At 43.8% G+C, this 288358-nt stretch overlaps 4 protein-coding genes and 1 long non-coding RNA gene across 8 annotated transcripts; 3 read left to right on the forward strand and 2 right to left on the reverse strand.

The window, feature by feature from the left end:
- Nucleotides 1-14443: 14443 nt before the first annotated feature.
- Nucleotides 14444-168680, reverse strand: WWC2 (WW and C2 domain containing 2). 3 transcript variants are annotated; one of them, XM_053584965.1, is made up of 24 exons: nucleotides 168293-168680; nucleotides 115767-115876; nucleotides 94196-94399; nucleotides 92775-92851; nucleotides 91648-91727; nucleotides 86100-86229; nucleotides 82704-82850; nucleotides 81329-81402; nucleotides 77157-77399; nucleotides 74192-74281; nucleotides 71539-72158; nucleotides 66522-66651; nucleotides 65587-65667; nucleotides 65401-65487; nucleotides 61236-61428; nucleotides 59114-59278; nucleotides 57037-57164; nucleotides 54027-54225; nucleotides 50881-51045; nucleotides 48626-48718; nucleotides 44070-44312; nucleotides 35133-35260; nucleotides 33095-33199; nucleotides 14444-14650 (listed from the first exon to the last, which is right to left on the reverse strand). In XM_053584965.1, the coding sequence occupies exons 1-23, from the start codon at nucleotides 168421-168423 to the stop codon at nucleotides 33133-33135; spliced, it is 3585 nt and encodes a 1194-aa protein (XP_053440940.1). In that variant the 5' UTR covers nucleotides 168424-168680; the 3' UTR covers nucleotides 14444-14650; nucleotides 33095-33132. The 3 variants fall into 3 exon arrangements, with proteins under 3 accessions (XP_053440940.1, XP_053440933.1, XP_053440922.1); XM_053584958.1 differs by lacking the exon at nucleotides 14444-14650 and adding an exon at nucleotides 20113-20355; XM_053584947.1 differs by lacking the exon at nucleotides 14444-14650 and having other exon boundaries at nucleotides 29675-33199.
- On the forward strand, nucleotides 25160-26610 carry LOC128581768 (putative claudin-24). The gene has a single exon (XM_053584976.1). It carries the CDS (start codon nucleotides 25873-25875, stop codon nucleotides 26533-26535), a length of 663 nt encoding a protein of 220 aa, XP_053440951.1. The 5' UTR covers nucleotides 25160-25872; the 3' UTR covers nucleotides 26536-26610.
- On the forward strand, nucleotides 27724-28753 carry LOC128590817 (claudin-22-like). Its single transcript, XM_053598256.1, has one exon. The coding sequence runs from the start codon at nucleotides 28061-28063 to the stop codon at nucleotides 28751-28753; it is 693 nt and encodes a 230-aa protein (XP_053454231.1). The 5' UTR covers nucleotides 27724-28060.
- LOC128581773 (uncharacterized) lies at nucleotides 152781-158927 on the reverse strand. Its single transcript, XR_008378907.1, has 3 exons — nucleotides 158769-158927; nucleotides 154074-154121; nucleotides 152781-153214 (listed from the first exon to the last, which is right to left on the reverse strand). It is a non-coding gene; the product is annotated as an uncharacterized LOC128581773 (long non-coding RNA).
- Nucleotides 168681-260230: 91550 nt separating the features above from the next.
- On the forward strand, nucleotides 260231-286651 carry DCTD (dCMP deaminase). Of its 2 annotated transcripts, XM_053584995.1 has the most exons (6): nucleotides 260231-260322; nucleotides 260861-260975; nucleotides 261512-261647; nucleotides 281205-281321; nucleotides 283154-283250; nucleotides 285361-286651. In XM_053584995.1, the coding sequence occupies exons 2-6, from the start codon at nucleotides 260868-260870 to the stop codon at nucleotides 285437-285439; spliced, it is 537 nt and encodes a 178-aa protein (XP_053440970.1). In that variant the 5' UTR covers nucleotides 260231-260322; nucleotides 260861-260867; the 3' UTR covers nucleotides 285440-286651. The 2 variants fall into 2 exon arrangements, with proteins under 2 accessions (XP_053440970.1, XP_053440977.1); XM_053585002.1 differs by lacking the exon at nucleotides 283154-283250.
- The last annotated feature ends 1707 nt before the right edge of the window (nucleotides 286652-288358 follow it).

Raw genomic sequence — 288358 nt, forward strand, 5'->3', positions numbered from 1 at the left:
ATTGCTCAGACCCATCAAGGTCTGTTTCATAAATCTGGGACCATTTAAATTGGGTGCATAATTATTTAAAATTGAAATGTCTTCATGTTGTATTGTTCATTTGACCAGTATAAAGTGTCTATCTTTGTCTTTCTTAACTTTAGTTGCTTTAAATCTGCTTGTATCTGAAAATAATATTGCAACCCCTCCTTTCTTCTGATTTCTATTTGCTTGAAATATTGTTTTCCATCCCTTAACCCTGAGTCTTGATTTTTCCTTCAAGGCTAGGTGTGTCTCCTGGAGATAGCATGTGGATGGCTTATGCTTTTTTATCCAATCAGCCAGCCTGTGCCTATTCAGTGGTGAATTCAATCCATTGACATTTTTTGAGAGAATTGTTAAGTGTGGTGGAGTTCTATTCATCTTATTTTGTGAAAGTCTGTTGTGTACTTTTATCCTTTCCACCGTTGTGGAAGCTAAGTTTTGACCTTTAGCTTCTGGTTGTTTACTTAATTGGTGGTCCATTGTGATGGTCAGTGTTGAGAATAGGTCTAAGTATTTCCTGTAGAGCTGGTCTCATTGTGATGAATTTCCTTAGTGTTTGTATATCTGCAAAAGATTTGATTTCTCCATCAATTTTGAAACTTGGTTTAGCAGGAAATAGAATTCCGGGCTGAAAATTGTTTTGTTTAAGAATGTTAAAGCTGGGCGGCGCCTGTGGCTCAGTCGGTAAGGCGCCGGCCCCATATGCCGAGGGTGGCGGGTTCAAACCCAGCCCCGGCCAAACTGCAACAAAAAAAATAAAAATAGCCGGGCGTTGTGGCGGGCGCCTGTAGTCCCAGCTACTCGGGAGGCCGAGGCAAGAGAATCGCTTAAGCCCAGGAGTTGGAGGTTGCTGTGAGCCGTGTGAGGCCACGGCACTCTACCGAGGGCCATAAAGTGAGACTCTGTCTCTACAAAAAAAAAAAAAAAAAGAATGTTAAAGTTGGATGACCATTCTCTTCTGGCTTAGAAGGTTTCAATTGAAATGTTTGTTGTCATCCTAATGGCTCCACCTCTATAGGTCAGTTGGCATGTACCCTTGGCTGCTTGCCCAACTTATTCTTTCATCTTGACTTTGGACAGGTTCATAACAATGTGTCATGGAGAAGCTCTGTTTGAGTAGAGATGACCCAGGGTTCAAAATCCATCTGAAAGGAGTGTGTTGGAATCTCTAGTAAAACTTGGGAAGTTTTGATTTATGATAGTCTCCAGTAGGGCTTCCATTCCTTTGGGATAATCTTCTTCCCTTCCAGGGATCCCTATTATTTGTATGTTTGAATACTTCATGGAGTCTTGTAGTTCTCTAAGTGACTGCTCTGCTTTCTCTCTCTTCTTTTATGCCTCTTTGACTTTGTTGAGTGAACTCAACAACTTTATCCTCTAGCTCTGAGTTTCTTTCTTCTTCATGGTCTAACCTGTTTTTTTTTTTTTTGAGACAGAGCTGCAAGCTGTTTCTCTGGGTAGAGTGCTGTGGCATCACAGCTCACAGCAACCTCCAACTCCTGGGCTCAAGCAATTCTCCTGCCTCTGCCTCCCAAGTAGCTAGGACTACAGGTGCCCACCACAATACCTGGCTATTTTTTGGTTGCAGCCATCATTGTTGTGTGGTGGGCCTGGGCTGGATCCGAACCCACCAGCTCAGGTGTATGTGGCTGGTGCCTTAGTCGCTTGAGCCACAGGCACCAAGCTGCTGTTTTTTTTTGAGACAGAGTTTCATTATGTCACCCTCCGTAGAGTGCTGGTAGAGTGCTCTGGTGTCACAGCTCACAGCAACCTCAAACTCTTGGGCTTAAGTGATTCTCTTACCTCAGCCTCCCAAGTAGCTAGGACTACAGCCACCTGCCACAAGGCCTAGCTATTTTTTGTTGTAGTTGTCATTGTTGTCCAGCTGGCCTGGGCTGGGTTTGAACCTGCCAGCCTCAGTGTATGTGGCTGGCGCTGTAACCACTGTGCTACGGGCGCCAAGCCAATCTAACCTATTTTTGATACTTTCCACTGCATCTTTACATTCCCTGATTGTCTCCTTCATTTTCTTAAGTACCACCATGTCCTTTCTGTATTCTACATGTCTCTCATCTGACTTTTGGTTCTGTTTCTTGTCCATTCCTTTTGTTATCTTTATCATACATATTTTAAATTCCCTTTCTGTGCAATCCGTTTATTCTTTATAGGTGGAGTCTTCTGCAGTAGCTGCCTCATGGTTCCTTGGGGAAGCTGCTCTGTTTTGGTTTTTCATGTTGCCCAAATTTTTCTGTTTGTTCCTTCTCATGTATTCTTTCTTCTTGTTCACTTTCTTGTCATTCCTTTTCCTTCTCTCTTCCTCCTTTCATTAAAATTACTTTGTCTCAGAGTGTGGCCAAAAATACAGGAGTCTTGGCTCAGATTTCCACCGCTCCACATCACATGCTGTATCCATCTCACCACCTCCTCTCTGTGCTCCATGAGCTATGATTCCAGGCAAGGTCCACGTGCCACATATGGCTGGGTTCTCTCTTTTGCCCCAGTCATAGTAAGAGAGTTCAGCTGAATGATCCTTCTGGTCTGCCATCTTGCTTTGCCCCCCTGCTAGTGAATATTGGGTCAGGATTTGAACACAGGCTGTTGGAACTGCTGAGCCCAGATTTTTAGATACCGTACTGGGCTGAGTGAGCAGATGGAGGAATAAGGTATGATGAGGGAACACTGGGTATGGTGGCTGACAACTGTAATCCCAGCACTCTGGGAGGCTAAGGTGGGTGGATTGCTTGAGCTCATGAGTTTGAAACCAGCCTGAGCAAGAGGGAGACCCTGTCTCTAAAAAATAGCCAGGCTATGGGTGGCACCTGTGGCTCAGTGAGTAGGGCGCCAGCCCCATATACTGAGGATGGTGGGTTTAAACCTGGCTCTGGCCAAACTACAACAAAAAAATAGCTAGGTGTTGTGGCGGGTGCCTGTAGTCCCAGCTACTCAGGAGGCTGAGGCAAGAGAATCATCTAAGCCCAAGAGCTGGGGGTTGCTGTGAGCTGTGACACCACAGCACTCTACCGAAGGGGACAAAATAAGACTCTGTCTCTAACAACAACAAAGAAAAAAAAGCCAGGTGTTGTGGTGGTTGCTTATAGTCCCAGCTATTCAGGAGGCTGAGGCAAGAGGATTGCTTAAGCCCAAGAGTATGAGGTTGCTGTGAGCTATGAGGCCATAGCTACAGAGGGTGACAAAGTAAGGCTCTGCCTCAAAAAATAAATAAATAAATATAAAAAAAGAAGATGCGATAGGGGGACATCTTTCCTGATGTTATTTCTTTCTTTCCTTTTTTTTTTTTAGAGACAGAGTCTCACTGTACCGCCCTCGGGTAGAGTGCCATGACGTCACACAGCTCACAGCAACCTCCAGCTCTTGGGCTTCCATGATTCTTTTGCCTCAGCCTCCCGAGCAGCTGGGATTACAAGGCGCCCGCCACAACGCCTGGCTATTTTTTGGCCAGGGCTGGGTTTGAACCCGCCATCCTCGGCATATGGGGCCAGCGCCCTACTCACTGAGCCACAGGCATTGCCCTCCTGATGTTATTTCTTGAGAATGGAGGGTGGGTGAAGCTGGAGTCTTGTCACACAAGAGCATCTTGCCCTTTGCTTAAATGGGCCTAGGGCTAGTGTGGAGCAGGTGGGGAAGGGGGGGGTGTGTGGGTGGGGAGGCTGTTCCTCCCTTCTGATGTCTTCTTATTCCATCAACTTCTTGTCAACTCATTTGTTATAGATTGGACAGGTATAGATGATTCATTGTCTTAAATTATAAAGAATAAGCCCTGCTTGTTTTGATTACTGCTGGACAAACATCAACATCTTATGGAAAAAGGCCCTGTCCTTTCCATGAAGATGGTTTTCAGACTGAATCCCTGCCCTGGGTTGCTCCCATGCAGAGGCATGGTAGTGGGATATCTTTCCTGATGTTAGTTCTTGAGCATCTCCCTCTGTTGCCCCAGACTGGAGTGCCATGGCATCATCCTAGCTCACAGCAACCTCAAAGCTCTTGGGCTCAAGTGAACCTCCTGCCTCAGCCTCCTGAGTAGTTGGGACTATAGGCGCCTGCCACAATGACTGGCTAGTTTTTTTGTTTTTAGTAGAGATGGGGTCTCAATCTCAAACTCCTAAACTCAAGGGATTCCCCTGCCTCAGCCTCCCAGAGTGCTGCGATTACAAACATGAGCCATTGGCCCCAGACCCATGTTTAAAAGGATACCATAATTAAAAAACAAAAAGAAAAAGAAACCAAATAGGCCATGGGTGGTGCCTGTGGCTCAAGGAGTAGGGCGCCAGCCCCCTATACAAGAGGTGGTGGGTTCAAACCTGGTTCCAGACAAAAAACTGCAAAAAAAAAAAAAAAATGGTTACCATAATTAAAAAGAATATCCAGGCTCGGTGCCTGGTTATGGTGCCAGCCACATACACTGAGGCTGGCGGGTTCGAACCCAGCCTGGGCCAGCTAAACAGCAATGACAACTGCAACAAAAAATAGCCAGGCATTGTGGCAGGTCCCAGCTACTTGGAAGGCTGAGGCAAGAGAATCGCTTAAGCCCAGGAGTTTGAGGTTGCTGTGAGCTGAGACGCTACCGCACTCTACTGAGGGTGATACAGTGAGACTCTGTCTCAAAAATAAATAAATAAATACATTAAAATAAAATAATAAAAAAATGAATATCCAAGAAAAAATATTTCCTTGATAATTCAGAATTAACTCAGCTAGGTACCTTTGCTATTCTCTTTAAGGTTATTTCTAATAATTAAGGCCATTTGGATTAGTGATCTGAGGTTAGCTAAAGACATATGTCTCTAGTCAAGCCATTGGTGATTTCTCATTTATATGGTGACTTTCCACTGCCCCACTCCACCCCATCCAGGGCACCCTCTTGATGCTGCTGGAAACACGAGGTGAGTTTGCAAGAGGTATATTATAATTTAGATATAATTGCTTTTTAAGTAGGAGAGAATGATTCTGAGATTGCAGAATAGTTCACTGAGTTAGTTGTCTGTAATTCACCATCGAGGCCTCCTAATGAGATTACATCCAAGAATTACACAGTTGCCTGTTTATTATCTTTCCTCAGTGTGCTCAGATGAATAGTGATGACCAACCTGAACTCTGGCTATTTTAGCACAATGAGGTCTGCTCACTGAGAGAGCTCACCGCGGAGACCCAGAAAATATCATAACTCACTCAAGATGCGGTCAGTGTCATGGAGTCAGTCACAAACTCTGTAGTTAAAATGACCCTCCCATGCACATGGATGACAGCTCCTGACACAATGCATTCTCTATCTGAAGGATTTGCTGTGTTAATCTCAGACAATAATGGCCATTCACTTACTCCGGCCAGCAGCTGACTTCTTCTGCTACTAAAATTCCCTCATTGGAATCACCTTCTCCTTGACCTAAGCCATTCATTACAAAGCATTTCAGACAAACTTCCAATAACTCAGGAGGAGAGGCAGCACCTGTTTTTTTCTCATTTATGATGCTTTTCAGAAAGCTCTAGTCACCACTCAGAGAGATTTCTTTCTTTCTTTCTTTCTTTTTTTGAGACAGAGTCTCACTTTGTCACCCTTGGTAGATTGCCGTGGCATCTCATAGCTCACAGCAACCTCAAACTCCTGCAATTAAGCGATTCTCTTGCCTCAGCCTCCCAAGTAGCTGTGACTATAGGTACTTGCCACAGTGCTCAGCTACTTTTAGAGATGGGGGTCTTGCTCTGGCTCTGGCTGGTCTCCAACCTGTGAGCTCAGGTAATCTACATGCCTCGGCCTCCCAAGTGCTGGGATTATAGGTGTGAGCCTCAGAGAGATTTCTTTGTTTTCTTTTCTTTCTCTCTCTCTCTCTTTTTTTTTTTTTTCTTAAGACAGAGTCTCATTCTGTTACCTAGGTAGAGTGCTGTGGAATCATAGCTCATAGCAACCTCAAACTCCTGGGCTCAAGCGATCCTCTTGCCTCAGTAGCTGGGACTACAGGTGCCCACACCACACCCTGCTAGTTTTTCTATTTTTAGTAGAGATGGGATCTTGCTCTTGTTTGGCCTGGTCTTGAATTCCTGAACTCAGGGGATCCTCCAGGAGTGCTGGGATTATAGGCCTGAGCTAGTGTGTGGGCCTAGAAAGAAGATTTCGTTCTCCTGTTCATGATGAACAGCTTTGCATTTAGTAGCAAAATCTGGGACCAACATATCTTTGGGGGGACCTGTTTATTTATCAAAAGAGGTTGACTAGAGCTGACTCTAGGAAATATGGGGAGGGCAGGCAGAGCCTGGGTGGCATCTGCTTACAGTATGCGTCTGGGAGGCACCAAAGGTTGGCGGGTGCGGTGCTTCTGTCCCCTCTCCTCTGACTGCTCCATTTGTCCCACAGTGGTCCCAAGGACTGGTGTGGCAGGTGGGAGGTTCAGAAAAGTAGAAGATTTCCTCCAAGTCACCTGGTTAGCAAAGAGCCTCATTAGAGTTCAGGTTTTCTTTCTTTCTTTTTTTTGTAGAGACAGAGTCTCACTTTACCGCCCTCGGGTAGAGTGCCATGACGTCACACTGGCTCACAGCAACCTCCAGCTCTTGGGCTTACGCGATTCTCTTGCCTCAGCCTCCCAAGCAGCTGGGACTACAGGCACCCGCCACAGTGCCCAGCTATTTTTTTGTTGCAGTTTGGCCGGGGCTGGGTTTGAACCCGCCACCCTTGGCATATGGGGCCGGTGCCCTACTCACTGAGCCACAGGCACCGCCAGGTTTTCTTTTTTTTTTGAGATGGAGTCTCACTCTGTCCTGTGGATAGAGTGACTTGTGTCACAGCTCACAGCAACCTCAAACTTTTGGATTTGAGCAATCCTCTTGCCTCAGCCTTCCGAGTAGCTGGGATGACAGACCCCACCACCACCCCAGCTAGTATTTCTATTTTTAGTAGAGATGGGGGTCTGGCTCTTGCTCAGGCTGGTCTCCATCTCCTGAACTCGAGCAATCCACTTGCCTCAGCCCTCCAGAGTGCTGGAACTACAAGCGTGAATCACTGTGCCTTTCAGGGCTTTCTGATTCTGAGTTGGAGGATTTTCACATGGCACCACCCTTCTTTGTCCCCAAGAAAAGGAGATATTCAGCCCAACGCTGTCCCCAGAAGCCACTTTCCTGGCTGTGGGCCCTTCCAGGTCCTTTGAGAGGCTGTGGGGGAATCACCTGGCAGAGTTGCCAGTGTCTGAGGGGACATGAGCTTAGAGACCAAAATTATTATATCCTCCAAGAAGATACCTGGATGGCCACAGGCACATTGAGAAGACACTTAAATCATTCCTTTGAGATCCCACCTTACACTAGTAGGGATGCAAAACGGTGTAGTTTTGGAAAAAAGTTCAGTGGTTCCTCAAAAGGAACTCGGAATTCTCATGTGGCCCAGAATTCCACTCCGATGTGTCCTCCCAAGAGGAATGAAAACATATCCACACAAAAACTTGTGCCAGAATGTTCATAACAGCCCCAAGGTAGAAACAACCCGAATGTTCATCCCTGTGAGTGGATTAGTGAAATGTGGGCTAGAAACATAACACAATATTATTTGGACATAAAAATGATGAACCTTGAAAACATGTGACGTGAAAGAATCCAGACACAAATGACCCCGTATTACATGATTTCAATGATATGAAACGTCCAGAATAGGCAAATTGATAGAGACAGAAAGTAGACCAGTAGATGCCTAGATCTGGTGTAAAGGGAGGATTAGGGACTGATGACTAAAGGGTGTGGGGTTTCTTTTTGGGGTGATGAAGATATTTCAAAATTGAGTGTGACAACAATTCTGGAGTTGTCCACTGGGCATGGATGAGCTGTATGGTATGTGAAATCTAGTTCAATAAAGCTGTTACCGAATAGATGCCTTTAGACTGGCATCTAATAACAACACAATGGAGAAAAGAGAATGGGTGGTGGCTGTTTCCTGAAGTCCCCAGTTTGCAGGATTGTTGCTCACAAGGCTCTTGGTTGTTAGACCCTGAGTGTCCTAGTCATCTTGCTGTTCATTTGCTTTCTCATGCACAGCTCCTCTGCATTCTGGCTCAGCACATGCCAGCTCAGCCACACTGACCATCCAGAGGAGAGGAAGGCATCTCAGCATCCTCAATCAAATGGAAAATTTCCCTTTTTTTCTTTTTTTTCAAGACAAAGTCTCACTTTGTCACTCTGGGTAGAGTGCCGTGGTGTCATAGTTCACAGCAACCTTAAACGCTTGAGCTCAAGAGATCCTCTTACCTCAGCCTCCCTAATAGCTGGGACTACAGGCATCCACCACAATGCCCAGCTATTTTTTAGAGACAAGGTCTCACTCTTGCTCAGGCTGGTCTCAAACCTGTGAGCTCAGACAGTCTACCCACTTCAGCCTTCCAGAATGCTAGGATTGCAGGTGTGAGCCCCAGTGCCTGGCCTCAATTGAAACATTTTCTGCCTCCGCCTTGTCAATTCCTGCTGAGCACTGTGTGAAGCAGAAAGGACACAGTGGGCTGGCTGGCCTGCAGTGCTGGAGAAAAGAGAAACATGCAAATGATGCGAGAAACTACGTCCTGGCACAGTCGAGCTCTGGCCACGTCCATAGGCCTCCCACGGTCTGGTAATTGTCCTTCTAAAGGGACAAACACCTATTCTTTAAAACTGTGCTTTGGGCCAGGTGCAGTGTCTCCTACTTGTAATCCCAGCACTCCAGGAGGCCTAGGTGGGTGGATCCCTTGAGCTCAGAAGTTGGAGACCAGCCTGAGGAAGAGTGAGACTCCATCTCTACTAAAAATAGAAAAGCTAGCCAGGCATGGTGGTGGGTGCCTATAATCCCAGCTACTCAGGAGACTGAGGCAGGAGGATCACTTGAGCCCAGGAGTTTGAGGTTGCGGTGAGCAATGAGACCATGACACTCTATCCCAGGGGTCCTCAAACTTTTTAAACAGGGGGCCAGTTCACTGTCCCTCAGACCGTTGGAAGGCCGGACTATAGTTAAAAAAAACAACTATGAACAAATTCCTATGCACACTGCACATATCTTATTTTGAAGTAAAAAAACAAAATGGGAACAAATACAATATTTAAAATGAAGAACAAGTAAAGTTAAATCAATAAACTTATCAGTATTTCAATGAGAACTATGGGCCTGCTTTTGGCTAATGAGATGGTCAATGTCTGGTTCCATATTTGTCACTGCTAGTCGTAACAAGTGATGCAAGTATGCATCCGTTGGTCTAGATCTGGTTGGAGATTTCAAATGTTTCATTCTGGAAAAAGTCTTAAGTGCTGCCAAAAATGGTTGGTTGCCATTTTTAGTGCATGGTTCCTGAGATTAGGATATGTCTCAGAAGGGAGAGATGCATAGAAATTAGGAAGGCTGCTTGACTTGAATGCATCTTTCAGAGAGTCACAATTCTGCAGTTCAGCCAGTTCCATTTGGTAAATTGTATCCACATTTTCTTTCTTTCTTTTTTTTTTTTTTTGTAGAGACAGAGTCTCATTGTACCGCCCTCGGGTAGAGTGCTGTGGCGTCACACGGCTCACAGCAACCTCTAACTCTTGGGCTTACGCGATTCTCTTGCCTCAGCCTCCCAAGCAGCTGGGACTACTGCCACAACGCCCAGCTATTTTTTTTTGTTGTTGCAGTTTGGCCGGGGCTGGGTTTGAACCCGCCACCCTCAGCATATGGGGCTGGCGCCCTACTCACTGAGCCACAGGTGCCGCCCTGTATCCACATTTTTCAATGTCAATAGAAAATGGGTTACGGAAAAGCTGTATGTCCTGTTCATGGAGATGAAGCTCTTTAAATCTAAATTGGAACTCCTTTTGCAACTTTTCCAGTGAATCCACACATGTTTTATTTGGGAATGCAACCAATGGATTTTCCGCTAACAGATTTTGAGTTGTGGGGAGATGGCAGAAATTTTCCTCCTTCACTTGTTTGATGAGGAGGCCTAATTTTACTTCAAATGCTTTCACATGTGATTGCATATCACAGATGAGCTTCCCCTTTCCTTGAAGTTGCACATTGAAATTGTTGAGTAGCTCTGTAATATCTGTCAGAAAGGCAAGGTGCCATTTCCATTCTGCATCATTGTGCTCTGGTACTTCTTTATTTTTTGAAAGCAGAAAAGCTGTAATCTGTGGAAGTAGGTCATAGAAATGTTTCAAAACTCTCCCTCGACTCAGCCAATGGACTTCTGTGTGGTATTTAATATCTTCACAGGCAACGTTTAGCTCAGACAGAAATTCCTGAAATTGTCTGTGGTTTAGTGCATTACCTCTACTGAAGTTAACACAAGATACCACAGTTTTCATGACAGTCCCACTTCAGTGATTTACTACACAGCGCTTGTTGGTGGATGAGGCAGTGTATGGCTATTGGATGAGAATGGTTATGTTTGTCCATCTCTTGGTTAATGCGAGCAATTACTCCTTCTCAGACTCCACCATGCTAGGAGCACCATCAGTTGTCACACTGGCTAGTTTTGCCCAGTCCAGCTCCAAACTATTCACGGTTTGGAAAACCTTTTCATAGATATCCTCTCCTGTAGTTGTTCCTTTGATGCTTTGCAGTGCAGCAAGCTCTTCTGTGATTTTGAAATAGTCATTTGTTCCACGAATAAAAATTAGAAGTTGTGCAGAATCACGAACACCATTACTTTCGTCAAGTGCCAAGGAAAAATAGGAAAGGTTTTTTGTGGAGTTTTGCAAATGCTGATGCAAATTATCTCCCATTTCTTCTATACTTCATGTAATTGAGTGTCCTGAAAGACTCACTCTACTAAATAAATCGGCCTTCTCTGGACACATCTCTTTGGCAACAGAAAGAAGGCATTCTTTAACAAATTCTCCCTTCACGAATGGTCTGCCAGTGCATGCTATTATCTTGGCAACTTGAAAACTTGCTCGCAGTGATGAAATATTTAGCTGCTTCTGCTTCACAAAAGTATTTTGCTGAGTTGTCAATGTATATTTCAGTTTTAATATTTTATCTTTTCTCACTTCTCTGACCAATCATATTTATCTTTATGTTGAGTTTGATAGTGTCGACGCAAATTGTATTCTTTGAACACAGACACATGCCAGGTATTCTGGCATATCAAACACACAGCTCTTTCCTTGTACTGCATGAAAAAGTAATCATAAGTCTACTGTTCTTTGAATATCCTACACTTTGAGTCAATTTTTCTCTTTCTTGATATCATTGTTTCCTAGGGATTCCAAATTGCAATTAGTAAAATACCAATATATATATATACAGTGCTCCAAAAACAATATACCAGCAATAACTTTGCCCACACAGAGACATATAGACTGCACTGCCCATCAGTGCCCATCAATGCAGTCTGATCAGTGTCCATCAATGCAGCCTTGCCAGTCCACATCATTTCAGCCTCGCCAGTGCCCATATGGTGGAACTCCGCTTTTACCTCAGGCTCCCACTGGTGCGATGCGGGAACAGGCATGATTACAGAGCTGGTTCCTCCACCACCTTTCCAGTTCACACTACCCTGTGTGAACCGCACTGCGATCTGTGAACTCGCACAGGAATCTTCTTACCCATGTGATCAGATTCCACTGCAGGAAAAAAGAAGGCATGTATGCCTTTTTTCTTCTGAATCTAATGCAAGTTCAGCCATACAAGCATATGGCTGAACTCACACTGCTCAGAGATTGCAACAGTGTGAACTGGGGCTTACACAGCACACAACATACAACATCATACACAACTGAATAGCAATCAGTATATAAATGCACTTACTGTCAATTAAATTGGGTTTCCTACTCCTTGGCTGTCTGCGGAGCCAGATTAAGTTCCCATGAGGCCCTAGGCAGATTACCAGTTTGGGGCCCTCATGCGATAACACTGAGCACTGACCATTTGCATTAATACTGAGCATTGACTATTTGCATTACCTCTGAGCACTGACTATTTGCATTATCGTTGTGATGCAACCCCCCCAGAAACCACCCTCATCCAACTAACCAACTTCAAAAAAAAGGCGCCCCATCTGCAAAAAAAAAAAAATGACCTCCCAACTTCAGGAAAAAAAGGCTCCCCTTAACCACACACAAAAAAGACCCTACTAACTGCAAAATAATAATAAAAAAATAGACCTCCTAATTTAAAAAAAAAAAAACTAACTTGTTCTTACCTCAGTCCTTATGCAGCAGCAGGCTCTGCACAGGTAACCTGGTGACTCCTTCAATTACACCAGAGACTGAGATGAGGAGTCGAGAGACAGAGAGAAGGAGGGGAGTCGGAGAGTGTGGAGCACATTCCATACATGTGCACTGCGGGCTAGGATGAGTGGGCTGCTAAGCAGGATGGCAATAACACCCAGTGGGGAGAGACAGAGAGAAGGAGGGGCGGGGAGAGATAGAGAGGAGGAGTGTAGGCAGAAAGTTGGCGCACATTCCACAAATGCGCACTGCAGCCTGGGGAAAGTCCGCTGCTAAGCAGGACAGGAGGGCTGGGATGAGTCGGCTGCTAAGCAGGACAGGCAGCTTTGGCAAAAACACCCAGTGGGCCAGATAAATGTCCTCAGCAGGCTGCATGTGGCCCGCGGGCCGTAGTTTGAGGACCCCTGCTCTTTCTGGTGCAACAGAGTGAGACTCTGTCTTAAAACAAAACCAAAACAAAGCAAAACTCCAGAAAACTGTGCTTTGTAAATGATAAACTTGAACAACTACACGAAGAAGGGACCCAATGAACATTTGCATTGAAGTGACCTCCCTCTAGGCTATTTTGAAATGTTTGTAGAATACTTCTAAACCTTACAAAACAGAGCTACACTCAGCAGGCTGCATTTACAGTCTATAGTCGCTTAAATATCTCTATCTGTTGAAATGGTCCATGTACTTGCCGTTTTTAATGGCCACAAAATATTTCATGTCACTCTGTAATTTATTCAGCCATTTCCCCTATTATTGTGTGTTGGGTTTGTTTCCAGTTTTATACCACGTTAAATTGCAGCTGCCTTGAAATCAACATATATACACAAAATACATAAAAGAGGTCGTTTTTGTGTGTATTTTTCCCCTCAATGTAAAGACATTAATGTAACCCCCATGCTGATTGAAACCACCCTGACTGTCTCTTCGGGGTCATTACTCACAACAGGGACAGTAACCACCTGCACGGTGTCTATCACGTAGTATGATTTCAGCTGGTCTTGAACATAATAAAAATAAAATCAGATAGTTGTATTTCTTTGTTCCTCAGTTTTTAAGTTAAATATCTTGTTAGAATTAACCATGTTTTTGTATCTAAAAGCAGTTTATTATTTTTTCATTCAGTATAGTATTCCATTTAATCAATAAACCACAATTTTGCTGATAAAAACAAATACATTCCAGCTGCTACGTATATATTTGCACATATTCATTTTTTTCTTTGAGTTTATTTTCTTGTAGTGTATTCCCCAGAGTGTCATTACAGGATCACACAGTTCTGTAGCTTTTGTTATATACACACTATCTGATTTTTTTTTCCATTTTAGCAGGTTTTTTCAAAGTTTTGCTTTCTGTTTTTTATTTCCTTGCTTATTTTTCTTTTTATTTCCTTGCTTGTTGTTGTTGTTGAGACAGAGTCCCACCCTATGCCCTGAGCAGAGTCCCACTCTATGCCAACGGGATCATAGCTCACTGCAACCTCAGACTTGGGCTGTAGGCATCCCACTGCCTCAGCCTCCTGAAGCTGCAGGGATTACAGGTGTTCACTGCAGCGGTGCCTGGCTGAATTTTTCATTTTTTTATGAGTCTGGGTCTCACTCCCACTCAGGCAAGTCTCGAACTCGTGAGCTCAAGCAATTCTCCCTCCTCAGTCTCCCACAGTGCTGGGATTACAGGCATGAGCCACTGTGCCCTGCCATCTTAGCAGGGGTTTTTTTGTTTGTTTTTTTTGAGACAGAGTTTCACAATGTCGCCCTCTATAGAGTGATATGGTGTCACAGCTCATAGCAACCTCAAACTCTTGAGCTCAAGCTTCTCTTGCCTCAGCCTCCTGAGTAGCGGGGACTACAGGTGCCCACCACAACACCTGGATTTTTTGTTGTTGTTGTTGTTCTTGTTGTAGTTGTCATTGTTTTGAGCAGGGTCCGGCCGGGTTCAAAACCACTGAGCTATGGGTGCCGAGCCAGGTCAGCAGTTTTTAATGAAATCTGTACATAAGATTATTTCATTCCTGCATCTTCTCCATTGTTTCTTCCTTATATTTGCCCTTTTCCTTTCCTACTTGGTGAGGTTTGGCTCTCTGTTCAAGGATCTTTTGGTGTTCCCTGTCCAGTTTAAGCCTCCTAATAACCACCTTGCGGGGGCGAATGCCCATTAGCCTTTCCCATGGCACCTGTTCAGTGTAGAAGGCGTGTTTCTCCCTGGAAACCTGGACTACTTTGCCAATCCACCGACCTTTAAGTGCCCTGGACAACCTAAACCTCATCATCCTCTCGGATGGGCATTGATCGAACATTTGTACTTCTGTCTCAGCTCTTTAGAAAGAGGGGCAGACACAACCGTCCTGTGAATGTGGGAAGGTGCATTGAAATGTCTTCTGCGGTTCTTGCTTGGGTCAGAAGTCACAAAGGGAATGAACTTCATTTTGGCCGCTGCCTCTTCAGTGATGGCTGCAAAAAGGCTGATTTTTCTTAAGACAGAAAGAGAAGAATCACTAAAAAAGAACCACCTGCAGTGTACAAATATGATTATTTCCTTAAAGCCCTGCCAGTATCGTGCTTTATTCTTAAAAAAAAAAAAAAAATTGTGCTAGCTCAATAGATGAGAGATTGTTTTAAGTGACATTTCTGTCATGGCTGGGGGTTTGAAATAACGCCAACTTGGCACTGGCCCAGGTGTCCACAGGTTTGTGCAGGGATCCCAGCAGGAAAGAATGCAGCAGACCGCACCCAGGGTGGAAAGGAGAGGTCAGCTAATGGGCAGCCCAGCCAGGGTCCAGCTGGCCTTCCCTGTTCCCGTGAGCCTGACGGCCAAGGTGCCATACATACAAGACAGATAGTGGACTCTCTGTGAATATGGACTCCGAGATTCTCATATTAGCCCAGATCAGGACAGTGAGATCCACCTCCCCCATCTTCCTAGAAGGAGGTTGGGGTTCGTGTGCCCAGCTGGGTTTTTATGGAAGAGGCTGTTACAGTGGAGTCCCTTTGGCTATGGAGGGTACTCCAGGAACTACACAGGGACTATGCGCTTGGCTCTGTCCCTGTCTCTCCCCACTTGCAAAGAGAAAAGTCCACCCAGTCCTCATGCCTCAGCCCACAAGCATCCTCCCAAGCAAACAATCTTTCTGCAGACATGTCCCAGGAGGCCTGTGCAGAAGGAGGTTTTACCAAATCCAGAGGGTTACCAGTTGGGTGGCCCCGGACAGGAGGCTGCTTCCTTTAGGGGTACATTTCTGCCTATGGGGGCTCCTAGGGTCCAGCTAAGCTAGCCCAGCAGGGGAGCCTCAGCCTCAGTAAGGGGTTTCTCACCCTGAGCCTCTGGCCCTGCAGTTTCCTTGGCCCAGAACCCTCCCCCACTCACTCCTGTTGTTAAAACCTAAAATTTAAGTATCATCATTCCTGCCCTGCTGTCCCAGGTTGGGAGCAGCTGCTGTGCTCTCTTAGCACCTGCCCTTTGCTTGGCCTTAACACTTGTCAAACTGGAGCATGGGGGAACCCCGGGACATGCATCTCGGAACCCCCAACTCAGTGCCTGGTGCCATTCAATTTGATGAAAGAATGGAGAGCGTGTTCTTGAGGATGAGAGTAAGTGACTTAACCCTGGCACAGGCAGTGGCCCTCAGGCCCATGGTTGGCCGAAGTCCAGTGCAGAACCAGGTAATTGTGAGCTGTCTCAGACACGCGAGCCCTCAGCCCTCTCTCTCAGAACCACTCGGTGGGGCTGAGAGAGACTGACCCCCAGTAGGGCGCCAAGGAAGTGTTCCTGTTACCTCCCGGCTTTAGTAAAGTCAGGATAATTTCTTTTGAACATACTTCAGGCTGTCCTGGTTGTTCTACCAACTCCCTTTATGGAATAAAGGTAGAAGATAAAACATGGACAAAAATTATCAATCAAAACTTTGCTGTGAATAATTATTACATACCCATAATTATTTTTAAAAAAACATTAAAAAAAAAACAACCTTTGTTGTGAGGAAGCAAATTTCCTTTTCTTTTATGTTGGTCTAAGAAGACCTTATGAAATCGCACCACCATCATCTGTTTTAGGACCCAAATTCTCTCATTATCGTATTTTATTCAATACAGCTCACAGTAATGAGCTATTAGCCAAATTTAGAGGAGTGGGTGAGGTGAGATCTAAGTTACAAATTAATAAGTAAAAATAGAATCAAGGGATTTTATTTTCTTCCTATCATAGGTGGTAGCCACTTAAAATTAGAGTTTTTTCAGTGTGTCACAAAATTAAAGACAACAGCAACTACTATTTCTCAGGCTACGAGGTATCCTATTTACTTCAATTATAATTTTTTTTCTTCTTTTTTGTAGAGACAGAGTTTCACTTTATGGCCCTCGGTAGAGTGCCGTGGCGTCATACAGCTGACAGCAAACTCCAACTCCTGGGCTTAGGTGATTCTCTTGCCTCAGCCTCCCGAGTAGCTGGGACTATAGGCGCCCACCACAACACCTGGCTATTTTTTTGGTGCAGTTTGGCCGGGGCCGGGTTTGAACCCGCCACCCTCGGTATATGGGGCCGGCACCCTACCCACTGAGCCACAGGCACCACCCTCAATTATAATTTTCTAGAATACAAAGTTCTTCATACTGGGAATTATAGATGCCTAGACATTGGCAAGATTTTAATTTTGTATTTTCATTTTAGTGTTTTTTAAAGTAGCAATTACAAAGAGAAAACTTTGTTTGAATCTTCATAAAAAAGATTAAGCTTTTGGGCGGCGCCTGTGGCTCAGTGAGTAGGGCGCCGGCCCCATATGCCGAGGGTGGCGGGTTCAAACCCAGCCCTGGCCAAACTGCAACAAAAAAATAGCTGGGCATTGTGGTGGGCGCCTGTAGTCCCAGCTGCTCGGGAGGCTGAGGCAAGAGAATCGCTTAAGCCCAAGAGTTGGAGGTTGCCGTGAGTTGTGATGCCATGGCACTCTACCGACGGCGGTACAGTGAGACTGTCTCCACAAAAAAAAAAAAAAGATTAAGCTTTTTTTTTTGAGACAGAGTCTCAAAAAAGTCTCCACTTTGTTCCCCTCAGTAGAGTGCTGTTGCATCACAGTTCACAGCAACCTCAAACTCTTGGGCTTAAATGATTCTCCTGCCTCAGCCTCCCAGGTAGCTGGGACTACAGGTGCCCACCACAATGCCCAGCTATTTTTTTGTTGTAGTTGCCATTGTTGTTTTAGCAGGCCTGGCTGGGTTCGATCCCACCAGCCCCAGTGTATGTGGCTATAGGCGCTGAGCATTTTAAATCAATGCTTCTGAAACTGGGGTTCACAAGTAAGTCTGAAAAGGGAAAAACAAACAAACCAAAAAAACAACAATTTCTCTGTAAATTCTTCAAATTTAAGAAATGCTAATCTAATATATATCCTCCAGGTCCATTCTTTTCTTTTCTTTCTTTCTTTTTTTTTTTTTTTGCAGCTTTTGGCCGGGGCCAGGTTTGAATGCACCACCTCCAGTATATGGGGCCGGCACTCTACTACTTGAGCCACAGGCACCGCCCAGCTTTTTTGCTTTTTTTGAGCTGCAAATTAATGCCACATTAACACTATATCTCAGATTTTGCAACATCTTGGTATAAATTGAGTCCCTGATTTTTAAAGATAGTTACATTTTTATTTTATTTGTTCTTTTTCTTTTTTTGGGGGGGCTATAAGGGAAGATTTATTGAGCGGCTAATATATGCCAACCACAGTGATGGACAATTGCACTGTCTTATTACTATTGCAATGCTGACAATCTTGACATTATTACCACCGTTGCAGAAAGGAAGAAATTTCAATAAAGACGGACTAAGCTCTTCTAGGATTACACAGGTAGCAAATGGCAGGCCCAGGGCTGAAATATAGATCTTTCTGATTCTTTCAGCTATACTGCTTGCCTCTCAATAGTATAAAATCATGTTACTGGTTTCTCAATTTAAACTTCAAATGTCTCTAAAGAAAATCTCACAAATGTTTTAATCAATTTCAGAAATTATTTGTTCTTTTTCTTTAAGAGAGTCTCACTCTGTAGCCCAAGCTAAAGTGTTATGGCCTCAGCCTAGATCACAGCAACCTCAAACTCCTGGAATCAAGTGATCCTCTTGCCTCAGCCTCCCGAGTAGCTGGGACTATAGGAGCCCACCCAGACGCCTGGCTAGTTTTTCTATTTTTAGCAAAGATGGAGTCTCGCTCTTGCTTAGGCTGGTCTCAAACTCCTAAGCTGAAGGAATCCTACTGCCTCAGCCTCCCAGAGTGTGGAGATTACAGGTGTGAGTCACACTGTTCCCAGCCCTATTTTCATTTCTTAAAGCACTTTTGTTTTTACATTCCAGGTCTTAAAATTTGCCAGGAAATTTTCTCCACTGTTATTATGAAAGCCTCAAGTAGGAGTCAGGTGAATTCCATAAGTGAGATAAAATCTGTTTATCTTTTCCTTATTATAAGGATTATGGAAGTGTTTGAAAGCTGCACATTGCCTTCTTTATAAAAGTAAATTTAGAATTATGCAAGGGGTCACTATGGCTGATCAACAGTGTAACCACACTGAAGACGTATGACATTAAGCGGAAGGTTTATTCACAATGTGGCAGAGTTTGAGCTGGATCTTTAATAAGGAAGAGTCCAGGAGTAAGACAAAGATTTCCAAACTAGAACCATTCTTTATTGGCAAGAGTAAACCATTTCAGTTAGTTTTATTCAAATCCTGCCAAATTATGGGCTAAGCTCAAATGCTACTTCCTCCATGATGCCACAACGTCTTCTGGGATGGGCCCATTTCCATAGCTGGCCCTCCCTCCCCTCTGAGGGGCCCCCCGTAGTCTGTGCCTGGCCTGTGGCACTCCCACCTTCACCTCCTGTGTTAGTTATTAGGTGGATGTCTTTTCTTTTCCTGTAAGATTGTGTATCATCTTTTAAGGGGGTGTCATCTCCAACTGCTCATAACATTCACACCACACATTATATACTGTATGTATTCCATTAACAACAAGTACATCCTTAAATGTGAAATGTTACTTGTGGGTTACACCTGGAACTCAAGGAGACTGTATCTGTCTATCTTTGTGGGAAGCAGAGATTCTACCACAATGCCTTTTACCTGGGCTATGCAACAGACATGGGCAGAGAGTCTTGTCACACTCTGGGATCCACAGCCAATTTTGTCATCTCTCCAACCTTTACCCTCAAGGCCCTGTGAAGGGAAACTTGGCAACAAACCCTGACTCTGGATCCGGCCTCCTGGCTGCAGCCCTGGGTTGGGTAGGAGGACCTGGGGCCACAGGAACCACGGTCAGTGAGCAGGATCTGATTCTCTTAATCTAAAGGCAGGGAGACAATAACACAAAACTGCCCTGGGTGGCCCAGAGTGAGAGCAGAGCCCCTCACCTGCATCTGAGGAGAAAGCGGGTTATACGGAAGCCACGCTGAGCCCAGCCTGCCCACCAAGCCCTTTCTGACGGCACAAAACCCCATTTTAGAAGAATCTGGTTGTCTGAACTCTGGACAGGGACACCTGTTTCAGCCAGTGTGCAATAACAGATAACCTAACTGTAGTTTCACATCTGCCTCTGAGGACAAAATACAAATGAAAAATAGGAACTCTCACTAATGAGCACCTACTGTGTGCTGGGAGCTTCCATACCCTGTGCCTCACTTCTCAGGTACTTCCTGAATGCTGGTGTCTGGATGTTATTCTATTCTAAAGTCTCAGAGGAGCAAAGGTGCCCAAGGTCACACAAGTGTAAGAAGCAGAGTCAGAATTTCAATTAGAGTCTTTCTGGCATTAAAAGCCATGCTCTGCCATTTCTCCTAAATAAACTGACTTATGGACAAACTTCATCCTCTTGATTGAGGGAGGAGAAATCCATGTAATAACTCTGAATTCAGACTGTTTTTGTGCATTCAGGTGGGGATTTTCAAAGGCTTTTTGTAGTCACGAGGGGACAGTGTCCTCTTGAGTGCAGCTTTGTCCTGTGGGCTTCACGGTTGGGTTGCTGCCGGCTCCCCCCCAACAGCAGGGAAATCTGCTGCTTTTAGGAGCACCCCCCGCGCTGAGAGCAGGTCCTTACAGGTAACAAGGAGTGACAAAAATGTCATTGCAACCCCATGATTTCCTTTGCAGGGGACAAGAGAAACCTCCTTCAGACCCTTATTGGACTGTCTTCTGGAAACCTGAACAGGACAACCTGTTGAGAAAACAAAGAGCCTTTGCATTTGGGGACACACTGGGCCAGCAGCAGGTGCCCCAGGGGAGTCCCCCTCCACAGACACTCTCCCCATCCCCAACTCAGCCCTGCTGGGGCTGGGCAGCCCCAGTGTCCTTGATTTGGAACGTCACATCCTGCAAGGCACTGACATCTCTAGGACACTGCTGCTTAGACGGGTCCCCAGGAAGGCTTACTGTTCTGGAAAGGTCTGTAAGCATGTGATTTGAGCTCCTAGGGTCTGCAGGGGGGTTGTAAGGGAGTGACTGAAGCAGAGCTTTCCCTGTACCAGCTCATGAGGCCAAGACAGGCTGTCCTCCTCTGCCTCCAGGGCCTTGGTGGTGGGAACTTCTTTCTCTGGTAGTGAGTGACTCTGCCAGGCTGGGGTCTTGGTGCCCAGAAACCCGGGACAGCAATGCTAAGAGGTTTCATTTGATTTCTTTCCCACAGATACTTTTCTTCAGGCATTGAATATGTATTTCCAGCCAAAATATATTAGACCTTGCTGTGAGCCTAGGGCCTCAGTAAACACTGTTGCCCATGTGATTGCTAACACTTCAGGCTTTCTGTAGTTGCCTACAGTTCAAAGAGAAAGAATTGGACTGAGACGACCAGCCTTGTGTGAGTCACGCAGCGTGGTGCCGTGGATACAGCCACAGGTGCAAACCCAACAGGGGCAAAGATCATTTCAAATTTTACCTTTCGTTCCCAGACAGGCTTCATTTCTCAACTCCCAGCTGGAGCTGGAGTGTTCCCAGAGCCCTTAGGCTGATGTTTGCAGGCCCAGGGCTCACCCTGTCAATGAAGGCTAGATGCCCACGGTGACCCCTGGATTGGTCCTCCCTGACCCTGTCTGCACCTGCCACTTCTATCCAGGTCACGAACTCCCCTCTCATTTCTTCCCCTTTCCCCCAGCTCCTAGCACCATTTTTTAGGACCAGTGGGGGCTTGACTACTTTTTACAGAGAGTTTACTCTCCCTTAGAGAAAAGGACAGACATTCTGACAGCCAGGGCACCAGGCAGGGAGTGGATTTCTGCTCAAACCCAGCAGCGTGACTCAGCAGAGAGAACCCTGGAATCTGGGTCCACAGGCCAGTCTGCCTCCATGCGGACCTGCGGCCAAGTGCCTTGGTTCTTCAGGCCTCAGCTCACTGGAAGTGCAGGTGCTACGATTTCCAGATGTCGGTTATCTCTGGGATTCCACACATCCCCAAGCACCCCCTCAAGGGGAGCCGCCAAGGCCTTCACTGATTGGCAAGGATTTTCCCATTTGTTAACTGGAAATTAACTTAGCCATGAGGGTTGGGAGCCTAGATTAATATTTAGAAAGGATTTACAAAGAAAAGCACCCAGTTAATCCTGAGATAGAGAACTTTTCATGTCTATTTGCACAGTGGGTGGAGGCTGGTCCCTGGTTTGGACCATTTCCATAAACCCCTTTGCAGTTTCTCCCTTCATGGCCACATAGCCAGCAAACGCCTCCCACAACTATAGGATACATTCAAGTTGACTGATCTGAGGAGGCGGCGCTGTGCCAAGTGTCCACAAGGTGCAAGTAAAGCTTCAAGACAAAATGGAGAGGGATCTTTACAGTGGTGGAGGATTGCTTTTTACAGCCTCACAGATTAAGGCTTGGACTTTGGTGTGAGACAGGCATGGACTTAATTCTTCCCTCAATTGTTTGGCATGTTAATTGGCTTATTTAAGCCTCAGATTCCTTATCTTTTAAATGGAGGTAATAATAGTGTCTACACCACAGAGTTCTTATGAGAATAAGTTAACATAGATAAGATCTTAACAAGTGCCTGGCAAGCAGTAAGTACTCCATAGGTAACTAGCCATTACTATTATGCCTTTGCCATGGTTTGACTGTGCCCCCTCCAAAGTTCATATGTTGGACACTCACTGCCAGTGTTGGGAGGTGGAGCCTAGGTAAGAGGTAAAGAGACCTTGAGGACTCTGTTCTCATGAATGGGGTGTCAGATATCACAAGTATGCATGGGCCTTTCTTTGCTAGTGTTTGTGTATTTACTGTATGGCTCAAGACAACTCTTCTCCTTCCAGTGGACGGCAAAGAAGAACAAAGTTTGAACATCCCTGGTCCTTAATATCATTATCATGCAAGTGAGTGAATTATCTTGAGAGTGGGTTCTTATAAAATCAATTTGGGTTCACCTTGGACATGAAAACAATGTAACCTATAAATTGTACCCTCATATTAATTTTTCTTCTTTTTTGAGATAGAGTTTCAAGCTGTCGCCCTGTGTAGAGTGCCGTGGCGTCACAGCTCACAGCAACCTCAAACTCTTGGGCTTAAGTGATTCTCTTGCCTCAGCCTCTCAAGTAGCTGGGACTACAGGCGCCCGCCACAACACCTGGCTATTTTCGACCATAGTTGTCCTTGTTGTTTGGTAGGCCTGGGCTGGACTTGAACCTGCTAGTTCTGGTGTATGTGGCTGGCACCCAAGCCGCTTGGCCTACAGGAGCCGAGCCCCTCATATTAATTTGAAATAAAAAAGATTTTATTCTGATAAAACTGAGTAAAATTCTCAAAAAGTGATTTGGCCCCCTCTTGCTGTCATCCTCTTGTGCCCTTCCACCTTCTGCCATGAGATGACGCAGCACAAAGGTCCCCACCAGAGGCTGGCACCAGACTTCCAAGCCTCTAGAAGTGTAAGCCAAATAAATTTCTGTTCATTCTAAATTACCTAGTCCCAGGTATTGTATTAAAGCAGCACAGATAAAGACGACTTCATTCTGTCCCTCTGTCCCTTAGTTGCTACATGACAGGAGACATCCTCTTTACTATCCAGAGCTGATGCCTTACATTATTTCCTGAGCATTAGTCCTTTGAGGGTTTGGAGCAAAAACTCAGCTGGGGCCTCAGAAGACAGAATCATCAGATAACCAGGTTTTCAGAAACACTCCTCCCCTGCTCGCCCTCACCCCTGCATTCCTCCCTGCCAGCACATGCAAGCCGAGATCAAGTTAATATTGACTGGGTTCCCCTACTTCCTCTCTGAAATGCCATTACCTGGAGTCACAGCAGAGTCCTTATGCCGGGACAACATGTCCTGGGTGTGTCTATCACATACCCACCCTCTGGACCCAGGTTGGAGGGCAGCAGCAGTGAGGCCTTCTGGAAAGTCCATATTCCCTTCCTCCTGATCTATCCTGGAGATGCTCTGCTGGGCTGGCCCCCTCCCACCGCCTGCACCCAGCAGCTTCACACAGCAGAGGCTCTCAGGACATTCCAGGGGTGAAGAAAGAATTAGTGATGGGCCCTAATTCTTGCCCATCAGAGAAGACAATAATAATAAGGAAAAATATAGAAACAAGTATAAACTAATATTTCTCTGAATTAGGGATTTTTGTTACCTCTCTCCTCAGAACCCTTTGGTAAAAGCTTCAGGAGCACTCAGCTGACGGACTGGCTGGCAATTATAAAACCGAATGAATCAATTCAAGCAACTGATAAAGGCTATATATTTTATTAATTAATTAATTAATTTTTTGAAGACAGTCTCACTCTGCTGCCTCGGCTAGAGTGCTATGGAGTCATTGCTCACAGCAACCTCAAACTCCTGGGCTCAAGCAATCTTCCTGTCTCAGCCTCTCTAGTAGCTGAGACCACAGGTGCCTGGCATCACACCCAGCCAGTTTTTCCTATTCTTTTAGTAGAGACGGGGGGTCTCACTATTGCTCAGGCTGGTCTTGAACTCCTGAGCTCAAGCAATACACCTGTGTCAGCCTCCCAGAGTGCTAGGATTACAGGTGTGAGCCACTGCACCCAGCCAGGCTATATGTTTTAAAACAGTATACTATAGGGCGGCACCTGTGGCTCAGTGAGTAGGGCGCCGGCCCCATATGCCGAGGGTGGCGGGTTCAAACCCAGCCCCGGCCAAACTGCAACAACAAAAAAAAAAAGCCGGGCGTTGTGGCGGGCGCCTGTAGTCCCAGCTGCTTGGGAGGCTGAGGCAAGAGAATCGCGTAAGCCCAAGAGTTAGAGGTTGCTGTGAGCCGTGTGACGCCACGGCACTCTACCCGAGGGCAGTACAGTGAGACTCTGTCTCTACAAAAAAAAAAAAAACAGTATACTATATATATTTTACATACATAAAGGCTTCACACAGACCACAGTTATATTTCAGGCAAGTCACTTTGAGCAAAACAATCAAGATCAAGCAGTAGGTGGTAAAGGAAGGGGGTTGACAAAACCCAGATGGGGCCTCCCTCTGCCTTCCCCACAGCCCTGGAGCTGGGCATCGGTGGTAGGGGTGGGCTCCGTTCAGGATTCTGGGTGGGGCTCAGACCTAGCGCCAGGTGGCACAGCCGAAGGGCCTCTTTCTCAAACACACAAACTTCAGCGTGTTCAAGAGTTACTAGGGGAGCCTGTCAACCTGCAGAACCCCGTCCCCTCCACTCCCCTGAGAGATGCCGACATGTAGTATCTGGGCCTGTCATGGTGCAAAGAGGAGCTGGGCCACACTGGGGCTGGGAAGCCGTGGGAACCTAGAGCATGTGACCTCATGTCTCAGCCCAGGAGGCCCTGTCTGCTCTCAAGGTGTGGCCCCTAAACCAAAACCCCCAAACAAACAGGACAAAGCCTCAAGGGCCAGCCCCACCGCAGCTTGTTTGTCTTGGAACCGCAAGAGTCTTGGTGCCTGGTGCCACTCTGCCTACACGGCTGAAATGACCATGACCATGAGGACAGTTTGGTTTTGGACCAAAAAACACCTCCCAGGATGCCAAGACACGGTGCTTTATCCCTAGTCCTTAAGGAGGCTGGAGAAGAAGGCAGAGTGAAAATGGGGATTTCCTGGGATGCTCCCTTTCTCCCCTAGACCCCCGGGCATCAACCTTGGTCCTTTTCATTTTAATCAGCCCAGTGAATCTATCTTTCAAAGGGATCTGAGGGAAACCTTTCTGCCAAGTCCCAGCCGAGACCCTGTGACACTGAAGAACATGGGCCAGGCTCCTGTGTAGGTTGAAGTCTGAGAAAATGAAGATTATAGGGAAACAGTCTACCTTTCTTTACAAGGCCTTGTTTTGCATCCCAGAAATCTCAGATTCAGCTATTACAATGAAGTCCTGTTGTAGAAAGAGCTAGCCTTTTATCACCACTTAAAATCTAATTAATCCATATTGAAGCACAAAGATTTCTGTTGTCTTTTAGGGTGAGGGGGTCATAGAGACCTCTTTGTTCATCCTTAGACTTATAACCATCAAGCATTGAGGATATAATTTTACCAAATTGGAAGGTAACAGATCAAATCCTTATCAGAGAGCCTAACTCATAGTTTTAACAGAGTCCTTCGTCCTTTACATGAAACATTATATTTGGCAAGAACAAAAACGCATTTCAGAGTGCCTAAAGAGTTAACACCAAAGCTTATATTCCAGGCAGCATAGAACCAAGATCGTCACACTACTGTCAACCACAAAGGACAGCAGATCCTATAGGGGTGGCGAAGTCCTAAGATTTGTCCTAAGAGTAAATGGCTTTACTCTTTAGAATAGCAATGCAGTCTGTTGGACTTTTATTATCTCTGTTGGGATGGGTCTTATCTATTATTACAACTTATTTGCCACACTGGAAGAACCTCAACCTGGAACTAAATGAAATGGAGAACTGGACGATGGGACTCTGGCAAACCTGTGTCACCCAAGAGGAAGTGGGGAGGCAGTGTAAGGACTTCGACTCTTTCCTGGCTCTACCTGCTGAGCTCAGGGTCTCCAGGGTTTTAATGTTCCTGTGCAATGGGCTGGGATTTCTGGGCCTGCTGCTGTCTGGATTCGGCCTGGACTGTCTGAAGATTGGGGAGAGTCAGCGAGATCTCAAGAGGCGACTGCTCATGCTGGGAGGAACCCTGTTCTGGACATCGGGGATCACAGCCCTGGTCCCTGTCTCTTGGGTGGCCCACTCGACGGTTCAGGAGTTCTGGGATGAGACCCTGCCAGAGATTGTCCCCAGGTGGGAGTTTGGGGAAGCCCTCTTTATGGGCTGGTTTGCTGGATTTTTCCTTGTGCTAGGAGGATGTCTGCTCAGCTGTGCAGCCTGCTCTGGCCAAGCTCCTCTAGCTTCAGGCCACTATGCAGTGGCAGAGATGCAAACTCAGTGTCCATACCTGGAAAACGGAAATGCAGAGCCTAAGCTGTGAGACTTTGACAAGGCCAGAGAGATGAATACTGCATCCTCTTTGTTATGACAAAGAGGTCTCTGTTACACAACTAACTCTGTGCAGCTCACAATTTCTCACTCAGTAACTTATTTTTCTATACTAGACCCCCCACACCCTTAAAACCTGGAAGAGAAGGACAGAAAATCTTATACCTAAAAGAAAACTATTATGGCAAGCATTCCATAGGTATGAGTGAAAAAATTTCATCAATGGTTATTTAAATCAATATGTGGTGGTGGCTGCCTAATATACTCAGTCTTAAGCTTTAAGGTGTTAATTTCATATTAGGAAGCTTTTTTGGATCTGTTTTGTCTTTTATTATAGTAGGAAATAATTAGTTTCTGTGTCCTAAAGAAAAAAGCTAACCTAACAATCTGAAATCTTCTAAGTGTTCTACATTAGTCAAACCACACGCTAGGCCAACCCCAAAGTGTTAGTTCCACAACAATGACTTCGGTCTTCTTCAAACAGAAGTGGTTTGTGTTTAGGAAATTACCAGGCACCCTGTGTGACAGGATTTTTATGAGGTGAAGGTTTCCAGTACATTGTGATATTCTGAGATTTAAAATACCGGCCAATCTCTTCTCTCATCTCTTCCTCAAAGGCTTCACATTAAAAAAAGAAAGAAAGAAAGAAAGAAAAAACAATTCCAAAGGTATTTTTCTTGATCTCCACATACTGCCAGTTCACTTATCTGAACAACAACAAACTTTCCTTTATTCAATTAAAAATTACAAACCTGGGTATGTACTTTAGTGGTGAACAAAAAGTGGTGTTGATTTTACCCTACAAAGTCCTGTTTAACCTTCCTACTGCATAGAAAGCATATTTCAGCAGAGAAAAAATAAACCAAGTGTTTTATGACCACGAATACGACAAAGGCAGAGAGTTTAGTTCAGTGTTGTCTCCCATGCTGTGTGGTATGTATGAGCAAAGAGTTTTTTTTTTTTTTTTTTAGCTAACAGGCCTGATTTAAGGTCTAGAGAGATTTCTGGTATGATCAATTTATTTGGTTAAGAAATACTTTTCTGGAACCTATTTTAGAGAATGCTAACACCCTGTATTACACAGCATATGAACTGAAATGTGAGAACTCTCACAGATGAAAATCTGACAGGTCTAATTAGTAAGACTGTAAAAGCTGGAGGAGCTGAACCCAAACCGTCAATTAAATATTTTGCTTTTTAGATGTCTTTGATTTGTTAGAAAGGTGTGGAACAGCATGAAAGCCATTTGTACTTTAACCATGAAAGGAAGATTGTTACTACTTAAGTTTACTTCAGTGACAAATTGCTTTCGACAAAATTCAGCCCACAGGACACAAACATGATCTTGGCCACACCTTGGCATTACTTGCTGGTTTGCAGCATTTATTTCCCTGTCCTTTTCTGAAACCCATTCAACATGGAATCAAACAATGGCATCTCTGGCAAGAATCCTCCTAGATACACAATGAAAAAATATTTCTGAGCTTTGCAGGTGATAACACAAGTGCCACACAGTGATGTCAGGGCCAAAGTCACGGTGCTGTAGGATGGCTTTAGTGTTTAGAACCGTGGCACAATTAGCTGGTATTTTGTTATCCTTGCTGGGATGGGTTTTATCCTGTCTTACAAACTATCTGCCACAGTGGAAGAACCTCAACCTGGAACTAAATGAAATGGAGAACTGGACGATGGGACTCTGGCAAACCTGTGTCACCCAAGAGGAAGTGGGGAGGCAGTGTAAGGACTTCGACTCTTTCCTGGCTCTGCCTGCTGAGCTCAGGGTCTCCAGGGTTTTAATGTTCCTGTGCAATGGGCTGGGATTTCTGGGCCTGCTGCTGTCTGGATTCGGCCTGGACTGTCTGAAGATTGGGGAGAGTCAGCGAGATCTCAAGAGGCGACTGCTCATGCTGGGAGGGACCTTGTTCTGGACATCGGGGATCACAGCCCTGGTCCCTGTCTCTTGGGTGGCCCACTCGACGGTTCAGGAGTTCTGGGATGAGACCCTGCCAGAGATTGTCCCCAGGTGGGAGTTTGGGGAAGCCCTCTTTATGGGCTGGTTTGCTGGATTTTTCCTTGTGCTAGGAGGAAGTCTGCTCAGCTGTGCAGCTTGCTCTGGCCAAGCTCCTCTAGCTTCAGACCACTATGCAGTGGCAGAGATGCAAGATCATTGCCAAAACCTGGAGATGAAAAGCACCAATCTGAAAGTCTAAACCAGGAGGGACCAGTGGTGTCTACTCTTCGGGAGATGCCTGTTCGGCACTGGAGGTGGTAGGACTTCCTGCTCCAGTCACCATTCACTATGCTTTTGATTTTCTGAAATGTACTTTCCCCACTGTGGCTACCAGTTTCTCAAACTATACTTTCTTTGTAAGACTGGTAAACTGCTTTCGTCTTCTACACTGACACCAAAACAAATTAGGTCTTAACAGTAACCACACTCATCACTATGGATGAGTTTGCTCAATTTTAAAATAGGCTCAGTGATTGCTCAGAACTGGAAAATGAAACATTTGTCCTCATGTATCTTTGAAGGTATTATTCATATGGAAATGAAACATTTTGGAAATCATTTACTTCTTTCAGATGTTTAAGATAATCTGTTACAATAAAGCAAAGGTCTTGTTGCATATTTATTTAAAACGCATATTATCTAAGAAGACGGCTAGCTCTTTAAAAGCCTTAGAGGTGAGAGGTGTGGGGTATATCATCCCCTTCTGAATCACAGACCTCAGTGCTTCTATGGAGACTTTTCCAAAAGTCAGCCATATCCATTATGCCTTCTTTGCTGCTGAGAGGGCACACTCATGCTCTTTGAATGATTCACATAGAATCTGCCACACAAATGTGCTTCTGCTTCTGTGTTCTGTGCTCTGGATCTGATGCCCCATGTGCACACCTGCCTCAGCTCTGAGCAGCCCAGGGGTCCCACAGTGTTGGGAGGGAAACTCTTGGGACCTGGGCCTTGCCTTGATCACACTGCTAGCTTAGACAGTGTCAGGACAGAGCATGTAGTCCGGAGCCCTTCATTTCACTTGCACAATGAAAATATTTTGCCTTTTTTTTTTTTTTTAATCAATAGTACATACAGTCCAAAAAAGAACTATTCACAACAAACTGCTGGCTTGGGGATATCTTCATGTAAGATTTTATATTTGCCTGGTACATGGTTCAAATAAACACTTGTGTTTCTGCCAATCAGGGAAATTAACTGAACAATAAATGACACCGAAATGAAGTATTAAGCAATATGTATCTTTGTTTTAGGAAGAAAAACAACACTGAATTTTTTTTCCACCCACAAACACATGGAAAGTGCAGAAACCAAAATTAATCTAAGCAATGTATTTGCATCCTTTTACAAACAAGACAAATTAAAACAGAAACATTCAGAATTTAACCTGATTAAATATTTAGTTCAGTCCTGAGCTTTTGATATTTAATTCAACATAGATAAAGCAATAGCAAAGAAAGAAGATTTTAAATTTATTTGATTTGCATGCTACAGAGATTCAGCTGAACTTTGTTCATTTGGCTAGCAATATTCCTTTTGTACCTGTAACACTTAAGATTCTGATATACAAAATTGTAATAATATACTGATAATTCAAACTTGAGAACTAAATATTACATTCTTTTTACCCTGTGCAGAATAAAATCTACTTTTTAAAAATAGTATTTATAATATTAAAATTCATATTTGTCCATATGGTTTTGTGATCAAGTTATTAAAATGTTTCATCACTGTGAATCATGTGGGTTAGTACAAATATGACAGGATTATTAAAAGTTGCCTATAAATACATAACACTATTGCTGAGTTTTAAACTGTGGCAAAAGAAATATTTAAAATAAGTCCATCTCTCATGTTAGAAATGAGCACATTTTGTAAAATAAAACCAAAAACATCTTGGTCACAACTGTTTACTACCGGCCTGAGACAGATTTTATTCTTTAATACTTGTCTGAAACTTTTTGTATTACAAAAAGTTAACAGCCAATCTGCTGAAGATTTATAAAGCTGTGAATATTCCAATATAACCTCTTCTATGTCAAACATTTAAAATGGCCAGAACCAAACTATATATTAAACAGAACATAAATAAGGCCGTAAATAAATAAATGAAGAAAATAAAATCATACGGTACAACTACACATAATTCTATAAACATTTTTATGGTCAAACTAAGAAGCTGAGAACAGCTGCTCTTCATTGATCTCTACTTTAAATAAACTTCTGTCTTTCACATTTGACCTTGGTCAGGGTGAATGGTGCTATTTTTCTCATTTTCCTTGGTTATCTGAAAGAATGAACAGGGCAGCCTGGAAGGATGGCGCTCAGCCATTCACTAGGCTGGTGTTTGTTCAGAGTAGCGTCATGTCCAGTTATGTCTTCAAAGAAAAGTACATAGAAGTGGTGGGACAGTTAGGAAAAAAGAAAGTTCTAGGCTCAGAAACTGCTTACTTTGATTCTGTGAAGATGTACTTTCCAAAATACGTATATGGACTTTTAAGAAAATAAAAGTACTTATTAAAACCAAAGTCTTGTTAATTAGTACTCTAGATTAGGAAGGGAATTTTTTTTTTCTTTAAGGGGCCAATTTCTTTAAGAAAATTTTGCATTTCTTAAAAAAGAAATTGGTTTGGTTTGCTCCATATGATGGCTAACCAAAAATTGCTTCTTCTAGTATAACAAACTGCATAAAAAATGTGGTTTTAAATCTCCTAAATACTTATGTATTTTAGAAGCCTTCATGCTGGCAGCAGCTACACGGAGGGTTTGTTTTTTTCTGAAAAGTGGCAGGGCTGGGTGAGCTAAAATTCTAAACTGGAGGACGCGATAGCCAATTTCTCTCTCTAATCTCGCACATTTAAAATAGCTTTTTTTACACAAATGGTTCAGCCTATACTTCAAATAAGTAATTTCCCCAGAAACACTCTTTTTCTTTTTGCCTCTCGACTATTTACCATAAATTATATGTAGGGCCCCCTAAAAAGGAGAGCTGCAAGGTAATTTCTAATAAATGTTTAAAAAATCTGTTTGATTGGGGCGGCGCCTGTGGCTCAGTGAGTGGGGCGCCGGCCCCATATGCCGAGGGTGGCGGGTTCAAACCCAGCCCCGGCCAAACTGCAACCAAAAAATAGCCGGGTGTTGTGGCGGGCGCCTGTAGTCCCAGCTACTCAGGAGGCTGAGGCAAGAGAATCACTTAAGCCCAGGAGTTGGAGGTTGCTGTGAGCCGTGTGACGCCACGGCACTCTACCGAGGGCCATAAAGTGAGACTCTGTCTCTACAAAAAAAAAAAAAATAGCCGGGCGTTGTGGCGGGCGCCTGTAGTCCCAGCTGCTCGGGAGGCTGAGGCAAGAGAATCGCGTAAGCCCAAGAGTTAGAGGTTGCTGTGAGCCATGTGATGCCACGGCACTCTACCAAGGGTGGTACAGTGAGACTCTGTCTCTACAAAAAAAAAAAAAAAAAAATCTGTTTGATGAACGGTTTTTTAAAATTTATTTTTGGCAATTTTTATTCAAGCAAGGTCTTCTTCCCTCTCTCTGTTCTGGGTCTCACCTAGTGAGTATTGACCCATCTTCTTCCACGTCCTGTGGGCTAGCTGACCTCAGAACACAGGGCCACCACTTAGCATCATCCTCATATCTAGGATGAAACACTGATGTAAGCCAGAAACTCACATGTGGACACGTGCAAGGTCAGGTGCTATAAATGGACCAGCCACTCACTTAATGAGTTCAATGCAGTGTGTTCTGGGGAAGGGGCACTTACCTCTCCCCTCTGCTACTCTCAGTGACACGGCTTTCAAGATTTGTAGTGTAGCCAGGAGCCTTGCTTCCTTTGCATTCTTATATCCTAGGCTTAGTATTTTATATCATAGGTTTTTTTAAAGCAAATATAAAAGGACAAAAAAGGAAATTTTTTTTTTTTTTGGTGGTTTTTGGCCAGGGCCAGGTTTGAACTCACCACCTCTGGTATATGGGGCCGGCGCCCTACTCCTTTGAGCCATAGGCACGTCCCAGGAAATTGTTTTAAGGAAAGCAAGTGTCCCAACGTAAGTGAAGGAAATGAACACAGCACCTGTTTCAGAGGCACTGTGGACTCTAAGCTTCATCTTACACTCACGTGTAGCTTCAAACTGAAAAAGCTGCTCTGTGGTACAAAAATGTCCCATGGCTCTGTTGCCATCGTCATAGTCCACTCACAAGAAAATAGAGGAAAAGCGAAACCACCTTCTCGACAGTCAGCTCTGTGGAGCAGACACTTGGTACTACCTGTATTCCATTTTTCCAAAATATAGTCAGTTGGCAACACACGCAGACTGTGCAACACTGGTGTACCAGATGATCCCATTTTTGTTACCTGATTTTTCTTCTTTTCTTAAGGATATAAGAATTACATTCAAGGTACGTTATAAATCGACATGTGGAAAATCTGATGTGAAATAAAGTTCAAGAGTTGACAGTTATTTTACCAAAAAGAAAAAATCCCCAGAACCCCAACCAAACCAAACCAACAAACAAATGTTCAATCTTTTGCCCTTCCTCACCAAGTGAACAGGTGAAAAAATAAACTTAAGTCGTGTGATCATACGTCGTCAGCCGGCAGGGCTGGGATGCTTATCTTTGCTCGGGTGAAGTAGGCAATCTTCTCCCTAGAGCGAGAAACAAACCAGCCTAAATATGACAGTGAAGATACCCTGTGACCATAAACATCGTCTCCCAGAGTGGCAGTGATATCGCTGCAAGCCGGGATGAGTGGTCTTCTCCTCAGGTGGAACTCCATTTAATCGCAGGATACCTAGCAGAACAGCAGCCCTGCTTATAGTAAATCACCTTCAGACCAGGCCACTACATCCCCCTCTTCGGGCATTTCCAGTGTAAGATGGTTTTTAAGTCATTACAGGTTTAATCTGGGTATGGGTGTTTCTAAACCAGAAAGTATAGGATTCAAATCCCTCATTGAAACTTCTCGGTGACCTCGCGGTACATGATGCCAGGAAAATTCTGTAAAACGAATACCCGGCTAAGCAGGGACAGCTGACCAGGGCTACCGAGGCTCTGATGAAGGGCCACGGGGGAACGCGGCTGCCTGACAGGTAAAGACTGTCCTGTGTCCCAAAGCAGAGAAGCTGACCAACCCGACAGGCAGACGCTGAGAGAGACAGAGCAAAATGGATCTGGGGTTCGGAGAGGGGTTAAAACTGCATAGTTATCAAAGAGCAACATGTCTATTTGTCCACAAACTGTCACATCAACACACATTCGCTGCAGGTGCAAGCAGGCTGGTTGGCAGCCGGAAGGAAGGTTACAGCACTAGCTTCCCTGGGAGGCAAACAGTGTCGGGGAGAGGGCAACAGGGTAGAAAAGACAAAGGGACGGAAGAAAAGGAGCAGTCAACAGAGTGCGGACGCTGGAATGAGAGCGATTTCTGTGGCAAAGTGTCCCTTAAATTTGCTCAATTCCACAAGACATTTCATAAATAAAAACTGACAATGGCAGGAGCGTGGACCGATGAGCCCACCGGTCAGCCTCACCGGTTTCTCCATACCTGACCTAGTCCAGCATTTGCTTTTGGCCTGGAGTCCCTCTCCTGGTCCCCTCGCACCTTCCACACCTCGCGTGGTCTGAGCCCAGTTCTCCCTGGCAGCGCCCCTCGTGCTGACCACTGACACTGTTGCTTCTGTCCTCCTGCCTCCATGCCCTGCTTAAACCCGCCGTCCCCAGGGCCGTTAGGACTTGCAGGTGTCCCTCCACATGGGCTCAAACTCTTGCACCTTCTCCTGCTGGCAGCTGCAGCCCCAGCCCCTGCCCTGCACAGATTTAGACTCCCCCTTGCGCCTCTCTCAGGTTCTTTTTCGTGGCTCTTTCCAGCTGGCACTGTGGACATTTGGTTACCAGCTTCCCCTGCAGACCAGCATGTATTCTTTGCTGTATCTCAGGGCCTAATGGTGCTGGACAAATGTCTGTAAAGTGAGCCAACAACAAAACCCCAAAGATATGTGACTTCTGCACCACTTTGTATCCTGTGCTAAGATTTCTCAATGAAAAAGCCGGAGTAGCTCACATCCATAATCCCAGCACTCTGGGAGACTAAGGTGGGTGGATCCCTTGAGCTCAGGAGTTCGAGACCAGCCAGAGCAAGAGCAAGACCCCATCTCTACTAAAATTAGAAAAACTAGCTAGGTGTGGTGGTGGGCACCTATAGTCCCAGCTACTTGGGAGGCTGAGGCAGGAGGATCGCTTGAGCCCAGAAGTTTGAGGTTGCTGTGAGCTGTAACTCCATGCTACTCTACCCAGGGTGACAGAATGGGACTCTTTCTCAAAAAAAAAAAAAAAAAAAAGATTTCTCAATGAGACATTCTGACTGCACTAGGAGCTGGTGACACCTGGGTTCTCGGGGACCAGGCTTTTATCAGCCTTTAACTCTGCAGGCAAGACTGTAACCTCAGGAAGGAACAAATGGAAAATGATACTTTCAAGCTGGAGAACAGAAGATTTCTGTCTCATATCTGAACACTGAGGTGAATTCCAGCATAATGAGATGACAGGACAGCCCCAAAACTGTCCCAGTGGGGGGCTACTTACCTGAAGGACTGCACCTGCCGAGGCACCTTCCGGCTCTGCTCCCGAAGTCGACACACGTCCTTGGAGGCTTGCCTCATCAACTTCTCCGCGCTCAAACCTTGCTTCTGTTCTTCTTTGGACTGTTCAGCCTAGTGAAGGAAATAAACACACAGGAAACCCACTGATTAGAAGTCCCTGAAGACATCCTATCTACAAGGCTTGAAAGAGCAGCGCAGACCACGTTCTGCCCTTCCTCAGGCAGCGGAGGGGACAACAGTTGAGTCAGAGGCTGGGGCGACAGAGCTCACACGGGAGGACCCCTCCAACGGATGCCATCTTCCTCCCAAGGCCTCCTCAGGGTGCACTGTGGTGACAGGATGCAGCATGTGACACCTTTAGTGAAGGCTGCTGGCCATGGCAGGTGCAGACGGAGTAAAGGAAATGCTCGGGAAACTCAGAACCCTGGTGTCGGCTGCTCTCTGTAGCTTAGAGCGAAGTCTGGGGTTAGAGGGAAACTCAGGTCAGAGCTGACCAGTTGGCACAGAGAGGTGGGAGCAAATGTAACTTAGCTGAAGGCAGCAGCCCTCAGCCTGCCATCTAAGGCGACAGACAGTCCATAATTGGGATCCTTTTGGACCTGAAAGGTCTGCTGCTTCTGTTACAACTTAAGCAGTTATAAACTGTAGAAGGAGATAAGGGGACTGGTGCCGGCAAAGAAAGGATTAAGGATTGCATCTTCCTGTGTGCCCACTGCAGGCACCATCAGGGCCTGGAAAACAAACAGGCTGAAAACACAGGACAGAGACAAGATCTTCAACTATGCAAAGCCAAACGATGACACTGCAGTTCTCCTCCCAGGAATTTATGTGTTAGGACCTCTACTGTGACCAGACAGGGACAGAAGTCTGTGTAGAGATGCGGACGCACCCCACTTATTACTGAAAATCTAGAGAACTGCATGAGAATGATTAAATAATGACAATATATGCAGGTGAATACCTTAAAAATAACAGCAACACTAACACGGAAAGATGTTCTTCAACTATTTCTAGAATTAAATCGGGGAAAAAGCAAATTTTAGAACATTATAACTCTATTTTTGGGTAACTCTTCTATGTTACAGACATAGAGCATCAAACCTGGCTGAAAAGGCCTACACCAAACAGCCCACCTGGTGACTTCTGAGGAATGGGTATCCAAGGAGAGGAGCTTCTAGTTAGCACTTTGTATGAATTTGTTAAAATAAGCATGGGTATGGGCGGCGCCTGTGGCTCAGTGAGTAGGGCGCCAGCCCCATATGCCGAGGGTGGCGGGTTCAAACCCAGCCCCGGCCAAACTGCAACCAAAAAATAGCCGGGTGTTGTGGCGGGCGCCTGTAGTCCCAGCTGCTCGGGAGGCTGAGGCAAGAGAATCTCGTAAGCCCAAGGGTTAAGAGGTTGCTGTGAGCCGTGTGACGCCACGGCACTCTACCCGAGGGCGGTACAGTGAGACTCTGTCTCTACAAAAAAAAAAAAAAATAAGCATGGGTAAAACGTTTTGTTTTTTTTTTAATTTTTAAAATATTTTCAAAGCAAAAGACCCTAAAATCACTTCAAGTTTAAAAACAAAAATGCTGTGGCACTTTTAGGAAAGATGAGACAATATAAAAATTATTTATTCAGCATTCTTCAGTGGGGTATCTCTGGTATTTTCCTAATAATCTACTTGGTATCTTCTCATTCTTTTTCACCACAAGATAGCTTTTCCAGATTATTTTTTATCGTCTTCCCTCTTTGAAAGGATTTTATCTATAGAAAAGCAGGTATATTCATCTATGTATCTATTTTTAGAGAGGGTATGGCTCTGTTGTCCAGACTGGAATGCAATGGCATGATCATGGTTTACTGCAGCCTTGAACTCCTGGGCTCAAGTGATCCTTTCTTCAGTCTCCCAAATAGCTGGGACTGCAAGCATGTACTATCACACCTGATTTTCCTATTTTTTTAAATAAAGCTAGGATCTCACTATATTGTCCAGTCTAAACTCCTGGCCTCAAGCAATCCTTCTGCCTCAGCCTCCCTAAGTGCTGGGATTACAGTCATGAGCCACTATACCCAACCCTAGCTACTTCTATTTAAGTAATCATTCTTTCATGATTATTTTGCAATTGATGAGATAACACAGTTGTCACTTAGAGCTTCTGAATTTACATAATTCAAGTTCAAAAGGGACATGTGATATATGAATTACCCTGTGAAGTCCTATTGATAGTAAATGCATGATTTTTCATTAGGTCCTTGCGGAGGAGGTACTAATGTAGCACACAGGGAGAAGTGACGTCCACCATGCTGTGCTGTATCAAATTACTAGATCACTAACCATACCATATCACTGCTATTCAAATTATTGGTAAATTACCATAAGAAAAAAATCAATCTTCACATTGCTGACTAACTCATGAACAACCGGGTAAATTAGGAAAAGCCAGAGAAGGAATGTACATGTTGGATTATATGTATACACTGAGGGAGCAGGGTTAGAACCCAGCCCAGGCCAGCTAAATGACAATGACAACTGTAACAAAAAATAGCCGGGTGTTGTGGTGGGTGCCTATAGTCCCAGCTACTCGGGAGGCTGAGGCAAGAGAATCGCTTAAGCCTAAGAGTTTGAGGTTGCTGTGAGCTGTGATTTCATAGCACTCTACAGAGGGCAACAAAGTGAAACTCTATCTCAAAAAAAAAAAAAAAGGAAAATCTAACTCACTTTTCTTGCCTAGAAATGTATCTTATCAGATCTGAAATAACACAGGTTCCCAGAGCCCTGTCCTCAGTCCTGTGTCCTGGTCATGAGTGTGGGTCTACCTTCCCATACTGGGAACTGCGTGGCATTCCCTCCAAGTAGCCTAGTGGCCACTGTCGTTTTCCACAACTAGCACTTCTGTGCTGACTAAAAATTACTTTGACATTTGTTTTTGCTTCGTACAAGATTAAGACTGACCAGGTAACAAGTGAAGATATTCCCATCCTTCTTGAGTAAGAACACACTTCACTTAAGACTGTATTTATCTGGCTTGGCACCTGTAGTTCAAGCAGCTAAGGCGCCAGCTACATACACCAGAGCTGGTGGGTTCAAAACCAGCCCGGGCCTGCCAAACAACAATGACAACTACAACACAAAAATAGCTGGGCGTGTGGTGGGCGCCTATAGTCCCAGTTACTTGGGATGCCATGGCACCCCACCCAGGGCGACAGCTTGAGGCTGTCTCACTAAAAAAAAAAAAAAAAAAGACTATATTTGTCTGTTTATATATTTACATCTGTATCCACATCTATACCTTTTGCCAAAATTTTAGGTGACACAATAGATCACAGAATTTCCATCAGCTGTTAATAGTTGATAGTAGCAATTAAATCTCAATGCTGAATACTTCAGCATTGTTAAGTATTGGTAACAATTGGCAATTGTTAAGATTTATTCTGTTGAATGAGGCATTATCACTATCTTTGTCATAATTTTTTTATAGATTCTAACTTTTACAAGTGCTAACATCTGTATTATTTAAGCTTTAAAAAAGACTAGCACCTTGGCGTTTTGACAAGGAAACAATGGGAGGAAGAAAAAGGAATCTCTGCTTTGCAAGCAATCTGAGTCTCCTTTGGAAGAATACCAGTCCTCCTTCGGTGGGCCTCTCCTGACAAGTCATGTTCATGATGTCTGGTTCATGAGGACAGAAGGCCACTTCTTATGCCCCAGACTCTTGAAGGATGTGATTAACCTCTAGTTTACATCACGGGCACCTGATCCACCACAAGGATCCAGTGGTTTACTTATAGTTGTATTAAAGAGCCAAACAAAATAAAGAACAACCCAGTCTTAATTTACAGTCCTGAGCTTCTTGCTCTGCTTCCTAAGGGGGTTGTACAAAACACACGGACATTAAATAAGGTTCACTTTTTATTTTGAGCTACAAAACAGACTTTCAGCCACGAAGGAGAGGGTTATGGAGTGTGAACTTCAGACCCGACAGCTTTCCCCACCGAGGGAGGCAGACCCTGAGTGTGCTGCTGGCTTTAATCCACTGCTGTTCTGGGAGCCACATTTTTAATGTCAATTGGCAGGCTCTTTGCTCATCGTCAGGCATTTTATGATCATCCTGCTGAAAATCTCACCAATCCCTAACACCACAGGGCAACTGTGGAAAAGAAAGGGTGCTGGTGTGCCCCCACATTCATTACAAGTGGATGTGGAGTGAGGAGGCAGAGGTGGAGTTAGTCAGTGGCTGTTACAACCTCTACAGCCATTAGGAAAAGGCCCACAATCAAATGGTCTGCGTTTTCACTTAGCTCGTTATTGCAGAGGTCAGTGGTGCAGATTTGCAAAGGCTGAGTAACATGACTAAGTCTGCCCTGAAGACTTCCTTAGGTTCCCTTTCCATCTACTTGTCCTAAGAGCCATGCAAGGATTTCTTTAGTGTAGAAGAAAAACCAGAAGGGCTAAACTACAACTTGAGCTTTATCTCAGAAATGAAAACAATGTAAGCTAAACGTTTGTACCCTTATATCAATCTGAAATTAAAAAAAAAAAATCACCCGATGATCCCCCCAAACTTTGGGTAATCATAAACAGCAAAGAACTTGCAGAAATCCTACAATGAAGGACAATTTTCTTTTTCTTTTGAGACAGAGCCTCAAGCTGTCGCCCTAGGTAGAGTAGTGTGGCATCACAGCTCACAGCAACCTCCAACTCCTGGGCTCAAGCGATTCTCCTGCCTCCGCCTCCCAAGTAGCTGGGACTACAGGCGCCTGCCACAACGCCCAGCTATTTTTTGGTTGCAGCCGTCATTGTTGTTTAGCGGTCTGGGCTGGATTCGAGCCCACTAGCTCAGGTGTATGTGGCTGGCGCCTTAGCCGCTTGAGCCACAGGTGCTGAGCCTTGAGTGACAATTTTTAAAAAGCTTAGAAAAACAGTGCATTTATTACACTTGTACTTTTTTTTTTTTTTTTTAAGACAGTCTTACTCTGTTGTCCAGGGGTGGAGTGTCATGGCATTGTCCAAGCTCACAACAGACTCAAACACTTGAGCTCAAGCGGTCCTCCTGCCACCCAAGTGGCTGGGACTATAGGTACCTGCCACAAAGCCCAGCTAATTTTTTCTATTTTAGTAGAGATGGGGTCTGGCTCTTGGTCAGGCTGGTCTTAAATTCCTGAGCTCAAGTGATCCTCCTGCCTCAGCCTCCAAGAGTGCTAGGATTATAGGTGTGAGCTACCACACCCAGCTAACACTTTTACTTTTAAAAGAATGCCATAATCCTGTTTTTCAAGCAGTGTTAGACAAACTGCTTAGATCTGCCGATGTCCCCTCTCATGGGGAATGCTGACTCAGGGGACCTGGAAGGAGCCTCCGTTTGAGCCACTGTCACCTACACACCCGTTGCCCTTCCAGAAAGCCCCTCTTCAGAAACACTTCGCAGCTCCCTATTGCTTAGGCACTCAACAATCTTGCCTCAACCTACTTCATCTCCAGTTGGGTAGAACACAGAAAAGGCACAAGAGCTACAAAAATCAAAACTTTCATAGACACGCCGCATGTTCTTTACTATGAATTTTCAACTATATTTTTGGCACCGAAGTCCTTAATCTGTTTGGAGTTGATTTTTGTGTATTAGGTGCAGATCTAGCGTCACCTTTCTCCAGATGGGTGATCTTTTTTACAGCCTCACTGATACCACGATCCCTCCCCACCTTACCCACTGGCCAACGCCCCACCCCCATCACACAGCAGTGCTCTGCACACACGGCGGTTTCTGAGCTATTTCAGGCCACAACCCATCTCCTGATATCTTCAACCTTGTCTGACGACCTTAGCAGTTTAATAAATCCTGATTTCTTTCTTGTAGGGCAAATCTCTCTCCTTGTTTTTTTTCATCAGAAGTTCTTTAGCTATTCTTTGGCCTTTATTTTTCCTTTAACTCTATCAATATTCATGAAGAACCATGTGGGTATTCTCCTTGGAATTACATTGACTCTAGGTACATTTTAGGAAGAATCAACCACTTCCACAATAATTTTTGCAGCAAATTGTGGCCTGCCATCTGTTTTTGTAAATAAAGTTTTATTAGAACACAACCACAGTCATTTATTTGCATCTTGTCTATGGCAAGACATTTTTGTGATAAAATGGCAGAGCTAAATAGCAGAGACTGATACCATGTGGCCCAGAGCCTAAAATACTTATTACATGGCCCTTTAGAGGAAAAGCTTCTTCCAGTGAGGTTTTATAATTGTTTTTATCCTGTACTGCAAATTTTTGTTAATCCTTGAAATACGAGATTTTTTGATACTGCTGTGAATATTATCTTAATTAAATTTCCTCCTCATGGCAAGACATGATTGCAAGAGGGACTTTACCTAACAATTGCAATCAGTGTAACCTGGCTTATTGTACCCTCAAGGAATCCCCAACAATAAAAAATAAATAAATAAATAAATTTCCTCCTCATTTCTGGTTGTTATACAGAAATGTAACAGACTTTTATATATCATTCTTCTATTTAGCCATCTTGCTACACTCTCTAAATATTGGTAATATTGGTACAGGGTTTTTACTTCTTTTTAAATATTTAATATTTATTTAGAGACAGAGTTTCACTTTGTTGCCCCGGGTAGAGTGCTGTGGCGTCACAGCTCACAGCAACCTCAAACTCTTGGGCTTATGCGATTCACTTGCCTCAGCCTCCTGAGTAGCTGGGACTATAGGTGCCCAGCACAACACCCGGCTATTTTTTGGTTGCAGTTGTCATTGTTGTTTAGCAGGCCCAGGCCAGGCTCGAACCCGCCAGCTTTGGTGTATGTAGCCGGCACCCTACTCACTGAGCCGGCCACATACACAGGTTTTTTAACATATGCAATCATGTCATCTGTAAATAACAACTTCATTTGCTCTTTTTCATCTTTCTGTTTCTACATTTCCCTTGCTGTATAGTACTGATCAGAACTCCTAATATAATGGCAAACAGAAGAAGGCTGAATGTCTTGTGCCTGATTTTAAAGGAAATGACTCCAAGTCTGAATCTTTAAGGGTCACATTTGCTGTAGGTTACTCTCCACCAAGTTTAGGACACTCCTGGCTCTTTCTAACTTACTGAGAGCTTTAAACATGAGTAAATATTGATTTTTATTAATATTTTCCTGCATCTATGGAGTTGATCAAATGTTTTTTCTCCTTAATCTGTTAAAATGATTAATTACATTAATATATTTTTCTAAGATTAAAAATAGTCTTATAAGATTAGACATGGTCAAATGTATTATCTTTCTTTTCTTTTTTTTTTTTTTTTGTAGCGACAGAGTCTCACTTTATGGCCCTCGGTAGAGTGCCATGGCATTACACAGCTCACAGCAACCTCCAACTCCTGGGCTTAAGCAATTCTCTTGCCTCAGCCTCCCAAGTAGCTGGGACTACAGGCGCCTGCCACAACGCTCAGCTATTTTTTGGTTGCAGTTCAGCCGGGGCTGGGTTTGAACCCACCACCCTCGGTATATGGGGCCGGCGCCTTACCAACTGAGCCACAGGTGCCGCCCTGTATTATCTTTCTAACACAGGGTTGGATTCTATTTACTAGATTTTTAGTCAGGGTACCTGTAGCTCAGTGGTTAGAGTGTTGGCCTGTGCTCCAGGGGTGGCAGGTTTGAACCCAGCCCAGGCCTGCTTCACGAAAGAAAAAAAAAAATCACTGAAATAATATTTTAGTCAGAATTCTTACAACTACATCCATAAATGAAACTGGCCTATAATTTTCCTTTTTGACAACGTCTTTGCCTAGCTTTGATGTTAGGATGTTGGGATTGTAGAATGAACTGGGGAGTGTTTTCAATTTTTCTAATGTCTGGAGGGTTTGTATGAAACTGAGATAATGTGTCCTTTGAAAGTTTGGTAGAACTTGCCTACAAACATCTAAACCTTACAGTTTCCTTGTGGCTAGATTTCTAATCACTGCTTCCATTTTTCTACAATTTATAGAATTTTCTACCTTTTTTTTTCTTTCCAAATATCAGTTCTAATATGCAGTATTCTCCTAGAAATAGGTCTCCAGAGTATTCAGTTATCTTTTAAATCCCTTCTCACCTGTAGTTCCGTCCCTCATTACCTTTATAATGCTCTTTATTTGTATTTTTCTCTTCAATGATTTTGTCAGAGCTTTATCTATTTTTTTTGTTTTCTTCTTTTCTTTTCTTTTTTTTTTGAGACAGAGTCCCACTGTCACCTTGGGTAGAGTGCTGTGGCATCATAGCTCACAGCAACCTCAAATCCTGTGCTCAAGAGATCCTCCTGCCTTAGCCTCCTGAGTAGCTGGGACTACAGGCATCTGCCACTATGCTCAGCTAGTTTTTCTATTTTTAGTAGAGATGGGGGTCTCATTGTTGCTCAGGCTGGTCTTGAACTCCTGAGCTCAAGCAATCTACCTCGGCCTCCATTTAGTGTGGGGATTACAGGTGTGAGCCACCGTGCTCAGTCTGTATTTTTAGTTTTTTTCAAATAACTTTTTGCTTTTTTGAGCTTCTCTGTACACAATGGAAATTAAGACAGTGGAACAAAGAAACCGTGATAACAAGCAATTTGTGGATGACTCTTTGGATTATGATATTAACTGGAAGAATTAAGTCTCATAACTTTTATAATTATTGACATTGAGAGATCTAGAATTTCATATGATGAACTGGAAATAAACCAACAAAGCCCACAAAGATGAAAAGTTCTGTTTTTATCATTTTAAAACTCCAGTTCAGCTTTGAAAGTCTTTGATCCATAGGAGTTAAAGATTGTGATGCTTAATTGTTACACTAAAGTTGGTCAAAGTCAACCAACAGTCCGAAGTTATTGCTGGGTTAAAAGACTCAAGAGAATAATAATGATAGCTGTTGTTATTAAGGTTACGAACATGTGAGGTCCTCAGAAATGGGGAGATGCTGAGATCTGTACCTGTTTCTCGGCTTGTTTCAGGAGCTTCTGGAACCGCTCATCCTCCAGTACCCCTGGTGGAAGGTCAGTCTCTCCCTGAGCTTTCAGTTCCTCCAGCTTTTGTCGCAAGCCCCTCAGAGCCTGCAGCTCATCGTTGAGGCGACTCTGCCGTGTCAGAGAGGCCTGCAGGTCCAGTTCCAGGTCCAGAGATGTGCGCACGGGGCGCTCTTGGGCTGCTCTTCTAAGGACTGGCTGGCAGACAGTCTGGATGGTTAACAGGAAGGAGAACACTCTGTTAGTGTGGGGAGTGTTTGTTCTTTCCCTCTTTCCTGGTCCAGGATGGGACTGTACTTCCTTGCACCCTGGAAGGAAGGGCAGAGCGGCCAAGTGACTTGCTTTGGTGCCTGGAGGATAAGTAGGAAGGACGGGCACCACTTATCAGAGGCAGGGTGGGAGGCACACATTTCTGTCCCCTGCAAGAGGGACAACAAAGAACCACATAGGGAGGCTCCAGCAGCTTGGTCCTGAGTGAGAACAATACAGAACCTGGAACCCAGACAACTTGCAGTGAATGAATGGGCAAGCAAGATAGAAACCTTTTGGCTGGGTGTGGTGGCTCACACCTGTCATCTCAGCACTCTGGGAGGGTGAGGCAGGAGGATAGCTTGAGCACAGGATTTCAAGACCAGTCTGAGTAAGAGCCAGACCCCGTCTCTACTAAAAATAGAGAAATTAGCTGGGTGTGGTGGCGGGTATCTGTAGTCTCAGCTACTCAGGAGGCTGAGGCAGTAGGCCCGCTTGAGCCCTAGAGTCTGAGGTTGCTGTGAGCTATGACATCACAGCACTCTACCCAAGACAATAGAGTGAGACTGTCAGAAAAAAAAAAAAAGAAGAAGAAATAAGCCTTTATTGTTTTAAAGCGGAGATTTTTTAAGTTGTTACCACACTGGCCTGACCACTTTACTGCATGAAGCTTACCCTATGTGAAAAGTAAGCATAGTACTGGCTGTTTACATTTCCTCCGTTTGGGGGCACCTAATGCTCTCCCCACAGCTTACTGCCTTTGCGAATGTTTCCACGAGCGTCAGCCAGAACGCAGCTGGTCAATCAATCAATATGCTTGAATTCTAGCTCCTTCCTTGGCTTCCCATTGTGTGCTATCTACTTTCCCATCAAATCAGCGCTGTTCTTCCCAGGGCCAACCTTGTCCATTTATCAAGTGATAATTGACAAATGTGTAGGCAAAAATGTCTGCTGGAGTTTGCAAGCAAAGCATTAGGAAGAGCAGACACCACTGCCAACCTTGAGGATCAACTGCAGAATGGTATGAGCCATATCAACAGCCAAATGTGGATTAGCAAGCACGTAAGTATGCAGGAAGCCGGGGCTCAGGGAGACCATGTGGGGCTGGGTCCCCACTTACCTGACGAGGCCAGATAAGGCTGTGTATAGCAGAAGGGGACAAGGAGACATTTTTTGCCTACACTGATGGCAGTGGGAATGCAAAGTAAGAGATCCTTAATAAGAACTTGTACTATTTGATATAAGAAAGACAGAAACTTGACAAGCACTGTGCCTTAAAGATGTGGGAAAATGGTAGGGTGCTCACAACAGAGGGAAGGGAGAGGGCTCCTCTGTCCTTCCTCTTATTTCAGAGCCAAAGCCCAAGTTGGAATAGCTCTATTACCTCCTGTTCTCTTTATTTTTATTATTTATTTATTTGAGGCAGAATTTTACTCTGTCCCTGGGTAGAGTTCTGTGGCATCATCATAGCTCACAGCAACCTTAAACTCTTGGGTTCAAGTGATCCTCCTGCCTCAGCCTTCCAAGTAGTTGGGATGACAGGCACCCGCCACCAGGCATGGCTAGTTTTTCTATTTTTAGTAGAGACGGGGTCTTGCTCTTGCTTGGGCTGGTCTCGAACTCCTGAGCTTAAGCGATCCTCACGTCTTGGCCTCCAGAATGCTGGGATTACAGGCATGAGACAACATCCTCAGCCTCACCTCCTATTCTAGCACTTACTACACACTCGCTACAAGTTTCAGCGGTGGGCTCCTGCAACATTCTTAGTATTTGGTTTCCTTTATTCAACTGATGCCCTCTGTATGAATGTATTACCCAGTAAGAATTATCTAGACTAGTGCTTTTCAACTGGTGTGCCATGAGAGGATTTTAGGTGTGCTGTGAAAAAAAAATTGTTTTTTGAGATAGTCTCACTTTGTCATCCTTGGTAGAGTACGTGGTGTCATAGCTCACAACAACCTCAAACTCTTGGGCTCAAGTGATTCTCTTGCCTCAGCCTCCTGAGCAGCTGGGACTACAGGCGCTTGCCACAACACCCGGCTATTATTAGAGACAGAGTGTCATTCTTGCTGAGGCTGGTCTCAAACCCGTGAGCTCAGGCAATCTACCCACCTTGGCCTCCCAGAGTACTGGGATTATAGGCGTGAGACACATAAGCTGTGATAAATTTTTAAAGATCATTCATTAAATTATTTGCAAAAGAAGTTTAAGGCATAGTAAGTATATCCTTGTTTTTTAAACTCTTTTATTTTTATCAACATAATTTGAGTGTGCCACAGAAATTTAATGTAGGTTCAAGTGTGCTGTGAGATAAAAAAGATGAAAAACACTCGTCTAGACACACATTCTCTCTGACTGTACTCCTTATTTCTCAGAATCAGGAATCATTCATAGTTGCCAAGCACATCAATGACTTGTGGTCTGTTGGCAAGTGGTCAGCAACTGGATCCTTAGGGGAGAAAGAGAAGTGCTGATTTGTAGGGGTTGCCGATTTCACTGGTGTAAATATTCTCACCATAATCGTTTTCAAGCTGTCACTGTGAAGTCACTGATGGGGGAAGAGACAGACACAATCGGCTCCTCTGAGCCAGTGTGAGCGGGGTTCAGCAGGGCACAGCCACGGATCCCCTCTGCCTCATCACTCGGATGCCTGTCGGGCAAACCTTTTTCTGTTTTCTTACGTCTGTTCACCCATCTTCTTCACACTGTAATTTCTCCATCAGAACTCTGCTCCCCACTCAGCCCCGAGAGGTCTACTTTACAAGCCATTTAAAAACATCTATCATGCTTCGGTTCACTTGTGTCTGTTTCCAGTCCTTCTAATACTGAAGTTTATCAGTCACCCAACTGTTTTTGCCCCTCCACTCCATTCAGTTAAAATTGCTGTGAAGAGTGCAATCAACCCCTTGAAGGTGCACGCTGCTTATGAAGGCAGGACGCTTAGGGAGCAGTTGAGAGTTTTCACTCAAGATGATGGAAATTTAGGTGCTTGGCAACCTGAAAGATCTATACCTCAGAATTTTGTGAAAGTACTGAATACTAAATAAATACCAGCACATCTGGTTTTCTGGTCTACATCCTTCTTCTGGACACATGAGAGTGGTGACCGTGCCACTGACCGACATCTGCACGCAGTGCTCTGCCCTTACCAAATCACACATTTGAAGTCAACACGCCATAGTGAACAAATAACCTTCCTTTAGTATTTCAGCAGTTGGTTAGTAGACAGGAATTTTTCAATGATTTGAATAGTTCAACCTTTGAATTTATTGAAATACTCTCTCAGACTTGTCCTTTTTTTTGAGACACAGTCTTACTGTGTTACCCTGGGTAGAGTGCCGTGGTGTCATAGCTCATAGCAACTTCAAATGCTTGGGCTCAAGCAATCCTCCTGCCTCAGCCTCCTGAGTAGCTGGGACTACAGGACCCTCCACAATGCCCAGTGGAGGATTTAGCCAGTGGGACCTCTGATAGTGAAGCCTGGACACCTAGTCTGCAGCATAGGTGCAGACTCAGCCCACAAGTACGTCAGACAGGGCATGGGACCCTGTGGCCCCTGAGCTGCCCACGCATGTTAAATTTTGACCTTCTAAAAATACATTTTAGTAAGTTAGAAAAGCTGTGCATTCTTCCTTTACTGGAATGTCTGCTGGTTCCACAATTGCTCAGTGGCCCCTCATAGTGGGCAGTCTGTAGTTCAGGAGTCCCTCAAACTTCTGAGCTCAAGCAATCTACCCACCTCGGCCCCCCAAAGGGCTGGGATTACAGGCATGAGCCATTGTACCGGCCTTTCAGGCTTGTCCTTAAAGCCTGAGACCTGTTGCCCCTGAGCTGCCCATTCATGTTAATTTTTGACCTTCTAAAAATATGTTTCAGTTAAGTTAGAAAAGCTGCGTGTTCTTTCTTTACCAGAATGTCTGCTGGTCCCGCAATTGCTCAGTGGCCATTCATAGTGGGGAGCCCCTGGGGCAATCTGTAGAAATGTGTCCCACGCCCTGTCTGAGTGGGCTGAGTCTGCACACACACTGCAGATTAAGTGTCCAGGCTTCATTATCAGAGGTCCTCCTCCTACACCAGTGACGAGCAAACACTCTCATCCTCTCTCTGCCCCCACAGATGCCACAACACCTGCATCTCTGCGGAATCCCAGTGGCTTCACTCAGCAGCCAGGGAGCTTGCAGCCCTGACACTCCACAGTTCTGTGGTCCACACTTCACAGCCCGCAGCCCGCAGCCCTGCCCAAGACAGGGGTATGTGGCTGAGGGAATACATACCCTTTTGACTCTCAAACTGCGCCGTTCAGTGGAGTTTCTCACAAACAGTGATTTTTTAGCCAGGGTTGAACTGTCACTGTCGCTCCGATTTAACTGGCAGCAAAGATTAAAAAAAAAAAACAAAAAAAACCCAAACAAAAGTTGAGCAAATGAAGCAGGTACTGACAATCTAAGTTTATTTCTTTAAATAAAATCCTCCCAAACAAGTTTTCTCCCTGTTCTATGCTTTTCTTAAATAACTTCATTTTCTTCTTTTTTCTTCTGAGACAAAGTCTCACCCTGTCATCCTGCATAGAGTGCAGTAGTGTCATAGCTCACAGCAACCTCAAACTCCTGGGCTCAAGTGATCCTCTTGCCTTGGCCTCCAAGTAGCTGGGACTATAGGCACCCATCACCACACCTGGCTAGTTTTTCTATTTTTTAGTAGAGACAGGGTCTCACTGTTGCTCAGTCTGGTCTCAAACTCCTGATCTCAAGCAATTCACCTGTCTTGGCCTCCCAGAATGCTGGGATTTACAGGTGTAAGCCACCGTGCCCAGCCTAACTTCATTTTCTTAAATAACTTCATCTGTCTTTTGTAGTAGTTACCAAAAGTCATAGGCTAAGATACTTCCATGTTTTTAAAGTAAAATTATCTTCTGTATTTTTAGCTAATATGTGATACTTGTTTCTTTAAAGAAATCTTTGCATATAGTACAGAGCTCAAGGTCAGAGTTAAAACCCGGTCTGTGCTATGGGAAGGCCCTTCGCCCTGGCAGCCTGTACTCACTCTCCCCGGTACTGGTCTTCGCTGAAATGCCACCTTGGTAACGAAGCCTGTTCCACACCCTACTTGTCACTCCTATGTATCTTAACTTGCTCGGCCATTTTCCATAGCATTGACCCCACCCAGGACACATCACAGTTTGGTCATCACATCTGCTATGGTGTAGCTCAGGTCACAGGGACGTAAGCTCTACAAGACAAGGCTCTGAATCTCTTGTTTTCAGGTGAATTCCAAGTATTTTTTTTTTTTTAATGTTTAAATTTTTTTGCAGTTTTTTTTTCTGTCTGGGGGCAGATTTGAACCCACCACCTCCAGTATAGGGGGCGGGTGCCCTACTCCTTTGAGCCACAGGTGCCGCCCATGAATTCCAAGTATTTAGGAAAGTGTTTAATAGCAAGTGCTTAATAAAAATATTTGTTTAACTGAATGAATAAATTTAGAATTTTAAAAGTATTTCTAACCCACTTTATAATATGAAACCTATCTTACTATATAAGTTAGTGGTTCTCAACCTTCTTAATGCCGGGACTCTTTAATACGATGATGTCATCATGCCGGTACTTGTATGTGGGCGTATCTGCATGTGAGCAGACCTGCCTGGAGACGGATAGAGCAGGGTCTCAGTTCCTAAGACAATCGGAAATATGTGTTTTCTGACCCCCAAAGGGCTCGTGACCCACAGGTTGAGAACCACTGATATAAGGTAAGTCATAAATACTTTCAGAATTAGAATCTGGTAAATTGATGCTAATCCCACAATTTTCTTCACAGAACTATGAATCTGATTTAGTGTCTAGAAGTATTTTTTTTTTTTTTGAGACAGAGTCTCACTATGTCACCCTCTGTAGAGTGCCACGGTGTCACAGTTCACAGCAACCTCAAACTCTTGGACTCAAGCGATTCTCTTGCCTCAGCCTCCCGAGTAGCTGGGACCGCAGGTGCCTGCCACAATGCCTGGCCATGTTTTTTTTTTTTTGGTTGCAGTTGCCATTGTTGTTTAGCAGGCCTGGGTCGGGCTCAAACCAGCCACCCTCAGGGTATGTGGCTGGTGCCCTACACACTGACCTATGGGTGCCAAGCCTGTCTAGAAGTATTATTAGGAGATGATTTCTGTTCTGAATCCCCATTCACAATTTCAAGTTCAGAAAGACTAACATGGTTTGAAACATGCATGACACAGACCAGAAATACACATATACCTCAAAAGTCACTTTATGTTTCTAAATACAGGCTAAACTCCAAATACGTATACTTAGTCACTAGATCCTTTAATAACACTTACTTGCCAAATAAATCACATTAGAACAAATGAGATATTAAATTTAGGGGGAACAACTAAGTTAGACCCTAAGAGCATACACTTCCCTGTATATTTTATAGCACCTCTTGCCAACAGCCTTTGCAGCCAGCTCGTGAAGATTCCCGGTGCACAGGCTCCTGTCCCCAGGGGTCACTTGTGTGAAGCAGAGGGGACAGGCTGCAGCCTTACCCTGCAGATGTACTGGCTCCGCTGTCCTGGGGAAAAGGTCTGGGAACGCACAATCACGCTGCTTCTCACAAGCGGGTGCTGTAGGGCGCTCAGGCCACTGCGGTCTTTGGGGCGAACTGCCACATTGTCACTGGCCACTTCGTCTGTATTTGTCTCTTTATCGACCTACAAGGAAAGTGGAAGTCAGCGCTTTGTCGGGAGCTGACATGTGTAAGAAAGGAGGAAATAGGAGAGGGGGGAACACCTTTACACTATTGGTGGGACTGTAAACTAATACAGCCTCTTTAGAAAGAAGTATGGAGAATCCTCAAAGAACTCAAAATTGACTTTCCATTTGATCCCACAATCCCACTACTAGGCATTTACCCAGAAGAAAAAAAATCATTTTATTATAAGGCATTTGTACTAGATCATTTATCGCAGATCAATTTATAATCACCAAAACGTGGAAACAACCTAAATGCCCATCAACAATGCCCAAACAGATTAACAAACTTTTTTATATGTTTACCATAGAATACTGTTCTGCCATAAAAATATGAAGACTTTAGGCTGAGGCAAGATAATTGCTTGAGCCCAAGAGTGTTAGGTTAAGAGCTATGATGCCATGGCACTCTACCAAGGGTGGCCAAGTAACACTCTGTCTCAAAAAAAAAAAAAAAAAGAGATGGAGACTTTACATCTTTTTTTTTTTTTTTTTTTTTTGTAGAGACAGAGTCTTACTGTACCGCCCTCAGGTAGAGAGCCGTGGCGTCACACGGCTCACAGCAACCTCTAACTCTTGGGCTTACGCGATTCTCTTGCCTCAGCCTCCCGAGCAGCTGGGACTACAGGCGCCTGCCACAACGCCCGGCTATTGTTTTGTTGCAGTTTGGCCGGGGCTGGGTTTGAACCCGCCACCCTGGGCATATGGGGCCGGCGCCCTACTCACTGAGCCACAGGCGCCGCCCCGACTTTACATCTTTTTTATTAACTTAGATGTAGTTGAAACATATTCTTCTTAGTAAAGTAGTACAAGAATGAAAAAGCAAGTATCCAACGTATTCAATACTAATATGAGGCCAGTAGAGGATCTAATACACGCCCACACTAGAGAAAAACTTAATTCAATTTAAGCTAGGAGGAGGGGGAAGGAGGGAGAGGGATTGGTGTGCTCCCACCAAATGGGCACAACTGGTACGGCACACCGCCTGGGGGCAGTACACAATCAGTTCAAACCCAGCCCCAGACAAAAACTGCAAAAAAAAAAAAAAAGATTACTGTCTGCATCCAATTGATGCTTGTCTTTCTGCACTGTACCTCTATGCATTAAAAATAAATAAATAAATAAATAAATAAAATAAAAATAAAAAAAAAGAAGAGAAGGAAAGAAAAAAGGAAGAAATATCTAATGTCACATACACACAAAAAGAAATATCTAATGTCTCAACAGAGACTCATCTAACAAGAGGGCTGCTTCCAAAGGGCCACCGAGGAGAATGGTTTTCTACTGCGTTCTCAGGAAGCTACCCATAGCAGGTAGGGTGATATCCGTCCAATGAGGCTGCCTAAATAGAAGTGTCACCTCCAACAGGTTAGACACAAAAACAGAGGTTTAGACTTAATGAGCTTCTGTAAGGAACCCCATTTGGGAATGTATCATCATTAAACTTTATTCAAGATTCTCATTAATTTATTTCAGAATAAATGATAAAAATAAACACAAGAAATTGAAAATATACCACAAAGTTGTAGATTTAAATAAAATATGCACTTATATCCATATAAATATAACAACTGTTACGAAGCTGAGTTTGGATTTATATTGGATTTTTGGCAATGTTAACAAAAATAAAATTCAAGTAAAAATGGAAAGTTCTCAAAATACAAATTTGGTAGGTGTAGGCTGACATCTGTTTTTTATCATATGGGTATAACTTGACTGTGAACATGCCTCCTTTTTTTTTTTTTTTAAGACAGAGTCTCACTCTGTCACCCTGGGTAGAGTGCTGTGTCATCACAGCTCACAGCAACCTCACCCTCTTGGACTCCAGCCTTCCTCCTGTCTCAGCCTCCTGGTAGCTGGGATTACACCACACCTAGCCAGTTTTTTTATTTTTAGTAGAGATGGGGTCTCGCTCAGATTGGTCTGAAACTCCTGAGCTCAAGCAACCCCCCTGCTTTGACTTCTCAGAGTGTAGGGATTACAGGTGCGAGCCACCGGGCCCTGCCCCAAATGTGCCTCTAGATGAAAATTTGCTCCTTTGTAAAAGATGTCCTCAGACAGGGTATAATATTGCTTCCTCAGGAAGAAAGAATTAGAACTTTCTAAACTCTATTACCAACATCCCAAGTGTGCTAACATCATCAAAGCTTAAAAATTATCTTCCTCGTTCAGGGATGGCCATCTCAACACGTCTTTCACTCATCTAGCAAAATTAACTGCTCAATAACTTGGTTAGCTCCTGTCCCTACACCAAGTCATCAGCCACCTTCCAGAGCAGATTTCAATCAGAACACCATCTAACCAAAATGAACTTTAAACATTTACTTCGGGGTGGCACCTGTGGCTCAGTGAGTAGGGCGCTGGCCCCATATACTGAGGATGGTGGGTTCAAACCCAGCCCCGGCCAAACTGCATCAAAAAAATAGCTGGTGTTGTGGTGGGCGCCTGTAGTCCCAGCTACTTGGGAGGCTGAAGCAAGAGAATCATCTAACCCCAAAAGCTAGAAGTTGCTGTAAGCTGTGACGCCACGACACTCTACCAAGGGCGGCAAAGTGAGACTCTTGTCTCTGAAAAAACAAACAAACAAACAAAAAAAAAACAATTTACTTCGTGTTCAAAATGGAAATAAACTTATACATACATGAAACTAGATATAATTTAGTCATCTCTGCTATCATCCAAGACATTCAGAAAATACATTAAAAAAATTCACAGACTATTTCTAAAGATTTAAAGGAGCCAGCACTACTTCTATTCTTTTATCAAATATAAGCAGAGATTTATTATTTTAGGCCCACTTAAAAATCTCGAAGTATTTACAAGGCTTCCTAGAGCCTAGTCCCACAGATGCGGACAGACCTGAATAGACAAACAACCATGTCCCTAGTCTACAAGGTGCCTGCAGGATATCTGCTTTAGGGGCTCACAGATGGATAGTCACCAAGGTTGGTGTTCCGGCAGGTGGCTGGCTTCTCAGGTCATTGGCACAGTTATTTTCTTTCTGGCTGCTGTCTTCGTTAATTTCAGACACACTAGTGTGTGAACTTGAGTCCTCTGTACAGCTACTGCCCTTTGGCATTTTAACTTCAGCCTCTTTTTCAGCCACAGTTTCATCAGAGGCCTCTCTCAGCATGGTCAACCTATGGTGAAACAACAGAATACAAAAACAAAATATACTTTTGGTCAGGTGGGCATGCTCCATGGACAGTGCAGCCTGGGCTTACCAACCCATTAGCTGGGAAACAAGGGACAGACTCACACATAATGATCTGGCCATTTCTGGTACTTTTCACTAAATGTCTCATAAAAAATAAAATTCTTAACTTTATTCTGTAGCAACCTGCAGCAAAATCACCATAATATGGCTCTAAAAAGTTAAAATTCATAAAATGTAACCTGATTTCTAGATATTAAAATAGACACATTCTGAAAATCATAATAACAGTTTGATCTCGGCACTTAAAAATATTGACACCCACTATAAAATAACTTGGTATCCATTGTTAATTGACTGTAAAATTAATCACGGAACAGAATGGAGTTACTCTCAGCTAAGAGTCAATTAAGACTCATAGTTGGGCAGCACCTGTGGCTCAAAAGAGTAGGGCACCAGCCCCATATCCCAGAGGTGGTGTGTTCAAACTGGCCATGGCCAAAAACTGCAAAAAAAAAAAAGACTCATAGTCTAGCAGTGAGAGCCCCATTTTAGGGAGTTTTACCACTGAACTAGAGAGGAGTCCTAGTGCCGTAGGATTTCATCAACAAAAGCCCTGGGTTTGGTGCCTGTAGCTCAGTGGCCAAGGGCGCTGGCCACATACACTGGAGCTGGCGGGTTCGAATCCAGTCTGGGCCTGCCAAACAACAACAACGACAACAAAAAATAGCCAAGCACTGTGACAGGTGCCTGTAGTCCCAGCTACTTGGGAGGCTCAGGCAGGGAATTGCTTAAGCCCAAGAACTGGAGGTTGCTGGGAGCTATGACACCATGGCACTCTACTCAGGGCAACATGGTGAGACTCTGTTTCAAAGAACAAATAGACAAACAAAAACAAAAGCCAGGTCATGAGCCTGGGTGATATTACAAGTGCTGCCCCAGGATGTAAGTACAGTTTCCACAGAACACACAGTGCAAGAGCACTCGGAGGGCTCAGAACAGCTGCTTTGCTGAGTTTCATGTCTCAGAGTGGAGACATTTTTCCACTGGTAACCAAATGTCCAGCTTTGATGGAGATTGGTGATACCCTGACAAAGTGGCCCGGGCTAGCCATGAAATGAACATAAGGGGAATCAGTGATAACCGCGATGAACAATAAATTCCTTTATCTACACACTGAGTGTATTTTTTGGAGATAGTTGTAAAACAAGTTGTATTTTACATGTATGAGGAAAGCTTAGTATTTAAAGAGACTGTGATGAACCTTATAATTACTATTGTAGTTATATGTTTTGCAGTGCTGATTTTTATTTACTCCGAAGAGTTTTTGATAAGCACAAAGTATAACTACATCTTTTATATTCGTGTAGTAGCTAGCTCTTCCTTCCAAAAACCCACGACTGTGTCATTTATGATATACTTTGTCACTCTGAGTTTCTATATAGTTTTATATGTATATATACATACACACAAAAGCATGTTATTATGTATATGCACATGTGTTAACTGGAGTATAAGCAACTACATATAAAATTAGTTTAAATAACTTTACATACACATGTCATTAAAAATGAAGTGTTCACTAAAATTTGTTTTTAGAGAAACCAGTACACACCAGGAAAGACACCTTTATATATGCACACGCGAATCTGGACATGTGCAATAATAACCTTCTATTCCCTCTGCCCCCCTTTTTAAAGGATGAGGTAAGATACAGAGAAGAAAACAGAAAAAGCAGGTGAAAGTGGTAAGAGAAATGACTACTCAGCTGTTTGCTAAAGGCTCTAGTTATCTTACCAGAGACTAAATGGTGCTTCTGGGTAGTCACTCTTAAATTTATCTATGACTCTACAATAAGCTTCCTTACCTTTTTTTTTTTTTTTTTCTAGACAGAGCCTCACGCTGCTGCCCTGGGTAGAGGGCTTGGGTGTCATATCTCACAGCAACCTCAAACCCCTAGGCTCAAGTGATCCTCCTGCCTCGGCCTCCTGAGTAGCTAGGACTACAGGTGCCTGCCACCGCTCCCAGACAGTTTTCTATTTTTAGTAGAGACAGGATCTCACTCTTGCTCAGGCTGGTCTCCAACTCCTGAGCTCAAGCAATCCACCCACCTCAGCCTCCCAGAGTGCTGGGATTACAGGTGTGAGCCACTATGCCTGGCCTTTTCATATCTTTCAGAATTGATAGTTTAGACTTTTTTTTTTTTTTATTGCAGTTTGGCTGGGGCTGGGTTTGAGCCCGCCACCCTCGGTATATGGGGCTGGCGCCCTGCTCACTGAGCCACAGGGGCTGCCCTTTCTTTTTTTTTTTAATAGAAGCTCAGAAAATAGTGTTTAACACATCTGGTTAATGTGTTAACTTTGTCCACAGTCTTCCCAGATTACCTCCTTCAACTCTCTGATGACCAAGGAAAGACTTCCCCTGGCCAGAGCTTCTTGAAGCCACACTGCCTTTCAAATTCTAGAATAAAATGTGTTGAATCCTAGTAAATGTGGAATGTAAAGGTCTTAGCAAAATAACCAAGAAAATGCTACAAAAGCTACGTTAACTAATGTGATGAAAATGTGTCAAACGATCTATGAACCAAGTGTATGGTGTCCCACGATCAGGTACACAGCTATGGTTTAATTAAAAATAAATAAATAATAAAATAAAATAAAATAAATAAGTATTCAAAAAAAAAACAACAAATTCTAGAATAAAATGTGGACCTATGAAGATTTCACTGAAAGTTTCTTAGGAGAAACTAAATATATGCTCTTTGAGTTCCCAAAGCAAGAGGAAACAAGTGCTTTACCAGTCTCCATCTGGACCCCTTCGCTCTTCTTCCTGCCCTGGTTCATCCTCCTCTTGTTCTTGTGCTAATTCCTGTTCCACAGCCAACAACTCTGCTGAGGTTCTTGCAAGCAAGGCTGACACTGCATCCTGGAGAATGTAAAACATATGGCAATTAGCATCGCATACTTGGAAGATGATTAAAACCTCATCAGATGGAGACTTGTATTTCCAGCTATGAAGACGCACCTTGTAACAAATCCAACTCTCCTGCTGAGAACAAATATGAAAGCTGAATTAAAAAATAAACAAACAAGCAAACAAAAACTCTCAGATGTTTTGAAGCAATGTGGATCAACAAAGGCAATTAGGACCAGAGGGCCGAGATCCCAGGAAGAAGAGAAATACAATGAGGTGAAGTCACTGCCATTCCCTCCCTTCGGGCGCCTGCCAGTTCCAGCAGTGGGGTGCGCAGGCGGGACACACCGGGACTGCCCAGAACTGAGGCGGCGTCAGGAGGACGGGAAGACCAAACCGAGACCAGGACTACCAAGGCGCTGGGTCCACAAGAGCCCAGAGAACATGAACTGTGACGTGGGCCCAATGTTGGGCATGATGTTCCATCGAGGCATTTGCTGTTCCTAAGCGGCCTGTGTGCAGAGCGAGAAGCTGAGAAACGAACCAGCAAAAACCAGCTGCCCGGAGGCTAACACGGCAAGGCAGCTATTTCAGTTGTCTCATATGGTACCCAGGAGAGAAAAATCGCAATTCAGGTGCCCAGGCGATTCAGACAATCAGCCCATATTGTAATATTAAATCCTCTCTGGAGGCAGTATCGGCCATATACGTTCCTATGTAATACCTAGCATTCCACCGGGACGGAAAGACAGCAGAAAGAGGCTCACGGGGGATCCATGCACTACAGGTATTTTTTAATTGACAAATTCAAAGTATTGCTTTTTCTTTCTTTTTTTTTTTTTTTGAGACAGAGTCTCATTCTGTACCCTGGCGTCATAGTTCACAGCAACCTCAAACTCCTGGGCTTAAGCGATCTTCCTGTCTCAACCTCCTGAGTAGTGGGGACTACAAGTACCTACCACCACTCCCAGCCAGCCAGTTTCCTATTTTTAGTAGAGATGGGGTCTCGCTCTTGCTCAGACAGGTCTTGAACTCCTGAGCTCTAGTGGTCCTCCAGCCTCGGCCTCCCAGAGTGCTGGGATTACAGGTGTGAGCCACCACGCCCAGCCAAAGTGTGGCTTTTTGAGTCTGTGTTGTTAGGTGAATGCATTGCCTCTTTCTGTTCAACTGACCCTTTTTCATTATGAGATATCCTTAAATACCTCATATTTTAAAAAATCTTCCCTTCCACAATGTGCACTGTAGTTTCTCATGTGTGGTAGATGACTGGTGAAGCACGATTGTTTGATTAACTGACTTTTGCTTAGTAAACTCTTTCCACTAGATAATATAATAAACTTGAACTCTGTATCAATAGCCACAAATGTCAAATCAGTCTAATAAACTTGAACTCAGTATCAATAGCCACAAATGTCAAATCAGTGGTGAACGGCCTCACAAAATTCCCCTTTGTAAATTTTTTGAAGTATTATATTAAAGTATGACTGTTGGTTACAGAAAACATTTTAATACAAAATACTTATGGCCACTGATATTACAAATGAAAAACTAACATACTGTTTAGGTTTAATAACTTCAAGTTTGCAGAAAGTGCTAAACGTATACCCTGCAGTGGAATCAAACAATGTGAACACAACGTACGAAAGTGTAACGTTTAGTCAAAAGGTTTTCCATGATCACGTCAAACAATGGCATCTCCAACATCAGTTTATTTTTATAAGGAAGTGTAAGCAGAAAAGAGTGATTCTTTTATAAACCATACTTGAAACGCAGCTGGAAATTATCTTTCTTTCTTTCTTTTTTGGAAGCTGGGAGAACGGGGTGAAGCTGTGAAAGGATAGAAGGAAGGACAGTGAAAGTGAATAAAAATATGCTGGTCCACATCATTCTGTGTCTCATACGACTTCACCAAATTTTAATGACTTTGTTCTGTCGTTAAACAGACATTAAATCTGACTCACCAAATCTATAGAATCTACTAGTGGCTGGTCTGGTTGAAATATAGAGTCCTCATTTTCTTCTTCATTCTTTTCGCAAGGCATTTGCTTGGAAGGAAGTAAGTTATACCACAGAGTAAAAATCTCATTGGAAAATGGTAAATCTGCGAGGCTGATCTGAGTTCCAGCCTATGCAAATTAAAATAAAAAAAAGGAAAAGAGTAAACAAAAAGAAAAAAAAAGAAAAGAAAATGTTTCAATTAGTATTTGGTTCCTCTGAGATAACAAAAGATTACTATGTGAGCTTGTTTTAGAATAAAAAAAAATATATAATACTTATGAGGTTAACACTGCTAGTTTTTTTATATAGATAACACTATATTTTTAGCTTTAAGAAATAACTCTCAATCTAAAAGTCAACCCAGGTATTATACAGATGATATTTTGCCAGCACCTAATGAGTAAGCATGTAACTTCGTGGTAAATGTGAAATTATTTTTTAAATGAAAAGTTAAAAAATAAAAATAAGAGGCTAAGGCCAAACCATAGTACTTCTTATAATATGCTGTAGGTTGATTATATAAATAACCAATTATCCACAGAAAAATTTAAAACAAACAAATGAAAACTCTACTTTAGTTCTTGAAAAAGAAGTCGTATAGCAAAAATTTTCTTAAATATGGAAGATAGTAGTCAGAAAAAGTAAATGTTTAAGATCTTCATATTTCACCAAATCACACAAAGCCAGAATCTAAATTTATACAATTTTTTACAAGGCTACCGATTAATGCATTTTCTAACTTTATTAGAGCCTCTGGTATATGTTATGCTAAATATGGAATTTAATACACTAGAGCCTTTCTGATACCCTAACAAGTCTATTATCTTTGCTTCTTTCTAACTTTATGGTCAGACAATATTATGAAACATTTTTTTCAAGGAAAGAAAAAATCAAAAAGAAACTTATCACTCTTCTAAACTTTGTTCATCATGAAACATGCATATTTCTGTGCTTCTCACTGGGCTGCAGAGAAAAGCTCAAGTGGGGACTCACATTGTTGTCTGAACACACGGGCACACCTCTAGATGGTGGTTTGAAACAACTATGTAACTTCCCTGGGATGAAATAATTTTCTGCTCATTATGCAAAATGGTGTGTTGAGTTCACTCTTAGTTAAGTATGAAGTCTTCTGCTGCATCATTTAAATATCATATTGCTTTAAACAGTAACATATGTCTTCCTAGAAGTTCTAATACCAGGATGGGAAGAAGGAGCTAAATAAAGGAATTACATAGTTTTTTGGTTTTTGATTTTACTTTTTGAGACATAGTCTCACTCTGCTGTGCTGGTAGAGCGCCGGGGCATCATCGCAACTCACAGCAACCTCACACTTTTGGGCTCAAGTGATCCCCTTGCCTCACACTCTCAAGTAGCTGAGACTACAGGTGCCCGCCACCTTGCCCAGCTAGTTTTATATTTTTAGTAGATGGGGTCTCTTGCTCAGGCTGGTCTCAAACTTCTGAGCTCCAGAAATCCACTGGCCTCAGCCTCCCAGAGTGCTCGGAGGACAGGTGGGGGCCACTGTGAGTTCAGTGTCTGTTCAGTGTCTTGCTTAATCTAAATTGGTGACAGTGAATTATGTGGGGATGGCTTTTGGATGTCTGGCTCCAGCCTTCACTAGCTGTGCAACCCTGGATACATTTCCTCTCGGAGAGGCCCTTTATCTGAAAATGTTGGATAATGACACCTTTGATACTCCATCTTTCATACAACTGTTATGAGGATTATCTCAGACTGTAATATCAGTCCATAATATATACAGATACTCAGACACTCAGAGCTGGCCTGGGGCATAATAAGCACACTCCATAAGTGACAGTCACAGCCGAAGGTAAAAGTGCTTCTGTATTTAAAGTAGAAATGCAATGTAGCTTTTACAGAAAACTGAAACATATAAGCAGATTTTAAAGGTTTGGAATGAGAGAACGAAGAACAGAAACTACTACTTTAGGGGAAAAAAATAAAAAAACTTTGGATGTGTTCCAAGGTGCCAGGCAGGTTTCAGGGTTTGCAAAAGAATAGAAAATACACTCTCGGAACACCCACTCCTAATTACTTGACAACAGTAATTGGGAAGACCCCTACCAGGCACTCCTCCCTCCGCTGTTTATTGGCAGAGCAAAGGTCGACTCTCAGGGTCTTCTGTTGTAAGGCTGTTTGCGAAATGGTTACTCGGAACACATCGGTGAATAAAACAGACTCTGTGGGCGGATGGACTTTGGTTCGAAACAGACAGCTGACATCAGTTGAGGAAGGAAGTACAGCAACCCTAAAATACCTGCAAAGAACAAGAATAAAATGGATTTCGTGGGTATTTCAGTTATATTGGAGTCACAGCTATCATCTGAAACTGTCTGCAAGAGAGAAAATGAGGGAAAGTTCCTATCAAGCGAACACGCTGCTGCCATAACAGAACCTGCCCTTCACGCACCAGAGGCCAACTGTGCCCTGCAGCATGCAGAGGGCCAGCCTGCCGCTCACCGCGGGGCTGCAGCAAAGGCACCTGATGGGGACAGGGAAGAGGAAGAAAGTCCGTGGGGGAGATGAATTTAGTGGCCCACCTGCCCCATGTATAGCCAATTCCAAAATAACGCATTTCTGAGCCTGGGAAGGTAGGAACATGCTAAGTAGATATTAATGATTTTATCCCAAAGAATCCTCTCCTCAGTATTAAATAAGAGATGCTGAAGGTCACTTCCCAAGAAAGAAATACATCATCCTACTAGAGAAAAAGAAAAGCTTGGTAGCACATTGTTAAGAAAATAGAAAACATGAAGTAAGAGTTCAAAAATACCATTGTCTAGCATCTCCAAAGTCTCAGGTAGGACAAACTGTTGTAAAAGAGTCTCATGCTTGGCTGGGCACAATGGCTCACGCCTGTAATCCTAGCACTCAAAGAGGCCCAAGGCAGGTGGATTGCCTGAGTTCACAGGTTCAAGACCAGCTTGAGCAAGACCCCCCCACCTTTAAAAGTAGCTGAGAATGGTGGTGGGCACCTGTAGTCCCAGCTACTTGGGAGGCTGAGGCAAGAGAATCACTTGAGCCCAGAAGTTTGAGATTGCTGTGAGCTGTGAATCCAGGGTGCTCTACCAACGGCGACAAAGTGAAATAAATAAATATAAATAAATAAATAAAGATAAATTTTAACATTAAAAAAAAGTCTCATGCTTTATTTTTGTTATTATTTTTGAAACAGAGTACTCTGTCTTCCTGAGTAGAGTGCTGTAATGTCATAGCTCACAGCAACATCCAACTCCTGGGCTTGAGTAGTTGGGACTACAGGTACCCACCACCACACTCGGCTAGTTTTTCTATTTTTAGTAGAGATGGGGTCTTGCTCTTGCTCAGTCTGGTCTTAAACTCCTGAGTTCAAGCAATCCACCTGCCTCGGCCTCCCAGAGTCCTGGGATTATAGGTGTGAGCCACTGTGCCTGGCTAAGAGTCTTATGCTTTATAAAATTTAGAGGGAGGATTATAGAAGAACAACTTCAAATATAACTTTAAAGTGAATTTTCTAAACACACATTAGATAAGGACTCATAATTCCTGGAAACAGCATGAGGTATTAATTTTCCTTTAAATTCTAGAAGGAGAATACCCACAAAATCTACTCTCTCTGCCTCATTTCCAGGCTTGTCTGATTCATACTGTGAAATACGCCTTTCTCCAACTAGAATAACTGTGAATTAAAATGCAGAAAGGAGGAATGTCATATTACATTGTATTTCATATCACCTTTAATCCATCTGCCTTGGGCCTTCTTAGCATTAAAGAACCAGTGAGCTGTGGGCCTTGGGCTACTGCTGCTAATGTAGGAGTCTTACTCTAAGTTCACTCTCTCCAGGAGGCTGAAGGTTCAGCAGGAGGAAATCATTTTCTCTACTTTGATGGAAAACCAATAAAAAAGTGTGCTAGAGAGTTAGAGTAGAGAGAAGGAATCTCCTGTTTCTCCAGACTTCAGTTTTACTACAGAGGGCGGCCTACTCACTTCAGTGATTTTAGAATGTTTCCATATTAAAACAGTGAATTTTACATGGTTAAGAGCCAAAGGCACGAGAAAAACAGGCAGGAGGGCTCTTCCTTTCATTTGGCCCAGGCTGGGAGGGTCTCCAAAATGGACTAGACAAAGCCACCAGCCCCTCACAGAACCTTAGTGGCAGCTGTCAACCACTAAGGCATGAACTCTGCCTGCCATAATCAGTCATCAAAGAATAAATTGAAGTTGGGGGGGGGAGAACTATTTTAAGAATATCATGTACTAGCTATCCTTCTTAGCACTGTCATTTCATATATGGGCTTCAGAGAAGGTTGCTAGGTATGTCAGGAAAGGTTCAGACCGATCTGACAAGTCATGGGGCTGTGTAGTCTCCGCCAGGCTGAACACTACCACTAGTCCTCAACTGCCCTGGGCCTCCCCACACCTTCAGAGGGCAAGAAGGCCACTGTGACTTCCTGTGAGGTGGTGAGGGTAGCCGGGACTGTTCAGCTCAGGTGGAGGCTGTGGGGAGGGACACTCTCTGAGTTTAAAGAAAGCGTTTGCTCTTCAGGCATTCTGTTTTCTGCCAGACTTGTAAATTGGTCCTCACTGTTCAGAGTCAATCTCTGGTAGACTTGTCTTCTCCCTGATCTGCCTTACTAAAAGGCCACCAATGGCACAGGCCAATATCACGGCATATTTATCCACAGGAAGAAGGCACAGATAACATTATCCAGCCATCCTCCCTGAACTCTGCTGACTGGGCTCTTTAACCTCAGGCCTGGACAGTAGGCTCCCTGAAGTGACCTTGGCACCACCACATCATGCCTGCTCTCTTTACTGGCCTTACTAATAATGTGGACAGGCGATGCCTCCATTCCAAGAAGTCCTGTGAGCCCATGCCCTCCTGGAGCCCTACCTGCTCCAGCGCTGATGCTTCGCAAAACACAGACACATCCCATCTCTATTCCTCCACTGCCTGCTCAGAGATCCCAACATGGCTCTTTTATTCTTAGATCCAGTTTCTTTTTTTCTGATAATTCTTAGAATGTTAGGATGTGAACTTAAAAGTAAACCCGTAGAAAAAAACTTACAGAACTCATACAATTATTCTATTAGAAGTCCTTTTCTTTTTCTTTTCTTTCTTTCTTTTTTTTTTTTGTTTTTGGAGACAGAGTCTTACTCTGTCACCCTGGGTAGAGTGCCTTGATATCATAGCTCATAACAACCTCACACTCCTGGGCTCAAGGGATCCTCTTAACTCTGCTTCTGGAGTAGCTGGGACTACAGGCACCCTTCACCAGGGTTGGCTAGTTTTTCTATTTTTAGTAGAGACGGGGGTCTCACTCTTGCTCAGGCTGGTCTTGCACTAATGAGCTCAAACGATCCACCTGTCTTGGTCTCCCAGCAGGCAGGGATTACAGGTGTGAACCACCATGGCCGGCCTTTAAAGTCCATTTCACTAAAGAACATGCTCTTCCATTAAGGAAAATATCCACTGGCCTGAGTCTTGGGGATCACCCCTCAATAGCTCTTGTTCAGTTTCAAGCCCTTGCATAGCATATTCAAAATATTAAGATCCACCTCTTACAGGAAGTTTAAATGCAAGCTGGGCATACATATTCTGGATTCTAAGTCAGAGATGCTAAGTTAAAATCTGGCTTCATTCTGGTACCATCCAGTCATGAGCCATTAAGAGTCACTGAAACTTACTCTGGAAAGTACAAACGGTGGTGAAGATCTCTACAATTAACCTGCTGGGAAAGAAACAGCCCAAAGCAATGGACGACACAGCATTGTGTCACCACTTCCAAATCGTTTGAGTAAATGAAATAACTTTAAGAAGTCTTTCATCACAGGCAAATGACTGATAATAAAATCATGCTCTTAGCATGTAGTGTGATAAAATGTTTGATTAGCAATATTGTACTGATAAATAAAATTTCACTGTATTTTCATGTAAACTATCAGAAAATTCCTCTAAACCAACAGTACTTAAGTACTATACAATAACAAAAACTTTAATTATCTTTCAAACAATCAGGCCCCAGTCTAGCATGATACAGAATTTCTGGCTGAAAAAGGATATTAAAAAATCTTGGTTCCTATTTTTATTAATGACTCAGTTAAAAAAGAACTTTTATCTACTATTGATTTAGACGTGATCAGCCCTACTCTGTATCTTTCCCACATCTTCACTTTGATGAATTGTTTGATTAGAATATAAAATTATCCCATGTGGAAGTTTTTAGGTTCTTCGCTGATTTTACTTACACTTTTGAAGTATGAGGTATCAAGAAGGCGTGGAGATTTCGGAGTTGTGCTATAATCACCATGAAACTTGAACTTTTTGCATCGTATCTGTCAAAAGAGAAGCTAGATGAAGTAAAAAACAACCACAGGCCACTTGCCACTGCCTTGATCTCAGAGCTGCTCCCGTTCCCAGGCACATTCCCTTACCTGAGTCCTATCTGGACCTGGGCAGTCTCCACAATGGTCACATCTTCTTCACCGTATGTGACATCCTCAATTTCACTGGGCCTAGGGACAGTGAGGAGGTGAACAGTTAATGGGGATATCAATTGTTATGGTCACCATTGGCCACTTAATGATTCTGAGAGAAAACCTAAATTTTTTATTTTTTAAACAGAGTCTTACTGCCACCTTGGGTAGCGTGCTGTGGCATCATAGCTCACAGCAACCTCAAACTCCTGGGCTCAAGTGATCCTTTTGCCTCAGCTTCCTGAGTAGCTGGGACTACAGGCACCTGCCACCACGCCAGCTAGTTTTTCTACTTCACTCTTGCTCAGGCTGGTCTTGAACTCTTCAGCTGAGGTGATCCACCTGCCTTGGCCTCCCAGAGTGCTGGGATTATAGGCATGAGCCTCCCCACCCGGTCCCAAAACCTGCATTAATAGGTCTCCTGTGCTATCCCAGTGGCACTAATAGCAGTGAAAGCTGGTGGTTTTAAAAGCTTTCTTTACCTTCTCAAGAATCTGCCTGAGAGCGCTTGGGCCAAGACTGTCTGATGTCTGGCTTTCCAGAGACTTTCTAGGGCAAACCACATCCCTGAGACATTCTGGGCCTCCATATACACGGAAGAGGCCTCATGGCCAAACGGGCACTGGAGAAGCATCTCGCTTTCCCACTAAAATCTAGTATTTACAAATTTTTATGAGGGTTAGTTGCCTTTGAGGATACCAATTTGTTTATTATTTCTATGGCTGACCAGATGCTCTTGGTATACTGAAATTTTCAGGCATACCACTCCTTTAGCAGCTAATGTCCTTCTGATTCTAAAGACAGGACTAGGGGTAACAGCACATTTACACACATAACCCACAGGCAGGGGCACGAGGCCACGGGGCACGGCTAGTGCCCTGCTGAGTCCTTACTGTTTCACAAACGCTTCATAGACGCCACTGTCCCCAGCCACAGACTCATCGGACACCGCAGCTGACACGCAAGTGGTTTTGTCCCCAAGCAAGTGAAGTCCTCTTCTTTTTGGTAATGACTTTTCACCATCTAAGGAGGGGATGGAGATAGCATTAATTAGAATACCCTACCAGAAAGGAAGTATGGAGAAACCTCAAAGCACTCAAGCTAGACCTCCCATTTGATCCTGCAATCCCATTACTGGGCATCTACCCAGAAGGAAAAAAACCTTTTTATCATAAGGACACTTGTACTAGACTGTTTATTGCAGCTCAATTTACAATCGCCAAAATGTAGAAACAGCCTAAATGCCCACCAACCCAGGAATGGATTAACAAGCTGTGGTATATGTACACCATAGAATACTATTCAGCCATTAAAAAAAATGGAGACTTTACATCCTTCATATTAACCTGGATGGAAGTGGAAGACATTATTCTTAGTAAAGCATCACAAGAATGGAGAAGCATGAATCGTATGTACTCAATTTTGATATGAGGACAATTAATGACAATTAAGGTTATGGGGGGGAAGCAGAAAGAGGGACGGAGGGAGTGGGTGGGGCCTTGGTGTGTGTCACACTTTATGGGGTCAAGACATGATTGCAAGAGGGACTTTACCTAACAATTGCAATCAGTGTAACCTGGCTTATTGTACCCTCAATGAATCCCCAACAATTAAAAAAAAAAAAGAATACCCTACCAGAAAAAGTTAAGTCTAAAATATACACACACAGTTTGCTACAAACTAAAATTTCCTTTGACAGCCAAGCATGTTACTATTTAAACCAACAGATATGCACAATTCCAGGCACTGTGACATGGAAGTTTCCAGGGATGCCAGGCATTTTGGTCATTATGTATGAGAAAATACGGTTTCCTTTGTCCTGAAATAGTTTAAGGGAAGGCATGAATTACACAAATTCTCGTTTAGAACTCTTTACATCTTTATATATAGCGTTTACCGCAGTTACCCAAGACTTGGGGGTAAGAAAGAAACTATCCTCCTCCTTCAAGTACCAGAGATATTTCTGTGACAGTGTCCGGCTACTCAATGGAAATAAGGGTTTCCACCTCTTTTGCTTTTGACCCTTCTCTCCACATGCCATATTCTGTATCTCCTTTGCTACTATTCTGAGAGAAATTACAGGAAAATGTCTTTAGCTGATAGGAATTCCTCACCAGCTAATATCATTAAAACAACTTTTTGTGCGACTGAATCTTTAGCACCAACTACCACTTAACTTTTATCTGTAGCTCATATTCATAAGCCGGTACCCCGCGGGGAGCAAGGAACACTCATTTAGAGCTGTGAGCCAGGACTGTAATAAGCCGCCTGCTCCCTTTCATCCCGCAGTGGCCTAGCAGAGGGGACCGCATTGCTATGCATTCTGGCCCCCTCCTGAGTTGTGACTTTACATCCTGTTAAGATGTTTAAGTTTGAAGGCTTCAGATTATAGGATTGAGTGCTGCATTTTCCCTTTCATTTCTGGCAGTGGGAATGCTTTTTCCTGGATGATGAAGTGCCTTCTCTCCGCCTAGCCCCCTTTGTGAGGGGTGAAGGTGATGACATGATCCGCTGATTACTCCGAGGAATAACCACCACAGCCCCAAACCGACTTTGACAATGACAGCAACTGACTGTGGAGGACTTTGGAGTTATTCCAACGTGGTTTCTGTCATCCAGCGGGACCCAGCAATGGAGAGCGCAGTTTATATGAAAGAGGCACTGGGGGAGATGAGCAGTGTCCCTGACAGAGGGCCACCTGCCCCCACAGCAAGGGCAGACGTCCCTTCAATAGAACAAATGTTGGTGACCTGAAAGAATTAGTCCTTCTAGTTACAACAATATGTGCTTTCAGTAGTTTTCAGACGTGAGACTGAATGTCATCTGTAGTCAAAGTTCTTGGATGGATTTATGGATTTTCCCTTAGAGTGACTTTTTTTTTTTTTTTTTGAGACTGAATTTTGCTCTGTCGCCCAGGCTAGAGTGCTGTGGGGTGATAGCTCACAGTAACCCCAAACTCCTGGGCTCATGTGATCCTCCTGCCTCAGCCTCCCCAATAGCTGGGACTATAGGCACCCACCACAATGCCCGACTAGTTTTCCTATTTTTAATAGAGATGGGGTCTCCCTCTTGCTCAGGCTGGTCTCAAACTCCTGAGCCTCAGTGTCCCTTGTGCTGGGATTACAGGCGTGAGCCACCACACCTGGCCGTTTAGGGTGACTTTTTAACAGCAGCTTTCTAATACAATGTGTATTTTAAAAGTTACAAACTGTTTGACAGAAGTTTCAGAGACAACTGTCTCCAGCCAGGAATCTCTCAGATGCAGTAGCAGGCCTGAGTGCCAGGAGTAAGGCAGCACCAGCCAAACCCACCTGCAAGACAGGGATCTCAGCCTCGGGCTTGCTGGGTAGGTGACAGACCTCGGGGAATTGTTTTTGCTGATTCCCCCTCTTTCTCTAGGCATCGGCCTCACTTATTGGACCCTCCAAATGGAGTGAATGTTGAGAAGTGGTTACTAGAGGACACTCCAGACACACAAAGAGCAAGACCAGTCGGAAATGCTCAAGAACATAAGGTCTTTCAAGTCCGAAGCACAGAAGAATGGCACAAGGAACACTTTGCTTTCTTCTGTTTCTCCTGGGCCTTCATTCACGACCTTCAGTGGTTTGTGGTGGGGACTGTATTTAGTAGGGTTTGTATTATTTACCGCCATCATTGTCATGGGTGTGCTGAATGCTGGACATGGTCGGATGCTTTACACGTGTCATGGCATTAATCCCCCCAGGATGCTGCAGGGATCACCAGATGCGTATAATCCCCATCGTGCAGATGAGGAACAAGGGGCCTGAGAGGCTGGGAAACATGCTTGCCAAAATACAGCCGGTCAAGGTGGTGACAAAATGTTGAGAGCAGGCCTGGCTGGCCCAGGGGTCCTGTGCACCCCCCAACCCATTGCACCCCTTCCTGGGAGCAGGAGTGAGGTCCAACGTGGCTGTCCACTTTGTTACAGCTGTTCTATGCACACTGCTCCCTGCTTATTTCAGTAACTGTTACCTGTGGCTTTGACAGCGCCCTAGGAGGGGCACACAAGCCATACAAATGTCACATAAGCCCCACCTCTGCTGCAGGCCACCAGCAGGGCACAGGGCTGGAAGCCAAATGCTATAGGATGAAGAGCGTCCGGCCACCTGTCACTGTCAGCCAAAATGTAGAGACGGTGATAGGTCCAAACTTTGTCAGAATGTTGGGGTTTTGAAGAACAGTGAGAGTAGCCTCTCTAAGACTGTTTTGTTTTACCATTTTTAAAATTACAATTTTAAAAAGTTTAAAGTAAAGACTATATTAACCTTTAGTTTAAATAATAATTAGCATAACTCAGTGACCTATTATAACATTCCAATTTAAAAGTTAATGTCTTAAATCAATCCACCTAAACCATCTTTAGGGTGGGAGCTAAATTTGTAAAATGGTTAAAAGTAGGAGACAGCAGGTGAAGGTCACTTAGGACCCAAACCAACCAGACCAGCTGTGTCATGTCTCCCTGGCCTGCCTGCCTGACTCCAGCTTATTTTCAGATTCTACACATCTGAGTTGGCCAATTGATTAATACTCAGAATTCCTAAAAATAAAAGCACTTCTCAGAATAGCAAGAAAACAGCTCTAAAGAAGCCTGTCCCCTGTCACTTGGCAGGACACACAGTAAAGCATGAAGATTTGAACCGGGCTCCTGGGGATGTGCCCTGGGGCTTTTATTCCACCTGTCATCTTAAGCAGTGAGATCATTTGCCAGCAAGGGCACCGACTTATGTTCTTTACAACCATTTCTAATACAGTAAAAGTTTCTGCCTTGCGAAGGAAAACAAAAAAATGAAATTCCCCTTGTTCTGTCTTTGGGTACAGACGCAGGGGTGAGAGCTTTGTCTGAGGCCATCACTTCCCTGGGCTGCAACTGTTAACCTGGCCAGGAGATGGCAGGGTGACACTGCACATTGAAAGGCAGATCAACTTTAGGCAGAAAGGGAGAGCCTGGCTTGAAACAAAAATTATATTTATATAGAATTCCCAGAGCAATCCAAACATTAAACCTTGGTACTAATTAGCTAGTATGCTAATTGCCTTGGTTTTAATCTGTTTTAGGCCACCTTTTGAAAGAAAGCCCTCTTCTTTGCCTAGGTATTTCAGAGCCAAAATCTATTTGGAAGTATGCTTCCAAAGTCTGCTCTGGCCAGGCTGGTCCGGGGATTTGGCCACCTCGTTTTCGTGGATGGTGGTGTGTTCACAAAATACGTTCCCAGTCAGTAAGCACACAAAGAGGGTCTGTGGACAATGATTAGGCACTAACTGACTAAATAGATAGGGAAGGTGACTTTTATTTTTTATTTTTTTATTTTTTGGTTTTTGGCCAGGGCTAGGTTTGAACCCGCCACCTCCAGCATATGGGACGGGCGCCCTACTCCTTGAGCCACAGGCGCCGCCCGGTGATTTTTATTTGATAAAGAAAAATGTCTAGGCATATAATTGGTACATAAATACATCTACTGAATTAAAGCCAAAAAGATTACTCAGAAGAAAGAGACCAGGGCCGGGTGCGGTGGCTCACACCTGTAATCCCAGCACTATGGGAGGCTGAGGTGAGTGGATCACCTGAGTTCAGGAGTTCAGGACCAGCCTGAACAACAGTAAGATCCGGTCTCTCTTAAAAATGGAAAAACTAGCTGGGTGTGGTGGTGGGCGCCTGTAGTCCCAGCTACTCCAGAGGCTGACATAAGAGGACGGCTTGAGCCTAGGGTTTGCTGTGAGCTGGGGCATTCTACCCAGGGTGACAGGACTCAAAAAAAAGAAGGAGAAGAAGAACATAAAGGAGGCCATTTGTTTGTATGGAAAAAGGAACCTTCAAATCAATCTAAAAAATCAATCAATCGCCTCAGAATGATTAAGAGGGAGTGTGTGAAAGCAAAGGTCCCCATTTACCTGCAGCTCCTTCACACAGCGGCTCTCTAGCACATTCACTCAGGTCTTTATCCTCTAGAAGGGACTGGGACGCTCCTCCTGAGTCAGAATCCAGCAAGATCGAATTTTCACCCAGGCCAATGTCTGCAAAATGGCTACTCAACTCACAATCATCAAAGTCGGCCGTGAACTGCTGCAGAGCGGTGTCGTGGGGAGACGTGGGGAATGTGCCTTCCAAAACCAAGGGAGAGCCCGGAGGGGACAAGGAGGAGAGGGAGGACCTTGAGGACAAGGAGGTCACAGACTTGGGGGCCTCAGTCAACAAGGGAGTGTGGGCTGTGGCGGTGGCCGTCACCCCAGAGAGTCTGCTCTGGCCAGGCTGGTCCGGGGATTTGGCCACCTCGTTTTCGTGGATGGTGGTGATGGGCCCGGAGGGAATGTAGCCACCTTTGTCCTGCAGAAGGAAGTCCAGTCTATACTGATAGTCCGCGTCTGTCTGATCACCCTGACTGCTGTAATAGAGCTCGCTGGAACTCAGAGAATTGAGTGACCCTCTGCTGGAGGTGTTCAGGGAGCCACGGCTGGATGCCAGGGAGCCCAGGCTGCTCCCGGATGACACGGACAGGGTGCTGGCAGAGAGGCTGAGGGAACAAAAGCACACACTGTCAAGTCCAGTACTACACGGAAAACCCAATCACAGCCTCTCCTGAGTCCTTCATACCCCTATAAGGAAGGAACCTGCCAAAGAACAGAAATGATGACCAGGGGCAGGGAGCCTGCTCTGACAGTCAAGTGACACCCAACACAGGGATATACTGTGAGAAATGTATTGTTAGGCAATGGCATCGCTGTGCAAACAGCATAGAACGTGCTCACACAAACCTCGATGGCAGGCTGAAATGCTCAAGATATGGACGGTCCCATACGCCTGGGCGGTATGAGATAGCTTATTGCTTCTGGGTCACACACCTGTACAGTGGCTGACTGTACTCAATATTGTATGCAACTGTAACACAACAGTATTTGTGGCTCTAAAAACAGAAAAGGTATAGTAAAAATATGGCATTATAATGTTATGAGATCACCATCATTTATGGGGATATGTCCTTGACCAAAATGTCATTATGTAGCACACAACTGAATATTATATTTTTCACACTTATTCACCAACATTTTAAATCTTGCTCTCCAGCCAGGCATGGTAGCTCACACCTCTAACTCCAGCACTCTGGGAAGCTGAGGCCAATGGATTTTGCTTGAACTCAGGAGTTCAAGACCAGCCTAAGGAATAGCAAGACTCCATTTCCACAAAAAATAAAAAATCCAGACAGGTATCATGTGACATGCCTAAAGTCCCCGCTACTTGGGAGACTGAGGCAGGAGGATTGGTTGAGTCCAGGATTTTGAGGTTACTGTGAGCTCTGATGATGCCACTGTACTCTACCCAGGGCACAGAGTGAGACTCTGTCTCAGCAACAACAAAAAAATCTTGCTCTCAAAATACTCTCTAAGTAGCTATTCTATTCTTATTAAAAATTATCCTCCTTCAGTAAAAGTTAAAAAAAAAGATCAAATATCTATTGGTAAATTTATTTGCATAGATACCCAAAGCATGTTTGCAAATAAAAAATATTGAAAGAGGAAAAAGTGGGGAAGAACAGCACAAAGTATTAACGTAGTTACTGCATTTTTTTTTTTTTTTTTTTGGCCGGGGCTAGGTTTGAACCTGCCACCTCCGGCATATGGGATCGGCGCCCTACTCCTTGAGCCACAGGCACCGCCCAGTTACTGCATTTTTAAAAAAGCTTTTTGTTTTAGAGAAACACAAGAGGTTACACAAAAGACCTCTAGCTTCACTAACCTTTACCTCTTCTCTGTGTGTGAATTTATGGAGTATTTTTCTAACTAATATAAGGAAATCTATGCCTAAATATTTTAAGGCACGTCTATCCTACCTTGCCTTTTTAAAAGATGAGGTAATGGGGAAAATGTTATTTTCCTAAGTATGTATTGATAGCTAAAACATATCTTCTTCCTACAGCGTATTTCAAAAGTAATCTAAATATAACCTTAGGGGTTGTGAAAAAAATTAATCTATTGTGACTTTAAATTTGGTCAAATATTAATTGTACTACACTAACAATCATTTTCTTTTTCTTTTTTTGCGGCAGAGTCTCACATTGTTGCCCTGGGTAGAGTGCTGTGGCATCATAGCTCACAGCAACCTCAAACTGGGATCAAGTGATCCTCTTGCTTCAGTCTCCCAAGTAGCTGAGACTACAGGCACCTGCCACCATGCCTGGCTTTTTCTGTTTTTGTAGCGATGGGGTCTTACTCTTGCTCATCTCTTGAGCTGAGATGATCCACTGTCCTCTGCCTCCCAGAGTGCTGAGATTACACTTGTGTGCCGCTAAGCCTGGCTAGTTTTTCTATTTCTAGTAGAGACAGAGTTTCGCTTTTGCTCAGGCTGGTCTCGAACTCCTGAGTTCAGGCAATCTACCTGCCTGGGCCTCCCAGAGTGCTGAGATTACAGGTGTGAGCCATTCTGCCCGGCCTACATTTACTTTTAAATACAATATAATTGAAAATAAAATGAAAAGTGATGGAAGATGAACTAGAACATGCCTGAACACAGTCAGAGGTAAATTTCCCCCTGTGGAATCTAAGGGCTTACCTTTTAAGTTGTGAATGCAAGTAAGTAGTTAATTTAGTAGTTTCTTCAAGTTTCTGTAACAACTCTTTTCTTTTCTCTTCTAATCTCAATCTAGAAAAAAATATAGAAACTCATTTATTTTCAAATGATTAGGATGACATACAGAAACTAGAAGAAAAGAAAGATTCTTGTTATACAAACACTATATCACAGGGGCAGGGGTGGGGAGAAGACATACAGGATGCCCAGCAAAAAAGATGGAGGCAGAGGTGTGCCAAGGTGCAGCCAAGCCAAAGGACCAGGGAGAAGTAGGCCACGCTGCCAGCATTACTGAGAATTAAAAAATGCTAGGGGTCTGAAATTTTCTTTTTCTTCTTTTTTGAGACCGAGTCTCACTCTGTCTTCCTGTGTAGAGGGTATCACAGCTCACAGCAACCTCAAACTCTTGGGCTCAAGTGATCCTCCTGCCTCAGCCTCTTGAGTGGTGGGACTACAGGCGCCCACCACAATACCTGGCTAGTTTTTCTATTTGTAGTAGAGACGGGGTCTCACTCTTGCTCAGGCTGGTCTCAAACTTCTGAGTTCAAGGGATCCTCCCACCTTGGCCTCCCAGAGTGCTGGGATTACAGGTGTGAGCCACCACACCTGGCCTTTTGAGGCAAGTTTTAAAACGAAATACTGTTTTTACTAAAATGAAGTCTCTCTCTCTCCTGTTTTGGGGAGGTGGCAGGATGACAATAGAATCTGATTCTCACCCGCATGGAAACTTCCAGGGCTCCCCCTTTCCCTTACACAGAGGCCTTCTCTCAGCCGGCCTCAGTCTACTCTCCCCTCCTTTCTGGTTACTTTGAACTCCTGATGCTTGCTTGGCTTTTATGTTCTTGTCCCCTGGTCCCAGGTAGAGCTCACGGCCCCAGAGGCAGACACGGCTGCTCCCTCTTCTCCCCAGCCTGTCTGAGTGGCACTGAGCATGCCCAGCACTGTGCCTCCCTCCCTAGGTGTCTGGATGAAACCTTCATGGGGAGAAGCATGATGAAGGCACTGAGGACAGTCACAGAAATCCTTCCAGTGGGACGGCAGTCTGCCTCTGATGTGATCATCAAAGCCTCTCCTAGTGGGAGCCTGAAGTCTTCCTCAGATTCCAGGCATCTTTCATGGGAAACCACCTCCCCAACTTCCCCTGGACCTGGGCTGAGGACGGCAACCCTTTCAAGAGGGTATACATCTGCCCCTCTGATCTCTTCTCCAATCCCTGCTTTCTGGTCTCCTGGATGAGAAAGGGTCTTTTCACCCTGACCCCTAAAGTTTCCTCCCTGAGTCCAGCTGTTCTACACTCCCTTTCAGCTGCCCTTTGCAAAGTGTGGCCTCACACTGCCCCCAGTGGCCTGTGGGATGGAAGTCTGGCTTCTCCTGAACCCAGAACTCCTAACCTAGGAAAAATTTCACTTCACATCATCTACAGAAGTAAGAAGACCCTTTCCCATTAAAAAGAAAATGATATTCACACCCCCAGCACTTGGTTTTACAAAATGTTCAAGGCTGGGTGTGGTGGCTCACACCTATAATCCCAGCACTCTGGGAGGCTAAGGCAGGAGGATCCCTTGAGCTTAGGAGTTCTAGACCAGCCTGAGCCAGAGCGAGACCCATCTGTACTAAAAATAGAAAAACTAGCCAAGCACTGTTGCTCAATGTCTGTCGTCCTAGATATTCAGGAGGCTGAGGCAGGAGGACCACTTGAGCCCAAGAGTTTGAGGTTGCTGTGAACTATGACACCATAGCACTCTACCCACGGTGACAGAGTGAGACTGTCTCAGAATAAATTAAAAAAATAAAAAGCAATTGGATTGTGAGTGGATGTTTTAAGCTTAATTCCAGGCCGGCTGAAATTCTCCTACTGTGGATTTCTTTCCCACGTTCTGGGACAGGCACTGCTTCCTGCTTGCTCCCTAAAGGATGCATGTGCAGTGGTGTGTCCCACAGCAGGTGGCTGATCCTACAGACAGCCAGGACTCCTACGCTGACATATCTGCGTAAAACTTCACAGAGGTTCCCTCACTTAATATTCCAGTTGATCTCCTTACAGAAACAAAAAAAAAAAATTTTTTTTTTAGAACCAGAATTTTTAAATAGCCCACTCACACCTTCCCACAGAAAAGATCAGAAAATTGCCTGGAGTCTTTTTTCCCTTCAGTTTCACCTGCTTCTAAGGAAGAGTCAGGGTGACAAACAATATCCATGTGAATGCTTTGTGACCTGTTAGGATATCAAAGGTAGCAAGCTGTCTCTCTTGAGAAATGAAAAGCAATAAACATTTGCATTCTCGTGCATAAGAGAACGCAGGATAGGAAGCCTCAGTCACTGTAACAGTCTAGATATTCTTCCTTACTAGAGGGCAACAGTTTATACCTATTGTTATCAGGCTCAGCTGGAGACAAGCTGCATCCTGGGTTCATGCCAGCATTCCCCAGCTGCTCAACATCTGTCTTGGCCATTTTCAATTCCTAGCAAAACACTGAAGAACCAATGGAAGGTGTGTTTATTTGCTCTACAGAAAGTTCTCTTGCGCAGCTTCTCAGTTCACTAAGAACAGATGCGATTAAGATTTCCAAGCCCAGGACAGGTGAGGTGGCTCACCCTGTGACCCCAGCACTCTAGGAGGCCAAGCTCCCTTGAGCTCAGGAGTTCAGAGACCAGCTTGAGCAAGAGCAAGACCCCATCTCTACTAAAAATAAAAAAACTAGCCAGGTGTGGTGCCTGTAGTCCCTCCCAGCTACTCAGGAGGCCGAGGCAGGAGGATCACTTGAGTGCAGGAATTTGAGGTTGCTATAAGCTATGATGATGCCATGGCACTTTACCCAGGGTGTCAGACTGAGACTCTATCTCAAAAATACACATATAAATAAAAGATTCCCAAGCCCGGGGACAATGGCACCAACTAAGACACCCTACGGGGTCAAGCTGCCCTGTCCCCAGGAGCAGGACGAACCTCTCAGCCAGAGCTCTGCTGGGAGCTCCCCTCACGGATAGCAGCTCCTCCTCCAGCCGCTGCCTCTCGGCCTCCAGGAGCTCCAGCTCGTCCTGCGTGCGTTTCTGAGGAGTAATGAACTGCAGCTCTTTCAAAAGTTCTTCTTTTTCATGAATCAGCATCAGCTTCTCCTTCTCGATGTCCAGCGCCCCAGGCCAGGCTTCACTGTCTAATTTTGACAGCTCAATTTTTAAGTTGGCCATACTAATATAAAGGGACAAAAGAGACATGCACAGAAAGTTACAACTCCACAGAAAGGTAAATACAGACCGGGCTGTCTGCACTGGCCTGGCTGGGCCTTCCCGGTGAGGGGTCTGGTGAGAGGCCGGGGTCGGGCCCTGCCCTCCACACAGCCCCTGTCCTGACACCACACTCACTGTCATCTGCTTTGTTTCCCTACCCTTAAAATGAACCCGCACAGCAGCCCCCTGACGGAAGGGTAATGGGAGGCACACACAGGCTTCAGAAGCAGAGGCTCTGGGGCTGTGGAAGGTCAGCCCTGAGTCTGCCCATGTACGTGCCCGGAAGGTCTCCCTTCAGAGCAGTGATTTTCAACCGGTGTGTTGGGGCACACTGGTGTGCCACGAGAGGCTCATACGTATGGTGCAAAAATTGTTAAAGATCATTCATTATTTTTGAAAGAAGCACTGCATGTATATTCTTTTTCTCACTCTTTTTTTGATCAACATAATTTAAGTGTGCTGTGAAAGTTTAAGTTCAAGTATGCCGTGAGATCAAAAAGGCTGAAGAACACTGCTTTGAAGAAACTGAGATGAATAATGTCTAAAATGCCATCGCTGTAGGTTTTGTTCCTCTGGGGAAAGACAGTGTTCCCTAGTCTAATGGGGACGCAGGGCAAGCTGGGCAGAGAGGACTAGTCTATTAGAAAGTCAGGGGAGGGGAAGGGAGCAGAGAACAGGACATGGCCAGGAGGGGGACGGGGCACGGCTCCCTTTCTCCTTCACAGCCGGCTGAGTCAGACTGACATGGGCAGTATCGTCTGAGCCCAGCCTGTGTGGGCCCTTGGCACTCCCGTGCATCGACCATCAGCCTCTGCACACAGCCGCCTGGCTGTGCGCAGGTGGGGAGCACACAGTGGGCCTTCACTAGCGCAGGCAGCTGGACAGACAGCAAGGCGGGGAGAGGAGGAAGCACCAAGGGCACCTCCTCCGGGTTCATGATTCAGTCTGTCCAGAGCTCCACAATAAATGGTGATGTGGACATCATTGATCCAGCATGGGTATCCTGACCACAGGAACCCAGGAGCATGCTCTGTGGAACTGTGAGCACAGTCGGTGTTGTCCACATGGCACTTTTGATCCTAAGCACAAGATCAGGGTGAGCTATGGACATAGCTGAGACTGACAGAGGAGATTTATGTTTTTTTCCATAAACAGGTTGGTTGATTACTTTGGATATTGTTAGAGTACACACCAGAATATGAAAACCAGATAGAAAAGGAAGATTTCTCCCCCTCCCCTTTTTTTTTTGTTGTTGTTAAAGAGACGAGGTCTCGCTCTTGCTCAGGCTGGTCTTGAACTCCTGAGCTCAAGGAATCCTCATGCCTCAGTCTCCCAGAGTGCTGGGATTACAAGCGCGAGCCACTGTGCCAGGCCTTTTCTCCTTTTTGATGAAAGAAATTGTAGAAGTGAAGAAAAAGGTGAACAAAAAGCATTAGGAACAAAGATAGAAGTAGATCCACACCCTTGTGACTGAAGTTTCTTATGTGGTTAAAATTAAAATCACCATCTTATATTGGCTCTGTGTATGTGGTGTATCCTGACTTTCACCCACCGTCTGCATTTACGATAGATGTAACATCAGCTGTTCTTCAGCTTTAACTACAAAACCATAAACAACTGTCCCAACATACTAGAAAATTAATCATCAAGATGCTAAATAAGCATGATATTATTAGCTTCATTAAGCACATAAAACAAAAGCTAGAAGAGAAAACAGATTTCAGGGAAACACAGCCTGCCTCTTTACTCATTCAAATTTGAGGAGGAAAAAGCATTTTCAACATGTGCATAAGCCCTTGAGATTTAGCTCCTCATCAGCAATGATACTAACTTTAAACTGAAACCCCACAGACACAGCATGTGACCAGATGGGGAAGAACCAGTGTCTTAAGTTTCAATGTGAATAAATCAGCCATGGGAGCAGCACACGATGCAGGGAAGAAAAGCGCCTGTTTATTATCTGTGTGACCAGGCGTTAGGTAGGTCCTAAGTAGTATTTTAGAAGCCAAGTCTGAGGACAGAATATGAGGGCTTCCCTGCAGGGGCACCAGAAAAGAAAAACGCTGCATGAATGCACATGGAACGAACAGGTGGGGAGTCTGGGTAAAGCCAAAGCTGGAGCTGATCCAGGAGAAAGAGACTCAAGTCCCCCAAAAAGCAGGAGCATAAGGCTTGGTTCTCCAGGTCAGCTATGTGTCATGGCCATTCTCCATACATGAATCCCTGACCTTGCCCACAGCAGAGCCCAGAGCTGTGGCAGCAGAGAGGTTGGCACATCCACAGGAAGAGAGCATAGCAGCATCCCTCTGATTCCTGCAGGGCACCAGCCACCAAAGCCACAGATTGACCCTCCATGTTTATGGAAGAGTCTGGGCTCTGGGAAGGGGGTAATAAAATATGCAACATCTTTTCTAGCCTTAAGAAATAAAAATCCTACAGAGGAAGGCCAGGTATGGTGGCTCATGCTTGTAATTTCAGCACTTAGGAGGCTGAGGTTAGAGGATTGCTTAAGGCCAGATGTTCGAGACCAGCCTGGACAACTTTGTGAGAGCCTGTCTTTACTACAAGTTTGGAGGCACACATCTATAGTCCCAGTTACTTGAGAAGCTGAGGCAGGAGGAACACTTGAGGCCAGGAGTTTGAGACCAGCCTGGACAATATAGCAAGACCCTCATCTCTACAAAAATAAAAAATTAGCTGGGCACAGTGGTACGTGCCTATAGTCCCAGCTACTTAGAAAGCTGAAGCAGGAGGATCACTTAAGTGGAGTTGGAGGCTGCTGTGAGCTGTGATTGCATCACTGCACTCTAGCCTGAGTGACAGAACAAGACTTGAAAAATCTACCAGGGAAAATTTAAAGGCATTGGCATTAGCTGAGTAAACTGCTATTCACAGTGACTGAGGGACTTGCACAAGCTCAGATGGTTAATAATTTGCAGAACGGAGCTTGGGTTTCTCTCAGCAAACTGAGATAACAAGAAATATTAAGAACACAGGCTACATTGGCAAACGTTGCATTAATTTTGCTTTGTTAAAGCCTGATAATCTCTAAGAACTATGGCTAATTACTCCTAAGGTATCATCATCATCAATAATAATAGACACATTTTCACATCTGATGGTTTTCCTTGTTGTGGGAAACCTTGACACTCGAGTGGGTTCTCAGCTGAGCTTTTCGTGCTCAGGGGAGGATAAATCCTTCTATTTCCTGAAGGATGGCAGTGCAGTGTTCCTACACATCTCCTGAATAATGAAACAATAGCATTTTTAAGCTCTTCAAAGGAAAATAATGAAATTGAACAGATGAGTCTAACTCTCTCCCTCAGAAGAAGTCAGGTATTCTGTATTATAAAAACGATTTGAATCTGTCTACCACATAAAGACAGAAAAATCTCTTACACTGCACTGAAGAGCTACAAAGCAAGGGGAGGACGGCACAGGGTCAATCAGAGTTTCTAAGGAAAGGAGAGAAATGATCTTTCTTCTTTCTCCCTGAAGGAAGCGAACTGGAAGTGACACCTCCGTGGGCATCAGCAGTAAGACATCCCTTCAAAGCAAAGGAACACACTTACTTAGAACTTCCATCTTAGGAATCAATCTTCTAACATTTAATGAAGAGTGAGTATTGTGTAAGCTCAAAGCTCCTTTTTTTTTACTGAAGAGAAAGGGACAATTTCATTCTCACACTTCTCACTAATTCTCCAGGTTCTTCAGCTTTGAGGGGAGAGAGGAAAAGCGAGAGGTAGAGTTTAGCGAGGAGGATGCTAAAAACCAAGAGCACCCTTGGTGGGACTATGCAGGGAGTGCCCAGCAGGTGTCACCATGGGAGTAAAGATTAATTCTGGGAAAAGAAAACGATTGAGCCATAACAAAGCAGCGCCCGGTCATTACCTCCTTTTGGCTTCTTCATACTGTAGGCTCAGCCTGACCTTTTCAGCTAAATTTGATCTACTTCTCACTCCAACCTATTGAAAAACAAAAGGGGAAAAAAAAGTCAATTTACTCCGCTAATGAATGAAGTAAACTGCTTTTGTTTCTAGGAAGTACAAGTAATTGAAAAACCAAATAAGATGGTACTGAAATTGGGAAACACCAATTCAAAAAGGCACTTACTTTATAGTCTTAGTAGGGGCAAAACATTTCTTTCAACTTAACTCTGTTTTTCAAAGACTTTAACATCATTTTCTCCACACATTAAATTCAAGACAAAAAACACCAGGTAAATGTGTCTGGTATCTTAGAGTTTATGACGAGTGCACAGGTTAATAAGAGTTATGAACTGGAACTAATTTCTTTGCCTTTATGAGCCAAAATTTCCATCATTTAACTTTCAACTATACAAAACGCAAACTAAATAACTTCACAAAGTAATTTTCAGATAGGTAAGCCCTACAGCTGATCTCTATCTATTTCACTTTTGTAGCACACACTTCAAAGAAGAATAAGAGAATATGAAAATAACTGGGAATTTATTGAAAAGTAAACACCTGCTAACGTTATCCCCAAAGAGAGGAGGTACAATAATCCATAATAGCTGAGCCATACTATTTTTCAAATGTTAGCTGTCACAAATTAAACATGTTAATATAAAAAACTTCGGATTTACAAAGATAAATTTTGTTAGTTTTAAAAGGCATACATTTCTATTTCTCATTAGCCTGAACGTCTTTTTGAAAGGAACTACATCCGGGCGGCACCTATGGCTCAGTCGGTAAGGCGCCGGCCCCATATACAGAGGGTGGCGGGTTCAAACCCAGCGCCGGCCAAACTGCAACCAAAAAATAGCTGGGCGTTGTGGCGGGCGCCTGTAGTCCCAGCTACTCAGGAGGCTGAGGCAAGAGAATCGCCTTAAGCCCAGGAGTTGGAGGTTGCTGTGAGCTGTGTGAGGCCACAGCACTCTACCAAGGGCCATAAAGTGAGACTCTGTCTCTACAAAAAAAGAAAGGAACTACATCCCCAAGATGCCGAATGAAATAGGAAAAAGTTAAATTCTCATGGGTCTCAGGCCTTTCAATAATGTCTCTGAAGAAATACAGCATAAGAAAGTTTGAATAAAGCTATTCATATGGACAAATCCTGATATGCTTGGCACCTAGACAGAAAAGATAGGGCTATGATTTTAAAAGCTAATCTTATGAGAATGAAGTGCAGTGCACGCAGCTGGAATCCAGATCATATACAGCTTCCATTCTAGCTCACCGTCCACACTGCAATTAAGGCCCCACAAGGACAACGCTGGGCAAGGTCATCGAGAGAGGTAACTTACATCTCCGGAAATGCTGGTTTGTGACCCAGCATCGAGGGTCTGTCTGGAGAGAGATAAATGAGAGTTCACAGGACTGCATCTCAAATCTGGCTCCGATCTGCCAATGTTCTGTTCCAAATGAAACCGCTCCTGCAGCTTAGCAAGACTCTGTCCAGGAAATATAAAGGATTTCATAAAGCTTAATGTGCAAAAGAGCAAGCCTTCCCCACCAGGTAAAATTACAAGGAAACAGTTAATCGCAATGGACAAAACAATTACTTTATTTTAGCAGGGACCTACCACTTTGGCAGAACTGAAAAAGTTAAAGAGTAGAAGATAATTTTGCACATACACACATGACTTTGAAAGTATGCGAGATCCTTCCAAAGGCAATAGGTTGTCTGCACTTTCCCAAGAGAACATTTCCCTGGGAATAACTGTATCTTTAGAAGTAACACACACATTTCTTATTTTTTAAAAATTTCATTAGAAGGGGAAGTCTCTATTTCAATAGGAACTTTAGGCACTAGAAATTATGGAAACACAGAATATCTGTAACTCAATTTCTCGTTTTTTTTTAAAAAATTTTTTACTACAACAAATTTTTTTTTTTTTTTGAGACAAAGAGTGTCACTTTGTCACCCTTGGTAGAATGCCATGGCATCACAGCTCACAGCAATCTCAGACTCTTGGGCTTAAGCAATTCTCTTGCCTCAGCCTCCCAAGTAGCTGGGACTACAGACGCCCGCCACAACGCCTGGCTGTTTTTAGGGACGAGGTCTCACTCTGGCTCAGGCTGGTCTCGTCTCGAACTTGTGAGCTCAGGCAATCACCCGATTCAGCCTCCCAGAGCTCTGGGATTACAGGTGTGAGCCACTGTGCAGGACCAATACTCCAACAAATATTTATTGAGCTTCTATGTGTTATTGTGCACATTCAAAACTATACAGATGTAGATGACATCATCTCTACCATTCAATAACACCCAGCTCTGTAACTCATTTCCAAAGAGTTCATATTATTACAAATAGTTAATCCACCATACAGTAAAAAGGAAAATTTGTATATTTGCAGGATCCTACTTGCCTTCTGAAGAAGACAGAAGGAAAATGTCCCTGTTAATCTTCTTTTTTTATATATTTTTCAGATTACTATGAGGGTACAAATGATTAGGTTACAATGTTTGCATTTGTTAGGTCAGTCCCTGCTATAGTTGGGTCCCGCAACCAGGAGGTGTGCCATGTACCCTTACATTGTGCCCATTAGGTGGGAGTTCACCCATCTCCCTCCCTTCTCCCCTCCAATCTCTCATTTTAGATAGAGTAAGACAACGTCCTACTTTGAAGACTTCTGCAAGTATGCCACGGTACATGTGGACAGAACACAGAGGTTATTTAGCTCACATCAATGTTAGAGGTTAGGAAACTGAGGTCCTACACTTGCTAATGAGTGGCACAAGCTTCAGTGGAGCCGATCGTGGGTCTATTTCATGATACTGCCTGTGCTGACATGTGGTTTGGTAAAGAAGATAGTCAGAAGCCAACATGCCTGTTGCAGGCATGCAGGCTTAATATGCGAGTGTGCTTTGGAGGGGATGGTGTGAGGAAGCGAGAGATTTAAAAAGAAAAGTCTGATCTGAATTGCTTGAAAAAAAAAGAAAGAAAAAAAGGGTGGTACCTGTAGCTCAGTGGGTAGGGCCACATACACCGAGGCTGGTGGGTTCGAGCCTGGCCCAGGCCTGCTAAAACAATAATGACAATTGCAATAAAAAAAAATAACCAGATATTGTGATGAGCGCCTATAGTCCAAGGCTGAGGCAAGAGAATGGCTTAAGCCCAAGAGTTTGAGGTTGCTGTGAGCTGTGATGCCACAGCACTCTACTGAGGGCGACATAGTGAGAGTCTGTCTCAAAAAAAAAAAGTCACTGAGTAGGGCTCTGGCCCCATATACCAAGGGTGATGGGTTCAAACCCAGCCCTGGCCAAACTGCAACAGAAAATAGTCGGGCATTGTGGTGGGCTCCTGTAGTCCCAGCTTCTCAGGAGGCTAAGGCAAGAGAATTGCCTAAGCCCAAGAGCCAGAGGTCGCTGTGAGCTGTGATGCCACAGCACTCTACCGAGGGTGACAGAGTGAGACTCTATCTCTAAAAAAAAGAAAAGAAAAAAAGAAAACCCTACACAATTTAATACTAATAAAAAATGGCAAAAGACCATTATTATCAACTTCAAAAAGAGCCAGTACTTAATCCTGCTATTTAGAATTTTCACACTATGGCATGAGAAATATCAAAGATCTAGAATGTGGTTTTTTTTTTTTTAAAGCTAACCTTCTTTGTTTTACTTTCGAAGGGATATTTATACAAAATAACTATATGAGAGGGATAAAAATGAAATGGTCACATCACTTAATACATTACCAAAAAGAAGAAGTGTTTTAGGGACCTTATGCAAGTCTGTATCTATTTTTTCATCTATAAAATGAAAAAAAATTAGGATTTTCAATCTATTTTTGTGATAACAATGAACTCAATCAATTTGGGTTATGACTAGTATTTCAATAAAATAGGTCACAGCTCTCCTAGCATAACTGAAGAGGTATCCCCTGGCCGGGGCAACACTGCCCACTCTACCCTTAGCCAGCACCTCCGAATCACCTGGATCAGGTGTACCTCACCCCCAACAGGCATACCTTCTACCTGCTGATGGGGGTGATCTGCCTTTTATGTACCCTGAGCTGAGAATCACTGGTTTAGTGAACTCTCTTTATCTGGATCCCACATGAAGTTTTTTTTCTTAATTTCAGATTAATGTGAGGGTATAAACAAATAGGTTACAACGTTTGCATTTGTTAGGTAGAGTCCTGTGCCCTGCACCCAGGGGGTGTGCCCTGTGTCCTTACATTATGCCCATTAGGTGAAAGCTCACCTACCGTTCTGCCTCCTCCCTTTTTCCCCATCCCTTCAACTTGAACTGAATTGAGTTTTTCTCCTATGTGGGCATATATCAGATCTATTGGCTTCATATTAGTATTGAGTACAATGGATGCTTGCTTTTCCATTCTTGTGATACTTTACTAAGAATGTGTTTCAACTCCATCCAGACCACATGAAGTATTCAGTGAATTTCAGGGTGTACCAAGATGCCAGTCTCCTCAGATGGGCTCCAGGATCCACTATCCACCATCTCAAAGGATATCCAAAGGCTGCCTTCCGTTAAGCGTTATCAGAAGGGGGTTGGAGCCAATCTGTTCCCCTCCAGGGCAGGCAGGTTGCCTTGGTGTCTCTAACAGTCTCCCACCGGGCCCAACGCTGCACAGAGGAGGCAGAGGTGGGACAGGCTCAGCTAGACTCTGAGGGAGAGAGAGGGTCTGGCGCCTCCGAAGGTTCACGTAGGAGTTGGTGAAATGTTCCATAACATACCTTCATCAGGTCTTGTTTCTCTTTCTCTCCTGAGCTAATAGCCTTTCTGATAGATTTCAGTTCCGTGAGAATGGCTTTGGCTTCACTAAGTTCATACCCACTCTGGCCTCCGGACATCTTTTTATCAATCCTGTTAAATGAGAGGAGAGGAAGAAAAAGAAAAGCAAAAAATATACATATGTAACAAAGAATGGCAGAGAATAGGTTAAACAGACAGTAGTAATTGGTTATCGGATGGTCTTAGATGGCTGATTATTTTACTCCCTGATTCCCACACTGGCGGTTGTCTTTTCGGGCTGATCATTTCTCCTTTCTCTTTTAATCGCATCTAGCTGAGACTTCTACCCGCTTCTTACCCAGTCCATTTCTGATCACTTTTAGGTTCAAATAAAAACATGTCTTTTTGTCTTCAGTCTGTCTAGGTGATTCCACTGCTAGCTAAACCCAAATCTCACTGAGGGCTGACCCAGAGCTCCACCCCGAGAACAGAAAATGATGTGGCCAGATGCTTTGCCAGAAGAACAGAAATGCCAATAAGCAGGCGGTTAATTTTGTAGGTTTTGCTGTAATATCTGTGCTGAACCTAGGTTAGGGCTGGCAGCTGGCAGGCCTTTAATAAATAAATGGCTAGGGCAGGTGAGTGCCTCACACCTGTAATCCCAGCACTCTGGGAGGCTGAGGCAGGAAGATTGCTTGAGCCAGGAGTTCCAGACCAGACAGAATCTCTACCAAAAATAGAAAAACTAGCCAGGTGTGGTGGCAGGCACCTGTAGTCCCAGCTACTCAGGAGGTTGAGGCAGGAGGATTGCTCAAGCCTAAGAGTTTGAGGTTGCTGTGAGCTATGACACTACAGCACTCTACCCAGAGTGAAAGAGTATGACTCTGTCACCAAAAAGTAAACAAACAAATGAATAAATGGCTAGTAAATTAATCATTATTTACACCTGTCAGTATCCTACAATATTTGGATTGTGTGGTTACTTCTTATTTCTTTTAAAATATATAAAAAAGTGTTTGTTCTATTTTTATGAAAGCTGTGAATGGAGATAAAATTGCTTGCCTTGCTGAATGAGCACAAATTTAGGAACAAAGCAGGCCATTTATCATTTATCAACTCCTACGGAGTAAAGCCCTTTTCAACCAGCTAGTTGATCATCCCCACAGACCTGTTTACCAAACATCTTCCCAGCTCACGTTGGAGGATTTCCTATAACCTCAGTCTTTGTGCCTGAAGGGGCCAAACCAAATCACCCAATTCTTTTTAAAAACCAATTTCACATTCTCTTCATGGCCACCCTCATGGGTTTTCCTCAGCCATCAACTCTGTTCAGGCTCTGTCAACAACTTTACACACATTCTCAGACACACTTTTAGTCTTATCTACAGAGCCTTCAGAGAAACAATACCTACAAAATCAGGGAAAACAGATTCTGAGCTTATTTGGCTCAAAATATTTAGCAATTAGTATTTCTTTAAAAATGAAAGGTATAATCTGAAAAAAAGAATACAAAGCCATGTAATCACTCCTGCACACGAGGTTTGCAGTCTGTGGGTAACACATTTCCCCAAGTACTATATTAATAATTATTTTATGCGGCTGAACAAACAATTAGAGCCTTCAAGAACCCAAGAAAATAAAAATCTTGATCATAAGGTCATTTGATAATAAAGTACAACTGATCAAGACACAGAATCACACATACACACCCAGTCTAGGCTAAGTAGGACCCTAGTCAAACCTCTTCCAAATGAAGAAAGGAGGCCAAAAAGTACATGCAAATTTAGCCCCTAAATTGCATAGATCCTTAGCTGGAAGGGCAACCATACTAAAATGGCAGATGCAGACACAGGGCCGTTACGACTATTATACTTAGAGCATTTGATAACAGCGATAATCCCATGTATTTGGGGAGGGATTTATCAATTTCTGGCTCCCCTAACTAGTATATCAACCAACTTAGTTGAGATAAAGGCTTACTAAATGCAAGAAATGCTATTTCCAAATATAGCATTCTAGCATTTTCAAATACAGTGCTTTTTAACTAATAAAACAAAACTGTGAGGTTTCATGAAATAGCTAATAATAGAGGTCTGTGAAACTGTGTCCAAATTAATTTATGAAGCCCAAGGAATACAAACATTATTATTGGAAAATAAAAGCAGGTAAATTTTTTTCAGAAATAAACTTTTAACATTTTTAAAAAATTTAATTCTGTTTTTTTTTTTGAGTGCCATGCATCCTAGCTCATGACAACCTCAAATTCTTGGGCTCAAGCAATCCTCCTGCCTCAGCCTCCCAAGTAGCTGGGACTACAGGTGCCTATCACCACACCTGGCTAGTTTTCCTATTTTTAGTAGAGATGGGGTCTCGCTCTTGCTCAGGCTGGTCTGGACCTCTGAGCTCAAGTGATCCTTCCACCTCCGCCTCTCAGTGTGCTGGGATTACTTGGTACAAAGCATAGCTCACAGTGCTCATAGTGCCCAGCCAACTTTTAACATTTAAAAATAAAAGCAGAACCCAGTTCAGGACTGCTAATTTAAATTTCACAAAGTTTTATAAACAGATGAAACTGTCTTGGTTATCCCCTGCTCAACAGAACGCTGAAGGACAAACATGCTACGTCCAGTCTGCCATCACCAGAGGACCACTTTCCATCTTTCTATCTTTACTCGGTGACCCTGGGTAGAGTGCTGTGGCATCATCATAGCTCACAGCAACCTCAAACTCTTAAGCTCAAACAATCCTCCTGTATCAGTCTCCACAGTAGCTGGGACTACAGGTTCCTGCCACCATGTAGCTAGTTTTCCTATTTTTAGTAGAGACAGTCTTGCTCTTGCTCAAGCTGGTCTGGAACTCCTGCGCTCAGACCATCCGCCCATCTCGGCCTCCCAGAGCTCTCTACTTCATTTTAAATGTTGCTCTTTTCCTTTAATTCCATGCTTCTCCTTTTACTCCTACACTTTTCATTTCCCATCTTTTCTCTCTTTTTAGCCTAACTGTCCATAAAATAAAATAAACAAATAAAATAATAAAATAAGATAAAATAAGAAAAGCATCATTTGGTGACTTTTAGAATGAAACATTGTGCTTTCTGCTCCTAATGAGAGGGGATCACTTTTTTTCTTAAAAATGTTTCGAAAGTTCTTGACTTCTACATACTCTCTAATTAATTTTTCCTTTCTATCTTGGTCTCAGAAAAGAGGAAAGCATGTCATTTGCGAGCCTTCTCTGGATGATGTGTACCCCAGAGCCAAGCTTTCAGAGTCTGCATGTGCTTGGGGGTTGCTGGCTATTCCATCACTTCCCATTTTCCAATTCTGAATCCACACTGGAGGCAGCAAAACGGGAAAATGCATCCTCCTGGTAGCCATTTACACATACCTTAGTCTACGGCTTAGGCTAAAGTCAAATTTGGGACCACAAACTGTAATGAATAATGCAGAGAAAAAAACTGTGTTTGCTCACTCTGCATAAAGCACAAAATTATTGTACCGAGTAAAATCAAAGTCCAGCCTTCAAATACATTATAATTCCTGATTCAACAAAAATACTCCATTCTATTGTAAATAAATGAAAAGTTACAAAAGCCTACAATGGGATTCTATTGAAATTTTTCTTGAAGTGTGTTTCTGGTCATAGCCACAAATAAAAGTCCCTTTATAGTATTTAGGAATGTGGTTTTGTAAAATGTCTGGTGTCGGGGTTCAATCAATTATCATTTAGTGACAGTAGTTTGTTGATGAACATTTGAACAAAAACAGCTTTATTTTGTCTATAGCTAAGATCAGCAGGAGAGGTCTCTAATGTTTAGATACCGTATCTTTGTGCTTTTGGTTCAAGGGATTAGAAACGTTGCAAGAGAATGCCTGAATTTCTACAACAAATGTCTATTGTTTTCTTATGGAATGTTATTGACAGATTCTTAAACATGCCTTAGATTCCTATAAAAATTTCTTGCAAGCAAACTGCTTTGAAACAATACAGTATTTGTTACATCACTGTAACAAAAACAGCAAGTTTGGGTAACCTTTAATCCTGGCGGTGATGTGAGTTATAATCGCATGTGTTTTAAAAATGTTTAACATATGGCTGGACATTTTGTGGCACTCTCCAATGTTTGCCCTTCCTCCTCATCCCCACCACAAAGCCCTGCTTTGACAAGCAGTTACTAAAGTAGACATTTATATCGTTCTAAGTCTGCTTGGTTTTTAGGAGAGCGCCACACCAGCTGAGCTTCTCAGGACTTGAGAGCCACCAGGATCTAATAAAATATACCTGGCAGAGGACAGACTACAAATGGGTATTTTTAAAAGAGTTTCCCACATCATCCCAATGTGCAGTCTGGTTTAAGACCCACCAGCATGGGAGCCTCTGAAAGAATATCCGGGTCAAGGTTACATGAGGCAGGAAGGCAAAAGCAAAACTGAGCCACAACGGCAAGCATCTGAAACCCGAGTCACACGCCTCCCTGGTGGTCAAGAGCAGCGACCGGTGTCCCAGGATACAACTCACCCTCCAGACCAACGGACTGGCCCGTGTGTGTCTGACCAGCGACATACAGGGTCTTTAGAGGGTGACGCCTTGCTGCTGGATTCCCCTACAGGGAAAAGGAACAGAACTGGGCACTTTCTCACAGAGATGGTTCCTCAGACTGGCTGGGCCTTGCTGAGGTGCCACTGAGGGAGGTGCTGGGAATAACAGGAACAACCAGGGAAATTCTAGAAATAACCGTAGTGCACCTGGCCTCACCAGCAGGCAGGCAGCAAAAAGCAGTTGGTGCCTTTCAAGGGATGCCACCTTCCACTTGCTCTGTGGTGGTCATGTGACTCTCAAAAGCAGGGGCTGCTTCTCATCCCCAAGAGACCATGCGGGGTCAGAAAGTCCCAGGTGTGCCTGCCATGGTTTGAGTGGGCTGGGCCTCATCGCCAGGGGGCACAGCGGCTTCCAGGGCCTGGGAACAGGGAGGCTTCCAGACACTGCACCCCTCTGACACCTACACTTTCACTGACCCTGGCTGGCCCAGTCTACCGGGGTGCCAGTGGCTCATCAGACTTCAGTCCTGAGCTGGTGAGGACAGAGGAGAGCAGGTGAGGAACACGCCCAGATCCTATGCCGACAGTGTTGACTTGCTTTTGCAACCCTGAGTTCAGTCTGGGTTACACTCCAGGTTACTCCTGGAGCTGAGAGAAAGACCAAGAGATGCCCCCAGCAGCCAGGGCCTTCTCTGGGGTCCAGCACAGCCTGGCTGGTCCAGCATCTCAGCTCTATGCCACAGCCTAGCAGAGCCGGCAGGGGTCCAGGAGACAAACTTCAGTTTTTTTACTTCAGTTTCTTTGAATCTCCAATGATTAATAATAAACATTTCTGACCTTTTCAAGTGCATAGATTTCTTTCACGTTTGAGTGATTGTTTTTTTGTTTTCTGTGCAAAATTCTGAGTTTTTTTCTTACTTTCCGTTTCCATGAGAAATAGTCACCTGTACTCCTAATTTTTTTCTATTGGTCAGAGAGCTCATTCTAGGGGTGATTTCAGTATTTTAATACTCACTGCTGCAGTGTTTCAAAGCCTTGTTCTTTATAGAGCAGTTCTTGCTTCATCTGTGAGAGTTCTCTTTTCAGCTTTTTAACCTTTTGTGAAAAAAAATCAATCTAAATATTAATGTTGGCAAATGACCAGCAACATGTTGCATCCTTTTTAAAAGACAATAAATTTGTAAACTATTAAAAATGTTAATAAAACCGTTCCTTTTACACTTTACCAGTTCCTCCTCCACACAAATTCCATGGAAAGTACATTGGTTATGTTTAAATTATCACCTCACCCAAATTATCTTGTTCAGCAACATTCCAAGGAGCTGGACATCACTGTGGTCTCCACTTTGTGATTAACAGCCAATAAAAGCAGAGTGAGAACTTTGAGCGATGGTGTCCCTGCCATTTCTCTCTCTTTTTTCTTTTTTTTTTTTTGGCAGTTTTGGCCAAGGCCAGGCTTGAACCCGCCACCCCCAGTATATGGGGCCAGCGCCCTACTCCTTGAGCCACAGGTGCTGCCCATCTCTGCCATTTCTAAAGCTCTGGTTGTCACTCCCTGTGCCAGGACCATCTCCTCTATTTCCCGGAAGCGCCTCAGTTTTCTCATATGACACTCCCTATGCCTAAAAAGCTCTTCCCAGATCTGCAGGGGCTCACTCCCCTATTAGTACAGGGATTTCTCCAACCTTCCCACCCAAGCTATGACTCTGTCTTATTTAGATCGTGGTATTTTTCAGCAACTGAAATTTCCCACGGCCATGGAGGTAATTTTTTTTCTTTTCATGTTTAAGACAAGCATGAAACAAAGTTTACTGAGGAAGACAAAGGTAGGCTTACAGAGTAAGAGCAAGATGCAGGCTGACAGAGCAGGATACGCTCGCCATGGACAGCGAATGGGCCTCCGCTGCCAGGGTAAGTAGGCGAAAAGGCAAAGAGGCCTTGTTCTTTTTTTTTAGAGACAATGCCTTGCTCTGTCACCCAAACAATGAATTTGTTCAAACAGAGGCAGAAAGATCACCCATCAGGACAAGAGGAAGAGTTTGCTACAATGAACAGAGATAGGAGGATGGCCACTCACACCCCTTCCACAGCCTTCAGAGTCCAGGCCATGGTCAATGTAGAACCACAACTTAAAACACTCACCCTTAGTCGTGTAGTAGAGATCTCAGCTTTTAAAATCTCGGGATCATATTTAGTACTGGATGAAGATCCTGAGAATACTTTTAAATGAGAAAAAAAGAAAAAAATAAATCTTTACAAGCTACCTGACTAGTTCTTCAGCTTAGAATTTACTTTTTTTTTTGGAGACAGAGTCTGACTCCATCAGGGTGCCATGGCATTATAGCTCCCAGCAACCTCAAACTCCTGGGCTCATATGATCTCCCGCCTCAGCCTTCTGAGTAGCTGGAACTACAGATGACTGCCACCACGCCCAGCTAGTTTTTCTATTTTTAATAGAGATGGGATCTCACTCAGGCTGGTCTCAAACTCCTGAGCTTATGCAATCCACTTGCCTCGGCCTCCCAAAGTGCTGGGATTACAGGTGTGAGCTATCATGTCCAGCCTGAATTTACTGACTCTTAAAACAAGAAGATTGGCTTGGTGCATGTGGTTCAATCGGCTAAGGCACCAGCCACGTGCACCTGAGCGGGCGGGTTCAAATCCAGCCCACACCCGGCAACAATGAAGGCTGCAACCAAAAAATAGCCAGGTGTTGTGGCGGGTGCCTGTAGTCCCAGCTACTTGGGAGGCAGAGGCAGGAGAATTGCTTGAGCCCAGGAGTTGGAGGTTGCTGTGAGCTGTGATGCCACAGCACTCTACCCAGGGGGACAGCTTGAGGCTCTTTCTAAAAAAAAAAAAAAGAAAGAAAGAAAAATTAAAACAAGATTTATGTGTTTCTGTGGATACTTATTTCATTTTACAATTCCTTTACTGTCATTCATCAGACGTGTAAATATAAATAGTAACCTTCAAATCTCTGTAATTTCTTTTTAAAAACTCAGTAAAACAGAATGTCATACAGACTCTGGTGCTTAATTTTCTCCTGGGTTTCACACATCTATGTCCTTAGAGGACACTACTGCAGATGCAGTGGGGATAATGCAGCTCTGCATTATCCAGGAATTTATAATTTAAGTAACCTTTATGAGCCCATCACAGCTGCTTCTTTGAACAAAGCCAGCTTTGCATCATCAGTCTGCGAGATGGGGGGTTGGAGGGAGAGGGGAGATAAATCAACTCAGGCCATCGACGGAAACCTCACTGTCGCTAAGAGCTCCAGTTTCTCTCCACTAAAAAAGTACAAGAGTAGCAAAAAACTGGTCTTGCTCTGAAACAGTAAAAATTCATTCATAAATGAATTAATGAGACAGAGGCACAGAGACTCCCTGGGGGAAGCCTTGTCTCTGGAATGGGGTTGGGGGGCTTTCCTGAGAAATCTGCAGCGTGCCCCCAGCTTCTCAGGCTGACGAGAAGGGAAAGGACTCGAAACAAGACTTCACAGAGATGTAAGTTAAGTGGTCGTCTGCTACCCACCACTCGGCCTGCACCTCCGAAGCACTTACGGCTCGTGTGAGAACTCGACTTTTCCTTGTAGGCGTCGTTCAGCCGCACATATTCGTCCAGGGCCAGTGCCAGCCTCTGCTCCTTCACGTGGTACAGCTCCTTCTGTGTCCTCAGGGCATCCTGGGCCACTGAGAGGTAGTCCTTGAGCATCTTCTCCTGTTCCCCTCTCCATTGTTTTCTTGGATCTTCTATCTGTGTGGTTTCTGAAAATACATCAGATACAGGTTTGGGGCTTATTTTTTTTTTTTAATAATTTAGTTTCATTTACCAGATAATTTAAGCTTTATAGAGAGTCGCTAGCTTAAATTCTTACATCCTTTAAGGAGTGTATCAGCATTTCTTCAGTGACCCCTCCAGAAATTGGACAGATTTTTTTGTTGGTTTATCCAGTCCACACTCCTCACCCCTCTGCCCTTTCAGGCCCTGTTAACAATGAATTGTCACTGTAAATCCATCACAGACAAGGCTGTCAATCGCCAAATACAAATTGCAGGTAATGTGGGACAAAAAGAAGCAGGTCTTTAACATGTTATACAAAGCGCGTGGAGCTGGATACACACAGGTTATATAGAATAGAGATTTTTAAAAAATGAAGAAAGCCATGATGGGAGTAATAGGGCCACTATAGATCACTAGAAAACAGAATGAAATACATGAAACAACGTTTTTCAGATGTTAGTTACCAGGTAGCCCAAGGCTGTGATCTCTGGAAGAAGGCAATGGGTCCTAAGACCAGCCCACATTTCTACTTGATGGCACTTACTGCACAGCAGGGCCAAGAGGAGTGACCCCAGCAAAGGAAGCGGGTCCTGCTGAGTTAGGGGTTGGGGGCAGATTTCAGAAAAGCAGAATTTGTGAAGTGAAGCACAGGAGGTTGGAGAAGTCCTGGAAATTCACAGAGGGACTGCATTAGGTCTATGGGTGGATATTAAGCCACACAGGTGCAGGGGAGAGACACACAGGTCAGACAAAGGGCAACCGGCACTCCACCGCACATGGAGCCCTGAGCACAGGCCTGAGGCAGCTTCAAACTATGACCAGCCAGGGAGAGAGGCCCCAGTGGACATCTGGGGAATCCGGTGGAGACCACAGCAGGGTTACACCTTAGTCTTAGGCCACACGACACAGGGCGATAGAGGCTACTTGAACCTGACCTAACAAAGTTTCTAAAAGGCTGAGCTGATCAGCAAGTAGCTTAACTGCAGGTTGGAAAAAAGTATAAAACTTCCTTCTCTCTCCTATTTTTTTTTTTTTTTTTTGAGACAGAGTCTCACTCATCACCCTGGGTAGAGTGCCCTGGCACCTTCATAGCTCACAGCAACCTCAATTTCTTGGGCTCAAACCATCCTCCTGCCTCAGCCTCCTGAGTAGCTGGGACTACAGGTGCCCACCACATGCCTGGCTATTTTGAGATGGGATCTCACTCTTGCTCAGGCTGGTCTTGAACTCCTAAGCTCAAGGGATCCTGCCCTCTCTGCCTCCCAGAGTGCTGGGAGTACAGGCATGAACCACCTCACCCAGCCAGGTCCTCATTGTTAATAGATGGTGTGAGCTCTAGATACCTTCTTCCTGATGGCAACAGAAAAAGCCTTCAGGCTGAGCCAACTCTGACGTGTAAAGACAGTTCGGAGACCCCTGCCATCATGTGGAGCTGCAGACTTTGTTTACATAAATAAAACTCTTGTTTGTTCTTTCCCCTCATTTCTTTTCCTCCTTTTTTTCTGGTTCATCTCAGCACTTCCTTCATAAACCATTTTCACTCAAATTCTTGGCTGAGGGCCTGCTTCTTGGAGAACCCGAGCCAATATCACCTGTTATAATTTATGCAAATGGCACAGATGAGGTTTGATCCTGCATGACACTTCCTTGGTGATGTCTTAGTGATACCATGTGTGGCACGGGGTGGGGGCGGGAGGGGTGAGAGAAAGAGGAAGAAGGACTCTTGAAAATACAAAAAGAAAAATAAATCTGTCATTACTAGAGAAACGTGACCACAAGTTCTATTAATAATTTCCTGAGAGTCTACTGGAGAATTGAGTAGAAACACAGCCCTGGTTATTATAAACCGTAAAACTGGTTAGGTTAAGACAGCCTAGTTTCTTCAATAAAATCATTCTTGCGTTCCCTTAATGCCAGTACTCAGATTTGAGGCACTTGTTGGCAAATCGCACCCCCTCAGCACATTCTGGGGGTGGAGGGTGTGCATGTGTCAGAAGGGAAGGGGGCAGACACACAGGACGGTCCTGAGACCTTCAGCGTTTATTGATAGAACAGGCTGGAGAAGCACAAAGGTGCAGGAGGAGGAGGAAAGGGACAATGACACGGTCACTCTCCTGCCTGGGGCAGGAAAGCTGAGGTACCTGCACTGTGAAAAGCTACACAGGAAAAGCCAGGATGATTCTTCCTTCCACCTGTCACCTGGATAATTTAGCGGACTCCCATTAACATTACCAAGGCTCAGGCCACACGGAGGTAAAAAAAGCAAGATAATTATTTGAGTCCTGAGGACGTTTTAAGAATATGAACACTCAAAAGGAGAAAAAAGAAGAATTGAGATATAGGAGAGACATTAGTATCTGCAGCTTAATAAATTACACAATTATATTTCTGTCCCACCCGGCAGAACGAGCACCGTCCAACATACATGCATTTATTTATCCAGCGGTGGGGACGATCAACAGGTGTGAATGATAAACAACCAATAAAATACTGCTTTGCATGGCTTCTCAGTAAAAACACAATGTGGCACTTTCCACTTATTAGTGGATGGTATATTAATCATTGTTTAAATATTCTATATTTTATGATATAGGAGACTGTCCCTCTATATCCCTGGCCAATTCTTAGAGATGGCAAGTGACTCCCCAGAGCCCGCCTTTCAGGTGCAAACCAACCACTCCAAAACCTAAGTCCAAGCTCCCATTTTATCTAACTGTCACGCCTCAAACTAATATATCCCCTGCCCTAAATCACCCGAGGTCAAGTACTACACAACTGAAGACCATTCTTATAACTCAGAGTCTGCTGAAATTGGATGAACTTGCCTACCCTGCCTTGCACATTCTCTCCCAAGGAAACCATCATAAAGACCGGGGGCTCTCATTTCTCCTTCCTTCCTGCCTTCTAACTAATCTAGAAGCTTCCCCATGTGGCATCCTCCTTCCCTTAAGAGCACTATGTAATAAAACTTCTCTACAGGCTGTGTGCAGTGGCTGTGCGGTGGTTCATGCTTGTAATCCCAGCACCATGGGAGATCAAGGTGGGAGGATCCCTTGAGCTCAGGAGTTCAAGACCAGCCTGAAAAAGAGTGAGACCCCTTCTCTACTAAAAATAGAAAAACTAGCTGGGTGTGGTGGCAGGTGCTTGTAGTCGCAGCTACTTGGGAGGCTGAGGCAGGAGGATGGCTTGAGTCCAGGAGTTTGAGGTTGCTGTGAGCTGTGATGATGCCAACAGCATGATACCAAGGTTGACAGAGTGAGACTGTCTAAAAATAAAAAACTTCTCTGGAGGGCACCAACCTCCTCCTGCCATCACTCAGTCACCTCTGAAAATCAGGGCGGCATGCCTGTGGTTCAGTAGGTAGAGTGCCGGCCCCATATACTGAGGGTGGTGGGTTCAAACCCAGCCCTGGCCAAATTGCAATAAAAAAATAGCCAGGTATCGTGGCGGATGCCTGTAGTCCCAGCTACTTTGGAGGCTGAGGCCAAAGAATCACCTAAGCCAGAAGTTGGAGGTTGCTGTGAGCTGTGATGCCACAGCACTCTACTGAGGGTGATAAAGTGAGACTGTCTCTACCAAAAAAAAAAAAAAAAAATCCTGGACATCATCAAAACAAGATAGGACACACGGGCTGGCTGTACCTGATAAACAAGGATAAAATTTTAATTTATTAATTAGCTGGAATGTCCAGTGGCAGGGACTGTCTTTAAAAAGCTCTGCACATGGGGCGGCGCCTGTGGCTTAGTCAGTAAGGCGCCAGCCCCATATACCGAGGGTGGCGGGTTAAAACCCGGCCCGGCCAAACTGCAAAACCAAAACATAGCTGGGCGTTGTGGCGGGCGCCTGTAGTCCCAGCTACTTGGGAGGCTGAGGCAAGAGAATCACTTAAGCCCATGAGTTGGAGGTTGCTGTGAGCTGTGTGAGGCCACGGCACTCTACCAAGGGCCATAAAGTGAGACTCTGTCTCTACAAAAAAAAAAAAAAAAAAGCTCTGCACATGAATCTAATCTTAACGGAGTCCATCAGCATTTCTGCTGTGCCCGAGAACAACAGCAACTTGAACACACAGAATGACCCGAGCATAACTGACCTGGCTCCCACGACTGTCAGCTGGTTCAGGGATGGTTGAACTTGGCCTCTAGGCTCTTGCTTCGTGTTCACTGGTTAGTAACAGTTAAGCTTCTCTACAGCAGTGAGGATGTTAAACACTAATTTTAAAGATATCTCATGTAAATATGGGAGGGGAAAGGTATGTTAGAGCCAGTGTCTAAACAAGAGATGCAGAAGGGACACAGTCCATGAAGGACAGACCCTCTGGGCAAGAGTCCTCAAAAACGTCCTCGCCTCAGGCAGCCCAGGCACACAGGAACATGGTGGGAGATCTCTCCATGGGCAGAGATTGGCCCAGAAGAGCAGAAACTTCTCAAGTGCAAACATTCATTGCAACTCAACCCGACTGGAGAGGGATTATGTTGATGAAAAAAAGAAAGAGTAAAAAAAATTAAATTATGTTAATGAAAAAAAGAGTAAAAAAAAAATACAAATACATACTGTGCTTTGAACTTCTTTTGAAAATAATCCATTTTTGTTTTGTTTCTTAAGACAGAGTCTCACTCTGTCACCCCAGGCTAGAGTACTGTGGCATCATCATACCTCACAGCAACCTCAAACTCTTGGGCTCAAAAGATTCTCTTGCCTCCTGCCTCAGCCTCTTAAACAGCTGGGACTATAGGCACCAGTCACCACACCCAGCTAGTTTTTCTAATTTTAGTAGAGACAGGGTCTCACTGTTGCTTAGGCTGGTCTTGAACTTCTGAGCTCAAGAAATCCTCCTGCCTCAGCCTCCCAGACTGCTGGGATTACAGGCATGAGCCAACACACCTGGTCAAAAATTAGTATACTTTCAATGAAATATTTGTCAATGGCTAAAATGACATAAAACCGTGACTACAACATTGACTAACAAATCAATTAAGTGCAATAATAAAAATAATAATAAACTATCAGCATTTGTTTTGAATAGGTCAGCAGAAACACTCCAGCATTAAAACACTCCAGATTGATTTAAGTATTGAATGATAGGAGAGATTCAGCAGGAAACATTTACATTTCTGAAATACTGCACAATTCAAATATGAACTACAGAAAAGGGTCCCCAAAGGCACCTCGGAAGAAGGCTCCATAAAGCAGGATTGTGCTTTATCTTCATCCGTTATATTTGCTGAATAGATTTGTGAGGAATATTTATTAAATGTAAATGCTCAAAGAAAGTATATTATACGAATGCGGTATTTTTTTTTATTAAGACCTAGCAGCCTTGAGAGATCACCACATTATAACACCATGTAAGTTGCACGTTGTTTATCATGTTAAAGAATTAATATATCATATACTGTTAAAACGTCGCGTACCTCAAGGGAGTTCACATTCCATCAGTTTTACAGATGTGGAACTTGATAGGTAGAGAACACACCGTAAGCTACAAAACTTATTGTGGAAGATCTTAGACTCTTCAAAGGAATATTATTTTTTCTACAATGCCTATTTCTATTCTTCCTGCTGCGCTCAGGAAGAATGAATGAAATGAACAGATGTCACTGTCCCTGTCTTCCTTTTTATCAGCTATGTTTTATTACCTGTGTTCTTTAATTCCACAGAAAATTATTGCACATCTACTACTTGCAACAGAGGAAATGAGGACGTGCAGGCCTGATTCCACGCCCCGACTTCACTGCTACACAACGACACATGGAAAAAGGATCAGATAAAATGGCTTAAAAAAGAAAAAGAGGCTCGCGCCTGTAATCCCAGCATCTTAGGAGTCCAAGGTGGGAGGACTGCTTGAACTCACGAGTTCAAGACCAGCCTGAGCAAGATTGAGACCCCGTTTCTACTAAAAATAGAAAAACTAGCCAGCTGTGGTAATGGGCTCCTGTAGTCCCAGCTACTGGAGAGGCTGAGGCAGGAGAATCACTTATGCCCAGGAGTTTGAGGTTGCTGTAAGCTAAGATGATACCACGGCACTCTACCCAGGGTGACAGGCTCTGTCTCAGATAAATAAATATAAAAAATAAAAATAAAATATAGAAGAAATTGTGAGACACTAATTTAAAAACAATAACTATTTTATCTGTAAAATGTGATTAGCGCCTTTGGAGGAGAACTGTGAACCGCCATGAAAGTTTAGACACACAGGGTGTCTTCTGGCTGAACATGTACAGTCTGATGGAATGGGCTATAATTAAAGAGGGTTTGGGAAGATTCCAGACCAGAGGACTCAGTCCCTGTCCACTTCCTTACCTATCACCCACCATTCCCCCAGTCGCACCAGCATTACCTGGGGCAAAAGGCACAAGGTAAGGGCCAGGTACCATGGCTCACTCCTGTAATCCCAGCACTTGGGAGGCTGAGGTGGGTGGATGGCTGAGCTCAGAGGTTTGAGAGCTCTAAAAATAGCCGGGCATTGTAGTCCCAGCTACTCAGGAGGCCAAGGCAAGAGAAATACTTGAGCCAGAAGTCTGAGGTTGTTGTGAGCTATGACACCATGATACTATACCAGGGGTGACAAAGTGAGACTCTGTCTCCAAAAAAAAAAGGGCATAAGGTAAAGTGTCTGAATTAGAAGAATGGGAGTTAAAAAAGAAAGAGAGTAAAGGAGCCAATTTGAGTTATATTATAGAATAGAAAAATCAACAGGGATTGACAAGATGATTCTCAGTTTTTTTCAATTTAGCACCCAGAAGAACTTTAATGTTTGAAAAATATAACAAAATTAATGGGAAAGATGAGGAATCCATTTTGTACTTATTTGTTTTGAAAGCAACACTAGGTAGATGTGGCTCGTAACTGGCAGTGGCTGTCAAAAGATTAGGACAATCTGAGCCAGAAATATTGTTAGCACAGTGATCCCAGAGAAAAATGTTACTGTAGATAAAGAAGAGCAGGCTGTGGAACAAGGGTGAGGTCACATCTTTGGGGAACGGCAAGTTTTAGGGACCCTCTAAGGAGATTAAGAGTCCATGAGGAGGAGGAAGAGTCAGGTTTAAGAAGGAAGGCACAGTCATCTATGTCGAAAGTACACTCAGGGGGGGAAATGGTGCCTTAAAAGAAGTCCTTGAACTTGACAAGTGCATGGAATATATAATCATATTTTCAGAAGTTAGTATCACTACACCACCATATTATGTTTTGGCATCTGAATTTTTTCATTGGAAAACGTCCTAACAGCTTATCCACTTAGAAAAATACAAAGGATGAGATAAGACAGAGATGAAATACAAGAGCTGAAAGTTTATTTCTTTCCATCTAAGGAACCCACTTCATATAAAACATTACACACACAGACACACACAGGGAATTTTCATGAGATCTGAACATGGCACATGTTGCTTCGGGGCTGATATAGAGGAGACTGGTTCAGGGTAACATGGAATAAGCTCGCACCATCCATGATCACAAGCAAGCAAAGGGAGACTCTGAAAAGAAAAATAATGCAAGCAGGAGTGTAGGAAGAAGTCAAAACTCAGGGAACAATCAGATGGCAGTTAGTTCCCTGTATTTGTTGTTCTTTTATACCTAGAATGTCTCCCATATCTCCTAGGACAGCAAATGGTCCAGAAAAAGGTCCAGCTAAACCTTCTTAGGGGGAGGGGGAGGTGGCTTCAAAGCAAAGCCCCTGAGTCTCCCAGGGTCATCTAAACTAAGCCCTTGGGACAGGATAAGCCCCTGGAGCCCCTGCAACAAACACTTATTTCAAAACATAGATGAGGTATCTTAGAATCAGAAAGCGGAATGGTGGCCTCCAGGAGTAGGGAATGGGGGGAAAGAGAGGGGTCGTACTCTGGGTATAGAGTTTCTGTTTTTCGAGATCAAAAAATAGGGATTTATTGTATAGTGTGGATATATTTAACACTATACATTGAAAATGGTAAAGACAGTAAATTTTTTTTTTTTTTTTGAGACCGAGTCTCATTCTCTTGCCCAGGCTAGAGTGCTGTGGTGTCAGTCTAGCTCACAGCAACCTCAAACTCCTAAGCTCAAGAGATTCTCCTGCCTCAGCCACCCAGAGTGCTGAGATTACAGGCATGAGCCACTGCGCCCAGCTAAAGATAACAAATTTTCTTTTTCCCACAATAAAAAAAAAGAATTCTATGAGGTTCATAGCAGCCTTTTTTATAATACCCCAAACCTGGAAACAAGTGACACTACAGGACAGATTTAACAGATTTTAAAAATTGTGATTTGCTCGGGCAGTGGGATACTACTCAGCAATAAGAAGGAACATACCGTACGCTGATACCCAAAATACCGTAGACAAACATAAATACGACACCGTCAGAGCTTGTGAAATGTCTCAGTTTCTTGTCCGTTTTGAAATTAGGTTGACTTTTTAACGTTGATTTTCCGGAATTCTTTATGTGGGTTCTTTCCCAATATACTTACCACGAATATGCACCCATGATGGTGAATATGTGAGTACCATAGTCTTTAAAAACATTTTGAATAAAGAATCTATTCCCTAAATCAAACATAGCCCTTTTACACAAAGTTCTATAACGGAAAAACTAAGCTATGAAGCTAGACACCTGAACAATGTTTGCAGCAGGAGTGCTGACTGGAAAGGGGCAATATAGAACTTTCTGGGAGAATGGAAATAGTCTATCTTGACTGGGATACAAAGGATTGTACATTTGTCAAAACTCGCTGAAAATACACACTTAAAATCTGTGCATTTTTGTGACTGTGAAATGAAACCTGTTACCAAAGAAAGCAAACGCATTATGGGAAGAGAGACCAATAATCTAAAAGTTATCAAAATATGTAAAGAATGGCCAGGCACAGTGGCTCACACCTGTAATCCCGGCACCCTGAGAGGCCAAGGCAGGTAGGTAAATGGCTTGGGTTCAGGAGTTTCAGACCAGTCTGAGAAAGAGTGAGAGACCCTGTCTCTACTAAAAATAGGAAAATTAGCTGGGTGTGGTGGCGGGCACCTGTAGTCCCAGCTGCTCGGATGAATGAGACGGGCGATTGCTTGAGCCCAGGAGTTTGAGGTTGCTGTGAGCTATGCCATCAAGCAAAAGTATTACGGTACAACTATGACTCTACCAAAAGGTGATCAACTTCTATTCATAGTAATAATAAAAAAAAAACCTTAGGCTCCGTGCCTGTAGCACAGTGGTTACAGCACCAGCCACATACACCAAAGGTGGCGGATTCAAACCCGGCCCGGGCCAACTAAACAACTGCAACAAAAAAAATAGCTGGGTGGGCGTATCCACTCTGAACAAGGATGCTGCTGTCTCCCCGCGTTGAGTCTCGCCGCCCTTTCGTATTTCCGTGCCTCCATTTCTCACTAGAGGACGGAGTTTGGGGCCTGGGGCATGAGACTGAAAATGATAGCCCAGAATATTCCTGAAGAAAAACTATCTTGTGCTGTAGAAATGGAAGGATTTCCAAGGGAGGTTCCCTGTTTCTCCCTTCTAGGGGAGGATGGTTGGGACTGTGACAACCACAACAGACATTTAAGGCAATCAGCTTTAACTCCAGAGAAAGCAGGGGCTCAGAAAGCAATTTGTGAATATCCTGATTTTCGGGGGCATTCGAATGCAAGTTCACACCTTTCACCATCTCAGACAGTTCCTATGACAAATGGTTTTCATGTACATGATTCAGATGTTAGAAGTCTGGATTGTGACTCGGCCTTACACAGTTTTCCCGAAAGTTATGCAGCTAAGGGAACTGGTGACAGTGATGCCTATGAAAAAGCCTTCAACTATTCTACAGAAGTTGTTCAATTTGGAAGAAGTCAAATGAGAGGGAGATCTTATAAATACCCAGAAAGTGTTAAATCTTTTAACTATTTTACCTCCGTTGCCCATAAGAAAATAATTAAAAGGGGCAAGAAACTGTATGAGGGTAAGGACTTCAGGGACATTTTCACCCTGAGCTCATCTCCTAATGAAAACAGGAGGAATCACCCAGGAGAAAAACAGTATAAATGTACCGAATGTGCAAATGTTTCAAACGGAACTCTTCCCTTGTTTTGCATCACCGAACTCACACTGGAGAGAAACCTTATACCTGTAATGAGTGTGGAAAATCCTTCTCCAAGAACTACAGCCTGATAGTGCATCAAAGGATCCATACAGGCGAGAAACCTTATACATGCAATAAATGTGAGAAAGCATTTAGTAATGGGCCAGCTCTAACACAGCACCAGAGAATTCACACAGGTGAGAAACCTTATGAATGTGTAGAATGTGGAAAAACATTCAACAGAAATTCATCCCTGATCTTGCATCAAAGAACTCATACAGGGGAAAAACCTTATAGGTGTAATGAGTGCGGGAAACCCTTCACTGACATCTTCCACCTTACTGTGCATCTGAGAATCCTTACAGGTCAGAAGCCCTATGAGTGTAGCAAATGTGGAAAGGCTTTCCAAGATGGCTCATACCTCACCAGCATGAGAGGACTCAAAGTGGAGAAAAGCCCTTTGAATGCGCAGAGTGCGGGAAGTCCTTCAATCGAAATTCTCACCTTATTGTACCTCAAAAGATCCATTCTGGAGAGAAACCCTATCAATGTAGAGTGTGGGAAAACATTCATTGAGAGTGTATACCTCATCAGACACCAGAGGATTAATACTGGTGAGAAGCCCTATGAGTGTAATCAATGTGGCAAAGCTTTCAGGGACAACTCCTGTCTGACCAAGCACCAGAGAATTTACACTAAGGAGACCCCTACCAGTGTTCAGATTGTGGGAAATCCTTCAAGAGGAACTCTCACCTGGCAGTACATCAGAGACTTCACAGCAGGGAGGGATTCAGCCAGTGTCCTCAATGTGGGAAAACATTCAGAAAGAGCTCATCTCTTGTTCGACATCAAAGAACACACTCCGGAAATAAGCCCATGGAAACATAATGCATGTGGGCTACACTCTTCTTCCAATGTGCTCTCAGAATTCTACATGAAGGAGGTGTGTTTTAGATGGGATGTCTCCCTGGTCAGTAGAAAAGTGAAAAGTTTTTTTTTAAGAGATGAGGTCTTGCTGTGTTGCACAGGCTGGACACGAATTCCTTGCCTCAAGTGATCCTCCTGCCTTGCCTTCAGGTGTGAGACTTCATGCCCAGCAAAATTATTTAAGCTATCCAGTGAATTGATGAACGTGAGACATTCCATAGCCTTATTGCTAACTCTGTTCATTTTGGTATGGAGACAACAAAGGATGGTAAGAAATGTAGAAAAAGCTTCAGGGGGGCAGCAACTGTGGCTCAATGAGTAGGGTGCCAGCCCCATACACTGTGGTGGGCTCAAACCCAGTCCTGGACAAACTGCAACAAAAAAATAGCCGTGGGGTTGTGGCGGGTGCCTGTAGTCCCAGCTACTTGGGAGGCTGACTGAGAATCGCCTAAGCCCAAGTGCTGGAGGTTGCTATGAGCTGTGATGCCATGGCACTCTACTGAGGGTGACAAAGACTCTGTCTCAAAAAAAAAAAAAAAGCTTCAGGGATGATTCAGTCCATATCAAACATGACAGCACATATACTGGAATAAAACATGAGCGTGAGGAAAGAACTTCCCCTTGAGATGTCCATCCATTTCTGCATCAGAATGCTTAAACCAGAAAGAACTTGTGAATGTATTCAGTAGATAATCGGTATGAGGAATCCTTTAGTAGGAGTTCCCACCTTACTGTACATAAACTTTTAGTAGAATCAAAGTTTTTAAGTCAGGAAAAGAAGTTTTTGGCAGGAGCTCTTACGGTCTTTATCAAAAAGCATGTACTGGTGAGAGATTGCATACAGTACTTCACCCACAGAATTATAGTAGATTTTGCTGTTTGAATGTATTTCTGTATTATAGTCCTGTCTGAACACTGAGGACCTATTTCAGAAAGGGAAACTCAATGAACAAATGGCTTGTGAATAAATAGTGAAATTGTCCCTCCTAAGACTCAGAAAAGCTCATGCTAAGATGGGAGGGCTGCTTCCAGGAAACGCAATTTGTTTTTTTAGTTGTAGAAACAAAAAATACTGAGTGGTTATGTTTACATTATCACCCCCTCAGTGCCATTGTTATTCATTTAGGATTCTAATTTGTTCCATTCAGCTTCTCTGAACCATAATTATAAAGGTATTTTTTTTTGCCATGTTGAAAATGCATATTATATGATAAAAAGAAGGCATAATATAGGTTTACTGTCTTTATAGCCATGTAAACATATGTGCATGTATGGATATAGATTGGAAGTGGATGGTGGAGAAATAAATGTCTGGTTTCTTTAAAAAAAAAAAAAAAATAGTTGGGTGTTGTGGTGGGTGCCTGTAGTCCCAGCTACTTGGGAGGCTGAGGCAAGAGAATCTTGAGGTCGCTGTGAGCTGTGACGCCATGGCCTTCTACAGAGGGCCACATAGTGAGACTCTGTCTCAAAACAAAAACAAACAAAAAAAACTTATAAACATATCTCATAGCTGCATTCTACATAGTTACAAACTATGTAGACCCAGCCCACACAGGCCCATTAAAGGTGAATGCTCTACTAAAACACAGCTCAAAATAATTATCACTAGCAAGGTCCAATCATTAACTTCTATATACATATTTAATAGTATTTCAAGGAAACAGTATCAAACAGCCAAACATTCCTTTTTTCATTTTTTTATTTAAATACAAAGAAAAGAACACTGAAACTATACAATGCCCAAACAGGACCTATGTGTGGACCAGCTGTTAGGAGAAAAATCACACCGATCACTCCTTAAACTACTTCGTAGGAACGTCTTGAAGATTAATGAGATAACAGACCAGACCCCTGTCCGTGGGCAAACTACTTGCTTGGGTAATTTGTGCACGTGAAGGTCTGCTAAACCCACCAGGACACTAGAATATGGTCACTAATGCAACAGCACAACGCCAGGCATGAACATTTATATTCTGATAATCAAGTCTTCAAATATTTGGAATGGCGCTTTCTGGAGCATAATTTATACTTGAAATGCACTTTCATTCCTTTAAAAAAAACAGAAATCTTTTAATTTGTGAACGAAACAATAAAGCTCTTAACATTTAAGGGTTTAATCACTGTAGTAGTTTCTTACCCAAGGATAAAGAAAAGATAAGGTCGATGGCCATTAAGGGACTCACAATTTAATAAGGAAAACATAAAAATAAATAATTTGAATACAATGTGACAAAGTTTTTTGCTCCTATAAAATAAGAGGACAAGGCACCCACTGCAGAACAAGGTGGGAATATGGAGGGTGTGGGGGGGTCAGAGAAGGCCTTTGAGGGGCTCCTGAGCAGAAGGACCCTACAGGGACACAGCAGTGGGTGAAAAGGGAGGGCCTGGCAGCTGGGCAGAGTATTCAGGTGACAGCAGCTGAGGCAGAGAGAGGGGGAGGCCAAGAAAGTACAGGGCACTGCTGGTGCCCTGCCGTGCCAGGGCAGGGGGCGAAAACGGAGACGCCTGCGGGCTGACTAGAAAGAGCCTTCTAGAAGGATCAAACATATGCACTCTGGAAAAGACTGAGACAGACTTGGCAGCCAGCAGCCCAAGGGAAGTAACTGGAGACACCACCCAAGGAGATCTGCAGGCTGCAAGCAGCAGAAGGCCACGGCAGCCAGCCTGGTAGCAACAGCAGGGGAAGGAGGGACGGGGAGAGAAACTTGGGCAGGTGCAGTCGGTATGTGAGAAAAGAAAATCCCATGTTGCAAAGTGCAAAGGAGTAAAGAGCAGCAGAGAACTCCCAGGCACAAGTCAGGGGTGACAGAGCTACAGTGCTGTTCGGACTTGAGAATTGGTGGGGCCTACGGTGCCACGGCAGGAACAGGTTCTCTGGGATGATGAACGGAGGAGGAGCTATGAAAGGGACAAAAGGACCACATCAGAGCTGGGGTCTGGGTGAAGGATGGTTCAGAGGGGCGAGGGAGGCAGTTTACTACTATCTGCTCATCATTTTCTTTCCTTTTTTATTTTATTTATTTATTTTTTATTGTTAAATCATAGCTGTGTACATTAGTGCAATCAAGGGGTACAATGTGCGGGTTTCATATACAATCTGAAATAGTCTCATCAAACTGTTCAACGTGGCCTTCATGGCATTTTCTTAGTTACTGTATGTAGACATTTGTATTCTGTCTTTAGTAAGTTTCGCCTGTACCCATTCCAAGATGCACTGTAGGAGTGGCCCCACCCATTACCCTCCCTCCACCCTAACCTCCTACCTCCCTTCCCCTTCCTTGGTCCTTTCCTCATAGTCTCGTGCTATAGTTGGGTTATAGCCTTCATGTGAAAGCTATAATTTAGCTTCATAGTAGGGCTGAGTACATTGGATACTTTTTTTTCCATTCCTGAGATACTTTGCTAAGAAGAATATGTTCCAGCTCCATCCATGTAAACATGAAAAAGGTAAAGTCTCCATCTTTCTTTAAGGCTGCATAATATTCCATGGTATACATGTACCACAATTTGCTAGTCCATTCGTGCGTCGATGGGCACTTGGGCTTCTTCCATGACTTAGCAATTACGAATTGGGCTGCAATAAACATTCTGGTACAGATGTCTTTGTTATGTTGCGATTTTTGGTCTTCTGGGTATAAACATAGTAAAGGAATTATAGGATCAAATGGCAGGTCTATTTTTAGGTATCTAAGTATTCTCCAAACATCCTTCCAGAAGGAACATATTAGTGTGCATTCCCACCAACAGTGTAGAAGTGTGCCCTTTTCTCCACATCCACGCCAACATCTCTGGTTTTGGGATTCTGGTATGTGGGCTACTCTTACTGGGGTTAGGTGATATCTCAAAGTAATTTTGATTTGCATTTCTCTGAGGATTAAGGATGATGAGCTTTTTTTCATGAGTTTGTAGATCGTGTGTCTATCTTCTTTAGAGAAATTTCTCTTCGAGTCCCTTGCCCACTATGAGATGGGGTCATGTGTTCTTTTCTTGCTAATACATTTGAGTTCCCTGTGAATTCTGGTTATTAGACCAGAATTCTAATTAGAATTCTGGTTATTAGACCTTTATCGGAGGTATAACCTGCAAATATTTTCTCCCATTCTGAGGGCTGACTGCTTCCTTTACTTACTATGTTCTTGGCTGTGCAGAAGCTTTTTAGTTTGATTAGGTCCCAGTAGTGTATTTTTAATACTGCTTCAAAGGCCTGGGGAGCCCTCCTCATAAAATATTCACCCAGGCCGATTCCTTCAAGAGTTTTCCCTGCACTTTCTTCAGGTATTTTTATAGTTTCATGTCTTAAGTTTAAATCTTTTATCCAGTGAGAGTCTATCTTAGTTAATGGTGAAAGGTGTGGGTCCAATTTCAATCTTCTACAGGTTGCCAGCCAGTTCACCCAGCACCATTTGTTAGGGAATCTTTTCCCCACTGAATGTTTTTAATTGGCTTGCCAAAGATCAAATAACGGTAAGTAGCTGGATTCATCTCTTGGTTCTCTATTCTGTTCCAGACATCTACTTCTCTGTTTTTGCCAATACCATGCTGTTTTGATCACTATCGATTTATAGATTTATAGTACACAGTCTCAGGTCTGGTAGCGTGATTCCTCCTGCTTTGTTTTTATTTATTTATTTATTTTTATTGCTGGGGATTCATTGAGGGTTACAATAAGCCAGGTTACACTGATTGCAATTGTTAGGTAAAGTCCTTCTTGCAATCATGTCTTGCCTCCATAAAGTGTGACACACACCAAGGCCCCACCCCCCTTCCTGCTTTGTTTTTATTGCTGAGTAATGTTTTGGCTATTTGAGATTTTCTCTGACTCCATATAAAATGAAGTATTATTTTTTCAAGATCTTTAAAGTATGACAATGGAGCTTTAATAGGAATTGTATTAAAATTATATATTGCTTTGTGTAGTATAGACATTTTAACAATGTTGATTCTTCCCAGCTACGAGCATGGTATGTTTTTCCATTTGTTAACATCTTCAGCTATTTCTTTTCTTAAAATTTCGTAGTTCTCTTTGTAGAGATCTTTCACGTCCTTTGTTAGGTATACTCCCAAATATTTCATCTTCTTTGGCACTACTGTGAAAGGAATAGAGTCCTTGACTGTTTGTTCGGCTTGGTTATTGTTGGTATATATAAAGGCTACAGATTTATGGGTGTTGATTTTGTAGCCTGAGACATTGCTGTATTCCTTGATCACTTCTAAAAGTTTTATAGTAGAATCCCTAGTGTTTTCCAGATATACAATCATATCATCTGCGAAGAGGGAAAGTTTGATCTCTTCTGACCCTATGTGAATACCCTTGATCGTCTTTTATTCCCTAATTGTAATGGCTAAAACTTCCATTACAAAGTTAAAGAGCAATAGAGACAATGGGCAACCTTGCCTGGTTCCTGATCTAAGTGGAAATGATTTCAATTTAACTCCATTCAATACAATATTGGCTGTGGGTTTGCTGTAGATGGCCTCTATCAGTTTAAGAAATGTCCCTTCTATACCAATTTTCTTAAGTGTTCAGATCATGAAGGGATGCTGGATATTATCAAAAGGTTTTTCTGAATCAATTGAAAGAATCATATGGTCCTTATTTTTTAGTTTGTTTATGTGCTGAATTACACTTATAGATTACGTATATTGAACCAGCCTTGAGACCCCGGGATAAATCCCACTTGGTCGTGGTGTATAATTTTTTTGATGTGTTATTGGATTCTGTTTGTTAGGATCTTATTGAGTATTTTAGCATCAATATTCATTAGTAATATTGGTCTATAATTTTCTTTTCTTGTTGGGTCTTTCCCTGGTTTGGGGATCAAGGTTATGTTTGCTTTGTAGAATGTGTAGGGTAATATTCCTTCTTTTTCTATATTTTGGAAGAGGTTTAGTAATATAAGTACTAGTTCTTCTTTAAAGGTTTGGTAGAATTCTGACGTAAAGCCATCTATTCCTGGGCTTTTCTTTTTAGGGAGATTTTGTATAGTTGATGCTATTTCAGAACTTGATATAGGCCTATTCAACATTTCCACTTCATTCTGGCTAAGTCTTGATAGCTGACGTACTTCCAGGTATTGGTCGATTTCTTTCAGATTTTCATATTTCTGAGAGTAAAGTTTCTTGTAGTATTCGTTAAGGACTTTTTTGAATTTCTGAGGGGTCTGTTGTTATTTCATCGTTACCATTTCTGATTGATGAAATTAGAAATTTTACTCTTTTTCTCCTGGTTAAGTTGGCCAAAGGTTTATCTATTTTATTGATAGTTTCAAAAAACCAACTTTTGGATTTATTGATCTGTTGTATAATTCTTTTATTTTCAAATTCATTTAATTCTGCTCTGATTTTGGTTATTTCTTTTCTTCTGCTGGGTTTGGGGTTGGAGTGTTCTTCCTTCTCCAGTTGCTTGAGATGTCCCATTAAGTTATTAACTTCCTCTCTTTCCGTTTTCTTGAGGAAGGCTTGCAGTGCTATAAATTTCCCTCTAAGAACTGCCTTTGCAGTATCACAGAGGTTCTGATAATTCATGTCTTGATTGTTGTTTTGTTCCAAAAATTTGGTGATTTCCTTCTTAATCTCATCTATAACCCATCTATCCTTCAGCACAAGGTTGTTTAGCTTCCATGTTTTTGTATTGGTATGCAGATTCCTGTTGTTATTGAGTTCAACTTTTATTCTATGATGGTCTGAAAAGATCCAAGGAATAATTTCTAATTTTTAAAATTTGCTGAGGTTAGATTTGTGCCCTAGAATGTGGTCAATTTTGGAGTATGTTCCATGGGCTGATGAGAAGAATGTGTATTCAGTTTTGTTGGGGAGAAATGTTCTGTAGATGTCTGTTACGTCCAGATGTTGAATGGTTAAGTTTAAATCTAAAATTTCGTTGCTTAGCTTCTTTTTGGAGGATCTATCTAGCCCTGCTAAAGGGGTGTTAAAATCTCCAACTACTATGGAACTGGAGGAAATCAAGTTGCTCATATCTGTTAGACTATCTCTTATAAATTGAGGTGCATTCTGGTTGGGTGCATAAATATTAATAATTGAAATCTCATCATATTGAATATTACCTTTAACAAGTATGAAGTGTCCATCCTTATCCTTCCTTATTTTGGTTGGTTTAAAGCCTATTGCATCTGGGGAAAAGAATCGCAACACCTACTTTTTCTGCTTTCCATTTGCCTGGAGTATAGATGACCATCCTTTCACCTTGAGTCTATATTTGTCTTTTAATGTAAAATGCGATTCTTGTATGCAGCAGATATCTGGCTTGAGTTTTTGTATACAGTCAGCCAACCTGTGCCTCTTTAGAGGACAATTTAAACCATTCACATTAATTGAGAAATTGATAAGTCTCTCGAGAGTCCGGTGGACATTTTTAATCCTTTTGTGACTGTGGAAGTTGGAATTTGATCAAAATTTTCTGGGTGGGTTTACTTTTGTGGTGGAGGATTATGCTGGTCTTTATGGAGGATAGGTCTGAGAATATCCTGGAGAGCTGGTTTAGTTATGGCAAATTTCTTCAACATGTGAATGTCATTGAAGTATTTCATTTCTCCATCATAAATAAAACTCAGGTTAGCTGGGTACAGGATCCTGGGTTGAAAGTTACTTTGTTTGAGGAGATTAAAAGTTGATGACCATCCTCTTCTAGCTTGAAAGGTTTCAGCAGAGAGATCTGCAGTTATTCTGATATTCTTCCCCTTGTAGGTGATGGTTTTCTTTCGTCTAGCTGCTTTCAGAATTTTCTCCTTCATATTAAATTTAGTGAAATTGATTATGATGTGTCTGTGGGATGTCTTATTTGGGTTGAGTTGTGCTGGAGTTCTGAAACTGTCTGCTATTTGAATTTCAGAATCTCTTGGCATGTCTGGAAAGTTCTCCTTCATAATCTCTTGGAGAAGAGACTCTGTGCCTTGTGAATCCACTTCGTCACTTTCGGGGAGCCCTATAAGACAAATATTGGTTCTCTTCAAATTATCCCAGAGCTCTCTGAGAGAGTGATCTGTTTTTGCCTTCCCTTTCTCTTCCTCTCTGGGAATGTTCGAAAGCTTTGTCTTTAATGCCAGAAATCCTTTCTTCTGCTTGCTCCATTTTGTTACTGAGGGATTCTACTGTGTTTCTCAGATCTTTGAGGGCTGCAACTTCTTGTCTCAATGTGTCAAAATCTTTGGTTGTTTGGTCTTTGAATTCGTTGAATTCTTGAGATATCTTTTGGGTTACTGCTTGGAATTCTAATTTGATCTTATTTGCTATCCAGATTCTGAATTCGATTTCTGACAACTCAGCTATTTCTTTGTGCATGGGATCTTGTGCTGTGTCTGCCCCATTGATCCTTGGGGTAGTTGATCTACTCTGATTATTCATATTGCCAGAGTTTTTCTGTTGATTTTGCCTCATGATTGTTTTTCACCATCCTCCGAGTTGGGGAGGTGTCTCTCCAAGATTAGACCCCAGCAGGATCGCTCTGTTGTTGCTGGATCTTTGTAGGGAGTGACCCTGTGTAGTTCCTCTGGGGCTGACCCAGCCAGGGAGTTATGCCCATGAGTGTCATCCCTCCCAGCCTCCACCCAGCAGCTCCGGAGTATGACACACCCGGATACAGCAACAGGGTCAGGGGTGGTGCGCACAGTTCTGGGAGTGCCTGGCGCCCAGTGACTTTGGCACAGACAGCCAAAGGCTCCAGCAGTCTCTGGCCAGGAGAAGGACTCTGCTTGGAGGCAGGGAGGGCTCCAGAGGGCACATGGGTACCAAAGTCCCTTGCCAGATAAGCAGGCCGGTGTGGAGGCAGGGAGGTTACAGGAGGGAGGACGCGGGTTTGCATGGCTCCCGCAGTTCCTGGTCAGGGCAGGCTGGCATGGGTCGCGGGTCAGGGGTCGCAGCAGAGTTCTTAAGGAGGTCGGGGCAGCGCCAAGCCCAGGAGTTTGAGGTTGCTATGAGCTGTGACACCACAGCACTCTACCCAGGGCAACAGCCCGAGGCTCCAGTGTGCCAAAACTGTTCTTACTCTGCCCCTGAGGGTTAAAGCTTTAAGGCAGCTCAGTCCCCGCCTTTAGGCTGCTCAGTCACTAGGTTACTAGCTCCCGCCCAATCCTTGCTCTGTGACCCTGAGGGCGGAGCTTGCCAGGGCAGTTCTCTCACAATGGCTCCCTGTGGCTCACAGCTGAACACTATTAGCTCCCAGGCTCAGTGACTTTCTGGGGCCCTAGACAAAGCCCAAAGTTGTCCACACTCCTGCTCAAGCTCTCCCCAAGGCAGTTCAACTGAGTGCCAAGTCCAAAAACACCGAAACAGTTCACAGGTAAGGCCTTTCCGGTTTGTAGTCTCACTGCTGCTTATACTTACGGCTGCCAGCGGGATTAGGTCAATGGAACACACTCAACCACTTGCCAGTTCTCTGCTGTTTTTGTCCTCCTCTTGGGGTCCAGAAGTCCCTTGCTGACTCCCTGTATCCTCAAAGGGATGATTATAGGCAGATCCCACCAGCCAGAGATGTCTGGAGTCTTATCTCCCCAGACTCACTGTGCCCAGTTGCAGGGAAGCTGTTACTCAGCCGCCATCTTGCTCCACCCTCCTCATCATTTTCTTTTGTAGTTTTTGCTTAGTATTTTCTTTTTTTTTGAGATAAAGAGTCTCACTCTATCACCCTGAATAGAGTGTTGTGGCTTTATATAGGTCACAGAAACCTCAAACTCCTCGACTCAAGAGATGCTCCTACCTCAGCCTCCCAAATAGCTGGGAGTACAGGCACCCACCAACACACCTGGCTAGTTTTAGAGATGGGGTCTTGATGTTGCTCAGGCTGCTCTTGAACTCCTGAGGTCAGGCAATCCATCCACATCAACCTCCCAGAGTGCTGAGATTATAAGATGTGACAGATTTAAAGGCTGTTAAAAAGAGGGGTTTTCCTTTTCCCACAACAAAGAAATCAAGAAACAGAAAGAAGGAAAGGGTTTAGGACTTTTCCTCAGTGAGGCTACAGCTTCCAGAGTTGCCCATGAGTGTCATCCCTCCCAGCCTCCACCCTAACGCACAAGCATTGTGTCTTTGGGTCACAGCGCCCCAGTGCCTGGTAACTTCTGTGGAAGATGCAGTGGCCACCGAGAGAGGAGCCCAGTGCTCCTGATGTCCATAGGTCCCAGCCCTGTGCTGAGCAAAATTCACTCTGTACCAGGCGAGCAGACATACTTTCTCCCTCTCTGCCTCCCATAAGTAGAGTTCTACACACAGGCCCCACATTCCAAAATAAGCATTTTGGTTAAATATCAGTCACTAAGAAAATGGGGTTTAAAGTAAGGACATTCACTCTGTGAAATGCTCCCCTTTTGCAGTATGACAGGTTCCAGGCAGGTTACTTTTCTGCTCTCTTTTCTTTCACCAAAAAGGGAAACTTACTGTTGATGTGATCAATGTAGTAGACGCCAATCTGTGGGTCAAAGCCTGCTTCCCAGCCCCATGGCAGCTCGTCCCCAACACAGTCAGCAAATGACAAGGGCTTCGTTAACCTACAGCAAACCAGAACAGACACACGGGTGATTCTCTACCGCCACTTCACATCTGTCAAGTCAGCCCCCTAACCACCAGTTCACTGTCTGAGTTGCATTTGCTTTCTTTTATTGTTCTTGTTTCCAGAGTTTCTGCTACATTTCAAACCTTAAAGCAAAAAATAAATTAATAAAATACATTTTTAAAAAATTTCTTTTCTTTTTTTTTGAGACAGAGTCTCAAGCTGTTGCCCTGGGTAGAGTGCCATGACATCATAGCTCACAGCAACCTCAAACTCTTGGGCTTAAGTGATCCTCTTGCCTCAGCCTCCCAAGTAGCTGGGACTACAGGCACTCCCCACAAGGTCCGACTATTTTTTTGGTTATAGTTTTCATTGTTGTTTGGCAGGCCTGGGCTGTATTCAAGTGTATGTGGCTGGAGCCTTAGCTGCTTGAGCTACAGGCGCCGAGCCTAAAAAAAAATTTTTTTTAAAGGAGCCTATACAGCAGTAACAGAGAGGTGAGTATCCAAAGTGGATAAGTCATAACATTCTGTGAAAGTTCACAGCTTAGGAGGTAAATCCATACAATAAACAAATAAAGCCATCTTCAATCAGGGAGAACTCCAACCTGAGTTCACTTCTAGCTCTGCAGTGAAACAGTTATCCCATTACAAAGAAAAATCTGTCCCACAATTCAAACACTGTCATCATAAAAATCACATCAGTACCTCTAAGATGAGGTATGTACCAGGCTATGCTAATTTCAGATTTGATGCTCTTATACAAACTAAATGCTCAACTCTAGGGTGCAGTACGAGTTTTCCTTGAGAGGAAAAACATATCTCATCTTTATAAGCATCTTGTACGTAACAGCCACTGGACAAAATTTTTAATAGAACCAAACTCATAAAATATTCATTACATCAATGGGGTCTCACCTTTTGAAATCACCATAGGGTATTTTGACATTAGGACTACTTTCACTTAAAAGACACTTTCCCTTTAGGACTTTGTTCTTAAAATTCATGGGGAAACTACCGATTATAGATTACTTTTCCCCTCTCACTCTGATTTTGAGATTTTCCTTGCTGCTGGAGCAGCTGTGGGGAGGTGAACTTCATATATGACTGAAAGCCTTCTTGTAAGGTTGCTGCCGCCACCAGTCAACACATTTTCTAATTTAATACAATGGCACCACTAGTGTGGTTCTTAACATGTGAAGTGTCCCAGAATCCCTTTTATGTGTGCTAATGAATACCAAAGGTCTAATAACTCAACTGAAATGTAGGTCATTTTAAGAATCACACCATCCACCTGAATGACAAAGTGCAGCGTCCACCCTTCCAAATGCCGGAAGAATGACAAGAAGAGGACAGAACTCCTGTCTTCTCAGGCCCAGGCTGCAATGGCTCTCCAAAGACACAACCTTTCTCTTAACCTAGCATGAAATCTCCCCTGGAGAAGGTTCCGGGACTCCGGCCTCCCGAACCAGCTCGGCTGACAGAACAGTGATGAGGACAACCAGCTCTGCCACTGATTCACCGTGAGGCCACTTACGGGGCCTCTGTCTACCTTCTAAGGGATGATTATATCCCTGTTACCCTGGCCCCATAGTTTAACTACCTCCTAAGATTAATATGAGGATAAAAAGGAGTTAAATTGGAAGGGTGTCCAGGACATGAAAGTTGTCAACAAATGTCAGCAATTCACATGAGCACAAGGGAATTCTCTCATTTCCCCTCCGAGGACTTGGGTCAGGCTGTGCAGCATGGAACCAAAGTTTTCAAAGGACACTCTTCAGGGCCAGCAGCACCCACATCTGCAAAGTGTTTAGAAATACAAATTCCTGGGTCCTACTGTGGAATTAGAAACTCTAGAGCTCAGCAACGTACGCTGGACAGGTAATTCTGCTGCACGCTGCAGGGTGAGAACCACTGGCTGGGAAGTTAAGAGCTTAGGCCAGGTGTAGTAGCTCACATCTGTACTCCCACACTCTGGGAGGCAGAGGCAGGTAGATCGCCTGAGCTCAGGAGTTTAAGACCAGGCTGAGCAAGAGCTAAACCCCATCTCTACTAAAAATAGAAAAACTAGCTGGGCATGGTGGTGGGTGCCTGTAGTCGCAGCTACTTGAGAGGCCGAGGTAAGAGAATTGCTTAAGCCTGAGAGTTTGAGGTTGCTGTGAGCTGTGATGACACCACAGCACTCTCCCTGGGTGACAGAGTAAGACCCTGTCTCCAAAAAAAAAAAAAAACAGAACCTAAGAGCTTAAAATGTGGCATCAAAGTGATCTGGGCTCAAACCCTTACTCTGCTGCTTACTCTCTATATAACCCAGAGCAAGTTATTAGCTCCCAAAGCCCCAGTTTCCTAACCTATTTTTCCAAGGGGATATGAGGAGAGACTGTAATAGGAGTTGTTTATTTATTTATTTATTTATTTATTTTGAGACAGAGTCTTACTGTGTCACCCTCAATAGAGTGCCACGGCATCACAACTGATAGTAACCTCAAACTCTTGGGCTTAAGCAATTCTCTTCCTCCGCCTTCCAAGTAGCTGAGATTACAGGTGCCCACCACAAGGCCTGGCTACTTTTTGTTGTAGTTGTCATTGTTGTTTAGCTGGCTTGAACCTGCCAGCCCTGGTGTACGTGGCCGGCATCGTAGCCACTGAGCTATAGATGCCAAGCCTATAGTAGTACTGAGTTTAAATGACAAGTAAACAGGATGACACCTGACGAATGGTGAGCTTTCATGTATGTTAATTGAATGAAATCCACCTTGAACATGAAATCCACCTTTGAACAAGTCCAAATACAGCAACTTGCCATATTTATTTTTTAACATGGAGTCAATTTGAACTCAATCTGAGTCTAGAAAACAAATAGGGTGCTCTTGAACGGAGCTCAAATTCTACCTTGTATCATAAACTGGGGAAGTTGATTTTTCTTTCTTTCTTTCTTTTTTTTTTAAAGTAAGTCTTTACATTTTCATTTTATTTTATTTTATTTTTGCAATTTTTGTCCAGGGCTAGGTTTGAACCCACCACTTCTGGTATATGGGGCCAGTGCCCTACTCCTTTGAGCCACAGTGCCGCCCCTATTTTTCTTCATTTTTATTTATTTATTTTTTTATTTTTTGAGGCCGAGTCTTACTATGTAACCCTCGGTAGAGAGCCATGGTGTCACAGCTCACAGCAACCTCCAACTCTTGGGCTTTAGTGATTCTCTTGCCTCAGCCTCCCAAGTAGCTGGGATTACAGGTGCCTGCTGCAACGCCCAGCTAAGAAGTTGATTTTTGTTTTTGAAAAGGAATCAGATACCATATCAAAATATTTTTGTTTTTGAAAAGGAATCAGATACCGTATCAAAAATCAGATACCCATGCCCTAGGAGGTAGTTTTGTTATCGCCTCAGGAAAGCCCACCAAAGGTCCTGCACCCTGTGTATTACTCTGTTTGATGATTCTGTTTTCCTAACTTCTTTATCAACGTTGTCTCAAAAGTCACGTGTATCCAAAAGAAATTAAGAATCAGAAAATATGAAAATGGTAAATTTAAGTGACAAGAGAGAAATATTAGACAAGTTTTACCCTGGCATCAACTCAACATGCTTAGATATATATGAGTGTGATATGAATATATACGTTACTCTCAGAAGAAGTTAATGAAAGCTTCGGCATGTGTACAATGCTGTGATAACAAGTCATGGTGACTTGATCACAGTTGGAAGTAATCCAGTCTGTCCCATTAACTTGTCATCAGATGATAACCATTTAATTGTTGCTCTTCAAAGGACAGAATCACATCTAGAATTATGCTTGTAATTGTGAACTCAGTGAATATTCCAGAAGTTTCCATTCCTGAAAATTTTAATACAAAAATTTCTTTGCAGTGTTATTTCAAAAATCAATTTAATACTTCACTTTCTGTATCAGGATAAATATATATCTTTTCTTTTCACTCAGTCAGTAAGTATCAAGTAAGGCCAGGGGAGGTGGCTCACACCTGTAATCCCAGCACTCTGGGAGGCCCAAGTGGGAGGATCACTTGAGCTCAGGATTTAGAGACCAGCCTGAGCAAGAGTGAGACCCCCATCTCTACTAAAAATAGAAAAACTAGCCAGAGGTGGTGACAGGCACCTGAAGTCCCAGCTACTCAGGAGGCCGAGGCAGGAGGCTAAGTTGTCATGAACTATGATGATGCCACAGCACTCTATCCAGGGTGACAGAGTGAGACTTGGTCTCAAAAAAGAAAGTGTCAAATACATATTTATAAATATCAAAGTTTTAGGACTGAATTCTTATCCAAATTATACACTACGCATAGAATAACATTCTTAGGTATCAAACAAATTACCCAATTATGTGGCTATCCTGGTAAAGGAAAAATATTACTGACATACTAAGCAGTAATATAAAAACTTACAACCTATAAATCAGAACAAATACAGTGAACTAAAATGCCAATTAACCTCTAAATTTCTTCCTCTTGTTTTGAAGGAATTTCTGAAATGTTCAATCTTGCTTCTACGGAAGTAAAAATGGATGGAGTTTGTTTTTAGTTGGTTCCCCACAGGGGACCAACATCATGCTTGAGGAGAAAAAAAAAAAGCCTGAAATTAACAGAGTCTTTATGTTAAATTCCAAAGGTTACTCTGCTTAAAAAAGTCTTCCTGGGGCGGCGCCTGTGGCTCAGTCGGTAAGGTGCCAGCCCCATATACCGAGGGTGGTGGGTTCAAACCCGGCCCTGGCCAAACTGCAACCAAAAAATAGCCAGGCGTTGTGGCGGGCGTCCGTAGTCCCAGCTACTCGGGAGGCTGAGGCAGGAGAATCGCCTAAGCCCAGGAGTTGGAGGTTGCTCTGAGCTGTGTGAGGCCACGGCACTCTACCGAGGGCAATAAAGTGAAACTCTGTCTCTACAAAAAAAAAAAAAAAAAGTCTTCCTATGCACTGTGCCTAATGTGTAGAAAATGGGAATTTACTGTAGCATTTTGCCAACGTTTACATACAAAATTTAAACTGCATGACATTACCTGCGCTAGTTGGCATTATATTAAATATCACTCTTTGACACAGTCATTTAGTAATTTTTTTTTTTTTTTGAGACAAGAGTCTCACTCTGTCACTCTGGGCAGAGTGCCATGGTGTCATAGTTCACAGCAAATACATTTAAAAAGATGAATCTAGCAGTGATTTGCTGAATAGACTACAATGGTTGTCAAAGTGTGGTCACTTCAGTGCAAATGATCCAGTTCCTCTGGCTGACCTACTGAACCAGGCACGCAGAGGGCGGGGCCTCTCCATGTGACTGACGTCTGCTACAGAGTGGGAGGGGCTGGACTGCAGAGAGGCTGCGACAAGCTCCTCCCCCATTCTTCACCAGAGTGGCAGGCGACTACAGTTGTGGAGGAGAGACAATCCTCAAGATGGCAGTGGGGACGGCTGCTGCAAAGGAAATAACCATATAACTGGAGGCTGCCTAGTTATTCATGATTATCTTACTTATTTGATTCTTTAGTTGACTTGCTGGAGTATGGACAAGTATGTGCATCGTGGTAGTCACTGAGATGTACAGGTTGCTTCTGACCTCAGCAGAGGTGTCTCTAAAGTAGTCACTACCCGCATGCCACGCGCCATCCTGCATGTACCTTCTTCATTGGTGGAGGCTTCCTCGCTGCCTCCCCACAACTTGCTCTGTGCAAACGTCCAGTGACTCTACTTTCTGCTGCCCACTGCCTGGTTCTGACATCCCCACCAACATACACTTGTGTCACCCCGCCTTCTGCAAAAATGCATTGTGTGGAATTGAAAAATTCTTCATCCTGGCCTTGAATCCAACTAATTCGCAAACTGAAAGCGGCACAGATTTGATTTTTAAGCTCCAGGGTTGGAATTTCAAGAATCAAATAACAGAAAACTAAGAAATGGTCCCAAGTGGCCTCAGGGACGGCCCTGACAGATCAATTCCACACCTAGCACTGGTGCTGCGGTTTAAAACACGTGACTGAACTTCTGTAACTTAGACTTTCTTTGGTGGCATTTCCTTGTGCCCTGCAGCCTTGCTTTCCTCTGGCATAACTCCAGATCCTCCAGCGCTGAAAGTCAGACATATGGAATGTAAGGAATGTCTGATAAGTACGCTAGCTTCAGAGATCGGCCCTTGGTCAGAAACAAAACGCATGCCCTTTGCGCTCAGACTCACATTTGGTTGGAAGCAAACAAAAGTCGTGAGGCTGAATGCTGGCAGCCTGTGCAAGGTGGGGGCGGACTGGGGAAACTGGATATAGCTCTACATCGCAGTGAAAATAAATGCTGCTGCTTTATTTATTTTTTATTTCAGATTAATGTGAAGGTACAAATGGTTAGGTTATATTGTTTGTGTTTGTTAGGTAAAGTCCAAGTTGTAGTTGAGCCCTTCACCCAGGAGATGCACGGTACACCCCGATATTGTGCCCATTAGTGAGGGTTTACCACTCTCATTAGGGAGAGTGTACCTCTCCCTCCTCCTCCTGCCCTCTTTCCTCCTTTCAATCCTCCCTGACTCTTCATTTTAAATTTTAATAAACTGTGAAAAGCATGGCTTGGATAAGTTTATAGTAACACCTGAGTTAGAAAAACAAAACATTACAATTACTTTATGAAATCTGTTCTGTTCCTACATGCTTTCACGGACATCACCTTATCAAGGCCTTATCATTAGTTATTTTATCCATTTCTATAGGTGCTACCACTGTTCAAGATTAATTAAAAGCAAAAAACAAATACAAAATAAAAAGCTTTGAGGAATTGTTATAGCCCAAAACAAAAATAACAACCAGTTGCAGTATGTTTATCTCCATGGGATCCCAGGGTTGGTTGGTTTGTTTTTTGAGACAGAGCCTCACTCTGCAGCCCAGGCTAGAGTGCCTTGGCTTCAGCCTAGCTCACAGCAACCTCAAACTGCTGGGCTCAAATGATCCTCCCGCCTCAGCCTCCCAAGTAGCTGTGACCACAGGTGCCTGCCACTAGGGATCCTAGTTCTTAATGGGAAAAAAAAAATTAAAAAAAAAATTTTTAAGTATTTATTTTAAATTTAAGGGAAAAACATTATCAAAGAACTAGTGCAAGAAAATTTCCCTGAACTGAAAGACCATAGTTTCCCAATTATACATGGCCTGTCTAGCACAATGGCAAAATAAGACAACTACCTCAGAGCCTAATATTGTGAAATTTCAGAACATGAAAGGCAAAGAGAAAAGCCTAAAAGCTTCAGAGGAACCAAATCACACACACACACTTTTTTAACCCAAGAAACTGGCAACAGACTTATCAAAGGCCAAATTAGAGGCTGTAAGTCAGTACAGCAACATCAAAATTTTATTGCAGACTATTTCCAACCTGGAATTATATCCCTAGCCAAAATGTCAGCGGGGTATGAGAGTAGCTGGCATTTGCTGAGATACTCAAAGGGGAAGAGATCAATCAGTCTCCCCTGTTCCCTTCCTAACATGACTCAACCAAAAGGGAACAGGCCAAGAAAACCAGGAGACATGGGCTCCAGAAAATAGGGAACCCAACACGGGGAAATGACAAAGGAAGCCTGTAGGAGGACAGCGATGGAGGTTCTGGGGGGGACAGTGTGCCGCAGTCATACTGACTGACCAGGCCACACTGGAGACACACAGCAGAAGGCGCAGGTGATTTTGAACAGAAAACCTGGTGTGTGTGAATTACTGAAAAGGAGATTCATAATTGTAGTAGCAAACTGGTGACAGGCATATAGAGGAGTGAGCCAGTGGAAAAAAGAGACAATTATTAACTACAGAGAAAATAAAAGGAAATGCAATCATAGCACACTAGATTGGTCATCCATGAATAATATTTACATAGTCATAGAAATGTAAACATTGCTGACTTCTTTACAAGGTAATATAATACAATAAGGGGACGAGGGGAGGGGGCTGTGTGTCCCCGGGAAAGCAGTGGAAGGGAGCTGAATCCTCTTCCACAGTGGGAAGTCAGTTCTCCAAAGGAGAAGCTGAGAAGTCAGATGTGTTACTGAAAACACACTTGTAAGTAACAGAAGAAACTGTTAAATATGTAAGCGTGGTCTGGTCTGGGAAGAGCAGTGGGTCAGGGACTACTTTTGCCTTGGGAACCTAGTCATGTGTTCGCTAATCATTTACAGATATAACTGATTAACGTAAAGTTTTAAAATCTCATGTTAAGTTGCCTTTTTTTTTTTTGAGACAGAGCCTCAAGCTGTCATCCTGGCTATGTAGAGTGCCATGGCATCACAGTTCACAGCAACCTCCAACTCCTGGGTTCATGCGATTCTCTTACCTCAGCCTCCCAAGTAGCTGGAACTATGCCTGCCACAATGGTGCCACAATGCCTGCCATTTTTTGGTTGTAGCTGTCATTGTTGTCTGGCAGGCCCAGGCTGGATTCTAACCCATCAGCTCTGGTGTATGTGGCTGGTGCCTTAGCCACTTGCACTATAGGCACCGAGCTATAAGGTGCCAATTTTTAATTTTAAAAATCAGAAATCTTTCCTGACTCTCTCCACTTTACTGATTTCAATTTTACCCCTAAAGAAATCTCATATAGAACTCAAAATAGACCTTCCATTTGATCCCTCAATCCCATTACTAGGCATCTACCCAGAAGAAAAAAAAAATCATTTTCTCATATGAACATTTGCCCTAGATTATTTATCACAGCTCAATTTACAATCCCCAAGATGTGGACACAACCTAAAAGTCTATCAACCCAGCAAGGGGTTAATAAACTGTGGCATGTGTACACCCTGGAATACTATTCAGCCATAAAAGATGGAGACTTGGCAGTGCCTGTGGCTCAGTGAGTAGGGCGCTAGCCCCATATGCTGCTGAGGGTGATGGGTTCAAACCCAGCCCAGGCCAAACTGCAACAAAAAAATAGCCGGGCGTTGTGGCGGGCGCCTGTAGTCCCAGCTACTTGGGAGGCTGAGGCAAGAGAATCACCTAAACTCAGGAGTTGGAGGTTGCTGTGCACTCTACCAAGGGTGACAAAGTGAGACTCTATCTGTACAAAAAGAAAAAAAACAAAGATGGAGACTTTGCATCTTTTGTATTAACCTGGATGGAGTTGAAACACATTCTTCTTAGTAAACTATCACAAGAATGGAAAAGCAAGTATCCAATGTCCTCAATACTAATATGAAGCCAGTAAACGATCTAATACATGCCCCTACAGGAGAAAAACTCAATTCAATTCAAGTTGGGAGGGGGGAAGGAAGGAGGCGAGAGGGGAGGGAGAAGGAGGATTGTATTGGGCATAATGTAAGGGCACATGGCACAGCTCCTGGGTGTGGGACACAGCTACAACAGGCACCTGACCTAACAAATGCAGACATGTAACCTAATTCTTTGTACCCTCAAATTAACCTGAAATTTAAAAAAAAACTCATATAAATTTGTAAAGTTAAATTTAATTCAAATTATGTGAAGTATATTTTTCAGTACCCGAAAATATATAATGGAGAAAATATGAGATTAGCGGTGTAATCTTTTAGGATAAACCAGTGATTTTCAAACAGTGTGCTATGAAAAAATTTTAAACATCATTAATTAAAATTATTTCTGAGAAAATTCAAAACACAGTAAGTCTATTTTTTCTTTTACTCTTTTTTTTCGATCAACATAATTTAAGTGTGCCTCAGAAGTTTAACTATAGGTTCAAGTGTGCCATGAGATACAAAAGGTGGAAAAACACCTTAGGAAATCTTAAATAAAATTTTAAAATACATAAATATTATACCTTGTTCTTCTAGCTCTTATTTAGAAGACCTTGTTACCCTCAATACACTGTTCAGTGATACCAAATAGCATTTATTAAAAATATTCTGTACAGTGCAATATAAATGCTTGTAGTTTTATTTTTTGAACCCTTGACCCTGCTCTCAAAGAAGCTATAGTCTAAATAGGATAAGACATATGCAGAAATGTTGTAACATAAGGCAGTTTGTGCTGGGAACCTGTTAAGAGTGCAACTGGCGAATCTGCCCAGGAAAGCCCCCGAAACTGCTGTCAGTCTGCAGATCACACTCACGTAAGGGTGCTGGACTGAGGTCTATGTACTCCAAGCTACATGAGGCTGGCCTGGTTAGCCGGCCCCCTATTGTGACTTTAGCTGTCGGCCTCCTGAATCTAATGCTTTAGGACAGATGACGGATCAAGGATGACCAACTATTTTCTGGAGTGGGCATCATTCTCTGGCCAAGGGCACAGCAACTATTAATCCAAAGCTTTTGTCTTTTTAAGTTAATAAGCATCTGGAATATTCATCCTCTCAGCATTATTTCTGCTGCAGCTTTATATTCACTTTGCCCAACAAATTTACTGTTGGGACAGAAATCACGTCACCCAGCTACTTGGTGCCTTGGAAACAAGGGCATATCTAAGCTCTAATACAGGATCTGCAGAACTCTGGGCTTCCCAGTTGTGGAAGGTTACCTTATGAAAATCATTTTTCTACCTTGGGAGAGCTTTAGATCTCAGGACAGAGAGTTGAAAGATTACTTTTTTTTAAATTGAGACAGAGTTGAGTCATACTCTGTCATCCTGGATAGAATGCCGTGGCATCATAGCTCACAGCAACCTCAAACTCCTGAGCTCAAGAGATCCTCCTGCCTCAGCCTCCCCAGTAGCTGGGACTACAGGTGCCTGCCACCACACCCAGCTAGTTTGTTCTATTTTTAGTAGAGATGGGGTCTCGAACTTGCTCAGGCTGGTCTCCAACTCCTGAGCTCAGGCAATCCTCTCACCTTGGCCTCCCAGATTGCTGGGATTATAGGCATGAGCCACTGTGCCTAGCAGAAAGATTACTTTTTATTCCGCAAGGCTTTGAGTACCCTGGATCCTCAAGTATTTTATCTCTACTTTTCTTAAAATATTGACTATTTTCTAGTTATACATTCCAGACACCTAGAGGTCTAGATCTGTAATCACTGATGGTTGTATCCTCCAGAGTACAGGGGATAACACACGTCATACATACTCAACGAGTACTGGTTGAATTAATTTTAAAAATCAATTAAGTGATTTGAGATTGTACACCAGCTGAAATAGGAATTCCCAACTCCTGCTGAAGCATGCTTCAAATATTCCCTGACTCAGGCCTGTTTCATGCATGTATCCCAGTTCCTTAAAGTGCACAAAATCCCATGAGGTAAGGATAATGAGACTCTGTTTTACAAATACCATGATTCATAGAAATGAAGAGCTATGTGCCGAGGGAGCTGCCCACGGAGAAAGCCAGCTCTTGAGTCTAGATGTTCTGTCTCCCAGGACTGTCTCAGTCCACACAAGAACACTGCAGTGAGTGTGACGAATATGGCATTTATATAAACAAAATATTTAAAGTTGTTCTTGGGGCCCACTTTTAATATTACCTTTCTAGCTTCTACATTCTTTGTAACAGTAATTAAATTTAAGCCTCGGCAGGCTTCATTCCTATTTGCTATGAGTCTGAAGGCATGAGAAGTATGTAGCATTTATATAACAGGAAATATCTAAAAGCATTCTGCTGAGATTTCCTTCCCCCACACCCGCTTCCACACCCATTCCTTAAACTGCCTTCAAAAGGCCTGCTGTGTTCTTTAAAAATTAAACATTAGTTGCCAAAAGAAATAGTGTACCTATTCCTAGGTTTGTTTAGACACGGCATCTCCACTGTAGTCGCATTTGGCCTGGCTCAAATAGCTTCTCAAGCTTAGCACCTGACCCTTAATGCTCAAATATTTTAATGCCAGGCAGGTCAAATATGCTTTTCTTCTGTTATCGGTGTGGAATTTAGGAAGAAAAAGAGAAAGCTTACCAACTCGGCCGTCCATTCTCCACATACCAAGCCCTCATCGAAAGGCCCTTTTGTCCCTTTCTCTACCCACTCTCACCTACCCCCGACCTACCCTCAAATCGACTTTGCCCAACCCTGGTTTGAATTCCCCTGGGCATTTACCCAGTGAATACGACTGACACAGTGGAATGAGAAATGTACAGGCATGGGAATATCTATGGCATGTCAGAGGTAAAGACTGTTAGTACACCCAGCACTCTGGGGGGCCGAGGTGGGTAGATCGCCTGAGCTCAGGAGTTTGAGACCAGCCTGACAAGAGCAAGACCATGTCTCTACTAAAAATACAGAAACTAGCCGGGCACTATGGCAGGTGCCTGTAGTCCCAGCTACCCGGGAGGTTGAGACAGGAGGATCACTTAAGCCCAGGAATTTGAGGTTGCTGTGAGCTATGACACCACAGCACTCTATTGAGAGTGAAAGAGTGACACTCTGTCTCAAAAATACAATGTATGTATATTGTTAATACAATGGTTAAATGGGTCTAACGTTTATTAGTTATTACCGCCTCTGTAACAGTACCTGGAACCGTGCCTTGTACCTCTGGTTTACTAAATGCCTAAGCTGTAGCTTTTCCACAGGATGCTACTGGTAAAAAAAAAAAAAAAAAAAAAAAAATCATTATAGTAGTGAGAGTGTGGGTGCCCCATACTGAAGGCTGTCACATGGAACACCTAGAATCTGCCTGGCATCCATGTCCCCAGAAGCCAATCCGGGCCCAGGAATACCCACACGCCTGCTCCAGCGGGGGGCATCTTCCTAACAGGTGAGTTAAACGGTCCTGTACCCAGTCCAGGCCCTAAGAAAGGCCTGACTTCTCTGCTGGTTCCAAAGTCACACGTATCACAAAGGTTTTCTCCAACAGTATCGATTAGTTTAAGCACTTTCCATGATATTCTCAGTTAAAGAAAAAAGGATCACTAACTTAATTCTTTCTCTGCCTTCTGAAGACCAACTCCCAGTCTCTTCTTTCTGTGACATTACTCCAAAAAAAAAAAAAATAGAATTGTCAAATCACATAATGCCAAGGACACTCACCTGCATGAAGACATAAATTTTTCCAAGTAAAATAATGAGCTTAAGACCATGAATGTTACTAAATGAAATTAGAGCAGAGGGTAAATCTCTTATGTGGACCTTCTTAATTTCTGCTCTGAGCAATTATTTTTCCAAACAATGATAGAGAATTTTAATTTCAGTTCCATTTTCTCATTAGCTTCAAAATCTCTAAAAGTACCATTTTGTTAAATTGAGTCAATCCCAAATGAATAGAGTAATTCAGGGGCTGGGCTCTATTGTCCATAGGAATACTTATTTCATTTTATCTAAAATGAATGTAACCTGAAAGCAAGACACTCCTCCTAATCTTGCCATCTTTTCTGATGATTCAATTCTACCTATAATTATGTTATAAAATTATAAGGCACCCAATAGCGAGATCACAAATCACTTTTGTATTAGGAACTAGAAAATACTCACCATCTCGTCACGAAACATCTATATTAATTTTAATAATTTTGAGCCACCATCCACATACGATAATACCATCCAAGACAAACGGTACTTCCAAAGTAATTTGGCAATGACCTTTAACTTAGGTCAAGTCAAACAACCACAGGGAAAAATAACAAAGGAAATAGAGACAGATCCTAACGCACACTAGGGTTATGCTCCCAAAGCTTATTTGGAACACAGTTTAATGCTCAAACTCATTTTCTGCAAATGAGAGGCCAACGTGTTACCCTTTTGGTTAGGCCCCCAAACCAGACTCCACACTCAGCACTACCCACCTCTTAACACCCTTACTTTCTAACCCTTCTGTGGCCACAGGAATGGGTCTTCCTCCTTCCTTTCTGTTACCTCTTTTTAAATATTTCCAGTGTTTCCCCCCTTGTTGAGTTCACTGAAGAAAGTCACACCCCCTTGCTCCACCTTTTTTGTACCTAATTGTACCTCATTAATGCAAACCACTGTGCTATCTTAAGGCTTTTTACTGCTGGGCACTCATGTAAAAGGGCTCCCTCCTTTAAAGTCACCTCACCTCACCAAGGCACTATGGAGAAGAAAAAAATTGGACACCGGAGATAATTACGCTTCTTGGAACACGAAAGCTGAATGAATACATTTGAAAAGGCAAAGGCTTTGGTGAGACCTTGGGACTGTGGATGAGACCACATTCTCTATAGAGAGCATATAACCACCAAACTAGATTAATTAGACAAAGGGAAACAGGTAACTAAGGATGCTTCTGGAAGGGGAGGCGGGGCCTTGTGGGGCAGGGGGAAGGGGGTGAGCAGAGCTGAGTGGTACTGGAATGGAGTTTCTTGCGGGTCAGACAACCTAAACTTCCCAGAGAAGATGGTTGTCACAGTGCACAGACCAGAAGCAAGTTATAGGGGAAGGTGAAGCAAAGTCAGCCAAGGAGCAGCTGGAGAGTAAGGGCTGTCGCGAGCAAAGAGGGACACGAAATACCACTAAGAGCACAGGACACAGCCAGACAGAGACAGTAAGATCATGGTTGCGGAGGCAAGGAAAGGCAAGAACTTCTATTCTGCGAAAAGGCAATGGTGCCCACCTGTGGTCCCAGTGCCTGGGAAGGCTGAGGTGGAGGACTGCTTGAGTCCAGGTGTTGGAAGTCAGCCTAGACAACATAGTGAGACCCCACTTTTATTAAAAAAGAAAAGAGGGCAGCGCCTGTGGCTCAGTGAGTAGGGCGCTGGCCCCATATGCCGAGGGTGGCGGGTTCAAACCCAGCCCCGGCCAAACTGCAACAAAAAAATAGCCGGGCGTTGTGGCCGGCGCCTGTGGTCCCAGCTGCTCGGGAGGCTGAGGCAAGAGAGTCGCGTAAGCCCAAGAGTTAGAGGTTGCTGTGAGCCGTGTGACGCCACGGCACTCTACCAAGGGCGGTACAGTGAGACTCTGTCTCTACAAAAAAAAAAAAAAGAAAAGAAAGAAGTACGTCTGGGACTTGCAGGCAGGAAAAGAGGGGCATTCCTTGAAAACTGCATGGTCAAGAGAAAAGAAATAAAAGGGGGGGATTTAGGAAACATCAAGAGAAAAAACTTGGCCAGGCACGGTGGACCACACCTGTAATCCCAGCACTTTGGTAGGCTGAGATGGGTGGATCCCTTGAGCCCAGGAGTTCAAGATCAGCCTAAGCAAGAGGAAGATTCCATCTCTAAAAATAGCCAGGCATTGTGGGAAGCATTGTAGTCCCAGCTGCTCAAGAGGCTGAGACCAGAGAATCAATTGAGACCAGAGAATCAATTGAGCCCAGGAGTTTGGGGTTGCTGTGAGCTGTGACACCACAGCACTCTACCGAGGACAACACAGTGAGACTCTAAAAAAAAAGAAAAAGGAAAAAGTAAAAAAATTTATGGGCCAGACATGGTGGTTCACACCTGTAATTCCACCACTCTGGGAGGTCAAGGGGGAAGAATCCCTTGAGCTAAGGAGTTCAACTCCAGCCTGAGCAAGAGTGAGACCCCGTCTCTACTAAAAATAAAAAAACTAGCTAGGTGTAGGGGTGGGCGCCTGTAGTCCCACCTACTCGGGAGGCTGAGGAAAGAGGATCACTTGAGGACAGGATTTTGAGGTTGCTGTGAACTATGACAGCACAGAATTCTAGCCTGGGGGACAGAGTGAGACTATGTCTCACACACACAAAAAAAATTAAATTTGTGAAAGACAAAGAAATACTGGAAACTAATCCATATTGAAAGAGAATAAAAACACTTTACAACTAAATAAGATGGGTGAATCTGAATTATAGAGTAGACCCAGGGGGAAAATGTCCTATGAAAACAGTGGATGACAATTTTGGCCAACGTCAATAAATATATATGTCATTGTGCTGTGGTCATGTAAGAGAAAGCTGCCATTAGGGGTGAAGAGTATCACGCCTGCAATTTACTTTTAAATAACTCCAAACAAAGATTAATAAATATAAGGGAGAATGGGGGAGGGTAACAAGGTCAACAAAGTAAAATGTTAACATTTGAAGAATCTGGGTGAAGGGTACATGGGAATTCTTTGTACTCTTTTTGTAACTATTTTGTAAGTATGAAATTACCTCCAAATCAGAAGTTAAAAATGGAGATAACTTTTGCCTAGCCTTCCAATATGTACTTTCTGACCAAATCCTTGGTTTATCCACTGAGATCAAGGCCACTACAGGGTAAGGTGGGAGTATAAGTAAGGAACAAAGACCACCAGGGGACTAGAAATTCAGAAATGACACCATCACACCATCTTAAAATCTGAATTCAGAATGTTTTTTTAAATAATAAACTTGTAAAGTAATCAGGCTCTGTAAACTACCCACCCTGCCAATGGAACAAGAAAAATCATTGCAGCCTCTCTTCCCAGGTGCTGCTGGATCAGTGACCCTCAGGAGATTGAGTATCAGTGCAGGCAGAGAAGGACCAGCCGACAGTTGGTATTTGTGTGATCACCTTTTTTTTTTTAAGAGACAAGAGTCTCACTTTATCACCCTCCATAGAGTGCAGTGACATCACAACTCACAGCAACCTTCAACTCCTGGGCTTAGGTGATTCTCTTGCCTCAGCCTCCCTAGCAGCTGGGACTACAGGTGCCCGCCACAATGCCCGGCTATTTTTTTGTTGCAATTTGGCCGGGGCTGGGTTTGAACCTGCCACCCTCAGTATATGGGGCTGGCGCCCTACTCACTGAGGCACAGGCACTGCCCTGTAATCACTTTTTTTTTTTAAAGTACATCTTAATACAATAGTTAAAACACACATAGTTCAACCAAATGCTAATAGAGGCAAGTAACTCTTATATAATTTTATTCTAATTCCAGGGCTCCGCACAGGAGCCATCATCCCCCACAGATAATTACAGGATTATCCAAACTGGGCTCCCTCCTGCCAGCCGCTCTGCCTCTGAGACTTTCCAGCCACACTCTCCAGGCTAAAACAGCCCTTCTGTGTGGTCACTCCCTTATCAAAACCCTTCAAAAGACATTTATAACATAAAGAATCAGGGTCAGCTATCTTACCCTCCTCCGACCATCCAGTCTTGAGCTTCTTTTCCAGACTTGTTCTCTAATCTTCCTTCCACCCAAACTGGCCACCGTGTCTACACTGACCCCTGGCACTTCCCCTGCTGGTCCTCAAAGCCAGGCTTGGAGCTGGATGACTCCATGAAACTCTTCCTCACCCCCTCAATCACCATTGTCTCCTTGGAAGATGTAGTAATTATAATATTAACAGAACTTGCTACAAATAAGTAAATAAGGAGTATGGAAGCCCTTTCGAGTTCTAATGTTTCCTTTATGTTTGAATATCAGTGATTTAACTTCTGCCCAGCAATTTCCCTCCCTCCTGTCATTCTTTTTATTGCTCTTTGCTCTGCAGGTGCTTTTGCAATACAAGGGGACAGTGCAGTTGTGATAGCAAAGAGACATTCAAAGACCTGAAGTGCTTGAGGAAGCACAAAAGCAAAAGTCGCACTGGAAGGACTGCTGCCTGTGGTCTGAGAGAGGGGACGGGGTCTAGGTCAGGCCGTAGAGTAGTCCCAAGCCCAGTGCCTTGGGTGCTTCCAGTGCACTGCCATTAATCATGTGGTTCATATCTACTGTCTTTTGGCTCCATGGACAGCAGTGGAGGGGAGTGGAGGTGGTTGGGAGGAACCGACAGCTAGCACATTATGCCACCATGGACAGAATAGTTTCATCCTAACCCAGTTAAAAGTATTAAAAAATAGGGCGGCGCCTGTGGCTCAGCGGGTAGGGCACCGGTCCCATATGCCAGAGGTGGCGGGTTCAAACCCAGCCCCGGCCAAAAAAAAAAAAAAAAAAGTATTAAAAAATAGAATTAGATAAATATAAACTAATGAAATGTTGCCACATCTCCCAAACAGAAACAAAAGTAGATTATCGAGCAAAGATATAACCAGCTGCCTGTAGAAGTGGAGATGTGCTGACAAACACAGAGACCCAATGCTGGGGAAATCTCCCGTGCTTGACCCTTTCCTCCTCAGTCCTGTGCACAGGCTTCAGGGGCATTCAAGACATTCAAGACCATGATCTCCAGAAATGGCACAGAGCCCAACACAGTCTTCACAACTCAAGATTGTGAAGGTACTGGCTGATGCATTCTGAGCAGCCGTCAAATCACTGAATCCTCATTATAAGCCTTTGAGTAAAGTACTTTTATGACCCTCACTTTACATAAGGAAACTGAGGCCCAAAGAGACTAAGTAACTTGCCCCCAATCACACGGCCAGTGAGAGGCATTAAGCTGGTTTAACAAGAAAATCAGAGATGGGCCAGGCACACTGGATCACTCCTATAATCCCAGCACTCTGGGAGGCTGAGGCAGGTGGATCCCTAGAGCTCAGGAGTTCAAGACCAGACTGAACAAGAGCGAGACCCTGCCTCTACTAAAATACAAAAACTAGCTAGATTAGCCGGGTGTTGTGGCGGGCGCCTGTAGTCCCAGCTACTTGGGAGGCTGAGGCAAGAGAATCGCTTAAGCCCAGGAGTTGGAGGTTGCTGTGAGCTGTGTGAGGCCATGGCACTCTACCGAGGGCCATAAAGTGAGACTCTGTCTCTACAAAAAAAAAAAAAAAAAAAACTAGCTAGATGTTGTGGTGGGCGCCTGTAGTCCCAGCCACTCAGGAGGCAGAGGTAGGAAGATCACTTGAGCCCAGGAGTTTGAGGTTGCTGTGAGTATGACACCACAGCTCTCTACCCAGTGTGACAGAGTGAGACTCTATCTCCAAAAAACAAAATCAGAGATGGATCTCAATGTTCTTTACATAATATTAAAATGGGGATGAGGAAGACATACAAGTATGATAATCTTAAATCCATTCACTTAGTTAAAATCTAAGATCTATTCTAGATCTAATTTAAGTAAGATTAAACAGGCTTCCTAGTCCAAGTTTATTAAAATTCATATTCATCAGCCGTGGTATAAATAAGGGACAATATCGCCATATTAATCCTCGGATAGTTTTTCTTTTTTCAATGCATCAAAAAAGAAAAAACATCCACTGTTTTGCCAAGACACGAAGGGGAAAATGCACTCTCACACACTACATGTATCTTTTGTATTCAGGGAGGTAAATCAGAGTTTAAGGAAGATCATTTAACAGGGGAGCTATAATTTCACAGAGTTCTAAGATTTCGTATAGCCAACTTTTTAAAAAAAATTACTCAAAACAAAGATTATTCAGGTATGCATGTGCAAATACAAACCACCTTGTTGTTCTTATGTTTGCCAAGATATGCTTTATATTTTGTCTTTCTGTTTCAAAATATAGAACTTAAGAGAATAAATTGCAGTTAACCCTTTGTTTCAACATCCCTCAAAATTTGATGACAAAATTTAACCTGAAATCCAAAATAAAACCAGAAATTTCTGTGCCATTTCAGCTTGATCCTAAACTTTTAGCATTTCATCATTTTTCAGTATCTCAATCATTTTCAATATTTTAAACAACATTTTAAAGTCATTAAAATGGGTTTTACCAATCACAAATCTCTGAAATCCACTGAATGTTACTACCCCAATTCAGTGAAAACAGAGTGAGAGTTACCACAAAGATTTGGCATTAACTCAAAAAAACAGTCATAGGGTGGCACCTGTGACTCAGTGGGTAGGGCACCGGCCCCATATACCAAGGTCAGTGAGTTCAAACCCAGCCCTGGCCAAACTGCAACAACAAAAAAATAAAAATAAAAAATAGCCGGGCATTGTGGCAGGCCCCTGTAGTCCCAGCTCCTCGGGAGGCCGAGGCAAGAGAATCACCTAAGCCCAGGAGTTGGAGGTTGCTGTGAGCTGTGATGCCATGACACCTACCAAGGGTGATAAAGTGAGACTCTGTCTCTTAAAAAAAAAAAAAAACAGTCATAACACAGATGAGCTGTTTGGCTTTGGGCAACTTATGAAGCCTCTCTGAGCTTCCACAGCCTCAGAGAAAATAAGAGATTATACCACTTTATGTTTGTGAGTAAACGATACATAAGTATAAATACCTGGGATAGAACAAGAACTGTAAAGTTTCTATTTTCTTCTCTTTTCTCTTCCTAAATGTTGAGGATGGAAAGGTAAGAAAAGTTTGTGATATACTGTAACCCAGAATTGTGGTCCTTAAAGAGTGGTCTCAAGACCAGTAGCCCTGACATCCCCAGAGAGCTTGTTAGACATGCAAATTCCTAGCATGGGCCTCAGCCCAACCTAATAAATCAGAATCTCTGGGGTTGAGTCCAGGAAATCATGCTTTAGTAAGCTTCCAGGTATCTCTTTTAAGATTAAAGTTTGAGGGCGGCGCCTGTGGCTCAGTCGGTAGGGCGCCGGCCCCATATACCAAAGGTGGCGAGTTCAAACCTGGCCCCGGCCAAACTGCAACCAAAAAATAGCCAGGCATTGTGGCGGGCACCTGTAGTCCCAGCTATTCGGGAGGCTGAGGCAAGAGAATCGCTTAAGCCCAGGAGTTGGAGGTTGCTGTGAGCCATGTGAGGCCACGGCACTCTATCGAGGGCTATAAAGTGAGACTCTGTCTCTACAAAAAAAAAAAAAAAAAGATTAAAGTTTGAGAACCCCTGATCTAACACATGTGCAGCACCCTCCTGTGCCCACGACTAGATGTCCCACCCTCTGACCCTTGCTTACCTGACTCTTTCCCATGCTTCTGCAAGTGCGCAGATGTGCAGATTCAACTTTTGACTCCCCTGGCTCACTCCCCACACCAGCGCTGGTTTCTACCCCTCCTGGCAGATAAGAGTCTGCTCCTGCTGACCATGTGGTCATGGCCACATTCTCCACTCAAATCCCACTCTCCTTCGCCAACCTCTCCAGGCATCGTTCTGCAAACCCACGGTACCTGGCGCATGGAAGGATCCCCACAGACTCCAAATTCCCTGCACTGTCTCACTTTTAAGGCGTTTCCATAAAGTCAACAAGGAAGGAAGGTTTGATAAACCCAGCTGTTCTGTTTACTGTGACTGGGTCCCATACCCACATCCTCCCTGCCCGCCCCAGCTGCTGACAGTGGTGGATGGACCCCGTAAGCAACACACTGCCGGCCTTCCTGAGCCGTTCCTTCTGCTGGACCCTCTTTTCAAACCACAGCGTTTCAAGTCGAGATAAAAGGAGTTGCACCCTAACACGAATTCTAAGTGACAATGACAGTGGCCCTGACCTGAAATGTGCAAACTAGGAGTTAGTTATGGGCTTGGGCTGACAGCATTAGCCCATTAGGGAAGACACTCATCACCTACTTTGTGACTGATGTCCAGGTGCCGGCAACCTATATTCCTGTAGAGTGACAATCAGAATGAAATCATGGTCTCTCCTGGCACCCGCTCGTCAGTCCCATCAGAAGCGCACTCAGAGGACTGCTGAGATGCCATCCTGGCAATGAACTCTTCCAACTGCCTCTAAAAGACCAACCACTTCAAGTCAGACACAAGCAAGAACGGACACCACGACCTCTCCGCCATCCATATGAGACCTCGATGAGGAGTTTAGTCTACACGTGTCACAGTGAATCTTTAAAGCAGACCCAGTAATCAAACCAAACTTCAGAACCTGGGGATCTGCTCCCATCTCAGAGAGTGAAGTGAGAATAACCAGCTCCAACGAGGAAGGCAGGCGCGCCCCCAAACCGCACAGGAAAATTAAGGTGCTACAGAAGAACCTTTAATAATACAGAGAAATCGGGCGGCGCCTGTGGCTCAGTGAGTAGGGCGCCAGCCCCATATGCCGAGGGTGGAGGGTTCAAACCCAGCCCCGGCCAAACTGCAACCAAAAAATAGCCGGGCGTTGTGGCGGGCGCCTGTAGTCCCAGCTGCTCCGGAGGCTGAGGCAGGAGAATCGCTTAAGCCCAAGAGTTAGAGGTTGCTGTGAGACGTGTGACGCCACGGCACTCTACCCGAGGGCGGTACAGTGAGACTCTGTCTCTACAAAAAAAAAAAAATAAAATAATACAGAGAAATGCCAATCAGAAATTATATTTTGAGTTTAGTTCTGATCAAAAAATTATTCCATTTCCACGCTCTTGGCTCCAGAAATATTCGATCAACTTACAGTCTCATTACTGCTAAGTGAGAATGCTATTCCCCTACGCTGGGTATAAGTCTTTATCAGTTTCTATTGATATATAATAGATACACTTATTTGGGGGATAAATGTGATAATTCAATGTTCCAATAATCTGTAAAGATCAAATTGGTATAACTGGGATATCCATCACCTTAATTATTTATCTTTTCCTTTTACTAGAAACATTCAAATTATTCTCTTCTAGCTATTTTGACACATAGGCAGTAGATTATTGTAAACTAGTCACTCTACGGTTCTGTCAAACACGAGGTCTTATTTCTTCTGTCACAGTGTATTTGTCTCCATTTTTCTCTCTCTCGAGCCCCTCCCCTCTCGTCCCAGCCTCTGGTGACCGCCAGCCTACTCCCCGTCTTCATGAGGTCTGCTTCTTTTTAGCTCCCACATGCACGAGAGAACATGTGATGTTTGTCTTTCTGTGCCTGGCTTATTTCACTTAATATGATGACCTCCAGTTCCACCCACATAGCTGCAAATGACAGGATTTCATTCTTTTTGGCAGATTCAAAAGGGAAAAATAGTTTTTTGTCTTTATACATTTTATTTCCCAAAGAAGTTAGTTATTTCAGCCACTTAGCACCCCTGCCTCCCCTTTTTTGAGATAAGTCTGCCCTGCCTTCTCCCAAGTGGCCATGACTAGGACCACTGTGCCCAAGCCCCTCCCTTGCAAGCGTGTGACCAGAATTGACCAACTGTATTCAGCTGTCCACAGAGCTTCTTATGTACATTATGATTTCAATTATATAAAATGTGCATGCAGGTAAATTGTAATTAAACAATAACATGCAAACAAACATTATTTTCAAATATTGGTAACATAGATAATTATTTCTAAACGTTAATACTAGGTATCATTTTTCAACAACAATAAAAGAAGAATGCTTGCCAGGTATATTTTCAAATAGCTTGATAATAAATATTGCCAGAAATTCTCCTCTTCTTGTTCATTTTCTTTTCTTCTTTTTAAATAGACAAGGTCTCACTCTGTTGCCCAGGCTAGAGTGCAGTGGCATCATCATAGCTCACAGCAACTTCAAACTCCTGGGCTTAAGCGATTCTCCTGCCCCAGCCTGCCAAGTAGCTGGGACTACAGGTGCCTGCCACCACCCAGCTAATTTTTCTATTTTTAGTAGAGACAGGGTCTCGCTCTTGCTCAGGCTGGTCTCGAACTTCTAACCTCAAGGGATCTTCCCTCATCAGCCTCCCAGAGTGTGAAGATTACAGGTGTGAGCAACCACACACAGCCAGGAATTTTCTTCTTAAAAACAATTAGAATTCGCTTACTACAAGGCAGTTGTGATTATAAATGTTTTACAAATAATACACATTTAATCTCTGTATCAACCCTCTAAGGGAAAGAGAGGAATTCACCACAGGGCCTCACAGGCAGTAATCTCCAGTGCCAAGAATTAAACCTCAGCTGCTGGGCCTGCTCCTTCCCACCTGCAGTAGCTAAACTGATTAAATCTTCTCTCTATACACAGAGCATCTCAGCTATGACCACATTGCCTTAAGTTATGATTTTTGTCAGATTTCAACAACTAAATGAAACCAAAAATTTTAGACTTAGAAATACAAGAAAAGCAAAGACTCATGAAAAATTCCCTATATGGTTATCAGGGTGACACTTTTTTCCCAATAGTTAAAAATTATATTTATTTGTACATTATCTCCTAATGACAATATAATGTATATTCACAATGAATAGTGTTCCACATATAATAAATATCATCAAACAAATCTTGTCCTAGTATAAATAATTAGTATAAAAACAACTGAAACCAGAACCTCGTAGTCATAAGCTACATCATGAATGAGTAAGCGACATCTGGAATCATCATACATTTTCTCTCTACAAAAATTTCAATTACTCCTGGCAGCCATGGACTTCATTATTACTATAAAATAGTAATTTTCAACCTTCAAAAGAATGATATAGCAATGCTCCAAGATTATGAAATTAATGCCAAGCACTTTCCCTGGTATATTTGAATACTGTTCTCTTAGCAAAATATTCTCTAAATTTGTAAATTTTCAATTTGAAATTGAAATCCCACAAGACATTGAACTAAACACCCAAATTCATAGTGAGCAATTATTATTTATTCAAGCCAAACAGCCACATATCGCCAAACTACTAATTTACATGCTCTCTGAAACCATTTCTTTTCAATACATCTGTGAACAGCAGAGGAAAAGTTCCCTGGTTCAGACTATAGAAATACCTAAAAAACCTGAAGATGCTTGAGTTTATTATAATTTTCCTTTTTTACTTCTCTGCCTCCATTATCTTAATTTTATACTCACTAGTAGTTTGGCCTTTCTGTCAATAAAGAGTGCATGCTAGGAATGTCAAACCATACGCAATCCTCACTTCACTCAAAATACGTACCACTTCCAATTTTAGTGAAAACTTGGCTGGATGCACTGACTCACATCTGTGATCCCAGCCCTCCGGGAGGGTGAGGCTATCGGATCCCTTGAGCTCAGGAATTCAAGATCAGCCTGAGCAAGAAAGAGTGAGACCCTGTCTCTACTAAAAATAGAAAAACTAGCCAGGTGTGGTGGTGGGCACCTGTAGTCCCAGCTACTCAGAAAGCTGAGGCAGGAGGATTGCTTAAGCCCAAGAGTTTGAGGTTGCTGTGACCTATGACACTCTACCTGGTGTGACAGTGTGAGGCTCTGTCTCAAAAAATCAGGAAAAAAAATACCTTTAAATATATTTCATCAAGTATTCCAGAAATAAAACACAATTTTTGCCCTAAAATGTTTGCATATTATTAAAAATAAACAAAAAAGATGGTCATCAGAGTTCACTATTTCGTAGCTGGCTCCTAATTAACCAAATGAGGTCCATCTCTACTTAAATGGACTGAGTTGGCAATGCTAATCAATTAGTAATGACTTCCTGGACAGGGCTATCGGGAAGGAACCTGGGGAAGCAGACAGGCATGACCCCGGGGCAGGTGAGGACTGCAGGGCACAGGGCCACCTTGGTGCCAGCCAGCCCTGACACACTTTGGGCGCTTTTTTCTGGCAAAGTGTCAGTGAGTTTGGCTTTCTCCTGACCCCAGAGTCACCTACACCCACTATTCATAAATATTCAGAGACTGCCAAGTTAATTTTAATATTAATTCAATGAAATGTAACTTAAGGAGAGAATCAGCCAGCAGAAGTGAGTGTCTCGCTATGAATCCCCAAGGTAAATAACAGTGGTCTGGGGAAGACGCTTGCTGCTGTTCTCCTTCCAGGTGGCAATGCTCTTTGCTCAGTGACAAGATGAATTTCACTGCCCACTCTTGACAGGAGATTGGGTTTTCTTATGCTTCACTGTACATTTCTGGTTCTGGGAAGAAAACCGGATTTTCTTGGTTTTCATTTTATATATAATTTATGGGAGGAAGTGGAACATTTTTGTGTTTTGCCTTACAGGATACGGAACAGTAACACCACCCAGCCCACACCCTAATACCCTTGGGTGACATTAGCTGCTGCTGAACTTGAGCCAGGACACACACCACATGGCCGCCTGCCAGGCCTTCTCCTACCGGCCCAGCGAGCATGCCTTCGGGCAAGGGTATTCAAATCCTGAGCAGGGCACAGCCCCCCCCCCCCACACACACCATTTAAAACATTATTTTAATATTAAACTTGGCACAAATAGATTATTTAAGAGAACATAAAATTGGCATGAATCTTTACAAAAAAACAGATTACAAAGAAATGCTCCCTTTATGGAAGGACCTGAAAATACACATATACACATCCCCCTTCTTGTGTTCAATCTTCATTTCATTGACCAACCATACTGCACTCTGTGGAAAATTCAGAAGAGCACAACTTTACTCCACTAGTGTGCACAAACCACGGACTGACTCAGAAAACTTGACAGTTATCTTGATATTAAAGGAAGAAAGGGGATAGGTGCAGTGCCTCAGCCTGGATTCCCAGCATTCTGGAAGGCCAAAGCAGGTGGATCCCTTAACCTCAGGATTTTAAGACCAGCCTGAGTAAGAGTGAGACCCCATCTCTACTAAAAATCGAAAAACTAGTAGGGCATGGTGATGAGCAACCTGTGGTCCCAGGTAGTCGGGAGGCTGAGGCAGGAGGATGGCTTGAGCCCAGGAGTTTGAGGTTGCTGTGAGCTATGACATTACAGCACTCTACAGAGGGTGACAAAGTAAAACTCTGTCTCAAAGAAAAAAACAAGAACCAAAAAACCCCACCTCTTAGCATGCTAGGAACAGAAGGAACTTCCTTAACCCAAGGAAGGGTGTCTACAAAAATATCTATTTACATTGAAAGTACTCTCTGTAGGATTTACAGCAAGACAAAGATGGTCATTATTACTACTTCAATTCAACACTGCACTGTGAGTCCAAGCTAGTACTGTACAGCAGGAAAAAGAAATAAAAGGATTAATGAAAAGCAAGGGAGAACAAAAGTGTCATTATTTGTCAATGATATCATAGTCTTCACATAAATATTCTAGGGAGACTTTTCCTACCGAACATATAAAACTATTACCAAATAATGTGACACTGACAAGAGGCATGAACAGCAGCACAGAAACAGAAGCACCCAAAGATGATGACTTGCTGCCCAGTGAGAGGCCAGACTTGCCAGTCCACACTGCGGGGACAAGTCAGACACACAGGGAAAAACACGCTGGGCTCTTCCCACACCCCAGACGCAAAACTCAAATCCTAGTGGTTTGAAGACCTGAACATAAGAGGCAAATCTCTAAAGCTTGCAAAGATATCACAGTAAAATAATTTATGACCTCAGGATGCAGGAGACAGGTTTCCCGAAAAAATGCTGGCAGGGGGTGTCTCATGCCTGTAATCCCAGCACTGTGGGAGGCAGACGTGGGTGTATTGCCTGAGCTCAGGAGTTGAATAGTTCTCTACTAAAAAAAAAAAAAATAGAAAAAAAAAAACTAGCCTGGTGTGGTGGTGGGCGCCTGTAAGTCCCAGTTATTGGGAGGCTGAGGCAGAAGGATCACTTGAGCCCAGGAGTTTGAGGTTGCTGTGAGCTGTGACGCCACAGCACTCTACCAGAGGCGACAAAGTGAGACTCTGTCTCAAAAAAATAAAAAAATAAAAAAATCAGCTGTCTACATTTGTATGGATTTTTGATTATGTCTCATTGATCTATAGGTCTAGACCTCACAAACCACACTTGACTGCTGTGATGGTTAATGTCAGGGGTCAACTTGGCTAAGACACAGAATCCATATATTTGGCCAAACACTAGTCTAGATGTTTCTGGGAAGGAACTTTTTAATGAGATTAACATCTAAAACAGTAGATTTTTTAGACTATGTTTGTTCAGGAGGTACAGAAAAATGGCCAATGTGACGAGAACGTGTTATAAGTCTAGAGAAGCAGACAGGACCTGGCACGGTGCCTGGCGTTGTGCAGCCACTCAGAGATAAGCTGAATGAATGAACACGTGGATGAATGAAGAAACCAGGGTACAGATCCAGCTTAGACACCTACTGGCCAGGTCACCGCAGATTATTTAACCTTCCTAAACCTCTTTATAAAATGGAAATAGTCGGGCGGCGCCTGTGGCTCAGTCGGTAAGGCGCCGGCCCCATATACCAAGGGTGGCGGGTTCAAACCTGGCCTCGGCCAAAACTGCAACCAAAAAATAGCCAGGCGTTGTGGCGGGTGCCTGTAGTCCCAGCTACTCGGGAGGCTGAGGCAAGAGAATCGCTGAAGCCCAGGAGTTGGAGGTTGCTGTGAGCTGTGTGAGGCCATGGCACTCTACCGAGGGCCATAAAGTGAGACTCTGTCTCTACAAAAAAAAAAAAAAAATGGAAATAGTCACATCTGCCCCTTGGAGCTGCTGCGAGGGACTAGACAACATCCCAAAGAATGAAGTACATAACCAGGGTCTCGGGGGAGCCCAGGAACCCCCATGGCACTCACGGTGAGACCAGAGCAGACCCTGAGTTTGCCTCCCTGAAGTTTAAGAATTTGCTCTGCGATGAAGGCCAAAAGGGAATCCTTTTGTTTAGCATAAAAATTCAGATATACAGAACTTTAACAATTTTTACAGTTATTTAGGAAGAGAGTATTACAATGAACAAGGCCATTAACAGCATATACGCAACATTTCCAGGCAAAAGAAGAGCAGATGCTAAAGTGGAGAGAAAGGCCCAAGACAAAAATCAAGACAGCCCTGAGCTGGCTGAGAGGACAGGAGGGGCTGCACTGAAAGGCAGAACGGACAGATTCTGCAGCTGAGGCAGCACCGCAAGTGACCGCAGAGCCAAAAAGACACAGGCTCTACCCTTCTCAAGTCACAAGCCAGGAGCATACAAATGGTAAGACTCTCAATTTAATGAGAAAATGCACAACTGCACACAAAGAATAGGGCACAGACACTTGAGGGGTTGCTACGATCCATTCACCCAACCTGCATGTTACCAAGAATTAGAAGGGCAGCTCTGCAAATATTTGGCATCCACAGTGATGTGAAATACACCAACCCCTTGTAAGGCGCCCCTGGCAGTTTTCAACAACTGAAGAATTAGATTATGTCTCTTGGGTTGGGGGTGAAGGTACCTGTAACTCCAGCACTCTGGGAGGCTGAGGCGGGTGGATTGCTTGAGCTCAGGAAATTGAAGACCTGCCTGAACAAGAATGAGACCGTTTCTCTTAAATAGAAAAACTAGCCCAGCATGGTGGCAGGCACCTGTAGTTCCAGCAACTCAGGAGGCTAAGGCAGGAGGATCACTTGAGCCCAAGAGTTTGAGGTTGCTATGAGCTAAGAAGATGCCATGGCACTCTACCCAGGGCAACAGAGTTCAAACTTTGTCTCCAAAAATAAATAATAAATAAATAGCTGGGCGAGGTATAATCCCAGCACTTGGGAGGCCGAGGCGGGCAGATTACCTGAGCTCACAGTTTCAAGACCAGCCTGAGCCAGAGCAAGACCTCATCTCTAAAAATAGCTGGGCCCTGTGGCAGGTGCCTGTAGTCCCTGCTACTCGGAAGGCTGAGGCAAGAGAATCACTTAACCCCAATAGTTTGAGGTTGCTGTGAACTGTGACTCCACAGCACTCTACCAAGGGTGACATAATAAGACTCTGTCTCCAAAAAAAAATGCCTTAAAGGTTAATTAGTCCATATTTCAGCACATCCTGCATAAGAATGTTTTAGATCTTGTAAGTACCTTGTTCAGATATACTGTGTCTTCCGCATGAGATTGTTTAAGACATGTTAGTTTGGAGGTGACATCTGGATGCTAATGTCTTAAAACAGCTATAGGATAAGGACAGGACAAGGACAGAAGTGCACTCACCCACTCAATATATACAGCTTGTCACATGTACCAACTGCTGTGCTGGTACACAGCACCAACCTGCCCAGAATTCTAGAAAACCACCCAGGGTATTAGAAAAAGACCCAATCAAAAGCCCGAGCAAGGAGTCAAAGATGAGGGCGGGGGACAGGAGGATGTCTTCTGGGAATAGCCTGGGAGAGAGACATTTTGAAAAAGAAGTGACAGAAATACCAGTGTCACGAAACAAAGAAAATTGATGGTACCTGTCCCAGATGAAAGGCAACGAAAGAGACGCAAGGCGTAAGGCAGGGAGAAAACTGGAGGAGGAGACAGTTCGTGGATTCCCAGCAGAGGGCTTGAGTTCCAGACGGGGCAGGCACTGAAAACACACTCTCTCTGAGCCAAGAGACGTGGCATCCTCCTCTCAAGGAGCCGCTGTAAGGTGGGTGTGGTAGTCATAGAACCACTTGTGTCACTCAGGAAAACACCCACTTAAACCATGAAGCTTAGCGACAGCTTGTTACACAGCAATAAATAACCAACATAAAAATATATACACAATTCAATCCTGTACCTAATTCAAAATGCAACCAACAGAGAACTTTGGGGCAGCATTCTGCTGCCTTCTCCCAACTCTTCTTCCATTCAAATAAAGAAAAATAAACTAGTGTATGCAAATATGAGGCCATGGAAGACTTCATAAATTGCCATTTTTCTTCACATTCACTCAACTAGCTTTGATGGAAAAGTGAACCTATCCTTGGATCTGAAAATAAACAAAACAATATGTATGTTTTGGAAAGTTCCTAAGGAAACTCTGTTTCCACTTCATCTACAAGAGCGCCTCTGCTTTTCCTAAGAAACCCCTAGCTTTATTTGCCATGAAAATGACAACAGTTGAGTAGGAAGAACATTACCTATCTACTGGCCATGTCACATCTGGAGACAAGTAGTGGGTATGTGAGGAGTCCCATATGACCTGCTGGGCTGGGAGGACCCGGGGAGCATTGCAACTGCAGTCTTCTCTGCCATGATAGGACCCCGGAGGACTAGACTTAAGAAGCTCCCAGAGGCAAAATCATACTTGAATATGCAATCCTGAAAGACTAGCACAGACATCATCTCCCAGACAATCCATAACAACAGCTGGTTCTCACACGGCCCTGTCAACAGTGGACAGAAGTTACCAGAATACCTGAATGAACAAGGTGCTGGTTCCTTTGTCACTCTGAAGATAAACAGGCTTTGTCTAGGAATGTGGGATGTTACTGCTCCCTTCTAATCTGGAATTAGGATTCAGATTAGATGGGAATGAGAGTGAATTTTTCTAAGATGAACAAAACACCTGCAAGAACGGTTCAAACTCAGACAAGGCCTGTGCAGAGTTTTCTACATCAATAGTTTTCTACACCAATGGATGTCTGGGGGTAGGTGTCAAAAACAGGTCCTTGAAATAGTGTCCGACTTAAGTGACTCCATCCAGTTTTGTCAGCTATGATGCATCTTGAGTCACACTGCTGTATAAACTCTCAAGTGTTGTGTCAATCTAGTGCCAGGAAACTCAACCATCAATAGGATCAATAAGGCACAAATGGGAGAACACGTCTCTCTCTGTGGATGGAGGGCTAAGAAGTAACCAATTCCTAAAAAGGCATACAAAGTTGAGTATGAAAAGTTTTCAACAGACTTAATATTAAGCAGGAGAAAACTAGAAACTATTATGAAAATTTAGACCTCGTATTAGATAATCTAATGCCAAACTAAATCTCTTTCATCTTCCTTGGCAATTGAAGGTGATCACATAAGCCTTTGCCTGAGCAAAGAATTCCTCAGATTTTGCACTTTAAAAAAAAATTTTAACACTCAATTTTCATAAAATGATAGCAATAATTTACTTAAAACCGTATGATAATTACAAAAATAGTTCTCTATAGGCAACGATGGCTATAATACCAAGGCAGAACAGATGCCAGGGAGCATCATCTGTAGCTGGAAATGTTTATCAGATAACTCGAATCTAGCACCGGAAAGCAGATTCATGGTGCCCTTGAACTGTGAAGCACTTGAAAGTTACCAGGTGCGGTGGCTCACACCTGTGATCCCAGCACTCTGGGAGGCTGAGGCAGGTGGATTACTTGAGCTCAGGAGTTTGAGACTAGCCTGAGCCACAGCAAGACTCTGTCTCTACTAAAAATAGAAACACTAGGTGGGTGTGGTGTTGGGTGCCTGAAGTCCCAGCTACTTGGGAGGCTAAGGCAGGAGGATTGCTTGAGCCCAGGAGTTTGAGGTTGCTGTGAGCTATGATGCCACAGCACTCTACCGAGGGCGACAAAGTGAGGCTCTGTCTCAAAAAAAGAAAAAAGAAAAGAAAATTGAACTACTAATAATAACGAGGCCCCACATCTTCACCCCCGGAAACAAGCCTTGTTTGATGTAAGTGCTTTAGGCCTCAGCCACCACCCGCAGGAGGAAGCCGGGAAGGAAGGGACGCCCACGCACAGGAACAGCAGCCCAGGAGCCCCAGGGCACTTGGGACAATTTCTTTGGCCACATGTCCCATCAGTAAAATTTAGTGTGTTCTAGTGATTTCTACGCCTTTTGTGGAGGAGCTTGGCCTGCCAGAGTCTAAGTTCTGAATAAATTCAGAAGTGAAAACTGATGAGTAAGTAAAAAATAACAATGAGATCACAAGGTATCAGAAGCTCTGAGACAGTTAAAAAGCAGTGACAGGGATCAAAAGAATACTCATAGCTCTACACACCAGTAACAATAATGAAAATAACTTAAGCAAATCATAAATCTGACTATTTCAGTTGTCAAAAAGTGGAAAACAAAGCAGAAGGAAGGAATAAACAAACACATAAGCAAAAAGCAGTAAATTAGAAGAACAGTAATTAATAGCAATAAATCCAAGAGCTGGTTACTTTAAGAAAAAAATACCCAAATAACTGGGCAATTAGGTAACTAAACTAGAAAGAGAGGGAAAAAAAGAAAAAGCACAAATATATGAAATAATCAATGAGAACAGGAAAACAACCACAGATATAGTAGAAAGAAACACTAAAGGTTCGTCTTGTCCAATAAATTTGAAAACACTGGGTTTTTTTCCAGGAAAATAAATATAAACACCAAACTGATCCCCCAAAACAGGGAAATCAGCCATGTAGATACCAAAACAGCTACTCAAGAGCAACTCCCTCCCAGAAAAAGTAAGAGATCAAACCATAAATGAGAACTCCACCAAATTGCAGGGAACATACAATTAATTCTAATGATACTTGAACTGTTCCAGAACATGAAAAGAATGAAAGCCCCAAATTCTTCTTAGGGAGTCAGCTTAACATTGCAACCAAAATCTAATAAACAGAGCATCAAAACAAAAGGGAGGAAAAAAAAAAAGAAACTAGACGATTCTCACAAATATTAATGTAAAAATTCTAAATGAAATATTAACACATAGAATATACCAATCTATGTAGGTTTCATGCCAAAGGGGGGTTTCATACCCCCCCTTGGGGTTTCAATTCAAAATTAGTAAGTCTATTAATAAAATTCATCATATTGGGCAGCGCCTGTGGCTCAGTCGGTAGGGCCTTGGCCCCATATACCAAGGGTGGCGGGTTCAAAGCCAGCCCCGGCCAAACTGCAACCAAAAAATAGCCGGGCGTTGTGGCGGGCGCCTGTAGTCCCAGCTACTCGGGAGGCTGAGGCAGGAGAATAGTGTAAGCCCAGGAGTTGGAGGTTGCTGTGAGCTGTGTGAGGCCACGGCATTCTACCGAGGGCCATAAAGTGAGACTCTGTCTCTACAAAAAAAAATAAATAAATAAATAAAAATAAATTAATTAATTTAAAAAAAATTCATCATATTAATAACTTATGGGAGATTGAAAATGTATATCTAATAAATGTATATTTTATATATATCAAAAAATACAGAGGCAAATGAATATCGATGTCTATTAACTCCAAAATGTAGGAAATGATATGCTATTTTTACCTTCAGATTTAAAAATAGAGAAACCGTAGATATCTTTTAGAAACAACCCTTTTACAACCTTCCTTCCCCAGAAACAATTACTATCCTGACATTGGAGTAGACCATTCCTGTTTTTACATCTTGAACACACACATACATATTCATAAATGCAATATATGTCGGTCTGTGGCATTTTTTAAAAACTGACGTAAGTGATACACTATATGTCATGTATCATACCTCTGAAACTTGGCTTTGTTTCTCTAAATACTGTCATCAAGCTTTAGCTATGTTGATATGTGTAAGGAAGATTCCACTTCATTTATCTTAACTGCTGGTATAGCAAGCACTCTTACATAAGTAAATCATAAAAATTATAATATAATTAATCCCCTACTGACAGATTTTTGTATTGTCACCAATTTTCTGCTTTTACAAAGTATGTTCAATGAACTTGCTTGTAAACACAGGATTTACAAGAGGAGTCTTGAGCTTATAGGGACTCAGAGGTTTAAGCTGACATGCCTTGTGCCGATGGATCTCCTTAGTGGCACTGTCATTTTACACGTCCCTGGGTGGTTGGGGCAGGAGGATCCCTTTAGCTCAGGAGTTCGAGAGCAGCCTGAGTAAGAGCGAGACCCTGTCTCTACTAAAAATAGAAAAATCAGCTGGGCATTGTGGCCAGTGCACGTAGTCCCAGCTACTCAGGAGGCTGAGGCAGGAGGATCACTTGAGCTCAGGAGTTTGAGGTTGCTGTGAGCTAGGTTGAGGCTATGGCACTCTAGCCTGGAGCAAGGCAGAGACTCTGTCTCAAACATACATACACAGAACTGCCATCCTAAAATTATAACTGTTTTTAAAGCTGGTTATCTTTACGAAACATTTAAAATCCAATTTACGATTTCAAAATTAAAAATAAGGATTTTGTCAAGCAAACAAACACTGTTTTTAATACCCATGGACAAGTGTACAGTAACACAGAGCAGCCAAGGCAAGGAGAGGCCTGACCCCCACCGGGGAAGGTAAGGAGCTCAGCGGTTCTTTCAAAATCCTGGAGAAGTAATGGAGAAGTTACCCTTTTCTTGCAAACTGTTGTGGGAGACTCAGGGTTGTTCGCAGGAGGGAGCTGGGGAAGAGGTGAGAACACAGGGAGAGACCAAAGGGCATCTCTGCAGTGAGTACTGTACTCGGAGACGAGAATTAATGATACAATCACTTTTAATCCCTAAACCAGGCTGTTGCCAGACCCCACTGGCTTCCCGGTCCAGCTGGATTCCGCTGCCCTTCGGGAGAGGAAATTCATAGAAACTATCAAGCAGGGCCCCGGGCAAGGCCATGGCAGGGCTCCTGATTTCCACTCAAACCAGCCAACTCGTGTCCTTTACTCCCACCGCTCATTTTAGGCAAACTCTGCCTGTTTACAAAGGGTATCATCCAAAAAATCACAAAAGGAATCAAGTAAGAAGTCTAAGCAATCGGGGGAGTCAGTAAAACTTTGGAGGAGGGTGGGAGGCCATGAAACAAATACCATCAGGACAAAAGGAGTCTTTAAGAATGGGATACAGTGTAGCGTGGAGAGGGAGAGACAGACAAGGCTTAAAAAAAAGTCGGGATACTTCAGATAAATCAAACCAGCACACACAGCTTCTGTTGGCCCACAACAGTAAGCCAGCTCAGACAAGGGGCTCACAGGACCCAGGGCTACTCCAGCCCACGGCAGCCCCCACCTCCTTCCTCATTTGAATAGTATTTTAGGAATGTTTTGTCAATGTGTCTGATGATTATTCATTTCTTCTGCATTCTTTCCTTGCCAAGAAAATTAGAAAACTACGGTCATAGTAACCATTTATTTTAGAAGTAGAACACACACTCACAACACTCATGTTGACCTTTTAAATGTTAAAATGCAGGTATTTGTCCATATTTCTTTAAACAAAAAAAGTTAATTTTTAATCTTTTGTTAATTAAACAAAAGATGTTTCCCATGCAGAATCTAGGCATTTAGTTAAAATTCACAAACTTGGATCTCAAATCAAGTCAAAAGTAGAAACAGAAGAACGGTAGATACCCATACAGAATTGAATACACCATGCACTGTTCAACCGCTACAAAGACAAAAAATGGGCAACAGCCTGTGACAGGGATGAAGAATGTGCAAATTAAAAGGTTCCTCTTAAATCACCTCTTATATACTTAACAGGTATGTTTCATGACGTAAGTAAACCAAACAAAAATACATCATATTCCCTCTGGGTGTCTATCATTTCCTATGTATGAAGGCTCTTCACCCTCAATCTTAATCTAAGCAGTTTAAAGCAAACTATTAACCTGGCAATTTACTGAAATAAATTTACTTTCCCCCCAAGATTTAGACTCAGCTGCAAGGCTCAAAGGTGAAAAAGATACCCAATCAAGGTCTGTAAGGTACACATTTGTGACAATGGACCACTCATTAGGGTTTAAGTCCATGAAAAAGCACTAAAACACGAACTTGGAAGAGCTGGGGCTCTACTCTGTTGCTCCAGAAAGTCTATCCTTCATCTTCCCCTCACCTGTCCTCAAAAAGGGCGGGGAATGGAGGGTGCAGGGGGCAGTAAGCAGAGTATTTGTGAGAAGTTCCACAGAAGCCTGGACAGGGTGGAGGCTGTGGTACGAGGTCAAAGGGTTTTAGAGCCAAAGACAGCGATAAGGGAGATTCAGAGCACATCAGAGCTCTGCCTCTAGAACTTACTAATAAAACACCAGAATAAGGCAGAAGTGACAGAATCAACTAGGCTTTATTTGACCAACGAATATGCACAAGACATTGCTTTTTGTGTCCTGTGAGGGGCCTAAACAAATCATATATGTATGATTTAACTAAACGGAGCCTGAAACCTATTTTGGGAACATAAAATAGAAATTCTGAAAAAAATAACGTTCAAGGAGTCAAAACACAATACACACTTAATTTTTGTTGTTTTTAATTTTATTTTTATTTATTTATTTATTTATTTTGCAGTTTTGATCGGGGCTGGACTTGAACCCGCCACTCCCGGTATATGGGGCCAGTGCCCTACTCCTTGAGCCACAGGCGCCACCCCACACTTAGTTTTCATACAGATGCAACTCATACGTTTGTAAGAGGCCAAGGTGGGAGGATTGCCTAAGACCAGGAGTTCCAGACCAGCCTGGGGGCAACACAGCAAGACTCCATCTCTACAAAATATAAAAATACAAAATTAGCTGGGCATGGCCATATGCCCCTATAGTTCCAGCTACTGAGGCTGAGGTAGGAGGATCACTGGAACCCAGGTGTTTGAGGCTGCAGAGATCTATCATAATCCCAGTGCACTCCAGTCTGGGAGACAGAGCAAGACCCTATCTCTTAAAAAACAAAACAAACAGGCTTGGCGCCCATGGCGCCCAAGAGTTTGAGGTTGCTGTGAGCTGTGATGCCACAGCACTCTACCAAGAGTGACATAATAAGACAGGTCTCAACAACAACAACAAAAAAGAACTAGGGCATTGGAGATGGGTGCAGTGGTTCTGCCTGCCAGTGACTAGGAGGCTAAGGCAAGAGGACTGCTTGAGTCCAGGAGTTCAAGACCAGCCGGGGCAACACAGTGAGACTTCATCTCTAAAAATGTTTAAAAATAAAAGAAAAAAAAAGAATTAAGGTTAGGGCTCTGGAAGATTATGTGTAACTAAATTGTTTAGGGAAGCTTCGGGTGATGAAATGTCAACTAAATCCTGAAGGGAGTTCTGACTGCCAAACCCCGGACAAGAGGTCAAAGGCCCAAAGGAGCAGTAGTGAGAGGGGGAATGGAGTGAAATGCACAGCTTGGAAGCCAGGAGGACACTACCGAATTCTGCTACCATGTAACAGTTTAGTGCTTTAACCGCTTAAGCCTCAGTTTCCTAAAATGGGGACAATGCCACATCACCCGTCAAAGGTTTTGTTTATTTAATAAGTAATGACCAAGAGCTTCATAGTGCTGAACAATGGAATCCCATGGTGAACAACAGACACAGCACCTGCCTTTGTGAAGCTTGAGATAATCTGTGAATGGCTCGATAAATGGTACTCATCATCGTCATCCTCTTATCATCATCTTCAGCACAGTGGTAGCAAGTATAAGATGTTCTGGTGAAAACAAATAAATCATCTTTGCTGGAAGCAGATTTCAGAAAAGATGTTGGCATACCCTGATCCCAGAAGCTCAGTCCTGGGATCTTGGGCCATTTCCTTTCCCCCTCGCTCTAGAAATCTCATCCCATTCCAACATGTCTAAAGACCATCTATGTATAGCCAAATTATCTCTAGCTCTGAGCTATCTCCTAAACTCCAGACCCTATATCAGCTCTCTACTAGATATCTCCATTTGTATGTCTTAGTAGACATCTCACACCTATAAATCTGAAATAGAACTCTGATTAACAATCCAGATAGGTGCCAACCAACCCTACTCCTCCCTCGGTAAATCAGCAAATCCTTGATTCTCTCTCGTCTTCATGCCTCATGTATCCAAATCATGAGAAGGTTCTTTCATTTTTATCTAAAAATCATATGCCCAATCCATTTTCTGCTCCCCAGTTCCAAAGCCATCATTCTAGACCCATGTCTGATTATTTCCCACCTAGACCATCTCCCTATAAAAGCATCTACAATTCCTTCTCCATGGAGCAATGATCTCTTATAAAACTGAATTATGGGCTCAGCAACCATCCGCCAGCCACATACACTGAGGGAGCCGGATTCGAACCCAGCCCAGGCCAGCTAAACAACAATAACAACTGCAACAAAAAATAGGAGAGCATTGTGGTGGACGCCTGTAGTCCCAGCTACCTAGGAGGCTGAGGCAAGAGAATGGCTTAAGCCCAAGAGTTTGAGGTTGCTGTGAGCTGTGAGACACGACACTCTACCAAGGGCGACATAGTGAGACTCTGTCTCAAAAAAAAAGAAAGAAAAAGAATTATGAACATAACTATAAAAGGGACTTTACCTCACAAATTTAAAGAGTGTAACCTAATTCTCTGCACCCTCAATGAACCTGAAACAAACAAAAATTATGAGTGCACGCATACACACTGTTATCTAAATTCAAATTAAATCTCTCCAACAGCTCCCAAACACCAGTACACTTTTGACTGTCTCCAAAGCCTATATGATTGAAGCCCGTCTACCTCTCTGCTCGTCTCATGAGGCCTCCCTCTGTCTCTATGTCTCAATCACATCAGCCATCTTACAGCTCCTTGAACCAAACATAACTGTTTGAACTTTACCGTGGAAGTAAGAACAATGTAACCTAAAAATGTGCACCCTCATATTAAGTTTAAATAGATAAATGTTTTTGGAAGAAAAAAACAGAAAGAACTTTCTGTGCTGATGGAAATGTTCCACATTTGCACATGTGGCTACTAAGAACTTAAGCTAGGGAGACTGAGGAACTAAATTTTTGACTTCATTTAACTTTGATTTTCCCCTTTAAACAGCCACACACTCCCAGAGGCTATCACTAGGGGCAGGCATAGGAGTAGGGCCTCTGCCTTTTCTTCTCCAGGGACTGTTCCTCCCTCGGGGCTTCACGTGGGTGGCTCCTGTCCTGTGTCATCTCCTTAGAAGGCCTTTCCTGACCACCTGACTCACAGCAGTTCCTGCAGCTCCAATATCACATCACCTTATTTATTTTTATTTTATACAGCATATGCATTACTGCCTTTATAATCCACTGGCCTTCCACAAACTAGAACATAAAATACATGGAAGGAGAGACCTCATGTACACGTATTTCATTTGATACTGTGTCGAAAGAAATATGAGGACAATTAATGCTCCCAATAAATGTTTGATGAGCGATTAACTCAGTGATTTTTTCAACTGGGATGCCAATCAGTTCCTTGAGAGGACCTTAGGTCCTTAGGTGTGCTGTGAAAATTTTTGAAGATCATTCATTCAATTATTTTCCAAAGAAGTTCAAAGCACAGTAAGTATATTCTTTTTTTTATGTTTTTGGGGGATCAACATAATTTAAGTGTGGCAAGGAAGTTTAAGCTCAAGCATGCTTTGAGATCAAAAAGGTTGAAAAACATGATTAACTGAACAGAGTGAGTGAGGGAATGTCCAGGTGGCCACATCAGTAAAAGCAAGCCAGCGACAAATCATAAAGGTCTTTGAAATGCTTACATTTCATTTCTAGGGTACAGGCCTCTGTGGCGTTGCTACGTGTCCCCGCGGGGACAGGCAACCTGAGCAGAAGCACAGAGGACTGAATAGACACCCGACAGGTCACTATCCTCAAAAGTCGTAGAATCAACTTCACGGCACACAGAAGCTCCTCACATTTCAGACACCAGGAGAGCTCCCAAGAATGTTATCTGCGAGTATTCTACAGGCTGGAAGGACAGGTAGGCAACTAAGTCAGTTTTGTTTTGTTTTGTTTTTTGAGACAGAGTCTCACTCTGTCACTCTTGAGTGCTATGGCATCATAGCTCACAGCAACTTCAAACTCTTGGGCTCAAGTGATTCTCCTGCCTCAGCCTCTGGAGTAGGTGGGACTACAGGCTCTCGCCACAATGCCCAGCTCTTCTTTTTAAGAGATGGGGTCTCGCTCTGGCACAGGCTCACCATGAACTTCTGAGCTCAAGCAATCCACCTGCCTTGGCCTCCCAGAGTGCTGGGATTACAGGTGTGAGCCACCTGGCCCAGGACTAAGTCAGTTTTGCAGCTTTTGGATTTATCATAGCAAACAAGGGCATTAATGGCATTCTGCCAAGTTAAATACCGCTTTATGGTCATACTGTCCTGCTTTATCATAGCTATGTCATCTAGCAGAAAAGGGGGAAAGGAGGGAGGCGAAGAGGGAAGAAAGTAAACGGTCTGTTTCTACCAAATCCAAATACCCTGGTAATCAGCAGACAAGGAAAGAACAGGCAGTATGGACAGGATTACTGACCAGTCAAAACTACACCTAGACCAGCAAGAGCACAAAAGGGACAGCCTGGTGATGCTGAACATGTACAAAGTGGATTCTATACAGTGGTTTGCTGCCAGTTTCAAAGAAAAAAAAAATTGAAATTTATCTCCATTAAAAATCATAATACTAGGGCGGCGCCTGTGGCTCAGTCAGTAGGGTGCTGGCCCCATATACCGAGGGTGGTGGGTTCAAACCCGGCCCCGGCCAAACTGCAACCAAAAATTAGCCGGGCGTTGTGGCGGGCGCCTGTAGTCCCAGCTGCTCGGGAGGCTGAGGCAGGAGAATCGCTTAAGCCCAGGAGTTGGAGGTTGCTGTGAGCTGTGTGAGGCCACGGCATTCTACCGAGGGCCATAAAGTGAGACTCTGTCTCTACAAAAAAACAAAACAAAAAAAAATCATAATACTAAATCAAGCATGGTGGGTCATGCCTGTAATCCCAGCACCCTTGAGCTCAGGAGTTCGAGACCAGCCTAAGCAAGGACAAGACTCCATCTTTTTTTTCTTTTTTTTTTGAGACAGAGCCTCAAGTGGTCGCCCTGGGTAGAGTGCTGTGGCATCACAGTTCACAGCAACCTCCAACTCCTGGGCTCAAGCGATTCTCCTGCCTCCGCCTCCCAAGCAGCTGGGACTACAGGCGCCTACCACAACACCCGGCTATTTTTTGGTTGCAGCTGTCATTATTGTTTGGCGGCCCAGGCTGGATTCAAACCCACCAGCTCAGGTGTATGTGGCTGGCACCTTAGCCGCTTGAGCCACAGGCGCCGAGCCAAGACTCCGTCTCTTCTAAAAATAGAAAAACTACCTGGGTGTGGTAGTGGGCACCCGCAGTCCCAGCTACTCGAGAGGCTGAGGCAGGAAGATGGCTTGAGCCCGAGAGTTTGAGGTTGCTGTGAGCTGTGATGCCATGGAACTCTGTCAGGGTGACAGAGTGAGACTCTGTCTCAAAAAAAAAAAAAAAAATTGTAATACTCAGAAAAACTGCAGATGAGATTAAAGTCTTGCAATTAATGAAAGTTGGTGTGCTTCAGATCTTTCACGGTAAAAGTTGTCTGTCGCCTTTAGACTTTACTAAGTATCACTGCCGCTTAATAAAATTACCTTCTAACAAAATGCAAGAATGGTCAATAAAGTACATAATGTATTCCACAGCCCATTACTACATCAGAATCTCATCAGGAGTTTACAGTACCGATCTCCATGGGGCAGCATTCACCTCTGCTGTTCTCATTCTAAGCTGAGGACGATACAAACTAGGCCATGTGAGAAAGAAACGCTGCTCATGCAGAGGCCCCAATGTTTGCACCAGAAGAAAGCCTCTCTGCCTTCTCCATCCTGGCACACTCACTTTTACAAGAAGGCCAGGGACATGTACTTAGTTGAAAGTGACTATTTTCATAATCTAAATAATGCCTACATTTTTTTAAGATTAAATTTCCTACCCACACCCCCAGTGACACCAACATACAATACCTTAAATGTCCATCTCCTCCAATTCTCTACCAGAACTGTGGTAAATCCTCATAAGAACAGTTCTCAAAACACACCTCTGTTCGCCCATGATTGCCCCAGCTCCAATTTGGAACCAGGATTTCTTTCTTCTTTTTTTTTTTGGAGACAGAGTCTCACTCTGTCCCCTGGGTACAGTGCTGTGGCATCATTCTAGTTCACAGCAACCTCAAACTCCTGGGCTCGAGTGATCCTCCTGCCTCAGCCTCCTGACTAACTGGGACTAGAGGCACTCACTATGCCCAGCTAGTTTTTCTATTTATAGTAGAGATGGGGTCTCACTCTTGCTCAGGCTAATCTCAAACTCCTGAGCTCAAGCAATCCACCTCCTTGGCCTTCAGAGGGCTGGTATTACAGGCATGAGCCATCATGCCAGGCTAAGGAATCAGGATTTCTTTACTGACATCTGGGCTAACAGGATAGGAAAAATTATTCACAAAGCAATATAATTTTAACTCTGCCCATGAATCTTTGGGACACCCAGACTGTGACAGGCATCATCTCTGCACAGTAAGGATAACACATGGAATTATTTTCTCCTTGTACTATTCACTCCTTGAGCATCACCAATTTTGTGACTTCATAAATATTATCAGTACACCCACAGGAAAGTCAGTATTTCCAACTATCAAAGTACTATTTATACTTCCAACAGTAACCCGTAAACAAACAATTTCTCAAAAACTTTACTTTTGCCTGTTTTTCTCATGTCCCTATATACAATTCTTCTTAAGAATCATCTAGCAAAGCCTGGTATCTGGCAATTTCATTGAGTGACAAGATTGTGGTTGTGGTGTCTCCATGCCACAAAAATAATTTCCACTGGGCGGCGCCTGTGGCTCAGTTGGTAAGGCGCCGGCCCCATATACTGAGGGTGGCGGGTTCAAACCCAGCCCCGGCTGAACTGTAATCAAAAAAATAGCTGGGCGTTGTGGCGGGCGCCTGTAGTCCCAGCTGCTTGGGAGGCTGAGGCAAGAGAATCGCTTAAGCCCAGGAGTTGGAGGTTGCTGTGAGCCGTGTGACGCCACGGCACTCTACCGAGGACCATAAAGTGAGACTGGGTCTCTACAAAAAAAAAAAAATAATAATAATCTCCACTTCCAGCCCTGCCATGCCAAAGATAGGCTCCCAAAGTCCTTTAATCTTCTGTTAAAATAAATATGAGGCTGCATTTGGCTAGAGACCCAAAAACTCACTGCGATCTTAAGAGTAACAGACCTGTCTTGGCTACCATCAGGTCCAGCAACTTCAAAGAAGAATGGGTACAGAAAACTTCAAATAACTCACTGTATTTCCCTGTAAGAAAAGTAATATGAGGGCTGGGTGCAGTGGCTCACACGTGTAATCCTAACACTCTGGGAGGCCGAGGCAGGTGGATTGCCTGAGCTCACGGGTTCAAGACCAGCCCCAGCTCAGGAGTTGGAGACCAGCCTAAGCAAGAGTGAGACCCCATCTCTAAAAACAATAGCCAGACATTGTGGCAGGTGCCTGTAGTCCCAGCTACTTGGGAGGCTGAGGCAAAGAGAATCACTTGAGCCCAAGAGTCTGAGGTTGCTGTGAGCTATGATGCCGTACCACTCTACCAAGGGTGACAAAATGAGAAAAAAAAAAAAAAGAGAGAGAAAGAAGGTAATACAAGATACAAAACAACTCCCAAAATTCAGCGTCCATGTCTGACTCATCTTTATACTACACGGTACCTAGAGTTCAAATTATTGGTGACATAAATGAATGACAGATGATCGCTGACAAACATGCCATTTTTTTGTTGCTGTTTTTTTGTTTTTGAGACAGAGTCTCACTCTGTGCCCTGAGTAAAAAGCTGTGATATCATAGCTCACAACAACCTCAAACTCTTGGGTTCAAGCAATCCTCCTGCATCAGCCTACTAGGACTACAGATGCACCCCCTCCCCGCCCCACCCTCATAGTTTATCTATTTTTAGTACAGATGGATGAGTTCTTACTCTTATTCAGGCTGGTCTCGAACTCCTGAGCTCAAGGGATCCTCCCTCTTTGGCCTCCTAGAGTGCTGGGCCTACATATGTGAGCCATTATACCCAGACAGCAAACTTTTTTGGTTAAGGGCCAAAGAGTAAATATCTTGGGCTTATGGACCACATTCAGCCTTGTCACACATCCTTATTTTTGTTTGGGTACAAACCTTTCATGATGTTAAGACCCATTCTCAGCCAGAAGGGGACATAAAATGAGGCTGCAGACCACAGTTTGCCCACCCATTTTTCATATAAACAAAGAAAAACCATAATTATATGTATAGTCACACTTTGACCAAAGAAAATGCTTCCAACTGTTTTGTGTGATTTTTTAAAAGAAAATTTTTTTCATAGAAAAAATGCAAAGTTAGTGCAGAGAGTTGCCCTGTTTCCTACACTCAGTCCCCCCATTCATATGTTATGTTTATTAAAATCAATGAACCAATAGTGAGAGATTATTAACTAAAACCTAGGCTTTATTCCTATTTCCTTAGTTTTTGCCTAATGCCCTTTTTCTGTTACAGGATCCCACCCAGGTTACCATGTTACATTTGATGGTAGCACCTCCCTGGGTTCCACTTGGCTATGACAGACTCTCCTTGTTTTGAGGACCTTGACAGTTGTGAGGTATACAGATCAAATATTTTGTAGACTGCCCCTCTAGGAATCTAGCAGGTGTTTTTCTCAGAATTAGACTGGAATAATGATTTTTTTTTTCGGCCGGGGCCAGGTTTGAACCCGCCACCTCCGGTATATGGGGGCAGCAGTCTACTCTTTTGAGCCACAGGTGCCGCCCTCTGGAATTATTATGTTTTCAGAGAAAGACCATAAAGATAAAATGCCATTGCCATGTATCTTACCAAAGTTTACCAGCATGACTTATCACTACTAACGTTTACCTTATTACTTGACAGTGTGTTGAGTTTCTTCTATTATCTTTTTTTCCTCTATTATCTTTTTAAAAAACAATTAGGATTCTTTAGCTACATGACTTATTATCAATGCCTCATTAAAATATCACATTTGACATAAAGACAAAAAATTAATATGTACTTTGCCAGTATATTTTTCTATTCCTTTCAATCATTTTCTCTGAGTATTTAGAAAGAAGACACCCATTACGATGAATAAAAGGGATATGGAAAAAATGTAACATACAATACTCAAAAAAATTTTTTTTCACCTTTCAAAGGATGATTATGCACGCTAGATTGTTAGTACGCTGGGCGAGGATCACATCTTATCCATCTTTCTACTTCCCCAAGTCTAGGGTCCCTAGCTGGGGGACAGCATAGAACTACTGATTCATTTGTATCTATAGAGTCAGTGTGTTAAAATCATTCAAAGCAATCAGATATGGGGGAAAGGGAAGAGCAATGTAACTAAAAAGAATTTCTACTTTCTCCCACCTAATTTTTTCTTGGTCAAGGAAGAAGAATACATAAGAAGATGGGAAAGACATAAATGGCCACAAAAAGCTAAAATAAATGGGAAAAAATTGGGTCAAATTCAGGTGATCAAAACAGTCTAAAGAGAATAATGAAAATCAATACCACCATAAGATGCTACCTCACAAGTGTTGGTGCAGATTTTTCAAACATGAACCCTCGGGTGGCACCTATGGCTCAGTGAGTAGGGCGCCGGCCCCATATACCGAGGGTGGCGGATTTGAACCTGACCCCGGCCAAACTGTAGTCCCAGCTACTCGGGAAGCTGAGGCAAGAGAATCGCCTAAGCCCAAGAGCTGAAGGTTGCTGTGAGCTATGACTCCATGGCACCCTACCAAGGGCGACAAAATAAGACTCTGTCTCTTAAAAAAAAACAAACACCATGAACCCTCATACATGGCTGCTGGAAATGTAAAATGGTATGGCCACTATGGAAAAATGTGTCAGCTCCTCAAAAAGTTAACCAGAGAATTGCCATACAAGCCACCAATTCCACTTCTAGGGATGTACATACCAATAATAGTAGGGAAATATTCGGGGCTGTGTTATTCATCATAGCCAAAAAAGTGGGAACACCCATCAGCTGAAGAATGTACAGACAAAATATGGCATGTCTACACAACTGAACATTATTAGGTCATTAAAAAAGGATGGCGCAAAATAAATAAATAAATAAATAAATAAAAATAAAAAAAAAAAAACACCCATAGGTTCTAAAAAATAAAAATAAAAAAAGGAATGGAGCGAGGCTCAGGAGACTGAGGCAGGAGGCTCACTTGAGCCTAGGGGTTCAAATCCAACTTGGGCAAGGGCAAGCTCCCATCTCTGAAAAATAAAAAAATGATGAGTGCTTATAAATGCTACAACATAGATGAAACTTGAAAACACTATGCTAAATGAAAAAGACAGACAGAAAAGGGACACATACTGTATTACTGTATTTATATAAATGTCTAGAATAGGCAAATATACAGAGACAGAAAGTAAAGACAGTGGCTACAAAAGGCTCCAGGGCTGGGACCATGAGGAGAGAGTTTGTTGCTTTTTTCTTTTTTTTAAGAGACAAGAGTCTCACTTTGTCGCCCTCAGTAGAGTGCAGTGGTGTCACAGCTCACAGCAACCTCCAGCTCTTAGGCTTAGGCGATTCTCTTGCCTCAGCCTCCCAAGTAGCTGGGACTACAGATGCCCACCACAATGCCCAGATATTTTTTGTTGCAGTTTGGCTGGGGCCGGGTACGAGCCTGCCACCCTTGGTATATGGGGCTGGCACCCTGCTCACTGAGCCACAGGCGCCGCCCAAGGAGAGAGTTATTAATAGGTATGATGGGGCTTATTTTGGGAGTAACAAAAATGTTCAAGAATTACAGTGTGGCTCAATGCCTGTAGCTCAGTGGCTAGGGCGCCAGCCACATACACCAGAGCCAGTGGGTTTGAATCCAGCTCAGGGCTGCCATACAACAGTGACAACTACAACAACAAAAAAAAAACCTGGGTGTTGTGGTAGGAGCCTGTAGTCCCAGCTACTTGGGAGGGTGAGGCAAGAGAATTGCTTAAGCCCAAGAGTTTGAGTTTGCTGTGAGCTGTGACAGCATAGCACTTTACCCAGGGTGACATAGTGAGACTCTGCCTCAAAAAAAAAAAAAAAAAAAAAATTACACAGTGATTATGGTTGCATAACGTTATGAATTTGCTAAAAAACACTGAACTGTACTCTTCAAACTGATTTCAATGGTGAACTATATGTTGTGTAATTTTTTAATCTCAATAAAAAATTGTAAAACAACACTAAGACATTGAAACTATTCTGAACGAGGCTCAGGAGACTGAGGCAGGAGGCTCACTGAACCGGTGCCCATAGTACAGTGGTTATGGCATCAGCCACATACACCTAGGCTGGTGGGTTCGAGCCCAGCCCAGGTCAGCTAGACAACAATGGCAACTACAAGAAAAAAAAAATGGCTGGGAGTGTGGTGGGCGCCCGTAGTCCCAGCTACTTGGGAGACAGGTAGGAGAATTGCTTGAGCCCAAGAGGTTCAGGTTGCTGTGAACTAAGATGCCACAGTACTCTCTACCCAGGGCAACAGAGTGAGACTCTATCTCAAAATAAATAAATACACAAACAGTAACTGAAGAAATCTTCCTCACTCAAACCATACTAATAATAGCAAACTCACTCCGGCCAGCATCAAAGCAAACTGTGCTGAAAAGAAGAAATATTTCTCTGGGAATTTTTGAAAGGCAGCACAGTTAAGTTTAAATTAGTGATTCCTAGAGCAATTTTTTTTTAATCCTCTTTTAACAACCTCTGCACACTTTAGATACTATAAATCACTCAAATAACTCACAGTAACCACTTAGCACCCAGACTCTGAGCTGCGGGAGAGCAACAATTTCCAGCACTGTCTGACAATGGCGAGGTGACTAAAACTATCAGGGCTCACTTTGCGGATTTGCTCTTATAAGTAATTCACACTTTATACTATTACTCAAAATGTAGCAGCTCAATTTTCTCTCAATTTGTCTCTGATTGTTGATGGCTGTGGTTTTATTTTTTGAAAACCCAAGCTTTTATTTAGCATCTACCATGTTCAAAGGACACAAAAAGCAGTAATAAGCAATTAGGACTCCTGAGTTTACATTTTAGCAGTGACTAAAATTGAAATTACTTATTTGACTTTGAAAGAAAGACAATACAGGCCAGCATGGTGGCTCTCACCTGTAATCCCAGCACTCTGGGAGGCTGACATGGGTGGACTGCTTGAGCTCAGGAGTTCAAGACCAGCCTGAGCAAGAGGGAGACTCCACCCCCACCTCCCCATCTCTACTACAAATAGAAAAACTAGCCAGGCGTGCTGGTGGGTGCCTGTAGTCCCAGTTACTCGGAGGGCTGAGGCAGCAGGATTGCTTGAGCCCAGGAATTTGAGGTTGCTGTGAGCTATGATGCTAGGCACTCTACCAAGGGTGACAGAGTGAGAATATGTCTCAAAACAAAAGAAAAAAAAAAAAAGACAAGACAGATTTCCTCATATTCCAATCATACACCACCAAGGGGAATGGAGAGCTGGCTGTGAAAGCCTGTTCTGACGGCAATGATACACCCAGCTTGCACCCTTTCCTCCTCACTCTCACCCCCCTCCAAGATTTTTCCTCTTCAATTACAAGGTACAGGTTGCACAAAGGCTGCCCTTAGCCATAAGCCACAGATTAGGGTCTATCCACAGGCTTTAACGTAAAGTCGCCTTTGCATGGTGGTAAATCTGTTAGGTTATCCCTGGGTAACATTCCATCCAAGGATAGAAAATGAGCAAAATTCTATTGGGAATTCTTAAAACACTCACCCTGTCTCTGGGGCCTGCTCACCTCAGCCCCCTACTCCTCCAAAAGGCAATGAATACATCCCACATTCTTTTCCTTTGTTGAATGCAGTTTTGTTTTGTTTTTTAAAGCACCAGACCATTTGGCCCACCATAAACACCAATTGGTGTGGTCAAAGGGTGTCCCTGGTGGGCAAATAAGAGGAGAATGAGGGGGTAGGCCTGCAAAATGACACTCTTCTTGGTGATGGTGGTGGAGGAGACAAGGAATCATGGAAAGGGTGATTTCCCCAGAATGAGATTGGGCCATCAGCCTGAAAAATAAACACAGGGCAAGAGAGGTTCTGCTCCTCCATGAACTCCACCTACCGACCCCAGGGGTCCAGGCAGTTTAGAGAAATGACAAAGGACACAGGTTGTAGACAGTCCAACTGTCTGGCTTCAAATCCTGTCTCACGCTTAATAGCTGCGGCAACTTCTCCGATTCAATTTCCCCATTTGTAACTGGAAGGTAATAATACTGTGTAGCACCTGCCTCAAAAGACCAACGCTAGAACTAAATGAGACCACAGTTAAAGACTTTGGCAGTGGCCAGCACATAATATGCGCTGAGTGAATTCTGTATGTGCCAGGATTCCTACTAGCTTCAGGGATCAGGCCATTAAAGGTCAACACTACACGGCCACTGTTTGGCTGGGACCAAATTTGGGGCCCACAAACATCCCTATGAAGTACGTGGTATTATCTTCATATTAACTTGAAAAAATGGAAGTTTAGAGAGATTCAGAAACTCATCTAACCTCACTCAGTAATCAGGTGTGGCAAGGAAAGGTTTGTGTCCCAGCAAAGTTTGCATTCCCTCATCTACCTCCAAAAGCTTAAAAGGATTTTAAAATAATGCTTCAGTATTCTAGCACCACTACTTATTGCATGAAATTATGTTCCGTGTCCCCCAACTAAACTGGCATAATTATCTATAAAATTAGAAATACTCAACAAATTCTGATAGATTATCAAAAAACACAAAATTCTTTTTTTTGAGACAGAGTCTCCCTCAGTAAAGTACTATAGCATCATAGCTCACAGCAACTTCAAATTCTTGGGCTCAAGCAAATCTCTTGCCTCACCCTCCCACATAGCTAGGACTACAGACGCCCAGCTATTTTTTAGAGACTCTTGCTCTAAAGGGGTCTCGCTCTTTCTCAGGCTGGTCTCAAATTCATAAACCCAAGCAATCTACCTGCCTCAGCCTCCCAGTGTGCTAGGATTACACGCATGAGACACCATGCCCGCCACAATTCTTTTTCATAACAAAATAACAAATACAACTGGGTAAATCATTGTTACCATTCTAATTAAATGGCTTTCATAGTTCAAAAGTATTGTAGATCCATTAATATATCAAGCCGTTTTTCTTTCAGAATTTGCAACTTGATCCTGTTGGCCTGTGTAACAAACATCTCTCTTTCCATAAGCTCAGTAGGTGTATACCAAAATTGACAAGAGTTAACAGTTACTCCAAATATCCCCTCCCATCCTGGCTAAGCTATTTAGGAAGACTTAAAGTCACTTAATTGCTCTGAAAAAGAAAATCAAATTTGAACTGTGTATATCATGCTGACTCTGATCTCACTGACTCTCTTTTATAGGTATACTGAGATCCAGAAATGTTTATGATCAGTCAAATGCACAACTCCATATACTTAAAGACTAACGGTTCTAGGAAAATTGGAGTAATAACACGCCACTTTACTCAGAACTATTTGTCCTATCAAATGAACTGGTTACCCAGTTTCCTGAAAACAGAGCTCATGATAATTGCTAATCCATTAAGCGTTTAAACTAAAGGATATGCTTGATTTGTGAAAGAAGTGGTGATATGGATAAGACAAGTCATAGAATTTTACTTCACTTCCCATAGTTTGACCCAGGGATTATACATTCTTGTAATCCTTTTTGGTAAGCACAAAGGAGAATATACTATGATAAGACGTGTAAACAGAAGCAGAAGGGAACCCAAAATACCTAAATATCGCAAGGGTTTATTGCAATTTAAATAACCTGAAACTCCAAGTATCAAAAAACAGAAAGAAGTATCGCATAACTGTAAAAGTCAAATATTTATACAGGTGCCTCAAAAGCCACAGTTGGGTGTACACCGTCAGCACTGACATTTACTATCTGTTAAGTAGTTTCAAAGTGCAATGGCATAAGTCAAGTAACTGGCCTGAGGTGTGAAGTTTATGACAACGCTAGTACGTCTGGAGAGACTGTGAAGGTGTGATGCTTGTCTTAACTTTCAGCAGGTCAGCAACAGGCAGCCAGGCTGTGGCAAGACAGAACCCTTCCCATGGGTTCCTTCTCTCCTTACAGGAAGAAAACTTACACCCATACCTTCATGGATAATTGAACAAGGATTGTTTCATAAATTTATAATGTCATCTATGACTTTCTTATAAGTGCTTTTTAAGAGCTTTCAAAAGCACTGTCCTTAGGACAAAAGTAACAATCTAAAACAGGAAACTAGTGCAGTTTAAAACTGAGAATAAGGGGAATATTTACTGGTATGAGCACTTAAGAAAGGTTCTAAGTCCCCAAGGCCACATTCCACAAATAACTGCAAGAGTTTTCACAAATGACAGAAGTCCAAATGTTGAAGTTACCCCTATGATATATATAAATTTACAATTAGGAATACCTCCTATCACTCTTATAATAATTCTAACAAGAAATTTCCCTTGGGGCAGCGCCTGTGGCTCGGTCAGTAGGGTGCCAGCCCCATATACCGAGGGTGGTGGGTTCAAACCCGGCCCCGGCCAAACTGCAACCAAAAAAATAGCCCGGCGTTGTGGCGGGTGCCTGTAGTCCCAGCTACTGGGGAGGCTGAGGCAAGAGAATCGCTTAAGCCCAGGAGTTGGAGGTTGCTGTGAGCTGTGTGAGGCCACAGCACTCTACCGAGGGCCATAAAGTGAAACTCTGTCTCTACAAAAAAAAAAAAAAAAAAGAAATTTCCCTTGTAAGGTTAAAAAGAAAGATGGGATAGGTAGAGCAATATTCATGAAGCTTCAGCTAAACTTTTGCTCCTGAATTTCATAGGATGATTTGGTTATGCTTCTCTTCACCTCCAGGCAGAAATAAAATGTGTTGAGAACTTTCAAAAAAAAGAAGAAAGAAAAGAAAAAACTACCAGCAGCTGAACTCAAATCAGAAGAAAAAGAAAAAATTACCAGCAGCTGAGCTCAAGTCAGAGTTCCTGAATACTCAACGCTCGTGTCACCACTTTTTCCTCCTAAACAGAATCTGCCTGTTCAGGATCTGAGGGCCAGTTCAAGTTTTCAGGTGAAGACCAACAATAGGTAGTGAAGTCTCCAAACAAGCGTTTCTAAAATCCAAGTGGCAAAGCCAGTTACACTCACTCCCGAGGCCCAGCACCCCCTTCCCTGCTCAGGACCTCCGGCCTGGGTGGGGCGCACGGGTCCAGAACCTGCAGAAAGCCCAGGACAACCTCAGAGATGCCACAGGTAGCCTGGGACGGCTAGTTCCCCACCCTGCACAGGCCACCTCCCGGAGGCCTGGCCCATCGCCGCCTCCCAGAGGCCGATCGTGTCCTCCAGCCTCAATCTGGCCAATTTTAGGAGAAGGCGAGCTTGGAATAGGGCCCAGGTGGACCCTCCAGGTCCGTTAACTGGACGTGGAGCGCCCGCCCAGGGTACCAGCTCCACCCTTCCCCTGGGCCAGGGGCGTCTGTAGGTCCCGGAGGGCGTCAGGAAGGAAGTGGGCCGAGGGGCCCCGAGAGGGGAAGCTCAAACGGGCTCCTCCAGAACGCATGAGGCAGACAGTCCCGAGCCTCCTTCCCTGGACCCCTCGGGCACCCCGGGGCCGCCGACGCCCCACGCGCCGCCGCCGGACCGGATCTCCCGGACAACAGCCGCCGCCGCGCTCCCGAGGCGGGTCCCGCACCCCCTCCGCGGCCCGGCCGCCCACCTGTCCCGGGGGTCGATCCAGCTGGTCCTCCTGGTGTTGTGGTCGATGTAGAAGACCTTGCCGTCATAGTCCCTGGCCTCCTCCCAGCCCCGGGGTAGCGGCAGCTGACCGCTCCCGGCCCTCCTAGGCATGATCGGCGGCCTCGCCGGCGATCGGCGCCTCCATAGGGACCGGGCGCGGGACGCGGCGGGAACGCGACTGTCCCGCCCGGCCGCTGCTCCCCGCCGCCGAGATGCAGGACTGCGGGGCGCGGCGGAACCACGCGCGGGAGGCACCTTAGGAAACCCTGCTCTCGGCCCGGGAGGGACTCAGTCCACCATGTCTGCGTCGGAGCAGGCAAGCAATCCCTCCTCCTCCTCCTCGTCCCTGCTGCCTCCGCCTCTTCCTCCTCCTCCTCCCAGTCCCCCTGAGGCCGCCGAGGGTCCGGGCGCCCAGGCCGCCCGTGCCGCCGCCGTCTGGGCTCTGATCCGGGAAGCGCGGCCGAGCTTCTGCCAGCGGCTACGGCGGGCCTCCTCATTTGCGTGCGATTAGCATACGCTCCGCCCCCGCCCCGCCCGCACATTCCTAGCAGCCGCATTCCTGGGCTTAACCCTGTCGCTGCCGGGGACGCGGCAGAAGCCGGGGCGCCGGGTCCCAGCACCAGCCCCGGGCGGGGAAAGGGAGCGAGCAAGGCCCAGGTGGGAGACTGGGGCGCGCGAAAGAATGTGCCGCCCGCTCCGTCCCCTTGACCCCAAGTATCGACGTGCGGCCAAACGCCTAAGGCTTTAGGGTTTCTGGACCCGAGAGATTGCAAACGAGAAGTCTCCGCCACCCTATCCACCTCTTTCCGCCTTCTAGGGAAACCGCAGGACTTTGGAGAGGAAAGGGGTGGGGGAAGCTGTCCTCGGGAGAAAAGTCCCAGCAAGCGGGGAAGGCACAAAGGCCACCCCCACCAACCACTCGGTTCCCCGAGTCTCCTTTGGAGTCCCCGGGGCAGCCCAGGAAAGCGTGGGAAGCCCCGAGAGCGTGTCCGTGGTATGTCCAGGGCGGGGGCGCCCGGCGCTCGGTGACCTCAGCGGAGCCCGCGCGGCGGAAAGCGAAGGCGGGTCCTGCGGGCCGAGGGCGCCCCGAAGCTCTGGGCCGCGGGGGGACAGTCAGGTCCGGCTCCGTGAGACTGGGCCACCCCTGGGTGATGCTCCCGAGGCGCGGAGTCACCCGCTGGGGTCCCGGCGGCCCTAGAAGGCGCACTGCGGGGATGAGGGTGGCTGGACCGGGACGCGTCCAGGATCCTGTCTATTCCAACCAGCCGCCCGCCGGGAAGTGCCCCGCCCGGAGCCCCGCGGTGGCCGAGGAGCTGCGGGCAGCCGCGCTGAAGGGACTGGACGCGCGTCCTCTCTTGGGCCACAGCATTTATTTATTCAGTGACTACTACGTGCCGCTCGCCTCTGGAGGGGGGCCGGACGTCGAGCCGGGACAATGGTCGGAGGTGTAGGCCTGGCAGGGCCTGAACGCAGCGTTTAGAGTCCCCATCCCCTAAGCCCCAAAACTCCACAGCAGCCAGACCTACACCGTCTCCCCCCGCCCCATTCATATTCTTCCGGGTTACTAAGCAGCTTTCTTTTAAAATGCCAACAGGCCCCGGAGCTCAGTCATTCACCTCTTAGTGAGAATTAGGTGACTCCTGCCCGCTAAGGCTTAATGACTCCCCACCCCGTGCGGGACTCAGCGCTGGGCAGGGGCTCTTGGAAGCTTTGGAACAACCTCCGCCTCCCCTCCTGGACCCTCAGACCCGAGAGAGAGTAGACCGAATTAAGAACACTCACTACAAGGCTGGCCCTACGTTGTTGGGATGTCAGCCGCCCTGAGAAATGGGGACGACTTTCAGATCCGCAGCGGGTCTGGGCGTTGGCGCGCAATCCCAAAAGTGGAGGTGTGTAGGCCTGAAGTCTCAGGCTTGGGTCAATTTCCCCTGAGGGACTGGACCTGCCTTCTGGGGCAGGGGTTCTAAAAGAGGAAAGGGGGGTCGCATTTGCACTTGGAGCAATCTGGGTCGGGAGCAGAAAGTTTAAACCGGCAGCAAATTCAGGGGAGCTTGAAGCACCGGAGAAGGAGCAAGCGGAGTTGGCTGAAGGTGGGGAAGGAAGGCACAAATTTCACTCGCTAGGTCTTCTTTTACACCCAGGCTTCTGGAAACTTTGTGCTTCGTGAAAAGAAGCCCCCACCTCCGTATCTGCGTTCTGCCCCACCCCCATTAATCAGGAGGTGTTCACACAAGTCAAGCTTCTCTCCCAATTTTGAATACTGTGAAAAAGATGGGGCCTCTCTACAATTAATCTCTCACACTACTAAGTGAATGTGCTTTGTTTTCCTGTTCTAAGTTGGCCCACCCAGCATGGCCAAAATTTGCATCGTGGTATATTAATAATATCATTCAGGAAACAAAACCAAATCATTCTTTTTTAAACCTTGCTTCCTGGCTTTCCCCCCAACTCCAAACAATTTGAGAACATTTGTTATAGGAAAATGTCTACATCTTACATCTTATTATTTAAAGAATAAAAACCAAACTAACATGCTTTGCTGGTGCCATAACTTGTTTCCCTGAATAAACTACTGCACAATACTTTTCAGTGTACTTTTAAACTCGATAAGCTTTCAGCTAAGTATTTTTACCTAAATTCTAAAACCAACGAGGAATGCAAAATAGCATTTGGCATTAAATGGAATTTATTGTTCCATAAATCTTTGGACTTCAAAAAGAAACTCTTAAGTAGACAAACAAAACTCTAAAAGAGACAAGCTGTCTTCTTTCCCACAGCTAGCCACTGGAAATATTCGGTTATACAGAAGTGGTTTAAGTGACAGGAGCTGCAGGTCTGCAGTTTTCTTTTTGCTTTGATCAACTTTGAACTCTGCTGTTCTGAGTTCACAGAATTCCTAATTGTCAAGACAATAAAATTTCATTTACATTCTTATCTGTAAAACAAAAAAATATATATGAGGATTAGACTCTCCCCCCCCCCGCCTTTTTTTTTTTTTTTTTTTTTGAGACAGTCTCACTCTGTCACCCTGGGTAGAGTGCCTTGGCATCATCATAGCTCACAGCAACCTCGTAATCCTGGGTTCAAGCTATCTTTCTGTCTCAGCCTCTCAAGTAGCTGGAACTACAGGTGTCTGCCACCACACTTGGCTAGTTTTTCTATTTTTAGTAGAGACGTGAGTCTCATTCTTGTTCAGGCTGGTCTCCAACTCCTGCTCTCAAACGATCCACTAGCCACGGCCTCCCAGAGTGCTGGGACTACAGGCATGAGCCACTGCACCCAGCCAAGATTATTCCCACTTTAAAGATAGATACATTTAGATTTGATCTGGGTTCCAGCTGGTCTTGGCAAAAAAGATGATGTTGTCCAGCATGCCAGATTACCCTGGCCTGTGGAACCATGTGCTACATTGAAGAGCCTCTTCTTTTCTCTGGCCCTTAAGGTTTTCTTATCTCCTATGGTTACATTTTCCCCAGTGCTTCTAAGTCTGTGGGGATGAGTCCCCATAAACAAAGCTCTCACCGTCAATGTCCAAATCCTAGGTGGCAGGAGAATTAATGACATCAAAAACAGGAATAGACAGTGAAAAATATCTCAAAAGAGGGTGGCGCCTGTGGCTCAAGGAGTAGGGCGCCAGTCCCATATGCTGGAGGTGGCAGGTTCAAACCCAGCCCTGACCAATAACCACAAAAAAAAAAAAAAAAAAACTCAAAAGATATTTTTGTTATATCTAAATCTAAACTACACAGCCAAGGCTAGGCATGGTGGCTTACACCTGTAATCCCAGTACTCTGGAAGGCCAAGGCAGATGGATCATTTAAGGCCAAGGAGCTGGAGACCACCCTGAGCGAGAGCAAGACCCTGTCTCTACTAAAAATAGAAAAACTAGCTGGGCGTAGTAGTGGGAGCCTGTAGTCCTAGCTACTGAGGAGACTGAGGCAGGAGGATTGCTTGAGCCCAAGAATTTGAGGCTGCTGTGAGCTATAATTCCATGGCAGTCTACCCAGGGCAACAGAGTGAGACTCTGTCTCACATAAAAATAGAATAGAATAGAACACACACCCAACAATGCCTGTAGCTCCACCTACTTGGGAGGCTGAGGCAAGAAGATCACTTGAAGCCAGGAGTTTGAGAACAGCTTGAGCAACATATCAAGACTTCATCTCTGGAAAAAAATGTAAAAATTGGTCTGGAGAGGTGGGGAGTGCATTGTAGTCCCAGCTGCTTGAGAGGTGGGAGGATCACTTGAGCCCAGGAGTTTGAGGTTGCTGTCAGCCATGATGACACTATGGCATTCAAGAGCTAGAGACGGCTCGGCGCCTATGGCTCAAGCGGCTAAGGCGCCAGCCACATACACCTGAGCTGGTGGGTTCAAAATCCAGCCTGGGCCTGCCAAACAACAATGACAGCTGCAACAACAAAAAATTAGCCGGGCTTTGTGGCCAGCATCCATAGTCCCAGCTACTTGGGAGGTGGAGGCAAGAGAATCCCTTGAGCTCAGGAGCTGGAGGTTGCTGTGAGCTGTGATGCCATGGCACTCTACCCAGGGTGACAGCTTGAGGCTCTATCTGAAAAAAAACAGAGCTAGAGAGTCTTTTAAAAAAATTTTATATATATATATATATATGGGTGTGTGTGTCTGTGTGTACCTATATGCACAAACACACCTTTAATTCAGCAACTCCATCGTTTCTTGGTCTTTTGACTAAGATCAAGTATAATTCAGCAACTCCAATGAGATGATTTTACCTACAACTATTAAATTTCCTCAAAATGTGCAAGGCTGTTCATCACAGCTGTTTGGTAATAGTAAAACTGAAAAAAGAAAAACCCATGGCCATCAGTAAGGGACTTATTAAATTAACTATGAATTATCCATAGTCAGCAGGCATTATAAAAGCATTAGATAAACATATGTATAGTGTATATGCTATAAGGAAAGATCTCCAGGATACATTAAGCAAAAAAAGGAAGATGCCAGCTCAGCGCCTGTGGCTCAAGCAGCTAAGGCTCCAGCCACATACACCTGAGCTGACGGGTTCGAATCCAGCCTGGGCCCACCAAACAACAATGATAGCTGCAACCAAAAAATAGCCGGGCGTTGTGGCAGGCGCCTGTGGGCCTAGTGACTTGGGAGGCGGAGGCAGGAGAATCACTTGAGCCCAGGAGTTGGAGGTTGCTGTGAGCTGTGATTTCACAGCACTCCACCCAGGGCAACCGCTTGAGGCTCTGTCTCAAAAAAAAAAAAAGGAAGATGCAAAAAGACATTTGCTGACTCACCTCAGTGGAGTTATGATCTAGTTCTGCAGGTTAAGACCTCCTACAAAATAGGAATGAACACAGTGCTGTGTACACTTCCTTCATGTCAAAGGAAGACCACAGATGGCGAAGGAAGTGTGGTTTTTTGTTGTTGTTTTGAGGCAGAGTCTCACTTTGTCACCTCGGTAGGGTGCTATGAGTGTCACAGCTCACAGCAACCTCAAACTCTTGGGCTTAAGCGATTCTCTTGCCTCAGCCTCCCAAGTAGCTGGGACTATAGGCACCAGCCACAACGTCAGGCTACTTTTTGGTTGTAGTTGTCATTGTTGTTTGGCAGGCCCTGGCTGGGTTGGAACCCACCAGCTCTGGTGCATGTGGCTGGCACCCTAGCTGCTAAGCTGCAGGCGTCGAGCCACACGAAGAAAGTTTTTATCAAAGATGGGCACTATCAGGGAGGAACTGATTATTAAGGGGGTTACATTTTTCCCAGTGTTAATCATCGGTTATACTGATTATTCAGGGAAGGGAATAGGGAAAGAGAACACAGATGTGATGTTAAAAAGGACCACCATGGGGGTGGCGCCTGTGGCTCAGTCGGTAAGGCGCCTGTGGCTCAGTCGGTAAGGTGCCGGCCCCATATACCAAGGGTGGCGGGTTCAAACCCAGCCCAGGCTGAACTGCAACCAAAAAAATAGCTGGGTGTTGTGGCGGGCGCCTGTAGTCCCAGCTACTCGGGAAGCTGAGGCAAGAGAATCGCTTAAGCCCAGGAGTTGGAGGTTGCTGTGAGCTGTGTGATGCCATGGCACTCTACAGAGGGCCATAAAGTGAGACTCTGTCTCTACAAAAAAAAAAAAAAAAGGACCACCATGGAAGGCCATGCTTGAAGGAAAGAAATGGGTGTGCCAAGTTCAAAGGCGAAGGTGGCGTGAAAAGAGGCCAGGACTAGGCTCGGTGCCTGTGGCTCAAGCGGCTAAGGCGCCAGCCATGTACACTTGAGCTGATGGGTTCAAACCCAGCCCACCCACCAAACAACAATGACAGCTGCAACCAAAAACTAGCCAGGTGTTATGGCGGGCGCCTGTAGTCCCAGCTACTTGGGAGGCGGAGGCAGGAGAATCGCTTGAGCCCAGAAGTTGGAGGTTGCTGTGAGCTGTGATGCCACAGCACTCTACCCAGGGTGACAGCTTGAGGCTCTGTCTAAAAAAAAAAAAAAAGAGAGAGAGAGAGAGAGAGGCCAAGAGGAGGTGGAGCCATCTAGAACAGAGGCTGTCATGATAGCGTCACATAGATAAAGTCTGAATTAAAAATTAGGCATGGATGCGCCCATAGCTCAGTCGTTAGGGAGCTGGCCACATGCACCAGGGCTGGTGAGTTTCAACATGGCCCGGCCCTGCTAAACAAAATTAAAAATAGCTGGGCATTGTGGTGGGCGCCTGTAGTCCCAGCTACTAAGGAAGCTGAGGCAAGAGAATCATTTGAGCCCAAGAGTTTGAGGTTGCTATAAGGTATGGCGCCACAACACTCTACACAGGGGGACAAAGTGAGACTCTGTCTCAAGAAAAAAAGAAAGAAAGAAAAAAGAAATTAGGCAATGAAGGATGGAAAAAAAGATCTGTGAAGAATTTGCTACTGATTGGATGAGAGAGAGAGGTGAATAGACTCAAAGGAGGAATCTGGGATGATATTAGGCTGGTGAGAGGGACTCAAAAGAGCTAGAAAAAAGTGAGGACGTCAAAAGAGGGTATCTGATACAGAGTTTGATTTTAGAAATTAGAGAAACCCAGTGGAAAGTTAAAGGTCAGGGCTAATGCTCAAACAAAAGGTCACCTATATGACTGAATGTAACCTACCTCAAAGTCTGTAGACAGCTGAAGGTTCAAGACTGATTCTTAGAAAGGCAATGTCAATGCAGGTTGAATAGAATTAAGCAGGTTGTCTATAGTCCTATTTTTTTGCCTATACTTCTTCAACAATTTGATATGATTTGGTTTATTTGCAAAATGTGGTTTCCATTTTCAGGATGTGTGCAGAATTAGTAGGTAGTGTGTAAACCATCTCTCAATGGATTATTGTTATAACCTTTATTATGCTAGTGAACCAGCTCTGTGTAGGACAAGATGAACTGGTTTTCAATATTTTAATACCCCTTGTTTCCTCAAGGATATCAGGGTTTATATAAACTGAAAATTCTAAATAAAGGGAACATTCTTTTTTTTTCTGAATCAAACTAGTGGCCTTTGTTTGGTGGGGGTGGGGGGAATTGGGGAAGTAAGAGGTTTGCAACCAAACTGGTCAAAATAAATAACATCTCTAATTATTGTGAATAGATAACCCTAACCTACAATTCCTAAAATGTATTGTCTAGACAGTCCTTAAGAAGAAAGGCATGTGGGCGGCACCTGTGGCTCAAGGAGTAGGGCACCGGTCCCATATGCAGGAGGTGGCAGGTTCAAACCTAGCCCCGGCCAAAAGAAAAAAAAAAAAAGAAGATCTTTTTTTTTTTTGCATGTGATCTTTAAAAATTCACAGTTTGGAGCCAAACCAGAATCCCTGATTACCATTACCACTTCCCCTTCAGTTAATTATTATACCAACACCTTAGGCAAAAACAATCATTCCAATTCAAGCAACATCAAACAAATTAGGTTTCACCTATTCCCTGCAAATAGGAGACCCACATTGGGCAAATTCTGTGCTTGCAAAAAAGATAATGAACATTTAAAATATCTGCCTTGTTAGTGAAAAGAAACAAGTTCAGATACCAGGTTTACAAGCATGGAGTTCTCAGAGGGCACCTCTCACATTCCCTGTGAGGTAGGTTTTTAGGATCAGAAGTCATTTATATTCCTTTTTATATAATAAAATAATAGGAGACTCTATTTCTTTTTTTTTTTTTTTTTAATTTGGCCGGGGCTGGGTTTGAACCCGCCACCTCCGGCATATGGGACCGGCACCCTACCCGCTGAGCCACAGGCGCCGCCCAAGACTCTATTTCTTTTTACCATCTTTAATTTGCGTCCTTTTTGTTTCAACCTTATATTTATTTTTTTTTTATTTTATTTTTATTTTTATTTTTGTAGAGACAGAGTCTCACTTTATGGCCCTCAGTAGAGTGCAGTAGCCTCACACAGCTCACAGCAACCTCCAACTCCTGGGCTTAAGCGATTCTCTTGTCTCAGCCTCCCGAGTAGCTGGAACTACAGGCGCCCGCCACAACACCCGGCTATTTTTTGGTTGCAGTTTGGCCGGGGCCGGGTTTGAACCCGCCACCCTCGGTATATGGGGCCGGCGCCTTACCCACTGAGCCACAGGCGCCGCCCAGTTTCAACCTTATAGACTGTGAAAAATATCTTGTTGAAAAGATGATTTTTTGGGCGGTGCCTGTGGCTCAAGGGGTAGGGCGCCGGTCCCATATGCCGGAGGTGGCGGGTTCAAACCCAGCCCCGGACAAAATCCAAAAAAAAAAGATGATCTTTTCAGCAGTTTATCTTTTTTTTTTTTGCATTTTTTGGCTGGGGCTGAGTTTGAACCCACCACCTCTGGCATATGGGGCCAGCGCCCTACTTCTTTGAGCCACAGGTGCCACCCATCAGCAATTTATCTTTTTTCCTATCCCTCTGAATTTTCCATTAAAGCTTTTATTTTTACTTATTTATGGGTTTGTCTGTCTGTCCCTGCTTCATCTCAATTTCCCCTTCTCCCTTAGTTATTTGGCTCTCTGATGTTGACTTAATGCTATGAATTTGGTTTAAGAAATTTAGCCACAATATAATCTCCCAAATTTGTCTGATTTGGGGATAGTCAAATTGAATAGGGAGAAAGAAAGCTCTATATAATAAAACACATTCAAAGAAATATATTTTATCACTCTGGGAGGCCAAGGCAGGTGGATAGTCTGAGCTTAGGAATTAAAAGCTAGCCTGAGCAGGAGCCAGACCCCATCTCTAAAAAATAGCTGGGTGGGGCGGTTCCTGTGGCTCAAAGGAGTAGGGCTCCGGCCCCAAATGCCAAAGGTGGCAGGTTCAAACCTAGCCCTAGCCAAAAACTGCAAAAAAAAAAACCTGGGCGTTGTGGCAGGCACCTGTAGTCCCAGCTACTGAGGAGGCTGAGGCAGGAGGATCACTTGAACCCAGGAGTTTGAGGTTCCTGCGAGCTATGATGACACCACAACACTCTACCCAGGGGACAGAGTGAGACTCTGTCTCAAAAAAATTTAAAAAAAAGAAAAAAAAAAATATCTTTTGCCCATAAATATATGGAAAGGTGGTCAACATCATTAGTAACCAGCAAAATACAAATTAAAGACCCATACATAGCCTCTAGATTGGCAAAATTTTTTAAGGTTTTTTTTTTTAGAGAGTCTCACTCTATTGCCCTGAATGGAGTGCCATGGGGTCATAGCTCACAGCAACCTCAAGTAGCTGAGACTACAGGTGCCCCCCACAATGCCTGCTTGACTAGTTTTTCTATTTATTTATTTATTTACTTACTTATTTCTAGACAGAATCTCACTTTGTCACTCTCTGTAGAGTGTCATGGCCTCATAGGTCACAGCAACCTCAAACTCTTGGGCCCAAGTGATCCTCTTGCCTCAGCCTCCCTAGTAGCTGGGACTGCTGACACCCACCACAAGGACTGGCTAGACTGGCTAGTAGTTGTTCTTATTTTTAGTAGTGATGAGGGTCTCACTGTTGCTCAGGCTGGTCTTTTTTTTTTTTTTTGGCCGGGGCTGGGTTTGAACCTGCCACCTCCAGCATATGGAATCAGGGCCCTACTCCTTGAGCCACAGGCGCCACCCTATCAGGCTGGTCTTGAACTCCTGAACTCTGGCAATCCCCCCCCAACTGCCTCAGCCTCCCAGAGTGCTAGGATTTACAGGGGTGAGCCACCAAGCCTGGCCAAAAATCCAAAAGTTTAATAATGTACCTGCATAGGTGTTGGCAAGAACATGGGACAATGGAAATTCTCACCAGCACTGGGGGGGGGGGGGGCATACATATTGGTACAAACATCACTTAGCCTCGTGTAGAAAAATTGAAGATATCCACATCTCGTGATCTAGCAATTCAACTCCTGGATTTAGCCCTAGGAAATCTCACACATACATTCATGAGACATATGTATAAGAATATTTATAGTGGGGGCGGCGCCTGTAGCTCAAGGAGTAGGGCGCCGGTCCCATATGCCAGAGGTGGCGGGTTCAAACCCAGCCTTGGCCAAAAACCACAAAAAAAAAAAAAAAAAAAAGAATATTTATAGTGGCTTGGCGCCCGTAGCACAGTGATTATGGTGCCAGTCACATACACTGAGGGTAGCAGGTTCAAACCCAGCCCGAGCTAGCTAAACAACAATGACAACTGCAGGGCAGCGCCTGTGGCTCAGTCGGTAAGGCGCCGGCCCCATATACCGAGGGTGGCGGGTTCAAACCCGGCCCCGGCTGAACTGCAATGAAAAAATAGCCGGGTGTTGTGGTGGGTGCCTGTAATCCCAGCTACTCAGGAGGCTGAGGCAAAAGAATCGCTTAGGCCCAGGAGTTGGAGGTTGCTGTGAGCTGTGTGATGCCATGGCACTTTACCGAGGGCCATAAAGTGAGACTCTGTCTCTACAAAAAAAAAAAAAAATGACAACTGCAACAGAAAATGGCTGGGCATTGTGACAGGCACCTATAGTCCCAGCTACTTGGGAAGCTGAGACAGGAGAGTCACTTGAGCCCAGGAGTTTAAGGTTGCTGTGAGCTGTGATGTCATGGCACTCTACCGAGGGCGATATAGTGAAAGTTTGTCTCAGAAAAGAAAAAAATAATAAAATAAAAATAAAAGAATGTTTATAGCAGTGTTTTTCACTTTGCGACAGCTTCTCCCTTTGGTGCCCTGAGTAGAGTGCAAGGCATCATAGCTCACAGCAACCTCAAGCTCTTGGGCTCAAGTGATCCTCTTGCCTCAGTTTTTCTATCTCACTCTTGCTCAGGCTGGGCTCCAACTCCTGAGTCCAAGCAATCCACCTGCGTCAGCCTCCCAGAGTGCTAGGATACAGATGTGAGTCACCTCATTTGGCAAAGAATGTACATAGTGGTTTTATTTACAGCAGCCCCAAATTGAAGCATGCAAATGTCCAATAAAGAGTGTCATAGATAACTAGTTTGTGGTATATTTAAACTATGAAATACAATATAGCAAAAGAAAGAGACTGAAATGTGATGTTAGAACAACAAAACAAAATAGTAATGCTGGGTAAACGATGTAAGAAATAATATGATTTCGGGCGGCGCCTGTGGCTCAGTCGGTAAGGCGCCGGCCTCATATACCGAGGGTGGCGGGTTCAAACCCGGCCCCGGCCAAACTGCAACCAAAAAATAGCCGGGCGTTGTGGCGGGCGCCTGTAGTCCCAGCTACTTGGGAGGCTGAGGCAGGAGAATCGCTTAAGCCCAGGAGTTGGAGGTTGCTGTGAGCTATGTGCACCACGGCACTCTACCGAGGGCCATAAAGTGAGACTCTGTCTCTACAAAAAAAAAAAAAAAAAAAGAAAGAAATAATATGATTTCATTCATGTAAAGTTTAGAAAATGGAGTTGAGGGCAGTGCCTGAAGCTCAATGGAGTAGGGAACCAGCTCCATATGCCGGAGTTGCGGGTTCAAACCCAGCCCCGGCCAAAAACAGCCAAAAAAAAAGAAAAGAAAGAAAAAAGAAAATGGAGTTGAAACATATTCTTCTTAGTGAAGTATCACAAGAATGGAAAAGCAGGTATCCAATATACTCAATACCAATATGAAGCCAGTAGGTGATCTCATACACACCCATACAAGAGAAAAGCTCAATTCAATTCAAGTTTGGGGGAGGAGGAGGGAGGGGGAAGAAGAAGGAGAAGGAGGAGGAGGAGGACAGATAGGGAGGGGAGGAGGGAGGGGAAGAGAAGGAGGCAGGGGTGGGGGCAGAGGGAGGAGATTGGTATGGTCACAATGTAAGGGTGTATGTCACATCTCCTGGGTGCAGGACACAACTACCACAGGGACCATTGTAACCTAATCATTTGTAGCCATATATTAATCTGAAATTATTTTATTTTATTATTTGAGACAGAGTCTCACTTTGCCGCGGTTGGTAGAGTGCCTTGGTGTCCTAGCTCACAGCAACCTCAAACTCCTGGGTTCAAATGATTCTCTTGTCTCAGCCTCCCGAGCAGCTGGCCTAATCTGAAATCTTAACAAATAAGATTTATAAAAACCGTTGGTTAGGGATTGGCGCCCTACTCAATGAGCTATGGGTACTGGCCACATTAAAAAAAAAAAATGACAACTGTAACAAAAAAATTAACCAGGCCTTGTGGCGGGCACCTGTAGTCCCAGCTACTTGGGAGGCTGAGGCAAGAGAATCACTTAAGCCCAAGAGTTTGAGGTTGCTGTGAGCTGTGACAGCACAGCATTCTACCAGGGGCAACATAGTGAGACACTGGCTCAAAACAAAAATATTAAAAGCCTGTTGGCTAGCAGGCCGGGCGCGGTGGCTCAGGCCTGTAATCCTAGCTACTCTGGGAGGCTGAGGTGGGCCTATTGCTTGAGCAAGAGAGACACCCATCTCTACAAAAAATAGCCAGGCATTGTGGCAGGCACCTGTAGTCCCAGCTACTTGGGAGGCTGAGGCAAGAGAATCTCTTGAGCCCAAGAGTTTGAGGTTGTCACCTATCAAAGGTGACAAAGTGAGACACTGTCTCAAAAACAAAACTGTTGGTTAGGAATGCATACATAAAGGTTAAAAGCATAAATAAAAACAAGGAAATAATTATCGTAAAGGCTGAGCATCCCTACCTCTGGGAAGGGGTGATTTTGAAATTCCGGACAGGTACATGGCAGGGGTGATTCTAATAATGTTCTATTTTTTTGAGCTATTTTGCTCTTTATTTGTTAAACTCTATGTGCATTTTTTACACAGTTCTCTGCATGTATGTTCCATTTCTCTCTCTCTCTCTCACACGCACACACACAGAAATACTACAGTTTTACCTGGGAATGTGAAGAATGCCCAACCCCTGGCAACATGCTTTAATGAGCAAATAAAATATCTGTGTTTCAGATTCACCAGGACGCGTTACCATTTTGCCACATTACTTTTTGCCACTTTTTTTTATTATTATGAAGTGATTAGATCACGAGGGCCCTTGCTCTCATGGATGGCTTTTTCTTTCTTTTTTTTTTTTTATTTTAACTTCAGATTGATACGAGGGTACAAATGTTTAGGTTACATCGTTTGTATTTCTCAGGTAAGTTCAAGTTGTAGTTGAGCCTTTCACCCGGGGGGTGTGCTGAACACCCCTCACACTGTGCACATTTGGTGAGATCCTGCCAATCATCCTCCCTCTTTCCCCCGCCCCTTCCTCCTCTGCCCCTTGCTAGACTATACTTGTGTTTTTCTTTCTTTCTTTTTTTTTTTTTTGAGACAGAGCCTCAAGGTGTCGCCCTCGGTAGAGTGCTATGGCGTCACAGCTCACAGCAACCTCAAATTCTTGGGCTCAAGAGATTCTCTTGCTTCAGCCTCTCAAGTAGCTGGGACTACAGGCGCCTGCCACAATGCCTGGCTATTTTTTGGTTGTAGTTGTCATTGTTGTTTGGCAGGCCTGGGCTGAATTCGAACCCACCAGCTCTGGTGTATGTAGCTGGCACCTTAGCCTCTTGAACTACAGGTGTCGAGCCTATACTTACGTTTTTCTTTGACTTTTTTTTTTTTTTTTGTAGAGACAGAGTCTCACTGTACCGCCCTCGGTAGAGTGCCGTGGCGTCACACGGCTCACAGCAACCTCCAGCTCTTGGGCTTACGCGATTCTCTTGCCTCAGCCTCCCGAGCAGCTGGGACTACAGGCGCCCGCCACAACGCCCAGCTTTTTGTTGTTGTTGTTGTTGTTGCAGTTTGGCAGGGGCTGGGTTTGAACCCGCCACCCTCGGCATATGGGGCCAGCGCCCTACTCACTGAGCCACAGGCGCCGCCCTATACTTATGTTTTTCTTTCCTGTGGGTGTGTAGTTGTTTATATATTGGTATCATATTAGAATTGAGTACATTGGATACTTGTTTTTCCATTCTTCTGATACTTTACTAAGAAGAATGTGTTTCAACTCCAACCAGGTAAACACAAAAGATGAAAGGTCTTCATCTTTTCTTATGGCTGAATAGTATTCCATGGTATAGATATATCACAGTTTATTAATCTATTCTTGGGTTGATGGGCATTTGGGTTGTGTCCAGGTTTTGGCGATTGTAGTTGAGTGGCAATAAACGTTCTAGTGCAAATGTCCTTGTCGTAAAATGTTTTTTGTTGTTTGTTTTTTGTGGGGTTTTTTTGGCCGGGGCTGGGTTTGAACCCGCCACCTCCGGCATATGGGACCGGCGCCCTACTCCTTGAGCCACAGGCGCCGCCCAAAATTTTTTTTTTTTTTTTGTAGAGACAGAGTCTCACTTTATGGCCCTGGGTAGAGTGCCGTGGCCTCACACAGCTCACAGCAACCTCCAACTCCTGGGCTTAAGCGATTCTCTTGCCTCAGCCTCCCGAGTTGCTGGGACTACAGGCGCCCGCCACAACGCCCGGCTATTTTTTTCTTGCAGTTCGGCCGGGGCCGGGTTTGAACCCGCCACCCTCGGTATATGGGGCCGGCGCCTTACCGACTGAACCACAGGTGCCGCCCCAAAATGTTTTTTTTTCTTTCGAGTAGATACCTAGTAATAGGATTGTGGGGTCAAATGAGAGGTCAATTATAGTTTTTTGCGAATCCTCCATATTTCTTTCCGCAGAAGTTTTGTTAGTTTGCAATCCCACCAGCAGTGCAGAAGTGTTCCCGTCTCTCCACATCCATGGATAGATTAATTCTGTCATGGCTGGAGTGGGTTAGTAATTCTGGGAGCTCAGCCCCTTTTTCTCTCTGCCTGATGGGTACGCATCCACCATGCAGTGACACCACAGGAAAGCCCTGACCAGATGCAGCTCCTTACTCTCAGCCTCCAGAATGATGAGCCAAAAACATTTCTGTTCAATAGAAATTATATAGCCCATAGCTTTTGGTTCTAGCAGAAGAAAATAGATTAAGACACCTCCTAAGGTTCTGACTTTCCGTGCTCATTGGGGCAGTGTTTCCTAAACTTAAGTGAACATAAGAATTTCTTGGTCGGGCGGCGCCTGTGTCTCAAAGGAGTAGGTTGCCGGCCCCATATACGGGAGGTGGCAGGTTCAAATCCAGCCCCAGCCAAAAAAAAAAAAATTCTCCGTCTAAAAATAAAATAAAATAAAATAAAATAAAAATAATTTCTTGGTCAGTGTGTCAAAAATGCAGAATGCCAGGTTCCACTCCCAGAGATTTGGATTCAGTTGTTCTGAGACACTGGAATTTGTAGCCTCCATGGGAATCTCAGAGCATTGGTCAAGCAGTCTGAGTGCCAATTTAAGAAATAACTGTATAGCCGGGTGTTGTGGCGGACACCTGTAGTCCCAGCTTCTCAGGAGGCTGAGGGAGGAGAATCGCGGAAGCCCAAGAGCTAGAGGTTGCTGTGAGTCTTGTGACATCATGGCACTCTACCGAAGATGGTAAAGTGAGACTCTGTCTCTACAAAAAAAAAGAATAACTGTGTTCATCTGACATTCCTGGATCAAAGGACAAGCACGCCTAACATTTTGACATGTATCGCTCACTGCCTGCCTGAAAGGTTATACCCGTTTCCAGCTCCATCAGCGCATGTTATCCCAAATCTTGTGCTTCCATGATTTGTGCATTATAAAAGTAGGTGCTTAATGAATATTGGATGGTGCATTGCCCTTCTTCTGGTCCTAGATCCTTGTATAAAATCAGAATCTTGGATTAGATCGGTTTTTCCAAATTTGCCTGATCACCTTCACCTGGAAATCTCGATGAAAATTCTGGTTCATAGGCTCAAGAGTCTAACGGTAGACTCTCCAGGGGAAGAGAGCCGGACAGTAATTCAGAACTCCACATTTCTTCTTTGATTAAGTGAGTTTTGTAAATATTACCCTGATTGACTCTGAATACTATTTGGTTCTAGAATAGAGTGGACATAAAGTTCACGTGCAATTTAAAGTTACAACTATTTAAAATTGCACACAAACTTTATGTCCACCCTGTATTTTGATTTTTAATTTTATTTATTTATTTTTTTTGAGACAGAGTCTCAAGCTGTTGCCTTGGGTCGAGTAGAGCCCTGGCATCATTGTCACAGCAACCTCCAACTCTTGGGCTCAAGCTATCATCTCGCCTCAGTTTTTCTATTTTTAGTAGAGACGGGGGTATCGCTTTTGCTCAGGCTAGTCTGGAACTCCTGAGCTCAGGCAATCCATCCTCCTCAGCCGCCCAGAGTGCTAGGCATGAGCCACCATGCCTGACCTCTGTATTTTGATTTTTTACTAACTACATAAGACCTTATTTAATTATGGGCCAATGGCTATGACCTTAGAGGAAATAGTGCCAGCTGTATACAGAGCAGCTACATTGCACCAATGAGATGTGTAGGAATGATGGATTCAGAATGTATCTTTTTTTTTTTTATCTTTGTCAAGGCTATTTCGGATGTTTTTACATTTTTAAAGAAACTGTCACTGCAAGGATTTAAAATATTCCTAAATCGCCACAGTTGGCGATTTGCTTTTTGCTTTCTTTCTGGCTGGAAATAGTAAAATGATGGAATGCTAGGGCGGCGCCTGTGGCTCAAGGAGTAGGGCGCCGGTCCCATATGCCGGAGGTGGCGGGTTCAAACCCAGCCCTGGCCAAAAAAACCACACACAAACACACACAAAAAAAATGATGGAATGCTATGTGCTAAAATAAAAAAATTCAGGCTTGAAGGAAGATCAGACTTAAAATAAAAAATAATTAAATTTCTTAGTGAAAAGCAAGTAAGTCCTGGAGAAAACAATAATATTGATAGAAGGGACTAGAAGTAGATTCTCGGGTGTCAGTCTCTGGTGTTAGCTATTGATACTTTTCTCAGATAAATCTTCTGGGACAGAGTTTTATTTTGTTTTGGTTTTTTGAGACAGAGTCTTATTTTGTTGCCCTCAGTAGAGTGCCGTGACATCATAGCTCATAGCAACCTCCAGCTCTTGGGCTTAGGAGATTCTCTTGCCTCAGCCTCCCGAGTAGCTGGGACTACAGGTACCTGCCACAAGGCCCAGCTGTTTTTTTTTTTGGTGCAGTTTGGCCAAGGCCAGCTTTGAACCTGCCACCCTTGGTATGTGGGGCCGGCGCCTTACTCACTGAGCCACAGGAGCCGCCCAGCATTTTTATTTTCGGTTTTCTTTTTGCTTGTTTGTTTTTTTCTTTTTCTTTTTTTTTTTTTTTGTAGAGACAGAGTCTCACTTTATGGCCATCGGTAGAGTGCCATGGCCTCACACAGCTCACAGCAACCTCCAACTCCTGGGCTTAAGCAATTCTCTTGCCTCAGCCTCCCAAGTAGCTGGGACTACAGGCGCCCGCCACAACGCCCGGCTATTTTTTGGTTGCAGTTTGGCCGGGGCCGGGCTTGAACCCGTCACCCTCGGTATATGGGGCCGGCGCCCTGTTTGTTTTTTTCAGACAGAGTTTCACTCTGTCACCCTTGTGAGAGTGCCCAGGTGTCACAGCTCACAGCAACCTCAAACTCCCGGGCTCAAGTCTTCCTCCTGCCTCAGCCTCCCAAACAGCTGGGTCTATAGGTACCCATCATTATGCTGGGCTAGTTTTTGTATTGTTAGTAGAGACAGGGTCTCACTCTTGCTCAGGCTGGTCTCTAACTCCTGAGCTTAAGTGATACTCCTGCCTCAGCCCCCCAGAGTGTTGGGATTACAGGCATGAGCCACCACACCTGGCCTGATATAGATTTTTTAGAAAAGTTAATTACTGAGAATTTACCATGTGCCAGGCACTACTCTAGGGGCTTAACTGATAATAAACTTCTTGAATCCTCCCATCAACTCTATGGGATATGTATTATTATGGCTCTTTTTGTGAGGTAAGGAAACCAAGACACAGGTAATTTAACCCATTTGCCCAAGGTCACATGGCTGTTAAGTGATAACACTGGGACCAAGGGGCTAGCTTCAGTGTCTGAGTTCTCAGCCACTTCACAGCCTAGCAGTGGTGAATGTAGATAATTATTGTCAGGTGCATGTTGCGTCTGTACTTTCCCACTCCATTCAAAAGTGAATGATTAGGGCAGTGCCTGTGACTCAGTGGGTAGGGTGCTGGCCCCATATACTGAGGGTGGCGGGTTCAAACCCAGCCCTGGCCAAACAGCAACAAAAAATAGCCAGGCGTTGTGGCGGGCGCCTGTAGTCCCAGCTACTCGGGAGGCTGAGGCAAGAGAATCACCTAAGCCCAAGAGTTGGAGGTTGCTGTGAGATGTGATACCACGGCTTGCTTTTCCCGTTTATCTGGACTACTAGTGTCTTTCACCAATATTCTTTTTTTTTTTTCCGTGAGACAGAGTTTTACTCTGTCACCTGGGTAGAGAGCCTTTGTGTCATTATAGCCCACAGCAACCTCCAACTCTTGGCCTCAAGGTGATCCTCTTGCCTCACTGAGTAGCTGGGACTACAGTTGCCCACCAGAAGACCCAAAAGATTTTCTATTTTTAGTAGAGACAGGATCTTGTCTTGTTCAGGTTAGTCTCTAACTCCAGAGCTCAAGGGATCCTCTTGCCTCAGCCTCCCCGAATGCTGAGATTACAGGCGTGAACCACTGTGCCCAGCCTAATATTCTTGAGTGATTATTTTGTGTAAGACATTGTGAGGTAGATTATGTGAACTATCCAAAGTTCAAGATTATGTGAACTTTGGATAGATTATGTGAACTTTATCACATAAAGAGACTCCTGGGTTAAATGTTCATAAAATATAATTCTAGGTATATATAAATGCCTATTTAAATATGTAATACAGCACATTTGTGCACGATCCTTTGATGAAAGTCATTTGTTTGTCCTTAAAGGTTCAGTATGATGTAGGGGAAATAAAGTCCAACTGTTCAGATGGCCAAATAGCAGATGAAACAGATGGACTCTGACCTGCCGTAAAGGCCAGAAAATTCTCCTGATTATTTTGGCTCTGACATTTTAACTGGCATGAAAAGTCCATGCTTCTGCCATTGTGGTTTTAAGTTCTGCAGACTATGCCTTTTCATTCTCATTTATAGATCCATCAAACTCTGTATCATGGATAACAGAATAATAATTTGTAAAGCCTCCACTTATAAATAAATGTGAGAGATTGAGCACCACAAAACTAATTTGGGCTTAATGCCCAGAGAAATTGCATATTGAGATGTTCTTGACATAAATATATACACTAGAGCCACATATTAGCTAAATCTCTTGGTGGATTTCTATTTAACTCAGTGAAGGCAGACAAATAGATCACAGTGCTAGTATTGATTTATACTCAACAGCAGAAAGGTTGTCCATACTAAAATGATTTTGCACGCCAGGATGCATAGGCAATATGTCTGTGTGTGCAGACACGTAGTTGAAAGTCCTAGGCATCTGATCACTGTTAGCTTCTAAACAATCTGGCCAGTCCTTGGATTTTGAAGGAAATAGCAAAGTTCACATCTCTGTTTTGCTGTGGTTACTCAACGCCAAAAAAAAAAGTGTTGACAAGAGATATGGTAGAGATGTGCAACAGGGCTTCCTGTGGGCAGAGCGCATTCTCAGCCGCTTCTGAAAAGTCCAAGGTGCAAGCTGGAAAGGATTCCTACACAGGCAGAGGCAGCCCCCACCTGCTGACCAAGAATTTAGCTCCATTCAGGGATCCCTGGGGTGTAAATGCCTCTGTCTGGCTTCCTTGAGAATCAGCAGCTCCTCTGCCTGTGAGTCTCTGCAAGGGCCCAGAACTGAGCAGGACCACCCAGGTGCAGGCAGAAAGCAGAGTTGAAGAACTGTGAAGAACAGATGGATCATAACCAGGGTGACACTGAATTCCACCTCCCCAGCTACATGAAAAGATGCAGCTAGAGTTTAACGATCATTTCAGAAGCTGCTCGATTTCCTCCCTTCTTCCTTTTTCTTTCAATGACATGAAGGTAGCAACATCCACACGCATAAAGTTTGGAGACACATATAAATTTTTATGGGTGTGCATTTCTTTTTCTCCTTTTTCTTCTGATTGTATTTGGTTCTGTAGACATGTGCCCAACAACTTGTCTTAGAAGCCCCAGAGGAAACTATAGGAGCCTAGGGGAAAAGCCTGGGCAGTGGGGTCGGTAAGGTCTTTGCTGGATTCCTGGCTGCCCTGCTCACATTACTCTGAGCTCCAGTTTCCTTACGTGTCACCTGAACCAAAGCACCTACTTTGGGCGCTGAGACAATGGGTCTGACATGGGTCTGACACAGGCTTTCACCCCACAGTTCACTTTCCCTTCCTCTCCCTCCCACCTCTGCCCTCTAAGCTTCTCGCTTCTCTTTGTATTCCTTCTTCGCTCACCCAACAGGTCATTTGCATTATCTTGGGGGAAAAAAGTATATTTTAAAATATTTTCGCCTTATTGAATAAATTGAAACCTTTTAAGTTTCTAATGTAGACGTTTTGTGACTTCAAACTTTTCAGCATCTCTGACAAATGTTTAAAATTGAAATAAACTTCCTTTTCCCCATCTCAACAGTTGGCCTGGAGTAAGAGCCTTGATGGAAGGAGGGAAATGCTTCCCCCTAGAGGAACCAGAGGGGAATACAGGAGGGATAGGAAATCAGCTCAGCCAATCAGATGCTGCCAATGTGGTAGTGAACTGGACTCAGCCAATCAGATGCTCCCAGTGGGAAAGGATGGGACTGAGAAAAGAATGATTCAAAGCAGAGAGAGCCAAGGCAGCAGCAATGGCCACTTGCAAGCCCTGCAGGAGTCGCGGCACCAAGGGTACCGCCCAGTGAAAGGCCAGGTGTTCTGTGGTGGCCGTAGCTCACCTCTCAGTCTTTACAGAAGAGCCTCCTCTCATCTCATCTTCTTGCCTCCTGCAGCTACTCTGGAGAAAGGTCTAAGTTGTGATGATGGAGACATTTCTAGCGCCATTTACCAGCTTTTGTGTCATTGTCTCAGAATGCTTCTCTCTTAGATAAAAGTGACAGGCTTCCACCTTCTCTTAGGAACCTCACTGGAAGAAGAGATACGGATGATATCACTCCTACTTCACAGAATTGTTGTATATATGAGTTAAGGTACATGAGGTGCTCACCTGGCTGAAGCTGTTGTGAATATAATGCATAGTCCTTAGTAGACCAGGGAGAAACTTCCAGATCTTATAGCCTCTTAGAGTCTCTATTGTGTCTCCCCCCAGCCCTCGCCCAAATTTGTATGTTGAAGTCCTTTATTTTATATCTTTATTTATGTTGTGGTCCTCACCTCCAGTACCTCAGAATGTGACTATAATTGAATTGAGGGTCTTTAAGAGGTAATTAATGTCAACTGAGGACACATGGGTAGTCCCTGATCCCATGTGCTTGATGTCTGTATAAGAGATTAGGGCTGGGCAAGACACTCAGGCCTGTAATCCCAGCACTCTAAGAGGCCGAGGCAGGCAGATCACTTGAGCTCAGGAGTTTGAGACCAGCCTGACCAAGAGCGAGACCCCCATCTCTACTAAAAATAGAAAAACCACCAGGCATTGGGGCACCTGTAGGCCCAGCTACTCAGGAGGCCAAGGCAGAAGGATCGCTTGAGCCCAAGGGTTTGAGGTAAGACTCTGCCTGAAGAAGAAGGAGGAGGAGAAGAAGAGGCAGAGTAGGGCAGCGCCTGTGGCTCAAAGGGGTAGGGTGCTGGCCCCATATGCCGGAGGTGGCGGGTTCAAACCCAGCCCCCGCCAAAAACCGCAAAAAAAAAAAAAAAAAAAAGAGGCAGACTAATGTCACACCCCACCACTGCCACTGCTTGTCAGGGACTGGGACTGGCCAGGCCTTGGCCAGGCTTAACTAGGTTCTGGACGTGGACCGCTGAGCTATCTTGCTCAAGAACAATTTCTCCTAGTGCCTGAGGGCTTTACTTTAGCTGATGGGAGAGAGAGAGATAGTCTTTGAGATAGTAAAGCAGTCTTAGAATAGATAGATGTTAGTCTTTAGTAGAGCTTGGTAATCTTCAGCAGAGAAACGCCATGCTGGGGTTCTGCAGCAGGCGAGGAGACAGAGTCAGAGTGAGCAGGTCCATGGTAGAATGCGCATGCTCCTGACTGCCTTCTCCTCCTTCCTAATATAAGGCTGATCTCGTGCTTCTCAATAGCACAGGTGTAGAGACTGCCAATTCACCACTGCTCTCATCTGGCGAGCTCTCATGCTTGTTAGGAGAGCTAAATCCCTCTCCATGCCCTTTCCACCAAGGTGTTCCGTTATTGAGCTATACAGGTATTTCTTATAACTCTCACTCCTCCTAGCCATAGGCTATACCGGCTGCTACAGAGTAAAACGAGATTAGGACAGGCACACACAGAAGAAAGGGGTTACAGAGGGATAGGAAGCCATATGCAAGGAAGGAGAGAGGCCCTTGAGAGAAACCAATTCTGCCAACACCTTGACCTTGGACTTCTAGCCTCCAGAATTGTGAGAGAGTAAATTTCTGTTTTTTAAGCTACCCAGTCCGTGGTTCTAATGTTTTGGTGCCTAGTAAGCTAATACACTGCTCAACCTCAAGCTGTGTCCTTGAAACTGCCTCCAGCTTTGAATTCTTTTTTTTTTTTTTTTTTCAGCTTTGAATTCTTGGTTCTTGAACCTTTCTGATTCTCCTGTCTTTCTAGATGAGTGTTTTTCAACCTTTTTTGGGGCCAGGGCCTGGTTTGAACCCACCATCTCCAGTATATGGGGCCAGGGCCCTACTCCTTGAGCCACAGGTGCCCTGTTTTTCAACCATTTTTATCTTGTTAGATACTGTTGCACACTTGAAACTATTGTTAAACTTCCTCCGAACACTTAAATTATGTTGATCAAGAAAAAAAAAAGAAAGAAAGAAAAGAAAAAATATACTTACTGTGCTTGGAACTTCTTTTGAAAATAATTTAATGAATGATCTTTAGAAATTTTTGCAGGGTGGCACCTGTGGCTCAAAGGAGTAGGGCGCCGGCCCCATATACGGGAGGTGGTGGGTTCAAACCCGGCCTTGGCCAAAAACTGCAAAAAAGAAGAAAGAAAAGAAATTTTTGCAGTAGGGTGGTGCCTGTGGCTCAAGTGGCTAAGGCACCAGCCACGCACATCAGAGCTGGGTTTGAATCCGGCCCGGGCCTGCCAAACAATGACAACTGCAACCAAAAAACGGCCGGGCATTGTGGTGGGTGTCTGTAGTCCCAGCTGCTTGGGAGGCTGAGGCAAGAGAATCGCTTAAGCCCAGGAGTTGGAGGTTGCTGTGAGCTGTGACGCTACAGCACTCTACTCAGGGCTATCGCTTGAGGCTCTGTCTCAAAAAAAAGAAAAGAAAAGAAATTTTTGTAGTACATCTAAGATCCTCTTACAGCACACCAGTTGAAAATCACTGCTCCAGATACTCTTCAGTCTGTCTCACTCACAGAAGAAAGAGGGGGTACAGAAAAGAAAGAAGGGGTGCCTTTGCCACTTTCTCTGACCCTGAAAGTAAGTGTTCTTTCCTTTCCTTCCCCTTTCCCTTCCTTTCCTTTCTTTCTCTTTCTCTCTTTCTTTCTTCCCTCCCTCCCTTCCTTCCTTCCTTCATTTTTCTCTCTCTCTCTCCCCCTTCCTCCCTTCCTCTCCTTCTTTCTTTCAAGGCAAAGTCTTACTATCATGCCCAGGCTGGCCTTGAACTCTTGTGCAGTGCACTCCTCCCCTGAGGAGGTGGGACTACAAGTGTGGGCCTCCATCTTTAGCTTTTACCTCCAGATTCTTCCCAGGACTCTCCTCTTTCTGTTTTCTTAGGAGGTGATGACCCCTTTAAATGGCTCCAAATGCCACCTGGAGGCCAAAGAATTCCAAATCTATAGCTCTAGTTTCAATCCTCCTGAGAGCTACCTGCACAGACTTCCGAATGCCTGCTAGACATTGTCACAATATCTTGCCAGTAATCCCCCAACCAAAAGTAGCATCTTTTCACTCATACTTTCCCTCCTATTTCTCCTCCTTCCCTTAAAGACTTATTATTGCCTTAGTGACCCACCCTATGAAAAACTCAACCATTGCTCATTCCTTTCTCAGCAGCCCTGAGCCCTGAGCCCTTTAACTCCTTTCCCACAAAGTTCCCTTCCTTGTCACTCTTTCCCCATTCCCAGTCCCTACACAAATCCAAGACTCATCGTCTCTTCCCTCAATAATTGTGTAATTGCTTCCTAATTATATTTCTTACCCTTGGTTTCAGATCTCCCCTTTTCAAGGAATTTTTCCCCTTACAACACAAATAATATTTTTTCTTGATGTATTATTATTATTATTATTATTATTATTATTATTATTATTATTATTTGAGACAGAGTCTCACTTTATCGCCTTTGGCAGAGCAACCTCCAACTCCTGGGCTTAGGCAATTTTCTACCAAACCAGCCAGGACACTTCACACGGCTACCATATGAGACTGTTTTGGAGTCAGTGTAGGTTGTGGAGTCTGCAAAGGGCAATTGTTTGTATTCTGTAAATGTATTTCCCTGTCTTCTGTAGATTACAGGACTTCCCTTCAAAGTAGATCCCATGTGGTAAATGAAACAAAGGAGAACTCTGATATTTTTTGTAAGTATTTTTAACCTCTCGGATCCTTATCTCATCTTATCTAGATTAATCTGTAGGGCTGAGGATAATCATTTGGGTGCATGCATCCTTCATTTGCCTTAGCCCTATTTCTACATCACCCCTTGTTTCTAATGGCCAATGCCCAGTGCCACTCCTTGGAAAAATGTCAAGACTGCAAGATTCAAGTCCACTGCAATCAAATGCATTTTGGGGGGCACGGGGTGGGGGTGGAGGGCGCAGTTAATGACCCTCACACGTGTCATTAAAATTCTTGCATGATGGGCGGCGCCTGTGGCTCAGTCAGTAAGGCACCAGCCCCATATACTGAGGGTGGCGGGTTCAAACCCAACCCTGGCCAAACTGCAACCAAAAAATAGCCGGGCGTTGTGGCGGGCGCCTGTAGTCCCAGTTACTTGGGAGGCTGAGGCAAGAGAATCGCTTAAGCCCAGGAGTTGGAGGTTGCTGTGAGCTGTGTGAGGCCACGGCACTCTACCGAGGGCCATAGAGTGAGACTCTGTCTCTACAAAAAAAAAAAAAAAAAAATTCTTGCATGAGGGCGGCATTTGTGGCTCAAAGGGGTAGGGTGCCGGTCCCATATGCCAGAGGTGGCGGGCTCAAACCCAGCCCCGGCCAAAAACCAAAAAAATAAATAAATAAAAATTCTTGCATGAAAATCCTTAGCAGTAATGGAAATGAAATGGAATCACACTTTTAATTTTGTTCCTGGGGGTTCCCAGACTCACAGGTTTACCATTGCTGATGTTCAGAAGTCAGAGAACTACTGAATATTTTTTTTTTTACCATAAAGTTCGTGTGCAATGGGGCGGTGCCTGTGGCTCAGTGAACAGGGTGCCAGCCCCATATACCGAGGGTGGCGGGTTCAAACCCAGCCCTGGCCAAACTGCAACAACAACAAAAAAATAGCTGGGTGTTGTGGCAGGCGCCTGTAGTCCCAACTACTAGGGAGGCTGAGGCAGGAGAATCTCCTAAGCCCAGGAGTTGGAGGTTGCTATGAGCTGTGTGACACCACGGCACTCTACCAAGGGCGATAAAGTGAGATTCTGTCTCAAAAAAAAAAAAAGTTCATGTGCAACGCACCCTGTATGGGAAAGGAGGGCCTGACTCCGCAGAGCCTGTCTGGAGAAAGGAAAATTTATGGTAAGTCCTCACCATACAGAGCAAGGTACATGCTTAGATAAAGGAGAAATAACAAACAAAAAACAAGACACGCTTCTGTTATATTTCCTGTCTTCTTAAGCATCTACCTAAATCTTTGTCAACACATCCTAAGAACATTTTGTTTTACTTTCTAATTACTTGCTTTAAACTTTCAAACTATTTTGGTATCACTCTTCAGCATGGGCAGTGAAAAGATTTTTTAAAAAGTCTTCTTTAGGGATCATTAAATATAGCTTTTAATCTGTTTGATTTGATTTTTATTTTAGTAATACCCAGAGGAATATTCATGTATGAATAAGGCTGAAATAATAAAGCTTGGAATAATTGTATTTTTGAGAAATAGGTCAACTCACAGCTACTGTTAAAAAGGAACATCTTGTAGCAATAGTTCTTTCTGAATGTTCTTCGTCAAAACTTTGGATATGACACCCATTCTATGTGTTTTTTAAAACTTGATGTTCATGTTTTGAAATGTAGAAATGGGGCGGCGCCTGTGGCTCAGTGAGTAGGGCGCCGGCCCCATATACCGAGGGTGGCGGGTTCAAACCCGGCCCCGGCCAAACTGCAACCAAAAAAAAAAAAAAAAAATAGCCGGGCGTTGTGGCTGGTGCCTGTAGTCCCAGCTACTCGGGAGGCTGAGGCAAGAGAATCGCTTAAGCCCAGGAGTTGGAGGTTGCTGTGAGCTGTGTGAGGCCACGGCACTCTACCGAGGGCCATAAAGTGAGACTCTGTCTCTACAAAAAAAAAAAAAAAGAAATGTAGAAATGAAGTTATTTGGCAATTTTTGAAGAATAATGACTTTCAGGTTAAACTATGTGGGGAGTTTGGGGCTAAAAATTCCATTATTAAGATTAATTCATTTTTGCTTGATTTGAGAAAAAGCCATACAAGCTGTTCCCAAATTGTGAACACTTGAGTAAGGAACTTGGGTGCGGAAATTCCGGGTTGGTAGACCGGCTGGCTTCCCTTCCTGCCCACCGGCTTGTACCGGCGACTGAAGGGTCATGAGATGATGCTGCCACCTGGCGTTCCACAGGGGTAACTAACACCTACCCCCCAGCTATTTTTTAAGAGGCATCTCCGCACCTGCTTCATGGTTCAGTTCAGTTCTGCTCTGTTCAATAACACTTTAATGATCTCACGCGAGGGCCAGAGATTGTGATTATTACTTAGAGGACAGACAAGATCAGGCGTCCTCAAACTTTTTAAACAGGAGGCCAATTCACTGTCCCTCAGACCGTTGGAGAGCTGGACTATAGTTAAAAAAAAAAAAACTAGGAACAAATTCCTATGCACACTGCACATATCTTATTTTGAAGTCAAAAACAAAACGGAAACAAATACAATTCACACCGCTTCATGTGGCCCGCGGGCTGCAGTTTGAGGACGCCTGGACAAGATGCTATCTATTTTTCCTTTGCGTTTTACCACTTGCAATTCAGTTTATTTAATCTTTTGCACAGAAGTATTTAATCTGGGCTCAGATTCCCTCTGAAACCCTTCCTATTCTTCCATCCCCTCTAGACTCTTGCGCAACTCCCTGAGAAATGATGTTTTCCCTTCTCCTTTCTCAGGTTTCATTTGTGCACCAGCAATGACACTGATCATAACTTGAAGGCATAAGTTGTTATGCCATTAGACACTTCCCCCCCAAATTTAATGATTTTTTCCCATAAACTTCAAAAGAACTTAAAAAGGGTCCAGTATTCTACAAAAGCCTCTTTTTGCCTCCTTATCTAATCGCGTGTCTACATTGCTTTACCCACTTCTCTTGAGGCATTGACATGGGGGAAAAGGATTCATTCCCGTTCTCATCCATTTTCTTTTCTTTTCTTTTTTTCTTTTTTTTTTTTTTTTGTAGAGACAGGGTCTCACTTTATGGCCCTCGGTAGAGTGCCGTGGTGTCACACAGCTCACAGCAACCTCCAACTCCTGGGCTTAAGTGATTCTCCTGCCTCAGCCTCCCGAGTAGCTGGGACTACAGGCGCCCGCCACAACGCGCGGCTATTTTTTTGTTGCAGTTCGGCTGGGGCTGGGTTTGAACCCGTCACCCTCGGTATACGGGGCCGGCACCTTACCGACTGAGCCACAGGCACCACCCCGTTCTCATCCATTTTCAATTTTCTAGAAACAATAAATGTTGTCTTTTGTTGTCTTTTTCTCTCTTTCTTCTCTAGAGACAGTCTTACTTATCGCCCTGGTAGAGTGCCATGGCATCACACAGCTCACAGCAACCTCCAACTCCTGTGCTTAGGCGATTCTCTTGCCTCAGCCTCCCGAGTAGCTGGGACCAGAAGAGCCCTACACAACCCCTGCCTATTTTTTTGTTGCAATTTGGCCGGGGCCAGGTTTGAACCTGCCACCCTCGGTATATGGGGCGGGCACCCTACCCACTGAGCCACAGGCGCCACCTATGTTGTTTTTCTTGTAAGTAGAAACCACTTCAACGCATTGTGGGTTAAACTGACTTTCTTAAGAATATCTTTGAATATAATCATTATTAATAAAATCATATTTAGGGAAAATTTATTCTGACTTCAAACAAGTAGCTTTGAAGCTTTTGAAATGCAGCTTACTTCAACATAAGAATTGTCTGCAGTTGAAAAACAGATAAAATCTAGGTTATTTTGTTTATAATAGAAAAGGATTTATTACTTCATAAAATGATTTATCCTGGAGTTTCTAAATAACATGATCATGTCAGTGCATTTAAATTGTGATTCCATTATAAAGCATTTAGAAACAGAAGTGGTTATAAATCCAGTGGGTGTAAACACAGAAGCAAGAACGATCAAAGAGTGGGCGGCGCCTGTGGCTCAGTGAGTAGGGCGCCAGCCCCATATGCCGAGGGTGGCGGGTTCAAACCCAGCCCCCGCCAAACTGCAACCAAAAAATAGCCGGGCGTTGTGGCGGGCGCCTGTAGTCCCAGCTGCTCGGGAGGCTGAGGCAAGAGAATCGCATAAGCCCAAGAGTTAAGAGGTTGCTGTGAGCCGTGTGACGCCACGGCACTCTACCCGAGGGCGGTACAGTGAGACTCTGTCTCTACAAAAAAAAAAAAAACGATCAAAGAATTTGGAAGAATTGCACAATTCTGTTAGTTCCACTGAGTGTACACACATCTGAAATAGCCTCACTTGCAATCAAAACAATTGTAAATATGATTATGCTAAGAAATACTTTAAGCAAACTTTAAGTAAATTCCTAGAATTCTTGGTGGAATTGTTAAAGAGTATGTACACTTGTAATTTTGATAGATACAGTGGTGCCAAATGTCCCCCCCCAGAGATTAAATTAATTAAATTTCTACTGTTTATTTTGTAATCTCCAAGTACATCATTATTTTTGTCTCATACAGTCAGTGTTTGTTAGATCTATCCAGGCATTTATGGCTTCGTCTGTTCTTCTTTCCATCATTTTTTCTGGCACTACATGTGGAATCATTTTCCATTTATTTATTTATTTATTTATTTATTTATTTATTTATTTATTTATTTATAGAGAGTCTCACTCTATTGCCCTGGGTAGAGTGCCATGGCATCGTCATAGCTCACAGCAACCTCAAACTCCTGGGCTCAAGCGATCCTCCTGCCTCAGCCTCCCCAGTAGCTGGTACTATAGGCGCCCACCACCATGCTCAACTAGTTTTTCTATTTTTAGTAGAGGTGGGTCCCCCTCCTGCTCAGGCTGGCAATCTACCTGCCTTGGCCTCCCCAAGGGCTCAGATTACAGGTGTGAACCACTGCACTCAGCCCTCATTTTCCTTTTATAAACCATGTCATTTAGTTAGAATTCTCATTGATGAGATTCTGTAGGTGCTAAACTCTTTGCCTGAAAAATGTCTTTATTTGCTTCCTTCCTGTTTGTTTCAGTTTCACTAGATATATCTAGGTGTTGGGGTGTTTTTTCCTACTTAAGATTTCTTGAGCTTCTTTTTCTTTTTTTCTTTTTTTTTTTTTAAAGTTTCTTTCTTTTTTTTTTTTTGGTGGGGCTGGGTTTGAACCTGCCACCTCCAGCATATGGGACCAGCGCCCTACTCCTTGAGCCACAGGCGGCGCCCTTCTTGAGCTTCTTAAATTTGTGGATTTGTCTCCTTTATCAGTTATTAGTTATTAGCATTTCAAATATTGTCTTTTACTCTTTTTAGGACTCTTCTTATTCTATGTTTTTTAACCTCATCAGTTTTTGTCTTTGTGCTGCATTCTAGATCATTTCTTCTGACCAATATCTGGCTCACTAATTTTCTTTTTAGCTTTCGCTAGCCTGCTGTTAACCTCTATGTGAGCAGGTTTTGTGTTTCTATTTTTATGTTTTATCTAGCATGACTATGAGTTTCAAGAAGAGCAGTGCATCAAACACAAACTTATTGCACCCTCCTGACCAGATGTGTTGTTGATTGTTTGGATATTAGTTTGTGTGTTTGTTTGTTTGCTACGCTGGGGGCCACATGAGCATGGTGATATGATTATGGGACGCAGCGAATTGAGAAAGGGGATTTGAGGGAGTGATTGGTGCGCTGAGGTTCCTGAGATGTGGTGTGGGTAGCAGAAGAGATGGGGACAAGGGCTTGTGGGAGGACTGAACTTTGCCACCAGAGGCAACACTCTCTCTGTGGAACAAAGGAGGACAGTGAGGCGTCGGATCTGAGCGGCCTTTGGTTTAGTGGCAGAAGTTGGGATTGCCCCTACCTGGTTGTTACTGCCTGTCTCGAAGAAGCAGGGCTAAGACTGTTGGCTGAGAGGAGGAGGTGATGGAGTGAGAGGAGTAGACATTTGCAGAGAGAGATGTTCTGAAATTCAAGTGGTTTTTAGAAATGTAAGGAGTTAACTATAGCACAAGACTATGGGGAAAGGGCCAAGGGAGGGGAAGGAAGGGGGGAAGTCAGGGTGGAGGGAGGGTAATGGGTGGGGCCACACCTACAGTGCATCTTAGAATGGGTACAGGCGAAACCTACTAAATGCAGAATGCAAATGTCTACATACAATAACTAAGAAAATGCCATGAAGGCTACGTTGAACAGTTTGATGAGAATATTTCAGATTGTATATGAAACCAGCACATTGTACCCCTCGATTGCACTAATGTACACAGCTATGATTTAACAATGAAAAAATAAAAAAAGAGAAATGTAAGGAGTTGGTTTGAAAATGAGTAAATGAATTATATTTTGAGCATTCTGTGAACCAAAAGGATTTTGAATGGCTTTGTGTTATGCATGAGAAATGAAGATATTTCGGGCATTATTATTATTTGAGACTGAGTCTCACTCTATCATCCTGGCTAGAGTGCAGTGGTGTAAGCCTAATTCACTGTAACCTCAAACTCCTGGGTTCAGTGACCCTCCTGCCTCAGTCTCTGAAGTGCTAGGACTATGAGCACCTGCCACCATGCCTCGTTAGTTTTTCTATTTTTAGTAGAGACAGGGTCTTGCTCTTGCTCAGGGTGGTCTTGAACTCCTGAGCTCAAGCAATCTACCCATGTCAGCCTCCCAGAGTAGTGAGATTACAGGCCTGAGTCACTGCACCCAGCCTCTGTCATTATTTTAATTCTTAGTATCTCTCCTAATGACCTAACACATTTGACTGGGCCCCAGAAGAGCGGCCAATGGAGAAATTTTATAATTATTTTTTTGAGATTTGGTCTAGGGAAATTGTATATAAAGTTTAGGTGACTTTAAGGCTCAAATAGTTTTCTTGATCACTCTTGTTTGATTTTCAAATTTTATTTTGGACCACTTGATGGTTCAAAACTATAGAGTCTGCTTGCCTGGATGTGGCTCCTGGCTTCTCTGCGTATCAGTTATGTGAAGGTCAGCAAGAACGTTAATATCTTTACAGTTTCCTCACCTGTAACACCGGTAGAATATTTACTTCATGAAGCCATTGTAAGGATCAAATTAGGTGATATACGTAGTAGGACAATTAAGTTCGTGAACTCCTCCTAGAAATAGTGCTCCATACCTCGCCACTGAGTATCCCCATGGTCACCTGCGGGGTCCTCCCCTTTGGAAGCTGTGCACCTGCCAGCACCTTGTCTACCCTTCAAAGTAATTTTTCTAGGATGAGTTCAAGAAGCAAATTGCCAAGGCTTGTATGACAAGTGCTCTGATGGCCATTCCAGAAAGAGAATGCCAAGACTCTGATTTTAGCTGCTGTTTTGGGTATGATCCCTTTGCTAGAGCAGATTAACCCAGACTGGAGCTGTGGGGCACTGCCATTGGTCTGTGAAATACATTCTTTCAAGGAGCAGCCCTTCCCATTTCCATAGGATGAAATATAGGGTGTGTCACCATCTTACCAGAACTATGCCAGCCTCCCACTCTAATTTATTCCTATGTAATTTCAGGTTTGTTTTCGGGAAGGACTGCAAGTATAGTCCAGCTAGTTCCATATGCGGAGAACATGGATCTCAAAACTATGATGGGCTTTTTGGCTAAAGTCTGTGCTTACTACTCTGTTGGCTGCTAAAATGACAAACCTGTCATCAGCAACAGTATAAGACAGAGTTTTGATGTGGGAGATAGTAGCAAATATATTTCTTTATTTTATTTTATTTATTTATTTATTTATTTTTTGTGGTTTTTGGCCGGGGCTGGGTTTGAACCCGCCACCTCCGGCATATGGGACCGGAGCCCTACTCCTTGAGCCACAGGTGCCGCCCAGCAAATATATTTCTATTAAATTACTGACAATAAGTCATTGGAAATCATAAATGGTTGTTATGGGTACTAAAGATGTCACAAATACCAAACATGCTGAAATCTTGCGTGATTGTCTTTCTTTTAAATATGCAGTGTAGGGCTAGGCCTGGTGGCTCACTCCTATAATCCCAGCACTCTGGGAGGCTGAGGTGGGTAGATTGCTTGAGCTCAGGAGTTGGAGATCAGTCTGAGCAAGAGTGAGAACCCATCTCTACTAAAAATAGAAAAACTAGATGGGGCTGGTGGAGGGCACCTGTAGTCGCAGCTACTCGGGAGGCTGAGGCAGGAGAATCACTTGGGCCCAGGAGTTTGAGGTTGCTCTGTCACCCTGGCTAGAGTGCCCTGGCATCATCATACCTCACAGCAACCTCAAACTCCTGGGCTTAAGCAATCCTCTTGCTTCAGCCTCCCAAGTAGCTGAGATTACAGGCACCTGCCACAACACCTGGCTAGTTTTCCTTTTTTGTGTGTGTGTGGTTTTTGGCCGGGGCTGGGTTTGAACCCACCACCTCCGGCATATGGGACCAGCGCCCTACCCCTTTGAGCCACAGGTGCTGCCCTAGTTTTCCTTTTTTTTTTTTGTAGAGACAGAGTCTCACTTTATGGCCCTCGGTAGAGTGCCGTGGCCTCACACAGCTCACAGCAACCTCCAGCTCCTGGGCTCAAGCGATTCTCTTGCCTCAGCTTCCCAAGCAGCTGGAACTACAGGCGCCCGCCACAACGCCCGGCTATTTTTTGGTTGCATTTGGCCGAGGCCGGGTTTGAACCCGCCACCCTCGGTGTATGGAGCCGGCGCCTTACCGACTGAGCCACAGGTGCCGCCCCTCCTTTTTTCTTTTCTTTTCTTTCTTTTATTTTTTTGAGACAGAGCCTCAAGCTGTCACCCTAGGTAGAGTGCAGTGGCGTCACAGCTCACAGCAACCTCCAACTCTTGGGCTTAAGTGATTGTCTTGCCTCAGCCTCCCAAGTAGCTGGGACTACAGGTGCCCGCCACAACGCCTGGCTATTTTTTGGTTGTAGTTGTCATTGTTGTTTGGCAGGCCCCGGCTGGATTCAAACCTGCTGGCTCCAGTGTATGTGGCTGGTGCTCTAGCCACTGAGCCACAGGCGCCAAGCCTTTAATGGTATTTCTGTGAAAGTCATAGTTTATTTTACATTTGAATTTTTGATACATAGGTGAAAAAAATTGGTTTATAGCTTTTCCTTTGAAGCTGCCGGCAGGCTGCATGACTGACTTCTAGGGACAACTTGTGGTCTGTGAGCCACACTGCTCTGTGGTTTCCGCCTTACACCCCAGAGATTATGTAGATATTTACCTATATTTAAAAAATTTTTTCATAGTTTCATTTTCTGCATTTATTCATTTTCTGGATTTTATTTGGCATATGACATGAGGATCTCATGCTCACTCCCTATAAAATTAACATATCATCTTAGTATTATTTATCATGTAATTTTTATTTTCTCCATTTATTTCAAATGCCATATTTTTTACATATGCTTTCTTTTTTTTTTGAATTTTTTTTTTTTATTAAATCATAGCTGTGTACATTAATGCGATCATGGGGCACCATACAGTGGTTTTATAGACCGTTTGACACATTTTCATCATATGCTTTCTTATGTACCCGATTTCAGGAGCTCCATTGAACCAGCCCTGAGAGTGGATCTTTCTTTACTTTCTGTTCCTCTCATTGAACTTTCTCTCCCTCTTTCTTTTTCTTTTTCTTTTTTAATTTAATTAATTAATTTATTTATTTTGAGACAGACTCTCACTTTATCATCCTTGGTAGAGTGCCTTGGTATCACAGCTCACAGCAACCTCCAACTCTTGGGCTTAGGTGATTCTCTTGCATCAGCCTCCCGAGTAGCTGGGACTACAGGCGCCCGCCACAACGCCCGGCTATTTTTTTTGTTGTTGCAGTTTGGCCGGGGCTGGGTTTGAGCCCACCACCCTCAGTATATGGGGCTGCTGCCCTACCCACTGAGCCACAGGCGCTGCCCAATATTTTTTATTTTTTAGAGACAAAGTCTCACTCTGTCTCCCTGGGTATAGTGCTGTGGCGTCAGTTCACAGCAACCCAAACTCTTGGGCTCAAGTGATCTTCCTGCCTCAGCCTCCTGAGTAGCTGGGACTACAGGTGCCCGCCACCACTCCTGGATAGTTTTTTTATTTTTCGTAGAGACAAGGTCTCCCTCTTGTTTAGGCTGGTCTTGAACTCGTAAGCTCAGGCAATCCACCCTTAGCCTTCCAGAGTGCTGAGACTACAAGCAAGAGCCACCGAGCCCAGCCCCTCTCATTGACCTTATACTCTATTCTGGCATCTGCCCTGTACTGCTTTATTTACGCTAATACATTTTAATATTTGGTGGCACAAAATTCACCTACTTTCCCTTCTATTTTCAAAATTTTATTGGCTATTTTTTCCCAGGGGATGTGTGCATTATGACTTAGTGGTATTTGGTTTTGCTTTTTATGCTTATGGCTTTGGAATAAGTGAGAAGCATTCTACAAATATGAGACCTTTTTTTATCTTGTAGTCTTACCATTAATATGGAAATTTTACCAAATGGAAAAACTTTTCTCTCTGGGGACATCTCAGAGTTTATAAGGAGCCCTTCATGTTGTGACTTTAAGTTTTCCTAATCTGTGGATAACAAATGAACTAAAGTGGTTGTCACTGACTAATACAACAGGCCAGATTTTTCCTCCAATGGACAAGTGGAATTACTGCTGGTACATATAGACCAAAGCAATCAGGATTTATCTAGACTACATTTCTAGGATGCTAACATTGCAAATTAAAACTTAAAAATGTAGTTAGCCATCCTTTGTGTTTACCTGGATGGAGTTGAAACACATTCTTCTTAGTAAAGTATCACAAAGATGGAAAAGCAAGTTTCCAAAATACTCACTACTAATATGAATCCAGTAGACGAACTAATACAGCCCACACAAGAGAAAAACTCAATTCAAGTTGGGAGGAGGAGAGAAGGGGAAGAGAGGAGGAGAGAAGGGGATTGATGAGCTTCCACCTAATGGGCACAATGTAAGGGTACGTGACACACCTCTTGGGGGTGGGACACAACTACAACAGGGACTCTACCTAACAAACGCAAACATTGTAACCTAATTGTTTGTACCCTCAATTAATCTGAAAAGAAAGATTCAATTAGCCTCTATGTTTGTTTCTATAATTCTAAGCCACTGAGTTCTTCCATTCCGCACCTATACTAAATTAACTCAGAAAGTTCTGTTTGGGAACAAGACACACACACACACACACAGACACGCCCTGTGGGTCTTGCTGTGAGTTTGCATACCCTATGCATAGATTGCCAAAGCAAACATCTTAGCAATCCAGATGGTACAAGAAGCATCTTGTGATTTAGTGATCTGAAGCAAAGGACCCACCAGTGGCCTTGTATTGTTAGTCATTAAATAGGATGTGACTTCTGTAATCAGAATTCACAAAACAAAAACAGAGCAGGTACCTTGGTTTGTGTTTGTTGTGCAAACTGAGGTTTCTCTGTGGACTTCAAGAAATTTTTTTAAAATGTTGTTTTATTATATTTGTAATTAGCCCTCATGAAGAAAGGCTCTTTCAGTTTCTGCAGTGATGCATTGCAGCTCTCATTATAACAGATACCCGTGACCCCTGGTGCCTAACTATAAACAATGATAGTTACTAGCCTCATTAGGAGACTAGCAGATGGCTTATAAAGTCCTCCTCAGAGTTTCAGTCCATGTGCAGCTTGCAGTGCACAAATGTTTATCTTTAAACAGCGTAAAATACGTCGGAAGGGCTCTGCATCCTGCTTTCGTTAGTATTAATGCATTCCGATTCTAACAAGGCAAATGTCTTTGACTACCCTTTTTGGTTTGTTTCTTTGCTTACTCTCCGTGAACTGATGTTCAGAATTTTTCCTGGCTTCTCACTTTTCAGAAGAACAAACAAAATCTTAACTTCTCACGTTGATCTTTTGCTTGTTCTACATGTGTTTGCCTAAACACCTACTATGAACCAGGCTAAAACACGAGCGGTACAATGATGGCTACAATACAGTAGTTGCTCAATACATACTTACTGAAAACACGGAGCTCCGCTGTTGCTGGTGTTTTTCACTTTCTACAGTTTTAGTTACCTCAGTCAGCTGAGGTCTGAAGACATTAAATGGAGAATTCCAGAAATACACAATTCATACTTTTTTTGGTTTTATTTTTGAGACAGAGTCTCACTCTGTCACCCTGGGTGGAGTGCCCTGGCATCATCATAGCTCACAGCAACCTCAAACTCCTGGGCTCAAGCGATCCTCCTGTCTCAGGCTCCTGAGTAATTGGGACTACAGGTGTCTCCCCCCTACTCCTGGCTAGTTTTTCCACCAATGCTTCATTCCAGAAGTGAAAAAATATTTAGAAGATGGAGGGTTAGAATGTAAAGACTTATTAATAATAGATAATGCACCTGGCCATGCTGATTCAGTTTGCTACGCAAATGAAAATGTTAAGGTTGTACTGTATATTTCCCTCCAAATATCTTATTAGGCCAGGTGCAGTGGCTCATGCCTATAATCTCAGCACTCTGGGAGGCCAAGGTGGGAGGATCCCTTGAGCTCAGGAGTTCAAGACCAGCTTCAGAAAGAGCAAGACCCCGTCTCTTCCAAGAATAGAAAAACTAGCTGGGCATAGTGGCAGGCGTCTATAGTCCCAGCTACTTGAGAGGCTGAGTCAAGAAGATAGTTTGAGCTCAGGAGTTTGAAGTTGCTGTGAGCTATGATGCCACTGCACTCTACCCAGGGCAAGAGAGTGAGACTCTGTCTCAAAAAAAGAAAAGAGGGCGGCACCTGTGGCTCAAAGGAGTAGGGTGCCAGCCCCATATGCCAGAGGTGGCGGGTTCAAACGCAGCCCTGGCCAAAACCCGCAAAAATAAATAAATAAATAAATAATCTAGGCGCAGTGCCTCATGCTTGTAATCCTAGTCCTCTGGAAGGCTGAGGTGGGAGGATCCCTTGAGCTTCGGAGTTCAAGACCAGCCTGAGCATACATACATAAATAAATAAAATTCAAAGTTTTTAAAAAATATATATTATATTTTGGGCGGTGCCTGTGGCTCAGCGGGTAGGGCGCCGGTCCCATATGCCGGAGGTGGCGGGTTCAAACCCAGCCCCGGCCAAAAAAAAAAAAAAAACCACCACAACAACAACAAAAATACATATATATATCTTATATTTTTTCAAAAGTGAGCAAAATGAGGTCCTTGCCCTCAGGCAGCCCTGGAACCTTGGGGGTGGAGGGAGGACAGGCAGGTGACAGGTAATGCACTGAGATGGGGGCCTAGGGGCCGGGCGAGGTGGCTCACACCTGTAATCCTAGCACTCTGGGAGGCCGAGGCCCGTGAATTGCCTGAGCTCATGGGTTGGAGACCAGCCTGGGCAGCCCAAGAGTTTGAGGTTGTTGTGAGTTATGACTCCAGGGCGACAAAACTAGACTCTGTCTCAAAAAAAAAAAAAAAAAAAAAGATGGGGGCCTGGAGAGGAGGAGGCATCTTTGAACCCTGCCAGTTGGCCTATGTCTGACAGAAAGCAGGAATTGCCAGTCCTGACCAGGGAAGGAAAGATTGCCCAGGAGGACTCTCACAGTGCTCCCCGGGGACAGGCTGTGTTCCCCCCGAGCTGCCCTGAGCAGGATGCATGGCTGGCCGTTCTCTCCTCCTATCTGCCCTTCTTCTGTCTCTTGTTCTTCTTGTCCCACTTTGGGTCCCCTCCACACCTCCCGCTTCACTGCCTAGGGTGGCACATGGTCTTCCACTCTGGGGGGCCCGCGATGGCACAGGGGCTGTGGGACCCCCCCACGGCCCATGCCTCAGCAGCTGCATCAGGCTGCCGAGATCCTGCCACCGGCAGCAGAGGGACAGCCCTGCACGTGCACTTAATTTGGTTTCTTTACTGCAGGGAATGCAGAAAACAAAGAGCATCTCCCACATTGAGCACAACTGACTCCACATCTGTCCCAGCCTGTCTGTAATATGAGTGTGGAAAGGGGTGTGTGTGTCAGAAATACAAATGTGTCCAGACAGCCAAAATGTCATGCGATTAACCTGGTTCCAGAGGGAGAAGGTGAAATGTGTGTGTCACCCTCAAAATACAATTGTGCTGACGGCACTTGGGGAAATGAGTGGGTATTTTCGACTAAGCTGGTTCTTAAAATAGGGATGCTCGCTTGCCAGGAAGCCGGGGGAGATAGACCACTGATTCACTTCAAGGTGTAGGTTTCATCTCACCAGAAAATTCTATGAGTGGGCAAGGCCAGGGGTGGAAGGATGTGCTGGGGCAATTGATGCCTTGAGTTGTAGTGAAAAAAAAGAAGAGAAGGCTTTGTATTCAATTTCCACTGCCTTAAAACTCACTCCCCTGCAGGAGCCATCCATAATTAACGATATTACCAGGCAACAGTAGGGCTGCAGAGATGCACTATCATTGATGAATCCTTTTGCATTTTTACCGCACTTCTTGAGTATGCCAACAAACATTAAAAGTTCATAAAAGAAAATAACTTGGCTCAATTGTGACTGATCTCATACCTGAAAATGAGTCTATGGTACCACAAGCTTACCTGCCATCTGCGCTGATTGGGACTGTCCCATTTTTGACTATATGTGGTCCCAGATGTCTGGTCGTTCCAAGATAAACTCTTGGATTTTTACCAGAAGCAGCAGAGTCCTGGGAGCCTGAATCCCATTCGATGAAACAAAGACTTTGAGGAAGGAGGTAGATGTTGGCAAATGAGATACTGAGTTTGTCCACTGATGACTATTTATGATACAGGGTGGCCATGAAGTTTGTGTGCAATTTAAAATAGTGTGCGATTTAAAATTGCACACAAACTTTACCCTATATTATATCAAGCAATACCACTTGAACTCTTAAGCTTAAAATTCATGCCTTAACTGTAGCTACCCAGAGTGGACTACACAATAGCTGAGTCTTCACTTGCTCCTACCTCTGTGGGCAACTGTGCGGAATTTTTCTGCTCAAAAGCTTACATGTGGGGAGGGAAATAGGCCTCTGGCCCTTTAATAAATAATTCTAGCTAATACCTCCCAACCCCAAATCAATAGGAAAACATAGCAAGAAGAAAACCATCACTTAAAGATGTTCAAGGTAGATTTGCCTTTCAGGCACCCATGTGGGGCAGGTTAGCATATATAGAGGGTGACCAGAAAAGGTATGCACATTTTAAGAAAGGAAAAAATTTCATGAAAATTGTAATCCTCAAGTCACCTTGGACTTCTGCATTTACAAGAGGTACAAGAGGTATAGGCTCATCCCTGTAATCCCAGCACTCTGGGAGGCAGAGGCGGATGGATTGCTTAAGCTCAGGAGTTTGAGGCCAGCCTGAGCAAGAGCTGTCTCTACTAAAAATAGAAAAACTAGCCAGGCACCATGGCAGGTGCCTATAGTGTCAGTTACTTGGGAGGCTGAGTCAGGAAGATCACTTCAGCCCAAGAATTTGAGGTTGCTGTGAGCTGTGATGACATCGTGGCACTCTATCCAGGGTGACAGAGTGAGACTCTGTCTAAAACAATAAAAAATAATAAGAAAAGAAATACAAGACAGAATACACAAGATAACAAATGTAATCAGTATATGTTGAGTATTACAATTTTACTGTGTTCATCTTTTTCTGAAGGACAAAACCACAGATCAATAAATACTTACAATGCCCATGTTGTAATATCTTCAAGAGGAGAGCCAGCAGTGAACTCCCTCCCAGAGGAGCACGTTCTCCTAGGGGGACTCTTGACTCGAACTCACTGTTCCCAGGGCCATCTGATGACACCCCAAACTCGGGAGGCTGATGACTGTCCTATTCAGGAATACCTATCACTCTCATCCATGCTTGTGGAGGAAGCATTGGCTCTGATGCCAGAAATTCAAATTGGCTTTGATATTTAATGACACTGAATCTCATCTATTTACTTATTTAAAATAACTGTGGCTGGCTCAGAGCCTGTAGCTCAGTGGTTTGGGTGCCGGCCATGCACACTGAGGCTGGCGGGTTCGAACCTGGTCCGGGCCTGCTAAATAACAATGACAACTACTTGGCGGCCCCTGTGGCTCAGTGAGTAGGGCGCTGGCCCCATATACCGAGGGTGGCAGGTTTGAACCCAGCCTGCAACAAAAAAATAGCCAGGCATTGTGGTGGGCGCCTGTAGTCCCAGCTACTCAGGAGGCTGAGGCAAGAGAATCACCTAAGCCCAAGAGCTGGAGGTTGCTATGAGCTGGGATGCTACGGCACTCTACCGAGAGCAACAAATTAAGACTCTGTAAGAAAAAGGAAAAAAAGGCTTGGTGCTTGTAGCTCAAGTGGCTAAGGTGCTAGCTACATACACCAGAGCTGGTGGGTTCGAATCCAGCCTGGGGCTACCAAACAACAAAGACAGCTACAACCAAAAAATAGCCAGGAGTTGTGGCAGGCGTCTGTAGTCCTAGCTACTTCGGAGGCTGAGGCAAGAGAATCGCTTGAGCCCAGGAGTTTTAGGTGGCTGTGAGCTGTGACGCCACAGCACTTTACCAAGGGCAACATGGTGAGACTCTGTCTCAATAAATAAATAAATTAATTAATTAAATAAAATAACTGTGGCTGATCGAAAACAGACAAATGTAGAGTTTGTACAAGACAATTGGTCTGAAGTTCTGAAAAAGTTGATGTAGTAAAACAAAAGTGGGGTTCTTCTACCTTGAGACAAGATACATAACCAAAAGCCAAATGTGACCTTTTGTTGGCTAAGTAAAAAATAAAATAGCTATCAAAGACATTGTGGAAATAGGAAGATGGAATGGATGTCAGATAAGGTGGCATATTTAACTTTTCTGGAAGTGATAATGGTACTGAGGTTATACAGGATAACGTTCTTTTTCTTAGAAGATGCACAACTGTGTGAGTTTAAGTTTCTTTTTTTTTTTTTTGTAGTGACAAAGTCTCACTTTATGGCCCTCGGTAGAGTGCCGTGGCATCACACAGCTCACAGCAACCTCCAACTCCTGGGCTTAAGCGATTCTCTTGCTTCAGCCTCCTGAGTAGCTGGGACTACAGGCACTCCCCACAACGCCCAGCTATTTTGTTGCAGTTTGGCCGGGGCTGGGTTTGAACCCACCACCCTCGGTATATGGGGCCGGCGCCTTACCGACTGAGCCACAGGCACCGCCGTGAGTTTAAGTTTCAAAAGTCATGACGTCTATAGCATATGTTCAAATAAATATGTAAAATATTAGGCAACTGTTCTTTGTGTTGGATATAGAGATGTTCATTGGTCATTTTATAAACTTCTCTATTTAACTTTTTTTTTTGTAGAGACAGAGTCTCACTTTATGGCCCTCGGTAGAGTGCCGTGGCCTCACACAGCTCACAGCAACCTCCAACTCCTGGGCTTAAGCGATTCTCCTGCCTCAGCCTCCCGAGCAGCTGGGACTACAGGCGCCCGCCACAACGCCCGGCTATATTTTGGTTGCAGTTTGGCCGGGGCCGGGTTTGAACCCGCCACCCTCGGTATATGGGGCCGGCACCTTACCGACTGAGCCGCAGGCGCCGCCCTCTATTTAACTTTTTAATAAAAGTTGAGGAAAAGGTGAAAAGGTAAAATACCTGTGACTTTCTTAGTCTTTTTTTTTTTTTTTTTTTTATTGTTGGGGATTCATTGAGGGTACAATAAGCCAGTTACACTGATTGCAATTGTTAGGTAAAGTCCCTCTTGCAATCATGTCTTGCCCCCATAAAGTGTGGCACACACTAAGGCCCCACCCTCTTCCCTCCATCCCTCTTTCTGCTCCCCCCCCATAAACTTAATTGTCATTAATTGTCCTCATATCAAGATTGAGTACATAGGATTCATGCTTCTCCATTTTTGTGAAGCTTTACTAAGAATAATGTCTTCCACTTCCATCCAGGTCAATACGAAGGATGTAAAGTCTCCATTTTTTTTAATAGCTGAATAGTATTCCATGGTATACATATACCACAGCTTGTTAATCCATTCCTGGGTTGGTGGGCATTTAGGCTATTTCCACATTTTGGCAATGGTAAATTGAGCTGCAATAAACAGTCTAGTACAAGTGTCCTTATGATAGAAGGATTTTTTTCCTTCTGGGTAGATGCCCAGTAATGGGATTGCAGGATCGAATGGGAGGTCTAGGTTGAGTGCTTTGAGGTTTCTCCATACTTCCTTCCAGAAAGGTTGTACTAGTTTGCAGTCCCACCAGCAGTGTAAAAGTGTTCCCTTCTCTCCACATCCGCACCAGCATCTGCAGTTTTGAGATTTTGTGATGTGGGCCATTCTCACTGGGGTTAGATGATATCTCAGGGTTGTTTTGATTTGCATTTCTCTAATATACAGAGATGATGAACATTTTTTCATGTGTTTGTTAGCCATTCGTCTGTCGTCTTTAGAGAAAGTTCTGTTCATGTCTCTTGCCCATTGATATAAGGGATTGTTGGCTTTTTTCATGTGGATTAATTTGAGTTCTCTATAGATCCTGGTTATCAAGCTTTTGTCTGATTGAAAATATGCAAATATCCTTTCCCATTGTGTAGGTTGTCTCTTTGCTTTGGTTATTGTGTCCTTAGCTGTACAGAAGCTTTTCAGTTTAATGAAGTCCCATTTGTTTATTTTTGTTGTTGTTGCAATTGCCATGGCAGTCTTCTTCATGAAGTCTTCCCCCAGGCCAATATCTTCCAGTGTTTTTCCTATGCTTTCTTTGAGGATTTTTATTGTTTCATGCCTTAAATTTAAGTCCTTTATCCATCTTGAATCAATTTTTGTGAGTGGGGAAAGGTGTGGGTCCAGTTTCAGTCTTTTACATGTAGACATCCAGTTCTCCCAACACCATTTATTGAATAGGGAGTCTTTCCCCCAAGTAAGTTCTTGTTTGGTTTATCAAAGATTAGGTGGTTGTAAGATGTTAGTTTCATTTCTTGGTGTTCAATTCGATTCCAAGTGTCTATGTCTCTGTTTTTGTGCCAGTACCATGCTGTCTTGAGCACTATGGCTTTGTAGTACAGACTAAAATCTGGTATGCTGATGCCCCCAGCTTTATTTTTGTTACTAAGAACTGACTTTCTTAGTCTTTACGCATTAAAGTATATTTTGTACTTGCTAGAAAAATGTTATCTCTCAAAACACATAACTTGAAGTAATTTTATTATTTTTTTATTGTTCGGGACTCATTTAGGGTACAAAGAATTAGGATATACTAATTGCATTTGTTACATACAGTCCCTCTAATTTGAAGTAATTTTAGACTAATTTACTTCCCCAATTAGGCTACTGTCAGCCCCTGCTGTTTCCATCACAAAACTTCCAAGGTACCCCCAACTTTGCACCCTCACCACTGATGGGCTAAATTCAGAAACAAACCCCTGATGTTTGGGTAGATAGCAAGGGGAAGGTGGGCAGGCCAGAGAAAAGCAATCACCTTTGGTGTTTCATCTGTAAGGCTGGCTTCTTTCTTCATTTTTGATAATTAGAAGATTCTATTTTATTTACTTTTCCTTTCCTTTCTTTTTTTTTTCTTTTTTTGTAGAGACAGAGTCTCACTTTATGGCCCTCGGTAGAGTGCCGTGGCCTCACACAGCTCACAGCAACCTCCAACTCCTGGGCTTAAGCGATTCTCTTGCCTCAGCCTCCGGAGCAGCTGGGACTACAGGCGCCCGCCACAACACCCAGCTATTTTTTGGTTGCAGTTTGGCCGGGGCCGGGTTTGAACCCGCCACCCTCGGTGTATGGGGCCGGCGCCCTACCGACTGAGCCACAGGCGCCGCCCCTTTCCTTTCTTTTTAAATTTTTAAATTATATCATATTTTTTCACTGCTCTACTTTGAAGCACCTATATTTAGGCTGACCACTACTGGCCAACAAGGATTTGTTAAGTTTCACCTGAATTAGGGAAAAAAGATAACTTTGAACACTTAAATATATCACTTCCCCTAAATTGTTTTTTAAATTAAATTAATTTTTTTTATCTCAGATAAATATGAGGGTATAATCTATTAGATTATAATATTTTGTTTTGTTTTTTGCAGTTTCTGGCCGGGGCTGGGTTTGAACCCACCACCTCTGGCATATGGGGCCAGCATATGGCAACAGGCACCACCCCTATTAGGTTACAATGTTTTCGTTTGTTAGGTAAGGTCCCTGTTGTAGTTGTGTCCCACCCCTAGGAGGTGTGCCTTGTACCCTTACATTGTACCCATTAGATGGAAACTCACCAGTCCTCCCCCCTCCTCCCTCCTCCCCTTCCCCCTCTCCTCCCTTCTGCTTCCTTCTCTTCTCAGAGGCTTGCTCAGTTCGAAATTCTTTTGAACGGTGTATCCGATGGGGCCTACTCATGCTGTCCCCACCATGGAATTTTAATAAAGACTAGCAAAACTTTATTGGAGAAGGAAAGTAGGGAGGATAGAGTGATTAATATGCTCAATTGCAAAGAATTTCAGTGGGCTGTAAAGTTGGAGCGTGCATGTAACTTTTTATTTTCCCTTGATGTATGATTAGGTTTGCTCATTTTTTTTTGATATTAACATTTACTCACCAGCTGTAGTAGCAACATTCATCTGCAAAGTTGCTTTCAATCCAGCATATCTCTCAAAGAGGGAATAAAATCTTGCTAAAGAATACAAACTAAATCGCATAAACCAGAATTTGATATTTTTGACAGAAGCTAATGGGAAGAGGGAGAGATGAGAACTCAAGGGTAGTTAAGCACAGAAGATGGGGGCCTGTTGCTCTAACACACATTTTATCACTTAATTGTCTCCACAACCCTGAAAATAGAAATCATCTCCATTTTGTAGATGAGAATACTGGGCTTTGAGAGAATAAGGACATTTCCTAAATTTAGCCAGCTTGTCCTGCCAGGGCGGGGTGGAGCTTGCACACAGACCTGGCCTGTGTGGCCCCAGAGCTGGTTCGCTTTTCCCATTCTGCTGGGTGGGCCGCGGGAAGATATCACACCACAGACCTGTCTTCAAGTCACATCTGTTTCTGCACGCCCTGTGAAGGCAGCAGGGCATATATATACATATATATGTATACACACACACACACAGAGAAAGAGACTTACTCTGTCACACCGAGTAGAGTGCTATGGTGTCTTCATAGCTCACGGCAACCTCAAACTCTGGTATATGGGGCCGGCACCCTACTCACTGAACCACAGGTGCCACCCTCAGTTTTTCTATTTTTAGTGGAGATGGGCTCTCACTCTTGCTCAGGCTGGTCTTAAACTCCCGAGCTCAGTAGTTCTGGGATTACAGTGTAGTATTGCTCCAAACAGGGCAAAAATTGGTTCTTGGAAAGAGGTTCTTTTTTTTTTGAGACAAGAGTTTCACCATGTTGCCCTCTGTAGAGTGCAGTGGCATCACAGCTGACAGCAACCTCAAACTCTTGGGCTTAAGTGATTCTCTTGCCTCAGCCTCCCAAGAAGCTGGGACTACAGGCACCCACCACAACACCCTGCTATTTTTTGGTTGCAGTTGTCATTGTTGTTTAGCAGGCCTGAGCCAGGCTCAAACCCACCACCTTTGGTGTATGTGGCCCGGCACCCTACTCACTGAGCTATGGACGCCGAGGCAGGAAAGAGGTTCTTGTTAAGCTCTTGGACAGCATAGAAGCAGGGATATCCAGCTGTTACCATCTCATGGTGGGGGAGGAATTAGGGAAAACAGTCTACACAGGTTGCTTGTAGGGATAATGATAAAAAGGTGGAGAAACATGTGGCAAGACGGCTGTCTGGGATGCTGAATCTGCTCTGGGTCTGTGGCCGCAGTGGGGGATGACTCGGAACCCTGGGCTCCCCAACTCCTTCTTACCCTTTCTGAACAGGGAGGTGCAGGGAAGGCACAGACCACAGCCAGCTGGTAGGACAAACCCCTCTTTAGGAACTTTCCTGGTTCCTAAAGGAACCAGCCATGGCAACAAGTCTTCAAGAAAATGAACAGTAGTAGTGCTGCTCTCTTCCCCCAGCAGCTTGGGGACCCCTGAAGTGGGAATGCTCTGTGGAGCAAAGACGCAAAGACCCTTCCATCCAATTCGGGGAGCCTCCAGGGACCTTATAGGTTTCCACCTCGTGTGGAATTTTCCAACCACTCTCCTCAGGGGGGAGGTTAAAGGTTTTTCAAGGAACAAAAGTGATGTTTAGGTCTACCCAAAGATTCCTCCAGCAAAGTGGGATTCCTGGCTTTCCCACCTGGTCACTCACGCAGGGGACTGTGCCATGACCAAAATGACTTTTGCGTGTACTCCTCTGCCCTTGACAGAGCAGCAGCACATCAGGCAGCCACCCTCTGGAATCCTGTTCAGCTCTGATTTTAAAAATTACAGCAGCTGTAATTTTTATAAAAATTTAATACAAAACAAAAACAAACAAAAAAGCAAAACATGAAGGCTAAAAAAACAGGGGTTCCAGCATTAAGTGCCACATCTGCATTCTAACTGTATTTTTCCTAACTTTTGTTTTCATCTTGAAGGGAACAAAGGACTGTTAAGATTTTTAAATGTGGGATGAAGGAAGAGCCTTGTTAATAGTAGGGGAAAAGATACATTTTTTAGGTCACTCACTAACACACTTAAAGGAAAACGTCTCCAGTGACCATAAATAATTGGGTTTCTCACGGGGGACACATAAAGCTTCAGATAACTGTCCCTTCATCTGGGTTTTTGATACCTAGTAGGAGGGGGTGGGGAGAGACACTTCACAGTAGACAGAGGTGGATGAAAGGGAAAGACCTGACAGTTGCCATTATTACCGAGTCATATCATTTACCTCAGCCAGGAGTCATGACCCGCTGGGTCACCCCTGGGGTCGAGGGCAAGTTTGCACAGCCGCGGAGGGTGGCTTGGTGGCTGTGGGCGTACATCAAAGTGTGACAATAAACATGAGAGGAAGATTTGTCCAGGCCTAGAGATCAAGATAACAGAGCTTTCCTCGCAATTCTCTGCCACTTGGGTGCGAGCGCTGCTTTCCCTCCCAACGTCAATTCTTTCTGAGCTTCTGAGGGCGCCAAAACACAATTAAGCATCTCCTTTCTATAGAAGTGAGCTCTTCCCAATAATGTATTGTTTCACTAATGTCTTCCTCGGCACCAACTCCAATTTTGAAATAAGAATGTCCCTCCCCTTTTTTCATTGTGGCAAAATATACGGAACATAAAATTTACCATTTTAATAACATTTAAGCATACAGTTCAGTGGCAGTAAGTAGATTCAAATTTTTGTACAAACATCACCACCATCTGGCTCCAAAGCTTTTTTTTTTTAATCACCTCTGACTGAAATTCTGTGCCCATGAAACAGTAAATCCTCATTCCTCCCTCCTCCTAGCCCCTGGTGACCACTGTTCTATTTTCTATTTCTATGAATTTCACTATTTCTAGGGACCTTATATGCAAATCAATGGAATTATATGACATGAATTATTTATCCTTTTGTAACTGGAATAACCGAGTTATTCCACTTAACATAAAGTCAAGGTTCCATGCTGTAGCATGTATCTGAATCTCATTTCTGGCTGTGCACAGTGGCTCATGCCTGTAATCCCAGCCTTCTGGGAGGCTGAGGTAGGAGGATCCCTTAAGCTCAGGTGTTTGAGACCAGCCTAAGCAAGAGCGAGACCTCATCTCTACTAAAAATAGAAAAACTAGCCAGGCATGGTAACAGGCACCTGTAGTCCCAGCTACTAGGGAAGCTGAGGCAGGAGGATGGCTTGAGCCCAGGAGTTTGAGGTTGCTGTGAGCTGTGATGCCACTGCACTCTAGTGAGGATGAGAGAGTGAGACTGTTTAAAAAAAAAAATCTCATTTTGTTTCCCCCATTGTTTATTGTGTTAAAATATACATAACATAAAATTTACCATCTTTAGCACTTTTAGGTGTACAGGTCAGTGGTACTAAATCCATCCATCGTGTTGTGCAACCATCACTGTGGTTCATCTCCACAGCTCATTTCATCTTATGAAACTCAAACTCTGTGCCATTAAACAAAACCTTCCCGTTCTCCCACCCTCCTCGCCTTTGGCAGCCAGCCTTCTACCTTCTGTCTCTGTGACGTTGCTGTGACCACATCACATAAGTGGACTCACACTTTTTTTTGTCTTTTTGTGTCTGGCTTGTTTCACGGAGCATAAAGATTCATCCCTGTGGTAGCACCTGTCAGAATCTCCTCCCTTTCCATCACTAAGTGTTACTCTACTGTGTGTTCAGACCACATTTTGCTCATCCATTCAGCCTGTCATCAGGGGACACTTGAGGAGCTTCCAAATTTTAGCTATTGTGAGCAATGTTGCTACTGGTGTGGGTGTACACATACATCTCCAAGACCCTGATTTTAACTCTTCCAGGACTCCGAAGGATAATGTTGGATCACAGGGTAATCTATTTTTAGTTTTGTGAGGCACTGCCATACTGTTATCTACCGTGATGGCACCATTTACATCCTGGCCAGCAATGCCTGGCTCCAGCCTGTCCCCTTCCTCATCGACACTTGCTATTCTCTGTGTGTTTGGTCGTTGCCATCCTGACGAATGGGAGGTGGCACCTCACTGTTCTGATTTGTATTTCCCTAATGATGAGTCATGGTGGGCATCTTTTCACACGCTCATTGGCCATGGGTGCATCTTCTTTCAGTTGGTTTGTGGTCATTACTGTTGAGTTTTAGGAATTCTGTATATATTCTGGATATTAATCCCTTATCGGATATATGATTTGCAAATTACTTTTTTTATTTGTAGGTTGCATTTTTACTGTGTCAATATAGGTTTCTGATGCTCAAAGTTTATTTTTTATTATTTATTTATTTATTTTTGAGACAGAGTCTCACTCTATGCTGTGGCATCATCTTAGTTCACGGGCAAACTTTTGGGCTCAAGCGTTCCTCTTGACTTTGCCTCCCTAGTAGCTGGGACTAACAGGTGCCCACCACCACACCTGGCTAGTTTTTCTATTTTTAGTAGAGACAGCGTCTCACTCTGACTCAGGATGGTTTTGAACTCTTGAGCTTAAGCAGTCTACCTGCCCTGTCCTGTCCTCCCAGAGTGGTAGTTGTGTACTTTGCTTAATCAACACGAAATTTGGGACTACCTGAAGTGACGATAGTCATCATATAAAGTTAAGCAACATCAGAAGAAAAACACAAATATGTGCCTATCATTTTGAACAAAGGAACCCATCACAGAATCAACAGATTTGAATGGCACATTGAAGGTTTCACATGATCAGCTTTTTTTGCTGTATGCCTGCCAAAGATTTTAACTAATTAGAAAGTACACTTTAGGCTCCGCACCTGTGACTTAAGCAGATAAGGCACCAGGCACATACACCTGCACTGGAGGGTTCGAATCCAGCCTGGGCCCGCCGAACAATGATGGCTGCAACCAAAAAATAGCCGGGCATTGTGGCAGGTGCCTGTAATCCCAGCTACTTGGAAGGCAGAGGCAGGAGAATCGCTTGAGTCTAGGAGTTGGAGGTTGCTGTGAGCTGTGATGCCACGGCACTCTACCCAGGGTGATAGCTTGAGGCTCTGTCTCAAAAAAAAAAAGAAAGTGCACTTTAACCCTAGTGTTGTTTTTCTTTCTTGCAAATCACAAACTGTCCCCAGCAGGTTTTCCCAATGGCCTCTAGAAACTTTGGCCAGCCTTCAAGAACAAGAACAGCAATAAAAAACCAGCTTGAACTTGGAACTTCAGGCCCAGTATTCAATTTGCTTTTTCATACAACTTGGGAGATCATATTTGTGTCACATACTTCCTTTTGTAGAGAAAGTAACCTATGACTCTTCGTGGATGAAATCTTGAATTTTAACAGCAGGGAAATTGCTATCTTCACACAGTCTATCACAGATACACACTGGACCTGCCCTCTCCTGGAGAGGGTGCTGATGTTGTCTTCTTTCTAATGGCACTTTTCAGACCTCATAATGTTGGGAGATGTGACATCAGGAGAAGAATTCACAACTCCTGGGCAAATGAGCAAAGCTACAAGTACCCAGGGGAGCTACTCAAATGTTGTTGCAACTAGAAATTCTCCCTCATTGAATAAGAAGCTTTCAGTAACCAGAACAAAAAAGAGAGGAATTATTACACATTTCTTGAAAATTATCAGACTCTTTAAAGGAGTCAGAATTAGAAGGTGTCATCAATGTTTGCAACAGCATTAGTATTAAAGTGACAAATTGCAGAATTATAAAGCTCAGCTAATTTTTTTCTACTTTTGGTACAGATGGGGTCTTGCTCATGCTCCGGCTGGTCTCAAACTTCTAAGCTCAAGGGAACCCCCCTGCCCCCACCTCAGCCTCCCAGGTTGTTGAGATTACAGGGGTGAGGCACCACACCTGGCCTGTTTTGTTTCCTTCCTATCACAGATTAATAGCAGGTGAAGCCTGATGGTCAGTATCTAAACCTAATACAAAGTTTGTTCATTTTTCTAGCTGTTTGTATTAGGAAAGTAAGGTCAGTGCTGGTTACTCAATAGCCCCATATGCGGAGGGTGGCAGGTTCAAACCCAGCCCCGGCCAAACTGCAACCAAAAAATAGCTGGGCGTTGTGGCGGGCGCCTGTAGTCCCAGCTGCTCGGGAGGCTGAGGCAAGAGAATCACGTAAGCCCAAGAGTTAAGAGGTTGCTGTGAGCCGTGTGACGCCACGGCACTCTACCCGAGGGCGGTACAGTGAGACTCTGTCTCTACAAAAAAAAAAAAAAAAATTTTTTTTAGATTTTATTTTATTTATTTATGTGTGTGTGTGTGGTTTTTGGCCGGGGCTGGGTTTGAACCCGCCACCTCCGGCATATGGGACTGGTGCCCTTCCTCTTTGAGCACAGGCGCTGCCCGGATTTAAGAGATTTAAACTGCCTTCCTATCACTGTAACTTGTAAATTGATGGTTTTAGAAAGATCATTAACTGAGTGAAAGATTCAGGGAAGATGGAGAGATGGGGGTTGGGAAGAGAGAGAGACACACACACAGGCCAAATAAACACAAGTGTAGAGGAACTAGAAGTTGATAATAGAATTTTGTGGAGCTTTCTTCAGAGTTATACGTACATATAATTGATGTTCAAGTTAATAGTAAGTGGGCAAAGCTCTCAAAGTGAGCATATGTCATTCTTATTTTCTTTAATTTCAGATTAATACGAAGGTACAAATAATTAGGTTACAATGTTTGCATTTGTTAGGTAGAGTCCCTGTTATAGCTGTGTCCCACCTGCAGGAGGTGTGCCATGTACCCTTACTTTATTCTCATTAGGTGGGAGCTCACCTGTCCCTCTCCCTCTGCCCCCTCCTCCTTCCCTCATCCCCTTTCCCAGTCTTGAATTGAATTGAGTTTTTCTCTTATGTGGGCATGTATTAGATCAGGGGTCCTCAAAATATGGCCCATGGGTCACATGTGGCCTGCCGAGGACATTTATCCAGCCCACTGGGTGTTTCTGCTGCCGCTACCTGTCCTGCTTAGCAGCCAACTCGTCCCGGGAGCATTGCACATGTGTGGAATGTGCCAACTCTCTGACTCCGCTCCTTCTCTCTGACTCCACTCCTACTCTCTGACTCCGCTCCTTCTCTCTGACTCTTACTCTCCGACTCCTCTCCTACTCTCCGACTCCGCTCCTACTCTCTGACTCATCTCTAACTCTGCTCCTACTCTCTGACTCCTTCTCTCTGACTCCGCTCCTACTCTCTGACTCCGCTCCTTCTCTCTGACTCCTTCTCTCTGACTCCGCTCCTACTCTCTGACTCCTTCTCTCTGATTCCTTCTCTCTGACTCCGCTCCTTCTCTTTCACTCCTACTCTCTGACGCCGCTCCTTCTCTCTGACTCTGCTCCTTCTCTCTGACTCCACTCCTACTCTCTGACTCCGCTCCTACACTCTGACTCCTTCTCTCTGACTCTGCTCCTACTCTCTGACTCCGCTCCTTCTCTCTGACTCCACTCCTACTCTCTGACTCCGCTCTTTCTCTCTGACTCTGCTCCTACTCTCTGACTCTTTCTCTCTGACTCCGCTCCTTCTCTCTGACTCCACTCCTTCTCTCTGACTCCGCTCCTACACTCTGACTCCTTCTCTCTGACTCTGCTCCTACTCTCTGACTCCGCTCCTTCTCTCTGACTCCGCTCCTTCTCTCTGACTCCGCTCCTACTCTCTGACTCCGCTCTTTCTCTCTGACTCCGCTCCTTCTCTCTGACTCCGCTCCTACTCTCTGACTCCGCTCCTTCTCTCTGACTCCGCTCCTACTCTCTGACTCCGCTCTTTCTCTCTGACTCCGCTCCTTCTCTCTGACTCCGCTCCTTCTCTCTGACTCCGCTCCTACTCTCTGACTCCGCTCCTACTCTCTGACTCCGCTCCTTCTCTCTGACTCCACTCCTTCTCTCTGACTCCTTCTCTCTGACTCCGCTCCTACTCTCTGACTCCTTCTCTCTGACTGTGCTCCTACTCTCTGACTCCGCTCCTACTCTGACTCCGCTCCTTCTCTCTGACTCCGTTCCTTCTCTCTGACTCCTTCTCTCTGACTCCGCTCCTACACTCTGACTCCTTCTCTCTGACTCTGCTCCTCTCTCTGACTCCGCTCCTTCTCTCTGACTCCACTCCTACTCTCTGACTCCGCTCTTTCTCTCTGACTCTGCTCCTACTCTCTGACTCCTTCTCTCTGACTCCGCTCCTACACTCTGACTCCTTCTCTCTGACTCTGCTCCTACTCTCTGACTCCGCTCCTTCTCTCTGACTCCGCTCCTTCTCTCTGACTCCGCTCCTACTCTCTGACTCCGCTCTTTCTCTCTGACTCCGCTCCTTCTCTCTGACTCCGCTCCTACTCTCTGACTCTGCTCCTATTCTCTGACTCTGTTCCTACTCTCTGACTCCGCTCCTTCTCTCTGACTCCTTCTCTCTGACTCCGCTCCTACTCTCTGACTCCTTCTCTCTGACTCCGCTCCTTCTCTCTGATTCCTTCTCTCTGACTCCGCTCCTTCTCTCTGACTCCTTCTCTCTGACTCCGCTCCTACTCTCTGACTCCTTCTCTCTGACTCTGCTCCTTCTCTCTGACTCCTTCTCTCTGACTCCACTCCTACACTCTGACTCCTTCTCTCTGACTCTGCTCCTACTCTCTGACTCTGCTCCTTCTCTCTGACTCAGCTCCTTCTCTCTGACTCCACTCCTACTCTCTGACTCCGCTCTTTCTCTCTGACTCTGCTCCTACTCTCTGACTCCTTCTCTCTGACTCTGTTCCTTCTCTCTGACTCCACTCCTACTCTCTGACTCCGCTCCTTCTCTCTGACTCCACTCCTACTCTCTGACTCCGCTCCTTCTCTCTGACTCCACTCCTACTCTCTGACTCCGCTCTTTCTCTCTGACTCCGCTCCTTCTCTCTGACTCCACTCCTTCTCTCTGACTCCTTCTCTCTGACTCCGCTCCTACTCTCTGACTCCTTCTCTCTGACTGTGCTCCTACTCTCTGACTCCGCTCCTACTCTCTGACTCCGCTCCTTCTCTCTGACTCCGCTCCTACTCTCTGACTCTGCTCCTATTCTCTGACTTTGTTCCTACTCTCTGACTCCGCTCCTGCTCTCTGACTCCACTCCTTCTCTCTGACTCCTACTCTCTGACTCTGCTCCTCTCTGACTCCGCTCCTTCTCTCTGACTCTGCTCCTACTCTCTGACTCTACTCCTACTCTAACTCCTTCTCTCTGATTCCGCTCCTATTCTCTGACTCTGTTCCTACTCTCTGACTCTGCTCCTTCTCTCCAACTCCGCTCCTTCTCTCCGACTCTGCTCCTTCTCTCCGACTCCGCTCCTACTCTCTGATTCCGCTCCTTCTCTCTGTCTCTCGACTCCTCTCAGTCTCGGGTGTGACCAGACAAGTCACGAGCTTGCGTGTGCAGAGCCTGCTACTGCCTGAGGACTGAGGTAAGAACAAGTTAGGATTTATGTTTTTTTGAAGTTAGGAAGTCTATTTTTTTTTTTATTTTGCAGTTAATAGGGCCCCCTTTTTTTTTGCAATTAAGGGGGGGCCTTTTTTCCCTGAAGTTAGGAGGTCTTTTTTCTTTTAGCAGATAGGGGTGCCTTTTTTTTTGAAGTTAGGAGAGCCTTTTTTTTTAAGTTGGTTAGTTGGTTGGGGGCGATTTCTAGGGAGGGTTGCATCACAGTGATAATGCAGATAGTCAACGCTCAGTGCTAATGCAAATAGTCAGTGCTCAGTGTTAACGCAAATGGACAGTGCTCAGTATTAATGTAAATTGTCAGTGGTCCGTGTTTTTGCAAATGGCCAGCGGTCAGTGTTAATGCAAATGGTCAGTGCTCAGTGTTAGGGCATGGGGACCCCAAACTGGTAATCTGCCTAGGGCCCCATAGGAACTTAATCTGGCTCTGCGGACAGCTGAGGAGTAGGAAACTCAATTCAATTGACAGTAAGTGCATATGTAAGCCATGTGCTTGTATGGATGAACTCGCATTAGATTCGGAAGAAAAAAGGTATATGTGCCTTCTTTTTTTCTGCAGTGGAATCTGATCTCATGGGTCTTCTCACCCATGTGATTGGATTCCTGTGCGAGTTCACAGATCACAGTGCAGTTCGCACAGGGTAGTGTGAACTGGAAAGGTGATGGAGGAACCGGCTCTGTAATTGTGCTTGTTCCCGCACTGCACCAGTGTGAGCCTGAGGTAAAAGCAGAGTTCCACCATATGGGCACTGGTGAGGCTGAAATGTGTGGATTGACAAGGCTGCATTGATGGACACTGATCAGACTGCATTGATGGGCAGTGCAGTCTATATGTCTCTGTGTGGGCAAAGTTATTGCTGTTATATTGTTTTTGGAGCACTGTATATGTATATTGGTATTTTACTAATAGCAATTTGGAATCCCTAGAAAGCAATGATATCAAGAAAGAGAAAAATTGAGTCGGCGTGTAGGATATTCAAAGAACAGTGGACTTATGATTACTTTCTCATGCAGTACAAGGAAAGAGCTGTGTGTTTGATATGCCAGAACATGGTGTCTGTGTTCAAAGAATATAATTTGCATCAACACTATCAAACTCAACATAAAAATAAATATGATAGTTTGGTTGGAGAAGTGAGAAAAGATAAAATATTAAAACTGAAAAATACATTTACAACTCAGCAAAATAGTTTTGTGAAGCAGAAGCAGCTAAATATTTCATCACTGTGAGCAAGTTTTCAAGTTGCCAAGCTAATAGCGTGCACCTCCCTCCATTCGTGGAGGGAGAATTTGTTCCTGTTGCCTTCTTCCTGTTACCAAAGAGATGTGTCCAGAGAAGGCTGATTTATTTAGTATAGTGAATCTTTCAGGACCTATAATTACATGAAGGATCAAAGAAATGGAAGACAATTTGCATCAGCATTTGCAAAACTTTCCTATTTTTCCTTGGCACTTGACAAAAGTAATGATGTTCGTGATTCTGCACAACTTCTAATTTTTATGCATGGGACAAATGACTATTTCGGAGTCACAGGAGAGCTTGCTGCACTTCAAAGCATCAAAGGAACAACTACAAGAGAGGATATCTATGAAAAAGTTTGCCAATTTGTGAATGGTTTGGAGTTGGACTGGGCTAAACTAGCCAGTGTGACAACTGATGGTGCTCTTAGCATGGTGGGGTCTAAGAAAGGAGTAATTGCTCACATTAACCAAGAGATAGACAAACATAACCATTCTCATCCAATAGCCATACATTGCCTCATCCCCACCAACAAGCACTGTCTAGTAAATAACTGAAGTTGGACTCTGTTAGGAAAACTGTGTTATCTTGTGTTAACTTCATTAGAGGTAATGCACTAAACCACAGACAATATCAGGAATTTTTGTCTGAGCTACATGTTGCCTGTGAAGATGTTCTGTACCACACAGAAGTCCATTGGCTGAGTCGAGGGAGAGTTTTGAAACATTTCTATGACTTCCACAGATTACAGCTTTTCTGCTTTCAAAAAACAAAGAAGTACCAGAGCTCAATGATGCAGAATGGAAATGGCACCTTGCCTTTCTGACAGATGTAACAGAGCTACTCAATAGTTTCAACGTGCAACTTCAAGGAAAGGGGAAGCTCATCTGTGATATGCAATCACATGTGAAAGCATTTGAAGTAAAATTAGGCTTCCTCATCAAACAAGTGAAAGAGGAAAATTTCTGCCATCTCCCCACAACTCAAAATCTGCTAGCGGAAAAACCATTGGTTGCATTGCCAAATAAAACATGTGTGGATTCACTGGAAAAGTTGCAAAAGGAGTTCCAATTTAGATTTAAAAAGTTTCATCTCCATGAACAGGACATACAGCTTTTCCATAACCCATTTTCTATTGACATTGAAAATGTGGACACGATTTACCAAATGGAACTGGCTGAACTGCAGAATTGTGACTCTCTGAAAGACGCATTCAAGTCAAGCAGCCTTCCTAATTTCTATGCATGTCTCCCCTCTGAGACATATTCTAATCTCAGGAACCATGCACTCAAAATGGCAACCATCTTTGGCAGTACTTATGTCTGTGAACAGACTTTTTCCAGAATGAAACGTCTGAAATCTCCAACCAGATCTGGACTAACTGACGTACACTTGCATCACTTGTTATGACTAGCAGTGACAAATATGGAACCGGACATTGACCATCTCATTAGCCAAAAGCAGGCCCATAGTTCCCATTGAAATACTGGTAAGTTTGTTGATTTAACTTTACTTGTTCTTTATTTTAAATATTGTATTTGTCCCCATTTTGTTTTTTAACTTCAAAATAAGATATGTGCAGTGTGCATAGGAATTTGTTCATAGTTTTTTCTTTAAACTATAGTCCAGCCCTTCAACAGTCTGAGGGACAGTGAACTGGCCCCCTGTTTAAAAAGTTTGAGGACTCCTGAATTAGATTGTCTACTGGCTTCATATGAGTATTGAGCACACTGGATACTTGCTTTTCCATTCTTGTGATGTTTTAATAAGAAGAATGTTTCAACGCCATCCAGGTTAATACAAAAGATGCAAAGTCTCCAACTGTTTTTACACAGAATAGTATTCCATGGTGTACATATGCCACAGTTTATTAATCCATTCTTGTGTTGATAGGCATTTAGGTTGTTTTAACATCTTCATTATTGTAAATTGAGCTGCCATAAACAAAGGGTATGTCATTCTTTTTTTTTCTTTTTTTGAGACAGAGTCTCACTATGTGGTCCTTGGTAGAGTGCCTTGGCATCACAGCTCACAGCAACCTCAAACTCTTGGGCTTAAGTGATTCTCTTGTCTCAGCCTCCCAAGTAGTTGGGACTACAGGCACCTCACATAACACACGGCTATTTTTTGGTTGTAGTTGTCATTGTGGTTTGGCAGGCCTGGGCTGGATTTGAACCTGCCAGCTCCGGTGTATGTGGCTGGCACTCTAGTTGCTGAGCTACAGGCACCGAGCCTGGGTATGTCATTCTTATCAAATCTTTTTGTAAACTTCATTAGGTATCAGGTTTTGGAACTCTCTAGAATAATGTCATATAAAGACCTCTGGGCTGAGAGGGTCCTGGCTGAACATTATGGTGAAGGTTCGGATGTTCAGAATGGAAGCCTGGTGAGTGGCATCAGATATAAAATTATTCAGACTTAGTCTGCCAGGTCTGGGTCAATAAGTACTATCTATTTCTTTGTTTTTAGTTTTCTTTTTTAAGGGGTAATTATAATGTAATAATGGGTTTCCAGGGCGGCGCCTGTGGCTCAGTGAGTAGGGCGCCAGCCCCATATGCCGAGGGTGGCGGGTTCAAACCCAGCCCCGGCCAAACTGCAACCAAAAAATAGCCGGGCGTTGTGGCGGGCGCCTGTAGTCCCAGCTGCTCGGGAGGCTGAGGCAAGAGAATCGCGTAAGCCCAAGGGTTAAGAGGTTGCTGTGAGCCGTGTGATGCCACGGCACTCTATCCGAGGGCGGTACAGTGAGACTCTGTCTCTACAAAAAAAAAAAAATAATAATAATAATGGGTTTCCAGTGTGACTAACTACCAGTAAAGAAAAACCTTTTGCAGTTTATGCATTTTCATGAACTCACCTTTCCCATATTACATTTCAGACTAGATACGAGTTTTAAAAGCAAGCTTCAGGGCCAGGCTTGGTGGTTCACGCCTGTAATCCCAGTACTCTGGGAGGCCAAAGTGGATGGATTGCCTGAGCTCAGGAGTTTGAGACCAGCCTGAACAAGAGGGAGACCCCCCTCTACTGCTAATATAAAATTTTAGCAGGGCATTATGGTGGGCAACAGTAGTCCTAGCTACCTGGAAGGCTGAGGCAGGAAGATCTCTCGAGCCCAAGAGGTTTGAGGTTGCTATGAGCTACAACAGCATGGCACTCTGGCCTGGGGCAATGCAGTGAGACTCTGTCTTAAAAATAAATAAAATAAAAGCATGTTGTTTGTGTTGACAGGCCTTATAAAATAGTTTCTCATACAAATTTTGTTTCAGCCCTTAAAATGAAAAGCAATAAAACTTTGAGATACATGACTTTCCAATTATTCTTTACTTATTGTGGAAATTAGATTGCATTTGGTCTTTAGCCAGAATATATGTAAAATATGTCCAGTGGATATAACATCATTTACCTTTATTGTACTTACAGCTCTTGGTTTAGAGGGGTGGGGGGAAAGCTGGATTTATGGAGTGTTACACAGAAAAAAATAGTTAAATTATTACTTGCAGGGTTCTTCTTTCACACCTTTTCTGACGGAAAATTGTCAATTCAAAATTTCTCTTATGGGTCTCAGAGGCTAGTAACTTATTGACTACAGAAAATGTCTTGTTTTAAACTTATATGCATGTGAAATATCACCTCTTTAAAAGCCTCTAGTGTGATATAATGTACAACTTCAGCAATAGCTGTAGGTAGATATAACTATATTTATAGAGATGTACAGAAATAAATTTTGGGGCTTCTCCACATGTCTTTAAAAATTTTTCTTCTGAGGCCCATTCCTGGTTCTTTTTGTTTAGACTAAAGGAAAGACGACTATTTGGCCTTCATTGAACGTCCTCATTATTTATGAGTTTCAGTATAAATTTATTCTAAAAAGCAAAATATGCCTTTTCTTCACCTAAGCATTAGAAAAGGTTCTCTGGCATTAAATATTTATGTTTTTGGAGATTGAGGGACTGTATGTGTAGATGATTGCCTGAAAACAGGTAAACTGAGAATTTAGTTTTACTTTCCTAACTTTGGTATAGCTAGTGCTTACAGATATTTGATGGGATTCTACTGTCTATGGTAATGAACTCATGATTCAAGGTTACTGTTTTTTTAGGGCACACAGGAAGGAAGGAAAGATGAATCTAGGCCGTGTTTTTTTGATTTGCAACGCTAAAGCTCTGCTGTGAAGCTGTAGGATCCGGCATTCATTTATGTAAAAATGTGTACCTAGCTGGTGCTAATCCCGCTCTAATGTCACCTTATTTCACAGAATATTAATATCAGGAAATATATTTGCATGGGCTTCATATTGGATTCTGACTGTCTAAGCCTTTTTTGTCCATAAACAAATAAAAAGGATTTTAAGACTGTCATGTAATTTCAGCAATCCTGGGAACTTTCTAGTAATAAGAATACATATTCAAAAGCATCCACCTTTCTCATCTATTCTCAGATGTTTTAAAAATAGTCCTCCATGAGAACCTTATACTGTTTCAAATTGTCACTGGGCACATGCCAAATGCTAGTGGGAAAACCAGAGCTTCTTCCACTTTCTTGTGTTGAAAAGGAATATTAGGATTTCTTGTCAACAGAAACTCGCCCAGCGTCCAGATGCCATGGAAATTCACTCAGCCTTGAGCACAGGAGCAAATTTGACCATGCAGACAGACATGTTATAAATAAAAATAGTGAAAGAAGAAATACTTGGAGCAAGGCTTAACATTTACTTACGGTAGATTTGCTTGGAAAAATTAATTTTAATCTGTTGTCACATAAGAGTGACAGTTCCTAGCCTTGGTTTTATGGGCAATCAGACATAGGGTGGCCAGAATGAGAAAGGAACTGTCCCCTGGAAGTGTGTCCACGTACTTGTCAGACTGTTCTTTTCCTTGTCAAGTAGCTACTTCAAATCATTTTTTCCCCCAGATTAATATGAGGGTGCAGATGATTAGGTTACATGTTTGCATTTGTTAGGTAAAGTCCCTGTTGTAGTTGCGTCCTGCACCCAGGAAATATGCCACTTACCCTTACATTGTCCCCATTAGGTGGGAGCTCGCCAACCCCCCTTCTGCCTCCCCTCTCTCCCCTTTTTCCTCCCTCTCATACCTCAGCTTGAACTGAATTGAGTTTTTCTCTGGTGTGGGTGTGTATTTGTTCACCTACTAGCTTCATATTAGTGTTGAGTACATTGGATACTTGCTGTTCCAGTCTTGTGATACTTTACTAAGGGGAATGTTCTCCAGTTCCACCCAGGTTAACACAAGAGATGTAAAGCCTCCATCTTTTTTATAGCTGAATAGTATTCCATGATGTACATATACCACAGTCAAATCCTTTTTTATATGTTGCTGAGTTTAGTTTTCTTTTTTTTTTTTTTTTTTTTGCAGTTTTGGCTGGGGCTGGGTTTGAACCTGCCACCTCCAGCATATGGGGCTGGTGCCTTACTCCTTTGAGCCACAGGCGTCACCCTGAGTTTAATTTTCTAATATTTTGTTGAGGAATTTTGTATTTATTTTCATAGGGTGTATTGGTCTAAATGTTTGGTAGACTTCACCAGTGAAACATCCAGGTCTGAGCTTTTCTTTGTGGGAATTTTTTTTTTTTTTTTTTTTTTGTAGAGACAGAGTCTCACTTTATGGCCCTCTGTAGAGTGCCATGGCATCACACAGCTCACAGCAACCTCCAACTCCTGGGCTCAAGCAACTCTCTTGCCTGAGCCTCCCGAGTAGCTGGGACTACAGGCGCCCGCCACAACACCCGGCTATTTTTTGGTTGCAGTTTGGCCCGGGCCGGGTTTGAACCCGCCACCCTCGGTATATGGGGCCGGCGCCCTACCGACTGAGCCACAGGCGCCGCCCTGTGGGAATTCTTTTATTTTTTGAGACGGAGTCCCACTGTGTTACCCACCATATAGTGCTGTGGCATCATAGCTCACAGCAACCTCAAACTCTTGGAATCAGGTGATCCCCTTGCCTCAGTCTCCCAAGTAGCTGGGACTAGTGCCCATCACCACACCCCGCTAGTTTTTCTTTTTCTAATAGAGATGGTGTCTCAATCTTCTCAGACTGTTCTCATACTCCTGAGCTCAGGCGAGTAGATTGCCTTGGCCTCCCAGAGTGCGGAGATTACAGGAGTGAGCCACCATGCCCAGCCTGTGGGAAGTTTAAAAAAAAATTGTTAATTCAATCTCTTTACTTGTTATGAATGCATTTAGATTTTCTAATTCTTCTTGAGTTGATTTTACTAGAAATTTGTGTTTCATCTAAGTTATCTAGTTTATTAAGTTACGGGTCTTCATAATGTGCCTTTACAATCCTTCTATTTCTTAGTCAGTCTAGCTGAAGGTTTGTTAGTTTTATTAGTCTTTTCAAAGAACCAGCATTTCATTTCATTGATTTTTCTGTTGTTTTCTTATTTATTGTTTCATTAATTTCCATCCCAATCTTTATTATTTCCTTCTTTCTTTTTGCTTTATGTTTAGTTACTATTTTTTTTCTATCATCTTAAGATAGAAGTTTAGGTTAGTGATTTGATATCTTTCCACTTTTTATATAGGCATTTTAACTATAAATTTGCCTCCAGTACAGTCTTAACTAGTATGTTGTATCTTTTCTTTTATTATTAAATCATAGCTGTGTACATTAATGTGATCATGGGGCACCATACACTGGTTTCATAGACCGTTTGACACATTTTCATCACACTGGTTAACATAGCCTTCCTGGCATTTTCTCAGTTAATTGTGTTAAGACATTTATATTCTACACTTACTAAGTTTCACATGTACCCTTGTAAGATGCACCGCAGGTGTGATCCCACCAATCACCCTCCCTCTGTCCACCTCTCTCCTCCCTCCCTTCCTTCTCCCCTTCCCCATATTCTTAGATTATAACAGGGTTATAGCTTTCATATCAAAGCCATAAATTAGTTTCATAGTACGGCTGAGTACATTGGATACTTTTTCTTCCATTCTTGAGATACTTTACTAAGAAGACTATGTTCCAGCTCCATCCATGTAAACATGAAAGAGGTAAAGTCTCCATCTTTCTTTAAGGCTGCGTAATATTCCATGGTATACATATACCACAATTTATTAATCCATTCGTGGGTCAATGGGCACTTGGGCTTCTTCCATGACTTAGCAATTATGAATTGGGCTGCCATAAACATTCTGGTACAAATATCTTTGTTATAATGTGATTTTTGGTCTTCTGTGTATATACCTAGTAGAGAAATTATAGGATTGAATGGCAGATCTATTTTTAGATCTCTAAGTGTTCTCCAAAGATCTTTCCAAAAGGAATGTATTAATTTGCAATCCCACCAGCAGTGTAGAAGTGTTCCCTTTTCTCCACATCCACGCCAACATCTCTGGTCTTTGGATTTTGTGATATGGGCTAATCTTACTGGAGTTAGATGATATCTCAAAGTAGTTTTGATTTGCATTTCTCTGATGATTAAGGATTATGAGCATTTTTTCATATGTATGTAGGCCGTGCGCCTGTCTTCTTCAGAGAAGTTTCTCTTCAAGTCCCTTGCCCAGCATGCGTTGGGATCACTTGTTCTTTTCTTGCTTATACGTTTAAGTTCTCTGTGGATTCTGGTTATTAAACCTTTGTCGGAGACATAACCTGCAAGTATCTTCTCCCATTCTGAGGGCTGTCTGCTTGCTTTACTTACTGTGTTCTTGGCTGTGCAGAGCTTTTTAGTTTGATCAGGTCCTAGTAGTGTATTTTTGAAGCTGCTTCAATTGCCTGGGGGGGGGGTCTTCCTCATAAAATACTCACCCAGACTGATTTCTTCAAGGGTTTTCCCTGCACTCTCTTCTAGTATTTTTATAGTTTCATGTCTTAAGTTTAAATCTTTAATCCAGTGAGAGTCTATCTTAGTTAATGGTGAAAGGTGTGGGTCCAGTTTCAGTCTTCTACAGGTTGCCAGCCAGTTCACCCAGCACCATTTGTTAAATAGGGAATCTTTTCCCCACTGAATGTTTTTAATTGGCTTGTCAAAGATCAAATAATGGTAAGTAGCTGGATTCATCTCTTGGTTCTCTATTCTGTTCCATACATCTACCTCTCTGTTTTTGTGCCAGTACCATGCTGTTTTGATCACTATTGATTTATAGTATAGTCTGAGGTCTGGTAGCATGGTTCCTCCTGCTTTGTTTTTATTTCTGAGTAATGTCTTGGCTATTCTAGGTTTTTCTGATTCCATATAAAACGAAGTATTATTTTTTCAAGATCTTTAAAGTATGACAGGGGAGCTTTAATAGGGATTGCATTAAAATTAGATATTGCTTTCGGTAATATGGACATTTTAACAATGTTGATTCTTCCCAGCCATGAGCATGGTATGTTTTTCCATTTGTTAACATTTTCAGTTATTTCTTTTCTTAGAGTTTCATAGTTCTCTGTATAGAGATCTTTCAAGTCCTTTGTTAGATAAACTGCTAAATATTTCATATTCTTTGGCACTACTGTGAATGGAATAGAGTCCTTAACTGTTTTTTCAGCTTGACTATTGTTGGTATATATAAAGGCTACTGATTCATGAATGTTGATTTTGTAACCTGAGACGTTGCTGTATTCCTTGATCACTTCTAAGAGTTTTGTTGTAGAATCCCTGGTGTTCTCCAGATATACAATCATATCATCTGCGAAGAGCAAAAGTTTGATCTCTTCTAACCCTATATGGATACCCTTGATCGCCTTTTCTTCCCTAATTGCGATGGCTAAAACTTCCATTACAATATTAAAGAGCAGTGGAGACAATGGGCAACCTTGTCTGGTTCCTGATCTGAGTGGAAATGATTTCAGTTTAACTCCATTCAATACAATGTTGGCTGTGGGTTTGATGTAGATGGCCTCTATCAGTTTAAGAAATGTCCCTTCTATACCAATTTTCTTAAATATTCTGATCATGAAGGGATGCTGGATATTATCAAAAGCTTTTTCTGCATTGATTGAGAGAATCATATGGTCTTTGTTTTTTAATTTGTTCATGTGCTGAATTATATTTATAGATTTATGTATATTGAACCAGCCTTGAGACCCTGGGATAAAACCGACTTGGTCATGATCTATAATTTGTTTGATGTGTTGCTGGATTCTGTTTGTTAGCATCTTGTTGAATATTTTTGCATCTATATTCATTGGTGATATTGGTCTATAATTTTCTTTTCTTGTTGGGTCTTTTCCTGGTTTGGGGATCAGGGTGATGTTTGCTTCATAGAACATGTTGGGTAGTCTTCCTTCTTTTTCTATATTTTGGAACAGGTTAAGTAATATAGGTACTAGTTCCTCTTTAAAGGTTTGGTAGAATTCTGACATGAAGCCATCTGGTCCCAGACTTTTCTTTTTAGGGAGATTTTGTATGGTTGATGCTATTTCAGAACTTGATATAGGCCTGTTCAACATTTCCACTTGATTCTGGCTAAGTCTTGGAAGGTGACGTGCTTCCAAGTATTGATCAATTTCCTTCAGATTTTCATATTTCTGAGAATAAATTTTCTTGTAATATTCATTAAGGATTTTTTGAATTTCTGAGGAGTCTGTTGTTATTTCATCTTTGCCATTTCTGATTGATGAAATTAGAGATTTTACTCTGTTTTTCCTGGTTAGGTTAGCCAAAGGTTTATCTATTTTATTGACCTTTTCAAAAAACCAACTTTCTGATTTATCGATCTGTCGTATAATTCTTTTGTTTTCAATTTCATTTAATTCTGCTCCAATTTTGGTTATTTCTTTTCTTCTACTGGGTTTGGGGTTGGAATGTTCTTCCTTTTCCTGTTGCTTGAGATGTCCCATTAAGTTGTTAACTTCCTCTCTTTCTGTTCTTTTGAGGAAGGCTTGCAGTGCTATAAATTTGCCTCTTAGGACTGCCTTTGCATTATCCCAGAGGTTCTGATAATTCATGTCTTCATTGTCATTTTTTTCCAAAAATTTGGCAATTTCCTTCTTAATCTCATCTATGACCCAGCTATCATTCAGCATAAGGTTATTTAACTTCAATGTTTTTGTATGAGTATGCAGATTCCTGTTGTTACTGAGTTCAACTTTTATTCCATGGTGGTCCGAGAAGATGCAAGGAATAATTTCTATTCCTTTAAATTTACTGAGGTTAGACTTGTGTAAGATGTGATCGATTTTGGAGTATGTTCCGTGGGCTGATGAGAAGTATGTGTATTCAGTTTTGTTGGGATGAAATGTTCTGTAGATGTCTGCTAAGTCCAAATGTTGGATGGTTAGGTTTAAATCTAAAATTTCTTTGCTTAGCTTCTTATTGGAGGATCTATCCTGCACTGCCAAAGGAGTGTTGAAATCTCCAACTATTATGGAGCGGAGGAAATCAAGTTGCTGATGTCTGTTAGAGTTTCTCTTATAAATTGAGGCACATTCTGGTTGGGTACATAAATATTATAAATTGAAATCTCATCATATTGAGTATTACCCTTAACAAATATGAAGTGACCATTCTTATTCTTCCTTACTTTTGTTGGTTTAAAGCCTATTGTATTTTCAAATAGAATTGCAACACCTGCTATTTTCTGATTACCATTTGCCTGAAATATGGACAACCATCCTTTCACCCTGAGTCTATATTTATCTTTCAAGGTAAGATGTGATTCTTGTATGCTGCAAATATCTGGCCTGAGTTTTTGTATCCCGTCAGCCAACCTGTGCCTCTTTAGAGGACAGTTTAAGCCATTCACATTAATGGAGAATATTGATAAGTCTGGTAAAATTTTGGGTATCGAGTTTTTCGAAAGTCCCGTGGACATTTTTAATCCTTTCACCACTGTGGAAGTTGGAGTTTGATCAAAAGTTTCTGAGTAAGTTTACTTTTGTGGTAGAGGATTGGGCTGGTCATTATGGAGGATAGGTCTGAGAATATTCTGAAGAGCTGGTTTGGTTATGGCAAATTTCTTCAACATGTGAATGTCATTAAGTATTTAATTTCTCCATCATAAATGAAACTCAGGTTAGCTGGATACAGGATCTGGGGTTGAAAGTTATTTTGTTTTAGGAGATTAAAAGTCAATGACCACCCTCTTCTGGCTTGAAAAGTTTCAGCAGAGAGATATGCAGTCATTCTAATATTCTTCCCTTTGTAGGTATTGGTTTTCTTATGTCTGGCTGTTTTCAGAATTTTCTCCTTCATATTAACTTTAGTGAAGTTAATTATGATGTGCCTGGGGGATGTCTTATTCAGGTTGAGTCATTCTGGGGTTCTGAAACTGTCTGCTATCTGAATTTCAGAATCTCTTGGCATGTCTGGAAAATTCTCTTCATAATTTCATGGAGAAGGGCCTCTGTGCCTTGCAAAGCCACTTCATCGCTTTCAGGGATTCCAATGAGGTGGATATTAGCCTTCTTCAAATTATCCCAGAGCTCTCTGAGAGAATGATCCATTTTGCTCTCCATTTCTCTTCCTCTTTGAGAGTTTGGGAGCATTCAAAAGCTTTGTCTTCAATGTCAGAAATCCTTTCTTCTGCTTGCTCCACTCTGTTACTGAGGGATTTACTGTATTTTTCAGATCTTTAAGGACTGCAAATTCTTGCTTCAGTGTGTCAGAATCTTTGGTGGTTTTGTCTTTATTTGTTGAATTCTTGAGAGAATCTTTGAATTTCTCCTCAAATTTCTAATTCCAACTTTTGAATTGCTCCTCAAATTTCTAATTCCAAATTTTCCTCCATTTTATTAATCTTGTTTGCAATCCAAATTCTGAATTCGATTTCTGACATCTCAGCTAGCTGTTTATGAATGGGATCTTCAGTTGCATCTGCCATATCTTTCCTTTGGGTGGTTGATCTCCTTTGGTTTTTCATGTCACCGGAGTTTTTCTGCTAATTCCGCCCCATAATTATTTTACACCATTTGACTTTTCCCCTGGAGCTGTGCCAAGGACCTGTACAGTGCTAAGGCCTGAGAAACTACAGACCTGTTTGGTGGGGTGGCACTAAGTGGTTCTGTCTTGTTTTCAGCTGGTCTCTGTCCGACCCTAGTGAAGCAGTTACTCTGGGTTGAAGTCTCAGCTGTGGAGAAATACCAGCATTTAAGTCACCCCGCCTCCCACAGGCAACAATTGGAAAAGGAAGATCAAACCTTCCTACAACCACACACCCAGGGCACCACTTGCAATAGTCCTCAGACAATTGGCTCAGTTCAAAAGGTCCAAATCAATTGTCTCAGTCAGCACCTGTCTCAGGTAGAAAAGTTCTGTCTCTGGCAACTAGATCACAGGGTCTGCTGACAACTCAAATACGACTTGCTCCAGTGCTCCGTGGGGTCAGGAGGATCCACTCAGCAAATAGATTAGGTATGGGAGGGTTGATGCACCTCTGTCACACCCAGTCACTGATAACCCTGCAGGTCTGTGACCCAGTTGCTTCCAATGAGCAGATACTCCAGGGGTTTGCACCTTCCTGAATCAGAAGAAGATCTATGTCTGTTCAGCCAGGCTGCTGCTCTCTGCCTTTATCCAGCAGGGGGAGGTAAGGCCTGACAACCTTGGGAGGCTGGGGCTGTTCACTGAGTTCCAGCCCCACCCCTGATTGATGTTACTGACAGAACATAACAACTTTGCGGGAATTTGTTTCAGTCCCTGCTAAATTTCCCTGCAGAAGAGAAGCTGTTTTGAGTTCCCAGAACCTGTGCCTCAGGCCCTGTCTGTGCTGCTGTAGTTTGTATTCGCAGCATGGTTACCTGTCAGTTCCAGCCTCTGCCTGCCCTCCTTTGGTTAGGCTGATGATCCCCTGGTGGCTGGGTGCGTCTTAGGCTCAGTAAAGCGGTTCCCTGGGTCAGCCCTGCCCTGGGAGTCTGTGGCTCTGTGCGTGCATTTTCTAGTCCCTGCACTCCACCCAGGCCAGTATTGCCTCAGGCAAACCCTTTACTCATGGCACCTACGTTTCCATCCTAGATCTGTTCTGAGGTGGTTGCCATCTAAGAAGATGCCCAGCCTCCTCTGGTTGCCCAGAGAGACAGGGGGTGTGACTCTGGAATATCCAAGGGTGAGCCCTATTGTTGCCAGAAACGGTTGCTGCTCTTTGCCTCAGGGCACTGCCACTCCAGTGTGGTTCCCTCTCAGCCAACCATCCTCTCCTCACTCCCGTGCTGCAGAATCAGCACTGACCAGCTGCAGTCCAGGCCCTGTCCATACCTCTTGAGAAATCACCCAAGAATCTGGACTCCTGGGGGACAGGCCTCCAGACCTCAGAGTGAGAGTGGAGGGGAGTGCTGGGAGCTCAGAATTGCAGGTAGAGATTATATACAGTTTTACACAGTTTTATGCCTGGTAGGAGAGCACCATGGCACCCTAGTAAGGGAAGTTGGTCTAGTTTTTAGAGGGTCTCTCCCGTGGAGTATAATGGGAGGACTTTTGAACCCTGCTCTTTTATTTATGGGGTACTCTGAGCCATTCTCATGGGGGAGGGGACTCCCATCCGCTTGGTGATGGATTTTGTACCTTTTGTTTGTATCCTTGGGGTCGCAGATCGCCTCAGCAGGGTTGATGTGCATTCTTCAACCTTCTCTCTTGGTGCAGCTCTAATCCACCAGGTTACTTGCTAAATTTCTCCCTTCTGGACGGGAGCCTCTATGGAAAGCTGGCTTCAGTCACCCATCTTGTCTCCACTCAGTATGTTGTATCTTAAGTTCCATTTATTTTGTTACCTTTGCTGTTGGTGTCATATCCAAAAAAAATTATTATGTAAAATGTATTTTTAAATGTAAGTATAGGTCAACTGCTAGGTAGGTAAATATTCACAAATAAATAGATCCAATGTGGCAAAGTGTTAGTAACTAGTGAATCTAAGTGAAAGATATATAGGTGCTTATTAAACTACTTCTTCAACTATTTTGTGAATTTGAAAATTTTCAAAATAAAAATTGGAGAATAATTATAATTCATCAAGTTGAAAGAATAAAAGAGATTTCATAAAATCACTCAGCAGATGTAGAAAAGTATTTGATAAAAGTCAAGATCCATTCTGTGGTTTAAAAATATTTAGCAAATTAGGACTAGAAATAAACAGCCTTAATCAGATAAAGGATGTAAAAAGAAATAAAGCAAATACTACATTTAATGGTGTAACATTAAGAGCTTTCCTCCTGAGATTCAGCAAGAGACAAAAATACCATTCTCCAATAGGTCTTGGATAATGCAACAAAGTTAGATAAAAAAGTAGACAGGCTCAGCGCCTGTGGCTCAAGCGGCTAAGGTGCCAGCCACATACACCTGAGTTGGCGGGTTTGAATCCAGCCCAGGCCTGCCAAACAATGAGTGTTGCAACCAAAAAAAACCCAACAAAACAAAACAAAATAGCCAGGTGTTGTGGCAGGCGCCTGCAGAAAAGTATTTGATAAAAGTCAAGATCCAAATCCCGGCTACCCCACAGGCAGAGGCAGGAGAATCGCTTGAGCCCAGGAGTCGGAGGTTGCTGTGAGCTGTGATGACACAGTGCTCTATCCAGGGCAACAGCTGGAGGCTTTGTCTAAAAAAAAAACAAAAAACAAAAAACCAAAAGTAGACATACACAGTTTGGAAAGGAAGAGATAAAACTATGGGGGCAGCACCTGTGGCTCAAAGGGGTAGGGCACTGGCCCCATATGCTGGAGGTGGCAGGTTCAAACCCAGCCCTGGCCAAAAACTATAAAAAAAAAAACAAAACTGTGATTATTTGTAGGCAACGTGATTTATATATGTAGAAGATCTAAAAGAATGTACAGATATACTGTTAGAATTAATACATATACTTATTAATATTGGATCTACAGTCAATTAACAAAATAAATTGTACTGTATAAGTGAAAAATCAATAAAACAAATATGCAAATTACTATTTATAATAGCATCAAAAGACTCCAAATATTTAGGGATAAATCTAAGATGTTCAGGACGAATACAAAAATGTAGAAAATATTATATTACTAAATTAAATTATTAGTAATTGAACATTATTAAAAGAAAAAGCCTAAATAAATTAAGGGAAATACTAGGCTTGTATATTTACTGTTTATAGATATATTTTGTGTTAGACTGTAAGACTTGATATTATAAAATGTTAATTCTCCTCAATCTGATCAGTAGATTCTAAACAATCTAAATTAAAAGCCCAATAATTTTTTGTTGAAATTTGTAAGCTGATTCTAAAACATGCAAAGTATCAGAAGTAGCCAAACCCAACAAACCCAATAATGAGAGTGAATTATTCTACCCTGTAGAAAGACTTAATAAAGATACAGTAATTTGAAAAATTACAGTAATTTTGCCAAGTGTGGCATTGGTACAAATGGATAAATAGAATACAGTAGAGAGTCTGGAAACAGACCAACACATAAATGGACACTTGAATTTTATAAATGCAGAGACCTGGTGGAAAAGCAGTCATTTTAATAAAGGGTGCTAAATCTAGTGGTATCCATTTCAAGAATAAAATAAAATAAAAAGCTTCACACTTACTTTACATCATCAAGATTTTAGAAAATAACACAGGAGGGCAGTGCCTGTGGCTCAGTGAGTAGGGCGCTGGCCCCATATACCGAGGGTGGCAGGTTCAAACCTGGCCCTGGCCAAACTGCAACAAAAAATAGCTAGGTGTTGTGGCAAGTGTGTGCAGTCCCAGCTACTAGGGAGGCTGAGGCAAGAGAATCGCCTAACCCAAGAGCTGGAGGTTGCTGTGAACTGTGACACCACAGCACTCTACCGAGGGCGACAAAGTGAGACTCTGTCTCAAAAAAAAAAGAAAGAAAGAAAGAAAATAACACAGGAGTATTTCTTCACAACCTGTGGGAAGGACATATTTCTTAGAGAGGATGTAAAAGGCAATCATGATTTATCAATTATTTATCAATAATTTATCATTTTTAAATAATTGATAAATTGGGTAATATTAAGAATTTCTGTTCATCAAAATATCTCACTGAGCAAGTCCCTAAAGAAAGGGACAATGTTTAGAATACTTACAACCAACTAAGAAATTATTTCTAGAATTTTCATAGAATTCCTGCAAATCAGGCTTGGCGCCTATAGCTCAAGCGGCTAAGGTGCCAGCCACATACACCAGAGCTGTCGGGTTTGAATCCAGCCCTGGCCTGCCAAACAATGACAACTACAACCAAAAAATAGCTGGGCGTTGTGGTGGTAGCCTGTAGTCCCAGCTACTTGGGAGGCTGAGGCAAGAGAATCACTTGAGCCCAGGAGTTGGAGGTTGCTGTGAGCTGTGATGTTACGGTACTCTACCCAGGGCAACAGCTTGAGGCTCTGTCTCAAAAAAAAAAAAAAAAGAACTCCTGCAAATCAATAAGAAAAAGATAACACACTAGAAAAGTGGACAGGAGTTTTGATCAGTCCATTCAAAAAAGAGGACATTTAAGGGGCCAATAAACATACGAAAAGGTACACAATCTCATTAATTTCAGGCAAATGCAAATTAAAGCCACAATGGCCTGTAGCCCGCCCAAATGAATAAACACAGCCAATGATAGAGTTGTACCTGTAACTGTCATAAATGTCTTAAATTGGAACAACCTCTTTAAAAAATTGTCATTAACTCTGGGAGGCTGAGGTGGGTGGATCACTTGAACTCAGTCTGAGCAAGAGCAATACCTGGTCTACCAGCTACTCAGGAGGCAGAGGCAAGAGGATAGCTTGAGTCCAGTAGTTCAAGATTGCTGTGAGCTATGATGTTACAGCACCCAATGGTGGTTGAAAGTGTGAGACTCTGTCTCAAAGAAAAAAAAAGATCGTTGTTATCTATTTTATTTTATTTTTTTATTTCTTATTTTTTTTAGACAGAGCCTCAAGCTGTCGCCCTGGGTAGAGTACTGTGGCATCACAGCTCACAGCAACTTCCAACTCCTGGGCTCAAGCAATTCTCCTGCCTCCGCCTCCCAAGTAGCTGGGACTACAGACGCCTGCCACAACCCCTGGCTGTTTTTTGGTTGCAGCCATCATTGTTGTTTGGCAGGCCCAGGCTGGATTCGAACCACCAGCTCAGGTGTATGTGGCTGGTGCCTTAGCTGCTTGAGCCACAGGAGCCGAGCTTTTTTTTTTAATTTCACGTTGATATGAGGGTACAAATGTTTAAGTTACATTGTTTCCATTTCTAAGGTAAAGTTCAAGTTGTAGCTAAGCCCTCCACCCAGGAGATTGTCATTACCTATTAAAATTGAAAATATATATACAGAGGGTGTCAAATGTATATATAGACATTTTAAGAAAGGAAAAAACTGTATTAAAATTGTAATATTCAAGCAGGGCGCGGTGGCTCACGCCTGTAATCTAGCACCATGGGAGGCTGAGGAGGGAGAATTGCTTGAGCTCAGGAGTTCGAGACTTGCCTGAGCAAGAGTGAGACCCCGACTCGTTAAAAAAAAAAACAACACAAAACCCAGCGAGGTTCCCTGACCAGTGTCTGTAATCCCAGTAGCTTCTGGAGGCTGAGGCAGCGGGATGCCTACAGTCAGTTTGAGGTTGCAGTGAGCTATGTCGCCATTGCACTCTGCTCAGGGCAAAGGGTGGGACTCTGTCTCTACAACAACAGCAACAAGGAAATAAAAATAAAAAAATAAGCAAGGAAATAAAAAGAATTGTAATACTCAAGACACATTTGACATCTGCAATTACCAGAGGCACTCAATGGGACTTGTGTTCATCTATTCTACTCAGTATATATTGAGTATTAAAATTTTAATACAGTATTTTCCTTTCTTAAAATGTGTATGCATTTATTGGCACCTTCCATATATACCCTATAACCAGATAATTTTACTCCCAGCTACAGAACCTAGCTACATTAGCAATAAAGTTCTTACAATTTTAGTCAGCCCAAAGTGGAAACAACCAAAAAGCCCATTAATGATAGAACAGATAAATTGTGCATGTGCTCACTTGGTTAAAATTTACCAGCTGAACACTAATGACTTGTGTACGTTTCTATGTATCACGCATTGTTATACCACATGGATGCCTTAGGTCCTATACATCAATGAAATAGTGGGTTTGGGTTTTTTTGTTGTTGTTTTCTTTAAACTGGGACAGGAGAACTGAGCAGAATTTCAGTTGAAAGCTCCAGATCACTACCACTTTGGGCCAAGCAAGCAAAGCCTTCGCTAATTTTGTCATACAGCAGTTTAAAAATTAAGAATTTTTTACAGGTTGCGTCTGCACCCCTAAAGCTCTGTGAGGATGACAGATGTCATCGGTCTTCACCTAGGCTCTAACATTCAGACACAATGATACCTGAGGAATATCTCAGATGACGTTTCTTATCTTCCTTATCCCTTTTGTGAACTCTGGGTTACTTTTCAAATTTGCAAATTACTGCTAAGCACGTACCAGCATTAAGTACGTTAACATTCCTCCTAACAAATGTCATAATGAATACAAAACCTGTCCTCTTACCTAGAACATATGGTTTTAACAACAACAGTGATAATTTTTCATGTAGCAGAGATGAACAGTTTGGCTTGTGTCTTTTTAATGAATTCAATCTGTCCCTGGTCCCAAGCTTGTAGTATGTCTCTTTCTTTCTGAATGGTTCTCAAAGATAAAATGACAATCTGTAGATGTTTTCCTTTACCACCAAGGGTACTAATTTTGTGGAAGACATGGAAACAGATGAAAGTATGTGGTTCTGGGAATGGAAACTGCAGATGGACAGAATCCCACTACAATGAGATTCACTGGCATTTTCTACCAGGCAGTTAGCCTTTGCCTGAGTGGAAAGGCTTCCCACCATGTTTCCAAAGGGAACAAGGCAATGTGGGCTTTTATTTATTCCAGAAAAACAAATATTATGTATTCCCAACCTCTTTAAATTTCAAATAGGTGTGTTCCTTTGCCAAAGAGGATATTTTTCTGCATCTAAGGCTATGGCACTATGTGTGAATGTGAGTCTGTGTATATACACAATATGTGTATCCCTGATCCCAAGCCTGGATTGCAAATGTGAATATAAATAAAAGATGTGTTGGGGATGCCTATTTACTTCATTAATTTGTTTCACAAAATATTTTAAAATGAAATTAACTTAATCTAATTTTTAATATAGCAGACGCTGCATGCCGTAAGAATGTGTGACAAAACGCTATAAATTATATAACCCATTCAAAGCAAGATTTTTTTTTTTTATTGTTGGGGATTCATTGAGGGTACAATAAGCCAGGTTACACTGATTGCATTTGTTAGGTAAAGTCCCTCTTGCAATCATGTCTTGCGCCCAGAAGGTGTGGCACACACCAAGGCCCCACCCACTCCCTCCTTCCCTCTCTGCTTTTCAAAGCAAGATTTTGTAAATACGTCACACACGCTCCAGAACCATCACCAGGTGGCTCTTTATCTTGGTAGATGCTGTCATTAGTCAAAAGTAAGCACACATACAAGTAAAAATGTGAAAAAAGGCTCATTTTCTACAACTGCGCAAAATGTGGATGGAATACCTCCTTTTTGTGGAAATTCCCAGACCTTTTAGAATAAAACATACAGAAATACAACTAATTATTCTGTGTACCTCGATTGATAAAGACTTCCTGCTGGGACAGACTTTAGTGCCTGGCTTCTCAACCTTCCCCTAGGCCCATCTGTGTATTTCCTTGTAAAATACAGTTTTGGCAAAAGAATCGTACGGAGTCGGTTTAGCCATAACCTGTCCCTGATAGCTTCTGCCACGCCCCAGGTGGTGTCTGATCCATCCTGGCCTATCTTCAGCAAAAGTCCTGTTAGGTGGGTTGAGCCAGAAACCCCCTTGCCGGTGATGTTTCTTCCTGGTAATTTCCCATCCACTAAGTCCCACCCTGCTCCTTGCTGTAAATTCCCATGTGCCCCTGCTGTATTCAGAGTTGAACAAAAGGAAATGTGTAGCCTGTCATCTCTGTAAAACTCTAGTTTTTTTCACACACCTCATTTTAATGGTTGCAAAATAGTCTATCATAAGAATAAATAGTAATATTTTTAATTCTTGGGCATATAGAATGAAAGTATTTTTTTTAAATGATTTCAGATTGATATGAGGGTACAGATGTTTAGGTAGCAGTGTTTTCAATTCTGAGGTGCAGTTCAAGTTGTAATGGAACCCTTCACCCGGGGGGCCTGTTAAACACCCTCACATGGTGCACTTGACTGAGATTCTGAGAATTGCCCTCCCTCCTCCCCCTCCCTCCTCCTTTCTCTCCTCTCTTACCTCTCCTCTCCCCCGGCTAGAATATACTTGTGTTTTTCTTTCGTGTGGGTGTGTAGTTGCTTATATAGTGGTTTCATGTTATTTTTTCCCCATTCTTGTGATATTTTACTAAGAATGTGTTTCAACTCCATCCAGGTAAACACAAAAGATGTAGAGTCTCCATCTTTTCTTACAGCTGCGTAGTGCTTCATGGTGTACATATGCCACAGTTTATTAATCCAGTCCTGGGTTCATGGGCACCTGGGTTGATTCCACATCATGGCAACCTCCAATCTTGAGATACTTTACTAAGAGGAATATGTTTCTGTAAAATTCTAATTTCTAAGATGGAATTCTAGAGGAGGGAAGTAAAGATTCTCGGTCCTCCATGCTTAAAGGAACAAAATCTCTTTCACTTGGAAAGAAGCAGACAAATAATAAGAACAAATGAAGGATTTAAGTAAGTCTTCATATTAGTTAAATAATTTCATTCTGCTGTTAAAAAAAGAACACAGAAAAGGAAAATGTCAAAAGAAGATTCTAATCCTCATGTTTTCGTCATTTTATAACCTTCATAACCAAGAATGACTGAGAACAGTTGAAGGAATTGCTGTCAAAGATTGTACAGTACAATGAAGTTGTACAGAGAGGTTTGGGAATATAAATTGTAGCAGCTACACGAATACTTCTGTGACTGTGGCTATTAGGTACAACACTGTAAATTCTTGCCTTGAGGAAGATTCTGATCTATAAACCATCAACTGATGTTGCCACAAATCAATGGTTCATATGAATCTCATAAAGATTATGGAATCTGTAGCACTTGTTATATAAATGGTGAGAGAGTGGTTTCCTTTTTAAATCTTTTTTTTTTTTTTTGGCCGGGGCTGGGTTTGAACCCGCCACCTCCGGCATATGGGACCGGTGCCCTACCCGCTGAGCCACAGGCACCGCCCTCCTTTTTAAATCTTCACCTAGCTACAGTTCAACTGAATGCAAATTAGAAAGCTTAAGTGAAACCCATAGTGTTGAAAATTAGTTTGGTTTCTCATTGAAGTCAAAATACAGGGTGGCCATAAAATTTAAAATTGCACGTGAACTTCATGGCTACCCTGTAAATTGGGAACTGAGAAAAACAGAATAATATCCATTAGTGGTATTCTATCATGATGCCACAAGAGAATCTACAACCAGTTGTAGCAGCTTTCTATAGATTATTTTATTATATTTAATTTTTTACTTTTAGTTTTCATTTTTTGGCCTGGCATGGTGGCTACCTGTGTAATCCCACCTGGGATTACACAGGTGGATTACCTGTGTAATCCCAACATTTTGGGAGACTAACGTGGGAGGATCACTTGAGGCCAGGAATTTGAGTCCAGCCTGGGCAACATAGGAAGACCCCGTCTCTAAAAAGAAAAAAATATGTATTTTTTAAATTGATGAGTAAAAATTGTTTGTATTTATGGTATACCACCTGATGTTTTGATATTTGCATACATTGTGGAATGGTTAAGTCAAGCTATTTAATGTATGTATTATTTTGCATATTTTTTTGTGGTGAACACACTTAAAATCTACTATACAATATACCAGGCGTCCTCAAACTTTTTAAACAGGGGGCCAAGTCACTGTCCCTCAGACCATTGGAGGGCCGGACTATAGTTAAAAAAAAAAACAAACTATGAACAAATTCCTATGCACATTGCACATATCTTATTTTGAAGTAAAAAAACAAAATGGGAACAAATACAATCACACGCCGCATGTAGCCCACCGGCCGCAGTTTGAGGACCCCTGCAATATACAATAGCACCTCCATAGCTGATCACCTCCTAAGTTGACCTAATTTTCATAGACCGGACATGCACCACATGTATGTGTCAGTAGCGGAGGCCTCGTTCCTTATGGTGACCGCCTCTGTGTGTTGATCAGTTTGTTACTATCCCTTGGATGGTCAACTCCCTACAGAAATTTGTTTATAGTTATAATGACCATATTGTCATTAACTGCAGTCACCATGATGTACAATGGATCTCTTGCACTGTTCATCCTGTTCAACTGATATTTTACATCCTTTGACTAACATCTCCCCAGTTGCCATATCTCCCAGCCTCTGGTAACCACTTCTGACTAATTTAAAATTTCTTTTTTCCTTCCTATAGCAATTAATCAACTACAGATTAGTGCTGAGAAAAATGAATGTTTGATCGTGAGTCTCACATCCATGTTAAGCCTTGATTTTTTTTCACAGAACTCAAGGAAACACAATTTACTAGTTTATGATAAAGGTTATTACAAAGGCAATAAAGAAATGCCTGGGTGAGGTCTGGGGAAGTTTTCATGCCCTCGCTGGGTGTATTGCCATCTGGGAAGCTTGACGTTCTTAGCTCTCTGGAAGCTCCCTTCAGGAACATGCCTATTTAACAAAGCCTCCATAAGAACCCAAAAGAACCCAGCGCTTGGGGTTTTTATAAAGGCTTTGTTAAATAGGTGTGGTTGACTAAATCATTGGCCATTAGTCATCAACTTAATCTTCAGCTCCCTACTGTCCCCAGAGGTTGGGGACTGGGGCTAAAAGTCCTAATCTTGCCAACTGAACACATCCTAGGAGCTACCAGCCATTATCAGTCAGCTCATTAGCATACAAGAAACCATCACTTTGGAGATTTCAAGGATTTTACGGAAATCAGGACAAAGACCAAATATGTCTTTCACAATGTTCACTATCTGTCTGCCCATTTCACTAAAAATCTTCTTCAATGGAAGTTATTTGTACAGATTTTTATTTAATAAATGTTTATTTGACATATATTTTATGCCAAGCCGTATGAATACAGAGATAAAGTTTAGGAACTCCACAGCAGGGTAAATGAGGCAGACAACAAGAAGATACCATTATATTATTTATTTTGTCTGGTGCTATGAACAGATCAGAGAGATTCAGCACACAGAGAGATACCTAATCAGACCAACAGAGGGAGAACAGACTTCACAGATTAGATGAGACTTCAGCTGGCTCTTTAGAGTCAGTTGATATCAGCAAGGCAATCAGTGGACAGAAGGCACTCCAGGAGAGCAAGCAGTGTGTGCTGAGGCAGAGGGTGCCGGGCGGGACAGTGAGACTTGGAGGTTGAATGCAGGCCATCATGGTGGCACAGCGGATGTGAATGGGCAGAGGGCAAGGTAAGGAAGGGCTGCCTAGACTATTCTGAGGAACGTGTGTTTCCCTTTGAGAGTAAAGGGGAGGTATTGAAGGATTCTGAGTAGTGACATATTATTTGTATAGTAAGAAAATCATTCTGACAGTGTACAAGGAGTGGATTCATGAAGAGTCTCCATGAGCCGGGCGTGGTGGCTCACGCCTATAATCCCAGCACTCTGAGAGGCTGGGGCAGGTAGATCCTTGACCTCAGGAGTTCATGACCAGCCTGAGCAAGAGTGAAACCCCATCTCTACTAAAAAGAGAAAAAACTAGCGGGGCATGGTGATGAATGCCTGTAATCCCTGCTACTCGGGAGTCTGAGGCAGGGGGATCGCTTGAGCCCAGGAGTTTGAGGTTGCTGTGAGCTATGATGACACCACGGCACTTTATGGAGGGTAACTGAGTAAGACTCCATTTCAAAAAAAAAAATGTTTCCAAAAGAGGGAGATAAGTTTGAAATTATTACTAGAAACATTCAGTCATCAACCAAGTCATTGAAAAATGAATCTGGAGAAAGGAGAACGATTTAAAAGACATTTAAGTTATAGAATCAGTAAGACTTTTGGAGCAATTATTTTTGGGACCAGCTAGAGAGAAAACTCAGAAAATCCCAAAGATTTATTTTTGGAAAAGGGTCTCACATGCTGACCAAGGGAATGCAGAGGGAGGAACATTTGGGAGAATGTTGGACATGTTACACTTGAGGTCCCTGTGGGGGCGTATGGGTGGAGATGTCCAACAGGAAAAATACATATTTGATTTCCAAGTTCTGAAGAGCAATCTTGGCTTAAAGGAGATCTATGGAAGTCATCGCTGGTAGCTGAAGCATTGTGGGATCCCTAGAGAGAGTGTAGAATGAGGTTGGAGTCAGTCACAGATTCCCAGGAAAGACAGTGATTAGAGCAGAAGAAACCACCAAGGAGAATCAAGTTAAGTAGCCAGAGAATCCAGAAGAAAATTAGGAGTGTGTGTATCATGGAAGCCAGAAGGGAAAAAGTTTATTTTTTTGTTTGTTTGTTTGTTTCAGATTAATGTGAGGGTTAAAAAATTAGGTTACAAAGTTTGCATTTGTTGGGTAGAGTCCCTGTTGTAGTTGTGTCCCACACCCAGGAGGTGTGCCGTGTACCTTACATTGTGCCCATTAAGTGGGAAGTCATCTATCAGTTTCCCTCCCCTCTCCCTCCCTCCCCTCCCTCCATCTTGAATTGAATTGAATTTTTCTCTCATGTGGGCCTGTATTAGATCGTCTACTGCCTTCATATTGGTATTCTGTACGTTGCTTTCCCATTCTTGTGATACGATAAGAAGAATATCATTCTTGTGATATTGATAAGAAGAATGTGTTTCAACTCCATCCCAGGTAAACACAAAAGATGTAAAGTCTTCATCTTTTTTACGACTGAATAGTATTCCATAGTTCACATCTCCCAGTGTATTAATCCATTCCTGGGTTGACGGGCATTTAGGTTGTTTTCACATCTTGGTGATTGTAAACTGAGCTGGAATAAACAATCTAGTATAAACGTCCTTATGATAAAATTTTTTTTCTTCTTGGTAGATACCTAGTAATGGGATTACAGGATCAAATGGAAGGTCTATTTTGAATTTTTTTTTTTTTTTGAGGATTCGCCATACTTCTTTCCAAAGAGGCTGTATTAGTTTGCAAGAGAAAGAATTTCAAGAACGAAATATAATCAAGAGTGAATAGGAAGAATGAGGGAGTCTGCATGTTACTGACCTCCATTGTCATTTTTGAACCCATTTCTATGTTTATTTATGTTCTATTTATGTTAGCTATTAAATATAAAAATGTAGGTTTACCTAAATTACATAAAGTACACATAATTGTATCTTATAGATTTTAGAGCTAACCATTACGGTCAGATGGAGGTGCCTCCCATATTCTTATCAGCAATGCTGGAGGCATTCTTTTCAATTATGCTTGAAGCAAAGCCCGGAACCACATAAAGAAACTCTTTCTGCAATTCCCCAGTATGAAAATGAAATTTTATGTCACAGAAATGAACTCTAATATATGACTGAGTGAGTCCTTTTGAGAGATGCTTTATAATGCCATAATAAAACGACTTTGTACGCACAAGTTCAACCATTCAGGTTTTTATATTTGTCATAATGTCAGAAATTACCCTGAGGTGTCCAGAGAGTAGCAATACTTCAAATATGATGAAAATGTATTCAGAGTTCTCATCATTGCCACATAAACAGTGAAGCTAAATAATTTAATAAGAAGGCCGGGCGCAGTGGCTCACACCTGTAATCCCAGCACACTGGGAGGCTGAGGCAGGAGGATCCCTCGAGCTCAGGAGTTCAAAGACCAGCCTGAGCAAGAGTGAGATCCCATCACTACTAAAAAAAGAAAAAAAGAAAAGAAAGAAATAGCCATGGACTAATGAACCTGCTAGAAATGCACGAAGACTCGTTTAAACCTAAACACTGCCCCATTCATTTGATAAGCTGCTAAAACAGTGATTTTCACTGCGGCACACTGGTGTGCAGTGAAAGGCTCTTAAGTGTGCCATGAACATTTTTGAAGATCATTAATTGAATTATTTTCAAAAGAAGTTCAAATCACAATACGTATATTCTTTTTATTTTTTACTCTTTTTTTGGATCAACATAATTTAAGTGTGCCATGGAAGTTTGACTATAGGTTCAAGTGTGCCAACGAGATAAAAAACAAAAAAGGTGGAAAAATACTGCTTTAATATGCAATCTAGAAATCAGACAGCTGAATTTAATAATTTATGATTTAGGGGCAACAACATGACAATAGGGAAAAGCAAGTTTGCCCATAAATTGTTCCCTGGGATCTAGGAGAGGCAGATTGCAGAGAACGAGTCTGCACTTTGCTTTTCCAAGACAACTCTTTCATTCAAAATCCTGTCCTCAAGTGACTGTCGAGTGCCAGATGATTTTATGTTCGTCTGGCCACTAGAGAGCACTTGGAGACTAACAAACCTTGGTCAGTGCACCCAGGCCTCTGTTTGGACCCTGATTTCCTGGGATGTGCGTTTTGTCACCGTGCCACCTAGCTACCAGTGTAGCAGTGGCCCACAAATGGCTATCAAGGCTGATGGATGCGTTTTGTGAAGCTTAGTGACCTGTGCTCGTGATAATGAAGTATTCCAAAGCTCTGATAACGTTTTATTCTGTCACTATGGTTTTCTGCCTTTAGCAACATCAGCTTATTTGTACTGCTTTGCTGCGTGTTTCTGAGGCCAGCGTTTCTGCCAGGGTCCCCCGTTCCGTTATTGCTACGACTCTCTTCTGTCGGATTGAATTTCTCTCCAAGAGAAAATATCGCTTGATATTGATTCCAGTGCACAAGATAATTTCAGGTTCTCACTCTGCAGTTCATTCAAAGCCCTGTTTAAAATCTCGAAGAGGTTTTCCAAGGCTAAGAGGTACAGTTCAAGAGAACAGGTCTTAAATGTATTTCAGAGACCCTTGGCTACACTTTCTGATGTTTCATCAGTAGTTTGCACTGAGACATTTGCCATTGTTATTACAATTGAACCATATCACGGGGACTTGTACCAGCAAGACCATCAAGTTTTCTAAAGAACTATAAAAGCTTTCATGTTTTCTGGCCTATTTCTTACTGTGCTCTTAAGAATGTTTAGCTTCTGCTGAGCCAAATGTATACCTCCAAAGGCATAAACAGTGAAAAACTCCTCAAGCAGTTCAGTGACTGCTACAGTATCTGAATATACAGCAAGAAAATGAAATTCTGTTTGGATGGAGCTGGGAAGGGGGAGTTCTTTGTGAATGGATAACATTGACCTTCAGCTCCACTTTGGCCCATCAGCGCTGGGGGTCTAACTGAGGATTCAGAAGAATCTACTTTCCTGACCACTGCTTACGAGGAATTCCCAAAGCCATTCCACTCTGGAATTATTGTTTGCATAAAAAAAAAAAATCAAAGGCATCCATCCTAGCCCTGATTCCTAAACTGACGGAGGCAGTTACAAGGATGGGTTTGCAGGGGAATTTTTTGGATTTTTTTTTTTTTTTTTTTTATTGTTGGAGATTCATTGAGGGTACAATAAGCCAGGTTACACTGATTGCAATTGTTAGGTAAAGTCCCTCTTGCTTTTGGATGTTTTTAAAAAAAAAATCCTGGGTGGTGCCTGTGGCTCAAGGAGTAGGGCACCAGCCCCATATACCAGGGGTGGCAGGTTCAAGCCCAGCCCTGGCCAAAACTGCAAAAAAAAAAAAAAGACTATAAGCTTAATAAGAAAAAAACAATCCTAAATAATTTCTCCCTCTTTTGAATGACACTTGACTTTCAAGCCAGGATTATTTCTGCTTGTGAAACGTCAGTTCTGTCTCATAATAACCTGTTTAATGTGCTAAGATCACTAATCAAATTTGCCTCCATCTTTATAAAATGAAGTTTTTTCCTCGGTGAAGGCACCTGGCTAGAACAGGGCAGGCTGCTACAGACAGGGCAGACGGCTTCATCAGGAAATGACGCTCTAAAATGTAAACCACTCTCTCACTTTTTGCCAACACATGTCATTTGTGCTCTGTCATGAGAACAGCAAGGGAGTGAATGGGCTATTCACAAAGGTTTGCAAGAAATATACCTCTCTGGTTCTGCAGGGAGCCATAAATATGAAAGCTTTAAGGAAGAGCAGGCCAGATAAGGCGTTTACATGGGGACATGTGCATTGTTGTGTAGATGTTGTTAGTTTTCGGCAGGCACACTTAGTTTTTAGCTAAGTCAGATGCAGCCACCACTTCTCCAGTCCTGGAGGGGGTGTTGCATGCCCCTGTTTCTTTATTTCATGAGATGGGCTTTCTGCATGGGTGACAAGATAGTAGAACTTTATCTAAAAAGGTAATGTTATCCCTGGAATTTCAACAAGGGGAGAATTAAATAGCACAAAGATGCATATATGTATACATGGATATTTGCCTGGAACTCCATGGTTCTCTGGAGCTATGATTATGTTAAGGACATATTAACATCTAATATTTAGTTTTCACTCTCCCTAGTCTGGGCTTTGTTCCTGAAACAAGGACAGATGGAGTCTTTCCCTAGGTTGTGCAAGACTCCAGGCAGGGCAGCTTCTCGTACCCAGGGTTGAGATGAAAACGATTCTACATGTGTGTGCAGGTCCTCACTCTGGTCGTCTTGCAGCCCTTTCATTTCCTTCAAAAAAAAGAAACTAAATATTGTGCTAAGTGGAAGCAATAATGCAAGGGGCAGGATAGCCCTAAGTGCATAACCTACTTACTGGGGGGGCAGAGAAGGCTTTTTTAGAGAAAAGACACACACACAAAAATCATGTTTAGCTTTGGGATATCTCTTTCTTTGTTCCTGTACATTGCCACTTAGCCACTTGATGTCGGGTAACCGGTTATGTTGTTTTATCTTCTCTCTGGCAGGCGAATAGAGAGAGAGCAGAGACTAGCTTGTTTACACTTCTGGAAGCCTTAGCAGAATGCATTCCACAGAGGTGCTCAATAAGCAGCTGGGGTGTGACTCACGGACTGCAAAGCTGGGCCTGGAGCTCTCACCACATCAGCTGTGTGAATGAGACCAAGTTGAGTCATCTTGCTGGGCCACTATTTTCTCATCTGTAAAAAGAAGGGGCTGAACTCAGTGATTACTGAGGTCACTGCCAACTCTGTAAATTCTATGCTTTTTTAAAAAAAAAATGCTCGCATCCTGAAAAGAACATCTTCTTGGATTTCCAGACACAAGAGCCCTACCACATTCTGACTTTCTGCTCTAACGCATCCGGGTTTATTCTTCACTGAAGTGGCTCAGCTCTGGGGGCCCTGGGTGTGATTCTAACACCGTGTAGATATTGATTTTTCTTGTAGGTTAGCAGTTGCTGTAACCACCAGACTATTAAATCTCTCCTGTTCTCTTAGGGATGATTTCATGTGTGCCATTCCATTCCTTTTGGTTGATATTTAACTCAATCCAGGGCTAACTTGCAGATAGCATTACTGAGCTCAAGGGATCTTAAAACACTCCATGTGGTGGCTAACACCTGTAATCCCAGCACTCTAGGAGGCCGAGGCTGGAGGATCCCTTGAGCTCAGGAGTTTGAGACCAGCTTGAGCAAGAGCAAGACCCCATCTCTATAAAAAATAAAAAATATTAGCTTGCCATGGTGGCCAGGCTTTCTGTAGTCCCAGCTACTTGGAAGGTTGAGGCAGGAAGATCACTTGCACTCAGGAATTGGCGGTTGCCGTGAGCTGTGCTGATACCATGGCACTCTAGCCTAGGGTAACAGAGTAAAACACTGTCTTAAAGAAAAAAAAAAAGAAAAGATAGAAGTGGCTGGGAGAGGTGGCTCATGCTTGTAATTCTAGCACTCTGGGAGGATGAGACAGTTGAACTGCTTGAGCTCATGTGTTCATAGCTCATGTGTTCAGAGTTCAACCTGAGTAAAAGCAAGACCCCATCTCTACTAAAAATGGAAAAACTAGCCAGGAGTGGGGGCAGGTGCCTATAGCCCCAGCTACTTGGGGAGAGGCTCACTTGGGCCCAGGAGTTTGAGGTTGCTGTGAGCTACAATGCCATAGCACTCTAGCCTGGCTGACAGAATGAGAATCTATCTCAAAAAAAGAAAAAAATAAGAAAAGAAAAGACTCCATAGCTGACAGATGCCTACCTTTCCTCACTTTTAGTTGTCTGTCAAATATTGCAGTGGACAGAGGTTGGTCAAAGATGGGGACTTTGGAGGCATCTGGCCTTGACAGTTATTCAGATAGAACAGGCTTCCTCATTCACTGTGTTTGTTCATGCCTGCAGAAGATGACTTTTTACCATCTGGCACCAATAACAGATTGTTGTTGTAAGGCAGGGTCACAGATGTCCCCTTCCGTATATACATACCTGGCAAGCTGCAATGCTAAAATGCTAATTTGACTCTTGGCTCCTCATTTGAGGAGTTTATACTGGTGGGCTTTCCAGTTAGCTGAGGGAAGGCACAACCCGTCAGGTCACTACAGCCATCGTCTTCTAAACACAATCTAACAGGGGCTCTCCTTTACAATGGTTCTTAGGCATTTGGACTGGTTAAAATACACACCACAAAACAAGTGGTGACTCTGATGTCAATAAAGAATTCTACATCAGGAACCATAATACTTTGTCGATTACCCTTTGGTACATTCCATGGTGACCCCAGAGTAGAAGGTATAATTTAATGAGATCGTTAACATTTCTCTAAAACCAGCAATCTGATGAATTCTCCATGGGTAGGCACTTTCACAGAACCAGTGTTAAGTGACTGTTCCGCACAAAGCATTATCCTTCCTTGTACAATATTGAAAGCTTACATGCTGCTCAGCAAACCTGAATTTTAAAAAGTGAGAATGATTGGCACTTGGGAACTTATGCAGAAGTTTAAAATGGCACAAGAAAATTGCCCGTTTCTTTTAGATTTACATTTTATATGTATTTTTTTTCTTTTAAGAAGCAATAAGACATGCAATTTCCATCAACTTCAACCAGTTATGTGTGAAAGAGGCTACAGGTTTAGCTCTATAAAGGAAAAGCAAGTCAGGGGAGAATCGTCATCGGACCTTGAAAAAGCAGATGGCATTCCCAGCTGCCTTTGCTTCTGGTTCTATAGGGGACAATTGTCAGGCTAAGACCAAAATCCCAAGACTGAGATCTATAGCTTTTTTTTTTTCAGACAGAGTCTGACTCTGTCATCCTGGATTGATTGCTGTGATCTCATCACAGCTCAAAGAAACCTCAATCTCTTGGGCTCAAGCTATCCTCTTGCCTCAGTTTTTCTATTTTTAGTGGAGACAGGGTCTTGCTCAATTGGGTCTTGAACTCCTGAGCTCAAGGGATCCACCTGGCTCGGCTTCTGCCAGGCGTGAGCCACTGCACCTGGCCCATAGCTCTTGAAAATGATTCTGTTCACCTTTGGTGCCCTGCCCTCTCAGTCCCAAGGTCTCACTTACCAAATGTCTCTCCAAGGAGGCAGATAGAGAAGTATAATTAGAGTTTGCAGACAAAGACTTAATTTTATGAATTTGATGTGCCAAACAACTTGGCATAAGGCAATAATTTTCTACTAATTCATTTCTTTCTTTTTTTTTTTTTTTTTGAGACAGAGTCTCACTATGTCACCATTGGCAGTAGAGTGCCCTGGCATCACAGCTCACAGCAACCTCAAACTCTTGGGCTTAAGCGATTCTTCCTGCCTCAGCCTCTCAAGTAGTTGGGACTACAGGCGCCCGCCACAACACTTGGCTATTTTTTGTTGCAGTTTGGCCAGGGCCGGGTTTGAACTCACCACCTTCAGTATTTGGGGCCAGTTCCTTACTCACTGAGCCACAGGTGCCACCCTCTACTAATTCATTTATTTAGTCAATAATTATTTATTGATACACAGTATCAAAGCATCCAGTTCAGTGCATAAGCTGAGTTAACATTTTTTTACTGATCTTCATTATAATTTTGAAGATAATTAGCAGTGGCCAGGTACGGTGGCTTATTTCTATGATCCCGGCACTCTGAGAGGCTGAGGCAGGAGGATCCCTTGAGCTCAGGAGTTGGAGACCAGCCTGAACAAAAGCGAGACCCCGTCACTACTAAAAATAAAAAAAACAGCCGGTGTGGTGGCAGGCACCTGTAGTCCCAGCTATTCGGGAGGCTAAGGCAAGAGGATCACTTGAGCCCAAGAATTTGAGGTTATTGTGAGCCATGGTGTCATGGTACTCTACCCAGGGTGACAGAGTGAGACTCTGTCTCAAACAAGAAGAAAGAAAGAAAGAGAGAAAGTGAGAGAGAGGAAGGAAGGAAGGGAGGGAGGGAGAGAGGGAGATAACAGGCAGCCTCAATTCATAACAAAGATCTTATTCAGGAATCTTGATTTTTTTTCTGATAGGAATATTCTGACATGCCAATTTGCCATCTGTACACGTTTCGTTGGACACAAACAACTGACCCCCTGGTCTAACATGTATACGAAAGTGTGCATACAGGTTCATATCCTATAACCAAGATGCTTATACCAGAAGCGTTTTGGATTTCAGATTTTCTTTTTCTTTTGGAATATTTGTAATACATAATGAGATGTCTTGGAATGGGACCCAAGTGTGAACATGAAATTCATTTATGTTTAATATACACCTTTCACACAGAGCCTGAAAATAATATTTTTTTGAGACAGATTCTGGGTAGAATGCCATGGTGTCATAGCTCACAGCAACCTTAAATTTCTGGGCCCAAGTGATCCTCCTACTTCAGCCTCTGGAGTAGCTGGGACTACAGGTGCCTGCCACCACGTCTGGCTAATTTTTCCATTTTTAGTAGAGATGGGGTTTCACTTGTGCTCAGACTAGTCTCCAACTCCTAAGCTCAGATGATTCGCCCACCTACACCTCCCAGAGTGCTAGGATTACAAGCGTGAACCACCATGCTCAGCCTGACAATAACTTATATCAGTTTTTAATAATTCTTTGTACCCATCACAGGAGGTCAGGTGTGGAATTCCTTGCTGTGGCATCACAACAGTATTGAAAAAATTTCAGATCTTGGAGCATTTTGATTTCAGATTTTGGGATTAGGGATGCTCAACCTGTACTGTGTTGACAAGACCATGTTTAGTGGAACCTCTGTAAGGTGACGACCCAAAGGACTGTCACAAACTTATCAACACATGGAGGTAATTACCATAAAGAAGTAGACCTACTGTACTGATATGTACATGTGGTACCTGTCTGGTCTATGAAAATTAGGTCAACTTAAGAAGGTCAGTGTAGGGAGGTGGTTAGTTATGGAGGTTCTACTGCCTTTAATATTTTTCAGTAATTTTTATTGACATTTTTGTGGTTTAACAGATATTACAGACATCCCTTACTTAAGGTTTAAACCATTCTCTCTAGTTTGGACTGCAGCATGGAAAAAAAATTATTCCTTTGAAAAACAGTAAAAGTGGTACTTTGCCTCTAAGTGCCATTGCTGGGTTATGAAAAGATGTGTTTGGTCATGGCAAGCATCAAATTAAGAGCAAAGATATTCCAGTGGGCAACTTACATTTACTTGTTCACTGGGCCAGCAGGGAAGTTTATTCATTCTGCACTTATCTGGAGGTGGGAGTATGGTGAGGGCAAGAATTGGTTTATTTTGTTCACTGTGGTATTTGCAGCACTCAGCACATGGTAGGGAATCAAAAAAGAGAGACTGAATGAATGAATGTTTCTGATTTTACAGAGACTCCAAAGATGTAAGTTTCTTCTGAGGTTACTGGGTAGCCAGAAATAGAGCCAGTGTTCAAAGTCTGGCATGACTCCAAAGCCTGTGTCCTTTCTCACATACAAACTTTTTTTTTTTTTTGAGACAGAGTCTCACTCTCTGCCCTGGTAGAGTGCCATGGTGGCATCATAGCTCACAGCAACATCAAACTCTTGGGCTCAAGAGATCCTCCTGCTTCAGCTGCCCACCATGATGCCATGCTAGTTTTTCCATTTTTACCTCTTGCTCAGGCTGGGTCTCACATGCAAACCTGATGCACACGTTGGCTACTTTCCAGAGTCCCACTAAGTCACCTCCTTACCGTGTCGGCAGAGGAGGGGGAGAAACGGCTTAGTAGCACAGACATCCACAAATGCCATCCATGCTCCTTCTGAGGGAGCCCCCGAAGAATCTTACCTGGATGTCTGTCTTTTCAATCTGTACCCCCTCTTTCCAGGTACTGAACTATATTCTAGGTATGGTCTATCAGACACAGATCACCCTGCAGGCTGTACACAGAAGAGCTAAACCAAATCCTTTGACGAAGAGTCCTTACAATGGCTGTGTTTAACCCAATGAGGCATGCTCTCCTTGCTCAAGGAAACATAATCTAGGTATGGCTAAAGGCATAAGGGATTCTGTATCCATGGCATAAGGGTGGAGAAAGATCCTCAAGTATAAACCAAAATACAAGGTATTAACAAGAGAGATTTAACAACTACAGGCACACTTGGAGTTACAAAGTGTTAATGAGTAGGATGTTCCGAGGAATGTTCTTCTCACACCACTGGCTGCCTGGTTTGTTGGTGCGGATTATTTGAAACCTCAAGATGTGAAACTATGAATCAGAACAGCGTCCTATACTGTGAATGATGTCATCTTTAAGACGTGGGGTTTTCAGTGAACTGCAAGACCATTCAGAGTAATAAGTTTGCAGCAAGCAGGAGCTTGAATTTATTGCAGAGGGGAGTAAGTTGACCAAAATGGAGAATGATGAGAAGTAGCTAAATTATGTATGACAGTCTCTACTGAGCAGAGGAAGAAGGAAGAAGTTAATGATGCCCACGGTTGAAGGACCAGCAGCTATAGTGACCTCTGGTCACAGGTTGGGGAGAAGAAAATGGACCTATGAAGACCCAAAGACTATATAAATGACAGTGACAAAGACCAAATAGTGGATTTGGGAGGGAGCTGGAAACCCCCAGATATAATAATACATTTCAGCAGCAACAAGACAGGGAAGTAAATCCAACTTGACATTAAAAAGCATCATCTTAATCTATGTGGCTTTTTCAAGCCCGAGTCTTATCAGGCAAAAAAAGAAAAAATCTGTAGTTAACGATGAAGTATTTTTCTCTTTTGCTTTTCCGGCAACCACCAAGAGCAGTACATAATTTAATTATTGAACCTACAAGCTGGACCAAGAGATGAAGAATGATGTGTCGGCTGTAGTGAGAAATTAGAACCAACTGTTTATTCTCATCATTCTCCGTGAGGCTAAATTAATATAGTTAACAAGCTTTGTTTGGATTAGCAGTTCAGATGTGGGATGCAGATCAGAACTCATGATAATTACAGTGGCTGTTATTTATAGAACACTGGGGCACCCTCAAGCCCCACGTGGAAAACAGAAAAGGGTCCTTGTATCATTCTCTGGGCTGAATGAAACCAATGTTAAGGGCCAGGCACCAGAGAGGGTCCTGAAGTCCAAGAGAATCAGATTTAGTTTTTTAGGACAAAGGACCTCAGAAGTGTCACCGATGGTCTTTCCTATTGCTCTGTGCCCTATTTTTCCGATCTTCTAACCAACTGTCACACAATGGGCAGGATTTCTGGGAGCAGACGTTACCAGGGGATTCCAAGAGGGGTGACAAAGGTCCAGGAAGGTTCGCGAAGGCTGGCACCCCGGGGCCCTTTCTCTCATTTTGAGCGGAAACTTGCAGCTGGTCAAGCGAAGCGCAGATGCAAATGCAGCTTCGAGGCATCCGAACCCGGAGGCCCCGACCGCTGTCCCCAGAGCACCCTCTCCAGCAGGAACAGCCCCGCGAGGACGCTGAGGCACGGCGGCTCACTCGAGACGCCACCGCCGCGTCCCCCTGTCCCTTTCGGTTTCCCGGCGGTGGATGGTCTGGGTCGCCTCGTAGTCACGCACCACACCTAAGTATAGCGGTAGCGCGCGGGAGCTGGTGGCAAGTGCAGACCGGAAAGAGACCAGCAGCGGCGCAGACACGCAAGGCCCCCGGGCGGCCAGGAGGGGGCGGCTGCCCGGAGCGTCGCCGCCTGCGACCCGGCCCGCCCGCCCCGCGCGGCGCTGCCCCCTTCCGGCCCCGCCTCCCGCCCCGACTTCCTTCCCGGGGACGGCGCGGACGGCGCGGACGGCAGCGGCCTGCAGGCTTGCGGCGGCCCGGGACGCACGGGCGGCCGTGCGGGTACAGCCGAACGCCGGCCGCGGGCTAAAGTGGCCACTGGGGCGGCGCGCGGTCCCCGGAGGCCACGCCCGCGTGCAGCCCCCTCGGGATCCCCGCGGGACGCGGCCGGGAGCCTGCGGGGCGTCGTGCGGGAGGGCGGGGTGCGGCCCCCACACCGGAGTTGCGGGAGGGCGAGCCGCGTGGGTGCCGGGGCCCGTCGCTCCGTGTGTCTCCCGGAATGTGAAGGACAGATCCGTTTGTAGGCCAGACACCTAGAGTGACTTTAAAAACATCCTATATGCAAAAGCAGTAAATAATTGGCATATTGGAAATGTGAAGCAATAGCTGCCCAATCCAAACTTGTGAAGTAGTAAATTTCTTAATATTTTTCTTAAGACTGGAGACTGGGGTCTGTGTTTTGTGATTTCTGGTGGATAAATGTAGCCGAAGTTGCCTCTGTTTAGAGAACTGAAGTTTTAGTATCATCTTGGGTTGAAGTAGAGAGCAGATTTACCAAAATGCTCTTCTCAACTGCCATCTTGTTGGGTTTTTCTTCCAGATCCAACATGAGCGAAGCTTCCTGCAAAAAACGTGATGACTATTTGGAATGGCCTGAGTATTTCATGGCGGTGGCCTTCTTATCGGCACAGAGAAGCAAAGACCCAAATTCCCAGGTAAGTGAATTTCAGTGGAGGATGTTTGGATAGTCACACACAGTGAGATGCACACGAATGAGCAGATTTTCAGCTTGTCTACTTACAAATGCAGAGTATCTGACAGTGTTCCTTTCTTTGGGATGCCACACCATTCTCTTGCTCCCCTCCAGATCTTCCCCTCTCTCACTCCATGCTCTCTGTTCTCTTCTCTTTCTCATCTCTTCCCCCCCCCTTCCCTTTCTCTAATATAAAATACACTTGTACTTTTACATCCTAAAAAAAATGCGGGACTCTTGTGGCTGTACTCCTGCCAGAGTTGAGTGTCGCTTGCTTTGTTAACTGCCTTTTCTGTTTTCTGCCCCTCTGGGGCTGGAGGTTCACTTTTTTTTGCCTTGTGGGCGCTGCCACAGAAAACAGGCAAGGTGATCCAGAGTCTTTAGCATCTGCAGCAGCTGCTGTCTGTCCGCCTCTGTGGGTTCTCTGGTTTCTGTCACTCTGTCTCCCTGGTGGCAGACCACTTGCAGTCACCAAGCCTTTGGAGTGTTTCCCTCTAGGTTGGCGCCTGCATTGTGGACACAGAGAATAAGATCGTTGGGATTGGGTACAATGGAATGCCCAACGGATGCAGCGATGACCTGTTGCCATGGAGAAGGACAGCAGAGAGCAGGCTGGACACCAAGTACCCCTACGGTAGGGCACATTTCAGTTTCGCTCTGCCCGGTGACACAGTCCAGTGAGGGCTTGGTTAAGGAAGCTGGTCACAGGCGTCCTCTCTCTTTTTTAGCCATCAACAACCAGAAAGAAAAAAAGTGCTGTTGTCCTGTTTCCTTAGGTTCTGAAGAGAGCCATGGCTGGAAGCATGGTGGTGGACACAGCCTAGCCCTGAGGGCTGGGGCAGGCTCTGTTGCCTGTGGCTTGGCGGGGCTTCACTGGCAGCCTACATGACACCAGAGCACCATCATGCAGATGGTGGCCTCTGTGCAGGGGCCATAGACCTTTGCAGAGATAGCTAAGGGACGTGCATGGTGGCTTTGTAGGGTGAACTAACCAAGTGCTGCCGGGGCTTTGCTCTGACGAGGATGTGTTGCTGAAACTCGTCTCTGGGAGGTGGGAATCAAAGTGAGGCCTACACATCCAGAAACAGATGCTGCAGTTGCTTTTCCAGTTCCAGGGCCCATGCAGGCCAAAAGCCAGAAGTGTGGATGGAATCAAAAACCTTTGGTCCTCTCTGGATTTTCACCTTCAAATTAGGGAAAGGTGCTTCTTAGAATGTGTTGCCTGTCTGGGCCCTGGGGAGAAAAAACTTTTCAGAGGTCATCTTGGAGGGACACACCACAGCTTTACTCTTCCTTTCTTCTGGGGAAAATACTCAATTAATTCTAGAAAAGAGGCAAATTGGATCGTATAGACTTGGGCACTGATTTTTCATAATATCAGGCCCTATATTTCTATATTTTATGTTGGAAAATGAATAGCCTGACCCTGTTGGAAGTAAAGTGGATCAAGGTCATTCAAATGGGAGAGATTGTGCCTTTAGGAAATCAAGTTCAAGCCATGATGCAAGACATTTCTTCTTTGTTGATTCTTTCCTGGTAGGTTTTCCTCTGAGTTTTTCCCTCAAAGGGAATTCCAAGTCTACTTGGAATTTGCTTTAATTTATCTATTTTCCCTAAATGTTCCTGGACCTTTATTATTTATTTATTTATTTATTTATTTATTTTGAGACAAGAGTCTCACTCTGTCACCCTGTGTAGAGTGCTCTGATGTCATAGCTCACAGCAACCTCAAACTCCTGGGTTCAAGTGATCCTCCTGCCTTAGACTCCCGAGTAGCTGGGACTATAGGCGCCAGCCATAGTGTCCAGCTAGTTTTTCTATTTTTAGGGGAGATGGGGTCTCGCTCTTGCTCAGGCTAGTTTTGAAGTCCTGAGCTCAAGCAGTGCACCCACCTATAACTCTCTAGTGCTGGGATTATAGGCCACTGCACCCAGGCCAGACCTTAATTATGTTAAATAAGCCCCATACATTTCTTTTTTAAATGGCTTAGGAGCAATTTCTCCACGTTTGAAGGAAAAAGATACCTAGAAGGAGAGAAGGAGTTGAGAAACGTAGGCAGGCAGAACTGCAAAGCACTCAGGGTCTCTGCATGTGAGGATTGAATAGTCAGTTTAACGTCACCCCTTGTAGGAGGGGGAGAGAGTGATGTGATATGCATACTAGCATATTTGGGGAACTTTTTGTCATCCTGATTTCAATTCTGTGAGCTTTGGATGGTGAAAAAGAGAAGAAATGATTAGTTGTTTTTAGGTCCAAGCAAAGACAATTTTTCACAGTCCAGTTCAACGTCCCATATAAAAATGGTGAACGTGAGAGTCAATACAGTAAAGATCTGCATTGAAATGTCTTGACTGCCACAGGAATATCTCCAATTCAAGATGGTGAAATATTGGTTATTGCGCTGAACTCAAGATATGGAGGAATTTGGAGGAGATGTTAGTCTGTCATACTCAGGCTGGTTACAAAAGATGCCAGTTGTTGACCCTGTAAAGAGGAGTCCTTGATGATCCCCAAGTGACTCTCCCACCTGGTCCTGTGCCTTCTTAGTCATCATGAGTCCATCAAACTTGATTGTCAGAAGGCAGCAATTTTAGAGATCAGCAAGTGTAGCCTCTCAATTCTGTTTTGCCTCAGTTACAGTTCTAATGATTTTTACATTGAAGTACAAGGAAACCTAGAAATTTTTAACTTTACCTGACGGGAAGAAACATCAAATTAGTCTTGGCCAGGCAAAGTGGTGTGCACTATAATTTTAGCATTCTGGGAGACCGAGGCAGGAGGACTACTTGAGCTCAAGAGTTTGAGACCAGCCTGAGCAAGAGTGAGAACCCTCTACTCTTTTAGTCTCTACTAAAAATAGAGAAACTAGTCAGGCATGGTGGTGGGGGCTGTAGTCCAGCTCTCGGGAGACTGAGGAAGGAGGATCGCTTAAGCCCAGGAGTTGGAGGTTGCTGTGAGGGATGATGACACCATGGCACTCTAGCCAGGGCATCAGATCATCAAAGTAGCCTTAATTCTACCAGTATCACAACACCTATTGTCTACGTGTGACTACTTCCTCAAAGTCTCCTGAGACAGACATCTTCCCAATTGTAGTGAATCATTAATTATACCAACACAGAAGGTGTGTGGGGAAGGCCGAGTTCAGCTGTACTGCTTCACCTTAGCTTCTCAAACTCCATCTTGCAGGCTGCTTTGCTGGCTTGCATTATGAGACATTTCCTTTTGTCCAAGTTGGAGAAAATACCTTTCAGAGCCTCTTTCCACAAGGGAATTAAGAAAAAAAAACCCGAAGCAAGCATTTGCCTGACTTCACTGATTGTTTTTTATTGAATAGCTGCTGAGTTTCTGGGCACTGGTTGTCCGTCTGCATTATTTGTTATCATCCATGTGATATTTCTAGATTCTCAAAGCTCCTTGCCCTCATCAATTATTCATTTTATATGTAGCTGCGTTAGAATGTAGACACTTTTCTTTCACAAGAGTAAGCTTGTAATTTGATGTACCATAAAAGTCATGGAAGGTATTAAATGGTTTTTAAAAGGCATTTAGTGTTAGTACCAACATAACATAGGATGGGCTTTGAGTCTGCCTAACAGTGATGGAGTATAAACTGCACTCCCAATCTGGTCTTTTCCAGGCTTTGCAGGCCACAGAGAAGTAAATGTTTGGAATGTTTGGTGATAATCAACTAGAACACTAAACAAAATAAAGAGTTCCCCCGACCCCTTTTTTTTTTGCTTCTCTTAAGATTTCTAAAATTAATTTTAAAAGATAAAGTAGTACCATGTGGAATTGGGTAGCTTAACTCTTTTCTCATCTGCATTAATGGTGGCTGGGCAGCTTTATTAGGGAGGATCAATTCCTAGGTTATGCCTTAATCCCTGTAAAGGAGCTTATGATTTTTAACTCTCTTGACTAAATAGGATCCTCTTTGAAAAGTCAAGAAAACCTTGCAGGACCCCTACATAATGCTAAACTCTTAGTAGCTTTTGAGTAAGAAACTTCATGAAACTTTACATTAATCTGAACTTTATTAACCAAGGAGCATTTATGTGTGTTTGGGAAGTCTACATATGTGCTAGCCGTGATACTTACCCAACTCTGGACGTGCTTAGACCTCTTGGAACGCCTCAGTAGCCTCAGGGTTCTGTGCCCACAGGGTCGTGGCACACCCGCAGGGTGACATCTCCTAATTGCAAGGTCAGCCCTCTTCCAGCTGCGGGTCTCTGTATCTCCCCTGTGGGGCACAGGAGTCCAGCTGTTCTGAAGTGTTGTTTCTCTCATTTTGCAGTTGACAAGACTGAGGTGCCTATTGGCGAGCAGGAACTCGGGGAGTGGTGGCCATGACTGACTTTACCACTTCCAAGGTGATTGCAGTTGCCTGATGTTTTTATGCCCCTTAAGTCCCTATGACAAGAATCCTCATCCCAATATGATGGGACTTAGAGGTGGGACCTGGGGGAGGTAATTAGGGCTGGAAGGTAGAGCCCTCAGGGAGGAGACTATGCCCCTGTAAAGGGGCCCCAGAGCTCTCTTCCTGCTGTGTGAGGATGTGAGGAGAAGGTGGCTGTCTGCAGCCCTGATCCCCCAACCTCCAGAACAGTGAGAGAGAATTTCTGTTGTCCAGAACAGAAATTTTCAATCTGTGGGACTTAGTTATAGCAACCAGTTGAGACAGGGATCTTGAAAATTGCAGCTCAAGGGGGCGACGCCCGTGGCTCAGTCGGTAAGGCGCCAAGGGTACCGAGGGTGGCGGGTTCAAACCCTGCCCCGGCCAAACTGCAACCAAAAAATAGCCGGGCGTTGTGGCGGGCGCCTGTAGTCCCAGCTACTTGGGAGGCTGAGGCAAGAGAATCACTTAAGCCCAGAAGTTGGAGGTTGCTGTGAGCTGTGTGAGGCCACGGCACTCTACCGAGGGCCATAAAGTGAGACTCTGTCTCTACAAAAAAAAAAAAAAGAAAGAAAATTGCAGCTCAATTTACAATCGCCAAAATGTGGAAACAGCCTAAATGCCCACCAACCCAGGAATGGATTAACAAGCTGTGGTATATGTACACCATGGAATACTATTCAGCCATTTAAAAAAAGGGAGACTTTACATCCTTTGTATTAACCTGGATGGAAGTGGAAGACATTATTCTTAGTAAAGCATCACAAGAATGGAGAAGCATGAATCATATGTACTCAATTTTGATATGAGGACAATTAATGTCAATTAAGGTCACAGTGGGGGAAGGGGAGAGCAGAGAGAATGAAGGAGGGAGGGGTGGGGAAAGGAAGAGCAGAGGGAGGGGGTGGGGCCTTGGTGTGTACCACACCTTTTGGGGGCAAGACACGATTGCAAGAGGGACTTCCCCTAACAAATGCAATCAGTGTAATCTGGTTTATTGTACCTTCAATGAATCCCCAACAACAACAACAAAAATTAAACAGAAAAAAAAAAAGAAAATTGTGTAAATTCAAATTTGTCAAGAACATACAGCTTAATTCGACTTTATTAACTCTGTAAATTAGAAGTCACGAGTTGTGATCGACACTTTCTGGGGAGGAAGGAAACACAGGCAGCTCACAACCTAACTGAAGACACAGCTTTTGTAAGCCAGGCCCCAGAGAGAGATTTTTAAAGGGTGTTTTTGTTTTTCCAGCCTTGGGATCAAAACTTCATGAAACTGATTATAATGCAGTATTAATATGGAAAACAAAAATTTCCTCTGCTAAAAAGCTGCTTTTTCTATTTCATCTTTTTCCTAAAAAATCCAAAAGATAGGATGATGTCAGTAACAGTGAGTGGCAGGAGCAGGCAATGTTATTACACCGAGAACCTTTCAAATGAACAACAATTAAAAAACCAGGACATAGCAAATTATCTCATTTACCATGTTAAAAAAACTTAACAAGATTTTTATTTTTACGAGGGGTGGTGGGTTGCTGCCCCTGTGATGAAGTATTCAGCTGAAGTTTTAGTTCCTTTCTCTTTGTGAAGCACACTTTTTTTTTTTTTTTTGAGACAGAATCTCACTACATCACCCTCTGTGGAGTGCTGAGGCATCACAGCTCACAGCAACCTCAAACTCTGGGCTCAAGTGATTCTCTTGCCTCAACTTCCCAAGTAGCTGGGACTATAGGTGCCTGCCATAACGCCTGGCTATTTTTTTGTTGTGGTTGTTATTGTTGTTTTAGTTGGCCCAGGCCGGATTCAAACCCACCAGCCCCGGTGTATGTGGCTGGCACCCTACCCACTGAGTTACAGGCACCGCCTGTGAAACACATTTAATCAAAATAACCAATTTTAGAAAATAAAGGTAAAATACTCTTGGTAATTCAGATATCATTCTTTTCCTTGGGTTTTTGGAAGCAGTTTTTTTTTTTTGTTTTGTTTTGTTTTTTGGTAGAGACAGAGTCTCAGTTTATTGCCCTCAGTAGAGTGCCGTGGCATCACATAGCTCACAGCAACCTTCAACTCCTGGGCTTAGGCAATTCTCTTGCCTCAGTCTCCCGAGTAGCTGGGACTATAGGCACCCGCCAAAACGCCCGGCTATTTTTTTTTTTTTGTTGCAATTTGGCTGGGGCTGGGGTCTGAACCCGCCACCCTCGGCGTATGGGGCCGGCGCCCTACTCACTGAGCCACAGGTGCCGCCTTGGAAGCAGTTTTGATGACACAGTTTACAGACTGAGAGTTGGAGGATTAACTTCTTCCCATTGTTTCACTTGAGGGAAGTTCAGGAATGTTTGCTTTTCTCATCAATCGGCCACACATGGCCTTGCTGCCTCCCATGGGTGAGGGTCTTTTTTTACACTTAGTCTCCACTAAACTTATTTTAAAAATATATACATTTTTTGCAGTTTTTGGCTGGGGCCGGGTTTGAACCTGCCACCTCTGGCATATAGGGCTGGCACCCTACTCCTATGAGCCATAGGCACTGCCTAAAAATATTTTTTTAATAATATATATTTTTTAATTTTCAGATTAATATGAGGGTACAAACAATTAGGTTACGACGTTTGCATTTGTTAAATAAAGTCCCCGTCCTGGTTGTGTCCCTCACCCAGGAGCTGTGCCATGTATTCCCACACTGTGCCCATTAGGTGGGAGCAAACCATACCCCTTCCTTCCTCCCTCCTCCCCCCAGCTTGAATTAAATTGAGTTTTCTCTTACGTGGGCATGCATTAGATTGTCTGCTGGCTTCGTATTAGTATTGAGGACATTGGATACTTGCTTTTCCATTCTTGTGATTCTTTATTAGGAAGAATGTGTTTCAACTCCATCCAGGTTAATACAAAAGATGTAAAGTCTTGCGAGGGTCTTTTTTGGGGAGCATGCCAGTCAGCTCACCCCCTCCTCCCATCCACACGGACCAGGTGCCATATTGCTTTGCCTGCTGCACCACCCTGCATTATGGAATGGCCCACCCCAGAGAGTCTCCATGTCCCCAGGAGTGGGTTGTAGCTTCACTCCGATTGCACTGGGCAGAAAAGTTCCTATTTCTATAGGAATACCCTAAAAAGGATATCCTAGGAAGGAAAATGCTGAAAACACTGGAATTATTAAGGCAAGAGAGGTTAGCATGGCAACTTTAAAGGCTTTTACCAGCATGGGGCTGGGCTTCTTTAAATTCTATATTTAAATTTCATCTTTTTTTTTTTCAGAGTTAGCATATTGTTAAGCATGCATAGATGTCATTTTCATGGTTACTTAGCCATTCCCTTACCCCCTTGAACACTGACATTTTCCTGTCTGCCATGCATGTGATCTATTTCCTTGGCATCGAAAGGTTAGTCTTGAGAAACTAATTTATCAAGAAGTTAGGAGGCTGGTGACTTCTTCACAACTTGTGAAAGCTTCTTAGTAATTAAGATCAAATTCGTTCTCTCTGCCGGTTGAAATTGAACGCTCTCTGGTTTTGTAAGGCAGCCTCATGGCTTCAGTGACTTGCTGTTTCTTTCCGTGCAGAATTTAATTTCACTTAGAGCTACCTGGCGTTCTTCCCCTGCCCGGCCATCTAGTAGTTATGGCTTGACAGCGGGTTTAATTAGGGACTTTTGTACCAAACCGCTAATAATAATTAGTGGAAAACCTTTTGAGCAATTGTATAGGAAATAAATTAAGTAGATTATTTTTATGAATCAAGGGGCAAATTCATGATTGATTGTGGGGTGTTTTAGATAAACAGGAACACAACTGTGTGTGTATAAGTCTTCTACCCCCTGAAATTAACCAGCTTGGTGTAAGAATATTTCATTTTAAGGCATAATTGTGTATAAACAGTCTTCAGAAAAGAATAAGTCATGATTTTTGTTAATTTATTTGATTTATATGTGTGCATTTTCATAAATGCAGTGCTAATTATTTTTAAATCACTAGAGATTACTATTTCATTAGGAGTATCTACAGAGGATGTACAGAACAGAACAAAATAACCCCTTGTTCTGTAAAACAGATATAGGAAAAAGCTAAAATGCTCCTTTATGGGGATCAGACCTATCCATGAAAAACACGTGTCTTTTTTTTAATTTTGAGACAGAGTCTGACTGTCACCCTCCATAGAGTGCTATGGTATCATAGCTCACAGCAACCTCAAACTCCTAGGCTCAAGATCTTCCTGCCTAGCCTCCTGAGTAGCTGGGACTTGAGGTGCCCACTGCCACGCCCAACTAGTTTTTCTATTTTAGTAGAGACCAGGTCTCACTCTTGCTCAGGCTGGTCTTGAACTCCTAAGTTCAGGTGATGCCCCTGCCTCAGCTTCCCAGAGTGCTAGTATTTCTCAGTGTCTTTATGAAAGAAATTATCACTTTGGACTCTTTCAGTTCTGGAATTCTAAGGAAAAATAAAAAATACAGCTTTGATTGGATTAGATTAGCGTCTGTCTTACAAAGTCCCGAAAGCCTTCTCAGCTAAGGCCACAGAGCTATGAAAAGCCCCTGGAGGTGGTGACAGAGAAGGAAGATGTGGGTATGTATGTATGACTAAATTAATAGAAAGAGGCTGTTCCTCCCCTCCCTTTCAATGATTACAGCACATTCTGGTTCTAAACTGGAATGTAAACCAGATAGAGACAGTATGTACAAATGGGAGATGGTAGTTGAAAAGTGGAGGTTATCCCACAAACACAGAGATTAAAAGACATTAAATGAAAAAAGGTTGGAAACAGCAGTAAAGAAAAAGACCCTTTTTCCAAGTAAAAGAGAAATTCTCTGACTACATGAGGCACAATTAAAATTCTTTGGAGGCGAGTTTATTTGGAGACAAGTAGAGAGAAAGGACTCAGAAATCTGTGTGTGCATCAGTCAACATGATGATATTTATTGAAACACATGTACTGGCCTGGCATTGGAAGTGCCCAGGGAGACTGAGACTGTTGGTGAGGCAGGCGTGAGGACGTGAGTAGACACACACTTCTCTGCTGGGTCGGAAGGTTGGTGCTCGCCAGTTAGTGGAGGTGTAAATTTCATCTCTGTGCTTCTTTCAAATGATAGATGCTGTAGCAAATTTAAAATATTGAATATGATAACTGAGCATGAATTTTTTAATTCTGCAATTAGAAGACTTTGTTCAAAATGCCATTAATTTTGAGTTTAGGTGAATAAAGGGAAGCAGAATTCCTCAATCTTGTTTTTTCCTTTAATTGAGTTATCACTTTTTAAGGAATTGAGATTAATACTACTGAGGTTTGAGTTATCTTCTGGGAATGGGGGTGTTCTCTTGAGTCATGTTGCTTGCTTTTTTTTTTTTTTTTTTTATTGAGACAGGGTCCCACCCTATGCCCCTGGTGGTAGCTCACCACAATCTCAGACTCGGGCTGCGGGCACCCCTCTGCCTCAGCCTCCGGAAGCCGCTGGGATTACAGGCGCTCGCCGCAGCGCTCAGCTGGGTTTTTCCATTTTTTTCACGAGTCGGGATCTCACTGTCGCTCAGGTGAGTCATGTTGCTTGCTTTTTAAAAATTATAACTTTTGGCCAAGCGAGGTAGCTCAGGCCTGTAATCCTAACACTCTGGAAGGCTGAGGTGGGAGGATTACTCAAGATTGGGAGTTCAAGGTCAGCCTGAACAAGAATGAGACCCCAGTAGAAAAATTAGCCAGGTGTGGTGGTAGGCATCTGTAGTCCCTGTTGAGGCAGGAGGATCGCTTGAGCCCAGGAGTTTGAGGCTGTTGTGAGCTATGATGATGCCATTGTACTTTAGCTGGGATGACAGGGCGAGACCTTGTGTCAAAAAGAAAAAGAAAAAAATTGTAACTATATTTTCTAATGCATTGAATTTTTTTCAGCGCACTTTCATACATAGTCACTCCTTCATTCAGTAGATATATTTTAGGGCATCTGTTACATACCAGGTATTCTTCCCGGTAAACATGGTCGGTTCTCTGTTTTGGGGAAGCTTTTAGGGTGATCGTGGAAGGGCTAGGCATTAGTGAAAAAAACAGATACTACTTGAATATTCTTTTTTCAGTGAGTGCCTTTTAAACTGAGATCCAAAGGAAGAGAAGGGCCCCCCAGGTTAGGCTGGGTGGGAAGCCTTCCAAGCAGAGGGGTTCAGGAGCTTGCATCTGAAAGATTACTGTGATTGCGCTGTGGGCAGAGTGTTTGTGTCCTCCCAAAGTGCATGTTGAAATCCTAGCCCTGGTCAGCGCAGTATCTCATGCCTGTAATCCCGGCACTCTGGGAGACCAAGGTGGGCGGATCCCTTGAGCTCAGGAGTTCGATACCAGCCTGAACAAGAGCAAGACCCCATCTCTACTAAAAAGAAAAAAAGTAGCCTGGCATGGTGGTGGGTGCCTGTGTCCCAGCTATCTGGGAGGCTGAGGCAGGAGGATTGCTTGAGCCCCGGAGTTTGAGGTTGCTGTGAGCTATGATGATGCCATGGCACTCTGCCCAGGATGACAGAGTGAGACTCTGTCTCAAAAAAAAAAAAAAAAAAAAAAAGAAATCCTAGCCCAGAGGTGATGGTATTAGGAGGTGGGGGGTTATTAGGCCTCATGAATATAGTGTCCTCATGCAAGGGGTCCTAGGGAGCTTGTTTGCCCCTTCATCTCACCTGGAATCTGCCTGCTTCTTGATCTTAGACTTCCCGGCCTCCAGGACTTTTTAATACATTTTTGTTGTTTAGAATCTGCCAGTTTACAAAACAGTAGGTCCTCCGTAGCTGAACACCTTCTTTAAGTTGACTTAACTGTCATAGACTGGACATGCATCCCATGTACGTATCAGTACAGCCAGCCGAGGTCCGTATGGTGACCCCCTTCCTGTGTTGACCAGTTTGTTATATGTTCCTGGGTGGCAGCTCACAGAGCTTCTGCTATGTTTTGTTAGAGCAGCCCCAATTGGCTGGGACTTGCTGTGTGTGAAGTGGCTTGCGTAGACAGGAGGGGAGACAGGGGCCACAGCCGTGAGGCCTTGGGGTAGGAGGTTGAGGGGGGCCTTGGACTGGGGATGCTGGGGGATATGGCTGGAATGAGGGTGTATTTGGGAGGTGGTATCAGGTGGACCAGTAGTTTGGGGTGAGAGAGGGAGGTTGATAGGCACCTGGGGTGGAGACTGGAGGAGAAACAAGACTTGGGGGAGATCAGGGAAGAAGCTTTGTGGTACTTAGACACAGGTTTGAAGTGTGCAGTAGTGACTGGGACGGAGCTGAGGCCAAGGGAAAGGTTTCTATCGTTTGTAAGGACAGAGAATCTAGTTTTTTTTTTTGTTTGTTTGTTTTCTTCTTTGAAGTAGACATTTGCTGATAGAAAGGGGGTGTGGGAGAGGGAAGTGAGTTACAGAAGGAAGAGAGGCAGAGGTTGCGGGCTGTGAGGGGACAGCCCCCTAAGCACACTCTGGTAATGGGAAGGACTAAGCAGTATCGGGGCAGGAGCAACTTGTATGCTGGGAGGCCACAGATCACAGGCTGCTGGGGACAAACATCCCAGTATGCACCTGGGTAGGGGTGGTCGATACCCATTTTCTGTGTCAAAATGAGCTCGGTGCCCACCCAGGCGAGGAGCTGGGATTAATGAGAGTGAGCACAGCCAGACTCTTCCTCAAGTGCTCCCTGCGCAGTGGGGCTCACCCTCTGCTGGCTGTTAATGGAGTGGACACTTTCAAGTTGCTCGCCTGCATTTGCACTATAATACTGTCACCCGATGATGAGCACACCTCGGTGATGAGCACACCTCGGTGATGAGCACACCTCGGTGATGAGCACACCTCGATGATGAGCACACCTCGGTGCAGTGTGTTTCCCAGGAGCAGTGGACCGGGAGCCGGCCTGGATGGCCTAGGATGACATAGGCCTCCTCCCTGACCTGATTGTGCTCCCTGAGCATGTGGGCAGCAGCATAATTAGAGCTGTGGGCTTATTATCTTTTTTTTTTTTTTTTTTTGTAGAGACAGAGTCTCACTTTATGGCCCTCGGTAGAGTGCCGTGGCCTCACACAGCTCACAGCAACCTCCAACTCCTGGGCTTAAGCGATTCTCTTGCCTCAGCCTCCCGAGTAGCTGGGACTACAGGCACCGCGATTCTCTTGCCTCAGCCTCCCGAGTAGCTGGGACTATAGGCACCCGCCACAACGCCCAGCTATTTTTTGGTTGCAGTTTGGCCGGGGCCGGGTTTGAACCCGCCACCCTCGGTATATGGGGCCGGTGCCTTACCGACTGAGCCATAGGCACCGCCCTGTGGGCTTATTATCAATAATGGACACCCTACAGCCAGAAGTCGCTTTAGCCCTGAGCACTACCATCAGGGCTAAGTGGCTCCCCTGGGTGCCCTTTATTGCCACAGCTTGAGCAAGAGGCAGCGAGTAAGGGGGTCTAAGGCCAGGGTACAGGGTGGGTGAGAGAGACAGGGCAGAAGCCAGGCAGGGACACCCGCAGGTGCCTGGTAAGTCATAACAGGTTGCAGCCTTTGCAGCGGTCCTGGGTAACAGAGTTTTCTCTCCATTTCTCAGGTCAGGAGGCTGAGGCTTTAGAAGATTCTTAGGGTTGTCAGACTAGTAGGTGGGGGGTAGTGTATAAGGAAGTGGCTGAGGGGACATGGTAAGGAGGAAGCACAGGCAGAGCCAGTGGTGGCCCCAGGGGCCAGGACTGTGTGGCTTCAGGAGGAAACATGGGGATTCGTGCTGGCAGCCTGGGGATGGGGTGTCCTGAGGCCGGTGTCCACCAAGCACTTCCTCACCCCTTTGTTGCCAGGCCTGCCTGGAGTTCCTTGTGGCCATCGTCTCTCCCAGCTGCCTCCTGCTCTCTGGGAGACTCGGGCCATTGTCCAGGTGTGGGCTGGTCCCAGTGCACACACAGACTCCACTGTGACATTTCTCAAGTGGGATCGTGCATCCCTCTGCAGCGGAGGGCTCAGCTTCTTTGTCTTCTGAATAGAAAGCTGTGCGTGGGGCCAGGGCTGGGGTGCATGGTGCCGAATGGTGGGGTGGGGGTGGGGGTATGTAGGTGTGGCAGAAGGGCTGTCACCTGTCATCTCTGCTCAGGGTCCCATTCTGTCCTCATGGCAAAGGGCCAACTAGGGTTGAGGCTGTCCTTTCTCAGAAAATAAGTCCAACTTTGCTCTGGTACACAGGCCAGGCTCTATAGTTCACAGAGCATCTTCCCCCTGTGGCCCTGAATCGCGACCCTGTGAGAGGGGAAGGGAGGGCATTAATATTCCTGTTGGTAGTACCTTCATGCACACATACCAGGCATTTGTAATATTACCAAATACATTCTTCTACAAAAATGACATTCCTGGAAGATTTGGTTCCCTTTCTTCTCGCAGGCAGTGCGTTTAGCCCCTGGTGTTCTGAGTTTTTTCAGCACTTTACCAGTCCTCCTGATCTCGCGTGCATGGCTATGCTTGGCCTCTGTTGTGCCTGGGCCAGGCAGGCGGGAGATCTGTGGGGACAGAATCCCCCTCGTAAGTGTGGGCCCCCTGCCAGTGTTTGCCCTGGACACAGGTGACGTATTTGTTGGTTTCCAAGTTGGTTCTGCCTTCCCAACTCCACCCAAAGCTAACCAGGTTGCGACTTTCTGTAAAGTTCTAGAAACCCCATCTGGGAGAGGTAAGTAGGGGAGTAGCATTGTTGGGGACCAAATTCCAGCAGTGTTTCCTTAGGTTTGAGAGTAGCCATAATCTTGCCACTTTGTAACGTCTTGGGGGATGAGTGGGCTGAGGGGTCTGAATTTAGAGGCCCTTCTATTGTTAAATTATTGACTGGAAAGGTAAGTGCTCTGGAGGCTGGCAGTGACATATGAGGCCCTGTCAGGGTATTTTTCAATAATTAAGAGACAAGTAGCTGAAATTCCATTTTAATTCCAGAAGCTTCGAGGCAGTGCCCTAAATGGATCTGTTAGGGGAGGGAGTTGTACCCACCCTGGCGTGGAAATTTCCATCAGGCCTCTGCTGGCAGTGAGGGCAGGGGCAGGGTGCCTGCACCCTGAGAGATGTGCCAGGTTTAGGGGCTCTGCTTCTCCAGCACCCCAGAAGTAAGAACACTTAGACCCTAATTTCAAGAAGTAATGACAGAAAGCTTTGTCATCTGAGTGAAGTGAAGTATCTTATAAATTAACAGTGAGTTATTTTTAAAATGTGCACATCAACCTTGAACTTGGGTACCCCATTTCATGTCCATTGTTAATTGCGGGGAAGGGGGGTCCTGCAGTAAAAATAGAGGATGATGCTTCTTTCCTTTTCATCCCAGAAGGCCAGGAGCCCTTGAATCCTGACTATTGTCTTGTAAGTGAACAGAACTGTTCACACTCTCCTCGTCCTGTCCCAGGTGTCCCAGAAAGTGCTGCAGGGCTGTTCTCAGCCGTGCAGGTGGTCTGTGTAGCCTTCTGACCCCGCCCCTAACGAGAGCTGTCAGGCTAAGGGTAGAGCAATGCTGGTGCTGCTATATTATTTGAGTAGCAGTTAGAATTTGTTTAGCATTATTCAGGGACTTTTTTTTTAAAGAAGCATATTTGAATAACCTTAATAATACCACTGTCTAAAATAGATACTGAATTAGTCTTAAATCAAAAGAGATGAAGGTCAAATCTGTAAAATGTTGAATCTCTTAAATCTAACCAAGGATGGAACATATCCTGTTAATTTGTCAAACTTCTGGAGTCCCGCCTACGTGAGACAGTGAGTATTAATCTAGTCCCAGTAAGAGAGAATTTGAAAAATACAGTTTTCTAATTATATAATCTCTTCTCAGTGGTCCAAGGTTAATGCGGTTCTGAATTCTGACAGTAATAGAAAAGGAAAAAAGAAAACCGCCAAAGCATATGAACTGTCTCATAATTACCTGAAACAGAAGTTTCTTCTCTGACAGTCATGATCTTAATGAGCATTGATCTGAGACTTTCAGCATTTGATGTTTGTCCTTTTAAACAATGCTGGGAATAGTTGGAAGGTTTTGTGTCACTGTCTGGGTTTATCAAATATACTTGTAGTATTTGGAGACTTCTTTTGCTTATTGCTTAGTCATAGATGTGTATGTAATTTTAAGTGAATAGTTGAAAATTTATCTTTTTGGTAATTTAGACTAACTTAAGAATATTTCCTAGATATTTTGTGTCTTTGGAATACTTCATATTCCTACTATGAGTATAAAAACTGTGCTCAAAGCTACCTCTTGGCTGGGGTTTGTGTCCAATCTGTAGCTTCTGCTGTAGTTCTTAAATGTAGTGAGAATGTTAACCCTGGAGAAAGCGTACGTTTATTCTTTAAGTTCATCCATGGAATATTTATTGTACAAGCCGAGCATCCCAAATTCAAAAATTTGAAATCCAAAATACCCACCAATTCAAACCTTTTCTGAATGCTGATAATGACATTCAGAGGAAATACTCATCAGAGCATTTTGGATTCTGGATTTGTGGATTTGGGATGCTCAATTGTGAAGTATAATGCAAATGTTCCAAAATCCAAAAAAGTCTGAAATCCCAAAAAGTTGCAAGCATTTCAGGTGAGGGTCACTCAGTATTGTGAGAAAAGGTACAGAGAAGCTCCAGACGGCTGGAGAGAGGCCTGAGGGGCAGATGGGACATTCAGAGATGTGTAGAGACATAGAGACATCAGGGTCTTACAGGTAGGTGTGGTCTCTGAGATCTAGGAATACATGAATTCTTCTCTTTGTTCTTTTATTACCCTCAGTAGAGTGCAGTGGTATCATCGTAGCTACAGCAACCTCAAACTCCTGGGCTAAGGGATCCTCCCACCTCAGCCTCCAGAGAATCTGGGACTACAGGCACCCACAGCATGCCCAGCTAATTTTTCTGTTTTTAGTAGAGCTGGAGTCTCGCTTTTGCTCAGGTTGATCTTGAACTCTTGGGCTCAAGGGATCCACCCATCTCAGCCTCCCAGAGCGCTGGGATGGCAGGTGTGAGTCATTGCATCTGACTCTAGATGAATTCTTAGAATCCACCACTAAAGGAGAACAGTCGCAGGCGAAGACTGAACCTTGGGAAGTGCCCAGAAAGGCAGGGGAAAGAAAAGGCCCCATAGAAAAGTAAAAGGTGAATACCAAGGGCAGGGTGGTCCTATGAGAAGTCCGCTGTTCAAGGCCAGCACAGCAGGGGAATCTGAAGGTTGCAACCAAAAAGAGACTTTGGGTTCTAGTAATGATGAGGCCTCTGGGTGACAGGTAGCTAGCTCTCACACCAGCTCACCAGCGCCCACCATGCATACCTCTTCCTAATGTGGCATCTGGGATTGGCCATGTGGGAATATTTACACCACAGAAATTGGCAGATGCTGAAACGATAGCTTCAAAAAAGTTAGTTTTGAACATTTATGAGCATATTACTGAGGTTCGGTGGTTTCCATAGAGCAATGATTCTCAAAACATTCTGAAACAGTTTATAGGAACGGTGCATAATCTTGCATGTGGGATGCATTCCTGTTCCTTCCCTCTCCTTTTTATCTGTGTCATTAAAAAGAAAAAAAAAAAAAAACAACAAGGAAAAGGCTGGTATAACTCACTAAAGTGGTTGCCCAACCTGCGGTTTAGAAAGCAGTTTGGGAGAAAACTAAAGGTTAGCTGTGCATTGCAAAACTAAGAGACAATTATTAAAAATAAAAATGAGAATAGCAGTGTAGACAGGGTGATTTCATCTTGAAAAGGCTGGAAAGGTGACCTCTTCAGAATAGGGACTGAGTACTTGGTTGAAGGTGAGTCCTTGGGGCTATGTATTATGGACTCTGCCTTTTCAGAGTCTCAGGTAGAGCTGAAGCTCCATTGTGGGTTTTTTTTTAGAGACAGAGTCTCACTTTGTCACCCTTGGTAGAGTGCCGTGGCGTCACAGCTCATAGCAAGCTCCAGTTCTTGAACTTAGGTGATTCTCTCGCCTCAGCCTCCTGAGTAGCTGGGACTACAGGGGGCTGCCACAATGCCTGGCTATTTTTGTGTTGTGATTTGGCTGGGGCCGGGTTCGACACCCTTGGTATATGGGGCTGGTGCCCTACTCAACTGAGCCACAGGCGCCGCCCTCTGAAGCTCCATTGTTTCTCTTGCCCAGTAGGCCTTATATTTTTTTAAACAAGAACCTTTCTATTTTTTTCTTTTTTTCTTTCACCCTCTTTTTGAGACACTGTCTCACTCTGTTCCCTGGGTAGAGTGCTATGGCCTCATAGCTCACAACAACCTCAGACTCGTGGGCTCAAGAGATCCTCCTGCCTGTCTCCCTCCAGCTGTAGTCTCCCAAGCAGCGGGGACTACAGACACCCGCCATAGTGTCCAGCTAGTTGTTCTATTTTCAGTAGAGACAAGTCCTGCTTTGTTCAGGCTGCTCTTGAACTCCTGAGTCCAAATGATCCACCCACCTTGGTCTCCCAGAGTCCTGGGATTATAGGCAGGAGCCACCAGAAGAAGCTTTCTATTTTTCATCTCGTGATTTTTAGTTAGGAGAAAAGAAGTCTGTTTATAATCCTGTGTTATTTCTATAAATTATCCTTTACACATAGGAATGTCAGATGCTGCCCTGGAGAATCTGTTTCATATGGTAATTTTCACTAATGAATCCAGACCTATAATGTTAAATTTTGCCCCAAACCGCCTCAGGTGAATTAGAGGAAGATGGTTGCTGTCAGTGTGAAAATTCTTACAGATTCAAAAGAGGACGCTGTAATAAAACAGACTCAGAGACTCTGTAGTTCTGAATACTAATACCGACACCATCAAAAAAGATTTATGAGATGGGAAAGCATATTTTTGATATTAGAATTTAAGAAGACTTTTAGTATTTTCCGATGTCACCATCAATAATTGGAATCTGCATTTTTTCCTTTATTCATTCAATAAATATTTAACACACCCATTATGCTCCTGGCTTTACATTAGACTCTGGGGGAGTTATAAAGAACCTGGAAGGCTGGGCTCTGCCCCAAGAGGGAAATAAAAGAAACAATTACATCTAATTGTTTTTAACACTGAGACTCCAAGGCCACGAGGCACAGCCACTGTACCCTTCTCTTCTCTTCCCTTCCCTGCCTTCAGCATTTATTGGACATGTCAGTCTCTGGGTTCAGCCCACGTCCCTCTGCCCAGCAAGGACTGTTCTCTGATAGGCTGTGATCTGATTAAGTCCAGCTCAGTTTGCCTCTCAGTGTTGGAAAAGACTGCTCAATTTTACACAGGACTAAGACTTTCTAAAACATGGTGTTCATAGACCAAAATGAGTAATCACTAACATTTCCTGAGAGGGCTTTTAGTCAGTTCTTTGCCTGCAAAAGTGCCGACCGCCTGTGGGACACACATGCATTATGTAGCTGCAATTCCACCCCTGGCTGGGGAGATCAGCCCAGGCTCTTCTTTCCTCTGACCCTGAGGAGGTGCAGTGAGTCCTGTCTCCAATGTATGAGAGCCACAAGTTTGGGCCATATTTGTTCCAGGCCTCCAAACTCCTGGAAAAGCTTATGATGCCATGGCACTCTACCAAGGGTGACAAACTGAGACTGCCTCCAAAAAAGAGTGTTACATACAGAAGGTTGGTGGGGCTGGAGAGGGTGGGAAAGCCTTGAAGACACCCCATATTTATATTCTATGATGGAGACCAAGGCCTCATTCATTCATTCATTTGCTCAGAAGTCATTTATTTTAGCACTTGTGCACACAGCAGGCACCAGAAGGGCCCAGAGGCTGGGCTTCTGAGCTCATGTGCGTTAGAACCACTGGGGAATCCGTTAGAAATTCCTAATCCTGGGCCACACTCCAGGCCACCCCACTGTCCAGGTGTGGGGTATAGACATCAGCAGTATTACAAAAGTTCTACAGTGTGTTCCAATGGCCAGATGAGTCTGTGGGTTGCTGCCATGGGAATTTACAATATAGTTTTATATCCTTCACCCAGAAAATTCAGTGGCAACACAAGACGGCTGTACAGAAACCCCACAGAGCAGAGTGGGGTACAAACCTGATTCTGTGAACAGGAGTCCTCCCCATTGGCGGAGGAGTGGGGTATGGGGTCATCTAGCCAAGGGGGGCATGGGAGATGAGAGGCAGGTGTTCCCTCTCTCTGACTTTGGCTTGGGATGACCCTGGGTCATCCTTTTGTGATCAGTGCTGGAATGGGCCCGTAGATGGAACATTTGACTCTTCCTTGCCATTGAGTGGGGGAATGTTTTTCTTGTAAAAGACAAACTGCTGGCCGTCCACTGGCGTTGTTTCTGGTGTGTATGTGTGCACATGTGCGCGTGTGCATGTGTGTGCATGTGTGTAAGAGAGAGATCCCAGATCCCTCAGGATGGAAATACTCAGCTGCTCCATCTTGGTTGTCCTGCTCTTTCTTAAAAGTGCTCCCTGCCCTCTTTACGGCCACAGTGAATGTCCCTGGGTGTGCATACCAGCGCACAAATGAGCCATTTTATGTGGGCAATTCAACACCCCAGGGTCTCATGCAGTGCTGAGCAATGGCTGGTGTGGGTGGTGGAGATACTTGACCTTGGCCCCTCTGGCTTCTCTAGGTACACACAGAGCGGGGTGCTGCGCCAGTGTGGGCGGCACATGGGAATCTTCTCTGATGGTCTCAGTACTTGATATTTCTAATCAATTGATTTATTTTTTCAGTGACAGCACAGTTTATTGATGGAAAATTGATAGATAAGCAAAAGAACAGAACTTCCGGCAGTGAAGGGGGGAGTCCAAGTGAGAAGTCCCGTGTTCTGTGTTATTTCAGAGAGGGGGAGCAATTCTTCAGGAGCTGAAGCCCAAGTTCTCCTTCCTTCCTCTCTCAAACCCGCAGTGTGTCACGCCGAGCTGAACGCCATTATGAACAAAAACTCAGCGGATGTGAAGGGCTGCAGTATGTATGTCGCCTTGTTCCCGTGTAACGAGTGCGCTAAGCTCATCATCCAGGCAGGTAGGACCGGCCCTGCCGGGTCACACCTGCACAGCTGCCTGCTCTCAGCAGCTCTCTGCAGATACGCTGAATCTGAAATTGCTGTTGTTTAAATTGAAATTAATTGTGCTACAACTTTGCAAGATAGTTCCCGTGGTTTTTTTTTTTTTTTTTTAATGGTGCCAAGTATTTTAAGACTAATCGCATCCTCTGCGATTCTTAGCATGTTTTTAATTTAGTTTCCAACTCCTTAAACTGCAAGCTGCCAAAAACAACACCGGCATCGCATATAATTACTGTCTATTCACTGTCCTCTGACATACTGTGCATAGATTGGGAGGTAGGGAGAGAAATGAACTGTCAGGAACAAGGTCAGGTGGAATCTGTATATGAAATTTTAATTTGTATCTGATACGTGGCAGTTATTTGAGGATCTAAACATACCTTTATTTATAAATGTCATTAAGACTCAAATGGTTGGGCGGCGCCTGTGGCTCAGTGAGTAGGGCGCCGGCCCCATATACTGAGGGTGGCGGGTTCAAACCCGGCCCCGGCTAAACTGCAACCAAAAAATAGCCGGGCGTTGTGGCGGGCGCCTGTAGTCCCAGCTACTCGGGAGGCTGAGGCAGGAGAATCGCGTAAGCCCAGGAGTTGGAGGTTGCTGTGAGCTGTGTGAGGCCACAGCACTCTACCGAGGGCAATAAAGTAAAACTCTGTCTCTACAAAAAAAAAAAAAAAAAAGACTCAAATGGTACTGTTTTAAGTTTCTTTTGCATTGTAATTAACATAAATCTACACCACTGTATTCTGAATATTTCACCTTTTTTAATGGAGAAAAATTATTTTATATATATTTTTTATTTCATTTATTTCAGATTAATATGAGGGTACAGACGGTTAGGTAAAGTCCCTAGGTTGTAGTTGTGTCCTGCACACAGGGGGGTGAGTGAGTGCCACTACTTAGTGAGTGCCATGTATACTGAAATTGTGCCCATTAGGTCGGAGCTCACCAGTCCCCTTCCCGCCTCCCCCACATCCCCCTAACTTTGAATTAATTTGAGTTTTTCTGTGCTGTGGGTGTATTTCACCTTTTTTCAAACTGTCACACTAAGATTCAACTACACTTTATCTCCATAAAACTCTCCTCTTGAGATTTAAAGACTCATCATGTTTAGCCAGAGGAGTGGTTTGAGGGAGCTTTTTGTCATGAGCCTCCTGGATCTCAGAGCAGAAGGGGTCTTTGGGTACTGATCCAAGCAAGGGTTACGGTTGAGAATTGCATAGGCGATTGTGCAAGGCGCTTTGCAACTTTTCCTCACTGGCCTCAGGTGCGGAACCGAGGCAGGCGCGTGGGAAGAACAGTGTGCCAGGCTCCTTGCCCCTTATGAGGCTGGGGGTCAATAGCCAGGCAGGGACTTCTGGGTCCCAGGTTGGCACCGCCTGTGAGATCACACCTGCTCTCCGCAGCCTTCCTGGATGCAGTGTGTACTCGCTCTGAGCTTGCTGGCAGCCTCCACACCCCTGTTAGCTTGCTGAGTTGAGAGTAGTTGCCTCCTGAATAAAGAATATTTGATTACCTGTAGTAAAGAACATTTGTGAATTGGATCAAGACTCCGACTACTTGCTTTCCCTATGCATTTGTTAAAGATCCATAAAGACTGGAGGGGAGATTAAATCTAATCTGCCCTGCACTGTATTAGAAAGTGGCAGGTATTTCAGTGACTGGACCTTGTATGTAGACGGCGCAGTAAGGCATTAATCACAGACTATCTGAGGGCTCTGCCCAACTCTGCCTGTCTTGGCAGGGTCTGTGTGGGCATGTACTAAGGAGACTTCCCTTGTTACCTTTTAAGGTATTAAAGAAGTTATTTTCATGTCTGATAAGTACCATGATAGTGATGAGACAAAAGCGGCGAGGCTCATGCTCACTATGGCCGGGGTCACGTTCAGGTGAGTGGGGAAGGTTTGGGGAAGGGGTGGTGTCACAGGCTAGTGGAGAGACGACTGTGACCTTGTCTGATGTTTAGCTTCTCCTGGTTGCTCCTTCTGGGTCCTGATTCCACACTCGGACTTCCATACTTTGGCAATGTAGGAGCATAAGAGTCCACCATTAAGGGGGAGATTTTCAAGAGCAGGGACAGGGATACCTTAAGACAGTTTGTTTGATGACTGTACTTTAGTATCAGTAACTTTCCAGGACTTACACTAATTAGTCTGGTAGTGAGAAATTTAAAAATTTGTAGTTTTATATATATAGCAATATACATAAACAGTTTTATAGTTACATAAATAGTTTTACATAATAGCAATACTGAAATTTTGTAAATTTTGCAAATGTCATGGCTCTGACATGGAAAACTTAGGTCGAAAGTAACCTGTAACTTTTTAAATTGAGATTTGAAGTCTTTTGGATTTTTCTAATTTGTTTGCTAAGCAGGGACTATGAGGTATATTTTACTTGCAAGAAAGGGCAGCCACCTTTGATTCACGGCAGAAAATGCCCATGAGACAGTGCAGGTTTACACAACTTTGGTGGTAACCAGCAATGGGACTGTCACGGCAGGTGGCATGGTGGCCCCATGCTGATCATTAGGGAGGTAGGGTATGTGTCACCATGGCCTGAGCTCAACTGTTGTGGCTTATGAGGCTTTAAATCTAAGTTACTTACATACTCTCTTGTTTACTGATTCTTAAAAATATATGTATATATTTAACCCCCAAATATTTTCTTATTAACTGTTGTAGAAATAACGATTAAAAAGTTACCGAGGGCCAAGCACAGTGGCTTACACTTGTAATCCTACCAGTTTGAGAGGCCAACCAGGAGGATGGCTTGAGGACATGAGTTTGAGACCAGCCTGGGCAACATAGCAAGACCCTGTCTCTACGATAATGTTTTTTTTTTAATTAGCTGGCACAGTGGCACACACCTGTAGTCCTAGCTACTCAGGAGTCTGAGGAAATTTTTAAAAATTAACTGGGCACGGTGGCACTTACCTATAGTCCCAGCTACTCAGGAGGCTGGGGCAGGAGGATTCCTTGAACTCAAGAGTTAGAGGCTGCAGTGATCTGTCATTGCACACTGCACTCTAGCCTGGGTGACAGAGAAGACTCTGTCTCTTAAAAAAAGTTAATGAGTTAAAAAATATATGGTGAGTTTATTTTACATTTACATTCTTGGAACATGATTTTAACAATTACTTCTCACTAAAGCTACTTGTGTTTTGCCATGTATAAGAAGCACAAGAAAATTTACTATCTTTTCCATTAGAGCAACTCCAAGTTGGCTGCAGAAATTTCCTAGGGAATAAGTTAAATCTGATGCGAAACTAGTCATTGGCTATTATGTTGTGTGTGCGGCAACCTTGTTAGAAATCCTTTGACTCCCTGATAATTAATGAGCTCAGCTAGCTGAGAACATACCAACTGTACCACCCACACATCTCTCCTGGTCCATGTCCCTCCCTGTGTGCTGCTTCCCATAGAGACAGAACATTGAGCGAATGCAGGACATTTGTTTCTCCATGTAGAAAACCCAAGCTGCGCATCTTAGTGAGGCTGTGGTTCTCCGAGCTCTTCTCAGAGCTTTGCAATGTCACCCAAGGACAACAGGGAGAGGAAAGATGCTGGGAAGTCAGCCAAGAAAGGCCAAGACCTGGGGACACGTCTGGGGGCAAGGCCAAAAAGAAGAAGTGGTTCCAAGGGAGAGCGGGGGGCAAGCCAACAACCTGACCTTCCTGTCTGATACTCTCTGTAAGGAAGCGCCCAGCTTGGCCTCTGAGACACTAGAGATTTGAGGTTGCCTGGCTTGGCAGCCCTTTGGGAGCTGCTGAGTTAGCAACAGCGCTCCGGTAATTTTCACCAGAAATGTCCCAGGTGGAGACGCCCAGCTACTGGTAATGATGGATGGGGAGATCCAGCCAACTGTATCTTTGGGAAAATCAAACTTCATTGAATTGGAAAAAAAAAAAGAGAAAATGTAAGTTAAGCCAAAGTAAACAAATGGTTTTAAAATAACTCACCATTACTATTCCTTCCTATATTTTGTTTTTGTGTTTAGGAAATTCACCCCAAAGTGCAGCAAGATCATCATTGACTTTGATTCAATTAACAGCAGGACAAGTGAAAAGCCTCAGTGAGTTCCATCTCGTGAAACCTCCAGAAGATTGGGATTATCCTCTTCTACGGAGCTGCTCGTGCCTTTCATGTTGAAGCCACACATAACTGTAATAGCAAGAGTGGACATTTAAGAATATAAACCCTTGAATCTTCCTTACTCTGCCACACAGAAGCTCTATCTATTTGAACTATTGGTTTAGGGTTTAAAATAAAGAGAACCTGTTGGTGGCCAAGCACACGGGGCTGGGGCAAGGGTGCCTGCCCCTGGTAGTCTGACTCGCAGGATGCTGGTGGTGGGGCAGAGGGCCCTCAGCTATCTGTCATCTGCTGCCACCCCTCACTGCTGCATGTTCTGGAAGGACCAATAAATAATTGTTGCTGTGTTCTTAGCGGGGATGAGCAGACGCACTGATTTGAACATCTGGCCCAAATGAAGCAAGCCATGTAGTGCCCTTGGAAAAAAATTAGGACTCAGCGACAATATTAATGCATTTGTGCGTTGAGGGACACCCTCAGCCACCCGCCCTTAAAACTGAGATGGGATGGCACGTCTGTAATGACAGGTGATGAGCATAATGGAACCAGGGACATTTCTTCTGTCCCTGCCACCCTGCTGTCACACAGTGTGAGGGTACATTAGCCCTTTGATGATGGGGACCCCTGCTGTTTTGGTGTATTTTTGGTTTGTTGGTCATGTGAAGCTCCTTCCTGTCATTCATCTGAATCATGAGTTGTCCCCAGAGAAGATGAAGATGCCTGTCTCCCTTGGGTGCCCCGAAGACCCACCTGGCTATGGTGGCAGTTGGGGTTGTGTGGGTGACGGGATCCGTCCTGTAGTCAGGGTCCATCCTGTGAACCATCTTGCCTCTCTTCCAAAAGCCAGCTTGCTTCATATCCAAGGCCACTCTGCAACCAGGAGTCCATTAATTCCTGTCCTGCAAGTGACTGGAGCGCCTTTGTGCTCCTAGTGCCATCAGCTGCACAGATGTCACCTTCCTAATCACAGCCCCAGCACCTGTGTAGGGGCCTTTGTCTTTAGTCTCATTTAATTTTTATTAAACGTGCTCAGTACCTTTTTGAGCAAATGCTTTCTCTATCCTAAAGATTATTACCTTTTTAAAGTGCTTTTATATTTTCATGAGTTTTTATTTTGTCTCTGGGGTTTTGTATTCTGCATTCTAGGGCATTTTGTAATTTGGTTCCTTATATTATTAAAGTCTTGTTAAAATCTAGACCACCGAAGTATGTTCATTTTTATGTTGTTATATGTTTAAGTCTCCTGTCCTGTGTGTATTATCTGTGAAGCACATTATGTGTGTTTTAATGCTCAAAACAATTTGAGACACTGAGGCTGTGTGCTTTCCCAGGGCTGATGGATGGCCTTCTTTATGGACCAGATTAAACGTGACAAAAAGCTCTTACCACCCTCTGTGTGCCCTGTGTCTGGTCTCAGGGGTGGTGGGTCCTAGACCCCCTTTCTTCTGGAAGCCTTCAGTCCCAAGTTCTATCTTCTGCTGAGCTCTCACTGTGTTCTCTGTCTTTCTTTTTTTTGTAGAGACAGAGTTTCAATTTATTGCCCTCGGTAGAGTGCCGTGGTGTCACACGGCTCACAGCAACCTCCAACTCCTGGGCTTAGGTGATTCTCTTGCCTCAGCCTCCTGAGTAGCTGGGACTACAGGTGCCCGCCACATCGCCCAGCTATTTTTTTTGTTGTTGTTGCTGCAGTTTGGCCGGGGCTGGGTCCGAACCTGCCACCCTTGGTATATGGGGCTGGCGCCCTGCTCACTGAGCCACAGGCGCCGCCCACTGTCTTTCTTTTTTTAGAGACGGGGTCTCACTGTGTTGTCCAGGCTGGATTGGGCTCAAGCAATCTTCCCACCTCAGCCTCCCAAGTAGCTGGGACTACAGGTGTGAGCCACCGCGCTGGCTGCCTTATTCTTTATCTGAATCTCTCTTTTCCATTTCTTTTTTCTCCTCCAAACCCCTCACCCTCTGTTTTTTTTTCCTCCAAATGCATAAAATAAAAGGTATATAGGAGAAAGAAGTCAGTAAAAAGACTTAAAGATAGAAAATAAAAGATTTTCGTGTTTTACGAAACTTCACATTCATGAAGTCATGAGGTGTGAGCCCTGTGAAGGAGCGTGTAATTTTTGTAAAGTCGCATTTGTAAATAGGGGCTAATAAGCCACTAGAAGTTTTGAAATTTTGATACTATCTTCTGTTTTGTCTGGTTGTTACATTGAGTTTTAGTGAAAAAAGTTGGGTTTCTTTCCTTTTTTCTCTTGTGGAAGAAGTTAACAGGGAGGGTTTGGGGTTGGCGGTCAGTGCTGCTGGGAGCACTTCAGGCTTCCCGGGTGGCTTCCACCCTGACTTGCTGGTGGCTGCAGTGTAAGTAATTATGTCTCAGTTTCCGGTCACTGCAGGAGGAGTAGAATTGTCTTGTCCAGAGAATTCTGCAGACATCGCTGTTCCAGTTAATAGAGGTTTGCTTTGACCTGTTGTCTTCAGGAGAAGCATTCCAGAAGGAAGCAGTTTTCGGTCTTTTGCCTCACAGGCATGACTAGGTCATCCTGGTGAAGGGGAGACTATCTCACAGCAGTGACACCGCCTGTCATGGCCAGTAAGTGACAATAAGGAACCCCTCCTCCACGGAACTGCAGCTGGAAGGGCTACATTTGAAAGGCAAAATGTGTGAGTGAACTGATGGGACCTCCATTTCTTTGACACTATGCTTTTCTTCCTTTTGTCTTTTTTAGCAGTTTGTCATTAAAGACTTCTGAAGTCCTGCAAGACCCAGCAGTGAACGTGATCCAATATATTAGCCATCATTTCCTAAATTAAAAATGAAGTAAAATAAGAGAACAAACATAGAATCAGAGAAGAGCTCATGAACAAAAACATAGGCCTTTTTGCTCAAGGATCTGGGCCAGGTGTGATTC

The sequence above is a fragment of the Nycticebus coucang genome, chromosome 1, assembly GCF_027406575.1.
Source record: "Nycticebus coucang isolate mNycCou1 chromosome 1, mNycCou1.pri, whole genome shotgun sequence".
Lineage (NCBI taxonomy): Eukaryota > Metazoa > Chordata > Mammalia > Primates > Lorisidae > Nycticebus > Nycticebus coucang.

What these genes read in the sequence shown, in the direction of transcription:
- WWC2 (XM_053584965.1), bottom strand. Translation starts at nt 168,423, where the DNA reads ATGCCTAGGAGGGCCGGGAGCGGTCAGCTGCCGCTACCCCGGGGCTGG. An exon ending in TTGCATTCACAACTTAAAAG is followed by an intron (nt 72,159 to 74,191) that starts GTAAGCCCTTAG and finishes TTGTTCCCTCAG; the next exon opens with CCTCTCTGCCAGCACCCTGT. An exon ending in GCAGTTTGAGAGTCAAAAGG is followed by an intron (nt 44,313 to 48,625) that starts GTATGTATTCCC and finishes TTAACCATCCAG; the next exon opens with ACTGTCTGCCAGCCAGTCCT.
- DCTD (XM_053584995.1), top strand. Translation starts at nt 260,868, where the DNA reads ATGAGCGAAGCTTCCTGCAAAAAACGTGATGACTATTTGGAATGGCCT. An exon ending in GCAAAGACCCAAATTCCCAG is followed by an intron (nt 260,976 to 261,511) that starts GTAAGTGAATTT and finishes GTTTCCCTCTAG; the next exon opens with GTTGGCGCCTGCATTGTGGA. An exon ending in GGACACCAAGTACCCCTACG is followed by an intron (nt 261,648 to 281,204) that starts GTAGGGCACATT and finishes TCAAACCCGCAG; the next exon opens with TGTGTCACGCCGAGCTGAAC.
- LOC128590817 (XM_053598256.1), top strand. Translation starts at nt 28,061, where the DNA reads ATGTCAGGGCCAAAGTCACGGTGCTGTAGGATGGCTTTAGTGTTTAGA.
- LOC128581768 (XM_053584976.1), top strand. Translation starts at nt 25,873, where the DNA reads ATGGCTTTACTCTTTAGAATAGCAATGCAGTCTGTTGGACTTTTATTA.